General features: G+C 37.3%; 6 protein-coding genes across 6 annotated transcripts in view; 2 read left to right on the plus strand and 4 right to left on the minus strand.

Moving 5' to 3' along the window:
• Window positions 1-3564: 3564 nt before the first annotated feature.
• Window positions 3565-79721, minus strand: LOC140245759 (NLR family CARD domain-containing protein 4-like; the record flags this gene model as incomplete). Its single annotated transcript, XM_072325284.1, has 6 exons — window positions 79688-79721; window positions 71858-72166; window positions 8211-8552; window positions 7711-7830; window positions 4837-6383; window positions 3565-3726 (listed from the first exon to the last, which is right to left on the minus strand). Coding segments are annotated over exons 1-6 (2514 nt in total), but the record flags the coding sequence as incomplete, so codon positions are not given.
• Window positions 79722-80015: 294 nt separating this feature from the next.
• LOC140245751 (uncharacterized) lies at window positions 80016-174624 on the minus strand. Its single transcript, XM_072325276.1, has 15 exons — window positions 174573-174624; window positions 170644-170949; window positions 166177-166518; window positions 153665-153790; window positions 144936-146485; window positions 143976-144137; window positions 137119-137301; window positions 128406-128588; window positions 122222-122404; window positions 118971-119156; window positions 116333-116518; window positions 113746-113922; window positions 113194-113246; window positions 80773-81212; window positions 80016-80521 (listed from the first exon to the last, which is right to left on the minus strand). Exons 1-15 carry the CDS (start codon window positions 174622-174624, stop codon window positions 80016-80018), a joined length of 4635 nt encoding a protein of 1544 aa, XP_072181377.1.
• Window positions 174625-196628: 22004 nt separating this feature from the next.
• LOC140245752 (uncharacterized) lies at window positions 196629-201081 on the plus strand. The gene is made up of 4 exons (XM_072325277.1): window positions 196629-196865; window positions 197779-198896; window positions 199452-200182; window positions 201053-201081. The coding sequence occupies exons 1-4, from the start codon at window positions 196629-196631 to the stop codon at window positions 201079-201081; spliced, it is 2115 nt and encodes a 704-aa protein (XP_072181378.1).
• A 3929-nt stretch (window positions 201082-205010) lies between these two features.
• On the minus strand, window positions 205011-225228 carry LOC140245753 (autocrine proliferation repressor protein A-like). Its single transcript, XM_072325278.1, has 15 exons — window positions 225042-225228; window positions 224581-224695; window positions 222568-222633; window positions 221657-221705; window positions 218989-219105; window positions 218294-218389; window positions 217479-217568; window positions 216848-216977; window positions 215367-215484; window positions 213768-213855; window positions 213280-213324; window positions 209572-209660; window positions 208844-208937; window positions 205543-205608; window positions 205011-205133 (listed from the first exon to the last, which is right to left on the minus strand). The coding sequence occupies exons 1-15, from the start codon at window positions 225226-225228 to the stop codon at window positions 205011-205013; spliced, it is 1473 nt and encodes a 490-aa protein (XP_072181379.1).
• A 2780-nt stretch (window positions 225229-228008) lies between these two features.
• On the plus strand, window positions 228009-250619 carry LOC140245755 (deoxynucleoside triphosphate triphosphohydrolase SAMHD1-like). The gene is made up of 9 exons (XM_072325279.1): window positions 228009-228062; window positions 237531-237691; window positions 239004-239178; window positions 241704-241853; window positions 242529-242744; window positions 246435-246526; window positions 247882-247938; window positions 248523-248722; window positions 250555-250619. The coding sequence occupies exons 1-9, from the start codon at window positions 228009-228011 to the stop codon at window positions 250617-250619; spliced, it is 1170 nt and encodes a 389-aa protein (XP_072181380.1).
• Window positions 250620-262721: 12102 nt separating this feature from the next.
• LOC140245756 (deoxynucleoside triphosphate triphosphohydrolase SAMHD1-like) overlaps window positions 262722-288358 on the minus strand; it is a 56353-nt gene continuing 30716 nt past the window's right edge. Inside the window, exons 6-12 of the mRNA XM_072325280.1 lie at window positions 283820-284035; window positions 280864-280955; window positions 279194-279250; window positions 276130-276319; window positions 267429-267533; window positions 266882-266989; window positions 262722-262856 (exon numbers count right to left, since the gene is read on the minus strand). Of these exons, the coding sequence (XP_072181381.1) occupies window positions 262722-262856; window positions 266882-266989; window positions 267429-267533; window positions 276130-276319; window positions 279194-279250; window positions 280864-280955; window positions 283820-284035 (903 nt within the window). The remainder of the gene's footprint in view (window positions 262857-266881; window positions 266990-267428; window positions 267534-276129; window positions 276320-279193; window positions 279251-280863; window positions 280956-283819; window positions 284036-288358) is intronic.

Consider the following 288358-nt stretch of genomic DNA (forward strand, 5'->3'; position numbering starts at 1 on the left):
TAAAAAAAAAAGATTGTGATTGAATATTTTGAGTTTTTACTATGCTGACTTTAAATTTATAGAATAGTCCTTGGGGTGTTTAAGAAATGACAATTGAATATTTTCTAAAAAAACAAAACAAAAAAAACATATCATTGTGTGTGTGCTCTATTTAAATACTGTACATTATTTTGGGTTGAACCATGATATGGGTGTGTCTGTGCGTGGTTGGAGGTGTGTGTATGTGGTTGAGTGTGTGCACGTGGATGAGTTAGTGTGCGGTACACGCGCGCGCGTGTGTTGTGTAGTTATTTGAGTTTGTCTGAAGAATATGAGGTATTCATCAAAATCATATGAGCTCCCTCGTGGAGACGTAATGAGCTCCTTTATGGAGACAATATGAGCTCCCTCGTGGAGAATTTATGAGCTCCTTTGTGGAGACAATATGAGCTCCCTCGTGGAGACGATATGAGCTCCCTCGAGGAGACTTGGTATGTATTTAATATTCTTGTTTATATCTCTTTAAGATCTGTAATGTTTGTTTTATGTTATAAGTGCTGTCTGGGGCAAATTATTTGTATAGGGCCCCATTTCTTTCTTTTTCTTTCGATCTTTAAAATAACAACAACAACATACAATTTGAAGACGTTAATGTTTTCCTTTAGTATAAATAGTATCGACAAAATCTTACATGTGAAATGGTATACATGTAGCAAGGGTATGTGGGAGAACAATATTGGATACAATATGATCCAGTCCAAGTGCCCGTTTTTTGTTTGTTTGTTTGTTTGTTTAGGTTTTTTTCTGTGTAAATCCCCTATCATTGGAAAGTCCACCGAATTCTTCCGAATTCAGCCAAGGCGCGTTCGTAACCGTATACATTGTGTGAATTTTATCATTGCTTTTATTGCACCACCATTTAGGAATAAGCAAACGTCTTACACTTTGTCGTGCCTTTTTTTCACATTTCCAGCACGAACACTGATTTTCTTTGAATTTTACAGAAATGAGTCATCCATAGCATTGTTATTTGACTGTTGGATCTCCGAGAATGACGATTGCTGAAGAAGGACAGAGAAGTATACAATTATATTATGTAAATACAACAAAATAGGTTGATGTTAGAAGGGTTAAATCAGAGGTACACACAAAACGTCAATCCAATTTTCTTTTCAAAGGCTGTTCTTGTTTGTTTGTTTTTAGTGGTGCCGGAGGCATCATGTTTTCGGGTTGTCCGTCCGTCCGTCCGTCCTTCCTTCCGTCCGTCCGTCCTTCCGTCTGTCCGTCCTTCCGTCCGTCCGTCCGTCCGTAATGAATTTTGTGGACAAGGTAACTATCAAAACCTGTTGAGGTATGTATGTGTATTAGGGGGTGAAGTTGTGCCTATCAACTTTTGGGTGCACATGCTCAAGGTCAAAGGTCAAAAGGTCAAGGTCAAATACATAAAATTTCACTATTTCCACCATATCTATTGAATGCCTGAAGATATTTTCTTGAAACTTAGTGTATACATGTATTACCCAATTAAGATTCTCTGGTGAAAGTTTGCGTCATGAGGTCAAAGGTCAAAGGTCAAAAGGTCAGGGTCAAATACATGAAATTTCACTATTTTCGCCATATCTATTGAATGCCTGAAGATATTTTCTTGAAACTTAGTGTATACATGTATTACCCAATTTAGATTCTCTGGTGAAAGTTTGGGTCATGAGGTCAAAGGTCAAAGGTCAAAAGGTCAAGTAAAAATATCAAAACTTCTTTTTTTTCTTCGTGCCTTGGAAAATTGTTCAAGGTATCTTCATGGAACATAGTATATACATGTACTGACTGGAAGTGATTATCTAGAGAATGTAGGGTTCATGGGGTCAACGGTCAGGGGTCAAAGGTCAAGTGCAACACTTCAAAATTTTACTATTTCCCTCATATTTATGCAATGCCAGCAGGGTTATTATTTTTTACGCTTGGTGTATGCATGTGTAACCTAATAGAAATTCTCTGATTTTTTTTTCTTCTTTTTTTGCCTCAAAGGTCAAAAGGTCAAAGATCGAGTGAAAGTGCTGAACTAAATTTTTCCTCCATATCTTCTAAGTGGCTCAAGTTATCTTGAAACTTAGTACATATTATGTATGTTCTACCTGAAAGTGATTATCTTATGAATTTTAGGGTCAAGGGCCAGATGAAAATGGTAACAATTTACTATTTAATTCAGAAATTGCACTTTTTCTCCACACCTGTACCTTGAAAATTACTCAATGCCTAAAGGGTCAAAGTCAAGTTAAAGTCCTTAAATCCCTAGATACATGCCCTCCTATTCATCCAATTAAACCTAGGTCAAGGAAGGTGAACATTCAACACATTTGTGACAAACTTGTCATTTCAATATTTTGCCAATTTTGTGAAAATGTAATCACACATTGTCCACATGTACTATCTAGACCTATTGGGAAAATCGTGCATTTTGGCGGAGGCATACCAGTCGCCAAAGCGACATTTCTAGTTTTCATTTGCAATTGCAATCTTTATCGGTTTTTATTTGATACATTGTAGTATAGATAGTGCTAAAGAGGTAAAAAATAAAACAAAACATGACAAGCAAACAAACACGTGATATTTCGATGGAAGACTACCACTTTAATGTAGTTTTCAGATTTGATGGGATAAGTTATCTCACTTATCATGGCCAACAAAAAAAAAAAATTAGAACCGCCTCCAAACTTGAACAAGAGTGCATGAGAGTTTAAACGCCGTGTCGCTGAGGCTTGGGCGATTTATCCATATCCATGCATTATCCATCATTACTATTCGCTTAAAGAGCTCTTCATGAGTCACTACGAGTGTTGCTAAAATGCCACTAGCGGTCACCATACAAACCTTGCCACTTCGAGTGAATGCAAATACTGCACAACCAATCACAACCAATCACTACAATATTATCGAACTGCATACGACCAAGGTTGTCATTATTTTGTTGTGTGGGGAATACGGAGATGACCTTCGAATGCTCGCACCCTTTAGAGAGTTGGAAGTGTTCAAGATGTTTTCCGCGGGATCTGCATTCGAGGTTGAGTACCGAATGGATAATATCATACATTGATATTAAATATAAATGTTCCTATTTTGGTCCGACACCAACTTTGCCCCTTCCTTGTGGATGGGGTAAACAGCCTCCGAAGACAGGCACAGACGACAAAGAACCAGAGTGCAAATACAGAGGCGAGTGATTGGGCACGAACGTTATATTGTCACTAGGCCAAAAGCTAGCTGGTTCTTTCGTAAAATCGTTAAAATTACCCAATCCATAATTTCAATAAGTTTGTGTTTGTTATCGCTTTCCCTAGTTTTACAATGACAGAGATTTTTATTTTACAATCATCCAGTCACTTTTCAGTCATTATTTTTTTTACAACTGATATAGACAACTGAAGTAATATAAACAGAAGGAATGTCTGAAAACGTATTCTCTTAAACATTATTATCATTATTCGTGTCATTCAAAGTGGCAAAATAACAACCTACTGTTGTAAGAACCCAAAGTCAGTCTGAATGCTATGATAATCAAGTTATGGAACTAGAGTCAAGAGGTCTTACCTGGCAGTTTGAAGCCTTTTTACCCATGATCATATAGAAGTCGGTGTGTAATCGTGGGTTTTCCAGTGTAACTTTGCGCAGTACAGAGCTGGAACACATACCCTCCGCCAAGTACCGTGACACAGTTTTTCCGCAACTCACATCATTAATAAGCAACGTTTCCTGAAGGGAACGATTGACGAATGGTAGTAAAAAAAGAAAAAAAAAAAGAACCAAAGAATATGCATATTTTAGGGGTGGGCAATGGGGAGGAAAATAAAGACCAAACAAACATACAGCATAGAGGGGCGTAAGGGACTGCCTATACAGCACCATCCCTGCTAAATTCCCCATCGTAAATACTATCCCTGCTGGAAAGAGCACAGTTTCCGACACTCTGAAACATGTGAAACACAGTGTGAAATATTTTTACACTGTAGATTCGGGCCCTTTTATAGGGTCAGCAGATATTCGCGAATCATCAATTCACATTATAGAACAGAACAATGCTATGTGAAACACACTCACACACACAAACACACACACACACACACACATACAACAAGGAGTGGAAAATAATTTCCACACTGTTAATTCCGAGCGTTTCATATTGGTCAAATATGCGAAAAAAAAAAGTGTGAATACACTGCAGGAAACTGCGTTCCATCGAGCAAGGGATATCTAGTCAGTATGATAACTCGGGTTGGTACACAGTGCCTCAGTGTAATTATGATCACATTGACATGATCACGACCGCACCATTTTTGCAACTGTGGAGTCTTACACATTCTCTTCCACAAAATTATAGCTTGACACAACAGAAAGAAATGTTTCTTATAGTCTCGTATACGCGCATTACTTTTGAAAGAATGTAAGAATAACGTTTAAATAACGCTTAAAAAACAAACAAACAAACAAACAAACAGCAATTTCGATGAACGTTTCACACACACACACACACACACACACACACACACACACACAAAAAAAAAAAACGCGACGTATCTGCATGATGATAGGATATCGGTATAAACCACTCAAAACATATAATGCTTTCGAACGAAAAAAAAAAAAGAATATTTAGCTTCTTCAAAACTCTATCTTGCTTTTTCCCCGTAATCCGTGAAAGAAACAATTACGACATATGTAAAAATAAACGGGAATGACAATAATATGTTATCTAGGCATTCCCTTGACACACACATACACACAAACATGCAATCAAACAATGGAATACAATTTAACAATATTGCAGCATGGTTTTGAAATTGAAATCAAAGGCATATCACTCACGGTTTGGTTACAATTTCCCATGAACACAACGCCAGCCTTTGTATGTTCTGACATATCAGACGATAGCTTGTAATTTTCCCATCGTTTTCCCATTGCACTGGCAGCCTCCTCAGTATGGCATTCAAATGCAACATCGAGGCAGAAATATTGGTCACCTTTCTCTATCAAGCTGTCAATGATATCGAGGCCAAGTTCTTTCTCTGAAGCCGATGCAAAGTAGAGTAGGTATCGGAACTCTTCACATTGGCAGAGAAGCTTTTTTTTCACTTTGTTGTACCTTGGGCGATCATTGGCGAATAAAGAACCAATACGCACACAAGCTATGTATTCTTGGAATAGTTTATGAGGAAAGGAAACTGTCGACACAATGTTGGAGGATGGAACATTGGCATCGCGTCGAAGCTTCCGGTCGATATCTTTTTCTATTGTAAGAACTCCCACTTTACAGCATGTTTCCATGGCAACATGACACATTTCAAATTGTTTTTCAGGAAATGAAAGCTTCCTTTCTAATAAACCATCCAGTGCTGTCTCACTAATGGCTTGGATTGCTGTACTAGCTTCTTCTATATCTTCAGGGATGTTTTGAGTCTGTAGATTTTCACAGGATTTTGATGCGTAATGTTCTTTCAAAAAAGTTATCATTTCACAAAAAATCTCCGAAAAAGTTTGCAATTTTTGCAATCCCTTTCGTCTCTCTTCACTGAAGTCGTTCCACATGAGGCACAGCATTGCACAGTAGATAGGAAACGGAGCCATGTTAGATCGGATGACATCATTTTCGTCCATGAAATTTACCAAACTTTCTGCAAGAGCGTTTCTATCTCTTATTCGAAAGTACCTTTTGATGTAAGTTCGTAGGTTTTTCTTGTTAAATCCTTCAACGCTAATAAAAGTGTAGGCTACGGCAAGACTCTTGTACAACCTAAACTCCTCTGTTCTCCATGGTCTTGAGGTCACAATTACCTTACATGACTCATATTGCTCTAATCCTAGAATGCGAATGACCTCACTGCTGCTATTCCCCTTTATTCTTTCGTTGAACTCGTCAAAACCATCAAACACGAGAAGAACTTTACTTAGATTTGTTGAAATGTAGTCGTCTATCTGGGCTGGCGTTGCTTCATTAGAGTCAGAGAGATATTTCTCTACAATACTACCAATAGTTTTGTCGACAGTAACATCTCGAAGAGGAATTACGATAACCATGTCCAGGTCCTGGAGAATCCTCTCCTGGCACCAGTCCCAGGCTATTTTGGCACAAAGTGTTGTTTTACCGACGCCTCCCTCACCCTGGATCAAAAGGCGCTTCGAAAGATTCCCAATTTCATCATTGGTCAATAGATCTTCGTACGTTATTGGTGTTCTACGCATGCTACTTTTATCGATTAGACTCAAATTTGTGTAAATCTCATCTAAGTTAACACGTTCCATGAAGTTGAGTGGATCCACCGTGACCTTGCGTCGTGTCTTTCGGTAATACACCTTCAAGTCATTTTTGCATTGTTGTACTTGTTCATCTGTGAGCGCATTGTCGAGTAATGACTCTAGCAAGAGAAGCAAACGGACAGACAAAAAAAGATACCCACGTGCATATATATATATATATATATATATATATATATATATATATATACATATACAGACATGAATAGTTACACAGATGTATAAACTGATAGACATCACATTATACGTGAAAAAGATATAATCAATCATTATGACACAAAAGATTACACAATCATTTGCGCATATTAGCAAACACTTATAACACTGTTTCTTTGAAATTGTCCTGGAAACATACGTTCTATAGGTCAGTTGTACATTTAAGTTAACTAGTTTAGTAGAGTGCTCAAAAACACTTATATATTACATGTGTATATCTACCTATATCAATTTTATTCAAGTTGGTGAATCATTTTCTATACACACTAGATAAAGATTTCTTTCTTTTTCAAGAGGATTTCCACGGGATATTTCCTCGTACTTAATTGTTATATTTAGACATATTCATGATTACCCCTGCTTTCATAATCACGTAATATTTAGTCGGTGTCGCTTTATTGTTTGTTTGTTTGCCAAATGACTCAAAATGTAACTAATTGATTTATAGGTGAGACTTGCAGGAAAAGATAATAAATATTCACACAAGTAACATATGAAGAAAATTTCCTGTAGTGTTCGTGAAATATCATTTCCATTCGAAATCGATCATATGATGCAGCAACCAATAATTCAGGAACTGATGGACTCTGTATAATTCTCCTCTTTCTTTTTTTCGTTTTCAATAATTATTCTTTGTAATAATGTAACAGAGAGTCGTACCCATAATCTTTGATTCCACGTTAGGCCGCTGGGTTTTGAACAGTCTCCAACAGGGATATAAGCCACATTATGTAAAAGTATCTTTATGAATGATGTGGACAATTGTCTCCATGAAATACACATGAACATGACAGCATCTGCTCAGTATTCGATAATTCATACCATTATGAAAACAATAATCCTGATTTATTATTCAATACAATGTACCTTACGACAATGTTATAGAACAAGGGCGGAACCAGGAATTCCGTAGATTGGAGGCGCCTTTACAAAATTAAAGGGGGCACCCCCATATTTTTCTTTCTATTTCTTTTGATTTGATATAAAAGAAAAACATAAATAAAGGGGGCGGGCGCCCGGTGCGGTCCCGCCTGGATCCGCCACTGTAGAATCCTGGTTGTTTCGCATTATTTCTGCAACATGCAATAACGTGAAGGAAAACGGAATCAAATTCTTTATTGTTTGCTTAGTTTGATGGGTTTTCTGTGAATCAAACAGTAATTTGAATTGGTTTGACAAGTGTAACTCATAAAAACCCCCAAAGAATCCTACCTTTTTGTACGAGGTACGTATTGTGCCGTTGCAAAAATATTCCGACAAGCAGAACTAGGATGACAACAGCAAGAACCACGAAGGTTAGTCCAAAGGCAAGTCCGAAATTATTGCTTTTTTCTGAAATTTGAGGAAGAAAAACACCGAAACACTTCATTGTAAATTACTGTGTTAAGAGTCGTTGAATGATGTGAATACAGATTCTACTAATATCACATCGTGTATTTCTGTACAGTCTCAAAGAAGTAGTTGATACAAAATATCAATTTTAGCATAACTGTATTTGGTAGGCCTAGAGAAAGAAGTCCTGAGATCGTAAAATGTGCTTCCCTTAATCTGTACTAGAAAAAGGATTTGATTTAGCTTTGTCATTTTTGTCGTACAGTTATTGTTTGTTCATTGCTATTATGTTAGCCCCATCATTACTTTTCATCATTACATTAAGGTAATTTTCCATGCATATGTTCTTCGAAAACATAATGGTCAACGTTTCACGAAACCTGATATGGGTAGAATATAGACTCCTGTTGTCGACGTTCCGTTCAGTGGGTCACCAATAGCTATGCATATGAAGGTTTGCTCTTCTTGATGGGTCGATGAAACAGTGATTGTCTCGAACCTCTCGTAGGTGTCATCAGATAGTGTTATTTGTTGTGAAACCGTGAAATTCAGTCTCTCTCCCGATTCTTCAGTCCAAAACATCGAAATGTTAGGCTTGAATCCACTGACGACACAGGTAAGATTAAAGGAGCTAGTGTCGGAAGGAGTTTGATAAGTACACTGGCTTTGACTTGTCAGGCTCTCATCGACGCATTCCTCGATTACATGTTTTGATGCCATCGCTAGAAAAAACAATACAGTGTATAATTGAAACATTAACAAATTTGCATTACCACCATATTTCGTAAAACTATTTTGAACCTTCACAAGCTCGGCCATGTGACAATCTGTGTTCAATGTTTTATTGCCATTTTTATCATTATCATTCTTCTTCTTATTATTATTATTATTATGATTTTTATTACTATTATTACTGTCACAGGGGACTTTCCTCTTGATGTGGGGAACGAAAGTCCTCCCTGCGACTGGGATCTGTTCCATATAGTCAAAGCCTGACCTTCTCAAAGTGCAGCAGATTGTTAGCAGACCATTCATTCAATCAACTATTTCGACTTTCGAGATGCTAAAGATGGGCGTGTGTTGTGACAAGGATTGTCGCCCCGACAAGGATTGTCGTCTCCGGGTCGGCGCGACAATCCTAGACGGAGTTGGCGTCAAGGATTGTCGCCCCGTCAAAGATTGTCGTCTGGCGACAATCTGTGACGCTTGTGCAGTTCCCAATTTTTGACCTCGATAGCGACAATCTATGATGGAAAAAAACAAAAACAAAAAATGTTGCGACAAAGATTGTCGCCCCGTCAAAGATTGTCGCCCCCGGCTCGGTGTGGTTGCTCCGGTGTTATGCTTTGGTGGGATGGGTATGACTGGTAAGTTATGCGTGTGTGTGTGTATGTGTGTGTCTGTGTGTGTCTGTGTGTGTTGGGAGCTACATGGTATGTGCAATGTATGATTTGTAGGTGCGTACAATAAGTGACCTGTGTATGAGTTTCCGTATAGCTGTGTGTGTGTGTGTGTGTGTATGTTTGGAGTTTAATAATACAATATGTAGAAACTGTGCATGTGTGGTGATTGTATAGTGGTAATGATTTGTTTGTCTGTGTGCATACGTGTGCCTGCATGCGTACGTGTGTCTGTTTGTGTTTGTGTTTTTATGTTTGTGCGAACAAACTTTTTTGAGCAGCAGGCACTACTGTGGCAATGAAAATGCCTTCAACGTGTATGAGCACGTATAGTCCAGGCTAGGCTCCATAGAAAGTGCACCTAACCTTGTTTTTTGATATATACAATTTTTTTTTTTTGTTTCTTGTCAATTCGAGGGTGCTGATTCCAAATCCGATTGATGCCACTCGCGTAACCTTGAGCATTTTCGGCAAAACGCAAAAATCCAAAATGGCCGCCAGATATGCTAATTTGGCCATGATAATCCCAGTTACGTCAATTTTATGACAAATTATTCCATCAAAGTTTTTCAAATTTTTGTTCCTGAGTAATTCTACTTGCGCATGCAAGAAATTTTTCATTTGAAGAGGTACATTTAGTATTTTAAAGGGGAAGGCTAGTAACTGATCAGTGGGAATCAGTGGAAATGCTGGGAGATGATTGTTCCAATCCTCATGGGATTCATTCAAGAGTTCATTGTATATCTATTGTTGTGTGAAAATGATTTGCTTCAGAACGGTCTCATATTCAAGTAATGTGCAGATTAATGCTCCGTCACTGACCAGGGACGCTAACCTCGAAGCATTAAACTGCACATTACTTGAATATGAGACCATTCTGAAGCAAATCATTTTCACACAACAATAGATATACAATGAACTCTTGAATGAATCCCATAAGGATTGGAACAATCATCTCCAAGCATTTCCACTGATTCCCACTGATCAGTTACTAGCTTTCTCCTTTAAGCTTACTTTCAATTCGAAATGGTCGCCACTCCTATACTCACGTACTATATGAATGGCAAAAAATATGCATAGAAATAGGAGACGAATTTTCAGTCATATATCTACGCTTTTATATTATGTGCAATGCAAATCTGATGAGTGCCACTAGCAAAACAAACAAACAAACAAACAAGCAAACAAACAGAAAGTTTATTGTTTTTAGGCTTATTATATTCTTCTTAATACAAAACTTCAAAATGGATGCCACTCATATACCCCTGCACAATATGAACGGCATGAGAGCGTGTAAAATAAACAAATTTTCTCTCTTTTTTTTCTGTCACTCAGCTACACTGTTTACCAATTTTTGTGCTGATTATACATCAGAAGGTTGTTACTAACAAAGGCTGTTTTATCTTTTGATGCAAACATCCAAATTTGCTACCTCAATCTGAATTTTTCCCTAGGTATTTGGAAAAATCTGCCAAAACTTGAATTGACGCCAACATCAAGATTGTTTATCAGGAATTATTAGAGATGAACATTTGATACTTACTTGCCTTGAGATGTTCAACATCAAAATATTCATTCTGATTTACTGAATTAAACGGCTGAATCCTAGATGATGACGAAAATGAAATTTCCAATTAACTGTCCTGTTCTACATTATCTAAAAGCGATATTATACAAACTTTTCAGTTCCCTCATCCGAGAAAGAATATGAGGCAGGGGAAAGTGGAAAAAGGGGGACCACCTCACTTCCTGTTGTCAAATCTCCGAAATGAAAACAATGCCCCAAAATTTGTAACGTTAACCCAGATGAATTATATATTTTTTATAGTAGATGAATTTTACCACCGGTTTTTTTTTCTTTTTTAAGTGAATGTGTTTGAGTATAGGCCTATGATGTCGAGGGAGACTCTGAGATCTGTTCAGTGCTGCCTCATTCTGAAAGCAGTGTTATAACAACTTCACACTGTTAATTGTCTTTAATCTTCAGCATTTGCAGATTCAGGATTGCTCTCGGTAACCAGACCAGCCTGTGTTAGGACTCTGAATGATGGCCTCCTTAATGGTGGCTGTAAAGTAACTCCACTAGACGTCTTTTTAAAGGTAGGGATGCCTTTTACAGACCTCCCAAAATGCAGCAAAACTTTAAATATGAACCTCAGGGGGCTTGTTTAGGCCACTGCTGAGAAATTTGGAAGTCAACAGTTATCTACAATTTGAATAATGCACAAAACTCAGCTACTCAGTAGTTCTGTGTGTCAGCCACACTTAAGCCTTTTTGTTGCAGTCTTCTGTATTTTTTTTAATCTATAAACACAAATCTAAAAGTATAAGAGCTGATGTAATAATATATAGAGTATATGGCAAGAATGTATATAGAAATGTTTGTAAGTTTTGATGAACTTTCTTCACAAAATATACATAATGGACACACATGTGCAGTGCATGGGTCTGCAAAGGTAGCCTAGTAATGTACTGGAATTTACGGTGAGCCCCGAAAAAAAAAAATCAATTCGAAATCTAACGGTCAATAAAAATGTACTAAATGCTACCTTCCACTTTCAATACTTTTATGGGAGTTTCTAAAATGATACTCTGTCATCAACATACCACTGTATTTATACAAATCTTCATTTAAGGCATGCAAATGGGATTCCCTACCTTTAACATATATGTGGTGACATTACATTCACTTCACGTAGGAAGTTTGCAGATGATCTTGCCTTTACGTTTCATAGAAAGTCCTTGGATGACATGAGCCGAGTACTGACACATCTCAAGACAATAGTGGAGTACTTCATCCTCTGGAGACTTTGCCGCAACCTTTATAAGATTATCATCAGACCCATGCCTTCCATCTTAGTAACCATCGTGCCAACGCTATGTTCAAGGTAGCCCTCTCTGTGGCAAGTCTTCCAAGCATAGGCTAAGGAAGTCCACCCTCCTTCACTGGCACTCGATCACTCTCCCTCGCACTGGAAGGAAAGGATGGCAAGTGTCACCAGTGCCGTCAACGCATACCCTGACCTTCCAAACACGATAGCATGGGGGGGGGGCATTTCATGAAGCGTTTTGTCTGACAAATTTGTCTGACAAATTTGCTCTCAGCCAACCAGATGCAAGGAATTATCCAATAGCTTATAACAGTTTGTCAAAAAGAAAAGATCTGACAAAACACTTCATGAAATGCCCCCTTGAACAACCTGCCATCAATGCGCCTAAAATCCCACAAGCCTAGATTTCCCTACTGTAACTTGAAAGCTTTGACCCCAAAACAGCTTGGTGCAGATGCTGGGGGTGTTTCATGAAGCTGTTCGTAAAGTTACGAACGACTTACGAGCGACTGGTGATCTGTTCTGATGTGCTATATTTATCAGAATTTCCATAATTCAGCACAAAAACTAATCACCAGTCGCTCGTAAGTTGTTCGTAAGTTTACGACCAGCTTTATGAAACCCTCCTCCCCCCCCCCCCCCCCCGGTCTGATGCCATCTCTGATACCACCCAAGTTACCTACAACACTGTCTCTGGCCTGGCAACAAAGCCATAGGGCTTCAACGGGTGATGATCAAGCAAGTCATGAATGTCTTCATCCTGTTTCTATGGCAAATAATCGCCCTCTGACCCCTGAGGTAGTGCTGAACATCACCAGATGTGGTTGCAATTAAAACAATTGCAGGACTAATATGCATCTTTAGCCTGAGAATTCTGCAAATTTGGGGCTGATGTCGCCTGCTACTAAACATACAATTAAATGGTTCTTTAAAGACAATAAAAACGACAGTTTTAGTTTTAAGACAACACTGAATGAGATCATGATGTCAAAGTCTATATTATCAGCACCTGGGAACTGTGAGAGAACTGAGAGAGGTGTCTCGCATTGCTCCTTGGTTGATGTTTAATTGACAGTTTGTACGGTATTGCATTAAGACAGTTTCGTTTATGCCTTCAACATTTTTTTGTTGTTTTAATTCAAGAAGAAAATCAGGTTTGCTCAATAATATCAAGGCGGCACGTCTAAATCAAATTATGTCAACGTGATGGAGGTTATGATCCATTTCGAACTCGCCTCAGGACTGCTCCCTCCTGCCCCCCCCCCCAACTCCTTGCTGGAAAAAAAAAAACTACAATGTAAAGGGTTTTTAGTTGTGTCATTAATATCCGATGTGTTTTTGTCCGCAACCATGTATCTCTGCACTTACTGTATAGGATTTTTCTGTACTTTGTTAATATGGTTTTAGGGGAATGCGTATTACAAGCTTTGCTTTCTAGTTTCCCTTCCATTTTCAACATTATTTGATAAATACCATGTATGTAGGCTCCTTAATATATTGTGTTAGTATTACATTTTTATATTCAAACTTCATGTAGAATATGATGGTATATTGATTCCTTGCGAGACGTTTAGTGAGCTTATGTTGTTGAGACTTTTGTTGAGACAAAATGAAATATATAATTGTGTTCAACATCGTAAGGTTTATGAATATTAAATGCTCATGTAGGCCCCCTTTATATTGTAAGTGACACCCAACATAATTATTGCACATGCAAAACTTTATGATCGCGTAGGTACGGGACTGGAAATACAGTAAATTTGTTTCATATTTTCATGCATATGTTTTGCCATCCATATAGTACATAAGCATATAGGAATGGCGGCCATTTTGAATAAAAAAAAAATGAGCTTTAAATGTTAAATGAACCTATATGAAATGAAAATTCGCTTGCAAATGCAGATGGAGTAACTCTAGGAACAGAAATGTACAAAGTTTGGTGGAACAATTGGTCGTATAATGCACATTATTGTGTTTATCACGGCCAAAATAGCATAATCGGCGGCCATTTTGGACTTTTGCATTTTACCGAAAATGCTCAAGGTTACGCGAGTGGCATCAATCGGATTTGGAATCAGCACCCTCGAATTGACAAGAAAACATCAAAAAACATTTTATATATCAAAAAAACAAGTTTGGGTGCCTTTTAGCCTGGACTAGTATTTATAGAGTTCACAGCAGCGCTGCGTGCTGCCGCTAATTTCAAAATAGTATGGGTGTGTCAATTTCAGCGGTGAAGCGGGGTGGGAGAGAGAGACCAAGAGAAAAGGCATACGAGGGAGGTACCCTCCGTAAATGTTATCTGTCTTTGTTCATATTTTCACTGTAGTCATAGTCTTCAATCAGTCTTAACTATAACTTCCATATCACTATTCTTTGTCATATGCACACCGCCAATACATACGTATTGTAAACAAACACCAACAAACACTCTAATCCTCATAATGCAAATAAACCACCTCAACATTTTTTTTTTTTTTTTGCTTTTCATTGATATTAACTGATTTCATAAAATCATTCATAAATCAACCCATTCTGGGTGTAACATGAACAAAGACGATACAAAGGCAATTCGAATCACAAACAAATCCATTTGTCAATTTATACTACAAATAATCTAACTTCAAGTTAGATAAATCGATTATAGACCAACCCTATCAACAATTTCTTCACGAGAAAGTTTTGACATGGAGGGCCCTACCAAACCTATCCCTTCAATATATTGGTTTGGATCATGTAACACCTACTTACTTACAAGGGCGTAAACATAAAAAAAAACCCCACAAATACATCATACAAATCTAAAGTAAAATCAGTCATGAAAAACCCGACCACCCCCCCCCCCGAAACAAATCTACATCTATCTTAAATATTAAATCCTACCGAAATCTGTACCATTTAGAACTATCCTTCTTCAAATCAATCCCCAACCCACCAACCCCGATTAACCAAAACCTAAATCATCCCACGCCCACATTCACAAATCCACATACATACATATACACACCCACACACTTACACACACACGGGTGCTGTTCGTTATTCCGAAGGTTCGTTATTCCGAAGCTTCGTTTTTCCCAAGGTTCATTGTATCCGAAACACACAATTCCCTATACCTAGAAGTTCGTTAAGCCGAAAATGAAAAAGGGTTCGTTAATCCGAACATTTGTGGCGTTATTCCGAATGTTTGTTGATCCGAAAATGAAATTCGGAATAACGAACCTTCGGAATAACGAACCGTCGGACTAAAGAGCCTTCAGAATAACGAACCTTCGCAAAAACGAAATGTAACCCCCCTCCCCCCACACACACACACAAACCCGAACCGATACCACCTTCCTTCCTGATGAAACGACTTCCCAATGTTGATACATAAGACATGATGGACCGTATGCATTAAAGCAGCATCCGCCCGCACGCAAGCACCACTCCGAATTCATATAGGCCTACAAATCCGTCAAACAAACTCATCAAAGTCAAAGCTGCTGATAAAATCAAATTAACGTTTATGCCAGCAACAGCTTACTAGGTATCCCTCCCACGCGCAGCCAAAACACATACGCTGACATAATAAACACATTCCTCCATCATATACACTGACACACACACACAACACATACGCACGCACAAACGGACACTATCATGAGCGCGCGCACATACACACTTCCTTGAAACCTCACCGTGACTTTTACATGGCATGTTTGCATGGATGTAGCCATGTAAGTTATGTGTTGGTATTTCAATGACTATGTCACGAACGATATTACCCAGCAAAATGTGCTTCGAGGGCGGACGACAATCCTTGCCGCCAGTCCTCGTCACAGAGTGTCGCCAGACGACAATCTTTGACGGGACGACAATCCTTGTAGTCCAGATACTGGACGATTTTTATCATCCGCAGTCCCCACACACTCGGCACCCACCCAATGCGCCCAACCGCTGATTGCGACACTCCGCCAATTGGTACTCCCGAAAAAAAATTCAGGAGGGGTGATCTTGTGTTATACAGTGTACATAAAGACACCATCAACGTACACATTGTGCGTCCGTACACACGCGGGCACACCAGGAAGTGGACTACAATCCTTGCCGCAACAGGCTTGATAGAGAAATCCCGATCCAAGTACGCGTCACCCGTCGTACTAGTGAAGAAGAAAGACGGAAGTAACAGGTTTTGCGTCAACTACCACAAATTGAATGCTATAACTGTGCTCGACCCCGAACCTACTCTGATCGCAGCCACTCTTCTGGCGAAGCTGTCAACAACGGCGTAAATCCGTACTGAGGAGTAGGGGGGGGGGTGATCGGCGATAGTCACCATCACCACCATTGCAAGCCCATAACCGGACCGGCGCAGCCCTTGGAGGGGGGGGGGGGGAGAGAAGCTTGGTTCCCCCCCCCCCCAGCACACACACACACACACACACACACAAACACACACACTTTACAGGGATCGAATGTTCCACTCTTTTGCATGCAAAGTGGGAGGGAAGTGGCAGCAAAAATATGAAGACTTGTTTTGTTCTTATTTTTGTTTGTTTGTTTGTTTGTTTGTTTCCCTGTCAGCCGATTTTTGCATTTTCAGACCTGAAATTCAGCGATCTGCTGCACACTTTTGGTGAAATTTTGGATTTTTTTTTCCTATCAAAAAACAGGTAAGAAAAAGAAATATTTAGAGATAATTGAATGACAACATCAGGGTATTTCAGCTCTTGCTTCGCCTGTGCGACATCACTGTGAGGGCCTACTAAATAGTGGGGCCTATCACTGGCGTAGCCAGGATTTACCGATCTTGTGGGGAGCGGTTAGATGCGAGGGAGCGAAGCGAGCGAGAGTGAGGGTGTGGGAGGGGGGTTTCTCCTCCCACCGTGAGAACTTTTTGTATATTGATGTTGTAGATGGTGCAATTTGATGCATTTTTTGCGTGTTTTATCGACTTCAAGACAGTCCCACATTTTTATGGTAGCAGTACATTTAATGTAGATTATAATTGAACAGTTTTGCCTATAAAATGGTATCATTTGAATAAACTTTTTGTATTAATTCTTACACTGAAGATCATGAACGCGACCGAGCCCGAGCGAGCGGAACTAGCGGGGGGGGGGGGGAGCGAGGGTGTCCCCCTCCCCCTCCCGCGGTGAGAACATTTTGCATTTTGATTTTGTACATGGTGCAATTTGATGCATGTTTTTGCGCGTTTTGTCAACTTGAAACAATCCCACTTGTTTTAGATGTATTTTGATGTCGATGATTATACAATTTCAGTATAATAAACCTCTTGAATCAATTCTAACACTGAATATCATGAACGTGACAGAGCCCGAGCGAGTGGAGCGAGAGAGGGAGTGGGGGTGGGGTGGAGAGGGACGGTGTGGGAGGGGATGTTCTCCCTTCCACGGTGATAACTTTTTGCATTATGATGTTGTACATGGTGCAATTCGATGCACGCTTTTACTTGTTTTATCGACTTGAAATAGTCCCACTTGTTTATGGTATAGCCGTAGCAGAACATCTTGATGTCGATTATTATTGAATAACTTGCCTTAAATGGTATCATTTCCATAAAAATTTTTATTCAATAAAAATTTTTTGTATTATTTCTTCCACTGAATGTCATGAACGCAACCGAACCCGAGCGAGCGAAGGTAGCAGCGGGGTGGGGGTGGGGGGGGGGGGGGCTGGGGGGTGTTCCCCCCTCCCGCAGTGAGAACTTTTTGCATTTTGATGTTGTAAATGGTGTAATTTTATGCATATTTCATATCAAATTTCAATCCCAGAAGTGTATACTATTTTTTTTTTTTGGGGGGGGGGCACTCCTTTAATTGAATGACAATATCAGGGTATTTCAGCTCTTGCTCCGCCTGTGCGACATCACTGTGAGAGCTTACTAAATAGTGGGGCCTATCACTGGCGTAGCCAGGATTTACTGATCTTATGGGGAGCTGTTAGAAGCGAGGGAGCGAAGCGAGCGAGAGTGAGGGTGTGGGAGGGGGGTTTCCCCTCCCACCGTGAGAACTTTTTTGCATATTGATGTTGTACATGGTGCAATTCGATGCATGTTTTTACTTGTTTTATCGACTTGAAACAGTCCCACTTGTTTATGGTATAGCCGCAGCAGAACATGTTGATGTCGATTATTATTGAATAATTTGCCTTAAATGGTATCATTTCAATAAAATTCTTGTATTATTTCTTCCACTGAATGTCATAAACGCAACCGAACCCGAGCGAGCGGAGCTAGCAGCGGGGGGGGGGGGGGGGGGATGTTCTCCCCTCCCACAGTGTTTCATATCAAATTTCAATCCCAGAAGTGTATACTATTTTGTTTGGGGGGGGGGGGGAACCCTCCTTTAATTGAAAGTATCTCCTCCCACCCACGGAACATTTGCATATCTCTTTTAACTGAAGTAACAGACCTGGTGCACATTTTAAAAGAAACATTTTGAAATTTGTCAATCTAAAGTGTATTAAGTAGAAAGGACTGAAGGGTGAGGGTATGGAAGGGGTTAGGCCTATCCCCCTCTTACGCGAGAGAGTAGATTTTGCATTTTCAGAATTGAAATTCAGCCATCTTTGAATAACATATGTGAACAGTTTTCCATCAAGAAAGTAAAAACATTTCCACATCTCGGGAGTTACGAGGAGGAGCAAAATGATATGTTTGTCCCCAATACTTTCATGGGGGAACCATCCCCCTCCCCATCCATAGACGCGTCTGCATATGAGGGAGCTTTAAGTGAAAGATCTGCTGCACACTCTTTGATAAAATTTAAGGAAATACGTCAATCTCAAAAGTTTACAAAATCTGTCGAAAGGAACCCAGTAGCGGAGCTTGTGCAAATATGATTGCGATTCAACGATCCGGTGCATAGTTCTGGCGGTAGTTGGACAATTTGCCATGAAGAAAGTTCGAGATTTGTCCTCATCTAGGGATTTGCTTGGGGGACAAATGATTTGTCTCCCCCAACATTTCCGTAGGGTTGGGGCAAATGCCCCTTCCCCCCCCCCCCGATATATTCGACGCCCCTGATCATCCCTGGGTATGCCCATAGGTGTATCAGAGTCATCATCGTTTCAGGAATGATTCTGGAAATGGAAAGGGTTCAATTATGGCGGTATAGTTTTTGTTATTGTTTGTTTGTTTTCGTACAGAATTCGCAGATGGTCCCGAGTTGCTCGCGTCATAGCATGTTTACATGTAAGCCTATGCTATTTGACGTTGTCAACGTTTGGACCATGCCTTATGTCGATATTACTTTCTTCGCGAGCGAGCGAAGCGAGCGAGCGCATGAGAAAATTATGTATACATCATCATACAAGATATAGAATATTGTTCAGATACCCATGGCCGAGTCTGACATAGCCTTTAGCCAATGCGGTCTGGGCTTACATCCCCTGTGTGTCTGAATCGAGACTAATTGCGATACAGCAACGAACACGGTCGGAGGGGCCGCATGCCCCGACTCGCCTTTACTAGCTTGAGTGATTGTTAGGTGATACGCTATCAGCGTATCACCTATTGTGATTGTCAAAATCTCTCTTTATTTTTTTAGGTGATACGCTATCAGCGTATCACCTATTGTGATTGTCAAAATTTCTCTTTTTTTAGGTGATGCGCTATCAGCGTATCACCTATTGTGATTGTCAAAATCTCTCTTTATTAGGTGATACGCTATCAGCGTATCACCTATTGTGATTGTCAAAATCTCTCTTTATTAGGTGATACGCTATCAGCGTATCACCTATTGTGATTGTCAAAATTTCTCTTTTTAGGTGATACGCTATCAGCGTATCACCTATTGTAATTGTCAAAATTTCTCTTTTTTTTTATTCTTCTTTCTTTCTGCCACATTTTGTGTCGTCAATATCTCAACAATGACATCACGGAATGACATGACATTTTCAGTCAACATGTCTCATAACAATATCTAGCCACAATAAGGTTTTCATGACAGTAACATATCTATGACGTCATCTAGGCGCCATTTTGTGATTTTCGGACCTTGTCACATGATCAATCATAACTTCATAACTAGATGTCATTTCTGTATCATTTTCGCTGGACATAAAGTTCAGGTCACGCTCTATCTTACTTTCTAACGCTAGTTACCCAGGTCATCATTAGGCGCGCGTAAGCGCGCGTCAAAATTTTAAAAGGCTCAAAACGACTTCCCAATGGGAAATCTCGAAGTTTCAGACAATTATAAGCGTTTCAAACATTTTCTCGCGTGCGCGTCCGTCCGCGCAATTTCGCGCGCAGAGCGCTTAAGAAACATGGAAATGCAATTTTTTTGACTGATTTGGATTCCTGATACTTTGAGTAACAGTATCCATTGATTTCCGATCGATTTCGACCCATAACAAAGGAATGCACAGGCGTCAAAGTTGAAATTCCGCACGCGCGTCTTTCTGCAAATATAGTGAAAAAACATGTCTTTGTTTATTTCGTCATAGCTCTTTAAATCGTCCGTTGACCCTATATTTCTATTGCATATTACAAAAGCATATGAATTGTAAATAACATTCCAAGTATCAATATTGCCAGAGAAACGCGATGACGTCATCAAATCGTCATTTTATATAAAAAAAGTGGAATTGATTTTTTTGAGGTACTGTTTCTGACATTCATTTGCTCGTATCTCTGTTGTTTAAGCTCAATATTATCCCAAATTCAGATATGTTATACTTTGAACATTTGCCTCTCAAGTCCATGTGATGGTTTTGATATATGATGACGTCATCATACTAGAAATTGTGATTAAAGGTAAAGACTCAAAATCAGACAAGTTTACGTGTTATGTCTATGGGAGGTGATTTTTTTTCAAACCATGCATTGACTTGACAACGTTTAAGCACCTTTACCTCATCTGATTTTGCTCCATTTCCTCTGAAACATAAATATGTTGTAGCTGAGACAATAAGCTGCAGTCATCATGCATTTTATATTTTCAAATCTCCTCATCAGGTCGACAATTTTGTAGTTAAAAACTGAAAATGAGAATGCAATCTGTACGGAATGATTCCCGATTGTTCTTTGCAACTGTATATTGGTCGAATCCACGCGGCCACTTGTGGGAAGTTGAATAGCGCCATCTCAGTCAGCACTGTCACGACAGTATTATCATACATTTAAGTTTCGCATAGAATTTCCAGGACAGCCATATGGCGTAATCGCTTAGCGCGCTGGGTGTTCATAACGCCATACCGGAAGGTGAGAAGTTCGACTCCCGCGGAAGTTTTCTCTTTCTTTTTTTTTTTCTTTTTTTCCGGCAATTCAGCTTTACTCCGATGTCATTTATCGTATTATTTTACCAAGTATACGTAACCCGTGAACACGGCTGCTCTATTTCCCTCGTTTTGTATTGGAGTTTGGAGATTGGGTTTGCTTCATTAATTTTGTCACACTTAATGTTGTAAATTGCCCCTTGTTACAGTGTCCCGCTTGCCACCTTTCGTTTGCTCTTTCCTTTTCTCTTCATTGGTTCTTGTAATATTGTAACAGGATAGGTAGGAACATGTACGTTTAGATAACTGGCAGGAATGGGAGCTGAATTGATTAACTCTAGTTTTTTTATTCTTCTTTCTTTCTGCCACATTTTGTGTCGTCAATATCTCAACAATGACATTACGGAATGACATGACATTTTCAGTCAACATGTCTCATAACAATATCTAGCCACAATAAGGTTTTCATAGGGCGGTGAGTTGGCTCAGTCGGTAGCGCGTCTGCCTCACGATCACGCGGCCCGGGTTCGAACCCGAGTCTGGACTGAGCAATGTTGTGTGTAAACATACCGTCCCCTCTAGCAAGAGGCAAAACACTCTGTCCCTCGGATAGGACATAAAATGGAGGCCCCGTGTATGAGAGAGAGCAACAACTCATGCACGTAAAAGATCCCGCTTCATTCATTCATCGCAAAGAGCAGGGTGCTTAACCCGGTGAAGCGGTCCCACCTCACATCCAACTGGACCCCATGGAAGACCAGCTTAACGTAGCTGAATATGGGCTATCCAGCCATCTTGTCAGATGGAAAATGAACAAACAAACAAACAAACAAACAGTAACATATCTATGACGTCATCTAGGCGCCATTTTGTGATTTTCGGACCTTGTCACATGATCGATCATAACTTCATAACTAGATATCATTTCTGTATAATTTTCGGTGGACATAAAGTTCAGGTCACGCTCTATCTTACTTTTTAACGCTAGTTACCCAGGTCATCAATACGCGCGCGTAAGCGCGCGTCAAAATTTTAAAAGGCTCAAAACGACTTCCCAATGGGAAATCTCGAAGTTTCAGACAATTTTAAGCGTTTCAAACATTTTCTCGCGTGCGCGTCCGTCCGCGCAATTTCGCGCGCAGAGGGCGTAACCAACATGAAAATGCAATTTTTTTGACTGATTTGGATTTCTGATACTTTGAGTAACAATATCCATGGATTTCCGATCGATTTCGACCTATAACAAAGGAATGCACTGGCGTCAAAGTTGAAATTCCGTGCGTGCGTCTTTCTGCGAATATAGTGAAAAAACATGTCTTTGTTTATTTCGCCATAGCTCTTTAAATCGTCCGTTGACCCTATATTTCTATTGCATATTACAAAAGCATATGAATTGGAAATAACGTTTCAAGTACCAATATTGCCAGGAAAACGCGATGACGTCATCATTTCATCATCTGAAATAAAAAAAAGTGGAATTATTTTTTTGAGGTACTGTTTCTGACATTCATTTGCTCGTATCTCTATTGTTTAAGCTTAATATTACCCCAAATTCACATATGTTTTGCTTTGAACATTTGCCTTTCAAGTCCATGTCATGGTTTTGAAATTTGATAACGTCATCATACTTTAAATTGTGATTAAAAGTAAAGAAACAAAATCGGACAAGTTTACGTGTTATGTCTATGGGAGGTGATTTTTTTTTTTTAAACCATGCATTGACTTGACAACGTTTAAGCACCTTTATCTCAACTGATTTTGCTCCATTTCCTCTGAAACTTAAGTATGTTGTAGCTCAGACAATAAGCTGCAGTCATCATGCATTTTATATTTTCAAATCTCCTCATCAGGTCGACAATTTTGTAGTTAAAAACTCAAAATGAGAATGCAATCTGTACGGAATGATTCCCGATTGTTCTTTGCAACTGTATATTGGTCGAATCCACGCGGCCACTTGGGGGAAGTTGAATAGCGCCCTCTCAGTCAGCACTGTCACGACAGTATTATCATACATTTAAGTTTCGCATAGAATCTTCAGGACAGCCATGTGGCGTAATCGCTTAGCGCGCTGGGTGTTCATAACGCCATACCGGAAGGCGAGAAGTTCGACTCCCGCAGAAGTTTTTCTCTTTCTTTCTTTTTTTTTTCGGCAGTTCAGCTTTACTCCGATGTCATTTATCGTATTATTTTACCAAGTATACGTAACCCGTGAACACGGCTGCTCTATTTCCCTCGTTTTGTATTGGAGTTTGGAGATTGGGTTTGCTTCATTAATTTTGTCACACTTAATGTTGTAAATTGCCCCTTGTTACAGTGTCCTGCTTGCCACCTTTCGTTTGCTCTTTCCTTCTCTCTTCATTGGTTCTTGTAATATTGTAACAGGATAGGTAGGAACATGTACGTTTAGATAACTGGCAGGAATGGGAGCTGAATTGATTAACTCTAGTCCTGGTGTATGGCGTCTCGCTCATCTCTTTGAAATTCCAGGTTGTTATTGTTTGACCCAATAACGGAATTGTAGACAGGTTTTATGTTGCTATAGAGGTATCTTGTGCCACATGAATGGAAGGCATCACTGTTTAGTAGTAGTAATGTTGTAAATGATATAAAGATATGAATTTCACATCCAATCTTCGGGACAGCCGTGTGGCTTGGTCGCTTAGCACGCTGCATGGTCATTATGCACTACCTTAGGACGAGATGTTCGGGACCCGCAGGACGCTATTATTTTTTTTTTCTCTCTCTTTCTTTGTTTTTCCTTTGGCAGTTCAGCCTCATTCCGATGTCATTACCCCACGACACACAGTCACTCAAGTTCCCTTTTTTTTTTGTCGGAGGCTGGAGGTTGGATTTGCTTCATTTATCATACGTAATGTTGTAAATTGCCCTTGGTATACAGTGCCCCGCTTGCCACCTTTCGTTTTCTATTTCCTTTTCTCTACGTTTGTTCCTGTTACACTGCACAAGACAGGTCGGAAAATAATTTACATAACTCAACTGGAGCAGGAATGGCAACTGAATAAATTAACTCTAGGCCAGGTGTATGGCGTCTCGCTCGTCTCTTTGAAATTCCAGGTTGCTATTGTTTGACCCAATAACGGAATTGTAGACAGGTTTTATGTTGCTATAGAGGTATCTTGTGCCACATGAGTAGAAGGTGTCACGACTCAACCCAATCACCACATCATGACAATCAAATGTTCCGCTCCATTCCTGGCAGATCGCACCCAAACCATCACAACAACGTTGCAAAAGACCACGATTGGGAAGCCATGTCTTGATCTGAGAGCGATAACTTGCTGCGGACCTCTTTATTGGTATTAGCCTTGTTCAAGGCGCATCACATCTCCCCCCTTAAGACGGGAAGTTATGGAAGAACTTTCCAGTCAAACTGCAAACAGTCGTTACAAACATGTTCCGAAACACGATACATAAAAATGCACAGTTGTGTGTTCATACACTAAAGTGGATTCTTCACATAAACAAGCTCAGACTTAATGAGCCTTATCAAAACCTTTCTTGAGCGTAGGCTAAGTCTAAATATAGATCCACTACCTGCTCGGAACAAGCATGTGCGTATACGCGCAAAACTTTACAACCACAACATTCCTTGTTTTCTTTTCTTCTTTTTTTTTTTTTTTCTGTTTGGTCATAAATCATGAAACATGTATTCTCTTTAGCTTTCCTGAAATGCTTATGAGTATCAAATGGCCAAACATTTCAACACCTAGTCGAAATCTAAGAAATGCTGCTGGTTCAGAACAAAATACACTGTAATTGTATCATGAAACAATATACCATAAGTATGGACATATCAAACTTCTCTCTTAGCTTGATGTGCATATGCTTGAGAAAAACCGCTACACATATCACTGATTAACCTGCATACACTGACAATCATGCAGGTTGAATACTGAACTTTATACGGTTTTGTTGTTGTATTATGTCACCAATAACAGAAGTAATCTTCCATTCACTATACTTAGTAACCATTTTTACATGGTGAGCTTGTAGCAATCTGACCTTTGATGAAAACTGACATAACAACGCGTTCAGCTCAACTGTTTGGTCTGACAAACATCTCTACATTTCTAATTTCTTGACACTTCTGTTCAAATACCGTAAAGCTTTGTTCCTCAAGACAATAAATGCATGTACAGTGACTAGCGTATAGCAAAACAATGCAATTATGAACACCTGTTATACTCTCTCTGTTTCTGAAACAAGATATCACATGAATATAACCTGGTTATGTCTGTACACCTGTATGGTCTCATGAACCTTACACATTCACAACATTATGAATATCATAGTGTCATAATTTCACTCAGTCGATATCTATGCTATGGAAAATGTGTATAATTGGTCAATTCTGTGATGCCACAAATTCCAACTCTTGCAGATTAAGCATTTGAAAAAAATGCAACAACAGCTTTTGTGTGCTTGTGTGTGCTTTTTTGCAAACAGCAATGCAACTTAATTTGCAGTTCCAATTAATACAATGTCTACATTATACCCTGTATCAAAATATGCTGTATTACTGAAAACCCCTTTCTTCACCATATAAAGCATAAAACATAGCAAAACTCATGCTATATCACTTGAAATGATTTTGCCCTGTTTTGGTGCAAAAATCATGACAATTTGGAAAACATGCTGTCTTTTTCCCTGCAGACAAGAACAAAAAGAATAAATTAAAGCAGTGTACACAATGTTTGTGTCATCATTTCAAAGCAATCAATAACACTCTTTCTTCAACATGAGAAATATAATTTTCTTACAAATGCATGGAAACACATTTCTTTTGTCTCGTATTGTTCATGTTTCCAAGTCATTACCAGTCTTATTATCTATGGATAATAAGCACATCTGTGTCCTTTTGTCCTATCCGTGGAAATATGCGTACTTCTATCTTATCCACGGGACAAAGCGTCTGCAATGACATTGTCTTTTCCACGTACGTGCTGTATCACGAGGTTGTACTCCTGTAGCACTAGCGCCCATCTGGTTAGGCGTCCATTTTTGTTCCTCATTCGCGACAGGAACACAAGCGGATTGTGGTCTGTGTACACCAGCACTGGATACTTTGTAGTGTTCAGGTACACGTCAAAATGACGAAGAGCCATGACGAGCGCTAACGTCTCCTTCTCGACAGTGGAGTACCGTCGCTGATGTTTGTTGAATTTTCTGGACATGTATGCGACGGGATGGTCAACTCCGTTGTCGTCCTTCTGCATCAGGGCTCCTCCTCCTCCTGTGTCACTCGCGTCCACCATAAGAATGAACTGCTTGTCGAAGTTCGGCGCTGCAAGAACCGGAGAACTCGCTAGCATTGCCTTCAGCCGGTTGAAAGCAACTTGACAGTCATCTGACCACTCGAACTGCGAATCTTTCCGCAACATGTTGGTGAGCGGTGTTGCAGCATCAGCGAAATTATGGCAGAACTTCCGATAATAGCCAGTCATGCCCAGAAATCGTCTCAGCTCTCGCTTACTCTGTGGGCGGGGAAAGTTCAGGATCGTCTCCACCTTTGCTTCAACAGGCTTGACGGAACCATGTCCCACAATGTGACCCAGGAACACGACTTTTGCTCGGGCGAACTCACATTTCCTCAAGTTCACCGTAAGGTTGGCACTGGTCAAGCGGTCAAACAGTGCTCTGACTCTCAGAAGGTGGTCCTCCCATGTATGGCTGTACACTATGATGTCGTCGAGATACGCCTCGCATCCCACCAAGCCAGACGTGACGGTGTTGATGAGTCTCTGGAATGTAGCGGGCGCGTTCTTCATCCCGAACGGCATCACTTTGTATTGGAAGAATCCGTCAGGAGTCACGAATGCAGACAGTTCTTTCGCTCTTTCACTGAGGGGAACCTGCCAGTACCCCTTCAAAAGGTCAAACTTACTGACGTATTTGGCATTCCCTACGCGATCAATACAATCATCGATGCGGGGCAAAGGGTACGAGTCTGACTTTGTTTTCGAATTGAGCAACCTGTAATCCGTACAGAAACGCAAAGAACCATCCTGCTTTCGAACCAACACACAGGGAGAACTCCATCCACTCTTACTGGGCTCAATAAGGTCATGTTCAAGCATGTATTGAACTTCCTTCCTCAGAACATCCATTTTCAATGGATTCACACGATATGGGTGTTGCTTGACAGGGGAGGAGTCCCCCACATCAACATCATGCACCACCACACTAGTACGACCTGGTACATCACTGAAAAGGTGTTCATACTCATGGACTACATCCATCACCTGAGCTCTCTCTACTCCTGGAAGATGAGATAATGTGTCAGATAGATTTGCTAACACCTCAGAATTCTTCAACATCAACTGCGGAATTTCCACATCATCACTCTCACTGTCTTCACCATCCACTTCACAACCGATTCCAACCGTAGCAACAGGCTTTTCATTAGCCTCTTCTACATTTTCAACATACTCCTTTAGCATGTTGACATGACAGAGTCTTCTCCTCTTCCTCCTATCAGGTACAAGTGACTGTGCAAGACGCACTATTTCAGGGTCTTTGCCCTGCAATTCAACCAGACTCTGACGAGAAATCTCTGACATTTGACCATGGTCCATATGTGCATCATCACTGCTGCTAGACTCTTCAAGTCTAGAGAAGAAAGTATCAGCCAAGATATCCTCTTGCTCCTCTTTCTCCAGTTCACGAGCCATTGACCTGGTAACAGCACATGAGGGAAACACATCAGGCATATCCTGAACGAATTTCTCTGTGGCTTCGTCAACCACGGGTGTCTTACTTGGGAGAAAGTGAGGCAAAACCTTCTCTCCAGCGATATCATTGCCGAGCAATAAGGTGACACCTTCGACTGGCAATGTAGGCAAAATACCTACTACAACTGAGCCACTGACAAGATCGCTCTTCAATTCGATATTATGAAGAGGCACTCGGACACTCCCACCTTCAACTCCCCTCACAAACACTTCCGAATTCACAGAAGATTCAACCGAAAATGGCAATGTCTTTGCACACAGGAGACTCTGTGATGCTCCTGTATCCCTCAAAATGTGAACCTGAACCTGCTCACTATCAGGCGTCAAACTAACATACCCTGAAAATATGAAAGGTCTGTAATTCTCTGCCACCCGTTCAAACGATGGCAGATGTTCTGTGCGAGTGATAGCAAAAGCATCTAGCAATGCTTTGGGGTTGCTAATCCCCTCTTTTTCTCGCTTCTTCTTCAACTTCCAGCAAGCTGACATCACATGTCCATCCTTCTTGCAATAGAAGCAAGCCTTGTTCGGCTTTTGATCAAGATCGGGCTTGGGAATGCTTGGAGCAACAGCTCCTTTTCTTGGCACACCCTGGCCTCCTTTCTTGCTTGAAGAAAGTTTGAAAGTACCCTTGTGGGTAAGCACATACTCATCAAGGAGGACAGCAGCTCTCCTGGCACCATTCACTTCCCTTTCCTCCAGGTACTGCCGCTGATCTGGCTGAACACACCTCTTCACCTCCTCTAACAACACCAACTCTTTCAGTTTGTGGAAATCATCAACACCAGACGACCTTAACCAGTGTTCAAAATGGGTCTGCTTGTGTTGCACAAAATCAACGAATGTCTGATCATCCCTTCTCCTATAATTCCGAAACAGTTGCCTGTGGGCTTCCGGCACCAACTCGTACGCCCTTAACACGGAACTCTTCAAATTCTCATAGTCAGAACACTCTTGGATAGTGAGAGACGCATAGACCTCTTGGGCCTTCCCTACCAGCGAGCTCTGTATCAATGTCGGCCACACTTCCTTGGGCCATTCTAAACTCACAGCCACTTTTTCAAAGTGCTGGAAAAACTCTTCTACCCGGTCTTCACGAAATTTCGGCACCAACTGAGATTGCCTTAATGCATCAAATTTTGATGACTTTGCTGAACTGCTGGAAGAAGGTTCATTCGATTTTGCATCGATTGACTTGATTTCGAGTTCTATTTTCTTTGCCTCGACTTCCAGCTGCTTCATCCGAAGCTGGATCTCAATTTTCTTCAATTCACTTTCTGCAGGGGTTACCAAAGGTGAAATAATTTCACCATCATCTGTCCCTGCTTCATCCTCTGACAAAGAGGCAGGCCAGATACCAGTATTGGTAAAAAACTCCGAAATTGTGTCCTTGATCTCTGCTTTTCGATCCGATGTTTTGATCGGGATTTCTAAAATTCGAGCAACTTCCACCAGTTCTGCCTTCCTCAGGTTATTAAAACCTTCCTGAGTGGGTTCATCAACAAAGCTCTGCACTACATCAGCCATTGTGGGAATATCAAAATCAAAACTTGCAAGAAGTCACAAATCCTCACAAAACTACAAAGCCTTAACAAAAGAAATGCACTGCATATGAGTACACATGTATGCATGAACCCAGTCACACGCGCAGAACAGGCAAAAATTTTCTACGATAAGCAGAAAACATCAAAATCCCTAAGCCTTCGAATCAGGCATACAATCAGAACACCACGGCATCACATTAGCATGTGATCTAAGGACATAGAATGAGTATACACACTCACTACAAACGACCACATAGCACGATTGTGCAAACTAAGGAAAATATATCAAAGCCTTTAACCGAGGCTAATCTTCCAGAAAATTCGGCGTGACCCGTAGCCAATGTGTACGCAAGCCCCCACACATACACATCCAGCATACGCACACTCACAAACTGCACTAGCCCTACACACGACGCGCTAGACCGACCGTCTGCGACTACAAAACACGTGCGAGCCCAATGCGCAATACCCACGCTATGCACTATATACGCACACAACTGAACGTGAGAATCCTCACCCAAATCGGTCTACAGAAGACCTTCATGCAAAAACGACAAACGTCCAAAACGTGAGAATCCTCACCAAAATCTGCACTAGGCCTTCACACAAAATGTAGTCTGAAAACTACAAACACAGTCAATGACTGCCAAAGCCTACGCAGCATAAATGTTATACACAACGTGCACAACCAAACGTGAGAGTCTTCACCAAAACGCATGTGGCCTGTCAAAACCAACATGCAAACAATGCAGGCCCAATACATAAGCCTGTCATCGACGCTATACACTTGTCTACATACTAAAAACAAACGTGTACAGCCAAACGTGAGAGTCCTCACCAAAACGCATGAGGCCTAACAGAACCTACATGCAAGCAGGTACATAGGCCCGATACGACATGAGCCTATACACCATCGACGCTATACACTACGTACTTACAGCACACGTGTACAACCAGACGTGAGAGTCCTCACCACAATCCGCATGGAACATGCGAAAGAAAACGGCTTGTCTGTTCATTTTCCCGGACAAGGTCCCAATTTGTCACGACTCAACCCAATCACCACATCATGACAATCAAATGTTCCGCTCCATTCCTGGCAGATCGCACCCAAACCATCACAACAACGTTGCAAAAGACCACGATTGGGAAGCCATGTCTTGATCTGAGAGCGATAACTTGCTGCGGACCTCTTTATTGGTATTAGCCTTGTTCAAGGCGCATCACAAAGGCATCACTGTTTAGTAGTAGTAATGAACTTTTTCATGTCCCTCCATGTCAATTATAGTGTGTTCAAAGGGGTTGTGTGTCTATCTGCCAAAGAAAAGGAAAACCTTATTTTCGCCATGGCTATTTCTCTATACGTAACCGTAGGTGATGAGTGTTGTTGGTATCTGTGCAGTGAATAATACAACATCAGGCTAAAATCCCCCTTTTATACGCGCTAAGCGTTCAATTTGATATATCTTTATTTATGTAGTCAATCACTGCTAATGGATTTACAGAATTATGTTATAACACGTTTCACTGAAAGTTTATAAAGCAAAGTTTATGGACAAGGCAAGCAATTGTACATGAATAATACCAATGGTTTCAGAGGGAAATATTATGGTATACCTAAATGTAAGGGTATCATTGCTTTGGAATTGCTGAAACAATATCTTGGCACGAGGTCTTCCACCTCTAATAACTGATCCCTTTAAAGATGTGTCGGTCACGGGTGATCGTCATGATTCAACTTTCACGTAGAAGCTTCCGTTCCACACTCTTAGTTCGAGAAGACTTACCATCATACTTCAAATTGTGATTAAAGGTAAAGACTCAAAATCAGACAAGTTGACGTGTTATGTCTATGGGAGGTGATTTTTCGTTTTTAAACCATGCATTGACTTGACAACGTTTAAGCACCTTTATTTCAGCTGATTTTGCTCCATTTCCTCTGAAACTTAAGTATGTGGTAGCTCAGACAATAAGCTGCAGTAATCATGCATTTTATTTTTTCAAATCTCATCAGGTTGATCATTTTGCAGCTAAAAACTGAAAATGCGAATGGAATGTGGACGAAACGATTCCTGATTCATATTTCACGTACATAAGTTTATATTCCTTATATTTTCTCGTCGAGACGTATGGCCGAGAGGATAAAGGCGACGTCACAAGAGACGTGAGGTTGCACACGTACGGGTTCGAATCCCATAAGAACACGAAACAAAATACTTACATCTTTTGTTTTTTTTTTCTTTTATGGAGTATTCACCTTCGTCCATGTAGAAATCACGTTTTCATGTAAACGTACACACACACACACACACACACACACACACACACACACCTACAATATCCCTTTGTTTTGTGTTGGAGACCACATTGCTTTGACTGGCAACTTGGACTTGAAATTACAAATGTTAAAGTGAAGATGACTCTTAAAAGACCGCATGGCCATGTTTGATTTTTTTTTTTTTTTTTTTTTTTTTACAATATAAAGACCTATTGGTAAATATTCATTCACATATCCTTTCCAATCAACTTACTTGGACTCGCCGACACCACACGAAATTTTCAATTGGTTGCATGACAGAAACAATTTCATCTGAATTATGTAGGACTGTATAAAGAATTGGACTTCACGAATATTTCTCAATATTACTTCAAGTCGCTGCTTAACCCGTTGAGGACGAGTCCCGAGTATACTCGGGCAGGTGTCTATGGGAAATACGTGTTGTAGCAAAATCAAACCGTCCTCAACAGGTTAACATTATTTTCGTTGTCGATCACTGAAAATGAGAATGGAATCTGGTCGAAACGATTCCCGATTTATCTTTGTAACTGTATATTGATCGAATCCACGCGGCCACTCGTGGGAAGTTGAACAGCGCTATCAGTCACTTGACGTATATCGCCAAAAAACTGAATATCAATGTAAATTTGTGTTGTGTATACCATACATAGATAGATTTAAGTTTCGCACAGGATCTTCGGATCTTCCGTGTGGCAGAATCGCTTAGCACGCTGCGTGTTTATAATGCCCGACCGGAAGGAGAGAAGTTAATCGAGTCCCGCAGGACTTTTTCCTTTTATTCCTTTTTTTTTTTCAGCAGTTCAGCTTCACTCTGATGTCATGAACACAGCTACTCTATTTCCCTTGTTTTGTGTTGGAGTTTGGAGGTTGGATTTGCTTCATTAATTTTGTCACACGTAATGTTGTAAATTGCCCCTTGAAACAGTGCCACGCTTGCTACCATTCGTTTTCTCTTTCCTTTTCTCTTCATTTAGATTTTGTTGTTGTTATACTGTAGCAGGATATTTAGGAACGTGTACGTTTACATAACTAACAGGAATGGGAACTGAATTAATTAACCCTAGTCCAGGTGTATGGCGTCTCGTTTATCTGTTTGGAATTCCAGGTTGTTATTGTTTGACCAAAACGGAGTTAAAGACAGGCAGGGAAGGAAGTGACTTGATATTGCTTCATATTATATGAGGAATTTCGGGCAATACCTTTCCAATTAGTGTAGTGATTATGACAGGGTTCTCTGTCGTTTATTTTCGTCATGGCTGTTTCACTAGGTTAGCCATAGGTGATATGTGTTGTTGGCATCTGGGAGAATAGAACAGATCAGTACCAAACTGGAATAGCCCAATAAGCAATGTGGTAAGCATTCAATTTGTTGCATTATCTTTCTTCTTTAAAGTCAATCACTACTGATCGAATTGGGTGCTGTTCGTTATTCCGAAGGTTCGCTATTCCGAAGGTTCGTTATTCCGAAAGGTCGTTAATCCGAAACACGCAAATTCCCTATACCTAGAGGTTCGTTAATCCGAAAATGAAAAAGGGTTCGTTAATCCGAAAATTTGTGGCGTTATTCCGAAGGTTCGTTACTCCGAAGATTGGTTAATCCGAAAATGAAATTCGGAACAATGAACCTTCGGAATAACGAATCTTAGGAATAAAGAGCCTTCGGAAATAACGAACCTTCGGAATAACGAGCTGTAACCGATCGAATTACACCATATAATATGGCACGTTTCACTGGTAGTTTAGGAAAAGGGAGCTAATTCAATGCACGATGCAGTGATATGTGCTACCATTGATTTTAGAGACGTCATTGTGGTGTGGTGCTGGTGGTGGTAAGGGAATCATTGCTTTTAAATTAATGAAACAATCCTTGGAACTTTGCATCAAGACCGTATTCCCATCTAGAATATAATGCATGTTCGTGCGGCGTTTTTTTTTTTTTTTTTTTTTTTTAAATCCTGACGTGGACATTATTTTTCTTTATCTTGTTTTTAATTCAAGAATGTTATATCTGAATTCGTTCGATTTAGTTACGGTTTCAATGCATCTTGTTTACCATCTTCTCTGACATTAAATTGATGGTTTTTAAATTTGACATTGTCTGTCTATTTGTTTATGCTCATAAAACACTGCTATAACAACTAAAACATTTGTTTCACTTGTCACACGCAATGCTATGGATTGCAGTTGTGCACGCAGTTTTCCTTTTGCCACCTTTCGTTTTTCTCTCCCCTTTTCCCTCACTTTGGTTTTGTTATACTGCAGATGGGAATGATTACAATAACATAACCCAACTTGAAGTAGGAATGAGAACTGAATAAATTAACTCTAGGCCAGGTGTATATAGCGTCTCGCTCATCTCTTTGAAATTTCAGGTTGTCATTGTTCGATCAACGGAGTTGAAGACAGGCTTTATGTTGCTATAGAGGTATCTAGCTCCACATGCATACGCTGTTTAGTATTAGTAATGAACTTTTTCATGTCCATCCCTGCCAAGAAAAGTGTGTTTGACGGGGTTCTGTGTCATTGTGCCTATGGGAAGGCAAAGTTTTATTTTCGCCATGGCTGTTTCTCTATGCGTAGCCGTGAGTGATGGATGTTGTTGGCATCTAGCTGGGCAGTAAAGAACCGAGTATCATGCTATAATACCCCCCTCCCGTTAGGTTCTAAGCGTTCAATGTGATATATCTTTCTTCTTCATTATGTCAATCACTGCTGATGGAATTACAGAATTATGCTATGACACGTTTCACTCAAAGCTTAAAAAGCAAAGTTTATGCACTATACAAGTAATGGTGCATGAATCCTATAGACCATTGATTTTAGATGAGAAATTATGATATGCCTATAGTAGGGGTGTCATTGATTGGGAATTAATGACACGATTAAGCATTTTCATAATCCTTATCCTTCACTCTAACGTCCGTGAAAATATCATATTTGAATTCAACCAATAAGATGGTAAAAAATGCATGCATTCATGTTTTATCAATGTACAATGTATGGACTTTCCAAACATTCAACAGCGATTATCTCAAAATGAACATTGTGTGGGTTAGCACTATATTGCACTGACCCCTTCAATTGTCTATCAAGTTCATGTCGATGTTTTCTAATTTGATGATGTCATCATACTAGAAGTTGTGATTAAAGGCAAGATATCAAAATCAGCGAAGATTACTAATCGCTGCCTTATGTTCCTGTGTTTGATCGTCCAGTCAATACCAAACTGACGACATACGTTGAATATGTTATACTTTGAACGATTGCCTATCAAGTCCATGTCGATGTTTTCTCATTTGATGACGTCATCATACTAGAAGTTGTGATTAAAGGCAAGATATCAAAATCAGCGAAGATTATGTGTTATGTCTATGGGGGGATATTTTTTTTTAACCATGCATAAACGATAATGCTCAAGCACTTTTACCTCACTTGATTTTGCTTCATTTCCTCTGAAACTTAAGTATGTTGTAGCTGTGACAATAAGCTGCAGTAATCATACATTTTATTTTTTTTTTTCAAATCTTCTCATCAGGTTGACAATTTTGCAGCTTAAAACTGAAAATGAGAATGGAAGGTGGACGAAACGATTCCTGATTCATCTTTCACATACATAAGTTTACGTTCCTCGTATTTTCTCGTCGAGACGTATGGCCGAGTGGTTAAAGGCGACGTCTCGGAGACGTGAGGTTGCACACATGCGGGTTCGAACCCCACAAGATCACGAAACAAAATACTTAGCCATTTTACTTTTTTTTCTTCAATGGTGTATTACATATTCGTCCATGTAGAAATCACGTTCGTATAGAAACGCACCTATACACACACACACACTCACACACACACAATATCCCTCTTTCTTGTGTTGGAGACCACATTGCTTCGATTGCTGCAAAATTTTGCAAGCTGACTTTATCAAACCGATTATAGTATGTAATGACGACTACGGAGGTGTTGTACTTTGAACATGTGTCTTTCAAAACCATGTCATTGTTTTGTACTTTGATGACGTCATCACACTGAAAATTGTGATTAGAGGTAAAGACGCAAAATCGGACAAGTTTACGTGCTATGTCTATGGGAGGTGATTTTTTTTTTTTAAACCATGCATTAAACTTGACAACGTTTAAGCACCTTTATCTCAGCTGATTTTGCTTCGTTTCCTCTGAAACTAAAGTATGTTGTAGCTGAGACAATAAGCTGCAGTAATCATGCATTTTATTCTTTGAAATCTCCTCATCAGGTTGACAATTTTGCAGTTTAAAACTGAAAATGAGAATGGAATGTGGACGAAATGATTCCTGATTCATCTTTCACATACATAAGTTTACGTTCCTCATATTTTCTCGTCGAGACGTATGGCCGAGTGATTAAAGGCGACGTCTCAGAGACGTGAGGTTGCATACGTGCGGGTTCGAACCCCACAAGATCACGAAACAAAATACTTTGCTATTTTACTTTTTTTTCTTCAATGGTGTATTACATATTCGTCCATGTAGAAGTCAAGTTCGTATATAAACGCACCTATACACACACACACACTCACACACACACACACACACACACAATATCCCTCTTTTTTGTGTTGGAGACCACATTTTGACTGCTGCAAAATTTTGCAGGCTGACTTTGTCAAACCGATCATAGTATGTAATGACGACGACGGAGGTGTTGTCTTTCAAGACCATGTCATTGTTTCGTACTTTGATGACGTCATCAAACTGAAAATTGTGATTAAAGGCAAGGTATCAAAACAAGCCGATTATAGGTTTTATGTCTACGGCACGTATTTTTCCCAAGTCGCCAGAAATGGCATAGCGACATCAGTCGTTACAAGGCCGCATTTCCGTCTAGCAATGCAATACATGTTCACGCGGCCCCGTTTGTTGAGTGGGCATTGACTTTTTCCCCCTGTAATATCTATACATTTTTTTTTTGCCTTACCATATCCGTGGATGTCCCGTGGCCGAGTGGTTAGAGAAACAGTTTTGCATGCACGCTTAATATAACTTCAAGGTGCCTATATCACATTCTTTTCTTTGTCAATCACAGATGACCGACATCTGATGACCCCAAGCGTATCACCTAACTCGTCCTCAGTGTGACGAGTTTCATATCTCGTTTTTTATTCTTCTTTCTTTCTGCCACATTTTGTGTCGTCAATATCTCAAGAATGACATTACGAAACAACATAACATTTTCAGTCAACATGTCTCATGACAAAATCTAGCCACAATAAGGTTTTCATGACAGTAACATATCTATGACGTCATCTAGGCGCCATTTTGTGATTTTCGGACCTTGTCACATGATCGATCATAACTTCATAACTAGATGTCATTTCTGTATCATTTTCGGTGGACATGAAGTTCAGGTCACGCTCTATCTTACTTTTTAACGCTATTTACACAGGTCATCATTACGCGCGCGTAAGCGCGCGTCAAAATTTTAAAAGGCTCAAAACGACTTCCCAATGGGAAATCTCGAAGTTTCAGACAATTTTAAGCGTTTCAAACACTTTCTCGCGTGCGCGTCCGTCCGCGCAATTTCGCGCGCAGAGCCCGTAAGCAACATGAAAATGCAATTTTATTGACTGATTTGGATTCCTGATACTTTGAGTAACAATATCCACTGATTTCCGATCGATCTAGACCTATAACAAAGGAATGCACTGGCGTCAAAGTTGAAATTCCGCATGCGCGTCTTTCTGCAAATATAGTGAAAAAAACATGTCTTTGTTTATTTCGCCATAGCTCTTTAAATCGTCCGTTGACCCTATATTTCTATTGCATATTACAAAAGTATATGAATTGTAAATAACATTCCAAGTATCAATATTGCCAGGAAAACGCGATGACGTCATCATATCGTCATTTTAAATAAAAAAAAAGTGGAATTGATTTTTTTTGAGGTACTGTTTCTGACATTCATTTGCTCGTATCTCTGTTGTTTAAGCTCAATATTATCCCAAATTCAGATATGTTGTACTTTGAACATTTGCCTCTCAAGTCCATGTGATGGTTTTGAAATATGATGACGTCATCATACTAGAAATTGTGATTAAAGGTAAAGACTCAAAATCAGACAAGTTTACGTGTTATGTCTATGGGAGGTGATTTTTTTTTAAACCTTGCATTGACTTGACAACGTTTAAGCACCTTTACCTCATCTGATTTTGCTCCATTTCCTCTGAAACATACGTATGTTGTAGCTGAGACAATAAGCTTTAGTACTCATGCATTTTATGTTTTCAAATCTCCTCATCAGGTTGATAATTTTGTAGTTTAAAACTGAAAATGAGAATGCAATCTGTGCAGAACGATTCCCAATTTTTCTTTGCAACTGTATATTGATCGAATCCACGCTGCCACTTGTGAGAAGTTGAATAGTGCCATCACAAGTCAAGACATTCACAATAGTATTTAGATTTAAGTTTCGCACTCAATCTTCAGGACAGCCGTGTGGCGTAATCGCTTAGCGCGCTGGGTGTTCATAACGCCATAGCGGAAGGTGAGAAGTTCGACTCCCGCAGGACTTTTTTCCGTTCTTTCTTTTTCTCTCCTTTTTTTTTCGGCAGTTCAGCTTTACTCCGATGTCATTTATCATATTATTTTATCAATAGTGTACCTAACCAGTGAACACGGCTGCTCTATTTCCCTTGTTTTGTATTGAAGTTTGGAGATTGGGTTTGCTTCATTAATTTTGTCACACTTGATGTTGTAAATTGCCCCTTGTTACAGTGTCCCGTTTGCAACCTTTCGTTTGCTCTTTCCTTTTCTCTTCATTGGTTATTGTTATACTGTAACAGGATAGGTAGGAACATGTACGTTTAAATAGCTTGCAGGAATGGGAGCTAAATTGATTAACTCTAGTCCAGGTGTATGGCGTCTCGCTCATCTCTTTGAAATTCCAGGTTGTTATTGTTTGACCCAATAACGGAGTTGTAGACAGGTTTTATATTGCTATGGAGGTATCTTGTACCACATGAATGGAAGGCATCACTGTTTAGTAAGTAGTAATGAACTTTTTCATGTTGTAAATGATATAAAGATATGAATTTCACATCCAATCTTCGGGACAGCCGTGTGGCTTTATAGTCGCTTAGCGCGCTGCATGGTCATTATGCACTACCTTATTATAGGACGAGATGTTCGAGACCCGCAGGACGCTATTATTTTTTTTCTCTCTCTTTCTTTGTTTTTCTTTTGTCAGTTCAGCTTCATTCCGATGTAATTACCCCACGACACACAGTCACTCAAGTTCCTTTTTTTTTTTTTGTCGGAGGCTGGAGGTTGGATTTGTTTCGTTTATCATACGTAATGTTGTAAATTGCCCTTGGTATAAAGTGCCCCGCTTGCCACCTTTCGTTTTCTCTTTCCTTTTCTCTACGTTTGTTCCTGTTACACTGCACAAGACAGGTCGGAAAATAATTTACATAACTCAACTGGAGCAGGAATGGCAACTGAATAAATTAACTCTAGGCCAGGTGTATGACGTCTAGCTCATCTCTTTGAAATTCCAGATTGTTATTGTTTGACCCAATAGCGGAAATGTAGATAGGTTTTATGTTGCTATAGAGGTATCTTCTGCCACGTGAGTAGAAGGCATCACTGTTTAGTAGTAGTAATGAACTTTTTTCATGTCCCTCCATGACAGTTATAGTGTGTTTAAAGGGGTTGTGTGTCTATCTGCCAAAGAAAAGGAAAACCTTATTTTCGTCATGGCTGTTTCTCTATACGTAACCGTAGGTGATGAGTGTTGTTGGTATCTGAGCAGTGAATAACACAACATCAGGCTAAAATCCCCCTTAGTTATACGCGCTAAGCGTTCAATTGATATTTATTATCGTTATTTATGTAGTCAATCACTGCTAATGGAGTTACAGAATTATGTTATGACACCTTTCACTGAAAGTTTGTAAAGCAAAGTTTGTGGACGAGGCAAGCAATTGTACATGAATAATACCATTGATTTCAGAGGGAAATTATGGTATACCTAAATGTAAGGGTATCATTGCTTTGGAATTGCTGAGACAATATTATCTTGGCACGAGGGCTTCCACTTCTAATAACTGATCCCTTTGAAGATGTGTCGTCACGGGTGATCGTCATGATTCATCTTTCACGTAGAAGCTTACGTTCCACACTCTTAGTTCGAGAAGACTTACCATCATACTTAATTGCACATAATTGTGATTAAAGGTAAAGACTCAAAATCAGACAATTTGACGTGTTATGTCCATGGAAGGTGATTTTTTTTTAAACCATGCATTGACTTGACAACGTTTAACCACCTTTATCTCAGCTGATTTTGCTCCATTTCCTCTGAAACTTAAGTATGTGGTAGCTCAGACAATAAGCTGCAGTAATCATGCATTTTATTTTTTCAAATCTCATCAGGTTGATAATTTTGCAGCTCAAAACTGAAAATGAGAATGGAATGTGGACCAAACTATTCCTGAATCATCTTTCACATATAAGCTTACGTCCTCATATTTTCTCGTCAAGACGTACATGGCCGACTCGGAGAGGATAAAGGCGACGTCACAAGAGACGTGAGGTTGCACCCGTACGGGTTCGAACGCCATAAGAGCACGAAACAAAATACTTATATCTTTTTCTTTTTTTTTTCTTTTATGGAGTATTCATCTTCGTCCATGTAGAAATCACGTTTTCATGTAAACGTACACACACACAGGCACAAACACACACACACACACACAATATCCCTACTGAATATCAATGTAGATTTTTTATGTTGTGTATAGCATACATAGATAGATTTAATTTTCGCACAAGATCTTCGGATCTTCCGTGTGCCAGAATCGCTTAGCACGCTGCGTGTTTATAATGCCCGACCGGAAGGAGAGAAGTTAATCGAGTCCCGCAGGACTTTTTCCTTTTCTTTCTTTTTTCTTTTTTTCTGCAGTTCAGCTTCACTCTGATGTCATGAACAAAGCTACTCTATTTCCCTTGTTTTGTATTGGAATTTGGAGGTTGGGTTTGCTTCATTAATTTTGTCACACGTAATGTTGTAAATTGCCCCTTGAAACAGTACCCCGCTTGCCACCATTCGTTTTCTCTTTCCTTTTTTTCTTCATTTGTTCTTGTTGTACTGTAGCAGGATATTTAGGAACGTGTACGTTTACATAACTAACAGGAATGGGAACTGGATTAATTAACTCTAGTCCAGGTGCATGGCGTCTCGCTTATCTCTTTGGAATTTCAGGTTGTTATTGTTTGACCAAATAACGGAGTTATAGACAGGCAGGGAAGGAAGTGACTTGATATTGCTTCATAATGAGGAATTTCGGGCAACACCTTTCCAAGTGTAGTGATTATGACGGGGTTCTCTGTGATTTATTTTCGTCATGGCTGTTTCACTAGTTAGCCATAGGTGATATATGTTGCTGGCATCTGGGAGAATAGAACAGATCAGTACCAAACTGGAATAGCCCTATAAGCAATGTGGTAAGCGTTCAATTTTTTGCATTATCTTTCTTCTTTAAAGTCAATCACTACTGATCGAAATACACAATATAATATGACACGTTCCACTGGTAGTTTAGGAAAAGGGAGTTAATGCACGAGGCAATGATAAGTTTAATGAGCTACCATTGATTTTAGAGACGTCATTGTGGTGTGGTACTGGTGATGGTAAGGGAACCATAGATTGCTTTTAAAGTAATAAGACAATCATGGACCTTTGCATCAAGACCGTATTCCCATCTAGAATATAATGCATGTTCGTGCGGTGTTTTTTTTTTAAATCCTGACGTGGACATTTTTTTCTTTTTCTTGTTTTTAATTTAAGAATGTTATATCTAAATTTGTTTCTTTCCCTTAACATTTATTTATTTTTTTTTTTTGGTTGAATATAAAGTTGGACGTTCCGGGACCGAGTAGAAGAGCAGCGATTGAGTTACAGTTTCAATGCATCTTGTTTACCATCTTCTCTGACATTAAATTGATGGTTATTATATTTGACATTGTCTGTCTATTTGCCTGTTAATGCTCATAAAACACTGCTATAACAACTACTACATTTGCTTCACTTGTCACACGCAATGATATGGATTGCAGTTGTGCATGCAGTTTTCCTTTTGCCACCTCTCGTTTTTCTCTCCCCTTTTCCCTCACTTTGGTTTTGTTATACTGCAGATGGGAATGATTACAATAACATAACCCAACTTGAAGTAGGAATGAGAACTGAATAAATTAACTCTAGGCCAGGTGTATACAGCGTCTCGCTCATCTCTTTGAAATTTCAGGTTGTCATTGTTCGACCAACGGAGTTGAAGACAGGCTTTATGTTGCTATAGAGGTATCTCGCGCCACATGAATGGAATGCATACGCTGGTTAGTATTAGTAATGAACTTTTTCATGTCCATCCCTGCCAATAAAAGTGTGTTTGACGGGGTTCTGTGTCATTCTGCCTACGAGAAAGCAAAGTTTTATATTTCGCCATGGCTGTTTCTCTATGCGTAGCCGTGGGTGATGGGTGTTGTTGGCATCTGGGCAGTAAAGAACCGAGTATCATGCTATAATACCCCCCCCCCCCCCGTTAGGTTCTAAGCGTTCAGTATTAGGCCATGGGGTGAAGCTGAAAAAGAGGCTTAGAAAATGGGTTTCGTTCCAGCAACACTGGCACTACTTTCTGAATGCGGAAATGTGATGTTTTGTACATCCTAAATATACTGTAAAAAGTTCTCCTCGAAATATCCTGTAGTTTTTGCGAAAATCCATATTTTATAAACTGCGACCAGCAGCCCAATACACATATCGTAATGGGGCTGTGAACTGTAGCATACAGGATCATGACGAAAGTTTTATCGCGGACAAATATCAACTTAAAATCGGGAAAAAATCTTCAATTTGAAGACTTATTGATAAATTTGAAGTATTGATAACAGAGTTCGTGCAAGGTTTGCTTCTGCAAATAGTTCCTTTCTGTTCAAATTGATGACTAAATGTGACTCGGTCGAGAGGAAACTGGGAGAACTACGCTGAATTGACGGTCAGCGCAGGCGCACACATCACTGCGCACAAATTTCGAATCCATTGACTGGATATTAAGCTGTCTGTATGTGCATGCGCTGGCCGTCAATTCAGTGTAGTTCTCCCAGTTTCCTCTCGACCGAGTCACATTTAGTCATCAATTTGAACAGAAAGAAACTATTTGCAGAAGCAACCCTTGCACGAACTCTGTTATCAATACTTCAAATTTATTAATAAGTCTTCAAATTGAAGTTTTTTTTTTCCGATTTTAAGTTGATATTTGTCCGCGATAAAACTTCCGTCATGATCCTGTATGCTACAGTTCACAGCCCCATGACGCTATGCGTATGGGGCTGCTGGCCGCAGTTATGCGTATGGGGCTGCTAGCCGCAGTATAGTTCCCATGGTGTTTCTAAGCTGAAATACATATACACATTTGTAAAGCACTGCTTTTAGCCATATACCTAGAAAAAAAGGTGAAGTTTTGGTTTAATAGTTGCATTATATCTCATGTTTCAGCTTTTCCTGATGCTGGCTATGCAAAGGAAGTCAAGAGCAAAGTGGTTCGAGACCATAAGAGAGAGAGCACTGACTGACCGTCAGAGGTCAAGGCAAATGCCTTATATTCTGTTCAAAGACATGTTATTAATCAAATGACTAATCATTCAAGGCAAAAAAAAAAGAAGAAAAAATTCAGTGCGTTTGTTTGTGTGTGTGTCCGCGTGCACGTGGGAGAATCTTATTGTACACACACACACACACACACCCTCACATGCACACACACATACGCACACACGTAGTTATGAAGATTCAATATACCCAAGTGTATTAAAATATTATTCTACATGCCTTGGCCATTTATCACATCAGCATCATAAAAAAGATGATCATAAACATGAACACACACAATGATATAATACATGTATTGATCAGTGCATTACACATACACAGGTGCATAAAAACACTGACGTATTATATACACTCACACGCACACATACAAACTCATTTACACACATGAGACATTACTATTAAACAGATCATATTGTTTATCAGTAAACATGTTTTTCTTTTCTTCTTCTTCTTCTTCTTAAGAAGCTTTAATATACTTAGATCACATAGCAATCACGTTGTTCATGAAATATTATACAGTACTTTAGAAAATTTAATCTTCATAAAATTTCTTGAAGTTTTCATTGCTATCATTAGGTTACAGCATGATGGGACACAACCTTCTTTCATGTAAGATAGCTCAAAATGATAATCAGTCAAATTTTCTAGTTTTAATAAATTTCCTGGAACATTCCATGGTCCAAATATCCTTGAAAGGGTGTAAAAGTTTTGAAAAATGCCAATATGTAAAATAAAGGCAAAATTATAGTTTACCCATTCATGAGTGAAAACTGTTGGATTCTGTATTGGAGGCAATGTGTACCTGAAAATCTTGGAGAGAATAAAACAGGTTTGGCATTAAAAATTATGATAACATTGCAATTAACTTCCAATATCAAGAGGATCTGTGCAAACCTGACTAAACTTATGCACAATTTTCATTTGGCTGGTGTGTATTAGTTTTAGCAAACTGATTTTGTACTCACACCTACATTGTACTGACCTTTCTACATGAACATTCTGTTTCAGTATTAATAATATTTACATATTCTTTTTCCCAGAGTGGGAGAAACAAATTTTAATTGTAGTCATTCAGTTTTATGAAGAAAAAAAAAACCACACTTAGGAAAACATCTTTGTTCTTAGAATAATTCAACCCTAATCAAATCATAATAGTGGGCAGAAATGTTTGTTAAAGGGTGAACAATCACATACTGAGGCAAGGAGTCAAAACATGTTGCATAAACATTGGCATTCAAAATACAGGAAGCAATCTGTATTACAAAGACATTTTATCATGCACAACTTTGGTAAGATGTCAATTCTTGAATATCAATCACATTGACCAAAGCACTGGTGCATATATACAGTACATTCTGTTGTTTCTGAACTTTGCACTGAAGTTCTTTGTGTATGTGTGTGAATGTTTCAGTGGTGTATATATATTGCTCCATTTTATCAAGGACAACTTATAGTAACATGACAATGTTTTCATGCTTCAATATCAATCATATCAACCTATTTCCCTTGAAATGAGCAGGTTGACTCTGTTGCAAATGATGCATTTTACAGGCAACACAGCAGAACCTGAAGAGCTTCCAGAAGAAAATCTTGATCTTGATGTGAGCGTCTTAGGGGAGGAAACAGATGCTCCTGCTGACGGACCAGGCTCCTCCTTCAGCTTTCGTTTCCTAGCGAGATTCAGGCGTTTGCTATCTATAAACCTCTTGTAGCACGTTTCATGGAATCCTATTCAATACAATGGAGAAATGAACAGCAATGATTAGCCGTTGGATTTTGTTAGGGGGAAAAAAGGCTAAACGCTAGAGGGAGGGGTTGAACATTACACTCAATATATCATTAGATGTATGGTAGACTATTGACTGCCAATATTTGAATCTTGTAATTACCAATAGGCCCTAGTACTATGCCAGGTAATCATTAACACCTCATGATCATTGTCATCATCAACTACTTCAACTTGTACTTGCAGTCCAATTACTGATTTCAAATTACATCTACAGCTTTCAGCACCTGATCACATGCAATATCAATTATCATAATTATGAATACAACTGCCTTATCATCATTAATACTAGTAATCCTTGGCCTTTCACTATCACCACCACCCACTGCTTTATAGTTTGGCACAACATAATGGTAATCATATGTTTTAGGGAGTTTAATTGTTGAAATTATGTTCTTGTCATTGTTGGTTTTTTAGACCTATTTATATCAAATATTAATAAGTTAATTTAATGAGATGCTAAATGTGTGTTTTGAGGGGGGATTCGCCAATTTCGGAGTGAGAGAAACAGGATGGATTTTTAATATTAATACTCCATGGCCATGATTATGAATATGAAAATATAAATTTACATGCAGTTTAGACCTTTTTCAATCCAGTCCTGTGTGTCAAGATTTTTACAAAATAATAAAAAATCACCGATCAGCCACATCAACCTAACCTGGGCTGTACATAGAACAACATGTAAAATTACATCTAGGCTACATTATAACGGCGCTATGCCATGCCAAGGTGAAATTCAAGATAATTTATCTAAAATGTAACAGACACGCTAATGGCTAAGCTACTGCATTAGCGCCCATTATAACATACACAAGCAACGTTCATAACATAGCTAACGTTGTACTTGTAGTCATCATGGTCATTAACATTAGATTCTACGCATATAACATGAGAGAGACTGCACTGCAAAGTGTCGACTGCTACGACTGTACGCACGTAAACTAACCTGTAAATTATCCTACGTAGGTTGCAGTCAGTCCCCCGCAACGAGCAGCTGAATCACTTCGTTCTGGTCTGTGATTTCACGGTCTCCCCCACTCAGTTTGATCCACTCTCTGCACACAAAATAGGTTTCGTCTATCTTAGGTTTGTCATGGCCGTGAAATTTTCAAACTTCATCGATGTTACATGCATAATAACGCATCTTAAAAGTTTCGGCAGAGCAGACGACGTAGACGCGTCGACAGGCTCACAGGGGGCGGCCATTTTGACTCGTAAACGATAATTCTCGATTCGGATTGGATACCATACATCACATGATCGTTCGCGAATGAATATCGTACACGGCAAAGTGTACATATTCAGCTCCTCAGTGACAAAAAAGTTCACTGTTTCCCCCTAAATTACCAAAATACTACAGGAGGGTTTGTGTCGAACTTTTTCCTGTAGCCTTTTTGGTTATTTGTTTACACGTAGCTGTGGAGAAATTTTAGTGCCGCAGTTGTCGGAACGAAACAAGCGAAAAAACCGGCTCACCCCATGGCCTATATGGTGATATATCTTTCTTCTTTATTATATCAATCACTGCTGATGGAATTACAGAATTATGTTATGACACGTTTCACTCAAAGCTTAAAAAAACAAAGTTTATGCACGATACAAGTAATGGTGCATGAGTCCTACAGGCCATTGATTTTAGATGAGAAATTATGATATGCCTATAATAGTGGTGTCATTGATTAGGAATTAATGGCGCGATTAAGCACTCCTTCCACTTCTAACTGTCCCCTTTGAATGTTTATCGATCACGTGAGATCGTCATATATTATCATTCACGTATAAGCTTACGTTCAAAGTGTACTCTTAGTTGGAGGAGACCTATAGTTACATGGTTAAAGGTGATGTCTCTTTCGCTAGAGCCGTACGTTTGGCCCGTTTTTCTTTTGCCCTTTTCTCTTTAATTGAGGTATCACTTTCGTCCAGGATGAATCACATTCTCATGTAAACAGACTCACTTGCTCTATATCCCTTGTTTTGTATCGGAGGCTTCATTGGTTTTACTGCTGGTAAATCTCACTGGCTTGTATATAGCTGTAAGAGCTCTCTGAACTGATCATTGTGATAGCAAGATTAGAGGGAGTCATATTGGTTATGTAAATAATGGTCAAAGGTCATGTTTTAAAAGGCCACTGTTAAAGCCAGGATGGTTATAAACACTTAATTGTCATGTTTTATTTGTACGTGCCGAGGATCACTTGGACCCCGTTTACAGTGCGAGGCTCGGCCGCGGCTCGGCCGTGCCGAGCCCACCTTCATTTCGGTGTAAACGCGCAAAAGGCCAAATGCGGGGCCAAAATTGGCCTCGCATTAGGCCACGCTCTGGAGGTGGTCTCGGCCGCGGCCGAGCCGCGGTCGCGCCCGGCCTTTTTCTCAGTGTAAACGCAAACTGGGCTAAATGCGCGGCCAATTTTAGTCTGGCTTCCAAACCCTCGCCTGTACCATTTCGCTATTCAGGATATTAACCACTTCAACGTCGAAAACTAGTATAGTTTAAGGTGGTTTTGTCCTGCAAAGGATTTTCTCCTTCGGCAAAGGCCTTTGCCCGAACATCCACGGAATTCAGTTGGCAAAGGATCTGAAAACCAGACAATACCAAATTGCGTTTGTTTAAAAGTAGAGCGCCACTACGACAAAATATTGAAAGGTTTGAATCAAAAGCGCGGCCGAGCCCGGCAGTGTAAACGGACTAAATTGCGGGGCTCGGCCTCGCAATTGAGGTTGGCCTTGGCCGCAGCTCGGCCGCGGCTCGGCCCAGCCCCGCACCGTAAACGGGGTCTAAGTTTATGCACTGTACGTACTCAAAAAGTCCGTAAATCGACTTAGTCGCACACGCACAGAATTTCCACTTAGTTTGCGTAACAGAAAAGCAAATGTGATCTGAATAATGTAGGCCCAAAAAAGTTCAACTAAGTATCTCATTATAACTTCAAGGTGCTATATTATATTCTTTTTTTTTTGTCGATCACGGATGACCGACATCTGATGACCCCAAGCGTATCACCTAACTCGTCTTCAATGTGACGAGTTTCATATCTCGTTTTTTTTTTTTTATTCTTCTTTCTTTCTGGACAATTTTGTGTCGTCAATATCTCAAGAATGACACTACGGAATAACATGACATTTTCAGTCAACATGTCTCATGACAAAATCTAGCCACAATAAGGTTTTCATGACAGTAACATATCTATGACGTCATCTAGGCGCCATTTTGTGATTTTCGGACCTTGTCACATGATCGATCATAACTTCATAACTAGATGTCATTTCTGTATCATTTTCGGTGGACATAAAGTTCTGGTCACGCTCTATATTACTTTTTAACGCTAGTTACCCAGGTCATTAGGCGCGCGTAAGCGCGCGTCAAAATTTTAAAAGGCTCAAAACGATTTCCCAATGGAAAATCTCGAAGTTTCAGACAATTTTAAGCGTTTCAAACATTTTCTCGCGTGCGCGTCCGCCCGCGCAATTTCGCGCGCAGAGCGTGTAAGCAACATGGAAATGCATTTTTTTTTGACTGATTTGGATTCCTGATACTTTGAGTAACAATATCCATTGATTTCCGATCGATTTGGACCCATAACAAAGGAATGCAGAGGCGTCAAAGTTGAAATTTCGCAAGCGCCTCTTTCTGCAAATATAGTGAAAAAACATGTCTTTGTTTATTTCGTCATAGTTCTTTAAATCGTCCGTTGACCCTATATTTCTATTGCATATTACAAAAGCATATGAATTGTAAATAACATTCCAAGTATCAATATTGCCAGGAAAACTCGATGAGGTCATCATATCGTCATTCTATATAAAAAAGTGGAATTGATTTTTTTGAGGTACTGTTTCTGACATTCATTTGCTCGTATCTTTGTTGTTTAACCTCAATATTATCCCAAATTCAGATATGTTGTACTTTGAACATTTGCCTCTCAAGTCCATGTGATGGTTTTGAAATATGATGACGTCATCATACTAGAAATTGTGATTAAAGGTAAAGACTCGAAATCGGACAAGTTTACGTGTTATATCTATGGGAGGTGATTTTTTTTTTTTCAAACCATGCATTGACTTGACAACGTTTAAGCACCTTTTCCTCACCTGATTTTGCTCCATTTCCTCTGAAACATAAATATGTTGTAGCTGAGACAATAAGCTTTAGTAATCATGCATTTTATGTTGTCAAAATCTCCTCATCAGGTTGATAATTTTGTAGTTTAAAACTGAAAATGAGAATGCAATCTGTACGGAACGATTCCCAATTTTTCTTTGCAACTGTATATTGATCGAATCCAAGCTGCCACTTGTGGGAAGTTGAATAGCGCCATCACAAGCCAACACTGTCACGATAGTATTTAGATTTAAATTTCGCCCTCGATCTTCAGGACAGCCATGTGGCATAATCAGTTAGCGCGCTGGTTGTTCATAACGCCATACCGGAAGGCGAGAGGTTCGACTCCCGCAGGACTTTTATCCGTTATTTCTTTTTTTCTCTTTTTTTTTTCGGCAGTTCAGCTTTACTCCGATGTCATTTATCGTATTATTTTATCAAGTGTCCGTAACCCGTGAACACAGCTGCTCTATTTCCCTTGTTTTGTATTGGAGTTTGGGGATTGGGTTTGCTTCATTAATTTTGTCACACTTAATGTTGTAAATTGCCCCTTGTTACAGTGTCCCGCTTGCCACCTTTCGTTTGCTCTTTCTTTTTCTCTTCATTGGTTATTGTTATACTGTAACAGGATAGGTAGGAACATGTACGTTTAGATAACTTGCAGGAATGGGAGCTGAATTGATTAACTCTAGTCGAGGTGTATGGCGTCTCGCTCATCTCTTTGAAATTCCAGGTTGTTATTGTTTGATCCAATAACGGAGTTGTAGACAGGTTTTATGTTGCTATAGAGGTATCTTGTGCCACATGAGTAGAAAGCATCACTGTTTAGTAGTAGTAATGAACTTTTTCGTGTTGTAAATGGTATAAAGATTTAAGATGAATATATATATATATATATATATATATATTAAATATACATTTCACATCCAATCTTCTTTACAGCCGTGTGGCTTTATAGTCGCTTATCGCGCTGCATGGTCATTATGCACTACCTTAGGACGAGATGTTCGAGACCGGCAGGACGCTATCATTTATTTCTCTCTCTCTCTTTCTTTGTTTTTCTTTTGGCAGTTCAGCTTTATTCCGATCGATGTCATTTATCATATTATCTTATCAATTATACTACCCCACGACACACAGTCACTCAAGTTCTTTTTTTTTTTTTTTTGTCGGATGCTGGAGGTTGGATTTGCTTCATTTATCATACGTATTGTTTAAATTGCCCTTGGTACAGTGCCCCGCTTGCCACCTTTCCTTTTCTCTTTCCTTTTCTCTACGTTTGCTCCTGTTACACTGTCACAAGACAGGTCGGAAAATAATTCACATAACTCAACTGGAGCAGGAATGGCAACTGAATGAATTAACTCTAGGCCAGGTGTGTGGCGTCTCGCTCATCTCTTTGAAATTCCAGGATGTTATTGTTTGACGCAATAACGGAGTTGTCGACAGGTTTTATGTTGCTATAGAGGTATCTTGTGCCACATAAGTAGAAGGCATCACTGTTTAGTAGTAGTAATGAACTTTTTCATGTCCCTCCATGTCAATTATAGTGTGGTTTAAAGGGGTTTTGTGTCTATCTGCCAAAGCAAAGGAAAAACTTATTTTCGTCATGGCCGTTTCTCTATACGTAGCCGTAGGTAATGAGTGTTGTTGGTATCTGAGCAGTGAAGAACAGAGCATCAGGCTAAAATCCCCCTTAGTTATACGCGCTAAGCGTTCAATTTGATAAATCTTTTTTTTTTTATGTAGTCAATCCCTGCTATTAAATGGAGTTACAAAATTATGTTATGACACGTTTCACTGAAAGTTTGTAAAGCAAAGTTTATGGACAAGGCAAGCAATTGTACATGAATAATACCTACCATTGATTTCAGAGGGAAATTATGGTATGCCTAAATGTAAGGGTATCATTGCTTTGGAATTGCTGAGACAATATGCTTGGCACGGGGGCTTCAACTTCTAATAACTGATCCCTTTGAAGATGTGTCGGTCACGGGTGATCGTCATGATTCATCTTTCACGTAGAAGCTTACGTTCAACACTCTTGGTTCGAGAAGACTTACCATCATACTTCAAATTGTTATAAAAGGTAAAGACTCAAAATCAGACAAGTTTACGTGTTATGTCTATTGGAGGTGATTTTTTTTTTATGTGCATTTACTTGACAACGTTTAAGCACCTTTATCTCAGCTGATTTTGCTCCATTCCTCTGTAACTTAAGTATGTGGTAACTGAGACAATAAGCTGCAGTAATCATGCATTTTATTCTTTGAAATCTCCTCATCAGTTTGACAATTTTGCAGTTTAAAACTGAAAATGAGAATGGAATGTGGACAAAACGATTCCTGATTCATCTTTCACATACATAAGTTTACGTTCCTCATATTTTCTCGTCGAGACGTATATGGTCTAGTGGTTAAAGGCGACGTCTCAGAGACGTGAGGTTGCACACGTGCGGTTTCGAACCCTACAAGATCACGAAACAAAATACTTAACTATTTTACTTTTTTTTCTTCAATTTTGTATTACATATTCGTCCATGTAGAAATCACATTCGTATATAAACGCACCTATACACACACACAGACACACACACACACACACACACCATATCCCTCTTTGTGTTGGAGACCATAATTTTGCTTCGACTGCTGCAGAATTTTGCAGGCTGACTTTGTCAAACCGATCATAGTATGTAATGACGACGACGGAGGTGTTGTACTTTGAACAATTGTCTTTCATGACCATGTCATTGTTTTGTACTTTGATGACGTCATCACACTGAAAATTGGGATTACAGGCAAGGTATCAAAACCAGCCGATTATAGGTTTTATGTTTACGGCACGTATTTTTCCCAAGTTGTCAGAAATGGCACAGCGACATCAGTAGTTACAAGGCCGCATTTACGTCTAGCAATGCAATACATGTTCACGCGGCCACGTTGGTTGAGTGGGCATTGACTTTTCTCCCTGTAATATCTATACATTTCTTTTTTGCCTTACCATTTCCGTGGATGTCCCGTGGCCGAGAGGTTAGAGAAACGGTTTTGCATGCACGTTCAATATAACTTCAATGTGCCTATATCACATTCTTTTCTTTGTGGATCACAGATGACCGACATCTGATGACCCCAAGCGTATCACCTAACTCGTCAGTCTGACGAGTTTCATATCTCGTTTTATTCTCCTTTCTTTCTGCCACATTTTGTGTCGTCAATATATCAACAATGACATTACGGAATGACATGACATTTTCAGTCAACATGTCTCATAACAATATCTAGCCACAATAAGGTTTCCATGACAGTAACATATCTATGACGTCATCTAGGCGTCATTTTGTGATTTTCGGACCTTGTCACATGATCGATCATAACTTCATAACTAGATGTCATTTCTGTATCATTTTCGGTGGACAAAAAGTTCAGGTCACGCTATATCTTACTTTTTAACGCTAGTTACCCAGGTCATCATTACGCACGCGTAAGCTCGCGTCAAAATTTTAAAAGGCTCAAAACGACTTCCCAATGGGAAATCTCGAAGTTTCAGACAATTTTAAGCGTTTCAAACATTTTCTCGCGTGCGCGTCCGTCCGCGCAATTTCGCGCGCAGAGCGCGTAAGCAACATGGAAATGCATTTTTTTGTTTGACTGATTTGGATTCCTGATACTTTGAGTAACAATATCCATTGATTTCCGATCGATTTCGACCAATAACAAAGGAATGTACTGGCGTCAAAGTTGAAATTCCGCGCGCGCGTCTTTCTGCAAATAGTGAAAAAACATGTCTGTTTATTTCGCCATAGCTCCTTAAATCGTCCGTTGACCCTATATTTCTATTGCATATTACAAAAGCATATGAATTGTAAATAACATTCCAAGTATCAATATTGCCAGGAAAACGCGATGACGTCATCATATCGTCATTTTAAACAAAAAAAGTGGAATTGATTTTTTTGAGGTACTGTTTCTGACATTCATTTGCTCGTATCTCTGTTGTTTAAGCTCAATATTACCCCAAATTCAGATATGTTGTACTTTGAACATTTGCCTCTCAAGTCCATGTAATGGTTTTGAAATATGATGACGTCATCATACTAGAAATTGTGATTAAAGGTAAAGACTCAAAATCAGACAAGTTTACGTGTTATGTCTATGGGAGGTGATTTTTTTTTTTTAAACCATGCATTGACTTGACAACCTTTAAGCACCTTTCCCTCATCTGATTTTGCTCTATTTCCTCTGAAACATACGTATGTTGTAGCTGAGACAATAAGCTATAGTAATCATGCATTTTATGTTTTCAAATCTCCTCATCAGGCTGATATTTTTGTAGTTTAAAACTGAAAATGAGAATGCAATCTGTACGGAACGATTCCCAATTTTTCTTTGCAACTGTATATTGATCGAATCCACGCTGCCACTTGTGGGAAGTTGAATAGCGCCATCACAAGTCAACAGAGTCAGGATAGTATTTAGATTTTAGTTTCGCACACGATCTTCAGGACAGCCGTGTGGCATAATCGCTTAGCGCGCTGGGTTTTCATAACGCCATACCGGAAGGTGAGAGGTTCGACTCCCGCAGGACTTTTTTCCGTTCTTTCTTTTTCTCTCTTTTTTTTTCGGCAGTTCAGCTTTACTCCGATGTCATTTATCGGATTATTTCATCAAGTGTACGTAACCCGTGAACACGGCTGCTCTATTTCCTTTGTTTTGTATTGGAGTTTGGATATTGGGTTTGCTTCATTAATTTTGTCACACTTAATGTTGTAAATTGCCCCTTGTTACAGTGTCCCGCTTGCCACCTTTCGTTTGCTCTTTCCTTTTCTCTTCATTGGTTATTGTTATACTGTAACAGGATAGGTAGGAGCGTGTACGTTTAAATAACTTGCAGGAATGGGAGCTGAATTGATTAGTCTGAACTCTTAGTCCAGGTGTATGGCGTCTCGCTCATCTCTTTGAAATTCCAGGTTGTTATTGTTTGACCCAATAACGGAGTTGTAGACAGGTTTTATGCTGCTATAGAGGTATTCTGTGCCACATGAGTGGAAGGCATCACTGTTAAGTAGTAGTAATGAACTTTTTCATGTTGTAAATGGTATAATAAGATATAAATTTCACATCCAATCTTCGGGACAGCCGTGTGGCTTGATGGTCGCTGAGCGCGCTGCGTGGTCATTATGCACTACCTTTGGACGAGATGTTCGAGACCCGCAGGACGCTGTCATTTTTTCTCTCTCTTTCTTTGTTTTTCTTTTGGCAGTTCAGCTTTATTCCGATCGATGTTACCGTATTATCTTATCAAGTATACTATCCCACGACACACAGTCACTCACGTTCCCCCCCCCCCTTTTTTTTTGTCGGAGGCTGGAGGTTGGATTTGCTTCATTTATCATACGTATTGTTTAAATTGCCCTTGGTATAGTGCCCCGCTTGCCACCTTTCCTTTTCTGTACGTTTGTTCCTGTTAAACTGTCACAAGACAGGTCGGAATATAATTTACATAACTCAACTGGAGCAGGAATGGCAACTGAATGAATTAACTCTATGCCAGGTGTATGGCGTCTCGCTCATCTCTTTGAAATTCCAGGTTGTTATTGTTTGACCCAATAACGGAATTGTAGACAAGTTTTATGTTGCTATAGAGGTATCTTGTGCCACATGAGTAGAAGGCATCACTGTTTAGTAGTAGTAATGAATTTTTTCATGTCCGTCCATGTCAATTATAGTGTGTTTAAAGGGATTTTGTGTCTATCTGCCAAAGAAAAGGAAAACCTTATTTTCGTCATGGCTGTTTCTCTATACGTAGCCGTAGGTGATGAGTGTTGTTGGTATCTGAGCAGTGAATAACACAACATCAGGCTAAAATCCCCCTTAGTTATAAGCGCTAAGCGTTCAATTGATATTTATTATCTTTATTTATGTAGTCAATCACTGCTAATGGAGTTACAGAATTATGTTATAACACGTTTCACTGAAAGTTTGTAAAGCAAAGTTTATGGACAAGGCAAGCAACTGTACATGAATAATACCATTGATTTCAGAGGCAAATTATGGTATACCTAAATGTAAGGGTATCATTGCTTTGGAATTGCTGAGACACTATCTTGGCACGAGGGCTTCCACTTCTAATAACTGATCCCTTTGAAGATGTGTCGGTCACGGGTGATCGTCAGGATTCATCTTTCACGTAGAAGCTTACGTTCCACACTCTTAGTTCGAGAAGACTTACCATCATACTTCAAATTGTGATTAAAGGTAAAGACTCAAAATCAAACAAGTTGACGTGTTATGTCTATGGGAGGTGATTTTTTTTTTTTTTAACCATGCATTGACTTGACAACGTTTAAGCACCTTTATCTCTGCTGATTTTGCTCCGTTTCCTCTGAAACTTAAGTATGTGGTAGCTCAGACAATAAGCTGCAGTAATCATGCATTCTATTTTTTGAAATCTCCTCATCAGGTTGATAATTTTGCAGCTAAAACTGAAAAATGAGAATGGAATGTGGACCAAACGAATCCTGAATCATCTTTCACATATAAGCTTACGTTCCTCATATTTTCTAGTCAAGACGTACATGGCCGAGAGGATAAAGGCGACGTCACAAGAGACGTGAGGTTGCACACGTACGGGTTCGAACCCCATAAGAGCACGAAACAATTAATACTTATATCTTTTGCTTTTGTAGAAACGTTGTCATATAAACGTACACACACACAGGCACACACACACACACACACACACACAATATCCCTTTGTTCTGTGTTGGAGACCACATTGCTTTGACTGGCAATTTGGACTTGAAATTACAAATGTTAAAGTGAAGATGACTCTTAAAAGACCGCATGGCCATGTTTGATTTTTTTTTTTTTTTTTTTTTTTACAATACAAAGACCTATTGGTAAATATTCATTCACATATCCTTTTCAATCAACTTACTTGGACACGCCGACACCACACGAAATTTTCAATTAGTTGCATGACAGAAACAATTTCATCTGAATTATGTAGGACTCTATAAAGAATTGGACTTCACGAATATTTCTGTATATTACTTCAAGTCGCTACTTAACATTATTTTCGTTGTCGATCACTGAAAATGAGAATGGAATCTGGTCGAAACAATTCCCGATTTATCTTTGTAACTGTATATTGATCGAATCCACGCGGCCACTCGTGGGAAGTTGAATAGCGCTATCAGTCACTTGACGTATATAGCCAAAAAACTGAATATCTATGTATATTTGTGTTGTGTATAGCATATACATAGATAGATTTAAGTTTCGCACAAGATCTTCGGATCTTCCGTGTGGCAGAATCGCTTAGCACGCTGCGTGTTTATAATGCCCGACCGGACGGAGAGAAGTTAATCGAGTCCCGCAGGACTTTTTCCTTTTATTTCTTTTTTCTTTTTTTTTTCTGCAGTTCAGCTTCACTCTGATGTCATGAACACAGCTACTCTATTTCCCTTGTTTTGTATTGGAGTTTGGAGGTTGGGTTTGCTTCATTAATTCTGTCACACGTAATGTTGTAAATTGCCCCTTGAAACAGTACCCCGCTTGCCACCATTCGTTTTCTCTTTCCTTTTCTCTTCATTTGTTCTTATTATACTGTAGCAGGATATTTAGTAACGTGTACGTTTACATAACTAACAGGAATGGGAACTGAATTAATTAACTCTAGTTCAGGTGCATGGCGTCTCGCCTATCTCTTTGGAATTCCATGTTATTGTTTGACCAAATAACGGAGTTAAGAATAGGCAGGGAAGGAAGTGACTTGATATTGCTTCATAATGAGGAATTTCGGGCAACACCTTTCCAAGTGTAGTGATTATGACGGGGTTCTCTGTCGTTTATTTTCGTCATGGCTGTTTCACTAGTTTAGCCATAGGTGACATATGTTGTTGGCATCTGGGAGAATAGAACAGATCAGTACCAAACTGGAATAGCCCTATAAGCAATGTGGTAAGCGTTCAATTTTTTTTTCATTATCTTTCTTCTTTAAAGTCAATCACTACTGATCGAAATACACAATATAATATGACACATTCCACTGGTAGTTTAGGAAAAGGGAATTAATGCACGATGCAATGATAAATGTGCTACCATTGATTTTAGAGACGTCATTGTGGTGTGGTACTGGTGATGGTAAGGGAACCATAGATTGCTTTTAAAGTAATGAGACAATCATTGGACCTTTGCATCAAGACCGTATTCCCATCTAGAATATAATGCATGTTCGTGCGGCGTTTTTTTTTTTTTTTTTTAATCCTGACGTGGACATTTTCGTTTTCTTGTTTGTAATTCAAGAATGTTATATCTCAACATGTTTCTTTCCCCTAACATTAACTATTTTTGTTGTTGTTGTTGAATATAAAGTTGGACGTTCCGTGAACGAGTAGAAGAGCAGCGATATAGTTACAGTTTCAATGCATCTTGTTTACCATCTTCTCTGACATTAAATTGATGGTTATTATATTTGACATTGTCTGTCTATTTCCCTGTTGATGCTCATAAGACACTGCTATAACAACTAATACATTTGCTTCAGTCTTGTCACACGCAATGATATGGATTGCAGTTGTGCATGCAGTTTTCCTTTTGCCACCTCTCGTTTTTCTCTCCCCTTTTCCCTCACTTTGGTTTTGTTATACTGCAGATGGGAATGATTACAATAACATAACCCAACTTGAAGTAGGAATGAGAACTGAATAAATTAACTCTAGGCCAGGTGTATACAGCGTCTCGCTCATCTCTTTGAAATTTCAGGTTGTCATTGTTCGACCAACGGAGTTGAAGACAGGCTTTATGTTGCTATAGAGGTATCTCGCGCCACATGAATGGAATGCATACGCTGGTTAGTATTAGTAATGAACTTTTTCATGTCCATCCCTGCCAATAAAAGTGTGTTTGACGGGGTTCTGTGTCATTCTGCCTACGAGAAAGCAAAGTTTTATTTTCGCCATGGCTGTTTCTCTATGCGTAGCCGTGGGTGATGGGTGTTGTTGGCATCTGGGCAGTAAAGAAGCGAGTATCATGCTATAATTCCCCCCCCCCCCCCGTTAGGTTCTAAGCGTTCAATATGGTGATATATCTTTCTTCTTTATTATATCAATCACTGCTGATGGAATTACAGAATTATGTTATGACACGTTTCACTCAAAGCTTAAAAAACAAAGTTTATGCACGATACAAGTAATGGTGCATGAGTCCTATAGGCCATTGATTTTAGATGAGAAATTATGATATGCCTATAGTAGGGGTGTCATTGATTAGGAATTAATGACACGATTAAGCGCTCCTTCCACTTCTAACTGTCCCGTTTGAATGTGTGTTGATCTCGTGAGATCGTCATAAATTAACATTCACGTATAAGCTTACGTTCAAAGTGTACTCTTAGTTGGAGGAGACCTATAGTTACATGATTAAAGGCGATGTCTCTTTCGCTGGAGCCGTACGTTTGGTCCGTTTTTCTTTTGCCCCTTTCTCTTTAATTGAGGTATCAATTTCGTCCAGGATAAATCACATTTTCATGTAAACAGACTCACTTGCTCTATATCCCTTGTTTTGTATCGGAGGCTTCATTGGTTTTACTGCTGGTAAATCTCACAGGCTTGTATATAGTTGTAAGAGCTCTCTGAACTGATCATTGTGATAGCAAGATTAGAGGGAGTCATATTGGTAATGTAAATAATGGTCAGAGGTCATATTTTAAAAGGCCACTGTTAAAGCCAGGATGGTTATAAACACTTAATTGTCATGTTTTATTTGTACGTGCCGAGGATCACTTGGACCCCGTTTACAGTGCGAGGCTCGGCCGCCCACCTTCATTTCGGTGTAAACGCGCAAAAGGCCAAATGCGGGGCAAAAATTGGCCTCGCATTAGGCCACTCTCTGGAGGTGGTCTCGGCCGCGATCGCGCCCGGCCTTTTTCTCAGTGTAAACGCAAACTGGGCTAAATACGCGGCCAATTTTAGTCTGGCTTCCAAACCATATCCTGTACTATTTCGCTATTCAGGATATTAACCACTTCAACGTCGAAAACTAGTATAGTTTAAGGTGGTTTTGTCCTGCAAAGGATTTTCTCCTTCGGCAAAGGCCTTTGCCCGAACGGCGACCTCGTCGCCACGGAATTCAGTTGGCAAAGGATCTGAAAGCCAGACAATACCAAATTGCGTTTGTTTACAAGTAGAGCGCCACTACGACAAAATATTGAAAGGTTTGAATCAAAAGCGCGGCCGAGCTCGGCGGTGTAAACGGACTAAATTGCGTTGCTCGGCCTCGCAATTGAGGTTGGCCGCGGACGTGGCTCGGCCGCGGCTCGGCCCAGCCCCGCACCGTAAACGGGGTCTAAGTTTATTCACTGTACGTACTCAAAAAGTCCGTAAAGCGACTAAGTCGCACACGCACAGAATTTCCACTTAGTTTGTATGACAGAAAAACAAATGTAATCTGAATAATGTAGGCCCAAAAAAGTTCAACTAAGTATCTCATTATAGCTTCAAGGTGCTATATTACATTCTTTTCTTTGTCGATCACGGATGACCGACATCTGATGACCCCAAGCGTATCACCTAACTCGTCTTCAGTGTGACGAGTTTCATATCTCGTTTTAGTTGATTTCTCTTTATACGTATTGTTTTTCCTCTACCGTCACGGTAGATAATTACATGCAGATTGTCTTGCACAAACCCCTCCGAGAGTAATGCCATGTGACACGATTCACCAATTAACGACGACAATATTGTGAACTCTGATTTGCATATTCATTAAAGTTTCTGGGTCAACACACGGCGTGGATTGTGCGCAAGCGATCAACCCTGCTGAGAATGTCTGTCGAAAAGTATTGCATTTGCAACTGGAAAGTTGAAGTTTACTTCTTTCAAGAATTGAAGTACAAGTGAAAGCTGTGAGTTCTGCATTGCGCGGACGAGATGTTTTTGTGAATCTTCCAATCGGTTTGGCAAAAATGTATCATTTGAGGCGATTTTTCGTGCAAGGACTTCTTGCGGATAGAAGCCGCGGCGAGTGGTGACACGTGGGGCTCTATCTCCAATTGCACTGCAGCTACCCGGGAGCATCGGGGGGGGGGGGGGGGGGGAGGGGGGGGGGGAGAGAGTCCGCTGCGCGCTGATACTCCGCTTCGCTGAGCATGGAAGTTGTCATCACCTAAGGTACGATCACACATCGCCGGTTTAGATGGCGGTTCATGGCGGTTCTCAAACCGCCGTGAACCGTGTCCCAATGATGGCGAAAAGCACTTTGACTACGTTCTCAACACGTTTTGAACACGGAGCAAACGCGGATTGACGCGGTAGTAACACGTATCGTCCCGGAAGGTGGAGGAGTTAATACCAAGCCCAATAGTTGGATGCAATCAGAGCCCTTTCACTTGTCCTCAATGGGTTTCAACTCTGAGCGTTTTGCTTTGTTAGGTAAACACAATTTTAAAGAAATTATGAAACGTTGTAACCACCTGTGTTTTACAGATTGATATGAGTGATGCAACAACCAATTACCTTCAAGTTTCAATGTGACTTTTCTCTTTCTCTTTTAATTCTTAAAATATCCGTATTAACTGTCATTAAAAAGACATACCTATCAAAGCGGAATCCAAAATAGTTTCCAAAGTTTCCTGTTCATTTGTAGGCTTATTTATCAAGTGATGTACAAGTTAGTACTTGCTTGTTTCAACATCTCTCTTTTTTTTTAATTCTTTCTTAATTAAGTTTTCACATAATTATTTGGCGTGTTGAATTTAAGATCTTGTTGCTTGTTTATCCATGTTTTCACAAAATTGCTCCTTCTTATCTTTCAGAGCTTCTTGTGATTTAATATGAGCCTAGGAGAGTTCCTAAATCGTAAGGGGAATCTGTATGTGATACCCTCGATCCATTACGACAAACTACTATAGATGGCAAACGTGGTTTATGCCGCCCCAGAACTGTGGAACAGCATCCCCAAGTGATAGAACATGCAAATTCCATCAATAAGTCCAAGATGTTTTTAAATACTTAACTGTTAAAATAGTAACATAGTGATTGTAGATGATGATTTATGCAACATGCTACTGTTTCTGAAATTACCTTTTCCTGTTTATCTTTTTGTTCCCCCTCTAAAGCGCATAGAGACCTTGCCAAAGGTATTATGCGCTATATCAAAGACCGGTAATGATGATGATATAATAATGATATCTTTAACAGCAGTCAATAAAAAAGACATATTATGTACATTATACATTATCAAAGAAGCATATTATAGTATTATGTGCATAGTTTCCATTTTACTTATAGGTTCATGTAACATAATAATGGTGTTTTTTCAAGTTTCAACATTGCTTTTCCCTCTACTCTCTTAAGTTTCACTATATCTGTATCAACATGTCTTACAAAAATGGCATACATAATCACGAAAGCGGAACCTAACATATTTACATTATAAGTCTTCTGTGTGTAACACGTTGCTGGCCATCTTAAAAGCTGTTAAGCTTTGATAAAATTATGAACTTACCTTTTAATGTAAATGATGTACTATTCAACATACCTAACAACTTTTTGAACATTAAACTTTATTTGTTACTGTATATGTGTTAAAGAAGTAAGGAAACTGTAGCATTCAATATATTTGCCCGATCTTGTATTATGGGTTCATTTTTGCGTTTATCTTCAATTTTTACTGCTCCGCCACGAAGTGTCGCCGGAGCCATTATTCTCTTTTAAGTTCATTGTTTCTTTTCGCTTGAAAATTATGGCGGTGTTAACACGGTATTATCACGGATCCTGAGGTGCAAACACGGAGGATGCCGTTCTTAACACGATGAACGGCGATGTGAACACGGTCCATTTCAAACCGCCAAGACCGCCACGAAAAATTAAACATGTTTAATTTTTCTGGCGGTTCCCCGCGGTTCCCCGCGGTTCTCGGGGTTCATGGCGGATGGGTGACGGATGACCACGGTTTGTGTACGGTGTAAACACGGTCTTTGGCGGAGCACGGCGATTTGCTGAACCGCCATGAACCGCCATCTAAACCGGCGATGTGTGATTGCACCTTAAGGTGCAATCACACATCGCCGGTTTAGATGGCGGTTCATGGCGGTTCAGCAAATCGCCGTGCTCCGCCAAAGACCGTGTTTACACCGTACACAAACCGTGGTCATCCGTCACCCATCCGCCATGAACCCCGAGAACCGCCGGGAACCGCGGGGAACCGCCAGAAAAATTAAACATGTTTAATTTTTCGTGGCGGTCTAGGCGGTTTGAAATGGACCGTGTTCACATCGCCGTTCATCGTGTTAAGAACGGCATCCTCCGTCTTTGCACCGCAAGATCTGTGATAATACCTTGTTAACACCGCCATAATTTTCAAGCGAAAAGAAACAATGAACTTAAATGAGAATAATGGCTCCGGCGACACTTCGTGGCGGAGCAATAAAAAATGGAGATAAACGCAAAGATGAACCCATAATGCAAGATCGGGCAAATATATTGAATGCTACAGTTTCCTTACTTCTTTAACACTTATACAGTAACAAACAAAGTTTAATGTTCAACTAGAAATGTCGCTTTGGCGACTGGTATGCCTCCGCCATAATGCATGATTTTCCCAATAGGTCTAGATAGTACATGTGGACAATGTGTGATTACATTTTCACAAAATTGGCAAAATATTGAAATGACAAGTTTGTCACAAATGTGTTGAATGTTCACCTTCCTTGACCTAGGTTTAATTGGATGAATAGGAGAGCATGTATCTAGGGATTTAAGGACTTTAACTTGACTTTGACCCATTCATACATTTAGGCATTGAGTAATTTTCAAGGTACAGGTGTGGAGAAAAAGTGCAATTTCTGAATTGAATAGTAAATTGTTACCATTTTCATCAGGCCCTTGACCCTAAAATTCATAAGATAATCACTTTCAGGTAGAACATGCATAATAAGTACTAAGTTTCAAGATAACTTGAGCCACCTCGAGATATGGAGGAAAACGTTAGTTCAGCACTTTCACTTGATCTTTGACCTTTTGACCTTTGAGGCAAAAAAGAAGAAAAAAAAAACTTTCCAGAGAATTTCTATTAGGTTACACATGCATACACCAAGTGTAAAAAAATAATAACCCTGCTGGCATTGCATAAATATGAGGGAAATAGTAAAATTTTGAAGTGTTGCACTTGACCTTTGACCCCTGACTTTTGACCTCATGAACCCTACATTCTCTAGATAATCACTTCCAGTCAGTACATGTATATTCTATGTTCCATGAAGATACCTTGAACAATTTTCCAAGGCACGGAGAAAAAAAAGAAGTTTTGATTTTTTTACTTGACCTTTTGACCTTTGACCTTTGACCTCATGACCCAAACTTTCACCAGAGAATCTTAATTGGGTAATACATGTATACACTAAGTTTCAAGAAAATATCTTCAGGCATTCAATAGATATGGCGAAAATAGTGAAATTTCATGTATTTGACCCTGACCTTTTGACCTTTGACCTTTGACCTCATGACGCAAACTTTCACCAGAGAATCTTAATTGGGTAATACATGTATACACTAAGTTTCAAGAAAATATCTTCAGGCATTCAATAGATATGGTGGAAAAGTGAAATTTTATGTATTTGACCTTGACCTTTTGACCTTTGACCTTGAGCATGTGCACCCAAAAGTTGATAGGCACAACTTCACCCCCTAATACACATACATGCCAAGTTTCATAAGGATACCTCAACAGGTTTTGATAGTTACCTTGTCCACAAAATTCATTACGGACGGACGGAAGGACGGACGGACGGACGGAAGGACGGACGGACGGACGGACGGACGGACGGACAACCCGAAAACATAATGCCTCCGGCACCACTTCGTGGCGGAGGCATAAAAAGTTGTTAGGTATGTTGAATAGTACATCATTTACATTAAAAGGTAAGTTCAGTCAAAACTTAACAGCTTTTAAGATGGCCAGCAACGTGTTACACACAGAAGACTTATGTAAATATGTTGGGTTCTGCTTTCGTGATTATGTATGCCATTTTTGTAAGACTGCATGTTGATACAGATATGTTGAAACTTAAGAGAGTAGAGGGAAAAGCAATGTTGAAACTTGAAAAAAAAAAACACCATTATTATGTTACATGAACCTGTCAGTAAAGAGGAAACTATACACATAATATTATATATGCTTCTTTGATAATGTATAATGTACATAATATGTCTTTTTATTGACTGTTATTAAAGATATTATTATTATATTATCATCATTACCGTTCTTATATAGCGCATAATACCTTTGGCAAGGCCTCTATGCGCTTTAGAGGGGGAACAAAAAAATAAACAGGCAAAGGTAATTTCAGAAACAGTAACATGCTGCATAAATCATCATCTACAATCACTATGTTACTATTTTAACAGTTAAGTATTTAAAATCATTTTTGACTTATTGATGGAACTTGCATGTTCTATCACTTGGGATGCTGTCCACAGTTCTGGGGCGGCATAAACCACGTTTGCCATATTAGTTTGTCGTAATGGATCGAGGGTATCACATAAAGATTCCCCTTACAATTTAGGAACTCTCCTAGGCTCATATTTCACAAGAAGCTGTGAAAGATAAGAAGGAGCAATTTTGTGAAAACATGGATAAACAAGCAACAAGATCTTAAATTCAACACGCGAAATAATTATGTGAAAACTTGATTAAGAAAGAATTAAAAAAAGAGAGATGTTGAAACAAGCAAGTACTTGTACATCACTTGATAAATAAACCTACAAATGATCAGGAAACTTTGGAAACTATTTTGGATTCTGCTTTGATATGTATGTCTTTTTAATGACAGTTAATACGGATATTTTAAAAATTAAAAGAGAAAGAGAAAAGTCACGTTGAAACTTGAAGATAATTGCTTGTTGCATCACTCAAATTGTGTTTATATACCTAATAAAGCAAAACGCTCCTTGTTGAAACCCATTGAGGACAAGTGAAAGGGCTCTGATTGCATCCAACTACATGGGCTTGGTATGGACTCCTCCACCTTCCGGGACGATACGTGTTACTACCGCGTCAATCCGCGTTTGCTCCGTGTTCAAAACGTGTTGAGAACGTAGTCAAAGTGCTTTCCGCCATCATGGGGACACGGTTCACGGCGGTTTGAGAACCGCCATGAACCGCCATCTAAACCGGCGATGTGTGATCGCACCTTTATGAAGACACAGGTAACTGAGTATCACCTGAATGTGTGAACACGATAACAAGCCGGCTAGTTTTTCGCTGACGTAAAGGCAGTTGTGACTGCAGTAGAAATGAACATAATATCAATTTTTTAGACTGTCTAGTATCAATAGAATTCGAAATGAATTGCTATTCCAGCTCTTTTTAGTCACAAGTGGTCAACAGGTCAATAGTTCAATAAGTGTATCATCAATGCAGAGCCTTCCCATGTGGTGGAAAGTTTACAAATACATAGGGGGCCTAACTGTTTCTTTCCACTGTGATGTTGTGTAGACCTATTCAGTAATCGTAGCCTTGTGGTTGAAGGGTTTCAAAGCTACAAACTTTAACACAGGGCCTGTTTTGGTATACACGTATGAATGGGGGAGGGATGGGCTTCTGTGTGTAATTTATGAACATTTTGCCAATTTTGGTACCGTATGCTTTCATGAGAGAAATGCTAATGACATATATGTAAGTTACGCATGCACAAAATGAATGTACATAAACCCTGGTATACCTGTATGTGGGGTCTTGGGTCGGCAATTACTGTCCGGTCTGCCATTGCAAAAGGTTTTGTTATTTCATAAAGTGAAGTATAACCATGGAGCTACTAACAGTTTGTTAGTAGCTCCATGGTATAACATTTCCGATATTTATAAGTGCTTATCACATTAAAATGTCTCTCAGCACTGAAGATCTAGATTCCTACTGCATTGCAGTACATGACAAGAACAGATTTAACGTGTTACTAGTTTGTCAATATTGTACAGTAACACTTTGTGTTCTTTTGGAGGGTTAGAAATAGTTGTGGGAATTTGATTTTCAATTTTATGTCAATTCTTTACAGCATCAATCATTGAAGACCCATGGACTTCAGGCTGTATACTCTGGAGAGGCAACACTTACAGCTAGAAGTTGCATTGATGAAAGCCAGGGCTGTGCAGTGCATCTTCACGAGTCCAGAAAGAGCCTGTGATCTTGCTTTTTGATTTCTTTCATCCTCAAACCCAACAAGAAAATCTCAGTTCCTGAGTTATTGATGAAAGCCACTAAGCTGTCAGATGGTTAGCTTATTATCTGCTTCACACAACCGTCATGAGGTGGAGGAGGGGTAGTTATTAAAAAGGGAGAAAAAGAAGTTTATAATTGACTGCTTTGATCTGGTTGTAGGCTGCAACACCTTTTTTTTTCAGATTGCCGGCTTTAATCATTTTCTCTTATTCACTTTTTTGTTTTGTTTAGTTGGGATATTTTGTGTCAGTCTCCTCCCTACATCAACACCACTATGCAGATTACGATCATGTTTTAGAAACATGGGAGGGGGTTGCTGTATTTTTGGATGTGCATTTGTTTTTGTTAGTTTTCTATTATGGAGGGCTGATATTAAATGCACTTGACATTGATTTTAATTGCTCAGTTAAAGGGGATGGCTAGTAACTGATCAGTGGGAATCAGTGGGAAAGCTGGGGGATGGTTGTTCCTATCCTTGTGGGATTCATTTCAGAGTACGGTACATGATATATTTATCGTTGTGTGAAAATGATTTGCTTCAGAATGGTCTCATATTCAAGTAATGTGCAGTTTAATGTTTCCAGGTTAGCATGCCTCTACAGTGGCGGGGCCTTAAGCTGCACATTACTTGAATATGAGACCATTCTGAAGCAAATATTTTTCACCCAACAATAGATATATAATGTACTCTTAAATGAATCCCACAAGGATTGAAACACTCATCCCCCAGCATTCCCACTGATTTCCAATGATCAGTTACTAGCCATCCCCTTTAAATTGAGATTGATAAAACATTTTTATCATTTTGTTTTCATGAACTAACTTGTATCATTTGATGTTTGTTTTTTTTGCCACCACCCCCCCCCCCCAAAAAAAAAACAAGTGTTCTGATTTTTTGAAGAATGTACCTCAGTATGGCAAAGATAAATTTAACTATCACCTGTCAAGCATTCAGAGTAGATTGATCAGGATTGATCACTGGAAGTCTTTTTATTTCTTTCTTTCTTTTTCTTTTCTTTTTTTTTTAATTCAAAGCCTTTTGTGGAAGTTACGGTCAACTTGGAGAGCTGCAGTCCGTCATGCCAAGTAATGTACCACTTGTGAGCTTGACTGCTACATCTTCCCTTGCCTTACAAGAGATGACCTCAGAGAGAGTTTGGGCCTTCAGCATCTTGAAATCAACATACAGGCACCAGATAGGCCCAACATCCGCTACTCTGTTGTCAGCTCGCCACTTCAGGAAGATCCTAAGATAATTTTTCATCATTGGTTAAAGAATTACTTGAGTCAAAATAGTGAAACTGAGATAACCGTCACATTCTACCGGATTCGTCATCGGTGCAGAGATTTCAGTAGGTACTTTAAAGACACGTAACTGGGGTGAAAAGAACTCTCACTATCCCATGTATCATTCCATTACTGCTGAAAGGAGTGCATAAAGGAGGAAATACAATGTTTCATGTCAGAACCAGATGGCTGGGTAAGGGTCCTCTTCTGTACCATACCATTTGGGATGGGCATAGATTACAAGACAATCACCTACGCATTCCACTTTGGTCCAGAACGCACATGATATTGATGATTTTGCACAAGAGGTTGTGGTTAGTTTTATCGCACTGCCTGATGAGTAATTGTTCATATCCTATTTTTTTTTCTAACCGAATTAACACAGCTCTGACGTAATATGAAACTGCAATCTGGTAGTTGAGGAATTTGTTGAAAATACATAGTGTGCTATACACATGCACACATACGCACATAGACTGACAGGTGAATATAGGCATACCCGGTCACAGACACACATGACACACACTTGTTAATGCACAGTAGTACAGTAATGGACTGACTTTAAAGTATTGTGATTGTACCTTGATTACTGTATGCCACCTATAGATATTCTCCATGCAAACTTAACTGTATTTTTACCAAATTTTCTATTTGTGATGAATATGAAATGATTTGCTTTACTGTTTACATCTTTTTATTTTATCCATTTTTAAGGTCGCTACATAGCACTATTGGAAGCTTTTTTTTTGTATTTTGAGAAATATGAGGATTTTTTTTTTTTTTACATTGACTTGTGATCACACAGACACTTCTTTGAATATTATAGGGGGTAGGGAATGATGACTACATTGTATTTCTGCTATTAGAAATGAATTTAAACAAATAAATGTCCTTGACATTCAACTGTATTAAAGTGTGATGGTACGGAAATGTACAATACTTCTGCTATTAAAAATTAATAGATTGCTACATGTTGTAGTCATTCAAAAATTGTATTAAATTGTTATTGTACTGAAATGTTACTTTGATTTACTTTGCGTGGTTTACACAAATATGTGGATTTTGTAGATTCATTTTTTTTGCTTTATTTTAAAGATGAGATATATATAATATCTATTGGTTTTGTTCATGTATAGTGTGTGCAACGTTCATTCTTGTTTCTCTAAGCCAGCTAATGTCCAGTGTCACATAACATGCATTTTAAGAAGATTAATACAGTTGTCCCCAGACACATTGTAGGACCACAATGACTTGAATACCTTTTTTCCTCAGTAGAGTAAAGGCTACACTGATTAAATTGCCCAATTGGGCAAGTAGACTGCAACAATTTAGTTGTGTGCTTGCCTGAGATAAAATTTTATTTGCCCTAGGCAAGCAGACAAGTGCTAAGTAACTGCAAGATGGTACCATCTGCATGTATTATGCAATGTAGGAATATGTGTAATAATATATGCGTGATGCATTTACATAAATTTGTATAGATTGTGTGTGTGTGTGTGTGTGTGTGTGTGTGTTTGTGAATGTGTGTTTGTGTATGTAAGTTGGTGTGTCTCAGCATGCTCTATATGTATATAAATATGTTCATAATAATTGTATGGCATGAGATTGTTGTTGTGGTATGAGAAGTGGTCGGGTTGTATAAGGTAGCATTGGTCACTTAAAATGTGTTCATTTATGTCTCAAGTTATCTAGTACGCAACCAGACAGACAGACAGACAGACAAAACATACGGAAACATAACCTCCATCGACCGTAGTAGGTTTCACCTGCTGGTGGAGGCACAATGTAATTCACCAGCAGCTAGCTCAATCCTGCCATTCAAATCGAGGCAAAGAACTTTCATTTCATTCATACAGGTGTTTACGTACATTTACTAAAAGTATGTGTAACTGGTAGCCAGTCCAAAGTTCACGTGATGTGCAATACGTAACAGATCGCGCAAACCACTATACGTAGGTTATTAAAATGGGAAAAAAAAAAAAAAAAAAAAAAACAACGGAGCAAAATTTTACGATGGACCTACTTAAGTATCAAGGTAATGAATACTCTAGTCATTCAATACACTTTTGTTATTAATAAAACCATATTTAATAGAATATTGAATTTTATACTATTAATGATTTAGTATATTTGAATAGAATTCCCCCACCATTTAATAAACGAATCCATGTATACACCGCGCTTAAAACTATTACGATTGGCCACGATCGTCTCTAGCTTCTGAATATGTAAGACCTTATGCATATGCGAATACATAATGAGCTCCGCAAGTTAGCAAAGGCCTCGCCGCTGACGCGGCTCGGTCCAGCGATCACTGCTGTCACGCACACTGCGTTAGTCTATTAGTTTGGTTTATTTTCAGACACTGTTGAGAGGCAAACAGCGCGCGAGGCCTTGTCCAAAGGCTAAGTCTGACAAGGAATAAAACAACCTTTGTAACTTCTGAAGGACTGTTTCACTTCACTGTGCTGCCGTTTGGTATGGCGAATGCATCAGTTACCTTCTCACGGCTGATGCGTGAAGTGTTGTTTGGACTCTTTCGACTTGCGCAACTAATGTGCCTCGAAATGAATGGCCAATCACACCGTATTCTAATAATATAACAATCAATGACACTTATTATGCTGGTCTCAACGTTAGTTGCGCAAGTCGAAAGAGTTGATTGAATAAATGTGACCGTGCACCTCAAAACGAACATAAAGTCGCACACATTGATTTTGCGTGAGGCCTGAAAATAAGTGAAATGGGTCAACCTAGCCGAACTTGACTTTTTCATATTCTCTGAAAGAGCGGGTCTTCTTTTACATTATGCTAAAATTTGGTATCATAAAACGGGCAGGAAAGTGTGTTTTTTAGCAGTTTATCTCGAACATTTTTGGTAGAATAGTGTAATTAGGTGTGTCTTTAGAATCCCTTTTTCATTTCTGAAAAAAAACCTTGTTCCACACTCTTCACTTTCAACTCTAATAACTTTTGAAAGGATAGTGCTACTGCTTTGAAAGTTGGCATTAATTATGGACAGCATGTGCTAATGAGGCATGCTTAGTTTCGCTTTAATTTGATAATCCCTTCATTGTTGGTACTCGGGTGGATTACTTCCTCTTTTTTGTTCCATTCATCGCACAGCCAGCACGGTTTGGTAAAGATTAAGCGCTTGAATAGACACTGCACTTCAGAGCCTCTTTTCTCGATTCACACTTTTCCTGAGTTTGTGCTTTCTTTCCAATATTTAGATAGGTTAGGAGAGTCCATTTGATTTGAGTGATACATCATTTTAAAGCTTAAAGTCTGCGCTTTCAGAATATGGTCTTTACTAAAAATCCATGTCTGGCGACTTTTTGTTTGTTTTGAGGTGCAGGGTCACAAATGGTATGCTAACAATATACTGCATTTTGAGGAAGTCAACCTTTGACTAAATAGAAAAGATCCCTGTCGCAGAGAGGACTTTCGTTCCCCACTTTCATCATTATTAGTAGTAGTATTTTTATTACTATGGTTATCATTGATATTGTTCTTCTTGTTATGATTATCATTATAATAATAATAATAATAATAATAATAATAATAATAATAATAATGATAATAATAAGTATTATTATTGTTGTTAGTATTATTATTATCATTATTATCATTATTATTATTATTATTACTCCATAAATATCAGGTGGCGCATGACAAAGGACGCAGGAAATTATCTTAAGGACTGACTCCCATTAGTCATACACCATAGTAACTACGTGGTCACACTGCCCACAAGCAAGCGAGTGAGAATGTCCCTCAGTCATACAGTCATTTTTATTATTTCACATCGCTTCGTAAATGTCCAAAATGATCGTTCTTATTTTCACTTCAATATCTAAATGCGAATGTGTATGCGTGTGTGCATGTGTGTGTGTCCATGTGTATGTGTAGGGTGTGTGTGTGTTTGTGTGTGTTGACAAGCACATTACTCACAGTTAACCGTCACAAAGGTGGAATTCTCGAAAACCTCAGACTCGCTCAGTGCCACTTGACAAATGTAGAGACCCTCATCTGCCACCTCCAAATCGGTAATGACGAGGCTGAAGTTCCAGTTCATGTTGAAGCGTTCCTCCCTACTCTCAAAATTCCCATCAAAGAATCTAGCCTTGGTCTCCAGCTGACCTGTGATGGTCTCCTTGACCCAGGCCACAGCGAGAGGCTCCGCCTCCTGGAAGGCACACGGCAGCCTGGTGTCGTCCCATTTCCATCCTAGAACTTTGGGGGCAGTATCTACCACTGAGGCTATAGACAACGTGAATCCAAAAAGAAAAAAAAAAGAAGAAAAAAAAAGGCAATTAATTATATACTTCCATACACCAAACGGTAAACTGTGTGTGCCACCTGTAACTATCTAGGTGCCATTGAACGAAGTAACCGCTTCAAGCAAGCTAGAGCTAAAGTAATACATTTTTATGGAAGCCATACTTTGCTCTGCATGGCTTGCGAAACAGCTTTTTATTTAGATAGCTTCGTTTACTCTTTTCGTATCAATTAAAATGAAATGAATCGAGTGAGAATATTCACTCTTGAAGAAGTGAATACAAAAAAAACCAACAAAACAACAACAGTAAATTTAGAGTGAAATTGGAGTGAATTTTGAGTAAATATTTAAATTTATTAACCCGTTTTAGAGTGACCGCAGGGACCACTCCAAAATCTTCAAATGATCCCTGTGGTCACTCTAAATTTTCACTCGAAATTCAATCCAATTTCACTCTAAATTCACTCAATTTCTGTATTCACTCCTTCAAGACTGAATATTTTCACTCGATGTTTTTAGACAGTAAGGATGCTCTTCAACCTCAAAGCTTAGAGTAAGCTGGTCCTCTAGACAAAGCAATCTAAAGCCGTCAATGTCAGGGAATAAGAATGCCAGTGTTCAGTCCCCGACACGGTCATTATAATGTGTTCGAAATGAAATAAAATGGAATCGAATAAAAAAGAAGTGCTTATTCGTAAAACAGACAAATGAAAGGAGAATAATAGGGAAGTTTTATCTGTCTCTCACCTTCGTAGCTAGGTATGGCATATGGTTAGGATTAAATGCCTAGTAACAACGGTCGAATTTTACGAATGTCTATGATTATTCCCTATTTCTTGACGTATCTCACGAAGAGCTAGACTAATGCAGTACCCAGCATTTGGGGGAAATATTGTTTCCCAATCAAAAGCTTTGCGATTTTAGAATTGAAATTCAACGATCTGGTGCACATTTGGGTGAAATATAAAAAAAAAAAAAAATTATAAGAAGTTGAATTGAAGACCGCTTCGTGCACATGCATACAACGTATACACGCAATTGTTCATATTTTTTTTTTTTTTTTTGGGGGGGGGGGGGGGGGGCTTCAAAAATAATCCCCTGTCCAAATATTAGGGGTTGGGGTGGGAGAGGACATGGAATGCCCTTATGTCTTGTTGTTGTATTGACAAGATGCATCCCATATACATCTACACCTCTTCCTGTTCCCGTAACCCGCGCGGAGCAATTTCTTTGCCTGTTTTGTATTGAAATTGTCTTGAAATTCCATATACTTTCCTGAAGAAAAAGAAAAAAACGCACTCGTATTAAATGCAAGCGCAAATACAAATACAAATTGTATTGATGTACTTTAATCTATTTTTCTCTCCTAAATTAGAGAACAATACTGAAGATCAAGAACGGTTTTAATGAAGGCATCAGGTTATCCATTTGCTTGTTTTAAAACTGGTTCCCTCACCCCTCATAAAACGGCTACCCATTTGCCTGTTATAAGGCTTTTTGCCATGTGTATTCATAACTTTATGAGTACCAATTTTGCTGGTGTTCAATTTGTGTGACATGAAAATAAGAGCGAATCCCTGTTTTTCATTATTGTTAGAAGTAGAGGGAAATGTCGAACCAAATAAGAAAATAACTTAATGATTTGGCATCTTAACCCGTATTGAATTCTAAAACAATGTGAAAAGGTTCCCTTATGCGGTCATTTCTCAATCCCTAACTTCTCGAACTCCACTAATCTTTTCAACAGAGTGGGACACTATTTGCCTCGTAATGGAATGTTAAGTTCTGAGTCACACTTACTGTCGCACAGGCCACCCCAAGACACTTACATCAATCTTGTACACGTCGTACTTTATTGGGCGTATATACCATCCTCAATGACGAGCTCATTATTAAAGTGATGAGGAATGAACTTTATTGATATCCTTGATTTGTGTGCGTGTGTGTGTGTGGGGGGGGGGGGGGAGTTAACATCTGAACGAGTCAAACCACCACTTCCAATGCAAATCCGTTTGTCAGCTATTACGCATATGATTACATAATTATTATTACATTATATCTGTTGATTTTAAGTTCTCGCCGGCTCTGAGAAGATAAACTTACGTATTCTAAAATTGCTTTCAAGTAATCTACACCACGTTGGTACATAAATACATGACAATAATAATCTAGGAGTACACTTATCTTCTGCAACGAGACCACAGAACACCGACGTGATGTATGTTAAAAACAGAACAAAGTCTTGTCTCCTATCCATAGCAAATAATTAGTACTGTTAAATTTGAAATAATCACATTTGGATCTAAAAGTCCGGCAAGTCTCTCACATGATCTCTTGATCACCACAATATCCCAAAAGGGGACGGTAGTCCCATCCAAATCTTGCAAAGTGAAACCAACAGTAGGAGCTGTTGTAGCTCAGAGAATAAGTCAACCATTCATCATCAATCACGATGTCCCTGATTTGAGATCCCTGGCTGCAGCGGTTATGTCCGGATAATAACCAAGGCCTATACCCTATCCTCATAATGCTCATTGAGAAGTTTCGCACATACGCATTCTTGAATATAGATGAAATTAATTCAGGTCTGTTCCAGTCGATCATTTTGAGACAGTTTTCTCTTGTAGAGAGGGATTGATAACGTGGCGCGGCCCCTCCCTATAAATCAACCGTGTGCTGACTAGTTTGTCAATATATCCCTGTTTCGCAGATCACGTGGCATACATTGTGTTGAAACTGTCAATTTTTATGGAGATGTCGCAGTCCAAGGTTAAATGAGAAATAATTTCGTCTGTTTGCTCATATATCATACACGCTGATCAACTACTGATCAAATCACGCACACCAAGACAATATGTATCATAGTACTAAAGTGTGATTTTATGTTTTTCTTTTGTTTTGTTTTTCTCCGCGATCAAAGGTCGACATAATTAGGAAGTTTATGAATACCTTTACCTATACATACTACGAATGGATGCATGCACGCTTAGTGAAGGGTGAAAAATCATCATGCAATGCATTAATTTTAAAATGGGGATTGATAAACATCGCTGAAAGTACCGATTCAAGTGTTTGCAATACTTTAGATAATCACAGTGTAGGCCTACTAGCACTGTACACGAATCAAGTTCTTATTCCTAAAGGGTTTACATAATCAAGATATTACAAATAACCTGGAAGGTAACCATAACAATTTTAATGTGATCCGTGCTTTCCGATACCATAAATATTCAGTCCTCATCAGTATCAGCATGCTGAATTAACCCTTGTAAAATGTCGTATTTGTATGATTGATTTTGCTCTGAAATCAATACGAATGGCTTTACATCACTAGGGATATTAGCTACCTCATTACTTTACTGTCTTGTTCGTAGGAACATAGTACGGCCCCGACGGAAGGGGGGGGGGATGCTTGCCCCTTCCACACTTTTTGCACAATATATAGGAGTATATAGGACTTTTTTGTTTGTTTGTTTTTGTTTTACCCCCGGATGTGGCACCGAAACAATGGGCGTTTCAAGGGCGCGCTGAATTACAGACTGCCTAACCGCTCAGTTATAACGGGGCTGGGAAAGTATGAAAAAGGTTTTTAACTCGTGTTCTTTATTTTTTTTTTCTACGGGGTGGGGGGGGGGGGATGAGGTCAGTTGACCCCCCCCCCAAAAAAAAAAAAAAGACAGATAGCCGCTATTACCAGGTGTCCGCTTAAACAAACTTGACTGTATGCAAGTGTTAAGTATTCTGCTTGACACGCACAATGCCTATACTTATAAGTTTGTTTCTGCATAACAATTTAATATGTAAGCAAGTGGAAGATTAATTTCAACATACTAATTTATACAGAACACATAGGGAGGTCTGATACTTATGCAGATAACTATAATGGGCATGTATTTAATGTACCTGATTATAAACTCATGAATGTTTATTATTATTATTATTATTACCATTATCATTATTATCATAACCGTAAATTCAACTCGAGTGACTGATTTTCATGCAGGATTTTATTGCCTTTCACCCCAAACCCCTGCCCCCTCCAAGCAGTGAGATTGGTCTAATCATGGACCCTATACTACACATGGACATTCATTGTATCGTTAATCAATTCACGTACCAATATATCTCAAAAAGCCGCGAAGACACTTTTTTTTAAATGCTTCCTGCTTCGGTCCCATCATCGTCGCCGCAAGCAAGCCGGGAAAAGAACACGGCGTAGATTCGAGAAATCTGAAAAAATACAATATGAGCAGAAGCAGGCAGCTTTTTTTTTTTTTTTTCAAAGAAAGGTAAAATTTTTTTGCAGAATGATTGTCATCTGTGATTTATTATTTTTTCACTCTTCCCCAGCTTATTCCAGAGCAAAAAGGGACGGTAATGGTAGAGAACACATTAAACTTGCCATGAGGCAAGGTTTTATGCGTGTGCAAAAATGTGCGAATCAGCAATCATTACCTATCTTTGACGTAAAATTTGCCATGTCGCTAGGGTATGCTGCTCCTGGTCATCTGTATTTATTCAAAGACAATTTCTGTCTCAAAAAGGCAAATCACCGAAACAAGATGAGGGAAATGGTTCTTTTGTTAGTGATGATGTACGATTGCACAATTGTCATTATCCAATCATCTGAAGGTACTCATCAAAATGCACATAATCAGGTGGCGGTGGTGATGATTGGATCAAAGAAAGTCTCCGTTACTACTCCATGTGTGTAGTAGGTCAATGTTATAATTGCATCAGTTCCTTGCACGTTTTTCGATCACAAACCCCAAGCATTTTTTGGTAAACAAGTGAAGCAAAATCAACATAAGCCAAACTCTCATCACGAAACACAGTTATCATCATTTCATTGTCAAGTTTAGTTATGTTGGGTATGCAAAGGTAGGTGGAAGATATTAGGTCTTTTTATCTATCCCTAACAGTATATATGCTGTATTGAACGTTTCCCGAATAGGAAAACTTATTCATGTCTCTGAAACAGAATCTCCCATATCCGTTATATTGATTTAGATAAGACTTGATTTGATTTGAATGCCGTTTATACTGAAGATGACTAACAAACAAATAAGTCCAAAACTTAAAAGTTCCAAATTAACCAAAAAAAAAAAAGTGTTGCGAAGATTCCAAATAAATTGTTTTCTCCCTAGCCACACCCCCTTTTAATTCCTTCATTTAAGTCACTGATACTTCGGGATTGTAATTCTGCTGATTCGATATAAAGGAAAGAGGCAAATAAATCACTGACGACACATTTATAGGCGCTGTACAGTAAAAAAAAAAAATAAATCTAATATTACAAACGCTGCGACATGCTTTAGGGTTTCTCCGTGTGTGTGTGTGTGTGTGTGTGTGTTTGCAACATTCATTAAATGATGTTTATTTATGATGTGTATTTCATTTAGTTTCGTTCCTTGAGATTTGATAAACCCACACAATCACATTATATTATATGAATATATTTATTCATTTATTTATTACCATTACTATTTTACTATAATGTAACTTGACATCGACATTTGGTCAACATAAGACTACAGCATGGAAACCTCTTTCATAATAGACAACACGAATCCTATCTGCATTGTATAGGATTTTTACAAAGTAAAGTTGTTCCGACTCAAACTGTGCTTATGTCTGAGAGTAATGCATTTGCATAATAGGGTAACTTTGTCTCCAATGTGAAGAGCTTGAACAAACTGGATTGTTGACACGTTCCCAAATATGTGCCCATTATAACCTTTTGAAGGGCACTTAACACTATTATCAAGATGATCTATGTGAAAATGATTTAAACTACATAGGGAATCAAGGAGTCCTGTACTGCTGCGAAATAGTCATTATTAAAACTGAACTTAAAAAGAATACTTCACATTTTCTTGGAACTGTAAGTCAATAATTGTTTGGTCCTAAGAATGAGGGACATGTAAAGAAAAAAAAATCAAAATGTGTTTGTTTGCTTGTTTGTTTGATCCTATTTTTTTTTCAGCGAAATGTCATACACAGATGAGATTTTTTTTTCTAGCAATATCACATATATATATAGATCTTTGCTAAACGGACTGCAATGTACATGATTCAAAGAAACAAACATAAACGTTATTATTAGCAAATATGCGCTCCCATATGTGGCCAGGCTAGAAAACCAAATTCTTCAAATGTACCATTACTAGGTCATGGCGAACATTTGTAAGCGAGTTTAGACAACTTGGTTTAATCCAATGTAAAATGAAACAAAATAAAGCACGCTTGTGCATTTAATGTTGCTTCAATAAATTAAACACAGAATGTTTATAACGGTATAAGCAGCGTCCCATTTTCATGGAACAATTAAATACAGTTATTGCAAATATCACACTTTGGTTGTGGGTACTACATGAAATGCCATTTGTGTAGTAATATTACGATATATTATTTTGAATTATGATTATAATAATCGAGATAATCATGGAGTTTTCCCCCGCTTAGACAATAAATTGACGGATCTTGAGATGCCCTCGCCTCCCGGAGTAGTTCACAAATTTTACAAACTATACTTCTCTTGTGATTTCCTCTTTTCCGTGAGAATGTGTAAAGTTGATAGTGCTTTAATAGTATTCACGTTTTGTTGAAGATCATGTGATTCATTTCTTTTTTAATATAAATGTTGTCATGTAAGCGTTATGAATATTACTTTGTATTTGTCTAAATGAAAATAAAGTTATTTGAATGGAATTGAATTGAATTGAATGAATCGGCGATAGGCGAAACCTTCTGTTTCCATTAAAAATCGCTAGTGTTATTAAAGCAACTGTTTCCTATTTGGAAGGACAGTGAGTTAACAACTTTTATTATTTTGCGTACTTGTTTTTGGATACAATACTTGCCTGAAACATTATGATAGGCCTCCCTGATTAACATGAGTGACAGTGATTTAATCATATTTTCTGAAAGAGCAAGTTTTCCTTACATTATGTTAAAGTTTGTGATCATAATATGAACAGGAGTTTGTGTTTTAAGCATTTTTTTTCTCGAACACTTTTTGGTGGAATAGTGTGATAAGGTGTTTAAAAAAGATAGATAATATTTTCATTTCTTAAAAAAAAACCCTGCCCATACTCTCCACCGTCAACTCCAATAATTTTGAAGAGATGCTACTGCATCGAAAGTGTGCATTAAGCATTAACATAATGTGCTAATATACCAAGCTAAATTGGATGAGCGTTCGTTATATCACAGTCAATGGAAATTACCTTTACTTGATAAGACTTTCGCCTGCTGGCTCTGCAGGATTCTTCAGATCGAGCGTTGTGAGAAGGACTCCCCACGAGCCGACGTAGTTGGCGCACGCCGATCTCAGAGAATGGGATCGTATATTGAGGAAAGTGAGTATTGTCCCAGGTCTCGGTTGAAGGTTCTCCCTTGTTGTTTCCGAATGTGAATTGCTTCCCTTATTCAGCGTAAGGTTTTTCCAGAGTCTCTGGCTAGGATGGAACACTTCTTCCAATTGATGTGGTGGTTTTCACTGGCCACGTGGTCACTGATGGCCGACTCGTGCATGTTGGAGGTGGATTCCTTTCTTTTTCCTCTTGTGTAGTAGGATGCACTAACTGTGTCTACCTCTAGTTTGTGTTCATTTTTTTCTGGTACCGAATTTTCTGTAGCTTCTTTCACAGTTACCACACGAAATCTGGTAAACTACCCCGCTTGGTCATCGATGGATCGTTTGTCTTTTGGGTGGACTAAGATGTTCTTGAGTTTCTTGTGTGGCCTGAATGCTGTGGAGATGTGGTATTTCTGGTAAATCCTTTGCAAGGCTTCCGAGTTACCCTTTACATATGGGATGGTTACCAATTAACTGCTCTGATCGGTTGGTTTGGTCTGTGAGCTCTTTTTGGTTTGATTATCCTCCCTTTTCCTTTTGGCGTTCTTGAAGGACCAGCCAGGGTATCCACATTTCCTGAGAGAGGACTGGATGTAATCTTCCTCTGCCTTCTGGTCTGCTTCCTCAGTGACGATGCTGTGTGCGCTGTCCCTGAGTGTGCGGATGACCCCTAATTTTCGGTGGAGTGGATGGTGGGATTTGAAATTCAGGTATTGTCCCGTGTGTGTCTTTTTCCTGTAGACGACCATCTTGATTGTGCCATCCGGTCTTTTGGTGATTTTGGTGTCCAGGAAAGGGATGGAATTATCAACCTCCAGCTCATGGATGAATTTGATACTGCCTGTGTCATCAACTTGGTCTAAGTGTGCCTTGAGTCTGTCGACTGGGTCCGCTTTTACGATGGCAAGGATGCCATCCACATAACGTTTCCAAACTCTAGGTTTGATGTCATCATGGGCGGAGGCGATGGCTTCTTCTTCCAAGTGAAGAGTTTGTTCGCAAAAACCGATAAGTCCATTTTTGAAGATTTTGAAGTACGGTCGCTGTTATAAAGTACAAAATAATACCTTTTAAACAATATGTTGGTCACTACATAGAGAGGTACAATTTTGAAGTAATGGTCAAAAGAAGCAAAAAATTCCTTATTATCCTCTTTATTTTTCTTGACCTTTAATCGCAAATATCTCCATTTGGCAAATATGGACTCATCGGTTTTTGCAAACAAACTCTTCAAGTATTCCATGTAGATGTTTGCGACAATGGGTGATACATGGCTGCCCATAGCTGCTCCATATTTCTGGCGGTATATCTTGCCGTCAAAGCTGAAGTACGTGGTCGACAAGATAAATTCGAGGAGCTTTATGATGTCGTCCAGTGAGAGATTGGTCCTCTTGTGTAGTTCGGAATCTTTCTGAAGTCTGTCCTTTACGATCTGAATAGATTGGTTGATTAGGGTGTTGGTGAAAAGGCTCACGACGTCGAACGAGACCAGAACTTCATGTTCCTCCAGTGTGATGTCCTTGAACTCTTCTGCCAAGTCCTTGGAATTAAATACATGGTGATCTGTCTTCCCTACCACCGATGACAATATGTCTGCTAATGACCTTGAGGTATTGTACCCGATAGATCCAATATAATCCACTGTGGAGCGGAGGGGGAAGCCTTTCCTGTGAGTCTTAGGAGTACAATACAGACGTGGTACATTCTTAGCCGTTGGATAGAGGTAGTCATACAGTTGGAAAGTGATCTTTTTGTGAGCTTTAAGCGGCTTAAGTAGCGCTATTAACTTCCGTTTGTAAGAGGAAGTGGGGTCACAAGATTAGCATCTTCCAACATGGAACTGTCCTTGTCTTTGTAGTCTTGAGCGTCCATGACCCCTGTAGCTTTCCCCTTATCTGCTGGAAGGATGGTAATTTCCTTATTGGAAGCTAGTTCTGTCAAGGATTTCTTTTCGTCTGCGCTGATGTTCGGCTGAGGAGGTCTTGTATTCTCAAGACATCGTTTCTCAAAAGGACGGCTTGGGGCTTCTTGAGAACTGCTGTGGCTTGTTCCGTCGCCACCACAAATTCCTCGATTGGCAGAGTTTCAGGCGCAACCGCAAAACTCAATCCTTTTGGTAGAACTGAGGTTTCTCCCTATGAGAGCTTGTGTTTATACTCACTTTCCTCAATATACCATTCCATTCTCTTAGATCGGCGTGCGCCAGCTACGTCGGCTCGTGGGAAGTCCTTCTCACAACGCTCGATCTGAAATAGCCTGCAGAGTCAGCAGGCGAAAGTCTTGTCAAGTAAAGGTAATTTCCATTGATTGTGATAAAACGAACGCTCATCCAGTTGATTTTCCAATCAGATGAACCTTTTCAGCTGCTAAATTACAGCTTAATCTAATAATCCCTATATTGTTGTTGCTCCATTGGTCAACACTTTTTTTTTTGTCAATGCATACAGCAGCTAGCATGGTTTGGTAAAGATTAACTGCTTGAATAGACCCTGTACTTTATAGCCAGTTTTCTCAGTTCACACTTCCCAGAGTGTATCCTTTGTTTTATTCAGATAAATAATCTGCTCTTAACTAAAAATCAATGTCTGGCGACTTTTTGACACTCTTTCCCTTAGAGCACACCAGGATGATCTAAGGAACCAGGTTCATTCATGTCATCTCAAAGCCTGGTAAATTTCTTTTCAGGAAATGTATGGTTTGATTGACTTTGACTGATATTTTTCATTTGACAAGGACTTAAAGCGTAAAAATACGGTAAAAACGCTATTTTCACAATAATTCTTGTTTTTCAAACCAATGATGTGCTTTTCTTATGGTACGTAGCATCTAATATCTGACCGTGTTCTAGATCTGACATATCATGAATATGTACCACAAAATTATAAGAACTTTATGAGCACGCATAATTACAGAGAACAATTTAAATATCAAAGCCCTAAACAGACGAACATCCGTGATGCTTTTATTTCTATCGCTGCTGCAAATTCTATTTTGTTGTCCCAACTATAATGTATACAAAAACTTGGTGTTCCACTGTATGTACATATCCTGCAAAAATTGTACGTCTGTTGGCTGTTCATCGGACGTAACATTCTTTTATGCAAGAAGATACTCAGTTTTCGTCACGGACGTGCGTCCGCTATTTACTAATAAAGATCGTAGCCCATCAAACGTTATTGGCGATATTATTCCGGGTCGTAATCAACTAAGATCTAGCCACACGATAATATGTATGTTTTGAGTTTATTTCCATCCCTTGACAAATGCGAACCGAAATCACATTTTATAAACGAACCTCCGAGAAAAAAAAACAAAAGCAAAAAAAAAAAACCAAAAAAAAAACCAAAAAAAAAACAAACAAACAAACAAACACGTAAGTGTTGTTTTAAATGTTATTGAGTGTGCACCATCTTGCTTTCGTGGCGAAGGTACATTTTACCTTTGGCTCTCTAGCCGAGTAGCTGCGTGTCATGTTTGGAGCGGACTGGGGCTTGTCTGCAGTTCTTGGACCATACGATTCACGGAAACCCAGGCAAATAGTTGAAATTTTCCCTGAAAATTCACCTCCTAATCCCTCTCTTAGCAATAGATATGTTGAAAGGGTGCCAAATTTCTTAAAATTTGCATTGACAATACCTTTTCAATTTCTGAGAGAGTTATCAAGGTTACGTACTCTCTGTCGATTAGGTACCCGTCCTGGAACATGACCCTAGTAGTAAAACGAACGTCCGTGACAATCTCAGGGAACGTCCGTGACGTATGCAATCCGACCGATAGGGATAACGTGTCTCGAAAGTGTCCTTTATTCTTTAAAGCTTTTAGCTCCAATAGCGACAAATTAAGTTTTACAAAGTAAACAATGAGCTTAGAGCAGTAGTTTCAGAATTTTTAAGGCCATATGTGATCATGATGAACGAGCAACTCAAAATTTACTCGCAATTTTAAGCTTGTTTTCCCTCTAATTAAAAAAAAAAAAGCTAAACACTGAAAACCATATAATTTGAAAATGGAATTTAAGGTAATCTGTAATTTCTGTGTATTTAAATTTCTTTCTGATGAGGTTTTGGAGACAATTTGCACTGTTATAGGTTCTGAAAGTTTCGCTCACGGACGTTTGGTCCGAAAATGGAAATTTCTGATAATTACAAATATATCACTGTACATTAAGTTAATATTACTTGAAAATATTACCAAATCACTAAGTGTTTCATACCGAAAAGTAAATAACGTTCAGCATTCAATTTACCTGTAATAACAAAAGGTAAACATTTTGCTCACGGATGTTCGTTGGTAGCAGAAGCCCATGATTACAAAGTAGGAAATAGAGGAACAGTGTCACTTTTTAGTGACAGATGTTCTCCGTGTATATCTTTTGAAAAAGGTAGATGCCATCTCAAACAGAACACATGCAGTTTTGGTCTCTATCACGGACGTTAGCTGTAATTGTCATAATATCTTATGCCTTAGTGCATTCGTATTTTTCTCTTCACAACGATTTTTCTCTCATTCCCTAAGTAGTCTCAACATGCTGCGACCAAAAATAACACACACACACACACACAAAAAAAAAAAACACACCAACAAACCAATCCGAAAAGTGCTACGCACTCACATTCAGAATAATTATATTGAAACAAAAAAGATGAAATGACGAAAGAAGTCTGTAATGGGCATAGATCAAGAAGAAAAGTTTCAAAAGGACTGGAAGCAGTTGAATGAAAATGAGAAAAAAAAACAGAGCAGGGATCGAGCTCCAACACACAGAGAAAAGAATTGCCAGTGCACTCCCGTTATACCGAATTCCTCTGGAAGAGCTTTTTTTTTTTTTTTTTTTTTTTTTTTTTGGTTTATTTTTGTTGTTCATCGAAACGTCGTAATAAGCGAACAAAAATAATGCAGTATACAATTATTGTCTGGTAAAAACAAGTAAATCCTGCGTTTATCATGACATGATGTTTTTTATACTCATCATTGAAAATCAATGTTAATTTGAATTCTGTCCCAGATTTTTTTTTTTTTAAGTTTACATTTAAGAGACAAAAAGATTGTCAGTTTGCTTGTGGTTTTGAGCTTACTTTGAAAACACATGTTTAAAAAAGCGATGATTTAGTAATAGGTTGAAGGTCGAACTTTGATACGCTCGCTCTTCCAAAGATTCGTTACTCCGAATGTCCAAAGGTTTGTTATTCCGAAAATGAAAAAAAAAAAAAGGTCCATAGTTAATTCAGGAGGTTTCTTATTACAATTGTTCTTACTCCGAAAGTTTGTTAATCCAAAAATCAAATATTAAGGCTCACTATTACCTCTTTATGTGCCACGTTCGCACCTCAGACTCAGTTGACGGCGTGCCAACTTCGCATATTCTGCTCAACAAACAAAGCCGCCAAGACCGATCGATAAACCGCTAATTACTGCTAATCCCGCGGCACAATGAAAGCGTTTCTCGTGCTTTTGTTCCTCTCATATACGGCTTGCATTCTATGTGGTGATCGACTATCAAGCGATGTTCCCAGCTAGATTTACTCGTACATTCTATGTTTCTGTCACGGTTTAATGTGCAAAAGTCATGCCTTTATAGTAATGTAGCAACTGGTCACTAAACGAAAAAATTGAAAATAGAGTCGGCATACAATTTATATCGAAACAAAGCTTGGCATTCCTCTTTTAACTTTGCCTACTATTACGCCCATCTTAACAGAAATTTGTAGAAGTTATACAAATTGGAAAAACAGAATTCTTTCTCAAAGCATGACTACCTTCGTGTCTCAGAATAACGTGGCACACAGGGGGTTTCCACCATGGCACATAAAGAGTTATTTAGGTCCGATCTTATAAAAGTGGAATGGGCCAGATATTCGTTAAAGGACACCTCCGGGTGATTTTCAGATTTTTACATTCAAACAACTATAAATTAGTGAAACTGAGGACAGAGTTTCAGAATTTATGATAATTAAGATGAAAAGTAAGAATACTTTCAAAATTTAAACAAATTGCGATGAACAAGGATGAATGCATGCAGAGTAACATAAGAATGCATGAGTTTGGGCTCAAGGAAGCAGAACGAAAGAACAAGGCATGCATAGATTATGCTCAGGTGAACTCGCAAGCAAGCGGTATTGTAATGGAAATTACACTGCTACATTTCGTAAATATGTGAGCCTCCTATGTCATCATCCTTGTTCAGTGTAAGGTTTTTCAGAGTATTGTTTCTCTGCTCAAGAACCATAATAAATTCCACAAATCTATACACGGAGTTGTTGATTTATGTACTACATGATGTGAAATTATGAAAATTGTCTTGAACGTCGCTTTAAGATGAAAACGATTACTATGATGTTTTTAAATCTGGAGGCTTTGGTTGTTTATTTGTTTCTCCACATTTGGATAAATGAACTTGCGAACCATATTGTATGATATCGAAGTCACAAACATCCATCCAAGTTATATGGACTTACTGTGTCTTGTTATGACAAAACTTCGTAGTATCGAACCTTATATCATTTGTTACTAATATGATAACGCGAATTTTCCTCAGTAACAGTGAGTAACGCAAGGAGCTAACACAGAGGGATTTCTTCCTATACACATTGAAACGTATTCGTTTGCCTACCCAGCTAAACTTTGTATTCCGATAACGGAACACATTTCTTTTGTTTTTCTATGTCAGTTCTTTGTCATATTTAGCTGTGAACATGTTCGTTATAAGCAAATTTTGCACTATAGACGTAGATATCAAATTGAGGACCTGAATCTTTACTTCGTGATTAAGAAATTTTTATAGATATATTCGTTCTCAAGGATTGACTACGTCACTGATATTACGCGTATGTTTGTACGTTCATTTACGAGAGAAGGAAAAGGTGTTTTCTTTGATTCCTCAGCATGGGAAGATAAGCAAGCTTTTATAAATGAGAATTGGTAATATTTATTTAAGATTTTGCTGAGGAGTTTGTTCTCTACATGAAATCGCTGTTTCTTGTGAATAAAATGCGTTTCCAACTCAAGAGAATTGCATTGTCCAATGTCTAGTTTGTTCCGAACGTCCATGAGCTATATGCGAACCTCCGTGACGAATATTATGCTATGTTTGTTGGGTGAAAGAGATTGCCTAGAATAGATGCATCCTTAAAAAAAAATACCTTATTATTGGGGAGTAAGGATTAAAATATGGGGCAGTGAAATGAGAGGTCGAAATATTGAGTTTCTGTAAAATGCGCGTAAATTGCAGAAAGTGTTTAGCGAAAGAGTAACATTTCAACAGAAATGACGAATTTGGTTAAATCATCAGTTGTGTACCATGTCGTACAGGTTAAGAGTACAAGCTTGATATTCTGCCAACACATACACATGTCCCTTAAGATATTTTATTACGATTTTGAACTGGATCAGATCGCTGCAAGCTATACTAAATGGTATTCAAATGTATGTGCAGTACTATTCCTCACGGACGTTTGCTGCTCTGGACACGGTAAACTTGGTGAACTTGTTCCTCTGGGAAAATCCTAGTATATTTGGGTTCATATCAAAACATGAATTATACACTCTCAGATTAGTTAAATTATTTGGAGAATTTCCTACTTTTTTTTTTTAAATCTTGCGTTGTTTTGGCTCAATTGTACATCGTTGAAAATTCTGACCCATATATATATATATATATCACTGATTATTTGTCTATCTAATAATAATAATGATAATAATAATAATAATAATAACAACAACAATAATAATAATAATGATAATAATAATAATACATTGCATTTGTAATGCACTTAATACAATGTTTCTAAGTGCACATGGAAAGGACGAAAGGAAAGATGAAAAATGAGGGAAAACAAACAGACCAAAATATAAGTAAGAATAACATGAAATAAATCGATGTGTACCAGTCATTAAATAAATACAATATTTGAATTACACTCAACACATTAACTTAGGGAAGCAATCGAAGTGCCTTAAATGATTGAGTATATGAATATAAGAACGACCCAAGTCCATGGAAGACCATTTCGAGTGAACTAAAAAAAAACTTCATATATTTTTTATTTGTCCAATAATAATTCTATTTAACTGTGATGGGAAGGCAACATTGTATATACAAATTAGAACATATATTATTATGACAATTAACATTTACATTAATTGTGGAGAGGCCATTTTGTGTGGTGGACTTGGGTCGTTCTTTGATTCATATACATGATTTTCTGCTATAGAGTTGAGAGAAGGATGAGAGAGGAAGCTATTATATGAATGTAAGAATGACCCAAGTCCTTCATTCTTACATTAATACAAAATCTAACTCATTCATTTCAGGCACTTTCGGGGGTAATTAAGATTGATCATTTATATACAAGATGAGTCCATGCTTAAGCTACGATTTCCCATGTCAAACTGAATTTGGCCAAAAATTGGACTTGGGTCGTTCTTATATTCAGGTCTTCGATTCTACTAATGGGGCTTGTCGTATATGAATGGGTACAAATTGTAGATTGTTCCAAAGCTAATGCCCCAGTCACACAGTGCTTAACGATGGGTTACGTCAACCGCTCACAGATACGGATGAGTGAACGCAGGGGGACGCTGCGTGGACGCAGGTATCCGCACGGACGTAAGTAGACGTAACTGTCCGTAACTCATCCGTAAAGAAACTCAAAATTACGGCGGCAAGGCTGTGAAATTTTAAAATGTTCAAAATTTCGCAGAGGGATTTTACGGATGCCGACTTACTCAAGCAACCGTGACCAAACGTAATTATCCGTAACTGAACGTAACTATCCGTTGACTGGACGCAGACCATCCGCAAAAAAAAAAAAAAAAAAAAAAAAAAAACCTCCCGTCCGTTTGCGTTCACGTTCACCGTAAGTATCCGAAAGTAACCGCAAGTTAATGTATCACAACACTCTCGTCCGCTTACGGAAATTTGCGGACAGTTATGGATGCTTCGGACGATAACGTCCTTCGACGTTTTCCGTTTTCCACTCGCATGGGAACACAGAGACTCGTGGGAAACCACACAATTCATGTTGCCAAGCCGCAGAGCATTTACCTGAAGGAATGTTACAGTCAGAGCGCTGGAGAGGCAGACCCGCATGATCAAATGAAGAGTTTGTTTGCAAAAACCGATGAGTCCATTTTTGAAGATTTTGAAGTACGGTCTCTGTCATAAAGTACAAAATGATACCTTTGAAATGATATATTGGTCACTACATATAAAGGTATATTTTTGAAGTTATGGTCAAAAGAAGCAAAAATTTTCTTATTATTCTCTTTGTTGTTCTTGGCCTTTAATCGCAAATATCTCCATTTGACAAATATGGACTTATCGGTTTTTGCAAACAAACTCTTCAAATTATGAAATTTCTCCCACAAATGGTCATTTTGGGTGGCACCCATATACTCATGACATCGGGTGACCCTTGGTGCTGAACTTTTTTCTTGCACTCCTTGACATATATATTTTTCGAAAGGCAATATTTTGGGTAGGAAATGGCGCGACAGCATTTCATTCACTTTTCTGGCCGGGGAAGGTTTGGGACAGCGATAACTACTGTATATAAAATGAGAACGAATTTAATATTTCTCTATAGTCTTACTCGCTTTGCGCTCCATGGAATGTGTATTACATCTTTTTTGTTGTTGTTGTTGTTGTTGTATACATTGTACTTGGGTGTGGGAGGGTGTTTGAAAGTCTTGATGTCTTTTTTTTTTTCAATGGAAATCTAATAAGCAATGCTTTATTATAAAAATCTCAGTAACATAACCCAATATAAGCCATGAATATGGCTGCACAAGGACAGCGTAACCACAGTTTTCTATTCCATGACTGTAAGTAACAATATTTTCTTACTCTAATGTTTAACTTATCGATCTATATTGTATTTATTTGTGGTAGAATTGTGTTATGTATTCTTTACATTTATGAAGCTTATTCATATTTGAGTTACACAAATAAAATCTAAACTTTAAGTTCAAAATTTCATATATCTTTTATTACTGTAAAGCAATTTAAAGGGATCGTATAGTTTTGGTTGAGGCCTAATTACAGGTTTCTAACATTTATTGGTGAGATAATGAGAAACCTCTTATGAAATATGAAAGAGCATGTAATTCTAGGAGGAATTAAACATTTATTTGATGAAAATTGGTTTTGAAATGGCTGAGATATCCAAAACAGAGCGATTCTAATAAAGTGTGGGACCCACACTTTATTACGATCGCTTTGTTTTACTTTGTTTTCGGATGTTTCAGTAATTCCAAACCTGATTTTCATCAAATAAACTTTGAATTCCTCTTAAAATGGTATGCTCTGTACTATATCATAAGTGTTTTCTTGGTATCTCGCAAAAAGTTAAAAGCCCAATTCTCATCTCCACCAATACTGTACTATCCCTTTAAACGATTACGATTTTTTTTTTTTCTCACAACTCGTACGTATTTCAATTTCAGTTTTCCCCAGTGTACAATGTAAGACTGTCCAATATGTGATAACATTGCTGTCATAATACACTGCCTTAGCAGGGATCGTCACAGGAAACCATACTGTACATAATTCTTCATAACAATCTGTAACTATCCGTAACTATCCGAAAATATCCGAAACTTTCCGCAAGTGTTCAGAAATATTATGTGCCAATTCGTAAGAATATCCGCAAGTGGACGCAAGTATTCACATCTGGTCATATTTGTCCGTATCGCCCGCACCCCCCCCCCCCCCGTATGTTTTGTACAAATTTTCTGGTGACGGCAAAAGACCCGCGGGAATCCGCAGAAAAAAAAAAATGACTTTTTTTGGGGGGACGTGACGCCGGACGCAGAGCATTATGTAACTGGGGCCTTTAATAGGTGCGATAGCCGCGAATGAGCGTTCTCCGTAGCGTGTCTTAGTGCGAAGTCCGGGTAACAATTATAAATGGGCAGTAGTGTGGGAGCGCAGACGTCTAGATGCAGCAGAAGTTGAAGAGGATCGGAGAGAGATTAGGTTCTGTAGGTATGAAGGGGGTTGGTTATGGATAGCTTAGTAGACAAGGAGAAGAACTTTGAAGATAACACGTTCCTTTTTTGGCAACCAATGAAGTGACTGGATGATTGGGGTAATGTGTACAAAGTTCTTGGAACGTGTGACTACTCTGGCAGCGCTGTTCTGGATGCGTTGAAGGGGTGCAATATGGGATTTGGGTAAACCGGCGAGGTTACAATTATCAAGGTGAGATGACACGAATGCATGGGTAAGCTTTTCTGTGGCAGAAGCGTCGAGGTACTTGCGAATCCTGTTAATCCTAGCTATTCCCCACGAAGCTGTCCTGCACTTGTTGAGGATGTGCTGGACTGTATGATGACAAATAACGCACATCCTCCATTGCCCTCTCCCATTCATAGAAGTGTGTAAAATTCTAAAAGGAAATGCATCATGAAGGGTTAAGTAAGGGGCGATTCTCTTCATGTTACACTGTAACATTCTTTCAGAGTAGACGCATGAGAATGTTAGCTGAGTCTGGGGAACTGAAATGGCAGCACGATGACCAAAGCTGACAGGGTAATACAGGTTTCTCCATGTTATCAGGTATCGCTTGAATGGGTTCTCCGTTTGATTGGGTAGTAATGATAACCGGGTTGCCTCTCCGCATAAATGGGTAAATAATTTTTCCATGCACCAGCTCCATAATTCAGCTTTTCCCTAGTTACGTCTCGATAAGTACCTGGTAACCCGACGTTCTATGTGACTAATGCACGCAAAGAGAAGTATTCATATCCCATCATCTCTTTAACTCTGCATTTGCTATGGTGGAAACGCCCTGTGTGCCATGTTATCTTGAGATACGAAGGTAGTCAGGCTTCGAGAAAGATTTCTGTCTTTTTTTCCTATGTTTCTGTTAAGCTTTCTGTTAAGCTTTCTAAGTTTCTGTTAAGCTGGACATAATAGTGAGCAAAGTTGAAGAGGAATGCCAAGCTTTGATTTGATATAAATTGTATGACAAATCAATTTCCCTTTATTTTTTAATGACCAGTTGCTACATTACTGTAAAGGCATGACTTTTGCACATGGAACCGTGAGAGAAACTTGAAATTTACACTCAAATTTAGTTGGGAACACCGCTTGATAGTCCATCACCACATAGAATGTAAGCTGTATGTAAGTGGAACAAAAAGAAGAGAAAAGCTTTCATTGTACTGCGGAATTATGCGATTTATCGATTGGTTTAAGAGGATTAGTGCATTTGAGTGGATTATGCGAAGTTGGCACGCCGTTGACGGAGTGGGACGTGCGAACATGGCACATAAATAGTTAAGCGCAAGAAATTACTACTAATGTCCAAAAGCGAAGTATTGCTATAGCTCCGCTTGATCATTACCGTTGTACATTATTTCGGGAAATTGACTGCCTTAATCCATATACATTGACACTTTCATCTTGGTCATGTAAAAAAAAAAAAAGGAGGTTTGTAAAAAGTTCGGAACATTTCAAAAACAACGGGAAAACGGTGTCACAGATTCTGAAAACAGGAACATACAGAAAACAAAATGGAAACTTGTTTGAGTACAGTTTAAGGACGTTCCTCAGTTAAAGTGAAGTCCATGTAATTTTCTTCAAACTTTCCATACCGTAACTTTGACCCATCCGAAGCCAAAATACTTAAATAAAACTTTAAGTTCATGTGCTTGTTTTTCTTCTACGGGACTTAGAAGAATATTATGACTAATCTGCCGTCCTGTACCAAAATGATAGCGTTACAGGATCAAGACCATGATTGGCAACAAAATCTGCAATGATAAACTTAAATCCCCATAATTCTTTCAAAATCCACGTTATTTTCTCCAAATTTGCAAGAATTGCAGAAAAAGGTACCCAAAACGAGGAAAAGGTTTTAAAAATAGGGTTTACACTCTCATTCTTGAGCAAGCAGCGCCCCCACGCGGCAGAAAACACCGAAATCTCTCAAATCCTTCTCATTGACGTTTTCTGTTAGGGGTGAGATAACGGACAAAGTTCATAAAACGTATGCTGTATATTCAAAACCCATGTCATTTTCACGACACTTGACCAAATTGTAGAAGAAGCCTTAATAATTCCAGAAAAAAAAACAATAAAAAGTGGGGGTTCATGTTCTCGTTTTTGTGCTTGCAGCGTCCCCATTCAACATATATCATCGTAAGTCCCCAAAATCTGATCAGTTATGCAGGGATGGCCTGCCAGGGTGGGTTCATAAAACTTATGCTGTACATTCAAAACCAACGTCATTTTCACAAAACTTGTCCAAATTGTATTAGGTAGACGAAGGCTTACTTATTCCAGAAAAACAATAAAAAGTGGGGGGTCCATGTGCTATCTTTTATTTTATTTTATTTTTTTTGTGTGTGCTGGCAGCACCCTCATACGATAGAAATCATCTTAGGACCCCCAAATCTGGTTATAAACCTGTCGTGCGATGGGTGCGATTAGGTGGGGTTCATGACTGTCATGCTGTACATTCAAAACCCATATCATGTTTACGTAGATGTTTATGTAGAAGAAGGGTTACTTAAAGCAGAACAATTGTAAAAATGGGGGGGGGGGGGGGTTCATGTGCTCGTTTTAGTGCTAACAGAGCCTCCTTGCGACAGAAATCATCGTAAGGGATATATACCCTGCTAGAATGCATGAATCTCATGCGGTTCATTCAAAACCCCACTTTCTTTTCTTTCTTTTTTTTAAACAGATAACAAAAAACGTGTCACAATTGCAGTGATATGGTGAAAAAATAAAGGAAGGTCCTTGCGCGTTTTGTTATTATTCCCCTTACACATTAGCCATAATGATATTATGTGGAGTTTACGCAAGCGTGAAAAACTCCACATTGATATTATGCTTGTTTGTTGTTTGTTTTACCCACTTGCTGTAACCATGTGCAGAAAGTGATAATGGAGGAAGAAGAAGAAATATAAGGAAATGGGAGTTTTGGCATTAGTCTGACGGTCCTCCAAAGGAAAAACAAATCTTAATATAATGACGTTGATTGTAGATTGCATGTGTTGGTTGTTGCAGTGGTTGGTAAAGTGCGTGTTGTAAACTATGGAGATGTACCTTGAGTACCCCGTCCCCCGAAAAAAAAAAATATATATATCTTTGATTCTCCTTTTGTTACACCAGATTTGGTAATCAAAAATTAATATCTGAATGGTGAAAGTAATAAATACTTATTTGATAATACTTTCGTGACCTTTTATTTTGTAACCAAAAAAAACAACAACAAAAACAAAAACAAACAAACAATATTGCATTATTTATGACCAGTTTAGATCTAATTTAGATTTTAACAGAGATACTCAGATTCTTTTAGTTGTTAGACCTAAAGATAAAATGTGAGTCATAATTATGTTTGTTTTGTGTTGTTGTTGTTTTTTAACACCTAGTAGGCTAGTAGTCCCCAACTAGGGCCTATAGGCCCTAAGTACCTTAGCACTCCACTTGACCATGTTGATGAACAGACAATGAACTGCATATCACAAAACAAATCTATGGATGAAAATTGAAACAGCTCTGTTCCACTTCCAAGCTCCCCGAGTCCGTCCATCAGTGTTGTGCTACCATGACCATGTATATGCGGCTCGGACCGCTGAACTTTGCGTAGTACGTGCAGATTGTAACGCGTACAGTCAGCACGAGAGCCGAGCGAGGCCGCCCAGCGCGGCCGCGGTGGGGAGCTGTCAGGTATCCGTACAAGTGTGTGTACCACACTCTAGCTCGATCTACTAGCAGCTGCTCAGCTCAGCTAGCTCATTACTTGTTCGTGTGATTCTACGCTCTTTGTTAAATGACTGCCAACCTGCGCAGCTAGGATGCGCACAAACTCAGCTGAGGAACGTCCTCAAACCCTTATAGTTGAGAAGTGAAATCCTCGTTTGCAGTTAAAGTTACTGTAGAAATATATGATTACATGGGCAGTGTTCAAGCTAAAAAGGATCTTCCCTCTAAAGATAATGTAACTTTTTCGGTTTTATAACTACAAGATCATTCGTATTAAAGTAAATTGAAAAACAAAAACCAAAAAACAAATGACAAACAAATACCAGACAACCATAAACATGACATTACTAGATGAACTTAATTGTTACGTGATTAAAGCAAAACAAGCAACAAAATATAGTCAGTTTTATTCAAGCACATGCTGCTCGTCTTTGCAGGGATGGGGTAGGTCTTACAGAGGAGGGGTCGTTCGCACCTAATACATCTGCTTAAGACCTGAAGTGAAATATCTAAACCTCCATCACAAAACCAACAATGGTCACCAGATATGGATTCTTAGTTTTTATTAATCTATTTATTTATTGTCTTCTATATAAAAGCAGGGTAGTCCCATTCAAGCCGCAAGGCCTGCTTTCCAATGGAGCCCTGCTAGTAAAGGGCAGATTTTAAAAGAGGAGTTTTGGAATAATGCATTGCTAAATTCAAATGACTGCACTAACCTATCTAAATATCGGAAAGCATGTACACACTCTGGAAAATGTAAATTGAAAAAAAAAAAAGAGGCTCTGAAGTGAGACTCTTTCGAAGCGCTTATTCTTTACCGAACCACGCTAACTGCGCGATGAATAGAACCCCCTCCCACAAAAAGAACAAATGTTAACCACTGCAACAATAATTATTCTGTTAAGATTAATCCCAATTTTCGAAGCGATAGCATTATCTTTTCAAAAGTGATTAGAGTTTAAGATGAAGAGTGTGCAGAGGGTTGTCACGAAATGGAAAGGGGTGTGTATTACTAAGACATATATTACCTGATGCCACTATTGTGCAAAAAAAAAAAGTTCAAATAAATACTGTTGATATCACATTTTCCTATTCATTTTATAATCCCAAGCGTAGGTGTGATGTTGAAGATGGCTATTTCTTTTATAAAACATGAAAAAACCCCCTCCAAATTGACTTGGTTGATCTGTTTCAACTCTTATGAGTTGGCCTACTAACGTAAAATTATGAGATGCAACTTTGTGTTGGGGTTTTGATGCACTGTCATGCATGATAAATTTAGTTTCGAATTTGTTCCGTAATATGAGTATGCTCACATTTAGAATTTCGTGTTATATATAACATTATTATTTGTGGCATACGATGAGAAGACATATCCAAACTCATAATCCCGTTTACTTTATTTTATATAACAGGTATCGCTTTCTCTGATCCTTGTACTCATCTCGTTATACGTAGTCCTGTATATATATCTTGAGATTTTGCATTTATTGTACAATTACATTACAGGTAGAGGGGATTTTTTTTTTTTTTTTTTTTTTTTTTTTTGCTGTAGCTCATTCAGTTCAGATTTTTTTTTAACTTTTTATATACATTTTTATTTCATCGCCCGTCATCCCAGTCAATCCGAATTAATGCTTATCAATGACGGTATCCTATTGTATTGTACTTCGATATTTTACAGATATGTAAAGCTTAGATAATTTCACATGTATTCTTTCATACGTCTATCATGTTTAAGGACAAGAATGGATATTTCTTATTTTGCCATCTTTATACTAACATTGTTATTTCGTTATTTGTACAGATGTATAGCTGGGGAAAAAACCCGAATGGTAAACGAAAACAAACTAAAAAAAAAAAAAAAAAAAAAAAAAATCCAGGATTTATCAATCCCTATGCACATGCAACACCATGCATATTATCCTCTTAATTGTCACTTTGATGATGTTATAATGGACTCTTTCTTATTATTCACACTTTTCAGTGAAATAAAGCTTATGACGCGACAAGGCTCGAATGAGTATAAGCGCAGCGTACAAGTTTGTCAACTTACCTTCTGCAGCGAGACCACATAACACAACAGAGACCAATGATAGTAGCAGAACGAGGTTGCATCTCCTATCCATCATAGGTTGACGAAGATGAAGACAGTTTATAGAAATCCCAGTTCATTAACGTTCTGATCGTAATGTCCGACAAGCTTGTCAGGTCACCGCAGTTGTCACATTTCTCAAACATTAGGATCAAGCACTACCCAACACACAGGCCACCTATTCCAGTGTGTGTGAGTGTGTTTTTTTTTTTATGACAGACGAAACTCTTTTGTTGAAGTCGTGTTCATAGCAATCATTCTTCTCCCATACACGTCTATGGCGGGCCGTTTCCATTTGCTCACAAGTTTTATCGAAGTCCACTGACGTGCACATTGTGTGGCGTAAAACATGCCGTTGACATTGTTGGCTCATGGTAGACTGCGCCAGACACAAGGCATATTCAACCCCCTCCCCCCCCCCTTTTTTTTTTCGGGTGGAAATGAATAGCAACGCAACGCATTCATGGTATATGATTGTAAATTTCCAGCGGGCGCGAAACGCAACAATGGTCATGCCTGTGTTGTAGTTTGTATAAGGAAGCGTTTAATACTGTCTAGACTTGGTATTCCCGCTCGTGCACAGCTTATAATAGGCATATCGTGCATTACAACATTTGCAGCACATAATCGTATGCTATACCTCCTCGCTTTCTACAGGCAGGTATCTTATGAAAATTTCTCTGAACCTGTATGAAAAAAAATACCTATGACGCGAATGCACTATCGATTGGACAACTTGTGCAAAGTATTGTCTGTAAATTCTTCAATCCATAATTGTATTTATACGGGATCCGTTTCTTTTTGTATATATTACCATATGTGACCGTGCACCTCAAAACGAACATAAAGTCGCACACACTGATTTTGCGTGAGGACTGAAAATAAGTGAAATGGGTCAACTTAGTCGAACTTGACTTTTTCATATTTTCTGAAAGAGCGGGTCTTCTTTTACATTATGCTAAAATTTGGTATCATAAAACGGGTCGGAAAGTGTGGGTTTTTTTTAAGCAGTTTATCTCGAGCATTTTTGGTAGAATAGTGTGATTAGGTGTGTCTTTAGAATCCCTTTTTCATTTCTGAGAAACCTTGTCCACACTCTTCACTTTCAACTCTTATAACTTTTGAAAGGATAGTGCTACTGCTTTAAAAGTTGGCATTAATTATGGACAGAATGTATTAATGAGGCATGCTTAATTTCAGTTTAATTTGATAATCCCTTCATTGTTGTTACTCTGGTGGTTTACTTCCTGTTTTTTTTTTTTTTGTCCCATTCATCGCACAGCCAGCACAGTTTGGTAAAGATTAAACGCTTGAATAGAAACTGTACTTCAGAGCCTCTTTTCTCAGTTCACACTTGTTTTTCAGTTTGTGCTTTCTATTCAATATTTAGATAGGTTAACAGAGTCCATTTGATTTGAGTTATACATCATTTTAAAGCTTAAAGTCTGCTCTTTCATAATTCGGTCTTAACAAAAAATTCAAATCTGGCGACTTTTTGTTTGTTTTGAGGTGCAGGGTCACATATTATGTTATGCATTTATAACTCATAAAAGTATTCACGCATCATACACTGATTGGCATGTGGAAATCCGCATTGTTGGTACTAGTGTCATACAATGTATATTACTAATTTTAATCAACTCTACGTCAAATCTTTAGGTGATCAATTGGCAATAATATGCGTCAGCTTTTTTTTTATTTATTTATTATTTTTTTTTGCGAATCAGTGATCAAATCAAGCTTGTACTTGTTAAGATTCAATCAATCAACATGACAGTTTGGCCAATATAAGCACGTGGCCGACTTTGCTTTAATAATTCACTTTAATATTTGAGCATGTATTGCAATAATCAATGCTGTATTCGCTGTGATTTTAAGTACAGCTTTTGGTGTTTTGCAAGGCAACGTGATTTCTTTTCTTTTTTTTTTTTCATTTTTGTAAGCATTGTGAATACTTGCATGAATACGTTGAAGGCCTGTAAGTTTTGTTGCTGGGGGGGGGGGGGGGGAGGTCATCCCACTAGACCGACACCCACGAGTCACACAGCCCACGAGTTCGACATTAAAAACAGGTCCATGTGTCATACAACTCACGAGTCATACAGCCCATGAGTTCGACACTAGGCAAATAAAGCCCATGAGTTCGACACTAGGTGAAAACAGCCCACGAGTTCGACAGAACAACACGGGGCATAATGTGTCTGTCTCGTGGGCCTTGTTAGCTTAGTGTCGAACTCGTGGGCTGGATGACTCTTGAGCTGTATAACTCATGGGCTGTATGACTTGTGAGCTGTATGACTTGTAGGCTGTATGACACGCGGGTGTGGGTCTCGTGACGTGCACCCGTTTTTTATGCCTCCGCCACGAAGTGGTGCCGGAGGCATTATGTTTTCGGGTTGTCTGTCCGTCCGTCCGTCCGTAATGAATTTTGTGGACAAGGTAACTATCAAAACCTGTTGAGGTATCCTCATGAAACTTGGCATGTATGTGTATTAGGGGGTGAAGTTGTGCCTATCAACTTTTGGGTGCACATGCTCAAGGTCAAAGGTCAAAGGTCAAGGTCAAATACATAAAATTTTACTATTTCCACCATATCTATGCAATGCCTAAAGATATTTTCTTGGAACTTAGTGTATGCATGTATTACCCAATTAGGATTCTCTGGTGAAAGTTTGGGTCATGAGGTCAAAGGTCAAAGGTCAAAAGGTCAAGTAAAGATATTAAAACTTCTTTTTTTTTTCTCCGTACCTTGGAAAATTGTTAAAGGTATCTTCATTGAACATAGTATATACATGTACTGACTGGCAGTGATTATCTAGAGAATGTAGGGTTCATGGGGTCAAAGGTCAGGGGTCAAAGGTCAAGTGCAACACTTCAAAACTTTACTATTTCCCTCATGTTTATGCAATGCCAGCATGATTATTTTCTTTTCTACACTTGGTGTATGCATATGTAACCTAATGATTCTTTCTAAAGTTATTGGAATTGAAAGTGAAGAGTATGGACATGTTTTTTTTTTTTTTTTCGAAGTGAAAAGAGGACTCTGTGAGAAAAACCTAATCACACTATTCTAAAAAAAAAAAAAAAGTGTTGAAGGAAAACTATGAAAAATATGTAATTACCGTTTGTTTCATAATCCAACAATTTTAGTAAAATGTAGAAGTCTTGATCTTTCAGAAAATACGAAAAACTCAAGATTGGCAGGGTTGACCCATTGCACCTATTTTCAGTCCTAACGATTTTTTTTTTCTTTTTGTATTGCACGGTCACATATACATGTCTTCTCCTTATTCTCTGTTTTCTTTGGAAAAGGTAACGCATTCGTTACCAGTATATATATGTGACCGTCCACCTCAAAATAAACATAAAGTCGCACACACTGATTTTGCGTGAGGACTGAAAATAAGTGAAATGGGTCAACCTAGCCGAACTTAACTTTTTCATATTTTCTGAAAGAGCGGGTCTTCTTTTACATTATGCTAAAATTTGGTATCATAAAACGGGCAAAAAATTGTGGTTTTTTTTTAGCAATTTATCTCGAACATTTTTGGTAGAATAGTGTGATTACGTGTGTCTTTAGAATCCCTTTTTCATTTCTGAAAAACCTTGCCACACTCTTAACTTTCAACTCTAATAACTTTTGAAAGGATAGTGCTACTGCTTTGAAAGTTGATATTGATTATGGACAGACTGTGTTAATGAGGAATGCTTAATTTCAGTTTAATCTAATAATCCCTTCATTGTTGTTACTCTGGTGGTTTACTTCCTGTTTTTTGTCCCATTCATCGCACAGCCAGCACGGTTTGGTAAAGATTAAGCTCTTGAATAGACACTGTACTTCAGAGCCTCTTTTCTCAGTTAACACTTTTCCTGAGTGTTTTTTTTCCCGAGTGCTTTCTTTCCAATATTTAGATAGGTTTGGAGAGTCCATTTGATTTGAATAATACATCATTTTAAAGCTAAAAGTCTGATCGTTCAGAATATGGTCTTAACTAAAACAATCATGTCTGGCGATTTTTTGTTTGTTTTGAGGTGCAGGGTGACATATATATATCTATATATATGATACATATAATGTATATATATATGATACATATAATGTATATATATGAATATATATATATATATATATATATATATATATATATATATGAAGGGTTTGTTTGCAAAAACCGATAAGTCCATTTTTTGAAGATTTTGAAGTACGATCTCTGTCATAAAGTACAAACTAATACCTTTTAAATGATATATTGGTCACTACATATAAAGATATGGTCAAAAGAGGTGCAGGGTGACATATATATATATATATATATATATATATATATATATAGAGATATATATAGATATATATATATATATATATAGATATATATATATATATATATATATATATATATATACTCCTAGATGGGTCATTTGGAAGACATTTCCATTTGTTTTATATGCAAATTTATTATTACATGTTCAATGGCAGTTTACGCAATGGAGACACGAAAATTGTCTCCTTAATGACCAGTTGTCTCCCTAATGAAGACACTTCCCCCCAATATGTCTCCCTAAGGTGCCAACTAGGGATATGTGTATACATATATATATATATATATATATATATATATATATATATATATATATATGAAGAGTTTGTTTGCAAAAACCGATAAGTCCATATTTGCCAAATGAAGATATTTGCGATTAAAGTTCAAGAAAAATAAAGAGAATAATAAGAAAAAAATTGCTTCTTTTGACCATAACTTCAAAAATATACCTTATTATGTAGTGAGCAATGTATCATTCAAAAGGTATTATTTTGTACTTCTTGACAGAGATCGTACTTCAAAATCTTCAAAAATGGACTTATCGGTTTTTGCAAACAAACCCTTCATATATATATATATATATATATATATATATATATATAATACATATAATGTATATATATATATATATAATACACATAATGTATATATATAAATATATATATATATATATATAAATATATATATATATATATATATATATATATATATATATATATATATTACTAAGATGGCGGATACTGCTAGGCTGTAGGGTTTACACCCGCTGCAAATTTTGCCTGTGCCTTTGCAGTCGCCCAATCGATCGCACCATTATTACCTGTTTGATATTGTGTATGTATCTGTCACCACGTATGAGTCTGTTTCATGCCCTGAGGGACTGCATCTATAAAGGATATCCAGTGCCATTTTTCCTGATCACTGCTTGCTCTGTCATGGATTCATGTGCTCAGTCCCACCAACTGCATGCTATATTCGTATACTGCTGAACCATGCTTTAACGGAATCAGGTGCCTGTGTTTGTCTATTATTTCAAAGGAAATGATCCATCAATCATCATGGTCCAGAGTCTTTTATCGCTGATCGTGAGTGTCTTCATGTTTTTTGGGGATTGCATCTAAGGAATACCAAGTGATAAATTTTGTTCTAAAATTTTTGTACTGTATTGGATCCGTTTGCCTAGTCCCACTCGTAAGACTTACATTTCCTTTTGCTGTATATTCACATACTGCCGAACACTGCCGACGGAACCCTGTGTATGGGAAAGTCTCATTCTTCTATCTAAAGAAGTGTTCTATTCATCATGGCCCAGATTCCCTTGATCCTGATTGTAAGTGCCCTTCTCACACTTGGCGTCAAATCTGGTCACTGTCGCTCAAAGTTCAACATTCCGAACTTAGATGCTGATGAATGGAAGCGATTAGACTCCGATTTAAAAGCACGAATAGCCCCTATTCATCATGAGCTAGCCATTGACGCTATCAGTCCGAAAGAAGCTTGTAAACACTTTGTTGACATTTTGACTGAGATTTTGCTAAACCATCCCGACTGTACTTTTGACGAGACGAGTGTGTACAACAAATTTTACTCCAAACTTTCATCAAAAACACTGCAAGATGTTACTAAGCTAAAAAATAAACTTAGAAAAAAGGCGTACGGAAAAAATGCGACTGAAGAAGATAGGAAACTCTTTAGACAAGCTGTCAAGGCCCATAGTCATCTGAAGAGAATTGAGAGGGATAAGAGAAACGAGTCTAAAGCCAGACGTCAAGAAAAATTGTATGTGAGAGATTTTTGGAACTTTGCCAAAAAATGTTCATCAGGATGCCTCGAGAAACCCTCCACTAAACCGTCTTTCACAAGAGAAACTGCGGACCGTTATTTTGTGAACGCATACTCTACAGGCAATCCCATCGACAAAGCAAAATTATCATGGTTCCCATACATTGATGTGGACACCAGATCTTTTGATCTCAGTCCAATTAAACCCAAAGATATTAAGTGTATTCTGAAGAGAAAAAAACCTACGTCGGCCCCAGGTAATGACGGGATAATGTATGGGGTGTTGCGAAAGCTACCTAGCTCGCACCACTATCTGGCAACGCTGTTCACGAAACTTCTGCGGACCGCAGATCCTCCCCTCGACTGGTCGAGCTCCATTGTGTCCCTTATTCACAAGTCCGGTTCGACTGACGACCCCAAGAACTTTAGGATGATAGCTCTCACGTCGTGCGTTGGCAAGCTACACCACCAAATACTTGCGGAGAGGGTCGAAAACTTTGCTATTCAAAACGGTCTTATCAACCCTACCATGCAGAAGGCTTTCTTGAGAGGTATCAGCGGTTGTATTGAGAATAACCAAGTCCTCCATGAACTCCTCAGTAATGCAAAGGCTAAGAACAAAACTCTTCATATAACATTCTTCGATCTTCAGGATGCGTTCGGGTCAATAGAGCATGATCTCATTCATTATGTTTTTGAATACTACTCTTTCCCTATTGAACTCAGGACCTATGTCAAAAACCTGTACTCTAGACTTGACGGGGAGGTACGGGGACCCCAGTGGTCGACCTCTAAGTTTGAGTTTTACAGAGGTGTGTTCCAAGGTGATCCTCTGTCCCCCATCATATTCCTGCTTGTATTTAATCCTATTCTAAATTATCTTCAGTCAGTAGAAGATAAATGTGGTTACAACATGAACGGAACACGGTATATCAGTGTGCCATTCGCAGATGATTTTAATCTAATCACAGGTCATAAACGTACGCATCAACGTGTGATGAATGAAATTGCTTCTTTAACTGGTAGTATGAATTTAACTCTCAAGCAATCCAAATGCCGTTGTTTTTCGATCTGTCGTGGATCGCCATGCGATGTCGAGTTTTCGATTAATGGTACTCCAATTCATAACGTGAAAGAAAAACCTGAAAAGTTCTTGGGCTCATTGTTAACATTTTGGATGAAGACTAGTGACGCTTTCATGTTTATCCAAGAGAAACTGTCACATATCTTGAACAATGTTGATGAAAGTCATGTCCGAAATGAATACAAAGTAGCCGTGCTGACCAGATACTCTTTGCCTTCTTTGCGTTATGCCCTTACCGTACATGATATGACAAACACTCAGTTATCTATTCTTGACGGAATGGTAACTAAGCAACTTAAACTATGGCTGAAGATACCAACACACGGCGCTACCCCGGCTATTCTCCACAGCCCAGACGGTCTCCAATTCAAAACCATATCTGAGATGTACAAAGAGTGTCATGTACTAGCACATGCAACCTCCCGTTTAGGAGCTGACACTAAGGTTCAAAATGCTCTGTATAACAAAGTATCACGGGAGTCAGAATGGTCAAAGAAAATGTCATTATGTAATGCTGCAGTCTGTGAAAGTTATGTACATCAAACACAAGATGTAACTATTGGAAAGACGAAGACTAAGATCAGGGGGATACTCAAAGAAGAACAGAAAGATTATTGGAGATCTAAAGTCGCTCCTTTGGTCTTTCAAGGTGACTTTCTGAAGTTGGTGGAGTTAGAAAAGGGTGACCTTACATTGCGATCACTCATATTTAACCTCCCTAAGGGCGTGTTGAGCTTTGTAACTCGTGCGGCTATCAACGCCCTCCCAACGGCAGACAACCTCAGCAGATGGGGCAAAAAGCTAAACACCCGCTGCACATTATGCGGAAATCACGAAACCCTATTGCACATTCTGAATAATTGCAAAAGTGCACTGGAACAGGGTAGATACAATTATCGACATGATAGCATCTTGCAGTACTTAGTTTCTTTCATAGGCAAATTGAAGCCAGACAAAGTTATCTGTCATGCAGACCTCCCGGGGCATGACATCAATGAAGGTACGGTCCCGTCAGATCTCACACCCACCTCAGAAAGACCAGACATAGTCTTAGTCAATCAAAGTAACAAATCAGTAGTAATTGGCGAGCTCACCGTCCCTTTTGAATCAAATATTGACTCCGCTCACAACAGAAAATCAGAAAAATACGCCTCATTGGTGCTTGACATTGAGAACCAAGGATACTCATGTGAGTTAATCTGTTTCGAGGTAGGATCCAGGGGACTGTTGACCAAGGAAAACAAACGTCAACTCACTAAGCTGTTCAAGTTTGTTAGTGACACCCGGAGAATTCGGGAACACATAAGAACCATATCGAAGATTGCTATTCTTACCTCGTCTGCCATTTATAATGCCCGCAACGAACCCTCTTGGACAAAACCGGCATATCTCCAGCCTGCAACGGAAGATTCTTGGTGTTTCTAACTAGTTCTATGTACACACATACATAAACACCCATAAAGTAATACACACACCCACACTCACACACAAACACACACACATCCACACACACATGCACATACACCACGCACACTCATCTTTCACAATCACACATGATTATGAACACACAAAACGCATACACATACACATATGAACGGGCTCATGTGCGGACATATATATGCAGGCCTTTATATTCATGTTTCTTTTTGGCGAGTATTGTAGATTGATCATTACAGGTCAATGATATTGATTATCATCGATAATATGTACCCCTCATCTGTGCTGCACATTCTGCGCTCCATATCAGTATATTAATCTGTCATGAATGTGTTTTATATCTGTAATGAATAATGAATGGATTTTGTTTTGTATAATATAGGTAGTGTGAAAAGATCTTAAATTCTGATGAATTGTCTTTGGTATAAATTGTCAGAGAAAATTCATTAATTGTTGTTTTGTTTTATGTATTGTATTCGGGGAAGTTTTCAGAACTGGATCTTTTTTTTTCTGATTTTTTTGGTACTTTGTATTAAGAATTTAAAGGTTTTTTTTTTTTTTCAGGCACTTTTACAGTGCATGACCTAGCTCCTCCATAAGGCTCAAAGAATTGTTTTTACATATACTTTAGTAACAAGTAGAAGGAAGGCGCACTTTTTTTCTGTAAAACTGAACATATTTATTTATAATGATATTCCCCTATTAAATATGCCAAATAGAAATAACAAAACAGAGGCAAAAGTTTAAGAGGGTTGAAATGAGATTGCCAAGGTTAAGAATTGATGGACTGCTATGGCATCTTAGACTTATCATTCTCTTCCTTATCGCCACTATCATAATTATCATCAACATCATCGTCACCATCATAATCATCATCACCATCATCTCTATCAATATTGTCATCATCATTATAATCATCATCATCATTATCATCACCATCATCATCGCCATCATAATGAATTATACCAGTGAGGTGGGAGGAATATGATTATGCATATCATGTCTATATACAGTCATTATTTACGGGCCGGTTTTGTCCATTTTGATTTCCCCCTTTGTATTGTTGAAATATGTATATTTATAGGATTTATATCTTTGCATATGTATTTATCATTATGTATATTTTGTCGGTTTTTTTTCTGCAACAATGGATGTGAAATAATTATTTCAATTTATTGAGCAGATTTAATGTAATTTATTGGTAATGAATTTCGCGAATGAGTTATTTTGTGTGTTTCTTAGGTTAAGTATATGCTGATATAAGTTCATTTTTTGTAAGTTTTTGTTTTTTCGTCTTGAAACAGCTGTTCATGTATCATGTTTGTGTGTAAATGTACTTGTATACTTGTATATATTTGTGTCAATGTCAATAACCATTATTGCGGTGTGATGGACTGGGTCCACTGTATTTTTTTCCTTGTACGTACCTGCCTGTGGGCAGGTAGTATCCTAGGATTATTTATCACATGCTTTAATTTGCAATGGAAATAAAGTATGCTATACACATATATATATACATATATATATATATATATATGAAGGGTTTGTTTGCAAAAACCGATAAGTCTATTTTAGAAGATTTTGAAGTACGGTCTCTGTCATAAAGTAAAATATAATACCTTTTAAATGATTTATTGGTCACTACATATAAAGGTACATTTTTAAGTTATGGTCAATAGAATCAAAAAATTTCTTATTATTCTCTTTATTTTTCTTGACCTTTAATCGCAAATATCTCCATTTGGCAAATATGGACTTATCGGGTTTTGCAAACAAACTCTTCATATATTTATTACTTTTCACAAGGACATAAAAGGAAAAGAAAAGAAGACGAAAGTAAGATCTTTGCTTTAAGTGTCTCAACTCTTTACATTAAACGTTGTATAACCTTCGCACTATGTTCTCTCAACACTTCAAAAAATGAAAACATGGCTGGAGTGATGTAGATAACAGAAGAAAAAAAAACACACTGAATTATTAATATCATTTTTGTGTGTGTATGTGAAAAATAAAATAAGTACCCTCATGGCATACTGCACTTCTGCCAGAACTAGGAAACCCTCCAATAAACATGACAATTAGTGCAATGTCTTCTGGTCTCCCGTCATCTCTTCCTCTTTCTCTCTCTCTCTCTCTCTCTCCCTCTCTCTTTCTCTCTCCCTCTCTCCTGTATACTTTTGATCGGAAACCAAAAAAAAAAAACCCAACAACAACAACAATAACAGAAAGAAAACAAAAGCTTCCATAAATATCTCAATCTCTTTTTGAGTTCTATAAATCGGAAAGGGTATATGAAATTTTTCTGCGAATTAGTGAGTTTGAATTGAGCAGAGAGAGAAAGAGAGAAATGTCAATTTTATAAGCTTTCACATATTACTTCTTCGCTTAATACACACGCATTCATGCCATTTTCTATACTTCACACCCCTTGAATCTCTGCAATCCCAGATGTTGTTCTACCAATGTCCTTACTTGTAGTAGGTTATAATATTGCTTCAACATGTAACCTTGCTGTATTTTATTTAGTAACACTTTCAATTGGATTTTTTTTTTTTTAAATCGGTTCCCCCCAGTTATAGTTTGTCTTAAAAAGATCGGCATTTTAAACTTCCCGTAACCTGATTTATCACTGGACCTGTGGCTGTACAAGCTAATGCTTTTACGTAGGCCCCATCATATTTTTCGCATCATGACCACAGTTGAAATCTCATGTATACAGACCTTGTGTTTATACCAAGTCAAACTCTTGAGAACTCTTGTACATTCCAATGAAGTCTCATTTAATTTATGTTTGTTTTAATAATTCTTGTATTTATATACTCTATTATGATATATATGACAAATATGACGATAAATTGAAATGATATGAAATGAAACAATACAAAACCAAAGGCAACCCCTTTTAACATAATGTTTCAAGCAGGTATGTTAACAGTCTATTAATAATACGACACATCTCGTATCACTTATGATAAAAAGAAAAATCTAAGCACATTCCACAAGGAAGATTTATTCGAAGTACATAACATTATGAATGACAACCTATGGCACAGCCATATGAAGCCCAATTTTTAGGATATTTCACCGTCCGAAATAAACGCCTAGTACAATTTTCTCACGGTGACGAAGCATCGCTAGGTTTCGGGGTGACATCAGACTGAAACGCTCTCTATAATTATCTTCTCTAGGTGTCCGGATATGTTGTACAGTTAATGGAAGTCCCTTCAAATAAGCAGTTAAGCAAGAATGAGGAAACTGTCTCAAAATCGTAAAGTTTCTACAATCCTGAAAAGATATAACTTTTTTTTTTTTCCCGAAGGAACCGATATCTCAATTGCTTGAGGCCACCTCTTCATTTTGATATTGCACTGTCTTCGCATCCGTGTGGGAAGGTTGATCACACAAAGCACTTCAATTAACAATCAGCATATATAAAGTTTTGTTTTTCTTTTCACACTTCATACTTAAAATATTGACTGAGAAAAACATTTTTGCAGTCTTACCATAATGTTTTACTGTAATAATGAAACATTACATTAATGAAAGAAAGATATTATTCAGACGGATGAAGGCTCAGGTTTGAGTTTTCACTCGAAGCTGGCATATAAAAAGGTTTAAAGTAACTATTTATGATGTTATTTGGGCAATGTTTTCTCTCGTACATTACTACGGTCTTTATTGACCTCCCACTCTAACTAACTCTCTCTCTCTCTCTCTCTCTCTCTCCGCATTATACGCATATAAATGCAGTTTGTTCACCTTGACATTCTTCTGGTAATTAAAGACTGTACAGTGCTTGTTGAGGTCAGAATTCAAGAATTCACATTTCCTGGTGAGATAATGAGAAACCTCTTATGAAATATGAAAGAGCATGTCATTTCAAAAAGGATTCGATGTCTATTTGATGAAATTGGAATAAAAAGGACCGAGATATCCAAAAAAAAAAAGTAATCCTAATAAAATTTAGAGACCACGAATGTTATTAGGATCTCTTTGTTTGTTCTTGTTTTGTAGATATCTTAGTCATTTCAAAACCAACTTTAAATAAACTTTTGATTCCCATTATAATTGTATGCTTTTCAACATTTCATGCAGTAGTTTCTAAATATCTCGCAAAACGTTACGAGGTGAATCATCATCTCAACCAGGTAGTCCTCTACTATGATACAGTCCCTTTAATATATAAAAATGCGTAGTTATTTGTATCGTTTTAAAGACAAAATTATTACAGCAAATACTGATATGAACTTTCAACCCAAGTAATTATACTGCCAATGAGGTCTGGCTCTTATCATGATAAGATATTCTTCACATAACGTCATTTGGCAGTACGAACCCTTAACGACAACAAACACAGAAGGGCTATGACATAACAATGCAGCAGCGTTAATTCAAGAGGGGTTGACACATCCATACATTGTTTTGCCTACATAACATAGTAGCTATGTACATTTTTTTTTTAAGTGTTTCACACATATACAAACTATACAGCAACTAGTAACAATGTAAGCCTATGTTAAGTCAGTCAAAATGAACTATACATGGCCCACAAAGGTAGTCCATTCATATCCAAGTGTGGAAGGGCCCTCTGGTATAAAGGACAATCTGGATGAGCAGTGCCGACACTGAAGAGGTACCCTGGATGAAGATGACCTTATTATTGCATTATTAAAGGCAAAGAACAACACATATCATACCAGCGTGAACAGCGATTTGTAGAATGTGAAAGAGAGGATGGGGAAGTCCTGATTTTTTAGCTTTTGTTCGGTAATTAATTTTATTTGTTATCTGTAGTGTACAAAGAATAATGTGATCTGTTTCTTATTAAATTTTCAATAACGTATACGTGAATGAATCATTCTACTTACGTCATGACTTTTGCAAACGAGAAAAAAAAAAAACTACCAGTGTTGAGCCTTTGCGGTAAGTTTATTAAATATATAAGGGTTTTTTCATGGATAGATAAGACAAGATAATCAAATAGCCTAAATTTCATGGAGAAAGGTGGTACACGATTACTTTCTTTCTTGATTGTTTGATGATATGTCAATATGACGCACCGCTTAGGTCGTTCAAAGAACATGTTTAAAGTAAAACAGTGAAACGAAAAAAAAAATCGAAGAAATGCTAAACAATGGAGCATGCTCTGTGTCAATATGATGCACCGCTTAGGTCGTTCAAAGAACATGTTTAAAGTAAAACAGTGAAACGAAAAAAAAAATCGAAGAAATGCTAAACAATGGAGCATGCTCTCCGAGCCACACTGTAACACTCTTTCAGACTATACATGGTAGTGTTAGCTGAGGGAACTGAAATACCAGAAGAATACAAAAGCTGACATAGTAATTTGAAGAGAGGGAGAAAAAAATGATATTGAATCATTTCCACCACCCATTTCCGTTAGACCAATACTCTTTGAAACATAGTCTGTAATAAACTCACACATTTATTTTCTTTGTCTCTTCCTGCGTTAGAATTGCTACTCGTGTCCACATGCGCGGTATTGCTAACCTCGCTTGTTTATTACTATTATTCATTATTTTAGGAAATTGTTTGCATTAAAAAAAATGAAATTAAATCAAAATAAAGTGAAACTTTTTCTTAGTCATGTTAGAAAAAGGGAGGGATTAGCAAAAAAAAAAAAAAAATCGGGCAAACTCCATTGAAGATGAAAAGGATTCAACTGATTCTGAAAACAGGATCAGAGAAAAAAAAAACGAAAAAAAAAAAAACTGCTTGAGTACAGTGCATGGTTCCAATAACCGTTTATTGGAATCTTACTTTGACTTGAAATGCCTACATGGATTATTCGAAGGTTGCCCTCAGTAATAGTATGATTGAGATGTTGATAAAAAAAGAAACGTTACCAGGTGATCTTAAGTATGTCCACTCGGTTATAATTTTGATCTACTACCAGAGATACTTTAGGTCATTAGAATGTAACCAAAGGCTGCTCTCTAATAGAATTTGTATGAGATATCGCCCTCTATCGTCTGTTAGAGAAGATGACTGTCATCACTACAATTTTGCATTAATCCTTGTTTGTTCGATGTTTCTTTTTTTTTTCTTTTCTTTCAATTTGTTCTTTGCTGATATCATTCCAATATGAATTGTCAAGATGCTGCAAGTCTCTGTGCCTGTGGGTGTTATTTATAAAAGAAGAAATCAGAACAACAACAACAACAACATAAAACGTAGGGTTCTTAGATTATCCTAGTTACAATAAAGATATTATTCTTGAGACTTTCCGAGTGTCGTTGTGGAGACTTTCATTAAGTGGTTCCTCAGCATTATTTTCATGTTTTAACTCTCAACCAAATTAGTTTCCCCCCTCATCTACCCTTACCCCTCCCTGTTTCCATGGTTTTTCTTTCACCCGATGAATTCTGGTTCGATGTCCCCCGCCCCCGGCTAGTGACTTTTCTCGACTCAACCATCAACGTCCTCAGCCTTTACTGCCCTTTCAACAATCTCTCCAGCCTTCCATGTGTCTTCTCTCCCTTGGTTGTAACTGGTTTACTGGTTTATCAATCCCGTAATAAGTCTGTGACCCCTCTTTTTTTTTTTTTTTTTTCATGGTAAGTTCTCCTCCGGTGTCTTGACGTCATTCTCTTGTATGCCGGTCTCTCCTTTCTGGTCTTCGCTAGTAGCCAAACTCCTCGGTCATAATATTTCTGCTCTTTTTAAGATGGTTCGGAGTAGGTGAAACTTTCTTCAACCTCTCACTTGGCTGCGGCTACCTCTGCGTCTCTGTATGTGCCATTAAACGAAAAGACATGACTTGTTATTAAATTTAACGCTTCTGCTGTGATTTTTTTTAGACCCTGTATGCTTTCCGTGTGTGTGTGTGTGTGTGTGTGTGTTTGTTCTACATCTATGTCACCAAGGTTAATGATACATCACATAAATCTACAGTTATCTGACCGAAATGTAACTTCTGTGCTGTGAACATGAGATATGGAAGAGAGTAGCATCTGCCCATCCACGGTGTGTAAAAAAAAAAAAAATGCGATGCAATTGGAATCACCACACCCAGTTATTAAAAATGCAACCACAACTCTTGTCTGACTCCAGCGGCCCAGTTGATGCTTCAAAGACTTTTGGTATAAAAAAGTAACAACCGTAGCTTCTGCAAGCAGCTAAGACTACGGAGCCTTATACATTGTACATTTGAATTTAAAGCATAAAGTCACAATGTTTCCCAAATCCGGTAGCGTAGGGACAGGGGCACAAGAAAAGAACTAGAAATGTTCCGTTTTAGCTGCTATTTCAAACGCCAAATAAGATCGTAAATGACCGCTCTTCCCCTTTTATGTACCTCAGCAATATTTTTTTTTTTTTTTTTGTAGATGTATGTGGGCGGCTCGAGACAAGCTGACTGACGACATGCATACAGAGCCATCATCTATTATAAGGGGGAAACGGATCACTGTCAGCAAACGTCGGTCTCGACCGTTAATAACTCCTTATTCGAAAAGAAATGTGAACAATAACTAAAAATAATGAATCAGCATTTGTGTCCCTGGAGTCGTTTACGAACTGTCAGTGACTTCAACATCCGATAAGCTCCTGAACCTCTACTGGATAATTTCTTCCAAGTTTTACCAACTTCTACCGAGCATAATAGTTTCAAAGTATATGAACATTTCAAAATCAATGATTATTCGACGTTATAAACCTCAGGCCAGTAACCATATTTCCGTAGCCATCAACATCTGTTCCACGAATTATCCCTTTCTTCTGTCTTTACTGGAGATGACAATCAGAGGAATGTTTAAAGCTACAAGATGACATAAAAGAAAAATAATACATACTAATATAATATGGTGCAATAAGCTTGGGGTAAGAAAAATGAATTTAAAAAATATAGTGCGCAGTTCACCCACTTTGAGACTCTACTCATTTGTCCCATAGCAAACACACTAATGATATACAAGACGTGAGATTTTATATATATATATATATATTAGAGGTTACAGGAGGAAAACATATCCCAGTATGGTGTATGGAGTGTTTCACTGAGAAGATATATTATAATTATTTTGATTTTCTTCCACCTGGGTGTACCAATACGCTCAAAGTAAGCCCATCCATAAGAATCCAGGACTGGACGATCGAATAAAAAAAAAAAAAAAAAAACATTACATATTCTGAAACATAGAATAAGATACACAGAAGTAAAGGAAACACCAGCGTGTTGCCTCCTTACTTGTTACTGAGACACTCGTTTAACGGTTTTCCATTGATGGTTATGGCCTCAATCTGCAGCAATGTGCAAACATAACAAAACGCATAGGTAAAAATGTATGAATAGCACGTGTAAATACGTATCAAAATAAACAGTCCATTTTGTTTCTTCTCAAAGGAGAATAGGTGCATGGCAACATTTCACTCATAAGTCTCGCGTATGAATAATACAGATTGTTTGATCTCGTGTCTCTGCGTTTTGACACATTTAGACACCCTGCACTTGCGTCGATTTTGTGAATTGTGTAGCGGAGATAAAATGATAATTCCGTAGATAACTTGAATGGTTTTTCTTTTTCGCTCTCTCTCTCTCTCTCTCTCTCTCTCTCTTTTCTGTTTAAATTTACAGCCATAACAGCTTGCATAATTAGATATATGTTCAGTTTACCTTTCCCCGGAAGGATAAACATCAGAAAAACTGGCCTATGATTTGAAATTGAACTCTGATCCTATGGATGCACACCTATTCACATTTTCAGCAAGTATTCAAGCAATCACAGTGTCCTATAATTACCTTACAGATTGATGGCTGTGAAGTCATTCCCGTAAAGAACATCTTTGGCAGGTCGAGGCATTTAATATCGACACGTTCAAGGTGGGGCATGTGGCACAGAAATCTGGCAAAATTCGCTGCTGATGACGTTGAGTTTGACCTCCAACCCCATTTGAATTCCATGGAAAGTTTGCAGATCTGACGAAAAGGAATAGAAGACAGCAAATGTCCACGAATACTCCACTATTATTGTCCCGTCCTCCATCGTTCATGTTGATTATTGCGTCTTGATTAAACCCATCGAGGCATTGAAAGATGGATTACTTCGAAGTGCAGAGAACAGTCACGATCTGCTATCGAAGCACACGACATACTATTTTTGATGAATTCTTGTGGGAACAATAATATATACCCTATAACTTTATGACATAGTGCAATAAATTCCATTCTTATTTTATTTTTTTTTTGGGGGGGGGTCGTCAGAAAAGGTAATAAAGACAAGAGGACAAATGGGAGTATGGGTCAAAACAGACCTTATGGTTTCCATGTAAATACAGAATGAGACTGCAACAAGAAAAAAAAAAAAAAAAAGGTTTCCGATGTTCATGCCTTTGAGCACCCAGAATGAATTCATCACAATGCACTGCAAAAAGCCACAAAATTGATATTATTCTGTACATAATCACCTACAGGCCATAGGTACTGTATGTGCTCATTCATACTGAACAGCAGGACAGATTCAAGTGTGTTGTCATGCAGCTCCAAAAGACCCGAGTATATCACAGGAAGATCAGTAAGAGTATACTCCTAGAAGTCTCAAGATAGGAGTGAAGTCTCAAAGACAGGTAGTATTGAGTGGAGTGGAGTAGGTTCTACTGAGATCGATGAGTCCCATTGTATTGTATTTCATTCTAATTTGTCGTCTTTTCTTCTTTTCCAAACTATCTTTTAGTGGAAAGAGAAAGCTTTTAATGACTGTCCGCTGTGCACACTGGATCACAATTTATGTAAGAGATTATCTGCACAGAAATACTTAACGCCAAGAGAAACTGCATTAAACGGTTCAAACCCAATCTTGCCATTGTAAAACGGAATATAGAAGAGCGCATTTGAATTCCAGTGGATGGTTGGTTTTGTGTTATATGTATACGGTCAGATTTATTTCTTTCACTGATCTTCATGCAAGCTAGTGACACAAACTGGAATGCAGGCAATTCTTTTCCTATATTTGTTTTCTTATTTTTTGTTTACATTTTTTTTTTTTTTTTTGGGGGGGGGGGGGGGAGGTTACCTTTCATAAAGTCAAGTTAATGATAGGCAAGCAGATGGGGGTAATTATGAACCGGACAGGTGCCCCATGAGTCAATATATCAACAGGCAGGATGTGACACATTGATTGTTTTTCCAACTGATGATTCTTCAATCATTGGGATAACCAGATATTATATTCATGGAAATGGTGATCTCTACACAAATGTGACAGTGCACCTCAAAACAAACAAAAAGTCGCCAGACATGAATTTTTAGTTAAGACCATATTCTGAAAGAGCAGACTTTAAGCTTTAAAATGATGTATAACTCTAATCAAATGGACTCTCCTAACCTATCTAAATATTGGAAAGAAAGCACAAACTCAGGAAAAGTGTGAACTGAGAAAAGAGGCTCTGAAGTACAGTGTCTATTCAAGCGCTTAATCTTTACCAAACCGTGCTGGCTGTGCGATGAATGGGACAAAAACAGGAAGTAAACCACCAGAGTAACAACAATGAAGGGATTATCAGATTAAACTGAAATTAAGCACGCCTCATTAACGCATTCTGTCCATAATTAATGCCAACTTTCAAATTTGTAGCCCTATCCTTTGAAAAGTTATTAGAGTTGAAAGTGAAGAGTGTGGACAAGGTTTTTCAGAAATGAAAAAGGGATTCTAAAGACACACCTCATCACACTATTCTACCTAAAATGTTCGAGATAAACTGCCAAAAAACACACTTTCCTGTCTGTTTTATGATACCAAATTTTAGCATAATGTAAAAGAAGACCCGCTCCTTTCAGAAAATATGAAAAAGTCAAGTTCGGCTAAATTGACCCATTTCACTTATTTTCAGTCGTCACTCAAAATCAGTGCGTGCGACTTTATGTTCGTTTTGAGGTGCACGGTCACAAATACTCAAATATTAGTTTATGTGACCGTGCACCACAAAACGAACAAAAAGTCGCACTCCTTGATTTTACGTCAGGACTCAAAATAAGTGAAATGGGTAAACTAAGTCACTCTTGACATTTTCATATTTTCTGAAAGAGCTATCTTTCTTCTAGATTACTTTATTAGTTTTGGATCATAACACGCATGAGAAAGTGTGTTTTCAGCAGTTTTTCTACAACCCTTTTCTGGGGGAGTGTAGAATGATCAGATATTTATTAGAAGCCCCTTTTCATATCTTGAAATCCTTGGTACACTCCTCACTTTCAAGTCTAATAACTTTTGAAAGCATAAAGCTACTGCTTTGTAACTTGGCATCAATCATGGATAGAATGCCTTTTTGTCATTTTTTGGTCCCATGATAATATGAAGCATTTTCATGATGACAAATTAAAGGTGACATACCTGACAGGATTTTGCCAATTTGGCGGCTGTTGAGAAGAAATCATCATCTAGCAGGTAAAAGTATTTCACACTGAAGCTCGAAAGACATGGCATAGCGCACATCCATTGGGCCAAATCTTGGGCCGCAGAGGGCTCATGTTTGCCATAAAAATTGTCGTCACCGACGACCAACGTCATATCTTGTATCTGTGGAAAAACGCATCAACCAAAGTATTGGTCAAACGAGAAAAAAAAAATAGTGGATGGAAAGGACTAATAATATTTGCTTTTCTGTGCATTGAGATAGGAATGCAAGCGTAAAGCCCGGATCATGCCTTAAAATATTAACAGGTCTATTCATTATCAGAGAAAGACGTCATGTCTATTGTAAAACTAATCTGCCATAAATTCAGATTCAGATTCAGCTTAATGTATCATTCATAAAGGAAATTCTTTTCGTAAGCAAAGGAATATTTTCATGTACACATACATACATACATACATACATACATACATACCATGTACATACATGTTCAAATACACGTATAAATGAATACAATATACACAATTATACAAGCAAAAATCCTATTCACAACACAATAAGCGCACACTTTATTATCAATTCATTATATATTTTAATTCATTATCTTTACACATAAACAACAAAACAACTGAGTCGAGAAAACGTAGAGTCTGTCCTTTCCGCGAAAGTGCATCCACAAAACTGATATTATGTCATAATGGCTTTGATATTTGCTATCAAAGAGTTAGATTTAGTTGAGACACAAACCCGGTTTTCTTTTTGTAGAAGAAAAAGAAAATGTAGAAGAGGGCATGTAAATTCAAATGGGTGATTGGTTTTGTGATACGTGACGTATGCGGTCAGATTTATTTCTTTGATTGATTTTCATGCTAGCTAGTGGTGCATGCTTGCATGCAAACATTTTTTCCTTGTTTTTGTTTGCTTGTTTGTTTGCTTGTTTTATATTTTGGGGCTAGGATATTCATTTATGTGATTTGGTTTCATTGTTCCAAATCAAAAAAAAAAAAAAAAGACTTGACACAATCGATTGAACATAAAAGTAGACAGAGCATTGTAATCCAAAAAGAGGACAAGATAAGACAATATATACAAACATGGAATGTGGGGGACCTACTTAAAAGCCGCTGCAGAGCTTGTAATTAAAAGGTCCCTTGATATAAATTATCGTCTTGTTAAACAAGCAACCTAGTAACGAAAACTATAAAAGGAAGGAAAGGGACGTACAGGAAAAGAGAAACCAAAGAGCACGAGAGACAAATAATAAAATACGTCACAAAATAACAAGATAGCACCCTGTAATACCCTTACAAGATTTATCATCAGCCAAGCAACATGGTTACGTACCTGTGAGAATGCGCAAGGTGCACATAATAGTATATACATTGTAGGTGATGACTGGTGGGGGAGGGAACATCCCGAATGTTCCACAAGAAGGGTTTGAAATGCTATTGAGAGACTTGTAGCCTCCCGAAATAGCATTTCAAACCCTGAAGGTGGAACGTTTGGTACATGTTCCCGACAATAAAAGTCATCATCTGTTATATTATATGGGTTAGTCAAATACGTCAACGTCAATGTCAACCACCAGCACAACGCACTCGATTGCTCGCTCGCGCAGAGCCAAATTCACTGTGCGCGCGGTCCTTTATAGGCCTTCTGTCATTTTGTCACGTGAAAATGTTTTCCCATGGGAGAACATTACAAAGATAACCAATGTGCCTCCACCACGTGACTGTGTTTAGCCAATCACTAACCGGTATTTGACTAACCCATTTAATATCATAATATGATTCATGAATTCAGGAATAGCAATGACATGAGCGACTCTGTAAGAACGAAAAGCAAACCCAGAATACTTAAAAAAACAACAAATCTGATAAAGAGAAGAACGTTGGAATAAAATTGCGTGCTATGATAAAACATATTCCTTCACAAAGGATTTTTTTTTTTTTTTTTTTTTTTTTTTTAGTTTGCGTTTAACACAATTGAGTGACAATGATTCAGTGATGTGAGTGTCAAGGCTATTCCAGAATGTCGGACACGTGTGTACTATTGTTTTAGGTGCAAATCCAGTATTCTTAAAAGGGAAAGTGGAATTAGTTCTCCTGTCTTGTAGGGTAAGAACGGGTTGCTAAGCAGGCCCCCAAAAAAGTTTCATTATTTCATAACATCAAGTTAATGGCAAGCAATCAGGCCTCGGGGAGGGTGGTAATTTTCTACACGACAAGAGCCTAATGGATTAACACACCCACGAGAGAGTGCAGGATAACTCTTTCTATGCTTTTTCCAATCGATGACTCTTTAATCACCGGGATAAAAAGACACTATATTTATTATATATGGTGATTTCTACACAGATACTTAAATGTATGATGTGTTCATCGAAAGTAGAGCTCAATAATAAGCATTGCAATAGATTAGTGTTTAAAGCATTGACCACTATTTAGACTGAATATAGTTGGGAGTTAGCAGTTTCCTGTTCCTGCAGTATCCCTCCCGCCCCCCCCCCCCCCCCCAAAAAAAGATGAAATTAAGGAAAATGCGCTTTATTTTCAAAGTAAATCATATTTAAAGTATGTGCAGCGTTTTCATAGTGTGAAATTTAAAATAATATACCTGAGAGGATTGCGCCAGTTTGGCGGCTGTTGAGAAGAAATCATCGCTCAGCAGGTAGCAGCATTTTACACTGAAGCTCGAAAGACGTGGCATAGTGCACACCCATTGGGCCATATCTTTGGACGCAGAGGGCGCACTTTTACTATAAAATTTGAAGTCATCGATGGTCAACGTCAAATTTCGTATCTGTAGAAAAAAAAAAAGAAGAAAAACCACACACACACATTAACCAAAATAATCAGTCAAACTACAAGAAAAAGCAAGGTGTGTACAGTATGAACTAATATTTATTTATCAGAGCAGTGAGAATATCAATTTATATAAAGATTATCATAAAAGACGGAAAGATGCGATGAAAAATTAACAGCTATCAATTATCGGAGGAAGACAGTAAAACCTATCGTAAAACTGATCTGTCATGAAACTAATAATTTTAATAAAATATGTCATCTTTCTCTCTTTTTTTCTCTCATCTGTCACCGCTCTAAAATCTCTCTTGATTCAAAATAATCCATTTCAAAACAAGCAAAACCCGACTTTATAACTGTCGAGCTTTAAACAGTTCATGGTGCTTTAAGGAAATGAGACGCGTTGTTTGGGAATGTTGACCATAAGTTCACTTCTTAATTGAGAACAAAAAGAAAAGGTGGTGGTGGTGGTGTGTGTGTGGGGGGGGGGGGGGGGGGGGTACGCAGGACAATAGTAGGTGCAGCAATCTCAAACTCAAATCCAAGGTACAGTTTTGTCATCCGGAAAATTCCTCGACGACTGACTCCGAAAAAAACACGTTATTAGTCCGTTTGCGCCAAAGGGCAACGATACCTTCCTACCATCAAATCATACGAGCTGATGAACCGTTCTCAGAATCCAACACAGTAACTCCCGATGAATCGATGTAATTATGTACCTTAGTTGAACGTTACCTGGATGAATCGGAACTTGCACCAATCCATTCGAATTTCAATACTGCCCAAACCCCGTATACGGTGAGCTAACGCCAGTCGGGAGAAGCCTGCAGCAAGCAAAGCTCATAAGGGGGCGGGGGGAGGCCCTCCCTCCCCCCCCCCCCCCCCATGAGCTTTTGCTTGGGGAGGGGTAATGTTCCATAAAATTGACCGGTTCCTATCGAATTTAAGCTCTTGGATGAAAGAGTAACTGAGAAATCCTTGATTCTCTTGGGTTGAGAACTCAATTTTCAATTCTTCCTTTGCGTAAAACGTGTTACATCTTTGATTGTCAGTATGTATGTGGCATTATTGTCTTCGGAGTGGCCTTCGTGTAACTTGTGTATCTCTGACAATAATCAAGTACAATTGTAGTGGTTTGATCGATATAGGAATCTTTAGTTTCTGAAAGTAAGAATTAGCAGTTTTGTACTAAATCCAAAGAGAGATAGGAAAATGTACTTTTGAAATACCGGCAACACAATTGAATCATAGTCTTACGAACTCCATACTTAATTTTGGAATCCCTCCGACATATAACACAACCACCAGGTTTCGTTATAAACAATTTAAATTATATTTAATGCTTTATTTTACCATAAAGTGACTACCAACCCAGTTTGTCTCTCCACCACATTACCTTTCCCTGTCTTTGGTAACATAGAAAATGGCTTGGAGCATCAATATCGCTATGAATAGCAGAATATTCCAGATTAGTATCAGTCAATATCTTGTTATGTTTAAGGTTCCTTATCACAAAAAATAATTCGTTAATGCGTAACGTTTTCAAAGGATTGCCCTTAGCTCATCTTTCTGAATCCACTTTCGGGTTGCTTAAGCTGACAAGCAAAAAAAGCAAAAAAAAAAGCAAAAAAAAAAAAAGCAAAAAAAAAAAGGTCTTCAGCGCAAAAACATACATTACCGTGCTCACACGGTTTCTATTTCCTTTCTATCTCTAAGTGTGTGTTTTTGTGGGTGGGTGGGGGGTGGGTGGGGGGAGAACAAGGCGGTGAACCCTTACGTATACCTTTGTTTCGTGCGAAACAAAAGTGGGGGTGTCCCCCCCCCCCCAATCCTCCGGCCATGTGCTTTTAGTGCCTCGTAACCTACAACATGCCTCGTGATGCCACTGTCTTGTGGTTATCTATGGCAGAAGAAAATGCTAGAAATTTGGAGGCGAAGTGATGTGACTACTGTACCAGAATATACACCCTGTTTTTTGTTGAATTTGTTGTGGTATTTGATTAAACAGACTAATAATCTAGAAGATGAAAAGAAAATATACTGCACTAAACTGAACAAGGATGCTGATGTAGAGGCTCAGGACTTCCAGTAAATCCACTTTGTAATTCCATGACAGAATTAGCAGTTTACCATTTGAGTATATGAATATAAGAACGACCCAAGCCCAATTTTTGGCCAAATTCAGTTTGACATGGGAAATTGTAGCTTATGCATGGACTCATCTTGTGTATAAATGATAAATCCTAATTACCCCCGGAAGTGCCTGAAATAAATGAGTTAAATCTTATATGAATGTAAGAATGCAGGACTTGGGTCATTCTTACATTCATATTATAGCGCCCTCTCTCGTCCTTCTCTCATCTCTATAGCAGAATATCATGTATATGAATCAAAGAACGACCCAAGTCCATATGAATCAAAGAACGACCCAAGTCCATCACACAAAATGGCTTCTCCACAATTAATGTTAATGTTAATTGTCATAATAATGTATGTTATAATTTGTTTATACAATGTTGCCTTCCCATCACAGTTAAATAGAATAGTATTGGACAAACAAACAAAAATATGAAGGTTTTTTTTTTTTTAGTTACTCGAAATGGTCTTCCATGGACTTGGGTCGTTCTTATATTCATATACTCATTTGCTTAACATGTCCACCTCTGCATAATTTAATACATACTTTCTTCTTTGGTACTACATTCTTATTTGCAAATGCTATGTCTTCATTCTTTGTCACTCTAATTTGTTAAGAATTTTGAAAACTTTCTTATTTCGTATACCACCATTATAAACTCTGAAACCTAACCAGTATATCAGATTTATAGATGACCAAATGCAATATGAATATTCGGAAGATTTATTTTAATAATGAAAAAAAAAAAAAAAACAACCCAAAAGGTGAATAAGCACTTATTTCGCAACAGACTAAAGCCTTCTCGACGAATTTTGCAAAAGATAAAAACAGATATCTAAAAACATCATTGAGAAACATATAATTTGCACATTAGCCACGAAAATTAATGTCAGGTCGTACAGAGTTTAACCGTGTTAGTGACATACCTGAGATGATGATGCTGCGGCAGTGGCTTTTGCGAGGAAATCACCGTCCAAGTAGTAACAATGAAGATTGAAGCTTGACAGACTTTGCATAGCGAATACCCATTTTGCCAAGTCGTCCGCCATTGAGGATTGATGTTTAGAACCGTCATCCCAACTGTCGAAAACTAGTTTCAGATCTTGAATCTGGGGGAAAGAAAAAAACAGAACATTTTTTTTTTTTATGAATAAACATAAATCTAATTTTTCACATGCAGACAAAAAAATAGAAACAGAAATATAAACAGAAACAATGACTGATAGAACGGCTCCACACACACACGAAAAAAAGCACAAAGAGAAGTTTGAAGCACTAACTGGAAACATCGTAACAGATAGACACATTTATTGTATTCTTTTAATAACGTTTCTCTTTACCTTTTCACTTTTCCCGTCCTAATTTACACAATGGCAAAATAATTGCAACAGGACAGAGAATCATGAATGAGACGGTATCGTCAGATACTATAATTTGGTGATTCAAAGAGCCGCTGACATGAGACCTTAGATGAGTAGGCCCAAACTCCCGTGGTTTCTACTATCGGGACCGGTTATACAGTATCTTTACCAGATGATACTCCCATGCTTTCTGCTTTCGTTGACCTGTTATATCTTAAAAGGTTGATACATGGACCTTTTTGAGATAGTATGGCTTGTGGTTTGTGGTTTTCTGTGCTTATTCACCTTTTGTTGTTGTATATATGAGAAGAGAGTTTAGAATATTAATAATTTCATGTGACCATATTGCATCACAAACCAAACAAAAAGTCGCACCTCTTGATTTTATGTGAGGACTAAAAAATGGTGATATGGGTCAACCGAGTCAATTTAGAGTTTTTCATGTTTTCTGAAAGAGTTTTTTTTTTTTTTTTTTTTTTTTTTTTCGTCATGTTCTCAACCTTGCATTATAAAATGAATACAAAATTGTGTATTCAGCAGGTTTTCTACCACTTTTTTTTTTTTTTTTTTTGGTAGCATAGTGAAGTCAGGTATGTTATTGAGAACCCTTTTATCTCTTGAAAATATTTTTGCACATTCTTCACTTTTAGACAACTTTTGAAAAAATAAAACTATTGCTTTGAAAGTTGGGATTATGGACAGAATGTGTGAATAGAGCACACCCAATATCAGCTTCACATGATGATCCATTCTTTGCTGTTGTTCCAGTGGTCTGCATGCCCCATTTTATCTTTGTTTGTTTGTTTGTTTGTTTGTTTTCCATTCATCACATAGTGTGGTTTGGTAAAGATTAGGCGCTTGAATAGACGATGTACTCTTTTCTCAGTTCACAATTTTTCAGGGTGTGTGCTTTCTTTCTCATATTTAGATAAGTTAGGAGAGTCCAATGTTGTATTGAGGTATATATCATTTTAAAGCTTAAAATCTGTTCTTTCACAATATGTCTGAACTACAAATCCATGTACTGTACTTCAGAGCCTCTTTTCTCCGTTCACAATTTTTCAGAGTGTGTTCTTTCTTTCTCATATTCAGATAAGTTAGGAGAGTCCAATTGCATTGAGATATACATCATTTTAAAGCTTAAAATCTGCTCTTTCAGAATCTGTTTTAACTACAAAGCCATGTCTGCCAACCTTTTTTTTTTTTTTTTTTTTTTTTGAGTTTGTGTTGCATGGTCAATCATATTCCTGCATCACAAAACCAACAAAAATCACCAGACATGGAACCTGAAAGAGCATACAGGTGTACTCTTGGCCTTTAAATGATGTATAACTCAATTCAAATGTACTCTCCTAAGGTACCTGAATATTAAAGAGAAAGCACCTACCCTGGAAGAGTGTGAACTGAAAAAATAGGCTCTGAAGTGCAGGGTCTATTCAAGCACTTAACCCGTTCCTTAAGGGAACCTGGTTTACCAGGTTCCCGTGGGAGCAACTGATATACGGGAACCTGGTTTACCAGGTTCCCAAAATGAAGACAAAGATGCCTGCTTCAGTGGCCTAAATTCATGTTTCTTTGTGTGAGAATGCTCAGAACAGTGAGTTTGATAAAAAGATCAGAGTTTATTCTATCAGGATTTGTTCTCCTGCTGTTTAAAAAAAGGGGTTTACAGTATTATTTACCTTTTCCCGATTATGTACCCTTTTCCCGATTGTATAATATGTTTCAGTTTAACAACGTCCAACCATCCTCATTATCTGTTTTCAAAGAATATGAGCACGATTGTAAATATCGCCATGCCTGACGGAAAATATGATCACATCATCACATTTCTTCGTATTAAGCACATTGTATGCGACCGGCTTGAGAAAGGTTATGTCATTAATAATTCTTTATCGGAAGCATCTTTCTTCGGTTTCGCGAAGTGCAAGACAGTTGACACTCTATCATTTCATTTAAAGCAACTCGTGTACATGTATAGCAATAATTTGCTTCCGTCTTTTTTTTAATACTTTGTTCCTTAAAAAATCAATCATTCCATGAATATATCCCAGGAGTTCCTATGAATTTCATACGCCTCTTTTACGAATGGTCATTGATACAAACACACTAAATCATGTAGGCCCAAGTTATTGGAAATCTTTGAATAAAGATGTAAAAAAAAAATGCCACATCCATATATTCTTTTGAGAGGAGACTGACGCCCTTTTTATTGCGTGACTGAAGTACTCTTTATCGTATGATTCTACCGTACTGAACTAGTAATTTGGCATTCGTACTTACATACTTACTCGCTTTGTCTCCCCTTCGAAGAATTAATTGTATATTTTTTGTCATCTATGCTATTGCCGAAAGCGTCTTAGCAAATTAACATGACAAAGGAGATGAATTTTTTGATATTATTCCCGTACATTATTATGTCCCTTTATTTGTCCCTTTTTTCAGGCGTCACAATATCATTTTTATCTCCACAACTATTGTTTATTTCTCTTAACATGCTTTCGCCGAAGATCGCTGTCTCCATCTTCTGTCTGTTAGTCTTGTCCATTCTGTTTTGTATTATATATACATTCCTTCAGTAGTGGCATTGTTATCTAGTCTCGTTTCATGTTTCCTCTCGTCTATGTAAGTGTATTTCCCTGTCAATCTATATTTCAGTGGTTTCTTTTTAGCACTCCCGTACACTACTGTATGTCCCAATAAAATTACAATCATATTTTCGCATTGATATTATCAAATATGATTAAACTGTCTAAATGCTACTATCGATATGCGACCAGTTGATAAATGTACCTTTCAGCTGACACAGTGGCGTAACTACGGGGGGGGGGGGTGGGGGGGGGAGCACGTGCACCCCCTCCCCCCTCCCCCCCCCCCCCCCACCCGCTGGAAAAAAAAAATCCAAAATGTTAATTCAAGGGTTAGTAAACTGCTTTTGAAATCGACATGAACGGGTGATCAGGAAATACGATATATTTTTTTCTGAGATTTCTTCTAGCCATAATTAAAGACTTATGTTTTGTGAAACAATGTTCAAAAAGCCCATTCTGAATATATAAGCAGGATGTGCGCAGTGTACTCAGAACATCCGAACGGCAAAAAGAGTCGCTGCACTGTTTGCAATGTGATATAGAATGTCCACCTAGTTTGTACCTTACGCTTCGTTATATCAAAGCTAGATCATTGATTTTGCAGTGTTGCTTTACTAACTAGTCTATATTAAAATGTCTTGCATGGTAATAATAAGGCTTGATCTGGGCTATTTCCCAACTTTTCCATGTACATAAAACACACTCACACACAAAAAGAAACAATTAGGGGATGCTCTAAAGTGCAGAAAATAAACCGACACCCTTGACTACCAGTGGAGAATCCGGTCGGGGGGGGGGGGGGGCTTAATTTCCAAAGCGTAAAAGTATAGCTACAAACGGCAGTTTTTGGACTATAAATGTCAAAATTTTCACGCTAGCTCACTCCGCTCGCTTGCATTTTATAGCTTTGCCATTCTCCTGATGTTGCTGCCAGTAATTGCCAGCAGTTGCGCCCGGTGCGCCCCCCTTATTTTCCAAAGCGAAAAAAATATATAGCTACAAACGGCAGTTTTGGGACTGTAAAGTGTCAAAAGTTTCAAGATCGCTCGCACTTTATCGTTATGCCATTCTCTTGATGTTGCTGCCAGTAATTGCCAGCAGTTGCGCCCGGTGCGCCCCTCTTAATTTCCAAATCGAAAAAAAAAAAAGCTACAAATGGCAGTTTGGGGACTGTAACATGTCAAAATTCAATTTAATTGTTATGAAATTCTTCTGATGTTGCTACCAGTAATTTGTCGTTTCACACCGTCATTCCATAATCCATGTAAGGAAAACTTAAAATGTTGCTCAATGACTACACTGTGGAATTTATCACATTCCATTATGTACTGCAGACTGACAGCGCGCGCACACACACATAGACACGCACGCATGCACAAGCATACACACCCTCAAAATTACTTTTTCACGAGGTGCCCACCCTACCCCCTCCAATGTCTTGACCCACGGTACGCCACTATTTCAGCAAAGGCCGAAAGGAAGATGAGTTGTTCCGAAGAGTAAGATAACAATAACAGAAACAAAACCAAACAACCGTGCCTCACAGTGATTTATGGCAATACACGAAACACACGGCCAGGTGTGTATGATCTCTTTATCTTTATTTTGACCGTTTTACTACGTCATCGATACTTGCATTACTTATTACATGAAAAAAATATCAGTTTTGAGATGACTTCCACTGAAGTGGTTTATTCTTATTAGAGCACAGCCAATCTGTACTTTCATATTAGTGTAGAATGATGTACTGGTAACGACTCTTCTCAGAGTGTCAAATTTAGTTGTGATGCATACTTCCAGTTTGTCTGAAAGAGAGATAAGGAAACCGAACCAAAACGTTTGTTTATGATTCATGCAAATGAATTGATGTACAGTCCTCCCCATTCTAGAACACTTTTCATCATTTATCCTTTCCTCGTCCAATTTACAAGCATAAACGGATCGAATACGTTTGATTGAGACCTAACCTCAGGTTTCTCACATATATTTATTTATTTTCATTTTTCAAGATAGACAAGGAAAGACACCTCATGAAATTTCAAGAGGGATCCCACGTTCATTTGAAGAAAAAAAAAATGTTTTGACATGGATTGGATATCCAATAGAGCAATCCTAATAACATTAAAACCAAGCTTTTATCATAGGACCACCATGTTTTACAATGTTTTTTTTTTTTTTTTTTTATATCTGCGCCAGTCTAAAAGTAATTTTGATGTAATAAATTTGGATTTCCTCTGAGGATGGTATGTTTTGTGTTATGTCATTATGTGGTATATTGGTTTCTCGCAAAAAGTTAAAAACCGATTTTTCTCTCCACCAGTACTACTCCATCCCCTGTATGTTGGCAAAAGCAGCTCAACAGACAAAACAGAGACTGATATTGATGTCCCAAGGGAGAAGTATATTTGAAAAAAAAAATGAAATGTTGCACATTATTTTGTAAAAGAAAGACGTATATGTGACCCTCTGCAACAAAAGGATCCCAAAGTCGGGGGAGGACAATTTTCTGAAAATGACATGACATTATTCCCCTACTCTTACACTTTAATGTCATATATGACATGGCTCCTAAAAGTACTCGGATGCAGAGATATCGATGATTGTATTAGCGCATGTCGAGTGGTTTCAGAAATCAGCGTTTCGAGAAAACCGTTTGACAATAGAAGGTATGCTCCTAGCAACCTCTGCGATGTTCATTCAAGCTTAGCGCCAGCGGTCTACGCATGACCAAACGGTAACCAGGATGTCACGCACTGACCAATGAGATCACGCCCTTGTTGCTAGGGGCGGAGTCTAGCTGAGGCGCTAAATCCAAATCTTCGGACACTTTTCCGTTCCGTTGAAAGTCGGGAAATCATGGCCCAGAAAAATGCTATTTTCGTGCCTTTCCTTCGAAATTTTGGCAAATGATAGAAGATACATTTGACTGCAAAATTACGTCAAAAACAGATATCCGCATGTTTTGACGGATTTTGATGATCTGACTTCAAAATCGATTTTCTCGGCTCGCCGGTCAACGACTTTAGGATCCTTTTGTTGCAGCGGGTCACATATACTCAGAAGCGGTCTTCAGTTTAAGCAAAAAGCTATACAAAGAGCTAAGTGACATAAGAGGACAAAATGGAAAATCACATACAGTCTAAATTTAACTAGCATACCTGACAGGATGATGCCGAGGCGGATGCTTTGGAGAGAAACTGGCAGTTCAGGTAGGGACAGTTAAGACTGAAGCTTGAAAGACTTGGCATAATGCAAACCAATTGGGCCAAGTCATCCCCCATCGAAGACTGTTGTTGAGAACCGTCGTGCCAGCTTTCAAAATTCAACGTCAGATCCTGTATCTGTGAAAGAAAAAAAATAGAGAATATCAAACAAGTGAAAAAAAAAATCAATTAGGGAATATTAAGTAAAAGCCAATAACATATGTGACCCTGCACCTCAAAAAAAAAAAAAAAGTCGCCAGACGTGAAATTTTAGTTAAGACCACGTTCTAAAAGAGCAGACTTTAAGCTTTAAAATGATGCATAACTCAAATCAAATGGACTCTCCTAACCTATCTAAATATTGGAAAGAAAGCACAAACTCAGGAAAAGTGTGAACTGAGAAAAGAAGCTCTGAAGTACAGTGTCTATTTTAGCGCTTAATCTTTACCAAACCGTGCTGTTTGTGCGATGAATGGAAAAAAAAAAACAGGAAGTAAACCACCAGAGTATCAACAATGAAGGGATTATCAAATTAAACTGAAATTAAGCGTGCCTCATTAACACATTCTGTCCATAATTAATGCCAACTTTCAAGGCCGTAGCACTATCATTTCAAAAGTTATTAGAGTTAAAAGTGAAGAGTGTAGACAAGGTTTTTCAGAAATGAAAAAGGGATTCTAAAGACACACCTAATCACACGTGGTAAATTGCTAAAAAAAAACACACTTTCCTGTCCGTTTTATGATACAAAATTTTAGCATAATGTAAAAGAAGACCCTCTCTTTCAGAAAATATGAAAAAGTCTAGTTCGGCTAGGTTGACCCACTTCACTTATTTTCAGTCCTCACGCAAAATCAGTGTGTGCGACTTTATGTTCGTTTTGAGGTGCACGGTCACATATATCAACATCATTTAGAACGCATAACCAAGTGAATGTCACCTCAATAATGATTCATAACATGCAATAACATGCAAAACCTGGAATACAGCCTCGTAATACTCATGTCAACGCCTTCATTGCCTGCGGTATTATATTACCCCACTTTTCACAATGATTGGGCAAGCAGAAATTCTCTGTCATATTCCCACATATTATTTATTCCACTACGAGAGAAATGTCCGTTGAGTATAAAAATTAGGTTTGTAATGAGGCGGATCGGATATCGTCAACTTTGCCGTTTCAAGAATTCAAGGAAGATTTTTCATTGTTCCTTCCACCAGTGATCAATGGTGAACAGGTATAATCACTTCAGTAATACCATATCAGTAAATAACGTGTCATTTACAAGAATGGATATACGTATCCAAACAGACATTTGAAAGTAATGTGAGGGGTAACTTGTGATTTCTCGCTTGTATAATGTTTCATACTTTTAGGAGAGTGCCATCCGGTCAGTTTCGGTCAATGACAAACATTCTCAGTGACTAGAGGATTTCTGATGTAAAGGTCAATGGACCCGTTAATGAAGAAAAGTTACTGAAGGGAATATTGAAACCAATCAAAAAAAAAAAAAAAAAACAAGTCTAGAGCAAGCAACACAGATCATCAGTCCTTTCCCATGCCTCACCTATACCCATCAACAATAAGCATTAAGAAGAGGAAATCGTACATCCATTACTTCTTGCTCACATTGTTTATAAAGACTTGTAATCGCACTCTAACACAAATCGAAGATAAAACAATCAACGCCCATGCAATGTCAAATGATAATGTATACCTGACAAATACGTACTGTGTTGACGCAACCAACGAATTGTTAACTTCATAACAAATTAATAAAAAATAAAAATGGAATCCCATTTTCTTTGCTCATTTTTCCAGTAATGATTTATATTCTTTCTGGTCAGTTTATTCTTTCTTTATTTGTTACAAACTCTAAAAGCTGCATCATTTCGGTGATCCCTCGCATTTATCCCCAAATTGAATTATCCTTCGAAGTTTATGCCAGGTTTAAGTGTGTGCGTGTGTGTCACTCACAAACACACTGCTGTAGCTTTTGATCACCCGAGCATTGAGAATTTAGGGTTTCTGAGACGAACACTGAACTATGGCTTTTTATAGCTCAGTCGGTAGAGCATCGGTCTAGCAATCCGGAGGTCTCGGGTTCGAATCCCGGATGGAATCCCATTTTTTTTGCTCATTTTTCCACTAATAACAAGTTAAAAACTGACAATTCGGTGTCAAAGATCCTCTCCATGTACATTCTAGTACACAGATGTACAAATTGATCTTCCACCTCGTACTAAGTATTACAAATATTCGTAATAAAACGTGCAAATTTGATTGCATCGACAATATCATTTTCTCATATTGTGAAATGTACCTTTCATAAAACTTTATTCGCTGTGCCATAATGCCTCTTGCATGAAAAACAAACACAAATAACAGAAACAACAGCAGCACTGTCATCGTTTGTGTAATTTTTGCTCTGGCAAAATGATTATCGCAGGACATGACGTTTTGTAAAATATTTGAACGAATAATAGTATATGGCAACAGCTCAATATTGATCGGCACATTTAAAGGCAGATCTATACTAAACAAAACTCACAGGAAAGTTGGTAAGTATTATCGCCAAAAATATATGTGACCCTGCATCACAAATCCCCAAAAGGAAACATGACTTTTTTGGAAATGTATTAATGTATTCACTCTCTGTCCACGAGTAAGCCACACTGATCAATCAATCTTCTGAATAATTTTATTCCAGTACATGCCAAACATTGTGCATGGGTAAGAAGAACGCATATACATTTATTAGTATCGCAAGGTTAAATTAATTAAACATTGTTACAAAGACGTGACACAATCAATGTCCTGCGTCAGATAGTATAGTAGTGACAGAAGTCAAAACATGACAACGAATTGTTTTGGAGCAAATAGCAAGTTGTGAAAGTCATAACCATAGATTTCTTGTTTTTAAACAAGAGGCAAGCATACTGTCAGTTGTACATGTAGTCCAACAGCATTACGTCAAAATAGGCTTAAACCTGGACATTTTTTTGAACAATCTGATTTTTTTTTTCCTCGACAGGTCCAGAAATCCCCTAATATGTGGAAAATAACATACTGAAAGTCCTCATAAATTCTCCTTGAGCGTTTTCGACAATATAAGGTGGCGCCCAAAATGGCCACCATTTTCTGAAATTCTTTGAACTTTTCAACCAGAGAAGCTTATACAAAACCTAAATGTCTAAATATTAATTTTGAAGCATAAAAACTCAGTAAAATACATATCAAGATATTTTGTCCCACACCAGTACCGTTATCCAAGGAGGCGTTCAAAATGGCCGTCATTTCTGAAATTCTTATAACTTGTCAACCAGGTAACCCAAATACGAAAAGTAAACACCATTTTTTTTTTCTTTTTTTAAGGATGAAGAACTCAATAAAATACATATTAAGAGATGATGACGCACGCAAGTTCCGTAATTCAAGATGGCGTCCAAATGGCTGCCTTTTCCAGATATTTTTATAACCTTTCAAATAGGCTACCCAAATACACAAATCCAATGCCTTAGAAATAAATGTTTTTAACGATGAAGAACTCAGTAAAATACATTATTATTAAGAGACATTGACGGACAAAAGTACCGTAATCTAAGACGACGTCCAAAATGGCTGCCATTTCCTAAAGTTTTTTATAACCTTTCAATTAGGCTTTTCGATACAAAGTTTAAGTGTCCCTGTTTCGAAACACGAAGAACTCGATAAAATACGTATTGAGAGATGATGACACACCAGTAGCGATCAAACCAACTCTTCCTAAGATGCAAAATGGGGAGCAAAATGGGCGGCAGTAACACTTTTTTCCCTCACTATTTTGTACATTAATTGAAATAAAAATTGAAAAAAAAGTTCTTACGTGTAAAGTAAACAAATAAAAACATTTGGATGTTAAAATCAAGGACTGTGTCCTTGTTACGAAAGAAACTTTCCCCATTACATTTGTTGCTAGACAGAAAGCCTACTAGAAGGCACTTTTTACCACATGGTCAATTTTGTCACCTCAAACACATGAGATTAAAATTTAGTGCTAGCTTATTTTTTTTTTTTATTATCAATACCCGTGACCACCGCATTTGATGTCCACCACGAGGACACCACTGGTGAGCTCCATTTTGGAACTGCCAGTTATCAGTGAAGAAGTAAAAACTATTCTTTTTTTGTATCTGTGCTGCATATATGTTCACAATAGTGTCTACATGTGCTATAAAAGATGTGCAATTTAATACGTGGCAGTGAATTTCTTTGGCGCAGTATATTGCTCCACGTAAAAATACCAATAGTTTATATTAAAAAAAAATATCTTATTCATTTTATGAAGATAAGGTAAAATTAAATCTGACCGTGCATCACAAAACAAACAAGTCGCACCCCTTGATTTTCCGTGAGGACTCAAAACAGGTGAAATGGGTCAACTAAGTCAATCTTGAGTATTTCATATTTTCTGAAAGAGCCGTTTTTCTTTTACCTTTCTATCTTTAGTTTGAGATAATAACACGAATGGGAAAGTGTGCTTTTGACAATTAATCCCTTTTTTTTGGGGGGGGGGGGAAAGTAGAATAATCATGTATCCATAAGAGGCCCCTTTTCATTTCTTGAAATTCTTTTTACACTCTTCAATTTCAGGTTTAATAACGTTTGAAAGGATAATGTTCCTGCTTTAAAAGTTGCCAATTATCATTGACAAAATGTGATATTAGAACATGCTAAATTTCAGCTTAATCTGATAATCCCTTCGTTATTGTTGCTCGGGTGGTTGGCATCCTGAGTTTTGTCCCTTCCATCGCACAAATAGCGTGGCTTGGCGAAAAATTAAGCGCTTGATTGACCCTGTACTTCAGAGCCTCTTTTCTCAGTTCACACTTTCCAGAGTGTGTGCTCTTGTTCCAGTATTTAGGTAGGTTAAAGGGGATGGCTAGTAACTGATCAGTGGGAATCAGTGGGAATGCCTGGGGATGACTGTTCCGATCCTTTTGGGATTGGTGTTACTAGCCATCCCCTTTAAGGGAGTCCATTTATAATTGAGTTATTCATCATTTTAAAGCTTAAAGTATGTTCTTTTAGAACTTATTCTTAATTAAAAAATCCATGTCTGGCGACTTTCTGGTTTTGTAATGCAGGGACACATATGTGACCCTGCACCACAAAACACACACACAAAAAAACAAAAACAAAAAACTTGGATTTTTAGTTAAGGACAGATCCTGAAAGTACAGACTCTAAGCTTTAAAATGATGTATAACTCAATTCAGATGGAGTCCCCTAACCTATCTAAACACTGGAAAGAAAGTACACTCTGTAAAAATGTGAACCGAGAAAAGAGGCTCTGAAGTACATAGTCTATTCAAGCGCTTAATCTATACCAAACCGGACTAGCTGTGCAATAAAAAGGACAAAACACAGGATGTAAACCACTGGATCAACAATAATGAAGAGATTATCAAAATAAGCTGACATTGAACATGCTCTATTGACACATTCTGTCAATGACAAATGCCAACTTTCAAACCAGCAGCATTATCCTTTCAAAAGTTATTAGACTTGAAATTGAAGAGTGTGCTGAAGATTTCAAGAAATTAAAAGGGGTCCCTAAATTATTTAATGATCAATCTACTCCCCCCCCCCCCAAAAAAAAGGTTGTAGGAAAACTGCAGAAAATACTCTTTCTCATGTCATGATTCATAATTAAAACATAATATGGAAGAAGGATAGTTCTTTCCGAAAATATGAAAAACTCAAGATTGACTAGGCTGTCCCCGTTCACTTTTTTGAGCCCTCATGTAACATCAAGGGGTGCGACTTGCTGTTTGTTTTGAGGTACATGGTGACATATAATATATAGAAATCAGAGAATTTGACACTCATAATTATTGGAACATTTAGAGGAGAGATACTACCCTCCCACGCACACAAGGGGTGTCTTTTTTAACTGAAAGTTAAAATCATAGTGCAAAAGTTTGGAAAGATATTGAATTGCTTCCATGAAGGATTAGGAAAGATAAAAAGTAGTATTTAGGTAAACGGGCAATGGGAGATATGATGGGACTCCCCCCCCCCCCCCCCCCCCCATGAGGAAGATATATTGTCATGAAAGTGTGCTGTCATGGGGTTGCCCGCTCCCACACGAGAGGAAATGTCGTATTTTCAGACTTTGAATTTGAAAAATTTGTTGCGCCCATTAGGTGAAATATCTGATATTAGTTTTCTATAAAAAAAAAAACACTGACTGAGGTGATGGAATATTAGATATTTGTCTTTGTCATTAAAGTAAGAAAATGTGTATTTATTGAAGTATGCGGAGAAGGTGTGTGAGGTGATGCACCATCCCACAAAATGGATATTTCTTTTTCCATATTAAGGGTTTATGGTTGATGAAATACTAGATTGTTTTCTATCAAAAGTGTAATTCGAATAAAGATTAGCATTAATTGATTGTACGATTGATTGTATTTGTTCCTGCATTATATCTTTGCTCATGCAGATACATAATATTTGAGCTTTCCTGAAAAAAAAAAAAAAATCAGCTTCGGTTACCGAAAATGTCCACGTTAAAGCTATTTTTTTAAAACTAATTACAAGATGATTAAACTAACTGGGACAAAACGATTGCTTTTACCTGATTGTATTAAAGTTATAAGATTACATTCTGTAAGAGCGTCCTATTTCTATTTTTGATAACAGTTAGCATTTGGTGACAGTGCAGTTATAGCCCTTTTTTACAGTATCAAATCTTGCATCGTTCATCCTTATCCTCTTAAAATTTACAAACCTTGAAGGAATTGTAAAATTTTGGTTGAGACCTTACCTCAGGATGTCAGGTATCTATTATAAATACACGAAGATGAGAATAGATTTTGGTTTTTTTTTTCATATGAAAAACAAAAACAAAAACAATACGTAATTCCAAGAACGAAATCGACGTTAATCATTTGATGAAAATTGGTTTTGAAGCGATTTTGACATCCAAAGCGGAACAATCATAATAATATTATGATTGTTCCGCTTTGGATGTCAAAATCGCTTCAAAACCGTGATATATTGTATCACGGCATGTGGAGAATACTGCATAGTAATAACTATGGTCCATTTAGGTCACTGAAGCAGGCACCCTTGTCTTCATTTTGGGAACCTGGTAAACCAGGTTCCCGTAAGGAACGGGTTAACATACCTGGCAGGATGAGGCTGAGGCGGCTGCTTGTTTGAAAACGCTACAGTCAAGGGAGGAACATGTCACACTGAACCTCGAAAAACGTGGCATAGTGAATATCCACTCGTTCTTGTCAAGCTGTAGAAAAAAAAAAACATTAACACACAATAGCTGATTGAAGAAAAGAAATCGAGCCAACGTTACAAGTCAAGCAGAAACCTGGAATTGTTGTATGCACACGAATCTGATAATTTTCTAACGACATGTGGAGGATCAGATACAAAATAATGTCATAAAACCGCAATACATAGGCCTACTGTCCCAATACAGAGATACGCCTCGTGTGCAATATTCTTGAAGCGACATGTGACATTGGATTTCGCATTGCATTATTGTGGACGTTGCTTTCATAGAAATCGATAATGTTGTCAAGAATCTTTTTAAGCAATGGTGCACGCCAACTATCAGAATATTATGGATGTGTGATACTTAAAAGATATATATATATATATATATATATATATATATATATATGTATATATACATATATATTAACATGTTATCAAAATTATTATTATTCAGTGCTGCGAGCGTGTAATGCGTGAAATGGCATTGATTAAACATGGTGAAGAAAAAAAATAGCGCGAAGGACTACGAATATAACGTACAGGGGTACATTTATGTGACTATGTGAAGTGAGAGTGAGATCCTCGGAGAGGGAGCGAAGTGACCGAGATGGGGGGAGGGGCTGGGAGAGGATACCCCCAAACCGCGGTAAGGATTTTTTGTAAAAATAGAGTGCAAAGTCGCGTTTATAGAGCATTTCAAAGCGAGTTTGTATGAAATTAAACATAGTGAAAAAAATGGTGCGGAAGGACTATGATTAGAGCATACGGGGGTACGTTTATGAGACGGAGTGAGATCCTCTTGGAGGGAGCGAATTCAAATTGTATTATTACACCATTATTGTCAACATTGCTAAATCAACTATTCTTACGTATGCATCATGTGGTTGTCTGTTTATTACTATTTGTATTGAGAAGATTGTGTTATTGCCCCGGATATTTTTGCCTTTCATTTTTGTTTTCTTCATATGTTGCATCCGTGCTCCTAATCTGTACCTTTCACTTCATTCAGAATTTGGGACCTACGCTTAACAAGGTCGCTTTTCAGTAGGTTCCATCATAATTATTTCTTTAGCCTAATACATAGAGCCAAACCTACGAAGAATGACCACTATGTTTTATACGTTCATGTCAATATCCTGTGCCTCCAAGCCGGGCATTATGATTCACTTCACTTTATTATATTTGATGTGCATTCTTTCATTGAGAAATATGAAAATAAGTTGAATTGAACTAAATTTATTTAAAAAATACACCCAACTCAGAGAATGTCATCTGAATCATGAATTGACATACAGAAAATAACCCAGAAATGGCGACTGATCATGACAAAATTATGAACATTAGCGACCAAATTCACATCGAACACAGTCCAAGGTGGTACACTACCTGACAAGCTGATGCTGAGGCGGCGGCTTTTGAAAAGAAAATACCGTCCAGGAAAGGACATGTCATAATGAAGTTCGAAAGTCTTGGCATGGTGAATATCCATTTGGTCAAGTCTTCCCAGATTGAAGATAGATGTTGAGAACCGTCATCCAAACGTTGAAAAAGCAACTCAAGGTCTTGAATCTGTAGAATAAAACGCAAAAACAAACAAGTCATAACATGAAGTAGATGTTTATAAAATACTGAAAGAATGAATGACTGAACGCAATCAAAACACGAAAAGAACACAATACAATTATGTATGCATAAGCAGCTGGACGAAAGCCTCATGATGGTTACATAAACAAGTTTATCGCCTTATACATAATTACAAGATAAACTAGATAGACTGCTCACATAAAGATTAAATAATAACAACACAAACCTGGAATTTACTCTTGTTCGTTTTCCACACATTTTCCACATAAATCCAGTACATTTGAAATATAATTTTGTTTAGACAAAATAGGCCTATCGCAAAATTTCATGAATGAAGGAGGACTTGGCACTTGGCCTTACAAAATCAACATTTTTTCTGCTAGCAATATGGTGTCCATTAACAGCAGTAACGGTAGTAATGACATATCGCTAAGTGTAAGATTAAAACAAAAATAAATGTAGGTATTTACATAACTAACGAACACACTTACGAAAGCAGGTGACATGTTGTTTATAGTTCCTTCAATATTTCAAATTGTGAGCAAAAAACAAAACAAAAACTCAACATAACTATGTTTAAGCCCACCCAAATTCAGTGAAGCCCTTTCTTTCTTTTTTGTTGAAAATATAGATATGATAATTCATCATTTTGATGAGGTCACTATTGCTATAGACTTGCTGCAGGATATGTGCTGTTTTTTAGGAACATTGTTATTGTAATCAATCCCAAGACAAGAACAAGACATAGTGATTATTATATTTGTTATGCATTATATCGATGCATGTCTAAAATCATGTTAGAAAGAAGGAAGCACCCATCCAACAATACTCTACAACTGAAATGATATGATACAACTGGGCGAAGCCACGTCAAATTATAAGGTATTGACAATAATCGAAACATGAAAGCGAAGTGGTGGGCTCAATTAACATATTATAACTAACAGATTATTGTAACACTCTTAACAACTAATTTTTCTGAATTTATATCAATAGCTGTTCTTCAATCCTACTCGACATTCTCTGTTCATACTTCACATTACTGACATTATCAATTATGTAACATGTGCCTCGCTCGTGATTTCTGTATTATCTCCTGAACTTCCTTTGTACACATTTGGTATCTCTGCTACTGTACACTGCATCTGACTTGTACCTCGCTCGGGTGATCACGCAACTCTCAAGAATTCTTGTGCCGCGGACATTGTTTTCTTTGTTTTTTTCTTTTTCTTTTTTACTTTTCGGCGTTTATATTTCTCCAATTCACAAATTGTCATTCATTTAATTACATATATACCAAGTAAGAAATAATCTCACATCCGCATCTGGGAATCTACACCCTACAAGCAATGCTTCTATGAAGATTCCTCATATTTCACATGTTTTATTGTCTTATAAGCTGTACTTGACAATTCATCCAGGCTTTTGTATTGTGATGTTTATGTTTTATGTATTTGTTGAAATGTGGAATATGGCACAATAAAAAGAAAAAAAAAACAGCTGACCTTGCTGATGGCAAGAAACGTTGCAGCTATGATAATTATACGCTATTGTAGATAGGTTTAACTCTATTGATAGATTTACAAGTAATTTATGTCCGTGCATCAACTGTTTATGATCATAAAACCTGTGATGATCGAAAATATTGGTAGAAACGGTTGTATTGACACGGTCGTTATCATTCTATTTAAGCTTTGTATTTTTAATACTGATCATATTCAGCATTTTATGGTGCATGAAGAATAACGATTTCTTTTGAAACAAACCTTTCATCGCGCATTTTTTCATACCATTTGAAGACAAAATAGCTTAACAAACGATGGTACATGACAAGAGATTGAACTTTACATGCAAGGGTTAAGTACTAAACAAAATCGTACGTGTGGAAAGGGTTTAGGGCCTACATGCATCACGGGTACGTCGGAGAACCTTTAATGGTCTAGTTTAAGTGAACGTTTTGCTCTTTATATTTACAATTCCTTTTATTTCCTGTGGACGTCCACCGAAATTGTTCGAATTCATCATCTCTGCTGTTGTTGAATCCCCCATTTGTGAATGAACAGACGTATGACGATTTGCCATGTTCAAGATTATAGCACAAACACATCATAGAATTTTGCAAAGTTGTAATTACCCGCGCCGATGAAAATCGGCAGGGGGTTATGTAAAGGGTTTTGTAGTTTGTTTGTTTGTTTGTGTGTGTGTTTGTTTTTTGTTTGTTTGTTTGTTTGTTTGTTTGTTCGTGTATAAGATAACAGGAGAACGGGTAAACGGATTTGCACGAAATGTTCAGGGAATGTTTGGATAATGACAGGAAAGAATCGATTAGATTTTGGTGGTAATCGGTTGACCCTTGCAAATTCTGTGTGACCTTGAAGTTTTGAGCCCATGGTATAAGTGACCACTCCGAACATTTGGTAATCATGTAGAAATGCACACCTACCGTTCGCTTCGCCGTTTGTCAATACAATTTTGTGCAGCTATTGGAGATTCTATCAGAGAGTTTACATGGAATTAGAAAGCCGAAAAGGTAAGAAAAATGAGAAATCGGAGTTGAAAAGTACGTTGGTCGCGAACATAGTCTCCAATGTAAGTAGTGCACCGATTTCGCAGTGAACGATGTCAATTATTATAATCGATTCTGGTAGTCTCTAATTAGCCGCTTACTAACAATATCGAACTTGACTCTTGCAATACGTGTAGCCCCTACTTTCTTTTTCGTATTTTTTTTTCTTACTGTCTTATTGAGTCGAAGGCTCAAGTGAGCTATTGTGATAGTTCTTTGTTTTCATTGCCACTGTCATGATTATCACTATTCAAATTATTGATACAGATTATTCATACCAGGATTTAGACATCGATCGTTTTTATAAATATTGTGGCAAGTATTGATTTTATCATGACAAAAGTTGATAATAATAATTCAATTTGAATAGTGTTGAAGGGAATAGAATGAGGTTGAAGGAAAAGTGGAAGAAAAAGGTTAGGCTATTACGGTATTAGGAGGGAGAGAGAAAGAGAGAGAAAGAAGATGAGAAGGAAGTTGAATTCAAAGAGGATTTGTTTCTAGTAATCTACATAATTATTTATAGGCCTAATTTAATAAATCAATGAGAGTAGTATTACAAAAAGTGTATGTTATGTTATACAATCATGTATCAATGTTGTAGACTTCTCATAAAGTGCTCATTTTACCTAAAAAGAAACAGAATATTGAAATTGAAATAGTAATTTGTTTTTAATTGATAGGTTCAACTTATAGTAGAAAGTAATTGTCTTTATGATAGTATTTACTTTTTCCATTTCATTTTAGTTTTGTATATATGCAAAAACTGCAACCCCAGTATTTGCTTTTGTTTTGTAGTAAAAATCCATTTTATTGTGCAATATTCATGATGGATAATTCCCATTTTTTCATATATCTTTTAGTTTTATTGGTATTTTTTACACATATCATCCGTCCATCATTTAGTCAGCAAAAAATGTTGACAGATATACAGTCACACGCAGGAGAAAATTAACTAAAACGAAAAAAAAACAAACAAAAAAAAAACAGACATATCAAGATCACTTTCTTTCTTCCACATTTTACTGTCGAGCCGACGTAATTATTGTGGTTAAACACCATACAAGCGGCTGTATCACAGACTACAACGATCGATTACCATCGTTATATCGCTCTTCCACATAATCGATCATCCATCATGCTACGCTGACACAGCCGTCTATAGGCGTACTTTTGAGTCAAAATTAGCTACTTTTCATCTGTAATTGACTATGAAATTTCATGAAACCCCCAGATATGGTCCCTCTTGACATTTCTGATAGCTACAAGAAGTTTTCATTATGGTAAGTGTGCATGGTGAGCATTTCTACATGATTACCGAACATTTCCCGTTTCTTACTTTGCGATTTTCCGCTACCATACGAAAAACCAAATATTTTCCCAAACGATCCGACTTCGCTGCTCAAATGTTCGTAAGAATTCCGATATTTACGTTTATTTGAGGGACTATGTCCTTCTGGATTTATGAAAGTTCGCTCTCCGTCGTCACAAACTGGCCCGTACTTGGTGATTTTTCAAATTAACATGATTCTTTTTTTTTTTCGTTGGAGGAGCATTCCTCGATCGCGGACAAATTTTGCTCGGTCCCAGTCAAATTGCACGATATGCGCGTTCAATGTCAATGTGTGTTCAAGGCCGCTGAAAATTCATCGCGCTCTACCCTGTTGGCGCAAAATTGCATCGGGGACGCTGCGGCGCTCGTTGGTGACCGAATACTGGTGCAGTAGCCATTTGCATTCAACCTTTGCATTGAATAATTGCCGTAGGGGTAATTGCCCGGGGGGTACCCAAATGTTGTTTTTCTTTTGCGCTTTTGTGGATACCATCAAAGATCGTACACTCATACGACCTTTGATACCATCACACTCTCGGCTTGCTATAAGCAAAATATCCCATAAGAAAACGGCGTATTTCTCGATTCTTAACGCTTTTTCGGCGACCCGTAGACCCTTTAAGATTTAATTCGCGCTCGCTTGGAAAAGTTCCGATTCTGCGCTTTTGAGGGTAGAATTAGGGTTTTTTCAATAGATTTTTAGAAGAGACTAAGGGCTTTCCTGTTGTGAATGAGTGTTCCAGAATGTGAAATGATGTGATTTGCGTATGATGTGACTTTATTTAGAACCAAAGATCGTACACTGAAGTGTACGATCTTTGGTAGAACTCACTGGCTCGTGATAAGTGATAGGGCCTACGGGTAAGTGACCAAATTCTGGTAGGTGACCGAATGCACAGTATGTTTACCCAGACTCTGTACCGCCGCTAAGGCGTGGGTCTGCCGCCTTTGACGGCCCCTCTAGTTTTCTGTGAATTTTGTTTCAATCGAAGAGTCATCAATGACTTTGGTATTTGATGATTAGGTCTTCCAGAACAGCGACTTCTTCAGTAGAGGGAGGGAGATACAAGAAGGACAGATAAGTATATAAAGTAAAATAGGTGAATGTTAGGAAGGTGAAATCAAGGGTACACTCAAAACTTTCATCCAATTTTTGTTTAATATTGTTAATATAGAAAGTACCAAAGTGGTCTGTTAAAAGACAGAAAGAAAGAAAAAACACACACATGCACGTGACTTTTCCTTCGAATGTGATTACGTTAATATACTTTTTTTTTCAGATTTAATGGGACGACTTATGTGACTTACATATCCCCCAATCATAACCGCCTCCAAAGTTGAACACGAGTGTATGGACGTTTATACGCTGAGTTTCTGCGATTTTTGGCAATTTGTCAAGATTCGCACGGTAAGCATTCAACATAAGATCATGCAAGCGTTGCTAAAATTCAACTCATGGTCACCCTACAAACCTCGCCCCTTTAACTAAGAGCGATTATTGATGCACGACCAAAACCAACAAATCGCACGGCGTTGTGCCTACCGTTACCATGGTTACGCGACTGTATTGTAGAATTACATGTATTTCGCACAGGTTTGCGACTAAACCTCAGGGCTACTTTTTCGCCATTGCATGCGCTTTTTTCTCTCGTTATCCCCATGCCTCTTTCCTTCTGTCTCTTTTGTCTGTCTGTCTCTCTATCTCTCTCTCTCTCCCTCTCCTGAACTCTCCTTTGTTTTCGTATCTTTTATTACGGTGATGTACTTGTATAGACATTGTGCATGGTTATCTTTGATTGATCGTTTGTTTTTGTCGAAATCTATGCTGTAGTTTCATCACCATGTTTGTCTGTTTTCTACATTTTGTTGTTTTTTATGTAAAGGTTTTCCTTTCATTTCTGTTACATGTATATTTATGTGTTTGTTTGTTTGTTTTTTTTTTTTTCATCCTCGCGGACCTGCGGAAAAACAGTTTTCGGATTTGCCGTGCTTAAATAAATTAATGAAATAAATGAAATGGAATACGTATAGGGAGTGTGGAGATGATGTTCGGAACCCTTTCAGCCTGTAGAAAGTTGAGAGTGTTAATTCATGCTTTCGGCGTTATGTGGAACCGTAGTTAAGAGCTGCAGAACAGATGGGGTTTTGATGTTAAATAATATTCGTGCCTATTTGGTCCGACAACAGCTTTGCTTCTTCCTCAGGACGTACAACCTCCGAAGGCATTCCCGAGGACAAAGAACAACCAGAGCGCAAATACAGAGGCGAGTGATATGGACAAGGGCGTATACTTACCACTAGACCAAAACGAGTAGGTTCTTTTATAAGAGATCCATAAGAATAAATTCCTCATCATCTTTTTTTTCAAATAATTTGGTCATTATTTTCGCTTCCTTTCTTCCATTGACCGTGATTTTTAAATTTACATCGAGTCAATTTTTAGTCATTTTTCTTTAATCGGTATTTTATGAGGCAACCAAAGTAATATTAACACAAAGAATGTCTTACAACGTATTTTCTATCATAATTATGATTACAATAATGATGATGATTATTATTACTGTTATCGTAGTTATTATGATTATCATCATTATGATTGTTATTGTTGTTATTATTACTATTATTATCATTATTATTATCATTAATATCACTATTATTATTATCATTAAACAGCGATAAAAAAAAAAACTGTAGTAACAATCCATGGTAAGTCTAATTGCTATAACAACCAATTATAAAACTAGCGTCATGAAGCCTTACCTTGCAGTTTGAAGCTTCTTTACCCATGATCGTGTAGAAGGTTGGGTGTAATTGTGTATTTTCCAATGCAACTTTGCGCAGTACAGAGCTGGAACACATACCTTCCGCCAGATAACGTGACACAGTTTTTCCGCAACTTACATCATTGATAAGTAACGTTTCCTAGAGACGAATGATGAATAAGCTATAGTAACAATTAGTATCTATAAGAAGAGTGATGCCAGAACAAAAAAAAAAAAAAAATGTATTTTAAGGATGGGCAATTAGGAAGAATAAAAAAGACCATACAAACACATAAAGAGGGTCACAATGGACTTGACTACAAAACAGCATCCATGCTTTCAGTACAATCCTGGTCAAGCTGACATGTTCACTATATAACCGATGTCAATTTGGCAACTGGATTTATGTCAGATCGATCTGATTTTTTATCAAGTGCGAAATCATACTTGCACTTATCTTCCAATGTTATGTTATTGCTTCACACAACAAAAAGAAAAATTTCTTATGCCCTATAGCTGAAATACATTTACAGATTAGAATGAATTTGTACGTTATCGAGAAAAACAACGAGTGGGATGAACTTTTCCGAAAAAAAAAGAAGAAAAGAAATGACATTGCCTTATAGGTAAACATCTGCATGGTGATATGATATCGGTATTAACCACTTTAAAGAATGTATACTGTCAATCGATATAGAGCTCCTTCAAAACTGTTCAAAACTCCATTATCCGCTCCAAACAAACAGGACAAATGCGAGAATGAAAGGGGTTGGCAATATCATTGTCCAATCATTCACACACACAGACACATACACACACACACACACACGCACACACACACATCACACTAGTGCGCGCGCTCGCGCACACACACATACATAACACAAACAATGGACTAGAATTTCAATGTCATTCTGCGTAATAGTTTTGAAATTGATATCAAAGGCTTATCACTCACCGCTTGATCACAATTCCCCATGAAAACAACGCCAGCCTTTGTATGTTCTGACATATCAGGTGATAGTTTGAAATCTTCCCATCGTTTTCCTACTGCTCTGGCCGCTTCCTCTGTATGACATTCAAAGGCAACATCAAGGCAGAAATGCAGGTCATCTTTCTTTATCAAGCCATCCATGATATCGAGGCCTAGTTCTTTCTTGACAGCCGAGGCAAAGTAGAGAAGGTACCGAAACTCTTTATATTGACGGATAAGCTTCTTTTTTACTTTGATGTATGTAGGACGGTTTGTCTCGAATAAAGTGGCAATATGTATACCTGCGATATATTCTTGGAACAGTTTATGGGGAAACGAAACTATTGACACAACAAAGGATGATGGAATATTGGTATCGTGCCGACTCTTCCGGTCGATGTCCTTTTCTATTGTCAAAACACCCACTTTGCAGCATGTTTCCATGGCATCATGACACATCCTAAATTGTTTTTCAGGAAACGAAAGCCTTTTTTCTAATATGCCATCCAGTGCTGTAGCACTAATGTCTTGAATTGCTCTACTAGCTTCTTGGAAAGCTTCATCGATGTTGTTTTGAGTCTGAAGATTTTCACAAAATTTTGCCGCGTAATGTTCTTTCAACGATGTTATCATTTCACGGAAAATTTCCGAAAAAGTTTGTAGTTTTTGCAGTTCCTTTCGTCTCTCTTCACTGACGTCGTTCCACATGAGGCAAAGCATTGCACAAAAGATGGGGAACGGAGCCATGTTGTTTCGGAGGACATCATTTTCATCCATGAAATTCAGCAAGGTTTCTGCAAGAGCATCCCTATCTCTTATTCGAAAGTACTTTCTGATGTATTCACTTAGATTTTCCTTGTTAAATCCTTCAACGCTAATAAAAGTGTAAGCCATGGCAAGACTCTTGTACAATCTAAACTCATCTGTTCTCCATGGTCTTGAGGTCACAATAACCTTGCATGACTCGTATTGTTCTAATCCTAGAATGCGAATGACCTCACTGCTGCTCTTTCCTTTTATTTTCCCGCTGAACTCGTCAAAACCATCAAATATGAGGAGTACTTTATTTAGATTTGTAGAAATGTAGTCATCTATCTGAGCTGATGTTGCTTCATTTGAGTCAGAAAGATATCTTTCCACAATGCCGCCAATAGTTTTTTCGACAGTCACATCTCGAAGAGGAATTACGATCACCATGTCCAGATCCTGGAGAATCTTTTCCTGGCACCAGTCCCAGGCTATTTTTGCGCAAAGTGTTGTTTTACCGACGCCTCCCTCACCCTGGATCAAAAGGCGCTTTGAAAGATTCCCAATGTCATCATTGGTCAAAAGATCCTCGTACGTTATTGGTGTTCTACGCATGCTACTTTTATCGATTAGACTCAAATTGGTGTAAATCTCATCCAAGTTAACACGTTCCACAAAGTTGAGTGGATCCACCGTGATCTTTCGTCGTGTCTTTCGGTAATACACCTTCAAGTCATGTTTGCATTGCCGTATTTGTTCATCTGTGAGCGAATTGCCTGTTAAAGACTCTATAAAAGTGAAGCAAATGATCAAAGACAAAAGATTCCTACATGCATCTATGTATGTATAAAACCCTTCAAAAAAGTTTGGAAATCTGACTTCAGTTGTAAATATCTCCAGTTTGTAAGCACTATACAATACATGCTTGATATCAATGGAAAGAGTATTAAATTCCCTTCAAAATGATATCCTAATCATTATGATTATATTATCGAGTATAGAACTGTATTCAAAAGTGTCTGATAAGGTCTGTATTGAAAAGTTGCAAAACGAACAAGAACTGTCCTTATGAATGAGAATGGTCGTGAAGAGTACATAAAGAACATGTTTTTTTGTGTGTTATGTCTTTTGTTCTCAACTGGTCAGCCATAAAGGCAAATTTCAGTAGACATCTTAACTTCACATTCAAGTTTCCAGTGGTGGCATGCCAGGCAATTTTGATAGCTAATCAAGTTTTATGGTTGTACATCATGCCACTTGTAAGCAATGTTCAAAAACCCCGCGCCACAGGGCAAATTTAAGCTGAGATGCTTCATAAAAATGACAACGCAAAACCACATACAGCGAGACATGTGCGCAACTTTCCCGAGAGAGAGAGAGAGGGAGAGAGAGAGAGAGAGAGGGGGGGGGGGGAGGTGTGTGTGTGTATGTGCATGTGTATGTAATGCTGTGCATGTGTGTGTGTGTGTGTGTGTGTGTGTGTTTATCTGTTTGGTTGAACGCATACATGTTTCACTGCTTAAAAATGCTGATGTTACAGTAAATGAACACCAAAGAAAAAAATCGGGAACTCACTCATTACGAGGAAACTGCAATACGGACGTCAAAAATGGGCCATTTTGCAACTTTTCAATTCTGACTTTACCTCATATTTGTAAGCACTGCGCCTCCATGTATACGATAATCATAACAAGTATGGTATCATTTTAAAGAGAATTAAACAATCTTTCTGTGGTACTAAGCACAATGAATAATTTCTAAGAAAAGATGAGTAACGACTGATCAAACTCAGATTTCCAAACTTTTCTTGAAGGGTTTATATATATATATATATATATATATATATATATACACTGCATGTATAGTTACAGAGATATAAAGCGAAATATATCACATGTACGTAAAATGATAGGATAAATATTAAAATTCAAAACATTACAAAATCATTTACGCACGCCTGCAGGTTGGCTTACTAAAAATTCGGTTAGAAAACAAACTGTCCTGATTATAATCATAAAACACATAAAAAACGAAAAAAAAAATCAAATAATAAAATTGTGACCCGCTACAACAAAAGAATCCAAAATTCGGGGAGGACAATGTTCTAAAAATTGCATGACATTATTCCTTTTCTCTTCAACTTTAATTTCATGTATAAGACAACTCATAAAAAACTCCGTTGCGGTGATATCGATGATTTTATAAGCGCATGTCAAGTGGTTGAGGAAATCAGAGTTTCGAGAAAAAAATACCTTCAAGTTATCCTTTCGACGTTATCATAGTCAAGGGGAGGCGAGACAGTTTTTCACCGCTTGACACTAGATGTTCATTCAAGCTTAGCGCCAGCGGTCTACGCACGACCAATCAGTAATCAGGATGCCACGCACTGACCACTAAGATAACTCCCTCGTTACTTAGAGGCGGAGTCTAGCTGCAACGCTAAATCCAAATCTTCGGACACGTTTCCGTTGTCAACTCCATTGAAAGTCGGAAAATCATGCCCGCCCCCCCCCCCGAAAAAAAAAACAAAACAAAACAAAAAAAAAAACGAAAAAAAAAAACCCGAAAAAACCGAAAAAACCCCGCTGGTTTCTTGCCTTTCCTTTGATCATTTAGCTTCGACATTTCGGCAGACGCTAGACAAAACATTCGAGCACAAAATTATGCCAAAAACAGAAATCCGATTGTTTTGACCAATTTTGATGATGTGTCTTCAAACTCAACGTCAGCGACTTTAGGATCCTTTTGTTGTAGCCGATCACAATTATTACATGAAACATATGTTTTTTGTCTTTGTTTTTGTTTTTGTTTTTTTTTCGGGGGGGGGGGGATCCGCAAAGCGTAAAGGAATGATTTTGCATTGAGATTGATGGAAGCAACTAAGCTTGTGATGTCTGCTGACATTACCTTATATATTACAATGGAATTCTACGTGTAACATTCTTCCTTTTTTAAACTGATATTTGAAAGAAATATAACGCGTTTAAATAATAAAAGAAAACAATACGCACAAAACATTTCGAGCAATGACACTCCACATACATTGTACTTTAGAGGTCTGCTTGTGTGAGTCATTCCCGATAGATCCAAAGTTCACGTGCATTCTGTTGCTCAGTTGTACCATCATGTCTAAAGTGTTTCAATTGAATCATCTGCTTATTTCATCTATATAATTTTTTTTAATATACCCGCCATATTTTTGTTTGTTTTTAATATATCCCACAGTGTTGATTTATGATCTCTAAACTCACACTACAGATAATACATCGCTGGTTTGATTTAAGACTTGTGCATTTTTGTCTTCGAATTCATGGGTATGATTGTTGTTCTTTATTATCCAATAGCCCAGGATGTGCAATTTGCAATTTTGATATTTTTTAATGCTTGTGTCTTGGTAATTTCAAGGTGTGCCTGTTTTGAGAGAGTGTGTTTGTTTGTTTGTGTGTGTGTGTGTGTGTGTATGTGTGTCTGTGTATCTGTGTGATCTCAACGCTCAGCAGTGTTTTAACGTTTTATCATGGAAATGCACAGTTTATAATGATGAGTAGGACCTGGTAATGTCAACCTTGCATAAGCAGGGGAAACAGCCTTGATGGATACAAACATGTGTAATTGATTAATTTGTGTTATTTGGAATTCAGGTTTGGGAAAAATGGATATTTACATGATCATTTGATTTTCTTAATTGTTATAATGTTTTTAAAAATTCATGCCCTTTTGAAGTTTATTGACCACGCCGCGTATACTATTGATAGTCATTCTCATCGTATTGATATCTTCCTCGACTTCTCCATGGCCTTCGAAACAAGAAATCATGAAATTATACTTCATAAATTGTTTCACTATGGAATACGGGGGTAGGTCTTGGAATAGTTCAGGAGTTACCTACAAAATCGCAAACAATAAGTATCTCTGAACGAGAACGACTCTAACATAGAATTCATTAAATGTGGCGTCCCAAAGGGTAACTTATTAGGGCCTTTAGTTTTTATCATAATATATGTGACCCTCTACAACAAAAGGATCCTATAGTCGCTGACGGGTTAGCCGAGAAAATTGAGTTTGAAATCAGATCATGAAAATAGGTCAAAACGTTCGGATTTCAGTTTTTGACATATTTTTTTAGTCTAATGTTTCGTCTATCATCTACCAAAATTTCGAAGCTAAATGACCAAAGGAAAGGTAAGAAAATGGCATTTTTCTGGGCCATGATTTTCCAACTTTCAACAGAGCAGAAACGTGTCCAAAGATTTGGATTTAGCGCCGCAGCTAGACTCCGCAGTTAGACTCCGCCCCTAGCAACGAGGGAGTGATCTCATTGGTCAGTGCGTGGCATCATTGTTACTGATTGGTCGTGCGTAGACCGCTGGCGCGTAAGCTTGAGTGATCATTGCGGAGGTTGCTAGGAGCGTACCTTCTATTGTCAAACGGTGAAAACCGTCTTCCTTTTCCTTGATCATGATAGCGTCAGGAAGGAAAATTTTGAAGGCGGTTTTCTCGAAACGCTGATTTTCTAAAACCACTCGACATGCGCTAATAAAATCATCGATATCTCCGCAACCAAGTACTTTCATGAGTCATGTTATATTATATTATATATATTACAATGGAAGAGTAAGAGAATAATGTCATGCCATTTTCAGAAAATAATCGTCCTCCCCTGACTTTCGGATCCTTTTGTTGGAGCGGGTCACATATTTATTAATGGATTTTGCAGATCATCTGATATTCTCTCATTTATACTTTTTGCTGATGATTCGAATATTTTCGTTTCTCACCAAAATCGAGATACTCTCGAACGCATTGTTAATTCCAAATTTAAAAATGTAGCTCAGTGGATGAGAGATTTTAATTATCACTTAATCTCCGGAAGACTAAGTATATGCTTTAAGAAATACCATAGAAGCTTTACGCACAAATATCATTTTTTGATGACACTCTGATAGAACGTGTATCTCATATAAAATTCCTTGGTATGACAGTAGACGATAAACTTTCGTGGAGGTCGCATATGTGACCCTGCACCTCAAAACAAACAAAAAGTCGCTAGACATGAATTTATAGTTAAGACCATATTCTGAAAGAACAGACTTTAAGCTTTAAGATGATGTATAACTCAAATCAAATGGACTCTCCTAACCTATCTAAATGTTGGAAAGAAAGCACAAACTCAGGAAAAGTGTGAACTGAGAAAATAGGCTCTGAAGTACAGTGTCTATTCAAGCGCTTAATCTTTACCAAACCGTGCTGGCTGTGCGATGAATGGGACAAAAAACAGGAAGTAAACCACCAGAGTAACAACAATGAAGGGATTATCAGATTAAACTGAAATTAAGCATGCCTCATTAACACAGAAATTCAGAAATTCAGAAGTCAAGAATTCAGAAATGAAAAAGGAATTCTAAAGACACACCTAATCACACTATTCTACCAAAAATGTTCCAGATAAACTGCTAAAAAAAACACACTTTCCTGCCCGTTTCATGATACCAAATTTTAGCATAATGTAAAGGAAGACCCGCTCTTTCAGAAAATATGAAAAAAAAAAATCAAGTTCGGCTAGGTTGACCCATACACTTATTTTCAGTCCTCGCGCAAAATCAGTGTGTGCGACTTTATGTTCGTTTTGAGGTGCACGGTCACATATTATTAACATTAGTACAATGATTTCACGTAATATTGGAATCATAGATAGATTCAAGTCTCATATTCCTTTGTTCTCTTTGTTGACGTTGTATTTTTTTTTTACCTTATCTGAATTACCGAATCCTGGCATAGTGTAGTGTCCATTAAACTTTACAAGATATATTATTAGTGGAAAAGTGAGCAAAGAAAATGGGATTCCATCATTATTGTCACTGCATACATTATTGTCACATAGATACATTATTGTCACTGCAAAAAGAGGCACTTCGTATTATTTTTAGCGTCCCGCCACGTTCCCATTCAGAGCCATTATTTACTGAATATAAGATTTTGAAAATGAAAGATTTGTACATTTTTAAATTTGGTCAGTTTAAACTAAATTACAATGTAAATGCACTTCTCAGTATTTTAGATTCAATATTCCCACGGAACCATTTTTTTTTTTCAAAATTATCCCACTACGCAATCTAATGAATTTCATTTATCCCTCTTTTTTTTTTATCTCAGAATAAAATACACCGGTCCTAGATTTTAGAATTAGTTAAGCTGTAAAATAATATAAAAAAATCCCAATCTTTGCATTCTTTTAAGCGCAAGTTGAAATTCCTTCCGTTAAATTCTATATTTCGATATTTTTTCTTTACTAGTTAGATCTCATCAACCTCAGGGTTCATCATCCATCCACCAATCAATCGATCACTGAAACGTTTATTACGTGATGAAGTAGCCATCACAATCTTTGCACAGCTGCGTGCAGTACCAGCTCTCTGAAGCACATCCTCAGTCACCTCCTGTTCTATTTCCCTTGTTCAACGTGTAGGCATTCTTTTTTTTTTTTTCCTTTCTCTTCTTCCATTCTTTCCATCTATTCTGTCAGGTTGTGTCATGCTTTTGCGTTTCTCCTGTTTTGTTCCTTTGTGTTGTAAATTATATATGTGATAATTGTTGGTAAATAAACAATTCATTTTTTGAGTGGTACGCAACATATAAGTTGCTTTAAAGTGAACCTCTCAGTTCGTTTTTTTTTTAACTGAAGCATAACTGTGTACTTTTTGTCAGTATGCATTCTTTTGTTTATCTGTATCTTTTATTTTTTGCAAAGTCGAATGTTTATGTTTATGATGTAATTGCAGATTAATTTTGTGTAATGTTTTGTTGGAAAAGACACGAAGAAGAATGATTATAGATGGACTGAACTTGAATTGAGATTGAAATTGAATATTTCTGATGGAAATAAACCTAATCAATTTCAATAAAAAAAATTAAAACAAAACCTGAGCGCTTCTACTTAGCATTATAACGCTTATGAGGAAAAGATAGATAGAGAGAGAGAGAGAGAGAGGGAAAGAAAATGGTAGATTTAATTTGATTCGCATGCTTTCCGTTGAAGACAAGTCCCGAGTATATTCGGGCAAGGGTCATTACGAAATGCGTAATAACTGCTTTCATCGTTCGAACATTGCAAGGATAGCATTATGGTCAATTAATTGTCTTTCATACTCAGCCTTGTTCTTTCTTCTTCATCATATTCATTTGGGTTCTGTGGTATCCGCCAGTAGGGATTCCAGTCACATCCTGTGCAAAGTGATATTTACAACGGAAATATCAGGGAAGACAAATGCCATTATTTGAAACACAAAATATTTAAAAACACGTATAGTATATAGCTTGTAAGGGAAACGAGATAGATTCATAATCAATACAAACACGCCCACACACAAATACACGAAAAAAAAAACAACAAACAAACAAACACACACACACACAAACAGACAAAAAGCAAAAAACAAAAACAAACACCGAGATATTTTCCCTATTTTTTTTTTTTCTGCCTTCATCCTTGCTTTATACCTGAGAACGTTTAGTAAACATTTGTCTATAAATATTTCTGGTAGGAGTCATCTACAAGGGTAAAAATGTCAAGAAAAATGAGTCGCCAATAATCAGTTCTTTCAGAAAAAAATAATGACAATATAAGTTAAAGTAGACCTTGTAACTAAATACCCTTTTGGTTCAGTATTGTGAGTGTGAAGAGTAACACTGCTAACATTGAATTCAAATCTTGTTGATATCTGTACCTAAACTCACTGTTATTATTTTTTTCAGGGGGTGGGGGTGGAGGGACGTGTGTAATTACCACGATTTTAGTCGTATAATAATATCAACAACAAAAAAAAAACAAAAAAAAAAAACGTGCAATTGCTTTAATGTGAATCTTTGATCACTGCATTTTATGAGATTATTAAAAACCCCCAAAGAAACATATGAATATAAATGAATAGTTATGGAGAGGCAACAAAAACAAGCAACAGTATTCTTACCTTGACGCGGTAAATAGTTCGGATAGTTCTTCTGCAGAAACTTTCCAAGTAGCAAAAATGCCATCAATAACACAAACGTTACCCCCAAGCCTAGACCACAGATCAATCCGACATTATTACCATTTCCTGAGATGTGATAAAGGCAGAGATAGAACACGTCATTTACGAATTACTAGATTTCAGAAGAAAACAATTAACCCGCAGATACGTGATTCGACGTACTACAGCATAACAACATTTGCATTTTATTATCAAAAAAGTAATAAAAAATACGAGCATAACCATAGTGACGAGTTCCCATCCAAAAGGTACTAAATGTGACCCTGCGTCACAAAACAAGCAGAAAGTCGCCAGACTTGAAATTTTAGTTAAGAGCATATTCTGAGAGAACAGATTTTAAACTTTAAAATGATGTATAACTCAAATCAAATGGACTCTCCTAACCTATCTAAATATTGGAAAGAAAGCACACACTCAGGAAAAGTGTGAACTGAGAAAAGAGGCTCTTAAGTACAGTGTCTATTCAAGCGCTTAATCTTTACCAAGCCGTGCTGGCTGTGCGATGAATGGGGCAAAAATCAGGATGAAACCACCGGCGTAACAACAACGAAGGGATTAAACAATATGTATCTCTGAACGAGTACAGCTCGAGTTTAGAATTAATTAAATGTGGCGTCCCACAGGGTAGTTTATTAGGACCTTTACTTTTTATCATTTATATCAATGACTTTTGTAGATCATCTGACATACTCTCATTTGTGATGCGCTCCGTCGGAATGAGTCAAAAGTCGCAAAAAATGAAATCGTAGTTATGCCTATATGTGAATTCTACAGACTCTAAGCTTTACACTGATATATAATACAACTCATTTCGACATCCCTATAGATCATAAAAACGAATATTAACTACGCTTATGATGTCAGTCCATTTTCTAAATAACGGAGAAAATCGCTCTGAAAGTTCAGGCTATGTTCAAGCTCACGACCTGTTTCTTTCACGGGACGAAACAATACAACAGTCCTGCTTAGCGACAGCGTTTACGCTCCATCGCACGCACTACCATATAGGGCGATAGCTTGGGTGTGTAAAATAATTAACCAATCGCAGGACAGATCTATCATTAACGATTCTGACCAATACGGCAGCCCGAATGTAAACTTCGGTGCGTTTGTGTCCGTGCCGCTGCCGCCGCATGAATGAGTCGGTACGCGTTGTGTGTCGGCTGCGTTGTAGTTTGCCGCAAGTTTTGAACTCACAAACAATAGGAAACAGTAGAAAGAAAAAAAGGCACGCAATGCGTATTACGAGAAGTGTCTTTTAGTGAGGGCACTGATCGCTTCCATTCTCCTCCCATGTTGTTGTCAATGGAAACGTTTAGCAAGTACCAATAGCTAAATAGAACCTGTGAACCCATTGTAGGCGGGAGTTCAAAAGACAGCATCGGTAGAGAAAATCAATGAAGTTAATTAACGATAGTCGTCTTTTGAGATCGTGTTCTTTGCATGTACCAAAAAACCCTCAAATTATGCACATGGTCGTAATGTTGCAGAGCATCAAAGACTGCTTTCGCGTCTGTTCTGCTGCAGGTGTATACAGTCGTAACATTCTGAATTCCCGCCATACTAGGCACATTCCTTTATAGACGTTGCGTCCACAGTAATTATCGCTTATCACACTTGCCAATGCTGCACATACTATACGTATCAGAAGCAAAGGTTGATGTAGGCCTGAGAGCTTCACGTTGGGTTTATATTATTGTATCATAAATATATTTCTTATTCTCGGTCACTTTTGTAATACCATAGCATATAAAGAACCATTAACTTGTGGCTTAAGCTTAATGTTTTTTACATCACATTTACAGTTACAATCTTTCTGCATTTGAGATAGATAATTATACTGACAAATATTCTGAATTAATACTTAGGCCTTCCTCATTTCGTTTTGTATTCACAAACCTTACTAAAATAAAAATGATTGCTTGATTACTTTCGGGTAAAGGAACCACCGGAAAAGGAACCGCATTTGATTTTCTTGTTAACGAACCTAAGCTAATAGCGAACCATATTTCATTGTGTGATTAACGAACTTTCAGAACAATCGTATTACCCCCCCCCCCCCAAAAAAAAAAAAAAAATTTCAATGTCATGTGTTGTCAATAGTGATAAAAGGCCCGTTTTTATTTCGTAGTGTGTCTCAGTACTCCTGTGTTTATTTTTAAGGATGTGCCTCTCTTTATGATTGCGATTGATGTTCAACTATTTCTTTCCCGCAAGCTTGAAAAGGGAAGAAGCTAAAATTGAGGCAAGGAGACGAGTTTTCTTCCATGAGATACAGTCATTAAGACATACATTTATTCCCGAAAGTTGTGTGATTGCTTATGCGCTAAAGAATTATGTCCATTACATGTATCAGGCACTATACAAAACGGTTGAAATGTGCTGAAAGTCGAACTTCGGGTTTGTTTGTTTTTTTTTTTCTATTTCCATTTTAAGCGGGGATAGACTAGAAATTAGTTTGTCTATACTGGCAGGAGACATTAGTTTTCCAGTACATATACTCCGCATTTAAACAGTCGCCATATTTTCGTGGTTAGAATCAGATAATGGACACGTGATATATTATAAAAATGAAAATACAAAACAACGAACATGTCATATGTACAAACATTATGAATTTATACTTACCTGTAATATTCTGCATAAAAAACAGGCACGCCAATTAAATAATTCAATAGAATTAATAGAACACACTGTACACAGCGATATCATGCATGGCAGATAAAAAGTTCAATTGGTGAGAAAGCTAAATGAAGTTAAAAATTAGACTTCTTTACGTTTCTCTTTCAATGTATGAAAACAGAATTACATTGTATATCTGTTGAAGCGGATTGTCTCTGTTGCGAACGATCGTCATACATGTATATAGCATTGTTAGTCTTCTGAGCAAATCCGAAACCTTAAATACTTTAATTTTTGCTTGATAATGTAATAACCCTTATAACTTTATAAAGGACTCGCAAATTCAAAGTTTCAAACCGTATACTAAAACATTACATTGTACACGATGTATTTTAATGCGTTGTGCGTTAGCATGTTAATAGCATCAATCTCCCTTTTATTTTCCTTACGTAAAGCGTACAGAAACGTAACCAAACGTTACCAAATACAGTGGAATGCATTGTACGGTGTGGTATTATCATTAGAAGTATATCCCGTTCCTTTTTACTTTTATTTGCTTGAAGCAGAAGTCAAACCATGTGTCATTTTCGTAGCGACATCACGTAGGAATTAGAATGTATGAAGATAATCGTTACTTAATTATTTTGCGCTAATAGCATTTACATTTCCAACTGTTATTGACAGGATTACGTTACTGTGATGGTTACGATTACGAATGTTGGTTATGAATTCAAAAGACTGGTTCATTAATCGAACTATAAAGGTAATAGCCGTTTTGAAAGTAGTTCGGTACAAGTTCAAAACGCAATCGAAGTTATCGTCATAGGGGGAACTGATAGCTCTAGAAAACTTGTTTAGGCCAGTAAAGATTGCCGTATGCAATCTTTGTAGAAAGTTTTGACTTACGCCATCTTTTGAGTATTTTGAGAAATTATATAAAGAACTATTTGTTTTGATTATGTCAAGAATTAGTTTGAACTATGAGAATTAAAAGGCGCGGTTACCTTAACAATGTCGTAGTGCGATTAGACATGATGGGTAAAGTGAATTCATGACTTGTTGACTTATCCTTACTGAATTAATGATCACTTCTGTAAACCATCAGTTAAGTCTTGTAGATGATACCTCTGTAATCATAGTCAAAATTCTTTTGAGCGATGAGACGAAAACCAACAAACAAAATGGCATGTATCATCGCTCAAGTTTCCAACATTTGGCGTCACCCGACCAACAATAAGTGCCGAAACAAATGGAACATTATATTGTGGGATAGCAGACTGTGTTACGATTTTTAAATATTGCGAGCAATTGTTAAAAAAGAAAGAAAGAGAAAGTGAGGCAAAGTTCAAGAAATTCGAAAAAACATGTAAATGCAGGCGATCATGTTTAATAGTCAAAGTAAGAGATTACAATCGGCCATGCGGATGTATATGATTGCCTTATTTACATGTCTGATTTTTGTAAACTATGTTATATTCAAATTCAAAGTTCCCTTCCCTCGATAAAAGTTGTGTTGGGTTTTCGCTAAAGGCATTTATTAGGAAACGCTATAAAAAAACGACAACAAATGCCTACTATACATCAAGAGATGACCTATAAATACATTAAACACAAAAATTCTGTACGTTCTGATATAATGCAACTGCTTGTTTGTTTGTTTGTTTGTTTGTTCGTTTGTTTGTTTTGAATTACCATGGTCTTTGTCGGGCAGTGTCGGGGTAAAGATGAAGAAAAATAGTAGAGTGTATCACTCTCAATTCCGGATTATTGCGATAAGTGTGTATTCCCGCCCTTTCTATACAGGTAAACGATTTAAGCTTGGTATGCTTTCATAAAAGCCTGGTGTCACGCAGAAGAACTGATTCCGCGATCGCTTTTAACCTTTCATAAAATTCACGTTTTAAGATAGTAACGATAGCTTGTAAGAGATAAAGTAAGTTAGCGTCCCTGACTGTGGTTCTGAACACAAAAGGGGACTGAAAAATTCCTTTACAAATTAGCAGACATAATGCCGATCCTCCAACACTGTTGCTCCATTACAGTATGTCACTGATTCTGCTATCAATGGCGAAGAAAGAATACTGGTTGCGTGATTATCCACCCCTTGATAGCAGGAAGTTTACCTTTCATTGTTCAAGGCTTCGTTGATGCGGGGTTTACTCGCATAAAAGGCGTGAACAGTGTCGCCCGAGTTCTTTTATTCGAATTCCTGACAATACACAATTCAATAGGCAATTAGCGCTGCTACTTCGCAAAGCTGTTAGCCAAATTCTTTGCAGACTTGACCTCTCACATGTCAGCTACGCGTAATACACGACAAACAGCTATCATTACAAACATTCTGATAAAAAAAAAAAATGAAGAAGCATACTTTTGAGTAGCGACACAGCTTTCTGTCACTTTCTCAAATAGTTCTTACTTCTAAAAAGTACACAGATGACAAGAGTCAGAATATCCTCCAAAGGGAACACAAGCTATTTGGGCATTATAATGATGTTTGTCTTCCGATTTCTCTCCATGCCGTCACGGCCCAAACCATCATAAGTAAATAGGGCAATAATTTTTATTAACCAGGGAAATAATATTACGCATTACATACATTTGACTAATTATCACACGAATTGTCGACTTTATAAAAACGAAAATAATTGACAACTTAGGCCCTACTATATCTCCAAAAATGAACTTTAAACAGCAAGTCACATACCAGGGAACGGAAGTTATAATCATTTGAATGAATCCATTAATGAGGCCAATAACCGTTGTAAAAGTACACACACGCATCACTAGAGAGGTTTCAAGTTCGATATGTGATCATTTTAGCTCATTGATAAAGTATCATAAATTTTGCGTGATCGTCGTTGGAATAAAATTTTTCAGCGCCATTTGTGCGTCACATCAATCACCACTTCATGAAATGTGGTGCATGTATCAAACGCAACTCGCTGGTCATGCAATTGATAGCCTTGGTCAGCTCACTATTATTGCGTAATTCTAAAGCCCTCGCCGCCGCCGCCGCACGCACCATGCTTTGTTTTGTCTTCAATGGGGTCAAGAGCAATGCCTCATTAGCATACGCCCTAGCAACGGAGGCGGAGTCTCGATCGGGCGAGAACAATAGGTGCGAAACGCAACGCAAAGGCGAGCGCTCGAAAAAAATGTAACCGAAAAAAATGGTCTCAGAAAAACTGTGATTTGGGACACTTGTACTCATTTTTACACGCTGAAATTTTCTGTACAAATAGATAAAACATCAAGGAATTAAAATCCGTCATAAAAAATTTTCGACCCGAGCAGTGCTTCCCCTTCATTTTCGGCTCATTGCGGGAAAACTCCCCGTGCGACTTATGACTCATTTTGTTGGAGCGTCACACATTTATACTTTTTGCTGACGATTCAAATATTTTCTTTTCTCACCAAAATCCAGATACTCTTGTACGCATAGTTAATTCCGAATTGAAAAAAAGTAAATCAGTGGATAAGAGCTAATAAATTATCTCTTAATCTTCAGAAAACTAAGTATATGTTTTTTAGTAATTCTTTAGAAGATTTAGACACAGGTTTTGTTCTTGATAACACTTTGTTAGAACGAGTTCCTCATATAAAATTCCTTGGTATCACAGTGGATGATAAACTTTCGTGGAGGCCGCATATTACTAACATATTACAATAATTTCACGCAATATTGGTATTATTAATAGACTCAAGCTTCATATTCCATTGTCCTCTTTGTTGACGTTGTATTTTTCTCTAATTTTACCTTATCTTAATTACGGACTCCTAGCGTGCGGTAGTGCCCATCAAAACTTACTAGATAAATTACTTTTGTTACAAAAAAAAAAAAAGGTTATTCGTATTATTTGTGGCGTCCCGCCACGTTCCCATACAGAGCCATTATTCATTAAACATGAGATTTTGAAAATTAAAGATTTGTATTTTTTTCAACTTGGTCAGTTTATGTTTAATTACAATGTAAATGCACTTCCCAGTATTTTTAATTCAATGTTCCCACGGAACCAGTCTTTTCATGATTATCCCACTAGACAATCTAATGAGTTTCATTTACCCCTCCTGAGAACTTTATTGGCTCAGAATACATTTATATACACTGGTCCTAGATTTTGGAACTCACTGAGCTGTGAAATAAAAAAATCCCCATCTTTGTATTCTTTTAAGCGCAAGTTGAAACTTTTTTTTTATGAAATCCTCCCTGACATGTTTTTTGTTTTCCATTAACAGCTGTGGTTTTTGTTAACCTCAGAGTTCATCATCCACCCACCAATCATTCAAACACTGAATTTATTATTACGTAAAGAAGTAGCCATTACAATCCTTGTTCAGCTGCATGCAGCACCAACTCTATGAAGCACATTCTCTACCATCCTCTGTTCCATTTCCCTTATTCAGCGTGTAGGTATTCTCTCATTCTCTCTTTTCTTCTTTCTTTCCATCCATACTTTTCATCTATTCTGGCAAGTTGTGTCATGTTGTTGCGTTTCTTCTGTTTTGTCCCGTCCTGTCGTATATTATATTCGTCACAAGTGTTTGTAAATAAGTAATTTATAGGTTTTATGAGTGGTTCACAATCTACAAGCTTTGCTTTTTAGTGGACCTCTCTATTCTTTCTTCCTTTTTTTTTTTCAACTGAAGCATGACTTTGTATTATATTTTTTTTTGACAGTATGCGCTCCTATGTTTATTGATACCATTTATTAATTAAGACAAATGTTCTTTGTTTATGATGTACAACCTGATTTATCTTGTGTTATGTTTTTGTTGAAAAAGAAGAAAGAAGAAGAATGAAAATAAATGAATTGAATTGAATTGAATTGAATTGAATTAGATTAAACTGAAATTAAGCATGTCTTATCAACACATTTTGCCCATAATTAATGCCAACTTTCAAAGCAGGAGCATCATCCTTTCAAAAAGTTATTATAGTTGAAAGTGAAGAGTGTGTACAAGGTTTTTAAGAAATGAAAAGGGGACTCTAAAGACACACTTAATCACACTATTCTGCCAAAAAAAAAAATCGAGATAAACTGCTAAAAAACACACTTTCCTGCCTGTTTTATGATCCCAAATTTAAGCACAATGTAGAAGAAGACTTGCTCTTTCAGAAAATAAGAAAAAGCCAAGATCGGCTCGGTTGACCCATTTCACCTATTTTCAGTCCTCGCACAAAATCAGTGTGTGCGACTATTTGTTCGTTTTGTGATGCACGGTCACAAATACACATCTAACGGAGAGAAGAACAACATGCTTGATATGTTCCTTTTATGTTACTTGTTTCTTAGTGTCGTTAATGTAGTAGCTTTGTTTCATATATATATATATATATATATATATATATATATGTATATATATATATATATATATGTGACCATGCACCTCAAAACAAACACAAAGTCGCCAGACATGAATTTTTAGTTAAGACCATATTCTGAAAGAGCAGGCTTTAAGCTTTAAAATGATGTATAATTCAAATCAAATGGACTCTCCTAACCTATCTAAACATTGGAAAGAAAGCACAAACTCAGGAAAAGTGTGAACTGAGAATAGAGGCTCTGAAGTACAGTGTCTATTCAAGCGCTTAATTTTACCAAACCGTGCTGGCTGTGCGATGAATGGGACAAAAAACAGGAAGTAAACCACCAGAGTAATAACAATGAAGAGATCGTTAGATTAAACTGAAATTAAGCATGCCTCATTAACACATTCTGTCCATAATTAATGCCAAATTTCAAAGCAGTAGCACTATCCTTTCAAAAGTTATTAGAGTTAAAAGTGAAGAGTGTGGACAAGGTTTCTCAGAAATGAAAAAGGGATTCTAAAGACACACTTAATCACACTATTCTACCAAAAATGTTCGAGATAAACTGCTAAAAAAACACATTTTCCTGCCCGTTTTATGACACCAAATTTTAGCGTAATGTAAAAGAAGACCCGCTCTTTCAGAAAATATGAAAAAGTCAAGTTCGGCTAGGTTGACCCATTTCACTTATGTTCAGTCCTCACGCAAAATCAGTGTGTGCGACTTTATGTTCGTTTTGAGGTGCACGGTCACATATACAGTCTAGGTCCAAACATGTGGCGAATTCACGTATTGGCTCCAATGTAACGAAGAATAAACCGGTAATGCAATATTTCGCCAATATAGAGTTTATTGAGCAACTAAAATTTTCGGTGGCTTCCATCCACCTTCTTCCTCGTCGAGACTCCTGAAGAAGGTGGATGGAAGCCACCGTAAATTTGAGTTGCTCAATAAACTAATGCTAAGTATAGTAAGTATATATATATATATATATATATATATATATATATATATAGTAAGTATAGTAATAGTAATACTGTAAATTATCTTTCTAATAATATAAGAATAGATGATATAGCTATAGATGAAGTTGCATCAATGAAGTTTTTAGGTTTGGTTATTGACAATAAACTTTCATGGAAGTCACATATTGATAGTATTTGTCACACAATATCTCGAAATATTGGTGTTATTAATAGAGTTAAATATTACGTTCCTATTCCCACCCTTTTAATGTTATATTCAGCTTTAATTTTACCATATTTGAATTATGGCATCATAGCTTGGGGGAACACACATCCAACATAATTATCTCTTCCGTCTCCAGAAAAAAGCTCTTCGAATAATTCGTCATGTTTCTTGGAGAGCCCACACCGATGTTTTATTTCCTGAAAACTAAATTTTTAAGATAACTGATATCTATTATTATTGTCTTGGCCAATTTATGTATAAACTTTCTAATAATTTATTGCCGTCTGTATTCACAAGCATGTTTGCGAGAAACCGCTCGTTCCATAAATATCCAACTCGTCACTCAGATGAATTCCATCTGCCTTTAACTAGAACAATGTTTACACAATCTATATTTACATTTGCTGGACCTAAATATTGGAACAACCTTTCTAACAGTTTGAGGACATCTCCAAGTTTAAGTTCTTTTAAGAGTAATCTGAAGAAAAATATTTTGAATAGTTATAAGAATTGTTGATTCTTTATTGGTTGCAAAGATTTGTAAAATCCAACCTTATATTCTATTGAAATTACTGCTAAGCGGCTCCATCCATCCACTACCTCTCGTGTCCCTCTATTTTTTTTTTGTCTTTTATCTTCACTCCACGCATTAAGCTGCTTTCTCCCCCCCCCCCCCCTCTCTCTCTCATATACACACACACACACACACACACACACACACATACTACTTTGTTTCTCTCCTCTCTTTTCCGGCATGACAGCGACTTAGTGTAGGGATTTGTTCAGGGTTTTTGTTTCGGATAAGTTAGGTTATAGGTATTTTTGTCTTAGTTTCTTTGTTTCATCCATTTTCAATGCTTATCAGTCTATCGATCATATAATTTCTTGTATTACGTGTGGGGGGAATGCAGCTTACAAGCTCAGCTTTTTAGCATTCCTCCCCATTTCCAACATTTTCCTATACCTACAAGTTTTCTGTAAATTTATCCTTTACTTTGTAAGATGAAATGCATGCACCGTATTCAATTTTTGTATTATATTTATATGTTTCTGTTGGAAATGAAAAATAAATGAATGAATGAAAATTAAACTCTATATTGGCGAAATATTGCATTACCGGTTTATTCTTCGTTATATATATATATATATATATATATATATATATATATATATATAAAGTTCTGCGTCGGTGTGTAGTAAATAGATATCAAGAGCAAAAACAGTCATATAAACACCGCAGGAGCTAAAAAGTTGGACTGACGTTTCAGTCAAAGACCTTTATCAAAGTAAGTCTGAACATAAACAATTTCATGCAAGAAACTAAAAAGACGCATAAGTTGCTAAGATACAAATAATGATAACAAAAGGCTGACTGAATGCATTGTATGAGCGCTATTGACTGACGCCACAAAGGAAGAAAGAAAAGATGCGCAATTTTATGAAGCAGTAAAGTGCAAATGTTATTATGACGCAGGAAAACCAATTCGCGTATTAAAGTGACGTAATGAAATAAAGTAAGGAAGATGCCTTAGAACAATAAACAATTAGGCAAAATAGAAAAAAAAATGCATGCCGTTACAAAAGAAATTAGAAAAAAAAAAGGTCCAAGATGAGAAGCGTAAGGAAAGCAAAAAGCGCATCTAGAGAGAGACGTCATAAAAAGAAAGTGACGAAGTGTGGTAAAGGAAAAAAAGGAGCAAGGAAAGAAAAAGACGAGAAAGTAAAGTTCCAGATAAATATAGAGACGTGAGATGCACTCGCGCAAACATACACAAACAATAATAATAATAAAGAAAAAATAGAAAAAAATATGGAGGAGAAAATCATCTTCAACCTCGGAACTTCCAGCCTCATGGGATCAACGCTACATTTCGATCTTTCAGAATTAATCAGTAAACTTTAATTTCGAAAACTTTACACTATGCTCAGGACTTAATCATCATCTTTGTTTATTATTTTTATTATTGTTATTATTTCATTCATCTTCTGTTTTATCTATTTTCATATTTTTATATATTCATATATTCTTTTTTTTTATATTTATACATATTTTTCCTTTATTATTATTGTTTGTGTATGTTTGCGCCAGTGCATCTCACGTCTCTGTATTTATCTGGAACTCTATTTTCTCCTCCTTTTCTTTCCTTGCTCCTTTTTTCCTTTACCACACTGCGTCACTTTTTTTTTATGACGTCATTCTCCAGATGCGCTTTTTGCTTTCCTTACGCTTCTCATCTTGGACCTTATTTTTCTAATTTCTTTTGTGACGGCATGCATGTTATATTTTGCCTAATTGTTTATTGTTCTAAGGCATCTTCCTTACTTTATTTTATTACGTCACTTTAATACGCGAATAGGTTTTCCTCCGTCATGATAACATTCGCCCTTTACTGTTTTATAAAATTGCGCATCTTTTCTTTATTCTTTTGTGGCATCACTCAATAGCGCTCATACAATGCGTCCAGCCAGCCTTTTGCTATCATTATTTGTATCTTGGCAACTTATGCGTCTTTTTAGTTTCTTGCATGAAATTGTTTATGTTCAGACTTACTTTGATAAAGGTCTTTGACCGAAACGTCAGTCCATTTTTTTTTAGTTCCTGCGGTGTTTATGCGACTGTCTTTACTCTTGATATATGTACATATTATATATATATATATATATATATATATATATATATATATATGTATACATATATATATATATATATATATATACATACATATATACATATATATATATATATATACATTGCACATAACATTCATGTACATACAAACATAGGGCTTTATCATTTAGTCAGCAAAATTGGATAACTCCGTTTTTGTTCGTAGATGATTTCAGTGATAAACTGACAGAGTCTTATATGACCAAGTCTTCAAACATTACAATACACTATGCATTGCTCTGATTATTGTTCCCCTTATTTAACACATCAGCATCGTTAAAAGTATGAACGTCAGCATTCAGAAACATCACATGACACTCTTTTTTCTTTTGCACCACGCAAAGGGATATATATGGTGTCACTACTTTGCCCCCTCACCCGTTTTTTCCGAGAGTGCGAAAGTGCGAAAGTGGGAAGGTTTTGTACTTGCGCTGAGGACTATTTTTATTATTATTATTATTACTACTATTTTTTTTTGTCAGCTTTACAAACCCGGAAGTGGCACAAGAAGTTGCGCTGAAGGTATTATTATTATTATTTTTTTTTTTTTTGGGGGGGGGGGGTGATGGGGGAAGGGGGGTCTTGTTAGTTCATGAAACCCAAAAGTGCTCCCCTCCCTCCCCACTTTTGAAAACTTTTGGCAACGTTTCACAATACCTGGGAAATAAAGAAGAGTGATTTCTGCGGTCGACGTCCCATTTAGCGAGTCACCGGTAGCCATGCATATGAACGTTTTTTCCGTCCCTTGATTGGCTGAAATATTGATCGTCTCGAGCCTCTCGTATGTGTCGTCAGATAACATTTTCTGTTGTGAAACAACGGAATTCAATCTCTCTCCAGACTTTTCGGTCCACAACATGGAGATGTTAGGCTTGAATCCAGTCACTACACACGTAAGTGTAATGGAAGGGCTATCGGAAGGCGGTTGGTATGCACACGGGCTTTGATGGGACTGGCTCTCATCGACGCATTCCTCAATGATGTGTTTTGATGCCATCGCTACGGCAATAAGAAATTATACATGGAATGAGACACAAACAATCTCTTACCAAACAAATATTCGAAGAATACTGCTAGTTTTTCGGGACTATCTCTTCTCCAGGACGAGAGTGCAAAACATATTTGCGCTTTCGTTTGCTATACAACGCCTCCCAGACAAAAAAAAAAAAAAAAAGATGAAAAAATTAGAAACCGACTTTTCTGGCAAGATTTTACTTTAAAAATCAAAACCTTACTTTATGAAATGTACATAAAAAAGGTACGCGTCTCTTTTTTCATTAGATGCGCAACTCAATGTTCATCATTCATGCATGACTAACTTAGAACACTGAACAGTGGTGGTACCATTGTTCACTTACACACCCAAATGGTGACTTTGAGTATTTTTTTGTAGACTTTTACCTTCATGGTTTTTTTTTTTTTAAAGCAAGGTTCATAACCTAAACGTCCATATTTTTTTCTCTTATATGAAACCTTATTCATCAGATAATAATTTTATGAAGAACGCATGCTCGATAAAAAAGTTTCATGAAAATGTGTTGTATTTATAACGACTTTACGATTAGTCGAAAAAACAAATATTCAGCACTTCAGACTTTGCCCAATGCAGACAATGGCATCAGCTGCGCAATTGAATTCACACGAAACAACGGCAGTGTTACAGTGAATGCTGCTCAGGGTTGGGACATTTACATGGAATGCTGTATAGGGACGGAAAGCCCTTCGTTTAGAATAACAATTGATTGGAGACTAATTTCGTGAGAATTCTCAGGCTGTTTAAGCCCACAATGGCTACGTAAAATTGGCGTTACGTCAATGTTAATTATTATAATGATTTTGTACCTTAAACTTATGAATGTGTGTATTTAAGATCACCATTGACATGATTTTGAAGTCAGTGGGAAGGTAAAACAGAAAGATTAACAGGAGAAAAAAAAATACGTTATGCATTGATGAAAGAAGAGAAGTGTATCTTTCCATTCATGAATATCTCATAAAGTAAATTCATGATAATGATCGCAAAGAATTGCAATTAATATCAGTTTCTTTTTATTCGTGGCATTGTTATTGTTAAAGTTTAGAATATGAAAAAGTACTGCAAATAAATATTGAAATCATAATACAATTATAACAATAATAATGCGCTTATGTATGTCACGCACAGGCACTCATTAGCCGGGTTCACACGTACAAAATAGCGGGATGACGATCGCGCTCCATATCTCGAGATTTATTGCAACCGCTCACACTCTCCAAATTAGCGGGATAACGATCGCGCTCGAAATCTCGAGTTTTTTGCAACCGTTCACACGTACAGAATTATCCCGCTAATTGCCGATCGAGATAACAGCCAAACCTGCAAACTGGGTCAGACAGCGCCCTCCTCTATCACTGCCTGCGCGTACTTCCCTTTGTCCATTGTATATTCCGCGTCAGTGATGTGGTTCGCGCGCTGTTGTTTTGGTGCGCCAAAGAGGTTAAAGGTGCATGTTCCCGGTGTTTTAGTCAAATGCGTACGCGGGCGCACGGCGCAAGTTTCCTATAGAGACCTACGCTATCGACTCCTCTTCAGCGCTTACGCTTTGGCCCACTTCCCCGAGTCCGAAGAAGTCCGATTCACTGTAGTCAGTGGTCGGATCACAGTTCGGCTCATGATTCGGCTCATGATTCGGGGATGACAGCTTTAGCAAACTTCTTTTGTGATGTCATAATAACAAGCACATATGCAGGCACCCTGGCATTACACTACAGACTGCCCGATGCGCAGAGAAGACAACGAAGGCAACGTTACTTAGCAACAGCTACGCACTTTACTATTGATGACAGCACAACTTTGGTAATCTTCGTATCAATGCTAACGTTAATCGGCAGTATCATCAACAGCGCCCTCTACACTACCGGGACTATGCCCCTTTAACTCTTTATGTGCCATGGTGGAAACCCCCTGTGTGCCACGTTATTCTGAGACACGAAGGTTGTCATGCTTTGAGAAAGAATTCTGTGTTTCCAATTTGTATAACTTCTTCAAATTTCTGTTAAGCTGTACATAATAGTGAGCAAAGTGATGGAGGAATGTCAAACTTTGCTTCGACATACATTGTATGACAAATCTATTTTCAATGTTTCTTTTAAATGACCAGTTGCTACATTACTGTAAAGGCATGACTTTTGCACATTAAACCATGGCAGAAACTTAGAATGTAAACGCAAATCTAGTTAGGAACACCGCTTGATAGTTAATCACCACATAGACTGCACTCCGTAAGTGAGAGGAACAAAAGCGCGAGAAACGCTTTCATTGTACCGGGGGACTAGCAGTGATTAGCCATTTATCGATCGGTTTCGGCGGCTTTGTTTGTTGAGCAGAATATGCGAAGTTGGCACGCCGTCGACTGAGTCGGACGTGCGAACGTGGCACACAAAGAGTTAAAGGTGCAAGGTCCCGGTGTTTCAGTCAAATACGTACGCGGGCGCACGCGCAAGTTTCATATAGAGACCTACGCTATCGACTCCTCTTTAGCCCTTACGCTTTGGCCCACCTCCCCGAATCCGAAGAAGTCCGATTCACTTTAGTCAGTGGTCCGATCACAGTTCGGCTCATGATTCGGCTGAGGGGGATGACAGCTCTACCAAACTTCATTTGTGATGACATAATAACAAGCACATATGCACGCACCCTGGCATTACTACAGACTGCGCGATGCGCAGAGAAGACAACGAAGGCAACGTTATTTAGCAACACCTACGCACTTTACTCTTGATGACAGCTCAACTTCGGTAATCTTCGTATCATTGCTAACGGTGATCGGCAGTATTATCAACAGCGCCCTCTACACTACCAATACTATGCAGCTTTAAGGACCTCTTCGCAGAGGCCTCGCTATTGTGATCCGCGCATTGTTTGTTGGGACATACAAATTCGAGATTCTAAACCCGACCGTCCACACGTACCAGCGCGCGGCCAATTATCCCGCTAATTAATGAATTAGCGCAAGATTTCTTGGGATTAGCATCGCAATGCTTATCACGCTAATTGTCGGTTTTTTACCGTCCACACGTGCAAAAAAAAAAAAAAAAAAAAATCGAGATACCGATCGCGATGCAAATCTCGAGATTTGTATCCCGCTAATTGGTGTACGTGTGAACCCCCAATTTTGTCGTCTTTACCCCTAAAAGTCTAGCTTTTCTGCTCTAACTACAAAGCTGTGTCAACGGGCTTTAATCATGATTTTTACTGTAACAATCGCTTATGTATAGGCCTACCTCACCGATGTTGCTCAGTAGTTGGTATACGACCCTTTTGTTGAACTTGATATTGTATTATTATAGTATGCCCAACACTACGACCAATGTTGAGGGGTAACATCTCTACGCAATAATGCATTACTCTCTGCAAAATGATACATTCCCTTTATGCGGATATACTGTCTATCACGATTGATATACATAGTCGATCCTCTTGCACAACAAATGGTTACCTGTGTATTATAATATGTGACCCTGCATCACAAAACCAGCAGAAAGTATCCAAACATGAACTTTTTAGTTAAGAGCAGATTATGAAAGACCAGACTCTTGGCATTCAAATGATGCATAGCTCAATTGAAATGAACTCTCCAAAGCTTGATTGTAAACATTAGAAAGAAAGCACACACCCTGGACCAGGTAATAATCACATGTTGCATTGCAATTATAATAGATGTAATAATAATAATAATAATAATAATAATAATAATAATAATAATAATAATAATGATAATGCTAGTCTGTATTTGTTACAAATGTAAGCGTTTTACCACTCAGAACTATTTTGTTTTCAAGAATACGGATATGTTGAAGGCCTATAGAAGCATTAAAAGCACACATGTTCAAATTCGCCGTGAATATGCCATGGGTATGCTATATAACTTTACCAGTTTGCGTCTTGAAAGGTAATGCTGTTTAAGAGGAAATCCCAACCCTTTCCTGTCGTGTCATGACACGACAGAAAGGAAAGAGGAATATCAATCTAAGGAAAGAAGGAAAAAGGTATATAACACTGAAAGGGAATAAGGGAAAGGGGAACATAAGTGAAAGGGAGGAAGAACATTTTTTTTTTTAATGGTAAAGTAGAGTATTACTTACAGCTAACTGTGAACACTTTGGTATTCTCTACTGTGTCGAAATTCTTCAGAACCACTTGACAAATGTAGAGACCCTCATCTGCCACCTTGAGGTCGGTGATGACGAGACTAAAGTCGGTGTCGATGTCAAATCGTTCCTCCAGACTGTCGAATATTCCATCTCTGAAATCAGCCTTGATCGTCCTCGGCTGCTGACGTGAGATACTCTCCTTGACCCAGACCACAGCCTGAGGCTCCGATTCGAAGTGACATGGTAGCCGGATATCTTCTCCTTTCCATCCCTGAACGGTGGGGGCAGTGTCTACCACTGATATTACCAAAAGAAAAATGTGAATACAATAATCATTATTAAAGGAAATGTACTGATTCGTCAATGATAAACTAGAATTGGTGCATGTGTTACGGCACATTTTGGTAAATTGCACATTTTGATACCATCTTGTCACTATGTTACGGCACATTTTGCTAACTGCACATTTTGGTGAATTTACCAAACTGTGCAGGACATTGACGGCACATTTTGGTGATTTTCTCATCCTGCACAATCATCACACAAACAAATTGTAAGTGCAGTTGGTTTTTGTCCCCAACGAATGAGATCGGCAGCCTAAAGGCCGTGTCACACCTCTATAGCTACCTCACACCAAACTACGCGGGCTTGGTGAGAGCAAAGCCCGTGTCACACCAGCCTTGCGTGCGACTTGAAAAGAACAATTTTGACTACCCGGAGGTCCCCGTAGATATCCGCACATGACAGTACCTAGCATGTATCTCAAAAGTAGACGCCCGGAGGTGCGCACGCATATTTTTTTTTTTACCCACAACCGTGTTTAGGCCCTGTCACACCTTTCCGGGCAAGCTACTCGGGCTTGTTACGTGTAGGGATTTTCTAGCATACCGGACATTGCTGAGGGCGGAAAAGGATTTGTGCGAGTCAGCGCATGTGTCTTACTTGCTGGACGCGTTATACTTGCGAGTATACTGTGTGACCTTTGTACAAGTCGCGGGGGGCTGACAACTTAGTGAAGGAATTCCTCTAATGGAATGGCTGAAATCTCACAGAATTTCATCATCTTGGCTGCATACGGGACTGCGAAGTACCTGCGTGGGAATTGCCTAGGAAGTACTGCCGCTAAGGGTCTCCTACTGGCGTTCTGCGTGGACCTCTACGGGCATTCCCGCGACTCACCCGGAAAAAGTTTTGGTCATGCTCAAAACTTGGCTGCGGTTAAATCGGACTTGCGTGAGCAGCTCCGGGCAACTACGCGCTAGATACTGCCAGGTGCGGACCAACTGCGGAGAGCTCCTTGGATGAATTTGTTTCCCCGCAAGTCAAGCCGCAGAAGTTCCCCCGTACGGTATGACAAGGCATGAATGAAAATTGCAAACATTCTTGTTCGCCCGCTGAAAATCTTCTACGTGCTGGAAACTACCTCCTCGCCACAAGCCCGCGTTATGGTGTGACACGGTCTTAAAGTTTTTCTAGCACGCAGGAAAATTATCTCGTCCGTTGTTGCCCGGAGCTGCGCACACAAGTGCGATTTACCCGCGGCCAAGTTTTGAGTTGCACCTCGCAGGTAACTCCCACGCAGTCTGCCCTGGTACGCAGGCCACACAGAATACCCGAAAGAAGAACATAAGTAGCGCGCATCTAGCAAGTTAGACACATGCACAACTCGCCCGAACCATTGTTCGCCCTCAGAAATTGTCCGGTATGCTCGAAAATCCTCACATTCAACAAGCCCGCATAGCTTGCCCGGAAAGGTGTGAGTTACGGGTAAAAAGAATTTTACGTGAGTACCTCCGGGCGACTATGAGTGAGATACGTGCTAGGTACTGTTCGTTGAAATTGCCCGCAGAGGTACACGCAGAACGCCAGTAGGAAGCCCTTAGCGGCAGCACCTCGCAGTCAACTCTATACGCAATGCCATGTATTTCGCAGTCCCCGTATGAGGCCAAATTAATGATATGCAGTGGTACATCTGCCATTCCTTCAGAGGAATTCCTTCACTGAGTTGTCCGCCCCACGCAGCTGGCACGCAGGTCACACAGTATACCCGAACGAAAAGCAATTGTAATAGCTTACTCGAGCCTTCAGCTCGGGTGAGCTAAATAAGTGTCTTGGCTGTCTCTACTGCAGGACCATAATACGTACGTTGTACGTTAACCCTTCTCAGGCCCAAGGGGGCACATTGTGCCCCCTATTGTAACGTTGTAATTATTTGACGTTTCATCGTCATATTTGGAAAATGGGTAGAGCAACTCATACTCTACATGACCACATACTTAATTTTTTATAAGAGCACCCAAAGAGGGCGCCAAAAATAAAGAAATACATAAGAAATATGCTGAAAACTTTATTTTGCTGTATAATTTCTTTATCCCCAGTATTATGCGTTATCATAGACTAATATTTTTCATATTTGTCACAAATGATGTGCAAGTCAAAGCTCATTATTTTTTATGGTTGAAATTTCTCAAGGTCACCACATGGGGGCGCTATTCATACCAAAATAAAGAAATACATTATGAGACCTGTGATGTATTGTTTGGGATAGGTACATGCATAGCTATCATATTTCATATTTCCATAATACTGGAATTTTAAGTTTGGAGATTGATAATGTGATAAACAAATGATGTTAATTAGAGGTATAACTTCGGTGAAGGAATCAAAATGGCACAAAATAGAACAACAATCTTTGAAAAATACTGTTACATTCAAGTATCTCTATTATATGTGACCCTGCACCTCAAAACAAACAAAAAGTCCCCAGAAATGAATTTTTAGTTAAGACCATATTCTGAAAGAGCAGAGTTTAAGCTTTAAAGTGATGTATAACTCAGATCAAATGGACTCTCCTAACCTATCTAAATACTGGAAAGAAAGCACAAACTCAGGAAAAGTGTGAACTGAGAAAAGAGGCTCTGAAGTACAGTGTCTATTCAAGCGCTTAATCTTTACCAAACCGTGCTGGCTGTGCGATGAATGGGAAAAGATACAGGAAGTAAACTACCAGAGTAACAACAATGAAGGGATTATCAGATTAAACCAAAATTAAGCATGCCTCATTAACACATTCTGTCCATAATTAATTCTAACTTTCAAAGCAGTAGCACTATCATTTCAGAAGTTATTAGAGTTGAAAGTGAAAAATGTGGACAAGGCTTTTCGGAAATGAAAAAGGGATTCTAAAGACGCACCTAATCACACTGTGCTACCAAAACTATTCAAAATAAACTTCTAAAAAACACACTTTCCTGCCCGTTTTATGATTCCAAATTTTAGCAAAATGTAGAAGAAGCCTTGGTCTTTCAGAAAATATGAAAAAGTCAAGTTCGGCTAGGTTGACCCATTTCACCTATTTTCAGTCCTCACGCAAAATCAGTGTGTGCGACTTTATGTTCGTTTTGAGGTGCACGGTCACATATCTACTGTTTTATGCCATTGTCACAGAAACACACAGGAAATCGTAGGAAAAACATTTCAGGGCAATAATCACTTCACATTTTGCTTCTTCAGCAAATTTCAGTCAAGAAACGCCCATTTCATACATTATAATATTGTTAATTGGAATTGGAACAGAAAAAATACGCAAAATCTCACTGACATAGTTGTCAGTTTGTGGTTGTCATGGCAACCAGCAATATCAAATATAGGTAAATTTTACCTCAACATTCGTGTTAACATGATATCCTATATTATTTTACACCTTTTCATCTTTCCACAATAAAATTGTTGTTTCCTTTTACCGGAAGAAGTAAGACCCTCTGTTGTTGTTGTTTTTTTTAAGTTGTTTTGAAATCCCATTAACTTTCCTTAAAAAAAAAAAACCTTCCCACCCCCGTATGCTACTGCAAATGCAGCTAAAATTGTACCTGATATTGGTATACTTGTTTTTTTCTTTCTCTTTCCTCGAATTAGAGAACCTTGCACACTGAAGACCATGAACGGTCTTGATGAAGGCATCAGATCATCCATTTGCTTAATTTAAATCCGGTTCTCTCACCTCTCCCAAAATATCTGTACCCATTTGCCTATTATTTAAGGCTTTTGTGTATGTGAGTGTGTGTGTGTGTGTGTGTGTGTTTGTTTGTTTGTTTGTTTGTTTTTTTATTTAAACACGGGTAAAAATACTTGCACTCAGCCGTTAGGCTGTTTTTCAGCAAGTCCGTATGATATACACTGTACAAAAAAACATAATGTGGTACAATCAACGTATAGAATAATACATAGACAATAATCGGTATAACCAAACAAAAAGATGAAAAAAATACATATATACACAGCATTCTTAACAAAACAGTCAGACAGTAGAATGCAGTAAGAAGAACAAAAAAAAATCTCGGAAAGGAAGTGATAAAAGAAATATTACTCAGAAATAGAAAAACTCATAAATCAAGGAAGAAAACAGATTCGATATCCTTCAGAAATTGTGCTAACCTTGTACATGTTCTCGTTGCCTCCGGTAATTGATTGAATAATTGAACTGCTATGTAAATAGTACTACTTTTGCAGAAATTGGTCTTTGGTTTTGGTAACAATACTTTAAACGCCGAGTTCCTCAGATTGTAATTAGATACTTTTACGTTCACTTGATAAGTCAGAAAACTTTGTAAATAAAAACAACAAGATCTTTTTTTCACTTTTAGTGGAGCGGCATAGCCGAACAATTGTGCATTTTGTGATAAAAGCACCAAATTTCGTACACAGGTTGACAATCACGTTCAGATTAAATTTAGATATTGGGCCATCGTAAATAGCGCCCTCAACGTCCATGGCAGCCATTTTTCAAAATGGCTGCCATAAATGCCATGTTTTCGTAAAATTTGCTAATTTTAGGAGAGAAAAGTAAACAAGATTTTGGTTACAAATGGGAAATTACATTCAAAATATATCTAGATATCGAGCCATCGGAAATAGCGCCCTCAACGCCCATGGCAGCCATTTTTCAAAATGGCCGCCATAAATGTCATTTTTTGAAAACATTTGCTAATTTCAGAAGGGAAAGCCAGTAAGATTTTGCAAACAAGTGGGAAATTACATTCAAAATGAATTTAAATATTTTGCCATTGTTCACTGCGCCCTCAACGTCCATGACAGCCATTTTTTAAAATGGCTGTCTAATGTGCCACTTCTTCGATGACTTTGCAAATTTCAGAAGGGAAAAGTTAATAAGATTTTGCCCATAAATGTTGATTACATTCAAAATAAATCCAGATATTGGGCCATCGGAAATTGCGCCCTCAACGGCCATGGTAGCCATTTTTTCAAAATGGCCGCCATAAATGCCATTTTTTGTTAAAAAAATGCAAATTTCAGAAGGGAAAGCCATTTTTTTTTCTCTTTTGTGCAAAGAAGCGGGAAATTACATCCAAAATAAATCCAGATATTTGGCAATTGAAAATTGCGCCCTCAATGGCTATGGCAGCCATTTTTTTTTTTTTGAATGGTCACCATAAGTGCCACTTTTTCATTTAAAAAAATGCTAATTTCAAAAGGAAAAGTCAATGAAATTCTGGTTATAAATGGGAAATGACATTTAAAATAAATCTCGATATTGGGCCATCGGAATTTGTGCCCTCAACGGTCATGACAGCCATTTTTCAAAATGGCCGCCATAAATGCTATATTTTCGAAAAGATTTACTAAAATCAGAAGGGAAAGCCAACGAGATTTTGCAAACAGGTGGGAAATTACATTCAAAAGTAAACTTATTGGGCCATTGCAAGTTGCCCCCTCAATGGCCATTCCAGCCATTTTTCAAAATGGCCAGCATGAATGTCTTTTTTTTTCGTAAAGTGTTGCAGACGTCAATCAGAATTTCCACAAAGGTGGAAAATTACATTCAAACTGAATTTGATAATAGGCCATCCAAAAGTACACCCTCAACAGCCATAGCAGCCAAGTTTCAAACAGCTGCCATGGATGCCCCCCTCCCCCACCTTTTTTTCCCCAAAAAATTTGCTGATGTCAGAAGGAAAAGTCAATAAGACTTTGCAAACAAGTTGAAAATTCTGCTCAAAAATAAATCTAAGTATAAGGTCTTCTTAGAAGGCGCCCTCAAGGGCCATGCTGACCGCCATGGATGTCTGCTTCTTTCTTATTTTTTTTTTTTTTTGGAAAGATTTGCTAATTCAGAGAGAAAATCAATGAAATTTGTACATATGTTGAAAATCATATTCAAAAGAAAATAATATATGAGGCCATTACAAATGGCACCATCAACGACCATGACAGCCATTTTCCAAATAGCCACTATAAATGCTATTTATTTCTTGAAAATATGATAATGCCAGAAGACAATACAATTTCTTGTGGAAATTGACAAAAGACATTCAAATAAATTCAAGTTTGAATTTGAATTTAAATTTGAAATTTAACATCGTCCCCAACGGCTATGGCAGCTCTTTGTCAAAATGGCTTTCACACACTCCTTTTTTTTATTTGCCTATTCCAGAAGGAGAAAGCAATAGAATACTGCTAAAGAGCAATTATATCTAATGCAATCTGGTGTTCAAAGAAATTTAGATTAAAAAAAAAGGTTTCATTGATGGGTTAGTTCTAAATTCATGTTTTCAGTTTAGTTCTAATTGCAGTATTTCGCGTGTGACGGCTAACAGTATGGATATCAAATGAATGTGTTTTTATGGAAGCAGAGCATAAAGTAAATTAACTTTTTTCGCAAAATGAAAGGCCATTAAGAATGTCTTAAGAATGTTTAGGAAGTTACATTTTAGAATAGATACACGTCATATAGTCCCATATATTCAATGATATGGTGTTACTGTCAAAGTTGATATATGGCGCCATTATCCCTGGATATTCATATTACTCTTTTTCGGAAATTTTTCATGTTTGCCACCTAAAATATGCATTCATCATTGGTGAGATATGATCGCTAAGCATTTGACTTGTTTATTTTAGTTGTTCCTCAATGATTTCTTTAACACCATATTTCAGATTACACAATGTCTCTGTGAGTATTCTACTGTCCTCTCCTTCTAAAGTTCAGCAAATTTTCAAAAAAAGAAAAGAAAAAGAAGAGTGTATTGTAGCCATTTTGACAAATAGCTGAAATAGCCATTGAGAACACAGCTTATGATGGCTCAATGTTTAAACTTCTTTGTATGTAATTGTTAACTTGCGCAAAAAATGTTTATTGTCTTCTTCCGGCATTAGGACATCTTCATAAAAGAAAAATGGCATCTATGACAGCCATTTTGGAAAATGGCTGCAATTACCGTTATTAGCATTTTTTTTTCTTCTTGAAAATTTGCGAAGGAACAATTTCTAGAGTTAGTGCGACCTGGATATATTGTTTGATTTTAAACATGATTTTCAATTTATGTACACATTTGTTGACTTTTCTTTCTGAAATTACCATTTTTTAAAACAAAATGATTATGACAATTGCAGCCATTTTGGAATATGGCAGCAATGGCCGTTGAGGGCAGTATTATAATAATCTAATACAAATATTTATTATAATAATCTAATACAAATATTTATTTCAAACATGATTTTCAAATTGTGTGCAAAATCTTATTGACTTTTCCTTTTGTGAAATCAGGAAATAAAAAATAATGGAATCAATGGTGGCCATTTTGAAAAATGGCTGCAATGGCCATTGAGGGCGCTATTTACAATAATGTAATACATAGGCGCAAGATACATTTCAAACGGAATTTTTGAATTGAGTGCAAGATCTTATTGACTTTTCTTGTGGAATTAGTAAATTCAGAGAAAAAATTGCATTTATGGCGACCATTTTCAAAAAATGGCTGCCATGACCATTGGGGGCACAATTTGCGATGGCCCAATATCTAAATTTATTTTAAATGTTATATTCCACTCGCTTGCAAAATCTTATTGATTTTCCCTTCTGAAATTTGTAAAATCTTACGGAAACTGGCATTTATGGCGGCCATTTTGAAAAAAATGGCTGCCATGGCCGTTGAGGGCGCAATTTGCGATGGCCCAATATCTAAATTTATTTTGAATGTTATTTCCCACTCGTTTGCAAAATCTTATTGATTTTCCCTTCTGAAATTTTTAAAATTGTACGAAAACTGGCATTTATGGCGGCCATTTTAAAAATCCCTGTCATCGCCGTTGAGGGCGCAATTTGCGATGGCCCAATATCTGAATTTATTTTGAATGCTATTTCCGACACATTTGCAAAATCTTATTGATTTTCCCTTCTGAAATTTGTAAATTTTTGCAAAATATGGCATTTATGGCGGCCATTTTGAAAAAAATGGCTGCTATGGCCGTTGAGGGCGCTATTTACGATGGCCCAATATCTGAACTTATTTTGAATGTTTTTCCCACTCGTTTGCAAAATCTTACTGGTTTTCCCTTCTGAAATTTGTAATTTTTTTTTGCAAAAAATGGCATTTATGGCGGCCATTTTGAAAATGGCTGCCATGGCCGTTGAGGGCGCAATATTCTGTGGCCCAATTATCAAATCTATTTTAAATGTTATTTCTCACTCGTTTGTAAATCCTTATTGATTTTTCCTTCTGAAATTTGTAAATTTTTACGAAAAATGGCATTTATGGCGGCCATTTTGAAAAATGGCTGCCATGGCCGCTGAGGGCGCTATTTACGATGGCCCAATATCTGAATTTATTTCAAATGTCATTGTCAACATGTGTGCGAAATTTGGTGCTTTTATCATAAAATGCACAATTCCTCTAATTTTTCAAGCTATGCCGCTCCACTATTTGGCACTGAGGCAGTCAACAGGCAGCCTCCCATACAAATCTCGTCTATTGTGACGATGATCCACTTTCAGAACAGTTCGCAAGGCTCTGTTCTGAAGTATTTGCAGTCTTTTTATATTACCAGAATTTGGTTTCATCCAGATGGTGTTACAGTACTCAAAGTGAGGACGAATCATTGTATTATACAGGGTTAATGCGGTGTCTTGGTCAATGTATGGTCTTGCCCTTCTTAAAGCGTACACATTACGTAACACTTTACTTTTTACGCTGTCAACCTGTGGTTTCCAAGAAAATTCTGTGTCAATGACAACACCAAGATATTTACAACTTTCTACCTTTTCTAACTGAGTACCATCAATTCTTATACTAACATTTTCAATTTTTTTTACGATTACGCTTAGTACCTATAAACATACATTTACATTTTTTAACATTCAACATAAGCTTATTATGAAGTAACCATTCATGCACAGCACGCAAATCATCATTAACAATTCTTTCAAATTCAATAGGATCAGTGGATGCATAATAAATACAGGTATCATCCGCATAAAGCGACACTTGACAATTTCTAACTACCCGAGGCAAATCATTCATATACATGATGAACAACAAAGGTCCCAAAATACTTCCCTGAGGGACCCCACAGAGCACCTCACCTTCCTTTGAAACATTACCATTGATTACAGTTTGTTGTTTTCTTTGGCTGAAATAATTTACAAACCAGCGTATAGTATCCTCGCAAAATCCGAAAAATCGTAATTTTTCAATCAAAATATCAAAGGATACCATATCAAAAGCCTTTAAAAGATCGAGGGTAACCACAACAACAACTTGTCCAACATCTATAACTTTATTTATATTTTCAGTGAGGATTAGTAATGCCATTTCTGAAGAAAATTTTGGGCGAAAGCCATATTGTTTTTTTGTCAATAAATCATTTTCTTTAAGATAAGCATACACTTGTTTAAACACCAACTTTTCTAAAATCTTTGAAGCTACAGGCAAAACAGATATTGGCCTATAATTTGAGGGATCAGTTGTATCACCACCCTTGAATAGAGGTGTTATTTTTGCACACTTCCACTCGTTCGGGATAACACCATCTTTCAATGATAAATTTACTATGTGGGTAAAAGATTTAAGGATAACTGACACAGTGTCCCGTAGGATACAAGCTGGTATGGTGTCAAGCCCAGTAGCCTTATTTCGGGGCGTTTTATCAATACACTTCTTTACCTCATCAGCTGACACTGAAGTGAATTCAAAAGTTGTACATGCTTTCGGTACATACTGCATAGGATTATTTTTGAAATGTACATTTTCTCTGTTTCGCAAAACCAAATTAGAAAAGTGGTTGTTCAGTGCATTTGCAACATCTTTGTACCCTGTATACTCGTTTCCATCATATGTAATTTTATAAACTTTCATAGAGGATTTAGCGCTCGGTATAAGCTCTCTTAAGACTTTCCACATGAGGGTGGAGTTTCCTACATTTTCCCTAATATTATCAATAACATATTTCCTTTTAGCTTTTCTCACAGATGATGTTACCAAATTACGTAGACTTCTATATTTCTGCCACTCATAATCATTATTCATGCGTTTAGCGGCCTGTTTTGCTTTGTCTCTTTCTCTTATCAAAGCCATGACACCACTAGTCATCCAAGGTGACCTCTTTTGTCAAAGTCTTTTCTTTTTGACTGGGGCATGCCTATCCAACAGAGATCTTAGTTTATGAACCCAGATGTGATATGCTTTCTCTGTTGATGTTTCTTGTAATATTTCATCCACTGAAGAGTCATTTGTGACCGTGCACCTCAAAACGAACATAAAATCGCACACACTGATTTTGCGTGAGGACTGAAAATAAGTGAAATGGGTCAACCTAGCCGAACTTGACTTTTTCATATTTTCTGAAAGAGCGGGTCTTCTTTTACATTATGCTAAAATTTGGTATCATAAAACGGGCAGGATAGTGTGTTTTTTTAGCAGTTTATCTCGAACATTTTTGGTGGAATAGTGTGATTAGGTGTGCCTTTAGAATCCCTTTTTCATTTCTGAAAAACCTTGTCCACACTCTTCACTTTCAACTCTAATAACTTTTGAAAGGATAGTGCTACTGCTTTGAAAGTTGGCATTAATTATGGACAGAATGTGGTAATGAGGCATGCTTCATTTCACTTTAATTTGATAATCCCTTCATTGTTGTTACTCTGGTGGTTTACTTCCTGTTGTTGTTTTTTTTTTTTTTTTTTTTGTCCCATTCATCGCACAGCCAGCACGGTTTGGTAAAGATTAAGCGCTTGAATAGACACTGTACTTCAGAGCCTCTTTTCTCAGTTCACACTTTTCCTGAGTTTGTGTTTTCTTTCCAATATTTAGATAGGTTAGGAGAGTCCATTTGAATTGAGTTATACATCGTTTTAAAGCTTAAAGTCTGCTCTTTCAGAATATGGTCTTAACTAAAAATTCATGTTTGGCGACTTTTTGTTTGTTTTGAGGTGCAGGGTCACATTTAATTCATTTACAAATTTTTCAATATCAAGCTTTCTCATGTTGCGTGATGAAATATAACAGTGGTTACCACCTGATTTCGGTTTACACTTACCACCTGATTTCGATTAATAAGATACACACACACTGTGTGTGTGTGTATCTTATTAATCGAAGCGTTCCCACTTTGCAGGTGTTAAATCTGTGTGTATTGACAACAACAATGAATCATTGCTTTCCACATTGTTAGCTGTGGTAGGTAATGTCGAACCAAATCAAACAATAACTTGCATAAGAACCCGTCTTAGATTCTAAAACAATGTCAAAAGGTGCCGTTGTGCGATCATTCTTCAATCCCTAACTTCTTAAAGTACTCTAATTTTCTTAACAGAGTGGGACCATATTTGTCTCGAAATGGACATGGTCTGAGTTACACTCGATCAAATACGTTGCACATGCCACCCCAAGACACTTACATTCACCATGTACACATCGTATTTTACTTGTTGTGCCACCCTCACTGATGATGAGCTGACTATTACAGAAATGCGGAATGAACTCTGTTGATACCCTTGATTTGTGTGTGTGTGTGTGTGTGTGTGTGTGTGTGTGTGTGCATGTGGGGGGTGGGCGGTTATTATCCACCAAGTCAAACACCGTTTTGAATGTAATGCCGCAATTCGTTTGCCCGCTGTAACATATTAATTATTACAGCTATCTGTTGAAATTAAATTCATGATGGTTCTGAAAAGCAATACTTAGTTTACTTACGTATATTCTTATATTGATTTCCAGCAATCTACACCAAGTCGATACATGAGTACGTTAAACATACCTTCTGCAGCGAGACCACAGAACACCGATGTAGTCAATGTTAGTAGCAGAACAAAGTCTTGCCTTCTATCCATGACAAATAGTTACACACTGTTAAATTTGAAATAACGAGTGTGAGGGTACGTTGGATCCCAATGTTCGGCATGCCTCTCGTGTATAATTTCTTGATCACCACAATATCCCAAAAGGGGACGGTAGTCGAGCCACCTCTTGCTAAGTATAGCCAACAGTAGAAGCTTTTGTAGCTCGGAGAATAGGTCAACCATTCAACATCAAGCACGATGCCCCTTAGTTGAGATCCCTACTGCTGCAGCGGTTATATCGCTATAATAACCAAAGCACATTATATTATCACCGTGCTCATTGTATCTTACTGCAGAGGGGAATCACATCTGAAGTTTATCCCATACATGCTTGAGTGATCTTATAAATGATATCAATTCAGGTCAGTTCCAGTCGACCATTTTGAGACAGTTTTCTCCTGAAGAATGAGACTGGTAATGCGGAACTACTCCCTATAAATTAAACTTGTGCTTGCAATTTAATCAAGATATCACTGTTTCATATACCATGTGACATACATTCTGTTGACACTGTCGAGTCATAGGAGATATTGCAGTCCACGGTTCAATGTGAAATATGTTCGTATATTTCCTATATAATAACTGCAGATAAAGATTTCAAGTGACGCACAGCGCGATAATGTTTATAATATATTAAACTTCAGTCTTATGTTTTACTTTTGTTTTTGTTTTTTCCGCGGCCATAACAATAATAGCTAAGCATACCATTTGAACAATACATAGGAATGCATAGGGTGTTATCATTTCTCTATATTTGACTCCGGTTGTGGCACCGAACAAAAATGGAGAAGCTTTTGCCGGTAGCAAATCGTACCAGCGCCTTTTTTTTTTTTGGGGGGGGGGAGGCAGGCTTTTATTATTTATCTAACTTTGTTTTATTTTATTTCATTTTATTTTATTTTAAGATAATGGCCGCTTCTTTTCAGTTTTTTTTTTTTTCATGACTTCTTTTCAATCTACATTCCTGAACCTCTGGCTTTGTATTAAACGGCTATCATATCCCGCCCCTTTCATAGTGTCGTTTTTTATGGGCGCTGAATTACAGAGTGGGCTGCGGCTCAATTATAACGGTTTGGGCAAGTATGAAAAGGGATTTAACGCTTTAATGCGAAGAGTTTGCAAAGAATTTTCATGAGTTGAAAGGGGGCCTCTAAGTCACACCTTATCACACAACTGTACAAAAAAAAAAATGCTGTAGAGAAATTGCTGAAAACACACTCTTTGATCCATTTTATGATCTAAAACGTATCAACAATGTAGAAGATTAGAAGAAGAATAACTCATTCACAAAATATAAAAAGATTGATTTGGTTGACCCGTTTCACTTTTTTTTTTTTTTAGTCCTCACGTAAAATCAAGGGTAGCGACTTCTGGTTGGTTTAGTGATGCTCGGTCACATACTATACGAATATACTTAATAATAGACATGAATTATTATCATTATCATTAGTGTATATTCATTTCGAGTGACTTGATTTTCGTGCCAGACTTGATTGTCTTTCAAACCCGAACCCCTACCTCCCTCCAAGCAGTAGTGAGATTAGTCTAATTGAACCAGTTGTTGCATGTTAAGTTTCGATTAATGGTGGACCTTCTACAGTTATGAACTCCAAGCAGGTTTTGGTAAACCAGGGAAGCAAAGTCAACATACGGCAAACACACATCACATAACGCAGTTACCCTCATTCCATTGTCAGTTATTGTGGGTGTGCAAAGGTACAAGAAGGTGGCAGAAGGTTTGTTTATCTATCGTTCTTCCCTTACATTATATTATAGGCTGTATTAAACGTTTCCTGGAGGGGGAAATCATTTTTGACTAACGAGATGACTGTGAGTGCAAACTATGAAAGCAAAATCTCCTACATCCCGTATGTTAATCATGTTAATTCATGACGTAGATAAGACTTGTGTAAACGTCGTTCATACTCAAGAACTCTAACAAACAAATAAGTAAAGCACTAAAATGCCGAGTAAATAGAAACAAACTATATAGTGATTGAAAGATTCCAAATAAATTGTTATTACCCTAATCCTACCCCCTTTTAACTTATTAATAACACAGAAATGAACCATTGACGACAAATTTAAGGCGCTATGTAGTAAAAAAAAACAAACAAATATAATGTTACACAAGCTTCCACATGTTTAGGGTGTTGTGTTTTGTTTTTGCTACATGCATTAATAATGTTTATTTCTTTCTGTTTTATTCCTTGAGATTTGATAAACACAGTCAGACTAATATGTGTATATATATATATATATATATATATATATGAAGAGTTTGTTGGCAAAAACTGATAAGTCCATATTTGTCAAATGGAGATATTTGTGATTAAAGGTCAAGAAAAACAAAGATAATAATAAGAAAAATTTTGCTTCCTTTGACCATAACTTCAAAAATGTACCTTTATATGTAGCGACCAATATATCATTTAAAATGTATTATTTTGAATTTCAAGACAAAGACCGTACTTAAAAATCTTCATATATGGACTTATCGGCTTTTGCAAAAAAAAAAAAAAAAAAAAAAAAAAAAAAAACTCTTCATATATATACAAAGATATATTAATTTTTCTACAGAGTACCTTGATATTGGTCGACACAAGAATTACATCATGGAAACCTCTTTTATACTAGGCAACACGAATTCCATCGTTATTGTCTATGACTTTCACAAAGCATAAGGTGTTCCACTGAAACTGTGCATATGCATGAGAGCAATGGAGTATGCATGATAGGGTAAAGTGATAAAACATTGAATAAATGAACTTTGTCTTCAATGTGAGGAGCTTAAACAAACTTGACAATTGACACGTCCGCAAATGTATGCTCATCATAACCTTTTTTTTTTTTTCATTCTCAAAACAGAGTTTTGAGAATACTGCAAGTGTCCACGTGAAATTAAAAGGGCACTTCACACTATTATCAAGGTGATCTATATGAAAATGATGCAAACTACATTGGGAATCAAGAAATCCTGTTATGCTGTAAAATAGAAGTTACAAAACCTGCACTTTAAAAGAATGTTTCATATTTCCATGGAACTGCAAGTCCATAGTTTAGTCTTCAAATTTTGGACATGCAAACGAACACATTAATTATGTTGGTTTATTGATCTTATTCTCTTCAGCCAAATGTCTTACGTAGAGAATAGTTTTTTTTTTTTCAATAATATCAAACATAACTTCTTCGCTACAAATGGCAATGTACATGAATCGAAAAAACTAAAATAAAAGTTACATTAATATATATATATATATATATATATATATATGTTTTTGTTTTTTTTACAAGCAATGCACGGTATTAATAGCAAATACTTAATTAAGACTCTGTATTTTATGACTATAATATAGGAAAAGTAAAGCTATTGCAGATAACTCACTTTGGTTAAGGGCACTACATGACTTGCCATTCGTTTCATAACATTATGATATATTATTTCGAATTATGTTGGAGGTAATTGAGGCAATCAGAATTTTTTTTTTTTGTCTTCATCACCAGGAGCAATTCACAAAATGTATAAGATATGCTTCTCTTGTGAAATCCTCTTTCGCATGAGAGTTGAAAATGAGATTGCATTTGCCTACTTGTTTGTTTATAGAAATACAAAGTTGATACTACCAAATAGTCTTCATGTTTTGCTGAAGATTATGTAATTCAAAATTACCTAGCATGTACTCATGTAAGCGGTGATCGGAATATTGCTTGTATTATTCTTCATGTAACTGCAATCATTTGAATTGAATTGAATTGAATTCAATGTATCGGCGATATGCGGTACCCTTTGTTCTCAATAAAATTTGTTTTTCCTCTTTGCAGAAGACAGTGAGCAGTGAGGATAAAGAATTTATCTTTGTTTGTTTGTTTATTGTAGTATACGATGCTTGCCTGAAACACGATAGACCTACATACACCTGGTTTTATCCTGCCTATGAGTAGCAGTTAGGTGATAGCATGTAGGTCCTAGGCGAGTTCGCCTAGTACTTCCTTGGTGATAGCTGATACATGGTTCCATATTGTCCCCCCCCCCCCCCCCGGAAAAAAAAACACCAAAAAACAAAAAAACGTTTTTATTCCGACAAATTGAGGTCTTCACGAATCGTTTACCCTGCTGTCATAAGGAGGTAATTCATATAGGGATTATGCACAAACACACACACAATACATCTTTTCTGTGTGATTTCTAAGTGAATGTACTATTTATGTGTTGCAGTGTTTCATAAGAAGGGACAGCGAAAAGTCATTACCATCATAAAGACATGTCTTCCGTTGAGAGTGACGAGTCATGATGGAATGCCACATGAATCAATCTGTGAGGCAGATACAGATTTGCACACCTACTTCAAATATTTCTCATTGACTGCAGCAAACATGGGGACCAAAGGAAATAACACTGTTGTTACTCCATCTGTTGAACCTCTTCGGTATGCCATTGAAGCAGCTGCAACACTGCCTAAACATGTTGCTAAACACACGATTTTATTCTTAAAAAAACAAAAGAAAAATCACAGCACTTTTCTTCCATCTCTCTTGTGACATGAATATAGTATAAATATTTCGACCTATTGTTAAAAATGTTAAAAATGTTGTTAATACTGAACAATAGATTAAAGTGCGGTTACAATGAAGTCAACGTTCAGGGGCCCGTTTCATTAAACTTTCTGTGACAAATTTGTTCTCATCCAATCAGATGCAAGGATTTCAGTAGCTTGACACATCTATGACAACTTTTCACTGATGACAAGTTTAATGAAACGGGCCCCTGGTCTCGAAACTACTGCTCAATCATAGAGCAGTACTTTCGACACCTGAACGTTGACTTTATTGTATGGGGAACTTCGTTATGGTATTGTCCTGTATTCGATTCATTGCTGGAATACTGACCACACGTGTGCATTTTCTGATTTTTTTTCCCCCAAATCTCCTCCAGATATGAAAAGAAGATCTTATTTCGAGGATCAAACGCTTCTCATTCGCTCACCCCATATTTCATCAGGGATTATGGAAGTTACCCTTCGAGGTCTGAACCTGTGTCAGTAGAGAATGATTTGCCCTCATATAGGCTATACGAATACGTGCCTCATGTCTAATAATGCAAGCATGATGATGGTGACAGAGAGAGGACAGACCATAATGTTTGCTCTTACTGTGATAAAGTACGCCATTTGATTTCTTTAATACACTGTATTCTGATCTAATTTGGTATCGTAATCTGTTGTTACATAAGTATGAATAAACAGACGCACACCCATTCACACACACACACCCACACACACGCACACAAACCACAACAAACAGAAAATATAGGTTTCATTATTTGTTCATGATAAAAGTGCGATCACAGGACCCACGGGAGTCATTATCCTCTAATCAGCACGTCCACACATTTTCAATTTATAATATCTTTCAAAAAGATGACTAGATAAAGAGTATTCATTAATGACAGCGTGGTATGTGACATGTTGTGACATGTTGTGACATGTTGATTCATAGGATAATGATAATTTCCATAATCAAATATCAAAGATTAGCGGTGCATAAGCAACACCTTATAATACACTCTGGATCCAGCGCTGATCTAAATCTTTGCAAAACATTTTTGATACACTAAAATACAAAACATGTAAATCCCACATTTTTAAAATCATAAAGTAAGAACATGAAATATATTGTAGAACATGTATCCGAATGTCATCCCATATAGATACCGTATTTCATTGTAGGGTATCCGAATAGTCACATCAAGATTTATTCGTTGAAATACTGACGGAAAATAAAATGTCATATGACAGTAAGATTTTGCCCCAAGTCCAAAATTAATGAAGATAGTGGTGTTCGGAAATATTCATGTATGGAATACTAAATGTACAAGTATAACACGCTCTACCCGTATCGGCGCAATTCTGATTATGTTGCAATAAGTACGTCAACAAACCTTACTCCCATATCAGTGCCATCTGTACACTGTAAGTTTAGTAAAGTACAACAACACATAAGGCAATGTGTAGAGCCTGAGCATGCATGTGCTTCACCAAAATTACAAACAAAATACGTGTGCCCGTACTTATTCTTTACTTTGCTGCTTCGTACCTGCGTCATTACCGAAATTCATACATGACCGGTGAACAGAGTGAAAAAAAGATATCTTGCGTAGATTTTTGTTTTATATAAAGCAAATGTCAAATACATTCCCTATTATATGTTTATGAGAAACATAAAGAAACAGACATACTTAAAACACAATATCTATTTCGGAAGTCCCCTTGAACCACTATGAACTTATAGTTCACAATCTCATAACTCAATGTTTGATAATTCTGTACCCATAACCAACATTATCTGATGAACGGCACAAAAAAGCGCTCCTGTTCAATAACATGTTACAGGAGATGTAATAATAAAAGAGATAACACACAAATATAAACAAACAAACATTTTGGACAAATAACCAAACAAACTAATACACATGCCACTATCATTTAAAAAATTATGACTGCCTAAGAAACTTTAGAATTCTGATGAAAGTCTCAGCACCAGCGTGTTCTCTCCCGAAACCATCTAAGGTAGCTGGTATATAAATCAACTGTTACACGGGAATGGATTTTATTCATTTCCTCCTCCCTAAGAATTGAGTATCTGAATATACGAACGACTCAAGTCCATGGAAGGTCATTTTGGACTTAACTTTAATAAAAAAAAATCATATTTTCTTTATTTGTCCAATAATATTCTATAATTATAACTGTGATGGGAAGGCAACATTGTATATGTAAATTAATACATATATTATTATTACAATTAACATTAACATTAATTATGGAGAGGTCATTTTTGTTTGATGGACTTTGTTCCTTCTTTGAATCATATGCAGCTTTTGCTGCTATATCAATGGTATGGTAAAAGCAATAAATAAGAGAGTTTTGTTACTTATTTCCAGCTTTTAGTTCACATGGCATACAAAAATGTAGTTGTCTACTCTGGTATAATTATCCCTCATCACTAAACTAATTCATCATGTGTGTGTATCTGTGCGTGTCCACGTCTGTTTGTATACATGGAGCTATAATGTGCATATGTGTATGAGTTAAATGCATTGCAATGTCTTCCATCTGTCTCTTATAAACAATAATATGTGGACGATATAACTAAGGAACTGCTATAGATACCCAGCTGAAACTTTGCACATGCATAAATAAGTAGATAACGCTGTCTCCGTCGGCTCATGGTCGGACATACCTAAGGTGAAGGGTCAAAGTTCATTGGTCGAGTTTAAATTGCAAAATTTCACAATAATATTTTCTACATGTCTCTGTATAATGCGGGAAAGTATCTTCATAAAGCTATAATACACACGTATTACTAGACATCAGTTCTATAAATCTTTTTGGTTATTTGTTCAAAGGTAAGGTAAAAATGATGTCATTTCACTAATTTCCCCATCTCTTAAAATGGATTGATTGCTGCATTTATAGTTATTCTTACATTCATAAAGATTTCACGCATTCATTCCACGCACTTCCGGGGGTAATTATGGTTTATCATTTATACACAAGATGAGTCCATGCATAAGCTTTAATAACTTCTCCAAGTAAAACTGAATTCCGTCAAAAATTGGACTTGGGTCGTTCTTATATTCAGGTCTTCAATTATTTCTCTCACACCTTCCATTCCCCTTTTCTTTCCTTCCCCCCCCCCCCCCCCATATCTCCTCTCTCTCTCTCTCTCTCTCTCTCCCTCTTTCTCTTTTTTTCTTTCTTTCTCTTTGCACAATGCCTATATGCGAATCAAACGTAATTTGTTCACATTGTTACTTTATCTATAGTCATGCTAGTAATTGACGCGACAGATATATATTTAAGCAATCAATGCTATGCAGTTTCAACACAACATCATTAAATTATCTTACCAATGAAGCTTATAATTCTCATGATATCAAAACATTTTACACATAAAGAGTTTACAGGAGAAGCATTCAGCAATAAGAACAACAAACAACAGCTAACGTCATAGCAGTGCAACTACAATAGTTCAAGAGTCATTTAGTAATGTATATTGTTGATAAATCGCTTTGCTTACAGCATGTGCAAAAACGTGTTTGTTTTTTTTTGTAGAAATTGTTTCACATAGATTTTGTTTTTCTTTTCCACACTGGTAACAACAAAGACCAATATTTAGTCAGCCATAATGAACTATATAACCCATAACGTTAGTCTATTAGTAATCAAGTGTTTCAGTGTCCTCTGGTAGAGCATTGGAAAAACTGAAGAGGCTCCTCTTGACAAAGAAGACCTTAAGTTCAATTCCAAGTTGATTTTGATTCATTTCCAACAAATTAGGGAAGCAAAGAAATGTTCCCGTATAGAAATAATGTCCCGAAATTAGTACAACAATATGATTAACATAATAATGTCTAATAAAGACACAGGTTAATTATTAGAAACATATACAAATACATTCTATATCATTATTATAAACTCAGAAAACAAATTGTTGGAAATGGAGGGGACTGCTAAAAAGCAGAGCTTGTAGTTTGCAGTTACCTTACTATTATTATCAACGACGAAAGAACATCAAATATACAGTGGCGTTGACAACGATTTGTACAAGTGAACAAAAAAATGAGTGAAAAGTCACAATCCTCATCTTTTTGTTGAATATGCCATGCATTTGATTGTATACATTATGGTACCGACATCAGGGTATGTTTCAAATGAAATCTGCAATAATGTTTATATGAATGAACAATTAAATGGAAAAAAAAAAATCGGTGCTGAGCCTTAACCCGTTCCATACTGAACTTTGAAATGTCCATAGACTTGATACGCAGGTCACCGGTTCCAGTACGGAAAGGATTTTCGTTTAGTTCATAATTATGATTCAGTAAACTCCTTCATGTATAGGACAGATACAATCAAGTGGACTACAATCAAGGAGAAGGGTGATACACGATTATTCATCTATCTGGACTGTATGATGGCGAATAACGCATACCCTCCTTTGGTCTCTGCAAATCACAGAAGTGCTCAACGTTTTAACAAAAATAAAATTCTATGAAGGTTATGTTTGTATTACCGTTGGTTTATTTGTTAGTTAGATAGTTCTTCTTCTGATTAAGTCTGCTTCCTTCAACAGGCTGCACATTATATTCTTGCAGACTGTGCTGTTTGCATTATTATACAATTTATTTACAGGCATTTACAAGCACAACGAACATTTGACGACAATAACTAGCCACTGTGATCAACCATTAGATGGTTTCGAAATGATCCTACAGATGGCGCTGAAACAATTTCTGACGACAAGGAATTCCAGTTCCTTACAGTTCTTGGAAATAACGAATGGCGATGCGATTCAGTTCTCGAGTATCGTACCTGATAGGAGTGTGGTTGCGAGGCTCTCGTCAACTGAGTAGCCTGTAGTCCTGTGCTGAAAGAGGAGTAAGATTATTGTGTATCGTGTACATCATAATTAGCCTGTCATTTTCTCTGCTTTGTTCCAGAGTGGTCCAATCAAGTTCTTGCAGCATTTCGGTGACACTTGAAGACACCCTGTTATGGTAGCGATTTAATGTGAATCTCTCATCTCTTCTCTGGACCATTTCCATTTTGTGGATTAGTTTGTCCGTGTGCAAAAATAACTCACAAAGTTGTGCACGGATGTGAATGAAATTTGCGGAAAAGTTTAAGAATGACACAAGGAACAGATGATGAATTTTGGTATTGATCCTGAAATTATTATGGATTTTATAAAGGATTTTCGATATTTTGGCAAGTAGGGTCAATGAAATGGGAGCTCAAGCTGCGTATTACTGAGGTTTTCATGCGCGCACTAAAGTGCGTGATCTAGTCTCTACTAGGGCGCAGCTGAGCATTTGTGACGTAACAAAGGCTTCTATATTAGGAAATCGATCGATTTTTTCAGCATGCATACATATGGTTGGAAATCACTGATCACTGAAAGGTTTGTAGCTGCTTTGGATTCTATTCCTTACCTCTGGTAGGGAGCAACGTGTTTCGACCCTCTACATGTGCCAAGGCATTTACAAGACATTGTAATAGACGACATGCTTTATGTCAGGGGGAACTTAAATTACTGCGCTATACTTTATTCTGAATATGGACCACGTAAATAACACAGCGTGAAAAATTTCCGGAATTCAAAGTGAAATAAACGAAAATTTAATTCCTCTGCAGGTTCTATGTTTTCTGACAAAATCTCATCATAACGCAATGCAACATAAATGAATTATCTGCTTATACACTTAAAAAATCAGCTGAATTGATTACATTAAATCAAACTCATCAAACTCCCTGTTACAATTATAATACGCTTATACTACCGCCTAGGCATGGAGCTCCCGTTACTACCAGCTGTCAGGCGTTATAGCGCTGAGTTTGGTATCCTATGACGTTGCGACCGGAGCTGGAGGGCGCCCTCGTCCGTCTTGTGGATCGTCGGGATGCTGCGTCCGTGTCGACGTCGACCAGTCGGCCCGGTTCGTCGCCGCGTCAGTGATGACAGCTTCTCACCGTTGACGGCCGTGACTAAGTCGCCAGGCAGCGGCTGACCCAGACTCAGCTCGTAGTATTGCGGCTATCAGTCAGCTCGTAGCACAGCGGCTGTCTCATCTCCTAGCAATTCGGCTGTCTCAGCTCATAGCAATGCGGTTGTCTCAGCTCGTAGCAATATAAGGATGCGGAATTATTTCTACCCTTCACCCGCCTTTGCCGTCTGCCCTCGGAGTTGTCGTCCAGTGTCCCGCCTGCCAGTTTTGCTCAACAGCAGGAATACTTTAGCCTCGGAGTATTACGGGTTCAATTTCTCTCTCGCTTTCTCCCTCACAGCCTTTTAGCTCGGATCTCAGCGGAGTCTCATCCTGGATTCCCTCATATTTCGACGTGGCTGGACACTTCCCAATGGGCAGATGGTCTTTCCACTCTCGGATTAGCTTGTCATCTCCTATTCCTCCTTAACCGCCCCGCTATTAAACTTCTCTCACGCTCCCTCTCTCATCCTTAACCTTGCATACATTATCAATCTCCAATCAGTGCGATTCCCTTATTTTTTTTACCTTTCACTTCCATACCAGTACAATATTAATAAGCCCGTGATTTAACTACTCACTTTCACTTACATTATCTTTATTCAAATACCGGGGTGCGGCCCTTAGTGATAGCCAAATGAATCACAATAAAATTCGCGGTAAACCCAGCCAAGCATTTCATACATTATCAGTCTCCAATCAGTGCGATTTCCTTATTTTTGACCTTTCAATTCCATACCAAAACAGTATTAATAAGCCCGTGATTTAACTATTCACATTCACTTACATTATTTTTATTCAGATAGAGCAGGGCGCAGCTTGCAAACACTCGATCTCGCCAGCTGTTGGCCTAAACATTCTTTCTACCTAGACAGTAGCCCACAGTAAACAAGCGGGTTGGGAGAAAAGGGAAACATTAAAAACATTTCCGTACCGTTTACATCTGACACTTCAGCACATTCAATTGTGTAGTGTGTAAAAGGGGATTCTTCTGAAAACTTTAACATGACGTCGCTTCGCTTTAGAAATAATATACATGACGTTTCAAAAAATTAATGTATAAATTCGAAATAGTACACTTAATAAAATACTTGTCATCCTGCCTATGTCAAGGGAGTGCAACATTTATTCAAGAGAGAAAAAAAACAAAACATATTGACCCGATACCAAAAAAAGGATGCAAAAACCGATGGAGGACGACTTTCTGAAATGGACATGGTACTTTTTAATTCCTCTTCCGCTTTAATTGCATACATGCCACGACTGATACGAGTACTCGGTTATGGAAATATTAATGATTTCAAAAAAGCATGAATAAGTGGTCTGGGAAATCGGCATTTTGACAAAGCTACCTTCCAAGTTTTCCTGCCGACGCATAATCAAGTGGAGGTAAGCGAGTTTTCACCAGTTGACAATAGAAGGTATGCCCCAGCAACTTCCGCGATGTTCATTTAACCCGTTCATTACTGGGAGCAAGTGATATACGGGAACCTGGTATACCAGTTTCTCAAGATGAAGATACGAGTGTCTGTTTCGTGGCCTAAATTCATGTTTATTTGTGTTGTAATGCCCAGAAAAAGGGGTTTGCTAGAAAGATAAGATTCAATTCTATCACCATGTTCTCTTTCTTTTGGGAAAATGTGTATATCGCAGAATTATAACCTTTTATCTGATCTAGTTTGCGCCAGCGTAGCTGTAAAACTCGTATTAACAGGCACATAGCGATCCAAGCTGAGCTCGAGTAGATTTCTGAGTTCGCTGAATCCAGTCATCACATTCAAGTGCCCAGTTTTGTGTAGAACAAAAGAGTCTGTGAGCTCATTAGCGCACGCTCTATCCATACCTTGCACTCGATCGATATCTATATCGTTCACTTTTACACGTAGTTTACCTTGGAAAGGGATTACACGTACCGTTGACTGCTTTCGCTTTATAGGTTAATTATCAACCTGTCTGTTCTCTCAACGGCCAAATCTCGTTTAGGGCATTTAAACACTCGAAGAATCGCGGAATAGCGCCCGAGGTCTACACACGACCAATCAGTAACTATATGTGATGCGCCTTGAACAAGGCTAATACCAATAAAGAGGTCCGCAGCAAGTTATCGCTCTCAGATCAAGACATGGCTTCCCAATCGTGGTCTTTTTGCAACGTTGTTGTGATGGTTTGGGTGCGATCTGCCAGGAATGGAGCGGAACATTTGATTGTCATGATGTGGTGATTGGGTTGAGTCGTGACAAATTGGGACCTTGTCCGGGAAAATGAACAGACAAGCCGTTTTCTTTCGCATGTTCCATGCGGATTGTGGTGAGGACTCTCACGTCTGGTTGTACACGTGTGCTGTAAGTACGTAGTGTATAGCGTCGATGGTGTATAGGCTCATGTCGTATCGGGCCTATGTACCTGCTTGCATGTAGGTTCTGTTAGGCCTCATGCGTTTTGGTGAGGACTCTCACGTTTGGCTGTACACGTTTGTTTTTAGTATGTAGACAAGTGTATAGCGTCGATGACAGGCTTATGTATTGGGCCTGCATTGTTTGCATGTTGGTTTTGACAGGCCACATGCGTTTTGGTGAAGACTCTCACGTTTGGTTGTGCACGTTGTGTATAACATTTATGCTGCGTAGGCTTTGGCAGTCATTGACTGTGTTTGTAGTTTTCAGACTACATTTTGTGTGAAGGCCTAGTGCAGATTTTGGTGAGGATTCTCACGTTTTGGACGTTTGTCGTTTTTGCATGAAGGTCTTTTGTAGACCGATTTGGGTGAGGATTCTCACGTTCAGTTGTGTGCGTATATAGTGCATAGCGTGGGTATTGCGCATTGGGCTCGCACGTGTTTTGTAGTCGCAGACGGTCGGTCTAGCGCGTCGTGTGTAGGGCTAGTGCAGTTTGTGAGTGTGCGTATGCTGGATGTGTATGTGTGGGGGCTTGCGTACACATTGGCTACGGGTCACGCCGAATTTTCTGGAAGATTAGCCTCGGTTAAAGGCTTTGATATATTTTCCTTAGTTTGCACAATCGTGCTATGTGGTCGTTTGTAGTGAGTGTGTATACTCATTCTATGTCCTTAGATCACATGCTAATGTGATGCCGTGGTGTTCTGATTGTATGCCTGATTCGAAGGCTTAGGGATTTTGATGTTTTCTGCTTATCGTAGAAAATTTTTGCCTGTTCTGCGCGTGTGACTGGGTTCATGCATACATGTGTACTCATATGCAGTGCATTTCTTTTGTTAAGGCTTTGTAGTTTTGTGAGGATTTGTGACTTCTTGCAAGTTTTGATTTTGATATTCCCACAATGGCTGATGTCGTGCAGAGCTTTGTTGATGAACCCACTCAGGAAGGTTTTAATAACCTGAGGAAGGCAGAACTGGTGGAAGTTGCTCGAATTTTAGAAATCCCGATCAAAACATCGGATCGAAAAGCAGAGATCAAGGACACAATTTCGGAGTTTTATACCAATACTGGTATCTGGCCTGCCTCTTTGTCAGAGGATGAAGCAGGGACAGATGATGGTGAAATTATCACACCTTTGGTAACCCCTGCCGAAAGTGAATGGTGCCAGGAGAGCTGCTGTCCTCCTTGATGAGTATGTGCTTACCCACAAGGGTACTTTCAAACTTTCTTCAAGCAAGAAAGGAGGCCAGGGTGTGCCAAGAAAAGGAGCTGTTGCTCCGAGCATTCCCAAGCCCGATCTTGATCAAAAGCCGAACAAGGCTTGCTTCTATTGCAAGAAGGATGGACATGTGATGTCAGCTTGCTGGAAGTTGAAGAAGAAGCGAGAAAAAGAGGGGATTAGCAACCCCAAAGCATTGCCAGATGCTTTTGCTATCACTCGCACAGAGCATCTGCCATCGTTTGAACGGGTGGCAGAGAATTACAAACCTTTCATATCTTCAGGGTATGTTAGTTTGACGCCTGATAGTGAGCAGGTTCAGGTTCACATTTTGAGGGATACAGGAGCATCACAGAGTCTCCTGTGTGCAAATACATTGCCATTTTCGGTTGAATCTTCTGTGGATTCAGAAGTGTTTGTGAGGGGAGTTGAAGGTGGGAGTGTCCGAGTGCCTCTTCATAATATCGAATTGAAGAGCGATCTTGTCAGTGGCTCAGTTGTAGTAGGTATTTTGCCTACATTGCCAGTCGAAGGTGTCACCTTATTGCTCGGCAATGATATCGCTGGAGAGAAGGTTTTGCCTCACTTTCTCCCAAGTAAGACACCCGTGGTTGACGAAGCCACAGAGAAATTGGTTCAGGATATGCCTGATGTGTTTCCCTCATGTGCTGTTACCAGGTCAATGGCTCGTGAACTGGAGAAAGAGGAGCAAGAGGATATCTTGGCTGATACTTTCTTCTCTAGACTTGAAGAGTCTAACAGCAGTGATGATGCACATATGGACCATGGTCAAATGTCAGAGATTTCTCGTCAGAGTCTGGTTGAATTGCAGGGCAAAGACCCTGAAATAGTGCGTCTTGCACAGTCACTTGTACCTGAGGATGAGGAAGTGAATGAAACTGTGAAGTTTTACAAGAGGGATGGTATCTTGATGAGGAGGTGGCGCCCTCCTGATGCCACAAGTGATGAGGATTTTCGAGATATTCATCAAGTAGTGGTACCAAAGATGTACCGGAAGGAGATCATATCTCTTGCCCATGAAGCACCATTGGCAGGTCATTTGGGGATCAACAAAACCCAAGAGAAGGTGCTTCGATATTTCTTCTGGCCAGGTTTGCGACATGACGTCGCAGAGTTTTGTCGGTCTTGCCATGTGTGTCAGGTAGTTGGCAAGCCAAACCAGAAGATTCCCCCTGCCCCTTTAAGGCCAATTCCGGCCTTCGAAGAACCGTTTAGTCGGGTCATTGTGGATTGTGTCGGTCCTCTTCCAAGGACAAAGTCGGGTAATCAGTATTTGCTGACGATGATGTGTGCATCTACCCGCTTCCCCGAGGCAATTCCATTACGGACAATTACTGCCAAGAATGTCAGTAAAGCTCTTGTGAAGTTCTTCACAATGGTAGGACTTCCAAAGTGTGTTCAGTCAGACCAAGGGTCTAATTTCACATCCAAAATCTTCCAACAGGTGATGAGTGAGTTAGGTGTAGAATGTAGGAACTCAAGTGCTTACCATCCACAGAGCCAGGGAGCTCTTGAACGCTTTCACCAAACCTTGAAGAATATGATGCGTGTGTACTGCAGTGAGCATGAGAAAGAGTGGGATGAGGGTATTCCTCTCCTCTTGTTTGCAGTTCGAGAATCGGTCCAGGAATCTCTTGGATTCAGTCCTTTCGAGCTGGTCTTTGGGCACTCAGTTCGTGGTCCCTTGAAGATCTTGCAAGAAAAGATCTTGGTTGAGCCAGAGTCCAACCTATTGGACTATGTGTGTCAGTTCAAGGATAGACTTTCTTGTACTCGTGAATTAGCTGCAGGTCATCTGAAGGCAGCTCAGTCTAACATGAAGAGACTGTTTGATCGGAAGGTGAAAGAAAGGCATTTTGAGCCTGGTTCTAAGGTTCTTGTGTTGCTCCCTCTTCAAGGAGATGCCTTGAAGGCTAGATATGCAGGGCCGTATGTGGTTGAGAAAAGAGTGAGTGATGTCAATTACATCATCCTGACACCTGATAGGAGGAAGAGGAGAAGACTCTGTCATGTCAACATGCTAAAGGAGTATGTTGAAAATGTAGAAGAGGCTAATGAAAAGCCTGTTGCTACGGTTGGAATCGGTTGTGAAGTGGATGGTGAAGACAGTGAGAGTGATGATGTGGAAATTCCGCAGTTGATGTTGAAGAATTCTGAGGTGTTAGCAAATCTATCTGACACATTATCTCATCTTCCAGGAGTAGAGAGAGCTCAGGTGATGGATGTAGTCCATGAGTATGAACACCTTTTCAGTGATGTACCAGGTCGTACTAGTGTGGTGGTGCATGATGTTGATGTGGGGGACTCCTCCCCTGTCAAGCAACACCCATATCGTGTGAATCCATTGAAAATGGATGTTCTGAGGAAGGAAGTTCAATACATGCTTGAACATGACCTTATTGAGCCCAGTAAGAGTGGATGGAGTTCTCCCTGTGTGTTGGTTCCAAAGCAGGATGGTTCTTTGCGTTTCTGTACGGATTACAGGTTGCTCAATTCGAAAACAAAGTCAGACTCGTACCCTTTGCCCCGCATCGATGATTGTATTGATCGCGTAGGGAATGCCAAATACGTCAGTAAGTTTGACCTTTTGAAGGGGTACTGGCAGGTTCCCCTCAGTGAAAGAGCGAAAGAACTGTCTGCATTCGTGACTCCTGACGGATTCTTCCAATACAAAGTGATGCCGTTCGGGATGAAGAACGCGCCCGCTACATTCCAGAGACTCATCAACACCGTCACGTCTGGCTTGGTGGGATGCGAGGCGTATCTTGACGACATCATAGTGTACAGCCATACATGGGAGGACCATCTTCTGAGAGTCAGAGCACTGTTTGACCGCTTGACCAGTGCCAACCTTACGGTGAACTTGAGGAAATGTGAGTTCGCCCGAGCAAAAGTCATGTTCCTGGGTCACATTGTGGGACATGGTTCCGTCAAGCCTGTTGAAGCAAAGGTGGAGACGATCCTGAACTTTCCCCGCCCACAGAGTAAGCGAGAGCTGAGACGATTTCTGGGCATGACTGGCTATTATCGGAAGTTCTGCCATAATTTCGCTGATGCTGCAACACCGCTCACCAACATGTTGCGGAAAGATTCGCAGTTCGAGTGGTCAGATGACTGTCAAGTTGCTTTCAACCGGCTGAAGGCAATGCTAGCGAGTTCTCCGGTTCTTGCAGCGCCGAACTTCGACAAGCAGTTCATTCTTATGGTGGACGCGAGTGACACAGGAGGAGGAGGAGCCCTGATGCAGAAGGACGACAACGGAGTTGACCATCCCGTCGCGTACATGTCCAGAAAATTCAACAAACATCAGCGACGGTACTCCACTGTCGAGAAGGAGACGTTAGCGCTCGTCATGGCTCTTCGTCATTTTGACGTGTACCTGAACACTACAAAGTATCCAGTGCTGGTGTACACAGACCACAATCCGCTTGTGTTCCTGTCGCGAATGAGGAACAAAAATGGACGCCTAACCAGATGGGCGCTAGTGCTACAGGAGTACAACCTCGTGATACAGCACGTACGTGGAAAAGACAATGTCATTGCAGACGCTTTGTCCCGTGGATAAGATAGAAGTACGCATATTTCCACGGATAGGACAAAAGGACACAGATGTGCTTATTATCCATAGATAATAAGACTGGTAATGACTTGGAAACATGAACAATACGAGACAAAAGAAATGTGTTTCCATGCATTTGTAAGAAAATTATATTTCTCATGTTGAAGAAAGAGTGTTATTGATTGCTTTGAAATGATGACACAAACATTGTGTACACTGCTTTAATTTATTCTTTTTGTTCTTGTCTGCAGGGAAAAAGACAGCATGTTTTCCAAATTGTCATGATTTTTGCACCAAAACAGGGCAAAATCATTTCCAGTGATATAGCATGAGTTTTGCTATGTTTTATGCTTTATGTGCTGAAGAAAAGGGTTTTCAGTAATAATACAGCATATTTTGATACAGGGTATAATGTAGACATTGTATTAATTGGAACTGCAAATTAAGTTGCATTGCTGTTTGCAAAAAGCACACACAAGCACACAAAAGCTGTTGTTGCATTTTTTTCAAATGCTTAATCTGCAAGAGTTGGAATTTGTGGCATCACAGAATTGACCAATTATACACATTTTCCATAGCATAGATATCGACTGAGTGAAATTATGACACTATGATATTCATAATGTTGTGAATGTGTAAGGTTCATGAGACCATACAGGTGTACAGACATAACCAGGTTATATTCATGTGATATCTTGTTTCAGAAACAGAGAGAGTATAACAGGTGTTCATAATTGCATTGTTTTGCTATACGCTAGTCACTGTACATGCATTTATTGTCTTGAGGAACAAAGCTTTACAGTATTTGAACAGAAGTGTCAAGAAATTAGAAATGTAGAGATGTTTGTCAGACCAAACAGTTGAGCTGAACGCGTTGTTATGTCAGTTTTCATCAAAGGTCAGATTGCTACAAGCTCACCATGTAAAAATGGTTACTAAGTATAGTGAATGGAAGATTACTTCTGTTATTGGTGACATAATACAACAACAAAACCGTATAAAGTTCAGTATTCAACCTGCATGATTGTCAGTGTATGCAGGTTAATCAGTGATATGTGTAGCGGTTTTTCTCAAGCATATGCACATCAAGCTAAGAGAGAAGTTTGATATGTCCATACTTATGGTATATTGTTTCATGATACAATTACAGTGTATTTTGTTCTGAACCAGCAGCATTTCTTAGATTTCGACTAGGTGTTGAAATGTTTGGCCATTTGATACTCATAAGCATTTCAGGAAAGCTTAAGAGAATACATGTTTCATGATTTATGACCAAGCAGAAAAAAAAAAAAGAAGAAAAGAAAACAAGGAATGTTGTGGTTGTAAAGTTTTGCGCGTATACGCACATGCTTGTTCCGAGCAGGTAGTGGATCTATATTTAGACTTAGCCTACGCTCAAGAAAGGTTTTGATAAGGCTCATTAAGTCTGAGCTTGTTTATGTGAAGAATCCACTTTAGTGTATGAACACACAACTGTGCATTTTTATGTATCGTGTTTCGGAACATGTTTGTAACGACTGTTTGCAGTTTGACTGGAAAGTTCTTCCATAACTTCCCGTCTTAAGGGGGGAGATGTGATGCGCCTTGAACAAGGCTAATACCAATAAAGAGGTCCGCAGCAAGTTATCGCTCTCAGATCAAGACATGGCTTCCCAATCGTGGTCTTTTTGCAACGTTGTTGTGATGGTTTGGGTGCGATCTGCCAGGAATGGAGCGGAACATTTGATTGTCATGATGTGGTGATTGGGTTGAGTCGTGACATATAGGACGCCACTCACTCACAGATAAGATCACTCCCTTGTTGCTAGGGGTAGAAACTATATGTTGCGCTAAATTCAAATCTTCGAACACGTTTCTGCTCCATCTAAACTCGGAAAGTCATGGCCCAGAAAAAAAAAACAGTAATTTATTTCCTTTCCTTTGATCATTACCTTCTAATTTTCGGCAGATGACAAACAAAACATGAGACTAAAAAATGTATGTCCCTCCAAAATCAATAGTTTTCATAGATTTCTGATTTTAAACTCGAATTTCTCGGCTCTCCCGTCAGCGATATTCGGATCCTTTTGACAGGGTGGGTAACATATTCATAGTTTGGTGGTCATTATGTAGAATCATCACCATGGGATATTAAAGAGACAATAATTACCCCCTTCCCCACCACAAAAGGAGAAAAAAAAAAGATAATCTCGAAATAGGTGAAACGGGTCATCCTTGTTTATCTTGAACCTCTCAAATTTTCTGAAAGGACAATTCTCCCTCTACATTATTCCAAAGCTTGAGATTATAACACGAATGAAAAGTTGGACATTCAAGCATTGTTTTTAGAGTATAATACTGTAATTAGTTACGTGTCAAATGCTCCTTTCTATTTCTTAAAAATCATTTACACACACTTCACTTTCAACTCTAATAACTTTTGAAAGGATTTTGTTGCTGCTTTGAAAGTCGAAACCAATATTGAACAGAATGTGTTAATGCAGTGCGTATAAAAAAGGTAATCCAACTTTGGAGTGCTACCATTTCTTAATTGTCAGCTAAGGAGAGAACAAAGTTAATTGCAGTGAAAGCAGAACTCTTCCTCTTTACACTGATACCTAATTAGGGTGAAACATGTCATGCATGACTGAGCAAATGAACTTTAAAGACAAAAATGACAAAAATCGCACTTTTTCCAAGTTTTAGTGTTATTGTGAAAGAACAATGCATGTCTCACTTCATGGATGAGATCGGTCATGAAAGTTTTTTTTTTTTTTTTTTTTTAAATCATCATGACTTCAGAGTCGTGTTTAGGGTTTCTTCTAACGTTTTGTGATTCATGACCTTCAACATTGTCAGGTTGTCGAGAATTTGGTCCTTCTTATTGAGGCAAAACATTTATCCATTTTACTCTCTTCATATTCAAGACATGGTTTGTGACTGGGAGCTTTGTGGTGAATATGAACAGAGAAAAAATAATGGTTTGTGTAGATTGACCTCTGTGGGACCGTACTCGAACAAAAGACCATGTATAAGGTCTGTAGAGCATAGTTTCAGCCTAATCTAATAATAATATATATATATTTTTTTTTTCCATTACAGAGCCAGCATGGCTTGTTAAGGTTAAGCGCTTGAATAGACCCCTTTTTAGAGTGTGAGCCTACTTAATGATAATAATAATGATAATAATAATAATAATAAAAGAAAATGATAATAATAATTGCATTTATATGGCGCTTCATACTGACGTTTCTAAGCGCACCTTTGCTACTCATACAAATCGACTAGAAAACACAATAGCATTAACAAAATCAGCATTAACAGTAACAAAAGAATAAGAAGGAAAAGAAAAGAAAAGACAATACTTTCCAGTATTTACGAAAGAGGGTCCAATCGAATTGAGTTATACATAATTTTTAAACCTTAAAGGCTGCTATTTCAGAATATGTCCTTTATAACGAGCCGTGTCAGGATACTTTTTGTTGGTTTTGTGATGCAAGGTCATTATATGCGGATCAAATCTAAATGTCACCATTTGCTGTAGGCCTACTTACTATTCAGTTTTGAAAATACCAGTGGGACCCTGTATCAGAAGACCAACAAAACGTCGTCAGACATGAATTTTTAGTAAAGATTCTGAAAAATGAGGTATAACCCAATTCAAATTGAGTCTCCTAACTTATCTAAACACTGGAAAGAAAGCACACACTCTGGAAAAGTGTGAACAGAGGAAAGAGGTTCTAAAGTACAGGGTACTAGCGGTGCGACGTATCAAGGGGGAAAACAAAGAATGTAGACCAATGGAGGAACAACAATGAAGGAATTACAGATTAAGCTGAAACTGAGCATACTCGATAAACACATTCTGCCCGTGAGTAGTGCATACTTTCAAAGCAGTAGCGTTACCCTTTTAAAAGTTAATTGACTTGAAAGTGAAGAGAGTGCAGAAGATTTTAGGAAATGAAAAGGGGACTCTACAGCATACCTGATCATTGCACCCCCTAGAAAAAAAAAAAAAAACGGCTTAAAACACTCTTTCCCGTTCATGTTATAATTCCAAAACTAAAAAACAATATAATAGAAGGATATAGTTCTTTCAAAGAATATGGAAAAAAAAAATTCAAGATTGACTCGGTTGTAAAATGAAGGGGTGAAAATTTTTTGCTGTGTTTGTGATGCACGGTCATATTTAATGGACTTTTTTTTTTACTTCCTAAGGTGCTACACAAGGGAACATATTCTATCTCTTGGTTTGGTTTTATCATAAGAAGGAACTTGCTGTCCATGAGGCAACAATTTTAAACATTACTTGATGAATTAGCTTCGATCTGTCCCGATGACTTTATCCAAGAGGAAGATTCAGTTAAATTTTATTTGAAACACAAATATTATAGAAGGCATTACGAGGTACTCTTTGATACGAATTAAAATGCAATAGTTTGCAAACATCATAACTACAACACCAAAGATTAAATTGGAAAATTAAATCCCATCACTTTCAGTAATTATACAAGAGTCCCTTTGCATTCGACTCCATGGCAGTCCGGCACGGGAAACTTGTCCACCGGCGTAATATTAGCTTCTGTCGTAAACGTTATAGTAGTTTTCCTTGGGGTGTTGTAATACGCCTGGGTAAGTAAAAAAAAAAAAAAAATAAAAAATAATAATAATAATAATAATAATAATAATAACAAAAAGTAACGTTCCCGCTGAAGTTTGCTGATTATTGGGCAATAAGCAATATATACGAGGATGAATGGAAAAATAAATAAATTAGCAGAAACTTGAAATTTTATCATAGGAATTAATATGAGAAGGAAGAAAGCAAAGTTATGCAAGAAATTGTAGGACATGATATTCACCCCAACTTTGTATGCAATATGTTAATTTATCACGTCTTTAACTTGCAATAGTATCCTTTAAGTACAATTACATACGGCTGTTAGCATACATCTCAAGAGTATAGGTTAAAAAAAAAAGAAAAACATGAAATAATGCACCGAAAGGGTTGAAAGTTTTTCTCACAAAGTTTCTTACCCGAATGAAAAAGCACTGCCAGCCAATCTCTGGGGTTAAAAACTCGGCTATATATTTCCCAGGAACCTAGTAAATTAGAAAAGTCGTGAGATGCAAATGTCTGTTAAAGATACCCGAATTCAAATGTTATTAGCAATTCATAATTCATAAACATTTGGCCATTTTCATATAAACACATTATGGAAATAATACTCATTTTCTAATTCCATCAGACTTGTATTCTAGCTTCATTTTCAATATGATTTTTTTTTTTTCAGCAGAACCTCAAAAACAATCTTATCTTCTTGATTTCTCATCAGTTTGACAATTTGGAGTTTACAATACTTTTACATGGCAACCTGACTAAATATCATTAAGATACAATTATATTTAATCATCACTTTGATTTTTTTTTTTGTGTGTGTGTGAATAGAGGAGCTTTTCCTGCTTATAGACCATCGGAAAAAATAGCATGTCAATCATTACAGATTATATGTTAAGATTCCACTAGTAAGTCACCATGGTTGATCCAAATGTCTTCACAAAAGTATATTTTTCTTTACACCCAAAATGTATGTGTGTTAAAAAAAAAACCACAAAAAAGTAGGTCAAGCTCTAATTGATTGCGCAGAACTTCGATAAAGTTGATTGTCTTTGCTATTGTAAAGGGTTGATCCATTTTCCAGCAACGTATCATAAAAACAAAAAAAAAACAAACAGAAATGATTATGAGATAGAAGGAAATGTCTGTATTGGACACCATCTTGTATTTGCGGTGATTTTTATTCTCTTCACTCTCCCTTTCTTACCCTCTGGTCTTTCTTTCCCACCTTCTCTCTCTCCCTCTGTGTATATGTGTGTGAGTGGCCTGTCGATGTGTGTGCCTGGAATCACTAGTACAACTGTACATGTATTTGTTAGTTGCCGTGTGTACTATACACACAGGGTGTGTGCTACATGTTGCGCATACAGCACAGGAGCGCATAGCTAGCCATGCATGCATTTCCCCTAGTTCAGAGTGAGATAGCTACTGTAATCAGAGGAGTGTACGCATACAGCTCATCAGATACAAACGGGGGTTATAGGACTGGTTAGGGCTAGCACGAGGAGTTGGGGAAAGGTAGACATCAGGAGAGGTTTCATGCTGTCCCTGCTGCCATAGCCTTTACTGTACAATGACATGCGGCTCACAGAGCTGTTGTCTTCAACAAGATTATGGTACACTCGCAGATCGAACAATTAAGTTTGAACGGTAATGTACACTTGTCTTGTGTGGATTTATGTCATGTTTCCGGAGTCAGAATGGATATGTGAGGAAAGTTGTGAGGAGATTTGCAATGCCACGACATAGGGTTCTATATTTGAATCCCAGTTCTGTATAATGTTGACACAGCGGTAAAAGTCTTACGTTATAATGTCTTACACGTGTCATCAACACAAGTCTCATTATGTGACCCTGCACCACAAAACAAACAAAAAGTCGCTAGACATGGATTTTTAGTTAGGAGCAGATTCTAAAAGAACAGACTCTAAACTTTATAATGATGTATAACTCAAATCAAATGGACTCTCCTAACCTATCTAACTGTTGGAAAGAAAGCACTCACTCTGGAAAAGTGTGAACTGAGAAAAAAGGCTCTGAAGTAGAGCGTCTATTCAAGCGCTTAATCTTTTCCAAGCCACGCTAGCTGTGCCATGAAAGGGACAAAAATAGAGTGTTAAACACCGCAGCGATAACAATGAAGGGGATATCAGATTAAGCTTAAATTAGGCGTGCTTAATTAACACATTCTGTCCATGATCAATGACAACTTTCAAAGCAGTGGCATTATCTTTTCAAAAAGTTATTAGAGTTGAAAGTGAAGAGTGTGTACAGGATTTTTAAGAAATGAGAGTGGACTCTGCTAGAAACATGTAATCACACTTTTCTACAATAAAGTGTTTGAGAAAAACTACTTAAAACACAGTTTCCTGTTTGTTTTATGATCTCAAACTTTAACGCTATGTAGAAGAAGACTTGCTCTTTCAGAAAATATGAAAAACTCAAGGTTGGCTAGGTTGACCTATTTCACCTATTTTCAGTCCTCAGACAAATTCACTGCGTGCGAATTTTTGTTCGTTTTGTGATGCGCGGTCACACACACACACACATATATATATATATATATATATATATATATATATCTTATATATATATATATGAAGAGTTTGTTTGCAAAAACCGATAAGTCCATTTTTGAAGATTTTGAAGTACGATCTCTGTCATAAAGTACAAAATAATACCGTTTAAATGATACATTAGTCACTACTTATAGAGGTACACTTTTGAAGTTATGGTCAAAAGAAGCAAAGATTTTCTTATTATTCTCTTTATTTTTCTTGACCTTTAATCGCAAATATCTCCGTTTGGCAAATATGGACTTATCGGTTTTTGCAAACAAACTCTTCATATATATATATATATATATATATATATATATATTATATATATATACAGTATGTATGTGACACTGCACCTCAAAACAAACAAAAAGTCGCAAGACATGAATTTTCAGTTAAACCGCGCTGGCTGTGCAATGAATGGGACAAAAACAGGAAGTAAACCACCAGAGTAACAACAATGAAGGGATTATCAGATTAAACTGAAATTAAGCGTGCCTCATTAACACATTATGTCCATAATTACTGCCAACTTTCAGAGCAGTAGCATTATCTTTTCAAAAGTTATTAGAGTTGAAAGTGAAGAGTGTGGACAAAGTTTTTTTTTTCAGAAATGAAAAAGGGATTCTAAAGACACACCTAATCACACTATTCTACCAAAAGAGTTCGAGATAAACTGCTAAAAAACACACTTTCCTGCTCGTTTTATGATACCAAATTTTAGCATAATGTAAAAGAAGACCCTCTCTTTCAGAAAATATGAAAAAGTCAAGTTCGGCTAGGTTGACCCATTTCACTTATTTTCAGTCCTCACGCAAAATCAGTGTGTGCGACTTTATGTTCGTTTTGAGGTGCACGGTCACATATATACATTTTTTTTTTTTTAGCTTATTATACTGCAGCATTACACACTAATGTCACTGATATTACAGTCAATGTTTAAACGAAAAGTAATCGTTTCAAAAGAGTAAAAAAAAACCCAATAAATAACCATTGCTGCAATTCAACACAAGGTTAAACATTTTTTTTTTCCGCATTGAAGAGACAATCACTAAAGCTTACGGTCCATATATTGCAAGGTCTTTATTTCTACAACGAAATATGCCAATGTAACAAATGCCAATGAATAAATATAATTATGTCAATGTTAATGGCACCCTACCGGATTTCTGACAGGAAATCTTTTGTACAGAATGACTTGTAATTTGGGATCTGTAGTTCCAGGTACTTTAGCGGCAGCCCATCGAAAATCACGTCTGGAGGAAAAGAAAAGAAAAGGAAAGAACGGATATGCCGGTCTGTTCAATTCCTATCGATTTTTTGTTACCGTAATTATTGTTGTGAGGGATCATGGGGTTAGTGGTAACAGCGTTTTCAATCTGAATACGTCTCATTTTTTAAAGACCATTGAAATGTTCAACATCTCTGAACCATAACATCGTAACATTGGTAAAACATACCTATAGAAGAAAACATAATATCAACCAAATATACAATGTACCTTAAGTAAGGACTGAAGTTTAACATTACAATATCTTCAATAAAACACTCCTTTAACTGTTTTTCTCATTATTACTACTACTAATTTGGGTGATTTTCCCCTCTCATTTAAGCTCCACGGGGCTGTCGTCAAATCTCTTTTCTCTCTGATAGTCTCATTTGGACATTTTCAAACTATTTTATTAAGTGGAAAGGACAAGATGACGTCTACTTGTCCCAATGACAATGGCAATTGTTTCAAACACTTTGTATTCACTGTATGATTTAAATAAATAACATACGTATAGGGCTGTATCTTTCTATATTCAGTTTATGTCGATATAACACATAGACAGGGAATATAAAATTTCTCAAGTGAAATAAACATTTACTAGGTCCTTTGTTATTTACCTAGGTCCTCTGTTAGTTAGGGTTCGGAAGACTTCTACCTTTGCAGGTAAAGGGTCCGAATTCATTTCTATGATACCATGGGTACTGTTCTGTGAATGAAAGAAAAATAGATCATCAAGACGGAGACAATAAAAAATGAAGTAGGACATAGTACGGTGCATATCTAACCATCGGTTGGCATTTGGAATGCTCACATGTAAATATTTCAAGTTTTTGCTTTAAAAACAAAACAAAACAAAACAATGTATTTGGCTTCTGATTGCCAATTCTTCTTGAGTATAATTATAATATCATTACTAACATTATTGTTATTGTTATTGTTAATAGTAGTAGTAGTATTGATATAATTATTATAGAATTAGATGCGTATGTATTTACACGTGTTACATATTCATCAAAATAATATGTATTCATTGAATGTTTTTATTCAATGTACTTGTCATTCCCACCATTGAAAAAACAAAAATAAACAAGTGAATTCCCTTTTTTGACAATGCACAAGAAATGTATAGTTCACCTATAAAACAATTATTTCTGCATGAAACTTCTTTTGTAATAAAGGAAAAATATTCCGGCGTATATAGTGTATCACGGGAGAAAACGGAAGATATGAATTTCTCATGAATTTCATTTTAAGAATCGATAATTCCGTCATTTGGATTGGTGTTTGTGGATACACCTCATCATTTTGTCTTTTGTGGCAATGTTGTATCGCTAATATAGTGTTATTCGGCCCAGTGTACTTGCTAATTTCACTGTGCATTACAAAACACAAACACACACACTCACACACACACACACACAATAAACAACAAAAAAAAAGTTGCACTTCTTTAAAATAGTGAAACCGGTCAACCGAGGTATTATTCAGTTTTGAGTTCTGGGAAAACTATTCTTCTTCTATAATATTCCTAAGGTTTGGATCATAAAATGTACGGGAAGGTGTTTTTTTTTTTTCTCTCTCTCTCTCTGTCTCTTTCTTTGAAGAGTAGAAGGACCAGGTGAACTTTGAGGGGTCCCTTTTCATTTCTTGAAAATCCTTTGCACACTCTTCACTTTCAAGTCTCTTAACTTTTGAAAGTATAATGCTACTGCTTTGAAGGTTGGAGTTAATCATGGACAGAATGTGCTCATAGGGCATGCTTAGTTCAATTTTATTTGATAATCCCTTCAGTGTTGCTGCTCAGGTGGTTTCAATCCATTTTTTTTTTTTGTATTAATCGCTCAGCTAGCAAGGCTTGATAAAGATGCTAAGGCTTGAATAGACACTGTACTCCAGAGCTTCTTTTCTAATTTTAAACTTTTACAGAGTGCATGCTGTCTTTCAAATAATTAGATTAGATTTGAATTGAGTTGTACATTACTTTTAAAGCTCAGAGTCTGTTCTTGTTGAATTTACCCTCAAGTAAAAAAAGAAATTAAATAAAATATCTGGCGATTTTTTGTAGGATCTGTGATGCAGGGTCACATAAAGTCTTGCAATGATAAACCTTGATCGGATGTGGCTAAAAACGTATGTTTCATTTAAACGAATCCCTGTATCATAATCGTGACCCTCCACCACAAAACCAACAAAAAATCGACAGACATGGATTTCAGTTAAGGGCTGATTATTCAAGAGCAGACTCTAAGCTTTAAATTGATGTAAAACTCAATTCATATGAACTACCCTCACCTATCTAAATACTGGTAAGAAAGCATACACTCTGGAAAAGTCTGTATATATGATAAAAGAGTACAGGGTCTATTCAAGCGCTTCATCTTTGCCAAGCCGTGCTAGCTGTGTGATGAAAGGGACCAAACACACAATGTAAACCACCAGAGTAAAAACAATGAAGGGATTATCAAATTAAGCTGTTATTGAGCATTTTCTATTAGGCCTACCACATTCTGTCCATGATTAATGCTAACTTTCAAAGCAGTAGCGTCATCTTTTCAAAAGTTATTAGACTTTAAAGTGAAGAGTGTGCAAAATGATTTTTACTCTTCCTCAAAAAGGGTTGTAGAAAAGCTGTTCAAACACACTTTCTAATTAATGTTATGACATCAAACTGAAGAATATTGTAAAAGAAGGATGTTTCTTTTTTTAGAAAATATGAAAATGTCAAGATTGACTGGGTTGAACAATTTCACCTTTTTTGAGTCGTCACTTAAAACCAAGGGGTGCGACCTTTTTTTTTTTTTTTTTTTTGTAGTGCACGGTCACATATCATCGATGTTTAGTGATGAAAATTTCATCACCAAACATATTCAACTTATTTAATGATAATGAAAATTTCATTTAAGAACATTTCAATAAAACCATTTGACTGATAACGAATTACAATTGGTAATTTTGAAATTTCTTCCGTCATCTGCACGTCTATACCTTTACAAGTACGTTCCCCTGTTTAGGTGAAATCCATGTCATTTTTTTTCAAACTTCCCATACCGTAACTTTGACCCATCCGAAGCCGAGATATGCAAAAAACAAAAAACAAAACAAAACAAAACAACAAACAAACATATGTTATTGTGCTTCTTTTTCTTCTACGGGAATTTGAAGAATATGACATACTGTCGTATAGAAATGATAGCGATACAGGATCAAGGCCATGACAGGCAACAAAATGTGCAATGACAGATTTAAATCACCATGTTTTTTTTTTTTTTCCCAAAGTGCACTTTGCTTTCTCCAAATTTGCAAGCATTGCAGAGAAAGTTTTAAACGTAGAGTTTACATTCTCGTTCTTGAGCAAGCAGCGCCCTTACGCGGCAGTCACCACCGAAATCTTCCTAATCCATGTCAGGAACATTTTCTGTTCGGGTTGAGCTATTTAAAAGGAGAAGGTTAAAAAAAAAGGTGCTGTACTTTCAAAACCAATGTCATTTTCATGAAACTTTACCAAATTGTAGAAGAAGGGGTACTTAATGCAGAAAGAAAATATATAAAACAAGCAAAAAATGTTTTGTTTGTTTAACCCATGCACTTGCTGCAACTGTGTAGAAAGGGATACTGGAGGAAGAAGACGAAATATAAGGAAGTGGGAGTTTTGACATTAGTCTGTAAACCAAAGACAAAACAAATTTTAATATAATAGCGTTGATTGTAGATTGCATTCGTTAGACATGTAATACCTTAGTGACCTTGCATTTTGTAACGAAAAGTAACAAACACTATTTTTTTTTGTATTAGTAATGACAATTTCTAGATCTAACTTGGAATGTGTACCTATTTTTGTTTATTTTTTTAAACACCTAGTCTAATAGGTTAATAGTTCCCGACTAGAGACCTTAGTACTCGACTTAATCATGTTGATGAACAGATATTATATTGTCACGAAACAGACCTACGGAATGAAAATGGAAACAGCTCAGTTCCACTTCCGAACTTCCCGATTCCGTCGATCAGTGCTGTGCTCCTATGACCATGAACATAATATGCGGCTCGGACATCTGAACTGTCACTGTGCGTAGTACGTAACGCATACAGTCGGCACGCGGACAGGCCGCCCAGCGCGGCCGCGTTGGGGAGCTGTTGGGTATCCGTAGCTCAGATCAGCTATAGCTCAGCTCATCACTCTTGCGTGAGCTTCTACGCTCTTTGTCACTGACCAGCCTGCGCAGCTAGGATGCGCACAAACATAACCGAGGAACGTCCTTATTGGTTTAAGTTGAACATTAGAATTACTTGCGTCATTAACAATATAAAAGTATGGGTTACAGTACCTCATATCTTTTCCAAGTGATATTCGGTGGAATCCAGCCAGTCGGCTACATTGACAATAACAAAAACAACAAATGAACGTGACAAAATTAAACAAATGGATTTGCATATGCATAGCACCAAATTCAGTACTTCTCATTCTCAACATACGATGATGTTGTCATATTATGACCACATTAGATTATACTTATGCATTTATAAAATGTAATTCTTTTTATCAAACATTGTCACCTAACTTTAAACTGATGACCCTATCATTCACTTTGTTACATTGCTCGCTTATATCATTCACAAGCCGGATATCAGTAGAAAAGGGATATCTTGTGAAGTTGAAGTTGGGTAGATCATGTGCCATTCAAAATGGTGGGCCAGCGAAGTGAACAATTAACTTTTAAAACACTATTCTTTTGAAAGATAAATAAAAAAAAAAAACAAGCGCATTGATTACTCAGATGTTGCAGCTTTCCTCTTGCTATTCAACAAATCATACCTCAACGACACTCAAAATAAAACTCGTGAGTTGATTGGTGAGCTCCACGTCGTGAAATCGTAACTCATGCTCGTCGTTTGGCGTGATGCTTGTTTTGGCGTCATGTTTAGTTTCGTCGGAATAAAGATATGATAAAAGGTTATTTGATTATAAATACAATGGTTCAGTGAAAGAGGGAGGAAGTTTAATAATGTTGACAATAACGTTTAGAGAAACATATGACATGTGTATTAACCTTTTTTTTTTAATGAAAACTAATATCTGGAACTATTCAAAGACATACGTATGATAACAGTTTGATTAATAATTTGATGTTTTATTATATCGAGCTTTATCATTTCTGAGAAAATTGCTCAATCAGTGAATTTACAAAGCAACAATTTTAATGTTTAAATACAACATATTTACTGCCACGACCTAATCCACTAGTGAACAAGAGTTTTCTAACATGTAATGAGGCAAATCCACAGTTAGGTGGACATGACATATGGATGAAATAAATGTGCCTCTTTATCTTACTCTTTGATTTAGGTATCAAATAATACCATGGATGTTCACCAATCACTAAGGTCTTTAAAATTCAATAGATTTTATTTCTCGTTTTGATTGGTTTTGCGAGATCTAAAACCATCATTTAAAATGCACATGGGGGACTGGGGACATTGAAATTCACAAAAAATGTGAAATTACAGTGGGTTCCTTTGAAAATTTTTCCTCAAAGTTTTGCTAAGGGGTAAAAGATGAATATAATTAAATACTCCAAAATGCATGTGACATTTTGTCAATTACAAAAGGGTGAAATGACCTGCGAAATTACTCCTGAGGCCTCGATCCATTTCAAGCTTAATCGCTTATGATGATGGTCTCCTGCATTCATTGATCTCTGTCGTTTACTGAAAAAAAATACTGTATATCTTATTTTATGTTTCTGTGTATCTACATTGCTCAATGCAATCACCTATGTGTATCTATTTACTGTTATCGATTTATTTCACAGCACCCGTTATTCTTTGTTCTTTGTACTTTTTGAAGTTTGTATTCAAATTGCATCTGATTGAATGCAGATAAAAACAAACAAACAAAGGTAACGTCGCTAACCGTAACGTTGCTAACCATGCTTTTTGGGGTCTAGCTAATAAATTACCAGTTGAACTGCCAAAAAAAAAAAAATGCATGAACATTTGTCATGATTCAATTATTGAAATTAATGCAAACACTTTGTTCAAAGTAACTTGAATTTTTGCAAACTTTTTGTCACAAGATACTGATTTTTTTTTTGTTCCTGTTCTTTTTTCGTAACGTTACTAACGAGCCCTTTTAGTTGCCACAGCAATTCTAATATTTATTGGATTGTATTCATTCTTTTCTATATCATAAACCTGGGAACGATTAACGTGTTTTTTAACATGATTTTGACTTGAAATGATTAAATGGTGATTTAGTAGTAAAAAATAAATATCTAAATTTGTTTAAATGTAACGTTACTAACTACGGAATTTCTCAATGGTGTTTTGAGATGCACAGTCACAAAAATGCAACAGCTTTCATTGACTGCATGTAAACAAACTGCATGAAGGATCCTAGAGTTCGAATACTCACCTGAGGTACTTTGGACCGGGTAAGTCATTGAAATAATAATAGGAGTCATCTGGGAGAAAGAACTCGTCAGACCCAGCCGTTATGATAAGCTTTGGCATCGTCAAACGATCCCTGTAAGCTGAGGTGTGGACGAACGAAAGAGAATAGATAATAACGTCATATTCTATCGGTAACAACATTTCGCTGATCACAACCTACACCGTGCAAGGGACATAATGATCATTACAACGAAGTAAAAGAAACAAAAAACAGTCCTTAATGATATCATCTATTTGTCTTGATATCGTTTATTGTTCGAATTTGATAAATTTTCGATGTAACAAAAAAAAAAGATTGTGCTAACATTTGGTTCATTGTATGAACACATTCTAACTATGATAACTTTTAACTTTCAAACAAGCAGCAGCACCTCATGAAAACATATTAGAGATGAAGGTGAAAAATATTTAGATTGTGCTTTTTTCTTTGTATGTGTTTTTTTTTTTTTTTTTGAAAAGAACGGCCCAAGTAGCAAGTAGTGTGCAATGATGTAAAACCAGAATACAATCACGATTTTCCAGTCACTCCCTGATCCTGAACTTAATAGAAGACGGAGTTTCGTAGAAGAGTGGTCTTCCAAAAAAAAAAAAAAAAAAAAAAACGCAAAAAACAAGACAAACACCAACATCCACTACAGATCAACCATATTACCCCATTACACGTACCTCGAGGGTGTGCGAATTTTGTTTGTTTTGTGTTGTACGGCCAAATAATGAAGAATAGAATTATTATTCTTTTTTAGATGCCTACATGTAAAACAGAATACAACTAAGTACCAAGCTTTTAACTCTTTATGTGCCATGTTCGCACGTCCTACTCACGCGACGGCGTGCCAACTTCGCATATTCTGTTCAAACCCACTAATCCGCTTAAACCGATCCATAAATCGCCTAATCCCACGGTACAATGAAAGCTGTTCTCGCGCCTTTGTTCCTTTTACATACAGCTTGCATTTTATATGGTGATTGACTATCAAACGGTGTTCCCTCCTAAATTTGCGTGTAAATTCTAAGTTTCTCTCACGGTTTCATGTGCAACAGTCATGCCTTTACAGTAATGTAGCAACTGGTCATTAAAAGAATAAATAGAAATAGATTTGTCATACACTTTATATCAATGCAAAGCTTGGCATTCCTCTTCAACTTTGATCACTATTATGTCCAGCTTAACAGAAATTTGTAGAAGTTATATAGATTGGAAATACAGAATTCTTTTTCAAAGCCTGACTACCTTCGTGTCCCAAAATAACGTGGCACAAGGGGGTTTCCACCATGGCAAATAAAGAGTTAAATAACAGTTTTGAAATTTATCAATCTTTATTCCACAATTAAATGAACTTTTTAAGAAAAAGTTCTAAATATGGACCTAATGCATGATAAAGTTCCCGACAGATTTTGCAGCATTTGTATATGGTACGAAGCAAAATTAATATTTTGCAATACCGTATGGATCTATTATGCTGGCCATTTCAAAGATCTGCGGCACGTCCATGTAAATCGTGATGTTTTCCTCGTAGTAGTCGTTAAACTCGAATGTCCAGCCTCCGAGTGAACGATAATGGTGATGCATGTTCTGAAGAATGTTATGAAAATATTGCATGAGATATCAGCTGCATTCAAATACTTCTCATCTATACTTTCCATTTATATGGATGTTTCCGATTTCTTTCTCATTAGGTCATGAAATAACATCGATTTGTCTAACTACGTGATATGGTACAAGCAGTATTTTGCTAACAGTTGTATTATGTCGAGATAAAAAGTCTTGTGCAAACAGCGGTTCATCAACGTCAGTGTTAACCGTGGGGAGCATTTTATAACAGAATTGGTCACCCTATTCAACGAGTAAATAATAAAAAAAGACGTTCTACCTTCATGGAGTCATCTAATACGATGTTAATTTTTACTCTCCAAAGAAAAGAAAACGGTTATATTCATAATTTTCGTTTTAATGGGACACGGTATTTTTTTTTTTTTTTGGTTCGTGTAGATAATCATGTTTCCCCCACACATACTATCATTTTTTGTTTTCTTCATAAGAATTTCTTTTATCAGACACGCTATCAAATAGTACCTTAACCATGTTGAGAAGGTCAAGGACTATAGGCGCTATGGCTACGACCCTCTTGTCCACGACACCCGTTGTCCACGTGGTCCAGCCCCTCTGCCAGGGTCAAGAAGGAGAAGCAATCAGCTCTTAAATGTTCCTTGTCTATACAAGGTCACAATTAAAACAAATATATGAAAAAAAATAGTTACCATTGCTTGTCCAAAACATCCCTGTCCCTTCAAAGACCCTAATGCACATACAAATGCACGTGCACCTTTTGTAAAAGGGTTATGTTATAAGTTCTTGAAAACAATCGAATTAGCCCAAGATCTGACACTGATAAGATAAGAGTAAGGAACGTGATTTCCATACTTAGGCTGTATGAACAGCACAGATGAATGAATAATCTACTCAGGATAAATTTACAAGTCTCGAGTTGCTTGTAACAGATGCTCTGCTGCTATATAAGGGTAACCCGTCATTGAAGGTGAAAAATCACTCCATGTCCACCAGCTATATTGTGCAACCAAGCACAATCATAAACTTCAATAACAAAAGTAGGAAGAAAGCGGATGTTAGAATAGTTCGTTTTGTTTTTTATTGAGAGAAGGAGAGAGAGAGAGAGAGAGAGAGATGCGTACTTTACGTCTCTATAAGGATGTACACTAGTTGATTCACTTAAAGCAAATATCTAAAGTAAAGCCATCAACATTACATCCCCGTAAAAGTATTTTATACACGGTCATTTTAACATGTTCATATTATTAAAGCCTTCTGTCGCCTGATTTTTTTTTAAGTAAAATAATGACAATAATTAGTCGAATGTAAAGGAAAGGTACCTTTGATTCCCCAGCAACGATGAATTTGGACACATTCTGTCCGGCGTACTGTTGTGCTACAAACGTCGTGATAGTGTCCATCGCGCGAACAGCTGCCTGCAAACGAACGACAACAACATTTTTAACGTTGATATCTGGTTATTCATATACAAATACAAGTATACAAACGTATTTCGATGTACGTATATATAGATTATGCATTGTGTATACATATTTTTTTTAAATGCCGTTTATGATATATCATTCCACGTTTTCTTCACTGTAAGACAATGCTTCACCAAAAAACAGCTGTGTGTTTGTCTCGATATCATCTCCTATTCCTTGTACTTCCATTATACCTTATGTTATGTTCTTCGCACTTAACTCCGACTTTAGTTGTGAAGCAATTGTATTCTCATATTTTTTTTTTCGGTTTTGTACCTTAGAAAAAATTGCTGTCAGAAATTAAATACCAAGATCGTAAATAAGGGAGATACTTCATGTGACCTTTCAGCAGACTACCATTTCCTGTTTTCAGAGTAGAATATACACCTGTATGTATATATGTTTGTTTATACATGTATGTAATATATACTTATACGTGGTATATAGGCCTATTGACGAAATATTTAACGCGATAGATCGTGAGGTAATAGTTAAAATAAGAAGCAAAAAATCTCCTCAAAAGTGACAAATTGAGGTCCGTCAGTGTCTACCTTCGTCATGGGTAACCTAAGCAGCCAGTTTGGTTGGTCCGTCCCATTCTCTATAAAATGGCGCCAGGTGAAAGCAATGATCGCGTCTTCTGTTCTTTTCATCTGCTTGGGATCGGTCTTGCATAAAATATAAAGTAAAAATATACATGTTTTCAGATATTTCTAGGGAGAATTTTGTAGTACTCACCTACAGGGAACTAAAAGGGTACACCTCCTATAATGAGATCTGCATCTCAGTAGCAGTTGCTTACAGTTGACTGATGACTTGCTTTAAGCCTGGATGTTTGTATTATGAGCTCCCTCGAGGAGAGTTCATGAGCTCCTTTGCGGAGACTTCCAATATGAGCTCATCTGTGGAGACGTTATTAACTCCTTCGCGGAGACATCATTATGATATATCTAACATTTTTGTTTGATACTTGTAAGATTTATTATGTTTCATTATTTTGTGTCATTATTGTCTGGGGCAAAATTATTTTGTTGTATAAACCCTCATTCTTTTTTTCTCTCTCGCTTCTAACGAAACAACCTGTTCCTGTATACCTCGTCTGCACCATGCTCTGCAAAGGATTTTTCCCGCTCATGTACAAATAGGAATTCCGTATCAGTTCATCAAAAAGTATCGTGAAATTTCCAGCAATCAATAATATCACACGCTTGAACGCACGCAGGCACACACACAAGACAATTTTTAACATCTGTGGTCGTGATTGTACTAATGCCTGTATATTCGTACGCCTTGAGAAGCGTATTATATCAATAATTCTATGAATGACAAACCTATAGAAGCTAGACAAGGTCACAAATACATTGCTGAACAAAGAATGTAAGAACTGTCTTTTTTTTCATAGATGATATAGTGGGCAAGTCCAAGATATCGCGCACCTTACGTATGGGACATTCAGAGATTTCAAACCTCTGAAATGTAATGAAGGAGCACTTGGATTTTACTGTTTATCATCAGTAAGACTGGTATCCCTGAGAAGAATATTGTGTTTAAGTTTGATGTCATTTGACCTTGGGTTAAGTATTTTAATAAGAAAAATATGGCAACTTACGTGTGGGACCAGAGAAAAACTGGATTTTTCAAAATAAAGTTTGAATTGAAAATTCTCTAAAAGTACCTTACTGATCAAGTTCTAATTAAAAGTGAAGAAAGGTACAGTACTAAAGTATCTTTCAGCAAAGTTTCACTGCAAAAAAAAAGAGCATATTTTCATGAAGTTGACTTAATTAACGAAAGTACACCTTACGTATGGGACATGGCTCAACTTACGTATGAGACATTTGTCTTTAGTGCACAGGTGTATTCATGGAAATGATTTTAAATGCCTCCATAGTGTCATATTCAGTTCCACAGATCATACTACAGCATGTAACAAATGATAGACTTGTAAGTGGGTACTTTCCTGATTCAGGTACTTAACAATTAAGCTAAAATTAAAACAAATAAAAGTAATCACCAATTTACAATTAAATGTCTTAGTTTTGATTCCTTCATGCATTAACACTGTCCTCATGGTGTCTACATACGTACATGTATGTACAGATATTGTGTATTGACATTCTATTTCTATCCCATTTTTAATACTCTGTGGTCAATATATTCTATCAACTGAAAAAAAAAAATGCGAATTCTAGCTTGCGACCTTGATATAACCTACCATGACTAATTTGTAGTCTTGATAGTTTCAACTTAAAATCTAATGTCATGTATTTGCAAATACAGTCTGAAGTACATACTTTCAATAGCTCAAGGCTTACCGTACCTTCCAAGTTGTCTAAGTTTTTAAAGAGCTTTATAATTGTTTGAAATGCAGCATAAAAACACAACAACAACAACAACTGTCCTTCGTTTTGCTCTGTAATCATGTTTTGCCATGTAAATTATAGCTTCTGCAAAATCCATCAAATTTTCCTGAAACTTTGAGATTTTAAAAGCCATGGTAGACCACAGAGATAGAAGGATGCAGATGTACCTTGGGTGCTATTTTTTTTTTAATTGCTTGGCTTCAGGTCTATGAAACTAAAGATAACAAAATTTGCTTTACCTTGTACATAAATATGTACAGCATGCTCGTGTACTGATACAGGAAAGATTATCATTTCTACATTCAAATCTTGAGAGAAAATGTAATTCTAGATTTGAAACACTTAAGTAACTCACTGATCTGAAACTTACAATTTTGATAAATGCAATAACCTCATTTGATCATACAGCACCAGATTACAATACATTTTGATAATGTGTAGATGTGGGGTACAAAGTAAGTATGAGTAATGGCCTAGCTGACTTAATACATGACGGTTTCTCAAAGCAAATCTGTCTCTTCAAACACAAAATGGAAAAGAAAAATGAATTTCCCATTTGTTTGTGTATGTTTTTAGCACTTAAACCACAGAACCAGTATTGATATCGTGGTTCATGGCAAAAGTGAAATAGTCTTCATTTTACAGGATTTTCAAAAATCATGTTCATGACCTTGATAAGTCATGACATATTCTGGGGGTGTGCAGTTGAAATATTAAACATCATATATGAAAATAAAGTATTCTAGTATGATTTTTCCTTTGCTATCAACTCTAGTTATGACTAAGTTACCTGCTGTCTATGTTTTCCGTTATATATCGTGTGCTGTAAACGTTAAAATCATATCCATAGACTCACCTTGAAAACAATTGGTTGGTTTGGAACTTGCCGTAATGTAGCACCAACGCTGAAATGACAAATGCTTCCTTTTAAGAAAAGAACACACTGCTGCAACAGGAGATATTTCAGTAAGTCTGAAATTATTTAAATATCAGGACTCACAGCAAATATACTGCATATTTGCATGGAACTGTTTAGGTTGGCTAAATCGGCGTCCTATGTTGTAATTGGAAAATATATTTACCCAGAGAAACATCTGACAAAAAAAAGAAAAAAAAACAAAAAACAAAATACCTTGTATCATTAGTATGAAAATGTACGGACTTACAAAATTACTGCGGTTACACTTTTCTTTGGACGAAAACAATTTCAATATTGGATAGAGGTGACTCTAATTTCACATTGACGCATACAGAGCGATTACTTAGAATCAATTTGATTAACGCAGTTTCCTATTAAATACCTGCAAGAAATATTACATAAAGCACCTCGCTACTTTGCGCCCTTCATTATCTCCATTCACTTTATATATATATATATATATATATATATATATGTATATATATATATATGAAGGGTTTGTTTGCAAAAACCGATAAGTCCATTTTTGAAGATTTTGAAGTACGATCTCTGTCATAAAGTACAAAATAATACCTTTTAAATGATATATTGGGCACTACATATAAAGGTATATTTTTGAAGTTATGGTCAAAAGAAGCAAAAATTTTCTTATTATTCTCTTTATTTTTCTTGACCTTTAATCGCAAATATCTCCATTTGGCAAATATGGACTTATCGGTTTTTGCAAACAAACTCTTCATATATATATATATATATATATATATATTATATATACTGATATAAGCACATACCGTTACAAGTAAATTATCAACGAACTAGTAAAAAGCAAGCTCAGTGCAAACACTTACATCCCAGCACCAAGAGCGATATTTGACGTTCGGCGTACTTCGTTGTCCGATCTTGGGTCAGGTGGGCTGCGAAAATTATGGTCAGTGTAGATATCCGTTGCAAAAGAGAAGCACAGAAGCAATATGCTTTTTTTTTTTCTCCTGTGCCAGTGACATTGGACACTGTTTACAAAGGTTTGGGATTTTGCGAGATTAACTGCCCTCATACCAAGTTATTGGTAATATGTGACCCTGCACCTCAAAAAAAAAAAATACATAAAAAACATATTTTTTTTTTTTTATAGTTAATACCATATTCTAAAAGAGCAGATTTTAAGCTTTAAAATTATGTACAACTCAAATCAAATGGACTCTCTTAACCTATCTAAATATTGGAAAGAAAGCAAAAACTCGGGAAAAAGTGAACTTAGAAAAGAGGATCTGAAGTACGGTGTCTATTCAAGCGCTTAATCTTTACCAAACCGTGCTGGCTGTGCGATGAATGCGACAAAAAACAGGAAGTAAACTACCAGAGTAACAACAATGAAGAAATTATCAGATTAAACTGAAATTACACATGCCTCATTAACACATTCTGTCCATAATTAATGCTAACTTTCAAAGCAGTAGCATTATGCTTTCAAAAGTTATTAGAGTTGAAAGTGAAGATTGTGGACAAGGTTTTTCAGAAATGAAAAAGGGATTCTAAAGACACACCTAATCACACTATTCTACCAAAAATGTTCGAGATAAACTGCTCAAAAAAAAAAAAAAAAAACACACACACACACACTTTCCTGCCCGTTTTATGATACCAAATCTTAGCATAATGTAAAAGAAAAGCTCTTTCAGAAAATATGAAAAAGTCAAATTCGGCTAGGTTGACCCATTTCAGCTATTTTCAGTCCCCACGCAAAATCAGTGTGTGCGACTTTATGTTCGTTTTGAGGTGCACGGTCACATATAGTCAATTGCACAAACACACTTAACACTTACCTACACTTGTTTCGCTTTGTTTTGTTTTGTTTTGTTTTCTCTTCTCGAGAAGAAATACTACAGAAATAAAAGCTCAAACTTTAATAAAGTACAAACTTCAATAATGAATTCTGGACTTGAATTTACACTTTTGACCTATAAACATGGAATAGTAGTTTGCCTGTTTGTTTGATTGTACATTATTCCAAGACTGAGCAAATCAAGAAACCCAAAGAATATTCCATTTTGTTTGTGTGTATGTGCATTTGACCATGGTATATTAGTGCCGTTGAATATCATGGCTTAATATTTTCAGATATTAGCTGGTCAGCAAACAATAAAACAAACAAAAGCAACTAACACACCAAAACAGATTCATCACTTCCAGACATTAGCTAGTCAGCAAAACAATCAATGAGAATGAAATAACAAACAAAGCAAACAAACATGTTAAATTAGTGCTATCACTTGGCGTCTTAGAATGTTGAACGCGATCTGTCAGAAATCAAATGGGAATGGATGCAGTCCATAATATATTAATATATTATGCTTTAATTCTGTTTATATTTTTTGTGTGTTTTTGAGTATGACAATGTGTGAGTGTGTTGTCACTTTAAGCACGCAAACACACACACACACACACATACACACACACACTGGCACGTATATAAAGATATACACAAGCTCCAAAATAAAATATATATATATATATATTATATATATATATATATACATATATTTATATAAATTCATATTTATAACATTAATTTTAGGATATTTCATCGCTTGAGAATAATGTGTTGTCTATCACATTAGCTTCGAGGTATGAATTGCACGCATTTTCGTGTTTATGTCAGTTGACATGCGCATCACCTGTGTTAGGCTGAGCAGAAACTGACCATTTATAAACTGGATAAAGTATTTATTCATTTGTTTCTGGAGAGTAAAAAAAAAAAAAAAAGAGATGCCATAAATCGATATATCTTTTAAAACAAAATTAGTTAAATGCGAAACTAAAAAGACCTACAACTCTTCAAAAGAATAATCGTTTTGATGCACCTGCTATGTTGAGATCCACCGGTGATGAATAAAAACGCATGCTCAGTACTGATCAACCGATGAGGAATCGTGATCGTCAGGTAATGCCACCAAATGGCACTGTCGGAGTCATTATCTGCATATAAAAGATACGTTTTCATCTGCCTAATTATATTTTAGTATGGAGATTACATTACCATGAATATGTCAGCAGATTAGACTCTGATTTTAATACTTCAGTAGCTACTGCAAAACAATAAATGTTCGCGTGCATTCTAATTTCAAATGCACGCAAAAGTCCTTGTCTACACCCTAATCTAAGGAAATTCACAAAAAATTCATGCTGAGAAGATATCGTGTTTTACAGATATCGCCAGAAAAGCATCGCGACATTGAATCAAATATGGCACAAAGCAACCACAAACACACTAAACGGTATTTAAACATAATGTTATGAAATCTTACAAGAAAAATCGACTCACACGTAAGCCACTTCTGTGACGTCATGTTGATAACATAGGCCGTATATTCTTCTGGAATGACATATTTGTTGAGGAGTGTAAAGCTGTAATGATCGTCGGGCGCATTAACGTAATCGTCAAGTGGAGTTGCGGTTGCTACTGCTGCCATGAAGGCAATAAGCAGGGTAACGTAGTTTGAAGAAACCATTATTCTTTCAAGTCCTCTCTACCCGACACAGTGTAAGACCTGCTAGTACTAGTGTCGAAACTGTATCTTTGGAGGCAAGGAAAAATTGTCCTTTCTGATCAGTGCAAAGTACAGCCGACTAGTATATCCATTTTTTTGTTCGAATACTTATACACAGTATCTGTGGCTATTAATAGTTGGTTGATAAAAATAATGATATCAGCGCTGTTATGTTTGGTTAGAACAACTTGAGTGGTGGCTTGTCAGTGGTTTGCACAAAAGTCAAGTGGTAAAAATCTTCAGTTTTAATACACGCACACACACAGGCACTTTGGTTTAATTGTAGTTTCTGTTTCCCATTGCGACGAATCTTCAACTTAATACAAAAACTTCTCGAATGGAAGCATGAAAATCTGTAAAATAAGAAATAAAAAAGAAACCTTTAAATTGTTAATTTGTTTATTTACCAGGACTTGGCTGATTGTGAGGAGTCCCTTTTTTAAACATTATAAGTAAAAAAAAAAAAAAAAAAAAAAAATATACAAAATAAAAAAACCGCTCTACAACATCTTTTACGACAATTAAATCGTAACCAAGATTATCACCAAAAAAAAAAAGACAAGAAAAAGGATGTAAAGTGATAATTGATGAAACTGGAGCATAAACAAGATAGCAATTATTTCTAGTCTTAGAGAAATTCGCAATGGCATGGCTGATATGAAAAAATATACTATACAAGTTCAGATTTCATTCAACAGTGCTTGGGTTAGTGCTTGAATTTCAGACTACAAGGTCATACATTTTCCAAAATCTTCAACGTAAAATTTATTTTCCAGGTCCAAACATACTTAGTTGGGATCAAATGATGTTGTTTTCGCTTTTTATTTTTTGTTTTGTTTGTTTGGTTTTTCCACATGGTATGTCGATACAGTTTATTTACATAGTTACTCCATCTGCTTCAAGAGGGAGTACTTTTCGATTTCAGTCCTGTATTCATGCCATGACCATCGAGGATGTTACCGAATCCTTGATTTTGCTCTGGGATGTCTATAAACACCACCCCTCCCCCTCAGGCATCCTATGTATTTTCCGTTGGCTACTGAGCCGGTACATGAGATGACATCATACATTGTATCTTGAAGAAGTGCGCGTGCGCATGGATTAGCTTTCCTTACCTACTCATTCTGCTGTAGTAGCGACTTACGCCAGGTGAGCGATGCCATGTGCTCGGCATGCAAATAAAATGACATTTGTAGTACTATTCAAAAAAAAGAAGAGTTTGCAATGCTTCAGTGAAGTCCTTTGATCGTTAGATTCTCTTCATTGCTCTTGGGGCAGGACAAAATTTCTTCAATAAGTAAGGAAATTGAAACTGTAGTTACAGTGTATATCTCATAAAAATCCACCTTTCTAGCTCCTCACACAGGCAGTGTTATGGTGATTTATATATATATATATATATATATATATATATATATATATATATATATATATATATATATATATATATATATATATATATATATATATATATATATATATATATATATATATATAATATATATATATATAATATATATATACATATATATATATAAATATATATATATTATATATATGTATATGTATAACAAAAGGGGTGTATCAGTGTTTACAAGGCAACCGTCGCAAATTGAGAACAACGACAAAACAGGGGTAAACTTATATTAGAATTGTGGTCCGAGCCTTGGACTACTGGATCCGCATGCGAACTTCTTCAAAATACAATGTACTGCGTAATACAGCTATTGCGAATACCTTTTTATACGACACATAAATCTGAATTCTGTTTGAATTCTCTCATGTATACACAGAAAGAAAGTGGGCGGGACATTTTGGTGACCTAAAATATACCAAAAAGATCAAACGCCCTCTGAGACCGCAGTGCGCCATTCCGCACTTTATATATATATATATATATATATATATATATATTATATATATAATACGTGAAGACTCAAAATGGGCAAGACATGTCAACATAGTTACTCTTTACCTTTTTTCATATTTTGTGAGAGAGCAATTAAGACTGATCTAAAATTTGGGATGAGGAACAAATGGGGAATCGTGCTTCTTCATTTTTTTTTTTATGTTTAAAGCATATTAATTTTAGATTAGGTATGCCTTCGAGTCTGGGCTATTCATTGCTTCAAAACCCTTTCTTCAGATATGGAACTGTTGTAGCAGAATCAAATGATCATGCAAGTATTATTCTCGTTCTCAAAAAGGGCATTTTGTTACTTGCTATGACATATGTTATATAGCATTACATCTCATAACATTCACACTATGTGTTCCCTCTTTTTGAAGGATTATTCAACCATGAATATCTGTTGTACATTCAATGCTTGTGCGTGATTGGGCTAGTCTGTCACGTTCCAAGGAAGTGGAACAGACTCCAAAGTCTGAGAAGGGAAACGCTGTTGACAAATTCAAGCAACTGAAAAACTGTGGTTATCTACAATGTTCATACATTGCAGATAACATTGCAGACAAATTCAAAGATAATTTGTTCTATTCCACATTGTTCGCCGTGAAGGACCATAGGTCAATCTCTACTCCCCCCCCCCCCCGCAAGCGAACATTTAAACAAAGATGAGAAAGAGAGGGAGAAAAAAGTGTCCTTTAGATTACGTTTATGTGTTCAAAGGGCGTGTAGAAATGACTTGCTGCAGAGCAATAGTTACTTGTAAAGATACTCTATATGGCACAATAAGTATAAGCTCATGCAACATTGATATCACTGTGAGACTTACGCGATTATGACATTTGACTTTCCAAGCCCCATGGAATCTGTAGATAACGTCCTCGTTAAGGTAAGATGGCTCTAACAGTGTCTTTTGCACTTATATAGTTGGCGCGTTTGCTTTGTAACGCTACATGTTACTTAACAACATTAAGTTTGACTAACATATGATATTGTGTATTGGAAATGTGGAATAAAAGTGAAATGGGTACTTTGGCCAATTGGTGAACTTAACACTATATAGATGAATCATGGGGAGCATAGCATCATGAATTCTTTGAAAGTGAGTGAATCAAAGTAACAGTATGTTATTAATAATAACAATCATTTTGAGGCAAATAATATTTGACTTTCTGTCCTTACATTTGCTTGGTCATACCTAGGTAAGGATATGGAGGAACATTAAACACACACACACACATACATACACTCGCGACCCTTGTTAATTAGCTTTTCTTGTAACATGTGCCTCTATATTCTTCAAGTTCTGCAGAGTACGAAATGAGCCTTTTACTTCGAATAGCACCGAGTTCTTTGAAATTCCGCTCTCGGTAAAGAGATAGCTTAATGAAATTATTATATCATTGTTATCTGACACACTTAGTTTGAAAACCCTTTTCTCGATTACTGAAAGTGCCAGGCCATTGACTACAATTTGTGTTATTAAAGTGAGAGTGATTCGTTCGGTGATGCTTTAGTAAGCACAAATTAACCGTCAGCGTGCCACATTATCCAGTTGTACAACGATTTATGTGTGGAATGTGGGCACATCTATTCATTAGTAGAGATAGAGTAACAGACAAAATGTGACCGTGCACCTCAAAACGAACATAAAGTCGCACACACTGATTTTGTGTGAGGACTGAAAATAAGTGAAATGGGTCAACCTAGCCAAACTTGACTTTTTCATATTTTCTGAAAGAGCGGGTCTTCTTTTACATTATGCTACAATTTGGTATCATAAAAAGGGCAGGAAAGTGTGTTTTTTTAGCAGTTTATCTCGAACATTTTTGGTAGAATAGTGTGATTAGGTGTGTCTTTAGCATCCCTTTTTCATTTCTGAAAAACCTTGTCCACACTCTTCACTTTCAACTCTAATAACTTTTGAAAGGATAGTGCTACTGCTTTGAAAATTGGCATTAATTATGGACAGAATGTGTCAATGAGGCATGCTCAATTTCAGTTTAATTTAATAATCCCTTCATTGTTGTTACTCTGGTGGCTTACTTCCTGTTTTTTGTCCCATTCATCGCACAGCCAGCACGGTTTGGTAAAGATTAAGCGCTTGAATAGACACTGTACTTCAGAGCCTCTTTTCTCAGTTCGCACTTTTCCTGAGTTTGTGCTTTCTTTCCAATATTTAGATACGTTAGAAGAGTCCATTTGATTTGAGTTATACATCATTTTAAAGCTTAAAGTCTGCTCTTTCAGAATATGGTCTTAACTAAAAATTCATGTCTGGCGACTTTTTGTTTGTTTTGAGGTGCAGGTTCACAAATGTTTCCTTTCGAGAAAAAAAAAAACATATAGGAAGATTATTTTGAAGTGCTTGAAACATTGTCTCTCTGTTGTATGAGTGAGTGCTGTTATTCTTAGATCATTCGTCGTCTGACGCCCTGGAACCTATATTGAGACTTGTTGTCTATGTGTGTATCATTAAGTATTGGCATTATCATTATTGTTATTATTATGATTATTATTGTGATTATTATTATGATTATCAACATTATAAATACTACTACTACTACTACTAATACTAGCATATATATATTACTAGTACTGTTATATTTCTTTTTGTGTGTGTGCGTGAGAGCAAATTTGACGAAGCAAGAAATTCTAAATTCTATGGTGTTCATAATGGTAAAAGGGCTCAAACAAGTCCCTGAAGAAAAAAACAGCCATCATAATTCTTCAAAGACTCCCTCAATGTCCCATTTTTTTTTTGAGAAATGCTCATTTTTGTGTCTTACGTGTGCAAATTTAATTAGCTTGACCCAGCATTATTTTCAAAAACAAAGTTTGTCATAAATGTATCTAGACACATGTATTATGTTAATTACACGCCTTGTAAATTTGGCATATAAAAAGGCGTTCCTTGTCAATATTCGGAATATGGTAAATTGTGCAGGATTAAAAGTACAACTTGTAAAGTACAATTAACATTTAAAAGAGTTAAAGTGTCATCTTCATATTTAAAACTTTTTTTTTCCACACGGTATTTTTTGATTTGATGGACACATCCGTCACCCCTTCAATATTGATTTGTTGCTTTATTTTTTGAGTGCATACTTTTTTATTACTTTGTTTGGCTGTTTGTTTATTTCTCTCCTTGTTTGTCAATTTGCATGTTTCTTTCATTTTGTTAAGCAGACATGAGGATCTATCCAGTTCCCTTGTGTGAAAATGGCATGGTGTATACTTCGGATTGTGTTCATCACACTCGCGGTTTATAAAGGTATGACCAAAAAAAAAAAAAAAAAAAATCTTCAGACTTTTCGATATAAACTTTAAAATATGTTCAGACAATGCAACCAGTCTTATATTTGGGTAAGAATTAATGTTGGGTTGGCTTATGTATTATACCAGCGCATCCAGACAATATCAGAAGTTGGTTTCCCATGCATTTTCTAGGCAATAATAACATTAAAATAGCATTTGCATACTATAAAACAACAAGGACACTGGATTTGCAATCGAAATGAATCCGTATAAACTGTAAGACAGAATCAACTTTTTTCCCCTGTTTTATTAAATGTCAGAAAATGAACTGTAAAAAATCTACATGTGTGAAGCGTTCGACGAAAAAAAAAAATTAATATACAGTTCTACATGTTTATTTCTAGGATGTTTATTAGGTAAGTGACGTTTATTTTTATTCAGACAATCTAGCATGTTGCAACGCTTTGTTCCAATCACAATCTTACATTCTTTATTACTTGTTGTTTTTAATTACTTGTCAGTGTATGACAGTGGAATTCATAGTATATTTCGACTTGTTCTGGTGGATTTGTTGTATTATTGGGCTCTGTTATCGTTTTGCTAATGATTTTTTTTTCTTCGATTCTCCCATTATTTCTCGGTAATGGTGTGCCATTTTCATGCAGCATTTGCGGATCCCAACGTGCACTTACATTCCAACTCGGGTCAAGACGTCATGCTTCAGTGCTCCCTGCAGAAAGCTGACGTCTTTGTGCTGTACTGGCAGTATTCCCTTTCAAAAGAGCCATTTTCAACATGCCGAAACCAAAGCTTCGTAGAACTTGTAACAGAAAATCGACTCGACGGTACCATTCAATACGGGGCTAACTTGACGAGTGATTTCAAATCCAAACTGATCTTAAAGGCCGATTTCGATGTGATTCTTGTAAATGTATCTCAACATGATGCGGGGTGCTACCGGTGTGGCGTAATCTTGTATGACGCTCAGGAGTACTTGGCCACTACGACCATTCTGAGAATTACGGGCAGCTATGATACTGGTGACTAGAACTGCACATACTTCTAACTAATGTAGTGCTTATAAGCGTGTGCATGCAAAAGTCACAAAGTTTTTTATAATTATATTTTGGGCTAGTCCTTTATCTTCGTCAGATCACTTTTTTCAAAACTGTAGGTACTTTCTGACCCCCCCCCCCCCAAAAAAAGGTATATATATATATATATATATATATATATATATATATATACATATATATATATATATATATATATATATATGTGTGACCCTGCACCTAAAAACAAACAAAAAGTCGCCAAACATGAACTTTTAGTTAAGACCATATTCTGAAAGAACAGACTTTAAGCTTTAAAATGATGTATAACTGAAATCAAATGGACTCTCCTAACATATCTAAATATTGGAAAGAAAGCACAAACTCAGGAAAAGTGTGGACTGAGAAAAGAGGCTGTGAAGTACAGTGTCTCTTCAAGCGCTTAATCTTTACCAAACCGTGCTGGCTGTGCGATGAATGGGACAAAAAAAACAAGAAGTAAACCACCAGATTAACAACAATGAAGGGATTATTAGATTAAACTGAAATTAAGCATGCCTCATTACCACATTCTGTCCATAATTAATGCCAACTTTCAAAGCAGTAGCACTATTCTTTCAAACGTTATTAGAGTTGAAAGTGAAGAGTGTTGACAAGGTTTTTCAGAACTGAAAAAAAAAAGGATTCTAAAGACACACCTAATCACACGATTCTACCAAAAATGTTCGAGATAAACTGCTAAAAAACACACTTTCTATGATACCAAATTTTAGCATAATGTAAAAGAAGACCCGCTCTTTTAGAAAATATGAAAAAGTCAAGTTCGGCTAGGTTGACCAATTTCACTTATTTTCAGTCCTCAAGCAAAATCAGTGTGTGCGACTTTATGTTCGTTTTGAGGTGCACGGTCACATATGATAAAGAATTTATATAGAGGGATGGCACAATGCGCACCCCCCCCCCCCCCCGGCCTAGAAGAGGTAAAAGTAGTTTGGGCTTTGTAGGGTTAAACAATACAGTGTTAAATGTATTCTTGCAATTCCTGGTCGGCGCATGTTAGGGAAACGGCACTGATTGGGAACCAAACTCTGGGGGCTAATTTTTAAATGTAGGCCTCCTGATTTTTCTTCTCTTGAAAAGCTGAAAACCCACTTTCCCATTCAATTTAAGATTCCAAACTAAAGACTAATATAGAAGGAGAAATGTTCTTTCAGAAAATATGGAAAACTAACAATTGGCCCGGTTGACCCGTTTCACCTTTCGTGAGTCATCACAATAAAAAAAAAATCAAGGGCAGCGAATTTTTGTTGCTATACATATCGAAAAATACAAAACACTGTTTATACAAGAAAAATACAACCCAGTGGTTAAAGTGATATGGACACCATAACTCTTTAAAGACCTATAAAGTCTCCACCAACTTCACTGAATGGCAATGTTCTACGGCAATTATTAGCCTAGAACGCTGCAAGTAGTCGTAAGAACGCTTAGAAGGTAAAACTGAGATAATCAGAATAGCCAGAGATAATTTTGATAGCAAACGCTTAAACAAATGCCATGCTACATTAATGAGAAAAGTAAAATTAAAGTGAAGGGTATATTTGAAGAGCTTGCTTCCAAAAGGCGCTAAATCCATCATTTTTCAATGGATTTAGCGCCTTTATGTTGCAAGCTCTTCATTTGGAGTCAGTGGTTTAGGTTTTTGTACACGGATCAACAAGGAAGACGTGTAATTAGCTGGCAATGTGAAAGTTAAAAAAAAAAAAATCTATAGAAAATGAAAATGGAGCTGGTTGCTAGAAAAGAAAAGTATAGGCGAGGGTTTCCAATACCGATTGTATACATATTATATTGCATGAGAAAACAATATAGAGATTAACAATCAAACAAACCAACAACCGAAAAATTTAAGCTCTCAGCGAACCTGTAGGAAATTATGACCGTCTTTATTACATAGTACCACATTTCTGATATTTCAGACAGTGTTTACGAGAAACGTGGACCTCAACCAAAAAACAAGAATGAAATAAAATGTGACCCGCTGCAAGAAAAGGATCCGAAAGTCGAAGGAAAAAAAAAATTATGAAAATGACATGACATTATTTCCTTACTCCTCCACTTAAATGTCATATGTAACATGACTCATAAAATCATTCGGTGATTTTATTAGCGCATGTCGAGTGGTTTAGGACATCAGCGTTTCGAGAAAACCGCCTTCAAAGTTGTCCTTCTGACACTATCATGATCAAGGGAAAGCAAGACATTTTTCATCGTTTGACAAAAGAAGGGACGCTCCTAGCAACCTCCGCGATGTTCATTCAAGCTTAGCGACCAATCATTAACCAGGATGCCACGCACTGACCAGTGAGATCACTCCTTCGTTGCTAGGGGCGGAGTCTAGCTGCGGCGCTAAATCCAAATCTTCGGACACATTGCTGTTCCGTTAAAAGTCAGATAATCATGGTCCAGAAAAATGCTTTTCTCTTGCCTTTCAGTTGATTATTTAGCTTCGAAGTTTCAGGAGATGATAGAAGAAACATTATACTACAAAATTAATGTCAAAAATAGATTTCTGAACGTTTTGACGGATTTCGATGATCTGACATTAAACTCGATTTTCTCGGCTCACCCGTCAGCAACTTTAGGATCCTTTTGTTGTAGCGGGCCACCAATACGCAATCTTCAATGGACCTATTTCGTTTTCACTACACATCATTACTTTGTATTTTAACTACACAATGCTTTACCCCGCTGTAGCTTAATTGGTAATAAAAAAATACTAACAAAACTAATGGTAAGTTATATGTTGTTTAAAGCTTTGCATGATGAAGTAAGTGGGGGGAGAAATATTTTCGGTGACACAATGTGTAAGGCAAGTTATACACATTTTGATTTTGATTACTGCAGGAAAAAATATCGTCGAAGAACCAACCTCAAAACCGGATTTTACTGCCTTGTTCATCTTTCTTGGAATAGTCGTCTGGGTCGTGTCGCTTGTGTCCGTGGTTGTCATTAGAAAGAAAGGCAGGTGGCATTATTTGCAAATAGCTATCATGTAAAAAAAAAAAAAAAAACGAATTGACATGAAATATCGAAAAGATTTAATGCGACGAGAGCTTTATATTCGCGAAAATTTCTCGTCAACCTGTTTTTAATGAAAAGAATCTGTGAGGGCAAGTCATAAAGTTATGGGTTAGATTTGTTTGCAACTTTTTGCGTTCCTATCTATGTTTAATGTACAACACACATGAGCCTTGTCTTCTGTTTTGTGACATCTTTATTAACATGCCATTATAAAAAAAGCGCGACAAAACAAATTTTAATTAATCATGTTCTCTTATAGCTATATTTACCATGTTTGTCAACTTCAAATGTAAGACTAATAATAACGGAATTTAAGTAGATCAAGATCTACCGAAGTAAATCTCTTTTAATGTCATTTATTTCGCACCTGTCTTTATGATTGGGGAAAAAGAGAGAGAGAGAGAAAAAAAAAAAAAAACCCAGTAAATTGTCCTTGTCTATGGTTACTTCCTTTTGGAATAAGTTGCAGACATACATGCTATATTCTTTGATAACCATTTTCCTTCTTATACAAAACACAAACAAACAGTAATTCAAGCACACTGCAGACAACGTTTCATCAGCCTAATCCAAGAAATCCTATTTGTGTCCGTACATCGTTAAACTATCATACTGTACCAAAGCGTTCTTTAGATAATTTTCATTGGTATAATTGAATGCAAATATCTCCCAATTTATTGTTATTGTTTCAAACAGGGATTACATTGAAGATTTTCGGAGACCAAGAGGAAGAAGATGTATCGTCTCCGATTCTTCCAGACTTCAGAAATGGTATATTTTGTACTCGGTTTTCATTATTACTCTTCAAAAAGTCCGAAGAATAACGGTGTGAGTTTACATAAAAATTTGAAATAAAAATTGGGAAATTGTACCATCAATGCAGAATAATCGATGAAAGCACTATATTAACGTCAGAGTGAAGTAAAACAATTACGAGATGAAAAGCAAAGAGGACTCCTTTGTTATCATTACATTGTATCTATATTTGAAACATTTACACTACATAAAAAATGCAACTCTGCCGAAGTTAATAATATCAGAGTTATTGGCATCTTAACATATGTGACCCTGCACCTCAAAACAAACAAAAAGTCGCCAGACATGAATTTTTAGTTAAGACCATATTCTGAAAGAGCAGATTTTAAGCTTTAAAATGATGTATAACTCAAATCAAATGGACTCTTCTAACCTATCTAAATATTGGAAAGAAAGCACAAACTCAGGAAAAGTGTGAACTGAGAAAAGAGGCTTTGAAGTACAGTGTCTCTTCAAGCGCTTAATCTTTACCAAACCGTGCTGGCTGTGCGATGAATGGGACAAAAACAGGAAGTAAACCACCAGAGAAACAACAATGAAGAGATTATCAAATTAAACTGAAATTAAGCATGCCTCACTAACACATTCTGTCCATAATTAATGCCAACTTTCAAAGCAGTAGCATTATCCTTTCAAAAGTTATTAGAGTTGAAAGTGAAGAGTGTGGACGAGGTTTTCAGAAATGAAAAAGGGATTCTAAAGACACACCTAATCACACTATTCTACCAAAAATGTTCGAGATAAACTGCTAAAAAAACACACTTTCCTGCCCGCTTTATGATACCAAATTTTAGCATAATGTAAAAGAAGACCCGCTCTTTCAGAAAATATGAAAAAATCAAGTTCGGCTAGGTTGACCCATTTCACTTTAATTTTCAGTCCTCACGCAAAATCAGTGTGGGCGACTTTATGTTCGTTTTGAGGTGCACGGTCACATATGTAGACCAAAACAAAAATAAAAAAGTTAGACCCTCTGTTTTATTGATTATATTTAACTGACTGTTTATGTCATTGTGCAACTACAGGAAAACCCCGAGGTCGAATAAACAAGACAAAGGTAACAATGACATGACATCAAGCACATCATACATCAGAGAGCAATAAAAAAAAAAAAAATCATCTCTATATTATCCATCTATCTTCCATATAAAAGAGTCAGGCTGAATGAACAATTTGTTATTTATGTATAGACATATTATGTTATGTTGAATGAATATTTAATCTTTAAAGGTACTGTTAACCACTGGGAGCGGTGATGAAAAAAAAATGCTCGAGATATTGCATTTGATGCGCATGTGTGGGTCCGTTTTATCGCGAAATATCTTCCATGTAAAAGTTTTTGCAATTAAGCCTAGAATGTACGGAGATGTCACTACTTTTTGTCTTTAAAAAATGAATAAGCGTAGACTGTTTAGTCTATAAACATTCATATTATTTGTATGTAACAAAATCAAATTTCACAGTCGTTGTTTCTATCCATGGCTCACATTTTAGAACTATTTCGAAGCTATAAAGCTGGGTTTTTGTTTCATCTGCAAATGGTAAATAGTGGCTTTAATGACATATATCTACAATTTTATGGGCGCAGAATGGCATAGCTGTCGTCTTTGTTTCATTGAGGGCTTTTTTCGGTCCTCATTCCACGCATGACTTCAAGAAGAACCAGATTGCTTTAACAGTTGACTTGTTTCGTCTCAAGTTGGTTTCTCCGTTTTCTCCCACTATTTATGTGTAATGAAGATGTGGATCTGAACTGTTATGTTTAAAAGAAATATCAAAATGTATGAAACATCTTATGATTAATAACAACAATGAGTAGCTGTTATAGAAATAACGTAGTAAGCAACCTTCTGCTTCCAAACTTAAATCTTTACATTGATCACATCGTATTTAATACTTGAAAACTTTAATTTTCTCACTAATTGGTATTACCTCATATATTTTCGTTGATTGAAAAACAACATGTGTATGATGATATATGGTATTTTGCATGTCATTCTAATGCTTATCATGTATCTCATAAAAAATGAGAATTAATTCAATATCATTGAGCGAAAAGGTTTATGTGCATAAACATTACATTCTCATCACGTTGAATACATGTACAATTACCCTGAGCTTTTAAATTATCTTGTCACCCGTACCAGACAATCAACGACGTCATTCATGGCATGATCGAATTACCGTATTTCTGTCACCTTATAATCGACACACCGGAGTTTCAGCGCCTTCGTTTCATTAAACAGCTGGGACCAGTGTGTTATGTTTACCCTTGTGCAGTACACACTCGATTTGACCACTCCATCGGGTAGGCTATTTATTAATTTTTCATCCTCTCTTTCTATCCCTCTAATTTCCTTTTCTTTTTTGTTTCATGTGTTAAATAACGGAAACAAATAAATTTACAGTAGAACTGATATTATACTCTGCCCTTTGCCATAGGCATGCCATGGAATGTTTTCTCTACTTTCATGTATTTAAGTAACTGATCCATACCTTGATTCACCCAGCCGTTATCTGGCAACAGCATAAATGCACCTTCAATAGTGTTTTTTTTTTTCATACAGTATTTTATTGGACAATATACGAGGAGTCTATTTCTTTCTCTCCTGTTCCTTCTCTCATCTTCCATCACCGCTATCCCTTTCTTCTTTGTTTTTTTTTTTTAATTTCTGCGCATCACTTGACTACATAACCATGAATGTTCTGTTGTGTGAAATGTTATTAATTTCGGCTTATTGGGGATTCTCTTGTATTGATTTTTTTTTTAATCATTATATCTCCGTTCTCTGTCACAATGAGTTGCTTACCTTTCTTGTGCAAAATCAGCTATGAATATTGATGAACTATGTGCATAATATATTTCCGAAACTGATCATAGTTGAATACTTGTACCATGCAGAAACAGTTGGTGAAATGAAATGAAAATGAAATTTTGCTCAAGAAAATTAAGTCTTCAACAAAAGACGAGAAAATGAACATCTTCTGTTGTTTTTTTTTTCTTTTAATGGCATTACTCATTTTCCCAGAAACCCTAATATTCCAATGCTCGAATGATCAAGTATGTACGTGTGTGTCACACACAAACACAGTAATATAGCTTCTGACCATTCGAGCACTGAGAATCTAGGGTTTCTGGGACGAACAGTGAACTAGGGCTTTCTGTAGCTCAGTCGGTAGAGCACCGGACTAGCATCCGGAGGTCTCTGGTTCGAATCCCAATGGAATCCCATTTTCTTTGCTCAATTTACCACGAATATATATTTTCATAACTTGAATGTTGACTTTTCAATATCGGTCATAAAACCTTTGTTTAGATAAATATGAAAAAACACGCAATTTTCAGGTACGGTGCATAAATCCAAGACCTGGTGTTTACGACGTATTGCTACCTTCAAATCCCATTGACTTTAATATGTCTCGCCTATATATGTATTTTGGTTGATCTTGATGGATTTTTATAGACTAAGACTCCTGGTTTCAATGTGTTCAACAGTCTCAGTAATAGCCTACAGGAGTTATTTGATGTTATTCATTATATACAGCACCTTTACATCAACAACAAAGACAATTATGTTAATAATGCTCGTCTTTGCATTCCTTCTTTTTGTATAACTCAGAGTCTGTTATATGGCTGGAGAGCTTGCAAAAAAGCTTCAATCTGAGGAAAACAGCAACATCACCGCTGTTGATGTACGATGCATGGAAATTGCCGGTTTGTGCCATGACCTCGGTCAAGGTCCCCTCTCTCATGTTTTCAAAGACTTTATGGCTGAACAAGGAAAGGACTGGAAGGTACTAAGAGAATAATGCTATAGGTCCTATTTTCACCAGTGTTGATACAATGGGGGAATTGTTCGTCTCATTTAAGACAGCTCATGAAGTCACCATGCATAGATGTTAAAAACAGAACCAACCAAAAGAAAAAAAAAAAAACACACACACAAAACGCACGTTTACTTTTGACCTTTGACTCACATTTATTGTTTGAAATTTGAAATTAAAATTAATGTAAAAGAAGACCGCTAGTTTATATTCAGATATGTTGTTCTTCTTATTCCAAAAGACCAATCTGTGCAAAATGTTATTTATGCTGATGAGCTGAGGAGCCTAAATGTCGAGACGTACGAGGTGCACAACTAACATACTGATTACAAGCGCTCGCATACGCGAGCGTTAATTCGTACCGAGTAGCATACGACGTCGTAGGCTAGTATGGGCGTTTGTGTACTGTTCATCCATGTAGACATCTCAGATTCCACTGAATCAAATTATACCAAAATTACAGGATATACTTTATAGGTTATATCCAGGTACTCACTTAGATTTGAACGAAATCGGTTATCGAGAAGTATCAATATCGATGCTGACTTTCAAGTCGTCACTCAAAACAAACTTGCTCTTTGCGAGAGATCGCGGCGAGCACTGCCTCCACAATCGAGAACTGAAGGTTAGCCATCTAATATTGTGCGAACAGGGAATCTACGCGAGAGATACAACTCAATGTACAATGATTGTGGCAAGCTGTGTGATTTAGGAACTATATTTCTCATTCAACTTGTCACAAATTATTTGTGTATTGATTTTTTTTCTCCTGATTACTTGAAAGAGTTGTCTCATACTATTAGATGGCTAACTCCTGTCTGTGCGCTCGCAGGAAGAGTACGCCGCGGTCGAAGTAACAGAGTAAATTTTGAGCGACGACATGAAAGTCAATATCAACACTTACGCGTCCCGATATGTGAATTGGTTCAAATTTACATGAGCAATTGGAAATGAGTCATAAAGTATTTCTTGTGATTGTGGTGCAATTTGGTATGGTGAATTTTGAGAATATCCACATGAATACGGAAGTATGCTAGCATTGGTTGTCTACACTACAGCGCCAACGCTGCGGGAGCTGCCTGGTCAGGCCACACTCCGGGATAACTCCTTCTAAAACTAGATCCAGCCCTTGGTGTGAATAAGACCACCAAGAGGTTTATCTTAGCTAAACATCGAAAATACTAAAAACCCTATACCTTACCTACAAAATTTCAGCACAGGAACAACACAGTTTTCTACGGTCAGCATGTACGGGTAACTATGCCAATTTAATTTTTCATAGAGATTTGAAAATTTCTCCACATATTTGTGACCGTGCACCTCAAAACGAACAAAAAGTCGCACACACTGATTTTGCGTGAGGACTGAAAATAAGTGAAATTGGTCAACCTAGTCGAACTTGACTTTTTCATATTTTCTGAAAGAGCCGGTCTTCTTTTACTTTATGCTAAAATTTGGTATCAACAGGCAGGAAAGTGTGTTTTTGAGCAGTTTATCTTGAACATTTTGGGTAGAATAGTGTGATTAGGTGTGTCTTTAGAATCCCTTTTTCATTTCTGAAAAACCTTGTCCACACTCTTCACTTTCAACTCTAATAACTTTTGAAAGGATAGTGCTACTAATTTTAAAGTTGGCATTTATTATGGACAGAATGTGTTAATGAGGCATGCCTAATTGCAATTTAATCTGATAATCCCTTCATTGTTGTTACTCTGGTGGTTTACTTCCTGTTTTTTGTCCCATTCATCGCACAGCCAGCACGGTTTGATAAAGATTAAGCGCTTGAATAGACACTGTACTTCACAGCCTCTTTTCTCAGTTCACACTTTTCCTGAGTTTGTGCATTCTTTCCAATATTTAGATAGGTTAGGAGAGTCCATTTGATTTGAGTTATACATCATTTTAAAGCTTAAAGTCTGCTCTTTCAGAATTTGGTCTTAACTAAAAATTCATGTCTGGCTACTTTTTGTTTGTTTTGAGGTGCAGGGTCATATTTTATCTAGGTAAAAAGATTTTAGAGAGATTTTTAACATATTTATTCCAGATTCATTTTGCAATTTGAATATTAAGATAACAGCTGTTTCAGTACTTCGTGCAACATTTCTAGTACTTTGGCATGTGTACTTTGTCTTGCCAAATAGGAGTTGTGCACCTGTGACGTACACCAATTTGTATGGATCGTTCCATGGCTTGCTTGTTTTCAATTTGTTTTCAAAGAAATCATAACAGGCTTACCCTGGGTTATTTTTTGTTTTTTGTTTTTGCTGTTGTTCTTGGGATTTTTTTCAGTTGTAGGCATCAAAAATTTTATATAAGACTCATATCACAATTAGAAAGTGTCGCACACTGTCTTCTTTTCACTTTCTTTTCTCCCCGCATTTCACTCTATCTGAATAGTCACCATCGCTGCTGCAGCAAAAGTTTGTATACACGTCATTACAGATCTATCATAACCGACTGTTGTTTTTCTTCTCAACTTTAAACCATTGTTTTAGCCCGAAGAAGAAAGTACTCGCATTCTGAGACATTTAATCACGAAAAACAACCTCATGGGGAAGCTTGAGGAGTTTGGTATCACTGAGGAGAAATTAGATATCATCTGTCAACTAATATGCAGCCAAACAACCGAGCGGAAAGGTGACAAGGTAGAAAGTCACTTTCTTTCTTTTTTAAGTAGCTCATTACTTAGATGACGTCACTTAATGTATTCCTTCTTCAGAAATATTTCATTTACACACATTCAACTGGACGAAAAGGCATGAATGATAACAAATATAGCAACGACACATGAAATAACAAAGATAGCTTCATATATTTCCTATAATGTCTGTGTACTATAATTTTTCACGTGATCACGTTTTCTCTGGATCATTTGCAGTAGACAACTAACTACTGATAATGTTACCTCAGCCGGTTGATAGTATGAAATATGTCGACTTTTATCCGGTCAATAACACATCACAGAAAAATGTTTGCCACCTTTTTCAGTATTAAATGAGTTCCTCTTTTTTATCCTTTCTTTCGGTTAGCTTCACACCTAGCGCATTACAGATTCCAATATCAGAAGCAGCAATCAGTATTGTTGTTGTTTTTTTAACATTAGTTATACAATAAACTTCGGTAGTCTTTACGAAAAAATGATAAAGTGAGTTTTACTTTTTTTTTGTAATATTTATCTCGAATACCGTATGCACTTTTTGAATGGAATGTCATATTTCAACAACAATGACTGTATAGGTCTTCATAAACAATACACTTATCCATATCTGATATAAGAATAACTATATTAAGTCACGGATTGCACTGAATATAATTTTCAGTTAATTCCTGCAGAGAAGTTCTACCTCAGACAGATAGTTAAGAACATCGTCAATGGAATAGATGTCGACACCTGGGACTGTGTTGCAAGAGACGCACATTTTCTTGGCATAGCATCAGCATTCGAAATCGAACGAATTCTCTCACATGTCAAAATTTGCGAGGTCAAGCGTGCCGGGGAGGACAAGGCACGGAAGGAACTGTGTTTCCGAGAAAAGGTAATGTTTCGTACTTCATGTTCGTACTTCAAATACGTTAAAATACAATCGTTATAAACGTTGACTTGTCACAAATACTTTCAGAAATGCTTTCAGATCATTTCACATGTAATATTCAAACACAATAGTTTATAGGAATGAAAATTAGATTCTAATGTTTCCTAACCATTTCCGGAAGTGACAAGAAACTGTACGGTTTGAAATTAGTTCACATATGGAGACGCAATAAAGAAATATTTTTTTTTGTTAAATATATTATCAGCTCTCCGTTAAATATCATGAACATTTAATATATATATATATATATATTTATATATATATATATGAAGAGTTTGTTTGCAAAAACCGATAAGTCCATATTTGCTAAATGGAGATATTTGCGGTTAAAGGTCAAGAAAAATAAAGAGAATAATAAGAAAATGTTTGCTTCTTTTGACCATAACTTCAAAAATATACCTTCATATGTAGTGACCAATATATCATTTAAAGGGTATTATTTTTTACTTTATGACAGAGATCGTACGTCAAAATCTTCAAAAATGGACTTATCGGTTTTTGCAAACAAACCCTTCATATATATCTATATATATATATATATATAATGGTATTATTATCCGCGTGTCGGAATAAGAGCATGAAGACGATGAAGACAAACAAGTTGACATAATGCATTAGAATCTAACTTCATTTATTTGTAAACAAAATTCTCGACCCTTTTGATCCGTGCAAGGGTCGAAAATTTGGTTTACAAATAAATGAAGTTGGATTCTAATGCATTATGTCAACTTGTTTGTCTTCATCGTCTTTATATATATATATATATATATATATATATATATATATAGTGTATGTAAGGTCAAAATAAAGTATGTTTTATATAATTTAACAAAATGTTGAATTTTAAGACTTTAATGACACGAACAATACACCTAGAGAGAGAGAGAGAGAGAGAGAGAGAGAGGGGGGGGGGATGTGTCAAGCCCTGCCTCCTACAACTGCATAGTCAAAACTGGTTCCTTGGAGGAACAGGAGTGTTGCGACACGGATTGTCGCCCCTTCACGGATTGTCGCCCCCGAGGCGACAATCCGTGACGCTTGTGCAGTTCCCAGTTTTTGACCTCGAAGGCGACAATCCGTGATGACAAAGAATATGTTGCGGCACGGATTGTCGCCCCGTCACGGATTGTCGCCCCGGGCTCGGGGTGATTCCTCCGGTGTTAAGCTTTGGTGGGATGGGTATGACTGGTAAGTTATGCGTATGTGTGTGTGTGCGTGTGTGTATTGTGAGCTGCATGAGATGTGATGTGTATGATTTGTAGGTGCGTACAATAAGTGACTTGTGTATGGGTTTCCGTATTGTTGTGTGTGTGTGTGTGTGTGTGTGTGTTTGGAGTATAATAATACAATATGTAGAAACTGTGCATGTTTGGTGGTTGTATAGTGCTAGTGGTTTGTTTGTTTGTGTGTATGCGTGTGCCTGTATGCTTACGTGTGTATGCGGTATATAGTGGCTTATGTGTATATCAAAGGGTATGTGATGGTGCGTGTTTGTGGGCACAATTTTGTGCCTGCATGAGTATCTGAGGGGTTTGGTGTTCGTGGGCTACGTAGGCCCTACGTATGTGTGTTGTGTGTGAGCGTTCGTGTGTCTACTTAAGGCATCAGTCACATAATGCTCTGCGTCCGGCGTTACGCCCAAATAAGTCTTTTTTTCTTTTTTTTTCTGCGGACACCCGGGGATCTCTTGCTGTCATTAGAGCATTTTTACAAAACATACGGGAAAAAATATGCGGGGCGATACGGAGAGATAGATAACTCGATTATAGACCAACCCTACTAATAATTTCTTCACGAGAAAGTTTTCACATGCAGGGCCCTACCAAACCTACATTCGTTGAATATATTGGTTTGGATCATGTAGCACCTTCTTACTTACAAGGGCATATACATAAAAAAGCACAAATACATTACACAAATCTAGAATGAAATCAGTCATAAAAAACCCGACCACCACCCCCTCCCCAACCGAAACAAACCTAGGGCCTACATCTATCCTAAATATTAAATCCTACCAACATCTGTCATGCCATTTATAACTATCCTTCTTCAAATCCAATCCCCAACCCACCAACCCCTGATTAAACAAAACCTAAATCATCCTACACCCACATTCACCAACCCAAATACATACATACACACACACACACACACAGACACACACACACACGAAGGTTCGCTATTCGGAAGTTTCGTTTTTTTTTTTTCCATTTATCCGAAACACACAATTCCCTATACCTAGAGGTTCGTTGATCCAAAAATGAAATTCGGAATAACGAACCTTCGGAATAAAGAGCCTTCGGACGAATGAGCCTTCAGAATAACAAACGTTTGAAATAACGAAATGTAACCCCCTTCCCACATACACAAGCACACCCGAACCGATACCACATTCCTTCCTGATGAAACGACTTCCCAATGTTGATAAATAAGACATAATGGACCGTATGCAGAAAAGCAGCATCCGCCCGCACGCAAGCTCCACTCCGAATTCATTTACAAATCCGTCAAACAAACTCATCAAATTCAAAGCTGCTGATAAAATCAATATCAACGTTCATGCCAGCAACAGCTTACTAGGTGTCCCTCCCCACGCGAAGCTAAAAAAAAACACATACGCAAAAAACTGACATAATAAACACATTCTTCCATCACACACACACACACACACACACACATATACACACATACACACACACACACACGCACACACAAACGGACACTAAATTATCATGTGCACGCGCACATTCACACTTCCTTGAAACCTTTCCATTACTTTCTACATGGCATGTTTGCATGGATGTAGCCATGTAAGTTATGTGTTAGTATTCCAATTATTATGTCCAGTACGATATTACCCAGCAAAATGTGATTCCGCGCGACAATCCGTGCCGCCAACGCCCGTCACGGATTGTCGCCCCGAGCAGGAGGCGACAATCGGTGTAGGGGCGACAATCCGTGTCCCAACAAGGGGTGTGCTTTAGACACAGTCTGTTGGTGACTAGTCTTCCAAGCTAGTTTTTTTTTTTTTTCTTTAAAGGTGCATAGTCCCGGTAGTGTAGAGGGCGCTGTTGATTATACTGCCAATCACCGTTAGCATTGATACGAAGATTACCGAAGTTGAGCTGTCATCAAGAGTAAAGTGCGTAGGTGTTGCTAAGTAACGTTGCCTTCGTTGTCTTCTCTGCGCATCGCGCAGTCTGTAGTAATGCAGGGTGCGTGCATAATGTGCCTGTTATTATGATATCACAAAAGAAGTTTGCTAAAGCCGTCAACCCCCTCAGCCGAATCATGAGCCGAACTGTGAGTCGACCACTGACTACAGCGTAAGCGCTAAAGAGGAGTCGATAGCGTAGTTCTCTATAGGAAATTTGCGCCGTGCGCCCGCGTACGCATTTGACTAAAACACCGGGACCATGCACCTTTAAGAAATCATACAAGGAAACATAATTTAATTTTTGTATATACAACGAAACTTTTACTCTGTAATCATGGAAAATGTAATCATGATGTAAATTGTCTTTCAAAATGTGTTTTCATGCTGTCATTAAATCAAATTACCCTTTTCTCTCAATTGAACTAGTAAGATAAATGAATCATGTGCTTTCTTTTTTCTTTTATGTTTTTTTGTAGGTTGCAAATGACATAAACCACATGTTTGTAACACGGCGTCATATTTTTGATGCAGCCTATCATCACAGGGTGACTATCGCGATATCAATTATGTAAGCACCACGCTAGAGGGGTCCATACTATCAATAATCACCAAAAAATAGAAAATAATAATGCAGACTGGTGCAAAATCTTCTTTTTTTTTTTTTGTTGCATACATAGAGATACCTAGATATGAAAAACCCAAGTCCAAATTTGGCTCGCCTCTCTGGAGACCCTTTACGAAGTCATACAAGGAAAGATAATCAGTATAATGTTTTACACTTAAATTTATATGAATACCATTCCACTCTTCCAATCATGTCATGATTTCTATTTTCTATATTTTTTCTCTAATGAATTTGGGTCCCTTAGAAATTCAGGTACATATATTCTTGATAATTTGACCCTGCATCACAAAACCAGCAAAAAGTCGCCAACAGGGATTAGTTAAGGGCAGACTCTGAAAGAGCAGACTTTAGATAACTCAAATCAAATGAACTGCCTAAATACTGGAAAGAAAGCACACACTCTGGGAAGGTGTGAACTGAGAAAAGAAGCTTTGAAATACTGAGTGAATTCAAGTGCTTAATCTTCACCAAGCCGTGCTAGCTGTTCGATGAAATGGACAAAACACACGATGTCAACCACTGGAGCAACAACACTGAATAGATTACCACATTAAGCTGAAATTGAATATGTTGTATTAACTCATTACGTCCATGATTAATGCCAATTTTCAAAGCAGTTACGTAGCGTATCATTTCAAAAGTTATTTGACTTGAAAGTGAAGTGTGTGCAAAGGATTGCAAGATATGAAGACAAGTGTCTAAGAAATACCTGATCATTCCAAAACTGGTGAAAACACACTTTCCCATTCATGTTATGATCCCACACTAAAGAATAATGTAGAAGAAGGATAGCTCTTTCAGAAATTATAAACAACTAAAAATTGACTCGGTTGACTCATTTCACCATTTTTTGGTCGTCAAGTAAAATTATGTGAGGCGGCTTTATGTTGGTTTCGTGATGCACGTCACATCTTATAAATGTATATTTTAGCATGCCCACAAATATTAGCGAAAGAGGACGATAATAGGATAAATAATTCCAAGCCTAAGAACAATTTTCTTTGTTTATGTCGTATATGATATATTCAAGTGTATGCTTCTGTGTGTGGGGGTGGATGTGTGTGTCAGTCTATAAGTCTTTATAAATTATTCCAATATTTATTGAATCTCATCAAGAACCACTACATTTTATGATACAATTTCCTCACAGGTCACCTTTAGTGATATCTTTTTAATCCATTTACAAGCCCATGAACACGATGCTTATCAAGATTTTTTTTTCAAAAAGTAACATTTTATTCTTTGCTGTTAAGAATGGACCTATTATGATCAACTGGTAAAACTTGTTTAATTGTTAGGTATAAAGATGCATTTCGAGCAGCAGCAAGACATATCAAGTTTTACGGAGCTAACGGGTAAGTCATCCTTCACAAGTTTAAGTGAATTGCTCATTCTTTACTTCAAGTAGAATATTAAGCACTTAGTAACTTGTGCATTAGTGTTTTTCTTCAGTACAAATCTCACCCTATATCGCGGTAACATATTTGGAGATTTTTTTTTTTTGGCATGTTCAGTATTTCTAATAATTCACGTATATATTATATTACATCCTAGACCTCGTATCTACAAATGTCAAATGTTCAGGAGAGCCAAAGCACTAGAGTATTTTATGCGACAGCCTTTCCTTTGACATGCCTTTTTGGCTTCATTTTTTGTAGTACGACAGTTGGGATCGGGATAGAACATCATTAGCCCATTATTTGACCATTAATCCAAAAATTCCTTTTCACCAAAATTTCATATTCAAGGTTGTGTCACCCAAGCGAAGATATATGAAAAAAAAAAAAAGAGAGACGTGGCTAAATTTTGTGTGCTGTCGTCTTTGGAAGAGTAATGATGATGAAAACAATCATGCTTCTCCTGCTTAAAATAAACGTATACCTAATTTGACATGCCTATATAATTTGTTTTAATTTGTTTGTTTCTTTCTTTTTCGAAGCAAATTCAATCTCACAAATTGCGTTGAGGACGAGGAAGCATTCTGTCAGGCCACCGATGGCATTGTTCATGTCATAATGCAGTCGAGATCCACAGAGCCGGGTATGATGAAAGCTAAACACATCCTTCATCGAATCCACTGCCGACAGCTTTACCAATTCATCACAGAGATTCCACAAGCTAATATAAAGGTTAAATTGCGTACCCAATCTGCGTCTTGCTCTCTACATTTACGTTTATGCAATGGACTGTCGGTGAACGGAAATTTGACAACGCATGAACGTCCATGCCATTCGATCTATTTTTATTTTATTTTTCATGATAAAAATTTGAATGAGGAAATTTAGGTGATATCTTAAATTAACAACTCATTTATAAGTAGTCTGAATTGTTATATCGTAATTATTACACCATTGTATTTAGATACATACGTGTGTGATTGAATATATCCTTGTTTGCTTTGTGCGAGTGCGCGCGCGCAACTATTAAATCAGTCAGAGAATGTCAAATTGGAACGTTTTTGGAACGATTTCCCAGTGATATATGTTATGTTCTTTGACATAACAATAATTATTATATTTATACCCATGCCATTAAAACCAGGTTTGCTTTCAAGTATCACTGTTCTTTTTCTTATTTCAGTTAAGCACTACGGATCCAAACGTACTCATAAAGAAACTTATTTCTCGAGATGACATCCCACCTTTGCAGAAAAGCATCTGGAAAAAAGACAATCTCTTCGTAGAGGTATGCAATATACTTGGGGATGACAACTAAACGTTTTTATTTCAAGGGATTAAAATACAATAACAAGGACTCAATATTTTCCCCTGAAGGCACGTTGAACAAAAACATTACAAATTTGAGATTTTATGATATAAAACGTGAAAAGGCAACCGTGTATTATCGCAAGGGATAGCAACACTAATTTTGGAGGATGGGAATACGGCTTTAAATTTTGATAGGGAAATCGATAATGAAAATCTCCAGCAGTCAAGGTGCATTTTTCTCCACACACCGTACGGTATAAATCTGAAATACAAATGTAACAACACCTTATTGCTATCACGACTACAATATTTTATGCTGTTTCTTTATATATAAAACGACTACAAAGGCAATGAATTCATGATTACAGGAAATTTTAGTTTCATCCTCCCATCCCAATATATATATATATATATATATATATATATATATATGTGTGTATATATATATATATATATATATATGACCCTGTATCACAAAGCCAACAAAAAGTCGCAAGATATATATTTTTAGTTAAGGGCAGATTCTGAAATAACAAACTCTAAGCTTTAAAATGATGTATAACTCAATTCAAATGAAGGTCGCTAATCTGCCTAAATATTGTAAAGAAGGCACACTCTCTGGAAAATGTGAACTGAGACAAGAGGCTGTGAAGTACAGGGTGTATTCAAGCGCTTAATCTTTCACCAAGCCGTGTAGCTGTGCAATGAAAGGGACAAAACATAAGATGTCAACCACTGGATCAACAACAATGAAGGAATTATCAGGAATTAACACATTCCGTCCATGATTAATGCAACCTTAAATAGCGGTAGAGCCTTCCTTTCAAAAGTTATTAGACTTGAAAGTGAAGGGTGTACAAAGGAATTTAAGAAATGAAAAGGGGCCTCTAATACATAACTAATAATTCTACTCTCCCCGAAAAAGGGTCATGTTATGATCCCAAACTAAAGAATCATGTAAACGAAAGATAGCTCTTTCATAAAATATGAAAAACTCAGGATTGACTTAGATGACCCATTTCACCTGTTTTGAGTCCTCGCGTAAAATCAAGGTGTGCGACCTTTAGTTTGTTTTGTGGTGCACGGTCATATAATATGTAACATGAACTGTATGTATATGGTTTATGTGAACTGTGTTTAACTAATGACATTTATTTCTTGCTAGCCCCTACATGCAAAACAAAGCAAAACAACAACATAATTGACAAATTTGCATTCAGCATTATTACCACTGCTTTAAACATGTTGCAATTAACCCAATAGGTATCGAAAAGCAGGTACGGGATGAGAGACGAGAATCCATTGTTCAGCATACCGTTCTACGATAAGGAGCAGAATAACCAGGCACAACCACTGCAACCTGACAAGGTAAACGGAGCTTAAATCGAAGCGTTAACGTTCTAATAGTCGGAGACACCTGTTCTCACTTCCAAGGTCAATTATTTAGATTATAATGTGTATATATATATATATATATATATATATATATATATGGGGCATGGTGGAATTATGTAATTTGTTGATATTATTAAGATATATCGGTAATTAGGGGGAATTGAAAAAAAAAATAAACAAATATTTTAATTCAAAAACAGTCGATCCAATAATTGGTAATTGAAAACTAGCAGCCTAACTAAACTTTAATGTGTCACCAAGGAAAATATTTCCTTTCTTTCCTAGGATCAATATTGCATCATAGATTTTTTTGTTTCTTTGTACATTGTTAATTGTCCTTAGCGTAAAATGAGCTTTGGTGAATTATATGACAAATCTATGTGGCGAAACATATGGTGCATTGGGAGAACTCTCATATATTTGTATATATATATATATATATATATACATATATATATATATATAGCGAAGAATCAAGAAATAAACTAGTAATGCATTATTTCGCCAATAAGAATGAGTTTGCAACTGATTGACAAATTGCCCCACATCGACGTAAATAAGCACTGAATTGATCAGTGTTTTAGTAGTAGCCATGATAAAAAATCATGGGCGTACATACTCGAGCAGGATTCGAACCTACGACCTCCTGATCACCGGACAGGCGTCATCTCCACTAGACCACCGAGCTTTCGCCCGACAGCAAGTGTTGGTTCTAATCCTTATAGCATGCAGCGGGTACTGCTTTGTTATTCAAATTCATTAAATTCTTCCGTCGAGATGTTTTCATTGCAACTGATTGACAAATTGCCCCACATCGACGTAAATAAGCATTGAATTGATCAGTGTTTTAGTAGTAGCCATGATAAAAAATCATGGGCGTACATACTCGAGCAGGATTCGAACCTACGACCTCCTGATCACCGGACAGGCGTCATCTCCACTAGACCACCGAGCTTTCGCCCGACAGCAAGTGTTGGTTCTAATCCTTATAGCATGCAGCGGGTACTGCTTTGTTATTCAAATTCATGAAATTCTTCCGTCGAGATGTTTTCATTGCAACTGATTGACAAATTGCCCCACATCGACGTAAATAAGCACTGAATTGATCAGTGTTTTAGTAGTAGCCATGATAAAAAATCATGGGCGTACATACTCGAGCAGGATTCGAACCCGCTGCATGCTATAAGGATTAGAACCAACACTTAAGGATTAGAACCAACACTTGCTGTCGGGCGAAAGCTCGGTGGTCTAGTGGAGATGACGCCTGTCCGGTGATCAGGAGGTCGTAGGTTCGAATCCTGCTCGAGTATGTACGCCCATGATTTTTTATCATGGCTACTACTAAAACACTGATCAATTCAGTGCTTATTTACGTTGATGTGGGGCAATTTGTCAATCAGTTGCAATGAAAACATCTCGACGGAAGAATTTCATGAATTTGAATAACAAAGCAGTACCCGCTGCATGCTATAAGGATTAGAACCAACACTTGCTGTCGGGCGAAAGCTCGGTGGTCTAGTGGAGATGACGCCTGTCCGGTGATCAGGAGGTCGTAGGTTCGAATCCTGCTCGAGTATGTACGCCCATGATATTTTATCATGGCTACTACTAAAACACTGATCAATTCAGTGCTTATTTACGTCGATGTGGGGCAATTTGTCAATCAGTTGCAATGAAAACATCTCGACGGAAGAATTTCATGAATTTGAATAACAAAGCAGTACCCGCTGCATGCTATAAGGATTAGAACCAACATTTGCTGTCGGGCGAAAGCTCGGTGGTCTAGTGGAGATGACGCCTGTCCGGTGATCAGGAGGTCGTAGGTTCGAATCCTGCTCGAGTATGTACGCCCATGATTTTTTATCATGGCTACTACTAAAACACTGATCAATTCAGTGCTTATTTACGTCGATGTGGGGCAATTTGTCAATCAGTTGCAATGAAAACATCTCGACGGAAGAATTTCATGAATTTGAATAACAAAGCAGTACCCGCTGCATGCTATAAGGATTAGAACCAACACTTGCTGTCGGGCGAAAGCTCGGTGGTCTAGTGGAGATGACGCCTGTCCGGTGATCAGGAGGTCGTAGGTTCGAATCCTGCTCGAGTATGTACGCCCATGATTTTTTATCATGGCTACTACTAAAACACTGATCAATTCAGTGCTTATTTACGTCGATGTGGGGCAATTTGTCAATCAGTTGCAATGAAAACATCTCGACGGAAGAATTTCATGAATTTGAATAACAAAGCAGTACCCGCTGCATGCTATAAGGATTAGAACCAACACTTGCTGTCGGGCGAAAGCTCGGTGGTCTAGTGGAGATGACGCCTGTCCGGTGATCAGGAGGTCGTAGGTTCGAATCCTGCTCGAGTATGTACGCCCATGATTTTTTATCATGGCTACTACTAAAACACTGATCAATTCAGTGCTTATTTACGTCGATGTGGGGCAATTTGTCAATCAGTTGCAATGAAAACATCTCGACGGAAGAATTTCATGAATTTGAATAACAAAGCAGTACCCGCTGCATGCTATAAGGATTAGAACCAACACTTGCTGTCGGGCGAAAGCTCGGTGGTCTAGTGGAGATGACGCCTGTCCGGTGATCAGGAGGTCGTAGGTTCGAATCCTGCTCGAGTATGTACGCCCATGATTTTTTATCATGGCTACTACTAAAACACTGATCAATTCAGTGCTTATTTACGTCGATGTGGGGCAATTTGTCAATCAGTTGCAATGAAAACATCTCGACGGAAGAATTTCATAAATTTGAATAACAAAGCAGTACCCGCTGCATGCTATAAGGATTAGAACCAACACTTGCTGTCGGGCGAAAGCTCGGTGGTCTAGTGGAGATGACGCCTGTCCGGTGATCAGGAGGTCGTAAGGTTCGAATCCTGCTCGAGTATGTACGCCCATGATTTTTTATCATGGCTACTACTAAAACACTGATCAATTCAGTGCTTATTTACGTCGATGTGGGGCAATTTGTCAATCAGTTGCAATGAAAACATCTCGACGGAAGAATTTCATGAATTTGAATAACAAAGCAGTACCCGCTGCATGCTATAAGGATTAGAACCAACACTTGCTGTCGGGCGAAAGCTCGGTGGTCTAGTGGAGATGACGCCTGTCCGGTGATCAGGAGGTCGTAGGTTCGAATCCTGCTCGAGTATGTACGCCCATGATTTTTTATCATGGCTACTACTAAAACACTGATCAATTCAGTGCTTATTTACGTCGATGTGGGGCAATTTGTCAATCAGTTGCAATGAAAACATCTCGACGGAAGAATTTCATGAATTTGAAGAATGAGTTTATTGAACAACTCAAATTTTCGGTGGCCTCCACCTTCTTCAGGAGTCTCGACGGGGAATGTCAATACCAAAACATAAATTGAACATGAAGAGCGCGCACTCATATACACAGAATTGGTTGCTATGAGAGTGCGTACCCTTTACAATGATGTTGCCATGTAGACGCAATGTAGTCAAGGTACCCCACGCATAAGGAGGAGGACATTGACACGTTAATTACGTAACAATGGTGTTCGATTACTTTGTATTATCACATGTTAAGATATCGACATATGTACTCATCAACGTACCATAAGTTACCAAATTAGGTTAAAGAGCGCTCCAACAATTAAATTGTTTCATGACTTAAAATACAAAAATCATCGGTAGGAAGAAGTCGGTATAATAATTCCTGTTAAGAAACAGATGAAGTCATCACTTACAAAAGCCACAGTTCGGTATCTCGCTGAAAGCTAAACAGATTTGAACATGCAAGTGTGAAATTGATTGACTCATATAACTGAGTGATGGGATGACAGTGTGAATCCATCTACAGAAAATAATACAAAATAAGAGTAAATTGACTATTAAGATGGAGACATGAAATCATAACATTCGCTATAATTCGTCATAATCTCAGACAGAATAACCAACTAATTTCTCTATCACAACACCAGTGGTAGTGAAACAGTTATCAATTAGAAAGATATTTTGAAAAAAAATATCTTATAATCCTCATCATGACTTATTCCTCTCTTTAACGGAAGAATGAGTAATCGTTTAGAATGGATAAATCCCTGTTCAACCCTTCACCTTGAAGTATTTTTTTTTTTTTTGTATTTTAAGTCATGAAACAATTTAATTGTTGGAGCGCTCTTTAACCTAATTTGGTAACTTATGGTACGTTGATGAGTACATGTGTCGATATCTTAACATGTGATAATACAAAGTAATCGAACACCATTGTTACGTAATTAACATGTCAATGTCCTCCTCCTTATGCGTGGGGTACCTTGACTACATTGCGTCTACATGGCAACATCATTGTCAAGGGTACGCACTCTCATAGCAACCAATTCTCTGTATATGAGTGCGCGCTCTTCATGTTCAATTTATGTTTTGGTATTGACATTCCCCGTCGAGACTCCTGAAGAAGGTGGAGGCCACCGAAAATTTGAGTTGTTCAATAAACTCATTCCTATTGGCGAAATAATGTATTACTAGTTTATTTCTTGATTCTTCGCTATATTGGAGCCAATACGTGAATTCGCAACATGTTTGGACATATATATATAGATAGAGAGAGAGAGAGAGAGAGAGAGCACACGTATACCCTTGTGTGTATGTCTGCTTCAGAAACGGATTTTAATCTAACATCACATCGCATCCTGGTCGCTGATGAAGAGTGCGACGACTAACCTGTTTGTTTCTAAATCATGCGCTTTCCTCGTCAGGATAAAGCGTTTTCAGTCTAATGCCATTTTATGTTTTTATCATATATATATATATATATATATATATATATGAGATTAAAACCTAAAATGGCATTAAAACGCTATATCCTGGCGAGGAAATTAAGCGCATGTTTTAGAACAAGACACCAAACAGGTTAGTCTTCGCATTCTTCATCAGCGACCAGGATGCGATGTGATGTTACATTAAAAATCCGTTTCTGAAGCAGAACATACACACAAGGGTATACGTCTGCTCCTGGTCGGACGGATTTCAAAACTAACCTGCTTGTGATGGAATGCGTCTAGAATGGTAGTTGCTGCCACAGTGCATGGTAACCGCGCAGTGTGAATGTGCGCGTTTGGCGTAGCAACGACGCATCCATGGACTGGCATGGTTCCCTCCACGAAGAGCCAAAGATGAAAGGATGAAATCAGTGTTTAAAAAACATGACAAATATGAATCCCTGATAGCTTTTCAATGGACTTATATTGCCAACGTCATGCTCCGATTTACTATCACGAAGATAAACGGTTCAGAGACCCACCTCATCTTGTCTTTCACTGACGCAAACTCACACCTCCGGCCCCCATAGAGACATCCCAGCATGTAGTTGTGCCTTGTCCGTCTTCAGTCTAATGCCATTTTATGTTTTTATCATATATACAAAAATTATATATATATATATATATATATATATATATATATATATATATACATATGCATATATATATATATATACTGCGTGTCCAAAAAAAAAAAAAAAAAAAAAAGAAGCGGAACGGTGGATTTTCAGTACCTTGCGTTCTAAAAGTTATATATTTTTTGACATCATTTGAAGAAGCATTATCCGCAAACGACAATGATATCAAAGTCATTAAATTTGGTTCAGTACTTTTTAAATGTAATGATTATGGTACCATTGTCTTCTACGGAAGATACTCTTTCTAATGATGCCAAAAAATATATCACTTTTAGAACGCAAGGTACTGAAAAGCCACGTTTCTGTTTTTTTTAGGGACACCCAGTATATATGAGTATCTGAATATAAGAACGACCCAAGTCCATGGAAGGCCATTTCGAGTAAACTTAAAAAAAAAATCATATCTTTTTTATTTGTCCAATAATATTCAATTTAACTGTGATAGGAAGGCAACATTGTATATACACATTAGAACATATATTATCATGACAATCAACGTTTATATCAAGTGTGGAGAGGCCATTTTGTGTGATGGACTCGGGTCGTTCTTTGATTCATATGGACTTGGGTCGTTCTTTGAATCATATATACAGGATGAGGATAGGCTGCTGTATGAGATGAGAGAAGCGATGAGAGAGGGCGCTTGTAAATATGAATGTAAAAATGACCCAAGTCCTGGACTTGAGTCATTCTTACATTCATATAAGATTTCACTCATTCTTTTCAGGCACTTCCGGGGGTAATTAGGATTTATTATTTATACACAAGATGAGTCCATGCATAATCTAGAATTTCCCATGTCAAACTGAATTTGACCAAAAAATTGGCAATGGGTCGTTGTTATATTCAGGTCTTTAATTATACAAGTATACTTTATGGCATATAAGGCCAAGACATATAAATTCCTTATGTACATTCTTAGATTTCTTTTCTACGGTTTCGATTTTCCTTACTTATTGTTTCTCAAATTAATTCCAGTTATACTGCATTGCTCGTCATTTTTCCCAATTTCTTCTACTTAGATACCAGCTGATATCCCCCAACAGTTGAAAGAAGTGACAGTTCGAATCTTTACTAGCGTGACTGGTTTTGAGATCATAGAGGCTCGGGATTACGTGGAAAAAAAGCTTGTCTGAAATCATGTCATGAAGCCAATGATGTACCCATCCGTATTGGACGCTTCGCCATTTATAATTAATCGCCTTTCCTGTTTATTCTAGTGTTCGTCTTTTAACTGTCTCAGAAGTACAAGTCTACCGGGAGTAACATCCATTATACGTGGTACTTTCACTTGTAAGTCAGGTCTCCATTCAGGGTTGAACCTGATTTTCTTTTTTAATTCATTTATTGGTATTAACAATTGTGTCTTTGAACACGTACCGACCAAAAAGAAACAGACGAAATATCGGATTATGTAGTTATAATGATAATATCTTAAAAGAAAAAATATATATTAATGACAGGAAAGATTATAATACAAATAAAACCCTTAGCCTTAACTCTTTATGTTCAACGTTCGCACGTCCGATCGATACATCGCCGAATGCCGCAGTAAAACGACATTTTTCTCACACTCCGTTCGTCTCACATATAGCTTGCATTTTACGTGGTGATTTTACTATCAAGCCGTGTTTTTGTTACTGTTTTGTGTTCAAAAGTTATTATTTTACAGTCATGCAGCTACTTGTCATTTCAAAGAAATACAATCATCGATTTGTTTTACAATTTTAATCAAAGCAAAGCTTGGAATTTTCTCTTACAACTTCACTCACTACCAGAAATGTAAATAGAAGTTGCATAGATTTGAAAACGCAATGTTTTCTTAAAGCGTGACTACGTTGGTGTACCAGAATATGGCACACGGGGGGATTTCCATCATGGCTCATTAAAAAAAAAGAAAAAAGATAATAATTAAACTGCCCTAACTCAACACGTTAAATACTGAAAAATTCAACGCAACTGAGTACTCTGGTAACAATCCATTTATGTGGGAAAAGAAGAGAAATCGCAGTCACAACAACAATAATAATAATTAAACAATAACAATAATAATCATCAGACATCTCTCCCATCGTTTTCATGTAAATTTAAACAAAAGGTATTAGACTAAAATTAATGACCCATCGATTGGGCCAGCGACAGCATTGAAATTCCAACCCAATTACAGTCATCTATTCATTTCGAATCATTTTTTTTTTTAATCAAGAAGGGCAAATTTCAATATTGGCGATCGTATACAAAAGTCTGTACCAACACTTTAAAGAACAATCAATGGCCAAGAATCTTAGAGAAAGATGAATGCAACCTCTTGTTCAATTCTTGGTCGACATTCGAGGAAATATACTTAATACTACTGAGTCGATCGCATCTGCATCTGTTTCTATATTGGCATGTCAGTTTCCAACACGATATGTTATGTGCAAATGACATTTTGTGGAATTTCACTTATATTTCCTTGACAGTTTTATCGTTAATAAATGCATAAAGGGCAGTTTGTTTGTTTGTTTGTTTGTTTGTTTTATTCTGAAACCAGTCACGTCTCATTATTCTTCAATCATGTGGGAAAAGAAAGGAAAGGCTAAAAAGACAATCACGTGCTTTGAAGAAAACATCTTTCGTCGACAATCCTCATTCTACATACTTATTTCTTTAAAGTGTCATATATAATACACGCAGGCAGGCATGATCGCAAACGCGCACACACTTAGGACCTACAAAGTACACAATATATAAAAGAGGACGCGTTACACGTATAATGAAAATAGAGGAAAGAAAATACGGAAAGCATTAAAAGAACACACATATTGTCAATATTTCTGGACGGTTTTATTCATTTACATATTATTCTACAGCCAGGCCGTAATAAAATCACAGTATCACTTTTTTATATAATGAAGAGAATATGGCAATTCATGTACTCATTTTTTTTTTTCAATCTGTCACTTTGATTTCATGTGGGTAACAAAACTATACACGATATTTATAGTAAATTATATTAGTTCTGCTAGTTCTAGTTCTAGTATTCTATTTGTATATTCAGATGCCTACCTCTGAGCAAGGCATTTTAATCTCATTGTCTAGTCAGTCAGAAGATACTTTAAGCAGCCTGTCGAAGCTTTTTGCTTTCTTTTGAACTCATTTCTGCTGTCCGTAGCTATTAGGTAATCATTCAATCGTTTCAATCAAATTCAAGTCAACATTATTCTATAATGAAATTCAACTCTACAAGGGTTTATTCTAGTCAAATCCAGTTATATCCCCGTTAATCATTAATCGTCAATACAATTCCATGATGACAATCACAACTGAAATATGAAAATCGTGTATTATATTCTTTTGTTTTTAATTTTATTTCATCTGCAATTATTGAAAGCCGGATGTTTTGTGAAGATACAGTTCACGTTGTCGTGGATGTATACTGCGATAACATTAATATGTATGCTTGACGGTGTGTGTGTGTGTATGTGTGTGGGTCTGTCTGTCTTTCTGTGGGAGTCAACGACATAATTTTATCACACTTGTTCCGAACCGAAGAACGAAACATTTACAATGGCCTTACATGTGCTATTAACACATCAACTAGGCCCTATTACAATAGCCCCTAATGATTATGTCATTACACACATCAATCTGCTTCAAAGTCATAATGTCTGGTTACTGTTTTTGCACTGTTAACTTATAAGTTGGAAGACCAAGAGCAGTTGTATATATATATATATATATATATATATATATATATATATGCGTGTAATATAAACTATACAGACACTAAAGTCAATATCGTAGCACGTGAAGACATCATCAGTAATTCGTAATCATGCTGTATCATTTCAAATAATTGATAATCAAAATTGATAATAAATAAAATTTCAATCAACGCACACTCGGAGGCTTGAAGAAGTGACAGTTTTATTTGGGAACTGCGATTGGACTTCCTACTGAATAGCGCGGTGCTAAAACCGAACATCATTTCCTATAGCACTTTAATTTTCACGAAAATTTAAGGAATATTTGACCTATTCTGGGATATCAAAGAGTCACAACAGGTGTACTTGGATGGGAATGTCCGTACATATATAATTATATATATATATATATGTGTGTGTAAATGTATAACTCAGCTTGTTTAGAGCCGTTTTAAGTGATAATGTATTTTGCTATTCAAATTTATGAAGTTCTTCCGACGTGATGTTCTAATTGCAACTGATTGACAAATTGCCCTACATCGACAGGAGGTCGTGGGTTCGAATCCTGCTCGAGTATGTACGCCCATGATTTTTTTATCATGGCTACTACTAAAACACTGATCAATTCAGTGCTTATTTACGTCGATGTAGGGCAATTTGTCAATCAGTTGCAATGTATTTTGCATTCTTCATAAAATAATGTTATTATTAATTAGCATGGAAAATGAAGATCCGCCCACATTGTTATTGGTTTGAAGTAAGGTAAGTACATGATAAGCTATGAAACCTATCAGGCCTAGCATATATGACACTTCTGGAGTCGTGGGTGTGCATGCAGTAGATCTAAATGATTGAACAGAGTCCTCTATTGTTTTTTCTCATCAAGTAAGTGAAACGTACCGTTGGTGGAGGTTCTGTTTTCAGTTTCGTATGTCGGTCTGTCTTTTTGTCTTGTCCGGTCGTCTGTCTGTCTGTTTGTTTACAAAACTAAAATCCTCCAAAGTGGTAGAGTTGAAATTTAACAGTTTGCTTTTTCCTCTTTTTAAAACTCAATAACCCAATTATGGACATGCAAGTTCAAAATCGATGATTATAAAACATGAAAAGATTAAAAATCATACTTATACAACAAGGTAACATCGATTGTTCATGTTGAGTTTTAAAATAGAAATCTGTTTGGGTTATGAGGTCAAAGGTCATAAGGGTTAGAATGAACACTGAAAATAAGTTTTATCTCCTCATAACTAAAACAAAAAAATATTGAATTTTCACCAAACTTGACAGGTTATATAGGCGTCATAAAAGACTTAAGCTAAGCGGAATATCCAAATGATCCAAGAACGGAAGATTGGATGTGTTCTTAGTAAAGTATAGTGACGTAAGAAAGAAACAATGTAATTGAAGCTAATAAGGTCAAAGGTTATAGCGTCATAAAGGACATAAAATGAACTAAATCTCCAAATTAAATAAAAACCTGTAATCGGATTCTCGCCACATGTGGGTAAATAAGGAATTAAGAAAGAAACAATGTTATTTAGAGGTTGTGAGGACAAAGCTCAAAAGCTATGGCGTCAAATAGGATATAGAATAACTCCCTGTACCACTATGGTTGTGTTGAATACATTGCCTACGAAGTCTACACTGCGTTTAAGAATGACCATTTCAACAACGCAGTATACTGGTATGTGGAGGTATCCACTGTGTTACATTTCGGATTACGTTGAAATATCATAAGAAAGCAAATACAATTACTTGGATGGTGAAGAAAATTGATAGGGATGATCTTTGTAGACTAATATTCACTGGCGTATTTCCAGCACCGTAATGCACATTAAAGGAAAAGTGATTAGTGTGATCATTAAAGTATCAACAAAACTGGAATCGATAGAACTATGATAAATCCTTACAAAATAAATGTGAGCATACAAACACAAAAACTTGAAATACCATTCAAAGGTCATAAATGTATGCCCGCACGTATACACTTATTGCATGGGCTGTTTCAATATTTTGAAATGGTTGTGGCAAAGTAATGTTATCTAAAAAATAAGAACAATTTGTACTGTTAATTAGTAAAGGGATTTAAAGTAAAAAAAAAAAGAGGCGTGCACGCCCAACTTTACACAAGTACACCTGCCCACAATAGAAAGCACACACAAGACACCAACACACTCACACAAATAGAGGCATCTTAAACTGCATTCGAGCACATGTCATCTATCATAAGTCTCCCTGATCGGAATAGAATCTGTCAGCTCTTCGCCAGTATTCTTCCTCGTCAAGGTGTCCTCGCGTTATGGATCGCTCATACGAATTTGTCATAGCAGCATGATTTTATAACACGTATTGATTACATATGGAAGAAACGACCGGGGATGAAACCACTACAGAAAAGTGGAAAAATTCAATCGGAAATGCAAATGCTGTTGAGAAAAATAATACCATTAGTGAAGACGAATAATAAAAAGCTTATACAAGAAAAGACAAAGTAATATATATGCATATCTTTGTATAATTTTGTTTTTCAAACCTCGTCTGTATGGAAGGTTACCTGAGCCATTAATAACATTTAATAAACGGTGTATTTATTGCGGAAACGTTGAGGTTTGAAATAGCCAAACACTATAGTTAAACTTTGGAAAAGGTTAGTGGCCCTTCATGCTCTCGGGAACGATGAATCTGTATGGTACGCCGACGAGGACCTAGCACCATCGACTCGGACCAACATGTCAATAATAATTTGAGTATATTCCACAATAAAAAGCACATATACTTTCAAAGGACCATCCAAGGGTTGCCGAGTAGCAGGAACGGATGTTTAAAAAAGTGTCAGGTAAGATGGCAAGAATGTAGTAACACAAGTTCATCGCTTTCCATTGTTTGCTCGAGAGTAATTAGCGATCAGTCAAAATAAGGTGTTTGAAGTTCTTCTCGTAGTATTTGCGAGCCCGAGTTAAGTCAGCTCCAGTCACGCTAGTATAGATTCGCACTGTCATGTCTTCCAACTCGTGAGGAACGTCAGCAGGTATCTGAACACACAGAAAAGAGAAAATAGATATAAGAATGATACAGTTTTTCTGAGGGTACATAAGGAACGACGAATTAACCATAAACAATTATGGAACGTTTTCATGTGTGACCGTGCATCACAAGTACAATAAAAGTTGCACATCCTGATTATAATAAATATGTGAGGACAACAAATAGGTTGAATAGGTCAACCTGGTCAATTTTATTCTTTTTATATTTCCGAAAACAAAATTTCTTCTTCTACATAATATGAGAGTTAGGAATAAAAAATGAAATTTTTGAAGGTTTTTTTTTTATAACACTTAAAAGAATCAAGGAATGTCACTTTGGCAACTGTTTTATTTGTCAGAAAATGTGTTGAGTATTTAGATTTTATTGAATAGACTATTCATTTTTATTTTAGCATTGTAAAATGGCCTTAAGCTTTCGCCAATGACCTTCGACCCTATTACCCTAAAATTTGCAAGGGAATCACTGCTAGGCTGTTTTTGCATAAATGAAGAGTTCACTTTCAAAAGGTTAACCTTTAGCCAGGCCTAGCATTCTTTAGATGAGATAGAGTATAGGATTAGGGCCTACAGTCAATAGGGTCTAGGCCCACTCTTACATGGGCATAGAGTAGGAACGATGTGATCTGTATCGCATGGAGATCTCTCTACCACTGAACTCTGTCTCTAACTATAGATAGTCTAGGGTAACGTTAAGCCTAAATGTGACCGTGCACCTCAAAACGAACATAAAGTCGCACACACTGATTTTGCGTGAGGACTGAAAATAATTGAAATGGGTCAACCTAGCCGAACTTGACTTTTTCATATTTTCTGAAAGAGCGGGTCTTCTTTTACATTATGCTAAAATTTGGCATCATAAAACGGGCATTAAAGTGTGTTTTTTTAGCAGTTTATCTCGAACATTTTTTGGTAGAATAGTGTGATTAGGTGTGTCTTTAGGATCCCTTTTTCATTTCTGAAAAAAAAAATTGTCCACACTCTTCACTTTCAACTCTAATAACTTTTGAAAGGATAGTGCTACTAATTTGAAAGTTGCCATTATTGACAGAATGTGTTAGTGAGGCATGCTCAATTTCATTTCAATCTGATAATCTCTTCATTCTTGTTACTCTGGTGGTTTACTTCCTGTTTTTTGTCCCATTCATCGCACAGCCAGCACGGTTTGGTAAAGATTAAGCGCTTGAATAGACACTGTACTTCAGAGCCTCTTTTCTCAGTTCACACTTTTCCTGCGTTTGTGCTTTCTTTCCAATATTTAGAGAGGTTAGGAGAGTCCGTTTGATTTGAGTTATACATCATTTTAAAGCTGAAAGTCTGTTCTTTCAGAATACGATCTTAACTAAACATTCATGTCTGGCGACTTTTTGTTTGTTTTGAGGTGCAGGGTCACAAATAGACAACGGTCTAGACGGCCTACAATGTAGTACATCTCTACAAATAGAATTTCCTAATAGAGATTTTTTGACTCAATATCTGGGGCAGTTCTGGCTGATAAGCACATGGTTAACCACGAAAAGAGATACGTAGTTCTGCCTGATGAAACACCTGCTTATCAGGCGATAAAGTTTTTGTTGTTCAGGAGTTTGAACAACAGTCTCGATAACAGTAGAAAGTTCACTTTCGTCATGAACACATTCGTCTTTGAGAACGTCAGCTGTAGTCAACTGTGTGTGTGTGGGGGGGGGGGGGAGGTTTATTGCCAGTCATTGAGTGACTGTCAGCGGGCGTTTAACAGCTGCTTCGTTGACTTTGGCTAGTTCACCCCTAATGACATAAATCTACACTGTAATTGCGCCTCACCTATATAGAGTATACGATTGGCGGAGCACCAGCACTCCCACATCTACTCTTCATACTGGTGGTTTTCGGGTTTTACATCCTGTTTTGGTTGTTTTTGTTTTGTATTGTATTGTTGTTTTTGTTTGTCTGTTTTTCTGTCTCGATCCCAGCACAGAGCAGAGTTTGTTGCGAGATTTTGCACTTGAATAGGTCCTAACATTCGGAACCTCTTTGTCTCAGTTATCTCAATCCCAAAGATTCTTCTTTTTAGATAGGTAACGAAAATCTGCTTCCACTGAGTTATTCCAGCTTAGATACTGGTCTTTTAGAATATTGTCACAAATGTACACACTAGTAGTTATGTACATGTATGATGTACTGTATGCATTGTTGTTTTAATGTGTATGTGCACAGGTTGACCAGATTAATGGAGAACATTCTATGTGGTATAGATATAGTACATACAGGCTGACCAGATAAGTGGAAAATTTTCTAGGTGGTATACAATGTAGCTATACAGTACATGCATGTAACAGGAAATACATTATAGCTCACTCAATCTAGAATGATTTCACCCATTCCAGAAAGTTCTGGGAAGTGCTAACATATTTGGCTGAGTGAGGCACTGTCCCTGTAGCCCAATGTGATTGGTAGTTATTCTTGGCAATGATGTTTTGTACATAGTAAGGCAGTGAGTCATCCAGGTTTCCTGGAACTTAGACTGGCTAGTAGGTTGGAGAGAGTTATCGAATGTGCTAGAAGGGGGTGAATGGATAGTATATAAGCCAGAGAAATTCTGCAGTAGGCAGAGTACCCAACACCTCTGCTCTGAGAGTTACGTCACTTCTGGCTCTGAAGCGACTTGTTATAGTCAGTCCTGTGTTACCTGCTGACCTGTTATGTTTGTGGAGATACTTGGCCTGGGAGACATTTTGCCTGCAGAGAATTAATGTGCCTTCATTGGACTCCATATTTTAATGTCAACGGACATTGCTACGGCAAAGCTGTGACGGGCTGGATTCCTAGCTGGACAATATAAAGTGAATCATCATTCAACGCATCGACTGGACGTGGTCGTTGGATTCTGCACATTTTGCTGGGAACATTATACTGTGGATCTATTGTGGACATATACCCTGGAATTATAACGCGGACTATTGTAACCTGTGCCTCTGGATTTACGTCGCAGGAATCATTCATCGGTGCATCGCGGATCATTCATTTGTGCATCGAACATCGTATCTGGACACTATCAGGGAACTGTAGCGACTTTGTGATAGTTTGGACGCATGTAAGTGATTCCATTACCGATTTGTAATTGTTTCTATTGATCATTGTTGTACTGATATGACACCGATTACTAGTCTGTACCCACAATATTACTGTTAATAAACCGCCTGAATATTAGTTGATTGTTTCTTTTGTGCGATCATTCTCAGTGTGATTTTGGTCGTAACAATATATCCATCACTTAAAACCCACGTCACAATGATAAAGGTTCTACAAAAACTTGTTAGCACATGGGTAGACTGCATTGTTGATCCTGCATCACAAAACCACCATAAGTCGCCAGACATAGATTTTAATTAAGGGCAGATTCTAAGAGAGAACACTCTAAGCTTTAAATTATGTATAATCTATAAAAGTGGAAACAAAGCACATACTCGGGAAAGGTGTGAACGGAGAAAATAGACTCTTTAACTGTAGGATTTATTCAAGCGCGTAGTCTTTACCAAGCCATGCCAGTTGTGTGACAAATGGAGCCCAAACAAATAAGGGTTGTAAACCTTTGGAACAGCAATTAAGGCATTATTGAAACAGGATGAAATTAAGCAGGCTCTATCAACTCTTTCTGACAATGATTAATGTCAATTTTGCCAGCAGTAGCATTTTTTCCCCAAAAAGTAATTAGAGTAAAGAGTCATGTGCAAAGGATTTCCAAGAAATCCAAGGAGGCTTCTGTATCATATCTTATCATACTACTCTACAAAAAAAAAAAAATCCAATCATTTTATGACCTCAAACTTTAATTTGAGTACGAGAAGAACAGCTCTTTCAGGAAATATGAAAATGTCAAGGTTGACCCATTTTAAGTTTGTTGAGACCTCATGTATATCAAGGGGTGCAGCTTTTTGTTCGTTTTGTGATTCACGGTCACATTTAACGTTATCATGACTGATTCGGAAATCCAAACAAAATCTATGTCGGAATGAAATCTCTCTCATAAAATTTACCTTTTGTGGCGTTAATGGCTCCGCCTCTTCATTCTCCTGGGACTTTTTGTAGACTGGAATTTCATGAAATGGATTTTTGCTTCCCATGCCGTAATCAAATATTGATACCTGTAACAACAATGAGTGCATGTACATTTAGCATTTACATTGATGCTATGTAACACTAAAGTAAGTGTATTTAACAAAAATAAAACACATGCCTACTTGTCATACACATACATAAAACATGAATGCATGCATTTTTTGCCATCTTATTGGTTGAATTAAAATATGATATTTTCACGGAGGTTAGAGTGAAGGATAAGGATTATGATAATGCATGTAACTCAATTTTCACAAAAGTGTGGGTTAGCACTATATTGCACCGACCCCTGCATTTATATATGACACAGAACATGGAATAAGTGCAACCAAGAGTGACCTTTAGGTTGTGTAAATATCTCATGTACAGGCTCTATGTTTCTTTTTATAGTAATAGATAAGATTCATCTTTTCGTCAGCATTGGTGTACAAAGATCTAGTTACACCGTTCGATTCGTATACATACCTCTACGAACAAACGATCCTTGTTCCACACTTGCTTGTCTTCAGGTTGGGCGTTATCGTCTGCAACAAGATATTTTCTTATTTCCTTCGGATCATCCGACCGTACCTATGAGGAAATAACGCCATGAAAAGACTAAAAATCTGACCGTTTGTTTTTGAATTTTCTCCGAAAATACTTTGTTCCTACATTTTATTATTTCGAGGATTCCTTTGTATTTAAAATGGGAAAGAATATGTAGTTTTGAAAATCTTAACAAGGGTTAGTTTTCAGACTGTAATTACAAGGATTTTTTATCCTACGAAGAACAATTCATTTGTTAATACATTGGGGTCTCTCATTATAAAACATGTAAAAGGATAATCCAGTCCTTAAATGAAATGAAGTTTGTAACTGACAGTATACTTTAAGATTTTTAATGTTTTGGTATATGTTTTGGTATATGTTAGTGTTGTCTGGGGTTAATTAAATGTATAGGACCCACATTATCTCTATCTCTTCTTTCTTTCTTTGAAATAACAACAACAACAGTATACACGCAGAAAAACATAGAAAATGAAAAAGAAATATTTCATAGTTTTCATCGAAAATCCTGATAATTATCAATGTATTATAATACTATATGAATTATTATTTAATTGACTATAGAACTATTAGGTTATTTCAAAGGATTTTTTTTTTTTTTTTTGCACATGGGGGAACAGAATTGTATTCATAATGTAAGGCACAAAATTAAATGTCACAAAAAGGACATGTTGTTTTTCATTTGGAACTGCCCTTTAAAGTAACAAAGATAAAAACTTCACTCAGGATTTTTTATTGTGTTAAATTTATCTTTTTTTATTGTCACAAGGAAAGCATTTATGAAGAGCACGCAAGAATGACAACTGGGTATTTTTTGCATCTTTTTTTTTTTACACGTGTGCCTTCGAAAGATAAAACGTAGTTGTGCACTCATGTCTAAAGTTTACCTTGATATTGACCTACCAGGTTGATAGTAAATTACCTCTTTTGTGGTCTAAAAGCCATTACATGTTATTCAAGTGTTCTTTGAGAAATATAATCTTGAAAAAGTTACTTTCTTTTATCTTTTATTCTAAGTATGGCTTACACGCTGAATGGAAATTAAGCTGACATAAGTAAATATCAAAGACATAATATAATATGATAACACGAAATCTGTTTCAATTTCTTGAACTCATATTTAAAAAATGACACTTCTTGACAATAAGAATACGAACGGGTAAATCACAAGATTAATATGCAGCAAAAAACTTGGATAACCTAATCTCATCAGATTTTGAGATTAAAAACATTATTTAAAATTTGATAAGATTTCGAATGAAGATTAGCGCTAGGAAAAATAATCATCCAGAAAAGAAAAAACTGTATCTTCAAAAAAAAAAATCCAATGAGGTTCGTTATTCCAACCATAACCTTTTCAAATTGGGAAGTCGAGGAAAAAGACGTATTTCGGTTGAAAATTATGCGATGTGATAAATGTCTAAAAAAAAAAAAAAACAGAGCTCTGTTGGAGAGGAGGTTATGAGACGAACTTTGATTGTAATTTCACTTGCCCAAAATAATATGTAAAAAAAAAAAAAATCAAAGAATATCAAAATTTGATCATACAATTTTTAGATAAGATATTTCTTGTATCGCGCATCCTCTGGGTAATACATGAAAACAACCCTAAAGGGAAAAAAAATGCGTATTATGCTCCTAGTATTTTCGGTTTTACAGAGCATTTTTGTTGTAATATTTTTTCATTCGGTAGGTTGGGGATATTGAGTCGGGGGGGGGGTATAATAATAACGACTTACGTTGGTAGTACTTCAGTATTTCGCTTGAGTTATCAAAGGAAAGGTGAAAATAGAAAATTAGACCGACATTTCATAACCCATTCCCCTCACCCATCCCCTTCCGTCCACCATCCACCGGTCGTACCTGCTCTGGGTCTGTACTGTATTAACTTGAAACTACACTCACCAATCGACATACTCATAGCAGCAACCTTTATCATTACCCTAGTTTAAGAAAAAAAATGTAAAGATCCTTACAACGGCGCTACATCTGCAAAGTTTGGTAGAAATAAGTCATGAGCTTTTCGGAAATAAATGTTAAAAAAAAGTATATTCTACTCACGTCAGACGCGGGACGATTAAATGTTCTTATTAAAGAGAATGTTATTTTACGTTAAATGTCACCTACTTTGTCAGTCTAGAATATACGTGACCCGGCATCACAAAACCAAATGTCGAAAAACCATTACTGAGGGGTCAGGGGCAGATTCCGAAAGAACAGACTCTAAATTTTCAAATGGTGCATACCTCACAAATTATGGATTTTCTTAACTTTGATAATGAAAAGAAAGTACACACTCTGGAAAATTGTTTACTGGGAAGGTAACCAATGTAAACCTAAAGGCCTAATTCTCATCAAGAAGTGTACTGAAAGGGACAAAAACAAAATGTAAAACTTCGTAATGACAAGAATATATATATATATATATATATATACATATATGAAGAGTTTGTTTGCAAAAACCGATAAGTCCATTTTTGAAGATTTTGAAGTACGGTATCTGTCATAAAATACAAAATAATACCTTTTAAATGATATATTGGTCACTACACATAAAGGTACATTTTTGAAATTATGGTCAAAAGAAGCAAAATTTTTCTTATTATTCTCTTTATTTTTCTTGACCTTTAATCGCAAATATCTCCATTTGATAAATATGGACTTATCGGTTTTTGCAAACAAACTCTTCATATATATATATATATATATATATATATATGAAGAGTTTGTTTGCAAAAACCGATAAGTCCATTTTTGAAGATTTTGAAGTACGGTCTTTGTCAAAAAGTACAAAATAATACCTTTTAAATGATATATTGGTCACTACATATGAAGGTACATTTTTGAAGTTATGGTCAAAAGAAGCAGAAATTTTCTTATTATTCTCTTTATTTTTCTTGACCTTTAATCGCAAATATCTCCATTTGACGAATATGGACTTATCGGTTTTTGCAAACAAACTCTTCATATATACATATATATATATATATATATATATATATATATATATATATGTATATATATATATATATACATATATATATATATATATATATATATATTCATGACCATATTCATGACCTCTAATAGCCTCCCTCCCTTCATCCGGATGTCCCTGGTATGAGTATGTAATCTCGGCATGATTGTTTTTAAATATAGTTAATTACATGGGGAAAGGGGATTTCAAATTCATCAAATATCCTACACAAGCGCACAGGAATCACTTATTACCAACGTTATTAATATTGCAATTGTCATCTAGATAACATGCATTTAGACGTCCACGAACGTCACCCCCAAACCACCTCTACTGAACACAGATAGAAAACCTTTCGTTGAATCCTGGCACGGTACAGGCAATGTTCATTTAGCAAATCATCAAAGAATTATGAGCACAGACAAGCTGAAAAGGAGGTGACGTGATTACTCTAAAATTGATAAATTGGGTGAGCAGGTTCATGTTTAAATCATCGAGTCTCCCAAATCCTGCCAAATCCCTTATCCCTAGAACCGATCCCGACATGTCCGGGTAGGAGAGGTCGGACTGTACTTATAATTTTCAAAGTAGTAGTATCAACTTCAAATATATATATATATATATATATATACTCCTAGATGGGTCATTTGGAAGACATTTCCATTTGTTTTATATGCAAATTTTAAAATACATGTTCAATGGCAATTTACGCAATGGAGACACGAAAATTGTCTCCTTAATGACCAGTTGTCTCCCTAATGAAGACACTTCCCCCCAATATGTCTCCCTAAGGTGCCAACTAGGGATATATATATATATATATATATACATACATACATATATATATGTATATATAAATATATATATATATATGCTCTTATTTATGCGGCGTCAAAAATATCTCGGAAAGTGTTTAATGTAACTCGGAAATGGCGCCAGCTGGGAGTCATCTCAATCCGAATGAAAGCTACTCGGACTTCCGAGTCAAATGATTTCATTCGGATTCCGAGTCATTTTCCGAGTCATTTCTGTGGCGTCAAATTAACTCGGAAAGTGTCAAATTTGACTCGGAAATTGGGTCAGTTAGGTGCAATCTATTTCAACAAAATGACACGGATTTCCGAATCAAAAGATCACAATTTCACTCTGATACGGTGTCGTTTCCCACATTGTAAGTAACCCATTTTGGTGTAGTAATGACTCGGATTTGGTGTGCACTTTTCTAGAGGAATGCGGAATGGAGGAATACATAGGAGTTTTCATCGGTGAGTACCCACCTCATTCACAACACTCATATAAATAATTGCCTCAAACTTGGTCTAAACAGTCAGTTTTATTTAGGGCAAAATGAACTTTCGACACGGACACATTGACTGGTAATGCCGTAGCCGTAGGCGGCCGTACGGTAGCTCGAATTAGCAATCAAGATCGTATGTGTATTTTATGCATGCACAGTGGAGGTGTAGCTAGGTAGGTTCACATCTATTGTAGATTGGTTCTAACGTATAGCATATAGCCCAGGGCTACGTACAAAATGTGTCCGTGTCGAAAGTTCATTTTGCCCTAAATAAAACTGACTGTTTAGACCTATATATTCCTCCATTCCGCATTCCTTTTGAAAAGTGCACACAAAATTGTCCATCTTGAAGACAAAATGTTGCAAGACATCTCGCGGCCGCGGCAGATCGTCGAGAAAGGACGCTTTTTCTTTTCGCGTGGGTACTACGTCACATAGGACACATAACATGTTTTGACCAATTGTAGCGCGCGTATGTCATGTACACCGCGCTTGGTATTTCTGATGTGACTCTGCGCAGGTGTAAAAAGTCCGATAACCAAAATGATAACTCGGATTTGAAGTACACGATTGGTGTTAAATTTACACGGATCGGAGTGAACATTTTTTTTGCTCGGATTCAGAGTTGAAATTTTGACTCGGCAGAAATAAGAGTGTATGTGACCGTGCACCACAAAACGAACAAAAAGTCGCACCCCTTGATTTTTCCGTGAGGACTCAAGAAAGGTGAAACGGGTCAACCTAGTCAATTTTGAGTTTTCCATGTTTTCCATGTTTTCAAATGCATACATTTGTGTTTACCTCGCTTCGTGTGACAAACGATCAGCTTTATTCTTTCATATTCTACCACGATTATGAACAGCTTCCGTACTATTTCAATATTAACTTGTCGTGAAGTAACTTTGTAAGGCCTAGACCCTATAGTCAAAATACCTCAGGCTCTGAATCCGAAAGTTTCGCCGAAAGGCAATAGATCTATTTGTGTTCTGTTGGATAAACGTCAGGTTGTAACATGTTAGACCCTATAGGCCTACTAGATCTAAGTCTAAGTTTAAGACTTGTCTAGACAGTAGCGTTTGAGTCTTGCGTCTCTTTTCTGACGTTAGATTTAACGTTAATCAGAACTTTCATGGTCCGTATACCGAAAGTCTAAAGAAAGATCTAGTGTAGGACTAGAATAGGCCTAACGATAGGGCAGACATGTTTATAAAACTAAGTAAGAAGTCTAAAACTAAAACTTAACCACTTAGAATCATAACAGTTTAGCGAAGTGTCAATGTTCAATCATCTACTCCATACCATACTGTCTTAAAATTAAATAGCTGACAATAGATTATGTGAAAAACAGGTAAATGGACAAAATAAAGACAGTTAAGAATAAGTTGTATCTTAATTCTTATCTAGACCCTAGTAAAACTGGGTTGCGTAATGTTGCATGTATGATCCTATGCTGCATGCTACAACTTACAAGTAAAAAAAGTTAGGCCTAGCCCTACATTACAAATTTACATGACATAAAAAAAAAACTTTGGTTCGATCCAGAAGGAATAGGCCTAGAGAGCGGATGTAACTGCGATCTAGACCTAGGCCTAGATGTATTTTTTCGAATTAAAGAGTCCTGTCTCGTGTAGGGCTTCATAATAGACTAAACCTTCTAGGCTATTTTTTTTTTCTGTCAGTATCGGGCATGTATAGCCTGAGGCTGTGGACTAGTGTAGCCTGCTACGTAGCCAGCCTAGAATAAACGAAAAACTAGTCTAGATCGATCTAGGTCCTGACATCCGATTTAAATTTATTTTAGTCTAGACAGACGATCTAGCCTAGACTGTACAGATCTAGATCTAGATGCTAGTTAGCGGCTAGGCCATGTAGCATCACATTACAGCCCTGGCAAGCTTCATATTAAACACGTAACGTTAGAGCTAGATCGGTCTGGGAATGTTTTAATTTTTAGGTTTGAGCTGCAATCTGAAAAAGCAAAACGTTCCAAGAACGATTTGTTATTTGTTAATGTTATGAAGCCTGCTCTGTAATCAGGGCATAAATGGGGTAATGGAGGATGCATCCCCCATGGCCCAAGGTTGAGGACCATGAATACTTGTACAATGATGTATACATGCATACATAATTATGGCAGAAGATGCATTAATCATAGTCATCCCGCTGTGAGTGTAGATACCGCGTTTTTCCTTGGGGAAATTCGTTCCATTGTAGATACTGCGTTTTTCCTTGGGGAAATCAGTCAATTGCATGGGGTTCCCCCAAAGTATCTACATTTCCATAAAAAACTTAAAAACAAAACAAAAACACAAAATAATATTTTCCAGGAAAATTGGTAGCTAGATAGACTAAAATTTCACAATGAAGGAATTTTTCAAAAGAGTATATTTTCCAGGGGCTTTGGCAAAAATATAGAATGGTGAATATCTCGGTTGTTGAGAAATAGAGCTGGATGTAGATACTGCGTTTTTTCTTAGGGGGCAGAATGGTTTACATCCTGTTTTTTGTCCCATTCATCGCACAGCTAGCACGGTTTGGTAAAGATTAAACGCTTGAATAGAAAGATAGACCCTGTACTTCAGAGCCTCTTTTCTCGGTTCGCATTTTTCCAGAGTGAGCGATTTCTTTCCAATATTTAGATAGGTTAGGAGTGTCCATTTGAATTCAGTTATACGTAATTTTAAAGCTTAGAGTCTGCCCTTTTAGAATCTGTCCTTAACTAAAAATGTGACCCGCTACAACAAAATGATCCTAAAGTCGGGAGAGGTCGATTATTTGAAAATTGCATGGTATAATCCCCTAATCTTTCTGCTTTAAATTGATATATAACACATTTTATACAAATAATCGGCTGCGGAGATATCGATGTTTAAAAGAGAGCATGTCGAGACGTCTGGAAAATCACTTTTTCGAGAAAAGCGCCCTATAAGTCTTCCTTTCGACGCAATCGCGATCAACACACGCAAGTCAGTTTTCACCTCTGGACAATAGAAGGTAAGCCCTAGCAACCCCCGAAGAGTTCATTCAAGCACATCAGCGTCGGCGGTCTCCTCACCAACCAATCAGTGACCAGGATGTGAGAAGCGGCTGAGCATAGCGCACCCCGCCCGCACGCACCAGTCGACTGGGCAGTGTGCGAGCTTCACGCTTCGGTCAGCAGCAAGCAGCAAACTGACCAATGAGATCACTCCGGTCGTTGTTAGGGGCGGAACCTATCTGTGGCGCTCAATCCAAATTTTCGAACCAGTTTCTGCTTCGTTGAAACGCCAAAAAACATGGCTCAGAAAAACGCTATTTTTTGGTCTTTCCTTTCACCATTTTGCTTCAAAATTTCGACAGATGATAGAAGACATGTTAGACTCCAATACTATATCAAAATCAGAAAATCGTAAGTTTTGACCAATCTTAATGCTCTGACTTCAAACTCGATTTTCACGGCTTCGACCGTGCGCGACTTTAGGACCTTTTTGTTGTAGCGGGTCACAAATACATGTCTGGCGACTTTTTGTTTGTTTTGTGGTGCAGGGTCACATATATCAGTCAAGAGTGAACTGTGCATTTTTTTTTTTTTTGGATGAAAAATAACAAGGTTATACATTGCGTATTGTATAATATACAATACGCAATAACTTTTTTTTATATTATAAAAAAGTTATCCAACTTTTTAGGGCTACTCTTTTAGAAATGTCAGCTATAGAGAACGATATGTTGTTTGTGAAGAAATTGGAACTCTTACTCTTTCCAATGTTACCTGATTTTGTAGATAAATATCATTCACGACTCAACACTGTCATGAACTTTAAAGACTGCATTAACAAATTGCTCGTTTTTTTCAAGTTTGTGCGTTATTGTGAAGGAAGTGTGCATGTAATACTGCATGGATGTGATCTGTCCTTGAAAATGACCCAATCATTATGCCAGCCGGGACGACTGCAAATTCGTGTTTCTCTGAGCCTTTTTATGCTATATAACCTTCAATGTGGCCGTGTTGTCGATAACTTGGTCCTTCCCATAAAAAAAAAAAAATCGCTATCATTATATTTTTCCTCTCTCTCTCTCTCTCTCTCTCTCTCTCCATATTGAAGACATGATTTGGCGCTGCCCCGTAAATGTACAGGTATGCTAACCTGATAACATTAAACTGCACATTACTTGAATCTGAAACCATTCTGAAGTAAATAATTTTCATACAACAATAGATATTGTATTCTTAAATGAATCCCGCAAGAATTGGAACAATCATCCCCTAGCATTCCCACTGATTCCCACTGATCAGTTAGTTGCTATCCCCTTTAATACTAATTTTGGAGTTTGACTGATGGAGTGGATGGTGGAACACTTGTTACCTTTCCCTTTGCATGCGTGATCTCTATTATACATTGGTAAAGCTGTCTTGAGTAGATTCGTCTGATGATTCGTTGGGCTTTCTCCATTCCCGGATTTGTGGATTTTGATCCCATGATGTCGCGAGTGATGACATCGGTCGCCTTGCAGAATGCTTCCTCGTCTTTCCAGCAATCTAGAAGGTTAAACATCCTTCGCAAACAAGGCACCCAAGGAGAAGGACAAACGATGGATAGCAGTTATGATATGTTTACGGCATATTCAGTTATATTACGATACGGTTTTACATACAAGAACCCTCTTTCAAATATGGGGCGAAAAGATATTTCCATTTCAGTTTTGGTTTATTTTCACTATCAACCTTGTTAAACCAACCATCAAAGAAAGTATATTACATGTACTAATTAGATGGGGGAAATGAGATATTTTAGAAGGTAGGGCTGGGGTGAGAAATGAAGTAGGAGGTACAGAAGGAAGAAATAACGAGTACCCGCATAAAAATGACATTGAGTAGTGACGGTTACATTTATATCATAGAGTGCAAGAGCGAGCTATGTATCTTTAAAAAAAATAGTGATCATGCATATTGAGGTAATGACCTGGTCTGGCGTATATTCATTTCGGCGCAAACAAAACGACAATTTATGGCCATGAACCATAAAACAAACGAAAAGTCGCACCCCTTGTTTTTAAGTGAGGACACAAAAAAAGGTGAAATGGTTCAACCAAGCTAATCATGAGTTTGGCATATTTCCTGAAAGAGATATCCTTCTTCTGCACTATTTTAAGTTTGGGATCTTAACATGAATGGGAAAGTGTGTTTAAGATTTTTTTTTTCCTACAACCCTTTGATTAGGGGAATGATAAGGTATGTCTTAGAGGCCACTTTTCATTTCTTAAAATCCCTTACACACTCTTTATTTTCAAGTTTAATAACTTTTAAAAGGAGTGCGCTATCTTTCTGAAAGTCAGCATAAGTCGTGGGCAGAATGTGTTAGTAGAACATGCTTAATTTCAGCTTAATCTGATAATCCCTTTAATGATGTTGCTCCGGTGGTTTACATTCTGTTGTAAGACGGAAAGATGCTACCCTGAACACTGATTCATTTAGAAATCCAGTCCACCCCAAACCCTGTTTACAATCTCCGCAGTTTCAAAGTTCCTATATCTTTTCATTAGCAATGTCATTGAACTTCCTTGTAAACTCCTGTTTACAATTCCCACACTTTAATAGTTCTTATATCCTTTCATTAACAATGTCATCAAACTACCAAGCAAACTTCCAATGTAAAAGCCCACCATCACAATATACTCCTTCCTCTAGTAATCCGCAATGAACTTAATACTTAATCCTTTCTTTTGTTCTGTAAGTAATTTAGATTCCTGTATTTACAGTTCCCACAGTCAGTCCTTTGTCCAGTTCTGCTACATCATTGTAACCAAAGTAATTCTTTCATCAAAGACCCATCTCAGTATCTCACATGGTTAGATGGATCATTCTGGATTTCCCCCTCTTGGGGACAAGTCCTCACTGGTGATACTCCCTAGCCATATCCATATGGCTACCAAGCGAAATAAGGGAGTCTGCGTGCATAATATACACTTGTTGTTATTCTATGCTGGATACATTTGTTGTTATTCTACGCTGGATACATTATAGATTTTACCAAAATGTGCACTTGTCTAAATTGCATATCATGGTATGAACCTGGTTTTCCTTCGCATCTGAACGTAAGAGTTGTGATTGTACCACGCTACATCACCCGACAAGGGACACACAATTCACACTCTTACACTGTGTTATGTCACTTTCATGGCACAGCTAGCACAGCTTGGTAAAGATTAAGGTCTTGAATAGATCGTGTACTTCAGAGCCTCTTTTCTCAGTTTACACTTTTCCAGAGTTTGTGCTTTGATTCCAGTATTTAGGTCACTGTAGGTAGGTGAGGGGAGTCCATTTAAATTGAGTTAAACATCATTTCAAAGCTTTGAGTCTACTTATTCAGAATCTGCCCTTAAATAGAACTCCATGTCTGGCGACTTTTTATTTAGTTTTGTGGTGCAGGGTCACATGTAGGTTGTCATTAATGTCAATGTAGACTAGTTAGATATTTTTTTTTTCACTTACTCTAATGAAAGCTGTGACGAATATGTGACATTCAGATCACAGTGTAAGTTTGATGGCCAGACAATCAGACAAATTGCCTATAGTTGCAACACAAAAATAATACACATACTGATCATTGATTAACGGTTACACACCAATTATATAATACGAGCCAAGAATTTGTTTTGAAGCCCAGCTGCTAGAATACAGACAAATTTGGTGGGGGGGGGGGGGGGGGGGAGAGGAGGTGGGGGCAAGATTTGACATCGGCGGACTAATTATTTGAAATCGACCAGAATTGATGAAGCGCTTTGTGGAAAGTTGTACGCGTATGAGGTATTTGCTAAGATGTTTTTGCTGCCAAGTATAGAGTTATTATCATTATATGTGACGGTTTTTGTTATATTAACTGAGAGGAGGCTGTACATTTCATTGATTGAACAGCTGAAGTACAAGATGAATAAGATGCAATTCATGTATTTTCAACGATTTATGAACATGAAATGTGTGAAATGTGTAAACGAATTTCCAAGTTAAAACAGATCGAAGAGCCATCTTTTGTATCTGTAAATTCCTTTCAATATATAAATATCGGACCTGAGCCATAACAAGCAGTTCATAGTTTGAATGTGACATAATAAATGTGTGATTAATAAAGCTTGAATCGCATATTGGATGGAATGAAAGACTTCATAATCTATAGTTTATACACATTCTGTTTTCTGTTTGTTTGTTTTTTTTTTGTTTTGTTTTGTTTTTTTTTTACAGAGAAAACAGTATAACTTTCAATGTCTTTTCAGCAAGGTAATGATACATTTTGAAGGAATGCGTAAGTCTCCATTTTCCAAAGAAGATTAATTCTCATCTAAACAAATACATGATTCCATGATAGTTTTCAGAGTTCAAAAATTGTATTATCCCCTACAATTTTTCGCAAGAGTTTCAATCAGAAAACTTACTCATTTTTTCCTTGAAATTTGAGATGTTTATAAGCCAATCGAAATGCATGTCTGTACCTGGCAAAACAAAGGGAAGTTAATTCTGTAAAACTTTCAGAGCAGACATGTATTCGCTGTATAAATGCACATTATTATCATTAAAAAATGACGATATGACACCGGTCCTTTTCTCCATACACTCTGCATTTTAACACATAAAATGACCTTGTATAAACTTTCATTATGTGAAGTATGGCTGATAAGCATCTTTGAACGTTTGTTGCGGCACACATTGTCTCAACTGCACAATTTGTCGCATGGCGACAAATTGTGCATAGGGTGGACAGCACAAATTGTCTCCTGCCCTCGAAACACATTTGGGGGTAATAATTGTCCTTGACATAGGCATTAATATCAACACATAACTTTACATGTCTACACACATGCAAACAATGTGGTGTGGGTTTGAGGGACGGGTGTGTGTGTGAGTGTGTTAGTGTGTTTGGAGTGGGCAGATGATGGGAGAGTTTAATGGGGATAGGTGTGTACGTGTGTGTATGCGTGAAGAATGTCTGCGTGCGTGTGTGTGCGTGTGTGTGTGTGTGTGTGTGAGTCTGTGTGTGTCTCCGTGTCTATGTGCTTGTGTTTGTGTTTAGGCGGGGAAAGAATCAGCAGATGGAGAGGGGTGGACTCGAAAAAAAAAGAGACATACATAGACACAGGGCCTACATGTACACACTACATGCAAGCATATATGTGTATATATATATATATAAATATATAAATATATATATATATATATATATATATATATATATATATATATATTGATATATATTGATATATATATATTGATATATATTGATATTGCTAAATATAACATTCATGAACACATATACACGCACACATGCACACACATACAGACAAACCACTACCACTGTATAACCATCACACATGCACACAGATTCCACACAGACACAGACACAGACACACACACACAGCTATGCGCACACGTATACACAAGTCACATATCCTCGCCTACACACCACACACCACATAAACCATGCAACCTCCACACACAAACACACACACACACACACACACACACACACACGCACACACATTGACGTACACATCACATCTAGAAGTCATACCCACCCCACCCAAGTATAACGCATGAACAACCACCTCAACCACAAATTTCATGGTGCATTTCAGCAGTAGCTTCTGCAGCTTGAAGAGAACAAGCGACGACAATTTGTGCAGGTATATTTTATTTTGCCTGCACAAATTGTCCCCTGTAAAGTAAACAAAATTGGGAACTGCAGGAGCAGCCCAGTTTGTAGCCAGGTGACAAAATTGTGCAGGGGCGACAAATTGTGCCTCAAACACCCTGCAAAACACATTGTCGCACCCTGTTATAGGGGGCGACAATTTGTGCAGGGGTGACAATTTGTGCCGCAACAGACATTCTTTTAGCAAATTACATTCCATATCACAAACTGCTGCAGTTGGAAATGTTACTCGAAGCCATGGAAAACGGAAGCATTCATCACGGCATGAATTTACTCCCATTCATTTGTCTTGCCTAAAATTTAGATCAGAACTCTGTTTTCACTTGATTCATCAATCCAGCATTCAGTAGACAATGCAATCTGACTGAAAGATTCACATTACTGAGTATTTCTTACATAATTGATATCGAAGTTGTCACTCTGTGATGATAAGCTGCGTAATGAAGCCGTCGCCTAGTAAGAAACAGGTGATTGAGATCACTTGCAACCTATTCAAGAAAAAATAGAAATAAGAATAGAAGCAAGTTTGAAAATTAATCATTAAAATAACATGTTTCTGGGTATTACTCCTGTCATGAAGAGCACATCCAAGACGATCCTCATATCCAAACTGGCTACCCAGCTTTTAAAGTCTTTGCTAAAAGGAAGACAGTATACGTGACTTCACAACCATGTTCCTTGAATGATCACTGTTTTCTGCGCAAAATAGAGTGAGGAGAGATTATATAAGTATATATATATATATATATATATATATATATATATATATATATATATGTGTGTGTGTGTGTGTGTGACCCTGCACCTCAAAACAAACAAAAAGTCGCCAGACATTAATTTTTAGTTAAGACCTTATTCTGAAAAAGCAGACTTTACGCTTTAAAATGATGTATAACTCAAATCAAATGGACTCTCCTAACCTATCTAAATATTGGAAAGAAAGCACAAACTCAGGAAAAGTGTGAACTGAGAAAAGAGGCTCTGAAGTACAGTGTCTATTCAAGCACTTAATCTTTACCAAACCGTGCTTGCTGTGCGATGAATGGGACAAAAACCAGGAAGTAAACCACCAGAGTAACAACAATGAAGAGATTATCAGATTAAACTGAAATTAAGCATGCCTCATTAACACATTCTGTCCATAATTAATGCCAACTTTCAAAGCAGTAGCACTATCCTTTCAAAAGTTATTAGAGTTGAAAGTGAAGAGTGTGGACAAAGTTTTTCAGAAATAGAAAAGTGATTCTAAAGACACACCTAATCACACTATTCTACCAAAAATGTTCGAGATAAACTGCTAAAAAACACACTTTCCTGCCCGTTTTATGATACCAAATTTTAACATAATGTAAAAGAAGACCCGCTCTTTCAGAAAATATGAAAAAGTCAAGTTCGACTAGGTTGACCCATTTCATTTATTTTCAGTCCTCAGTGTGTGTGACTTTATGTCCGTTTTGAGGTGCACGGATATATGAAGGGGTCGGTTCAATATAGTGCTAACCCACACTTTTGTCAAAATTGAGTCAGATGCATTTTCATAATCCTTTTCCTTTACTCTAACCTCTGTGAAAATATCATATTTGAATTCAACCAATAAGATGGTAAAATAAATGCATTCATGTTTTATTAATGTACAATGTATGGACTTTCCAAACATTCAACAGCGATTATCTCAAAATGACTATTGTGTGGGTTAGCACTATATTGCACCGACCCCTTCATATATATATATATATATTATATTATATTATATATATATTATATTATATATATATATATATATATATATATGTATATATATATATATATATATATACATTTATATATTTATATATAATGCACCGTTCGTCTGGAGCCTTGACGCGTCGGTTTTCAGATATATATTTTTATACATAATTAATCAAACCGCTAATCCGACATCTTCCAATGCCCAAATGATGTTTTTTTTTTTTTGTCTGTTTGTTTGTTTGTCTGTATGTTTGTTATATTTTTTTACGGTCGACAGAGAGCGGAGAGGTTAGTTATCTAAATATTCGAACACAGTAACGTGGTATACATACGTATGCCCCTATATCCATTTTCGCGTTCCGCTGTATGTGTCATAGAACAATGCAATATATCAATATGGAACCGAATTGGTTCACGGAAATGCAAAATCTAAAGAGCTCAGCCTTGATGGCTACGTTTGACTTCATACCCGTTTACCAAAACCAACATTTGTATAACTGCCTTGGAAAACGGTATAAGTATGCCTAGTCAATATACAGAATGAGAAAATAATAGTGATCGATGTGATCTTTTTTTTTGGGGGGGGGGGTCATCATAACAAAAGTGGACATAAAGGATATAATGTAGACACGCTTGTCTACATTTTAAGAACCTCTTACGGCACGTCCCCGTTTATAATTTGAAGCCAAGCCATTTTCTTTCTTCTTCTTCTTCTTTTTTTTTTTTTTTTTTTTTACCAGCAAACATATTTAGGCCCTGCCACACCTTTACGGTCAAGCTTCACCGGCGAGATGGGTGTAGGGATTTTCCAGCATATCGGACAATTTCTGAGGGCGGACAAGGATTTGGGTGAGTCAGGGCATGTGTCTTACTTGCTTGACGCGTTCTACTTAAATTCTGCTTGCGGGTACACTGTGTGACTCACTGAATGTCGTTATGTTGGCTGCATATGGGGACTTCGAAGTACCTGCGTGAGAGTTGCATGCAACGTCCTGCCGCTAAGGGCCTCTTGCAGGCGTTGTGCGTGGACCTCTCCGGGCATCCCCGCTTCTCACCCGGAAAAGAAAAAGTTTTGGTCATGCTCAAATTTTGGCTGCGGTTGTATCGGACTAGCGTGCGTACATCCGGGCAACTACAGACAAGATAGGCTCTATAGGTACTGTCAGGTGCGGACCAACTGCCGAGAGCTCCGGGTAGCAAATTTGTTTCCCCACAAGTCAACCCGCAAAACTTTCTCAGATACGGTATGACAAGACCTTGAACATCATGATACTAACTTGTTCCGAGTGAGCCGTGGGAGTTCGCTCATAGAGGTACACGCAGAACACCAGTAAGAGACACTTACCGGCAATACCTCGCAGGCAACTCTCAGTTCCCGTAAGGCGCTCGTAACATAAAACGGGTCGGTTTCAAAGCCATCACGCAGGTCACACGGAATACACGCAAGTAGAAGGTAAGTAGCACGCGTCTATCAGGTCAGAATCCCCCCAACAATTCCGCTTAGCTTGGCCGGAAATGTGTGACACGGCCTTAAGGAACGACTCCACTATAATACAATATATATATATATATATATATATATATATATATATATATTCTCTTTCTTTGTTTTCATCTGGCATACCTTATCTCTGAAGCAAATTTCTTTCCTTTTCTCTTCATCGTTTCGTTTAACGTAGCAGGCTTTAACAAACTTGAGAACGCGTTCGACTTCAAATGCTGACGGGATGCCCAACAGGCGTGCGTCTCTTGCGACATAGTCCCACTTGTCGACATCTATGCCGTTAATGCTGTTGTTAACAATCTGCTTCAGGAAGAACTTATGTGGAGGAATCAAATCCTTTAAAAAAAGAATGATAATAAAACCCAAATAAAGTTCATTGTCATAGCATGTTATGAGCAGTTATGTATTCCAATGAATGAGACAAACAGATAACAGGAATCGATATAAAGCAACATATAGAAGGATCATGATTTAAGGTTGACTTTCTTTGTTTACACCTATTGAGCAAATTCAAGTCGTGGCTAATAGTAACTTCAAGGGCAGGTATCTCATTCTTCAAAACTCACTCAGGTTGGAAAGAAACATATGTGAAGGGTTCTTTTTAAGAAATTACAAGGGAGCTGTAAAACACGTTTATCATACTAATTTGAGAAGTGAGTCCATAGAAAAGAACCGCTATTAACTGCACAAACACAAAGACATGTTTTACCCCCTTTTTTACGGTCCGATTCTTGAGGATTATGTGGAAATAAAGTATTCTTTGAAAAACTATAACAAATATAACTAGGACCAATTTCACCTATTCGGATTCCTCGCGTAAAATTGGGGCATAAAGTTTCGGTTGCTTTTGTGAAACACGGTCACACAAAATACACACACACACACACATACACACACATACGCAGACGCGCATATGTATATACATTTTTATATATATTTATATATGTGACCCTGCACCTAAAAACAAACAAAAAGTCGCCAGACATGAATTTTTAGTTAAGACCAGAGTCTGAAAGAACAGACTTCAAGCTTTAAAATGATGTATAACTCAAATCAAATGGCCTCTCCTAACCTATGTAAATATTGGAAAGAAAGCACAAAATCAGGAAAAGTGTGAACTGAGAAAAGAGGCCCCTGAATTACAGTGTCTATTCAAGCACTTAATCTTTACCAAACCGTGCTGGCTGTGCGATTAATGGGACAAAAAACAGGAAGTAAACCATCAGAGTAACAACAATGAAGAGATTATCAGATTAAACTGAAATTACGCATGACTCATTAGCACATTCTGTCCATAATTGATGCCAATTTTTAAAACAGTAACACTATCCTTTCAAAAGTTATTGGAGTTGAAAGTGAAGAGTGGACAAAAAATGAAAAAGGGATTCTGAAGACACACCTAATCACACTATTTTACCAAAAATGTTCGAGATAAACTGCTAACAAAACACACTTTTCTGCCCGTTTTATGATACCAAATTTTAGCATAATGTAAAAGAAGACCCGCTCTTTCAGAAAATATGAAAAAGTCAAGTTCGGCTAGGTTGACCCATTTCACTTATTTTCAGTCCTCACGCAAAATCAGTGTGTGCGACTTTATGTTCGTTTTGAAGTGCACGGTCACTATAGGCTATATACAGGGTGCCCCAGAAAGAAAGGAACACCTAAGATCTTTACCTTTAGCAATATTTTTGTAAATATATCATTAATTTGCATGCTATTGGAAAGGCCATTCTTTTTCCAATAGAATAAAACGAGGTTCTTTAATTTTGATGGATGCGTCATGAATTTAGGGCAATTTTTGTCAACCCTTGCAATTTTATTTTCAAAATGTGATCACTTTGCACTCTCAGAGATACCAAAACCAGGGAGAATTCGGCTTGCCGTAGAACCAGTTACGTTTGGATGGATGTTTGCGACTTCGATATTATACAATGTGGTTCGTTTTAACATATATTTTGTAGCGGGTCATTTCGGAGGCTCGCTATTCATACGGATTATCAATCCGAAAATTGACTAAGGTTCGTATAATCATGGAGCTTTTGTTTTTATTCGGTAAATGATAGGATTGCCGAAGGTTTGTTAATTGGAACATGAGAAATCAGGTTCGTTTATCCAAATATGGAGAAACAACTAACTAACACCAAAATCTTAGAGATTTCAAAACATCATAATAATCGTTTTCACCAAGACTAAAATCAGGCCCATTCGACTTTTAGAAGAACGGACATAAAGAATAGTGAACATATATATTTCAGTTTCGGAATAACAAGCTTTGGAATAAGAACATTTTTAAAAAGAAACCTCCTGAATTAACTACGATCCTTTTATTTAATTTTCGGAATAACAAACCTTTGGACGTTCAGAGTAACGAATCTTTAGAAGAGCGAGCGTATCAAAGTGCAACCTTAAACCTACTACTTAATCATCACTGTTTTAACATGTGTTTCTAAAGTAAGCACAAAAGCACAAACAACTTGACGATCTCTCTGTTTCTTAAATGTAAAATGAAAAAAAAAAATCAAGGGAATATTGCAAATTACCATTGCTTTTCATTGATGAGTATAAAAAAACCCCACCATCTCATGATAAACGGACGATTTGCCTGTTTTCATCAGACAATAGTTCCAAAATGCATTATTTTTGTTCGCTTCTGACGACATTTCGATGAATAAAAAATAAACAAACAAACAAAGCTCCTCCAGAGGAATTCGGTATAACGGGACTGCACTGACAATTCTTTTCTCTGTGTGTTGGAGATCGATCCCTTCTCTGTTTCTTCTCATTTTCATTCAAATGTTTCCACGTCCTTTTGATACTTTTACGTTTCTTCTTGACACATGCCCACTACAGACTTCTTCCGTCATTTCATCCTCTTTGTTTCAATATGTTCTGCATATAACTGGGGAGCACTTTCTCGGTTTATTTCGGTTTTTTTTTTTCTGTTTGGTCGCAGCATGTTCAGGCTACTTAGGGAATAACATAAAAATCATTGTGAAGAGAAAAATACGAATCTATTAAGGCATAAAATATTATGACAATTACAGCGAACGTCCGTGATGCATTGTTCAAAGCGCTTTAAAAATATATGTTTGGTCTACGGTAGGCAAAACCTCTCCTCAACATTAGGACATTCGGAATCACCCCGAGTTCGTGAACTGAGATCTAAACTTGCAAATAAAAAAAATGAAGCTATGCATTCTTTGCAGGAGTTCCCACTGAAACTCTGTTTGTTTGCATTTTTTGGTGTCTTTTTTCACTGTTTGCCTTACAAACATGGACTGAGTGATGGACAAACAATTCATTGCGGCCAGGGGGACTGTGCACAGACATAATTTGATCCGTTCAGTGGTTTTATAAGACACTTAAAGAATCATCAATGTGACGATGAAATTGTGAAGATACTCCAAATCCAGTTCTACGGCAATGCGATTGAGGAACTGAGATGAAGACTGATGATAATGTTTATGAAGTAGTACGCTTTAGTAGTCGATGACCGTATTGATGAAGAGGTTATTACCTTCAGTCGAGGGGACATAGAACAACGAGCTTGTAACTTTTACATGTGTTAGAAACCCTTTTTTTTTTTCTTTTTGTGGGGGTCATAAATCCGTTTTCATGGCAACAGCATCTTGAAACTCCCTCAGAATTTGAGCATTTGACTTTAAATGTGGCACATGTGACCACTGTATTATGTTCATGTGAAAATTTTATCTTCCGTCATTGTCAAATAGTGTGTTGGCATGGTAATGATATTTTGTAATGAAAATCATACAAACTATAAGTGGATTTAGCTAACTCTCTCAATTTTTAGCAATTAACTCGAGATATGACACCTATATTGTGACAAGATACATTTTAAATGTGAAAAACACTTTTTTCGTCAATGTTAAACAATGCGTTGCCATGCTAACATTATTCTTATCAATACAAAGCAATCAAAGATATTGTGATTGACTTATAACTCCCTCACGTTTTAAGCATTTGACTTGAAATTTGGCACGTGACCACTGTAGTATGTTCATGTGCAAATGTCATCTTTTGTCATTGTCAAATAAAGTGTCGTCATGGCATTGACATTTTCAAATGAAAATCTTACACATTACCAGTTGATTACGCTATCTCCCCCAGTTTTTGAGCATCTGACCTGAAATATTGCACAGAGGGTCAATGTAATTTTTCGATGTGCAAAGCACATCTTTTGTCAACGCTGGAAGTAGGTGTTGCATGGTAAACATCTTTTTAAATGAAAATCAAACAAAAAATACTGTGAATTGTGTAAGCTCCCTCAGCTTTCTAGCAACCGACATGAGGTTTGGCACATGTGACCAGCGTAATCTTTAAATAAGTCGTACACTGATCTTACTATTGAACAATTTGTTGCTATGGTAAAAACACTTTTGTTTGGTCTTTTTTTTCAATAAAAGGCACACAAGAATGACGTAAATAGAGCTAACTCTCTCAGTTTTAGGTGGGGGTATCAATCACATCCAGTTCTACTTGAAAATATTGGGCAAAGAATGCCTAATGTGTGTCATTTGAATATTCAAATGGCCCGAATGTCATGTGCTTGTATAATTACTTGCAATAGCATTGATCAAAAGAAAGAGTCTATGTTAAATTTTTTAAACCAAATTGGCTGATCTATGTTAAATAATT

This window comes from Diadema setosum, unplaced genomic scaffold, assembly GCF_964275005.1.
Source record: "Diadema setosum unplaced genomic scaffold, eeDiaSeto1 scaffold_29, whole genome shotgun sequence".
Lineage (NCBI taxonomy): Eukaryota > Metazoa > Echinodermata > Echinoidea > Diadematoida > Diadematidae > Diadema > Diadema setosum.

Bases quoted from the DNA above. Each gene is read 5' to 3' on its own strand.
- LOC140245755 (XM_072325279.1), top strand. From the start codon at position 228,009: ATGACATTTGACTTTCCAAGCCCCATGGAATCTGTAGATAACGTCCTC. The intron at 247,939-248,522 runs GTAAGTCATCCT...TCTTTTTCGAAG, and splicing joins AAGTTTTACGGAGCTAACGG to CAAATTCAATCTCACAAATT. The intron at 248,723-250,554 runs GTACCCAATCTG...TTAACCCAATAG, and splicing joins TAATATAAAGGTTAAATTGC to GTATCGAAAAGCAGGTACGG.
- LOC140245751 (XM_072325276.1), bottom strand. From the start codon at position 174,624: ATGGATGATCTGATGCCTTCATCAAGACCGTTCATGGTCTTCAGTGTG. The intron at 128,589-137,118 runs GTAGTGTACCAC...TTTCTTTCACAG, and splicing joins CCTCAGCATCAGCTTGTCAG to ATACAGGATCTGACGTTGAA. The intron at 81,213-113,193 runs GTAAGGAGGCAA...TAAGACTCACAG, and splicing joins AACGAGTGTCTCAGTAACAA to GAAAGGCTTCCCCCTCCGCT.
- LOC140245753 (XM_072325278.1), bottom strand. From the start codon at position 225,228: ATGGTTTCTTCAAACTACGTTACCCTGCTTATTGCCTTCATGGCAGCA. The intron at 224,696-225,041 runs GTGAGTCGATTT...TTTTATATGCAG, and splicing joins GTCACAGAAGTGGCTTACGT to ATAATGACTCCGACAGTGCC. The intron at 216,978-217,478 runs GTACTATTTGAT...AACATTCTTCAG, and splicing joins ACCTTCTCAACATGGTTAAG to AACATGCATCACCATTATCG.
- LOC140245752 (XM_072325277.1), top strand. From the start codon at position 196,629: ATGGCTGATGTCGTGCAGAGCTTTGTTGATGAACCCACTCAGGAAGGT. The intron at 198,897-199,451 runs GTATGTGGTTGA...TACGGATTACAG, and splicing joins AAGGCTAGATATGCAGGGCC to GTTGCTCAATTCGAAAACAA. The intron at 200,183-201,052 runs GTGACACAGGAG...TTAATCTGCAAG, and splicing joins CATTCTTATGGTGGACGCGA to AGTTGGAATTTGTGGCATCA.